The 258030-nt window shown below is 44.8% G+C and overlaps 6 protein-coding genes across 12 annotated transcripts; 2 read left to right on the forward strand and 4 right to left on the reverse strand.

The window, feature by feature from the left end:
• Nucleotides 1-4280: 4280 nt before the first annotated feature.
• Nucleotides 4281-41727, reverse strand: SLC6A4 (solute carrier family 6 member 4). Of its 4 annotated transcripts, none has more exons than XM_077837010.1 (15): nt 41650-41727; nt 28715-29307; nt 25847-25981; nt 24647-24866; nt 24260-24398; nt 22734-22868; nt 20747-20850; nt 19210-19337; nt 18646-18758; nt 17373-17504; nt 16087-16186; nt 15625-15725; nt 12471-12638; nt 12258-12318; nt 4281-6357 (listed from the first exon to the last, which is right to left on the reverse strand). In XM_077837010.1, the coding sequence occupies exons 2-15, from the start codon at nt 29163-29165 to the stop codon at nt 6278-6280; spliced, it is 2067 nt and encodes a 688-aa protein (XP_077693136.1). In that variant the 5' UTR covers nt 29166-29307; nt 41650-41727; the 3' UTR covers nt 4281-6277. The 4 variants fall into 4 exon arrangements, with proteins under 4 accessions (XP_077693136.1, XP_077693139.1, XP_077693135.1 ...); XM_077837013.1 differs by having other exon boundaries at nt 28985-29307; nt 41646-41727; XM_077837009.1 differs by having other exon boundaries at nt 41646-41727.
• Nucleotides 41728-49496: 7769 nt separating this feature from the next.
• On the reverse strand, nt 49497-81490 carry BLMH (bleomycin hydrolase). Of its 2 annotated transcripts, none has more exons than XM_077836670.1 (12): nt 81325-81490; nt 80004-80201; nt 77299-77408; nt 76451-76592; nt 70524-70612; nt 69385-69477; nt 65512-65667; nt 64798-64956; nt 64625-64692; nt 63939-64056; nt 59824-59893; nt 49497-50499 (listed from the first exon to the last, which is right to left on the reverse strand). In XM_077836670.1, the coding sequence occupies exons 1-12, from the start codon at nt 81476-81478 to the stop codon at nt 50348-50350; spliced, it is 1509 nt and encodes a 502-aa protein (XP_077692796.1). In that variant the 5' UTR covers nt 81479-81490; the 3' UTR covers nt 49497-50347. The 2 variants fall into 2 exon arrangements, with proteins under 2 accessions (XP_077692796.1, XP_077692795.1); XM_077836669.1 differs by having other exon boundaries at nt 80004-80204.
• Nucleotides 81491-85795: 4305 nt separating this feature from the next.
• Nucleotides 85796-107652, reverse strand: TMIGD1 (transmembrane and immunoglobulin domain containing 1). Its single transcript, XM_077836314.1, has 6 exons — nt 107570-107652; nt 93426-93526; nt 92018-92296; nt 90344-90622; nt 88520-88623; nt 85796-85840 (listed from the first exon to the last, which is right to left on the reverse strand). The coding sequence occupies exons 1-6, from the start codon at nt 107650-107652 to the stop codon at nt 85796-85798; spliced, it is 891 nt and encodes a 296-aa protein (XP_077692440.1).
• Nucleotides 106684-140906, forward strand: CPD (carboxypeptidase D). The gene is made up of 21 exons (XM_077836313.1): nt 106684-107347; nt 111599-111846; nt 119813-119955; nt 120498-120667; nt 121248-121612; nt 123044-123235; nt 124231-124398; nt 125744-125853; nt 126423-126525; nt 127126-127268; nt 127954-128123; nt 128791-129102; nt 132131-132326; nt 132836-132971; nt 133789-133938; nt 134430-134525; nt 134614-134678; nt 135145-135276; nt 135601-135786; nt 136134-136233; nt 136970-140906. The coding sequence occupies exons 1-21, from the start codon at nt 106713-106715 to the stop codon at nt 137194-137196; spliced, it is 4047 nt and encodes a 1348-aa protein (XP_077692439.1). The 5' UTR covers nt 106684-106712; the 3' UTR covers nt 137197-140906.
• Nucleotides 140907-143413: 2507 nt separating this feature from the next.
• On the forward strand, nt 143414-210446 carry GOSR1 (golgi SNAP receptor complex member 1). 3 transcript variants are annotated; one of them, XR_013348248.1, is made up of 10 exons: nt 143414-143498; nt 146728-146848; nt 149595-149682; nt 150023-150130; nt 153820-153911; nt 157195-157269; nt 188617-188646; nt 204632-204714; nt 205958-206346; nt 209937-210446. XR_013348248.1 is itself a non-coding variant. In XM_077836485.1 (9 exons), the coding sequence occupies exons 1-9, from the start codon at nt 143465-143467 to the stop codon at nt 206080-206082; spliced, it is 756 nt and encodes a 251-aa protein (XP_077692611.1). In that variant the 5' UTR covers nt 143414-143464; the 3' UTR covers nt 206083-210446. The 3 variants fall into 3 exon arrangements, 2 of the variants coding, with proteins under 2 accessions (XP_077692611.1, XP_077692612.1); XM_077836485.1 differs by having other exon boundaries at nt 205958-210446; XM_077836486.1 differs by having other exon boundaries at nt 146728-146842; nt 205958-210446.
• Nucleotides 210447-243657: 33211 nt separating this feature from the next.
• Nucleotides 243658-247399, reverse strand: TRARG1 (trafficking regulator of GLUT4 (SLC2A4) 1). Its single transcript, XM_077836925.1, has 2 exons — nt 247004-247399; nt 243658-243759 (listed from the first exon to the last, which is right to left on the reverse strand). Exons 1-2 carry the CDS (start codon nt 247397-247399, stop codon nt 243658-243660), a joined length of 498 nt encoding a protein of 165 aa, XP_077693051.1.
• Between the last annotated feature and the right edge of the window lie 10631 nt (nt 247400-258030).

Consider the following 258030-nt stretch of genomic DNA (forward strand, 5'->3'; position numbering starts at 1 on the left):
GGAACATTCATAACTAAATAGCTGCATAAATTAATACAAGTGCATCATATACAAGTTAGAGGGAATATACAAATAAAACTCCAGTTTAATTCTCTTACTAAAGTTTGAAAGGTAAACACGCTCCCAGTTCACAAAGATAAAACTGGTTTTGGAAGTTCCCTTATCACTGTTCATAGCGGTGCGCTATTTATTAGCGGCTCTAGTTATGCAGTAGGTGAGCCAAGGAGTAGGAGAAGGAATCCATTTGCCTGAAATGCTTCCAAATCCAATGTAGCCTGTGTGGCATCAGTAGAACTATGGTTTTGGCCAAAGGTGTAATGTTCCATGTCTAATACAGGTATCTACATCTACTTGTTGAGCTGAGGGACAGTTGATTGCTCAAAAATGATTTAAGAAGGATGTGAAAAGAAAGTAAAATATTAATAATAATAAAAATAAGTGAGGTCAGACAATGTGGCCTCAGTTTGCTTGTCTCTGAGCTAGCCAGAGATGATTTGACATGACTGATTTTCCTAACACACTGTTAGGAGACCAACCTGTGACAAGACTGGAGGATTTAAAAAACCTCAAACCAACTTGTAATTAAAACAGGAACTAAAGCAACTTGATGGCTCAGCTTTTAAAGAGTGAAATATAGTGTGTGTGGTATATTAGCATTATACTGAACAAGAAAGGTCTGTGCATTTTAATATACTTTTGGAAGGCTTCCTGACTGCCCTGTTCCCAGAATGCACTGGGAAGACTTCAGCATGGATTTTCCTTGTGAAAAGCCCAGAGTCATTTAAAATGATCTGTATTGTATTTACAGAATTGCTCAACTGAATTCTGAACCATGAATTCAACAGCAAATAAACTTTCATGAAGCAAAGTTTTCAAAAGGCCAGATAAGATTATACAATACTCTCGTAATTACGTTCTGCTTCTTAAAGAATGTTTAATTTCCAGTCTTCAGCCTTCCATGGAACCCCAAGACTGTAAATGAGAACACGGTGCACTTCTGCAATTACATAACGCAGAATAGATAATAAATGCAAAGAAAACATTTCTCTCGGTTCCTTCCCCTGCTTATGGACTCATTCCCCTAAAACCCAGGACAATTGATCATTCTAGGGGGAGGAAAGGAAATGATTTAGAGGGTGTCCCTCCTGCATGGTTTTTTTTTAAGATTGAATGCTCTTTAGTACAGGATCTATATTTTCATCTGTGCTTGGCAAGCACTGCGCACATTATGGGCAGTACTACCACATGCTAATTATAATTACACATCTTGTGTGGGTTGAATGATGGAATTACTTAAGCTGATTGTGCTGTATCCAGTATTTTAATACTATGAGTCACACTGGTTATCATCAATACTAAGGAACATCCAGGAAGGAGAAAAAAAGTGATACCCCTTCTGATTTGTCTTGTTATATAAAGTAAAATGCATCTCCAGCTCTCGTCTGAGTAGTTTCATGGGCTTTAGAAAGGGGCCTACCTTATCTAACCTTTTCCCTTCAGAAGTCTGAATGTTCTCTTGACCTTCTAGATATCCAGAATGTGCCTGTGTTACTCATTCCTGAGAAAGCATTAAAAGATTAAAAAGTAACTAAAACTGTCCCAACATTAGCATACACCTTCTTTCCTTTAGTTAGTGTATACAAGTACAACAGTTAGTGGTTCAACGACTCCAAGAGGTGTTAAGAGTTAATTTTACCATGGCCTGGCAACCAAGTTAACCAGTTGTGTAATTATGGAATTTGCCTTACAACAACTTGACACTTTCTGATTAACAAGGCTTTTTAATGGGGAAGCTGATGCTTCTGTCCTAGGCCTTGATTCAGCAAAGCACCTCGCATGAGCTTAACTTTAAGTAAATGAGTAGTCTCAGGATGACTATTCACATGCTTAAAGTCAGCCCCATGTTTAAGTGCTTTGTGGAATCAGGGCCCTAGTTTGCTTCATGAGATTGCCAAGACAGTGGTTTCATATTTAGGGATCTGATCCAGCTCCCAGTGAAGTCAATTATAACAATCCTATTGATTCTCCTGGGAGTTGAATCGGGCTGCCAGTGTCTTGAGTATAATAAAGTATCAACAACCAACAACCTCGTCAGTGGCAAGGGAAATGATCCCACACTGCCTAGCACCTTATGTAGTCATCATGTAAGCCCCTGCAAAAGAATGTAAAGAGCTACCATTCTGATTTGGTAGCATTTTACATTCACTTTATGCAAGCTGATATGATTATGCTGTGGGATCAGGTCCATATCCTTTGTAATTAAATTACACTAGTTTTTCCTTTTGAATTTGAAAAAGCAATAAAGGAAACAGCTGATACTGTCATTAGTGATTACATGAACTTTTAAAAGACTCTTTTACTGGAGGAAAAATTCTAGAAGGGAGTAGGACTTCTTGAGTGGCTGTCAGCAAATAGTGTTCTAGGCCTGTCAGTAGTGCTCAGCAAATTGTCAGTTCAGCCCATCTGCCTTTTAAGGCATATAAAATGTGTAACACCAATTATGAACTATAATCTGTATGTCTAGAAAATTACTTCCTAGTATTTTGCATGTCTCCAGTGCCTTTCACCTTGTAAGTGTGGTCCTCATCAGTCCTCACAGAACTCCAGTGAAACAGGCAAGTAGGCTTATCTTAATTTTTCATCTGGGAAACGGAGTCAGAGAAAACAAATGACTTGCCCAAAGTTACACAGTGGGTCCATGGCCTTGTTTTTAAACTCAGGACTTCCTGGTTGTCTCCTAGTCCTCTAGAAAACACTGGTACTTCTGGGGCAATTAATTCATTTTCTGTGCTGTAACCACCCAGAAAATCAGACTGTTGTGTATTATTGTCTAAATAATGTGAGTGAAGATTTTTTTTTTTATTTTGCAATTGCAGTTGCATCTATAAAGCTGTAACATGGCACCATAATGTTACTGCTGAAGAGTCCAAGTATTCTTCCACCTCCCACTAAAAAGTAGAGATGTCTGCGGTTATTACTCTGCAAAATTATTATTCCACCAGAACTCATCCTGAGTTTCAATTTCTGTGCAAGGGATTGGGAAGAAAACGTTGGTTTCAATGCAGATAATGCTCTTACTGAACCTAAACCCTCCCATTTCCTTCCTGACAGGAATGCCATTGGCTCAGGCAACAATTCAGCTTAGAATATGTATCCACTTAAAGAACAAATAAACCCTTCACAGTTCTGGTATTGGCTGGACACAAATTAGGGAGAATAGAGAAGACATAGTAAGACTTCTTCCTTCCCAAACTTGATGCTGGGAATATGTAATTATCCTGCTTGCCCACCCCTGTCACTTCATATGTATTTTTTCATCAATACTTTTATGACAGAAAAGTTGAACTTTTGACAATTGTATCAAATGGTTTCTAATTTTCTGGTTGGTCAGTTTTAATTTTGAATATTAAATTTTAGATGTTTTTATACATTTTATACAATAGCCCATGACCTATTTTAAATAACTTTTCTTCAAATCCTGCAGATATGCTGTCTGTCTCCCCTCAAAATTAAGTCCATCTTAGAAGCTGTTTTTAAATATACATGAGGGGTAAATTGCTAAGTTACTCCTTGCAAGTCATTATCCAATGAGACATGGATTCATTTTATCTTTCTCATGGCACTTTGAGACATTATTCCCTTTTAGAAATGACTTGTGTGGTCCTAGTAACCCTTTGTCAGTCATCACTCATAATTATTTCTATATAATGAGTTGAGCTAGAGACCTACAAGACAAGTGACCTTATGTCTATGGCTCAAGTGTAAGAGACATTATTTGAAGTGGGTGTCTATATGCATAAGCAGAAAAGTCTTGTGAGAGACGATGAAAATGTATAGTATTCAAAAGGCAAACACATCATGGTTGCACTCCTCTGTGCAAATGATCTGTTCTTTGTAGTATGTATCAGTGTAAGTTTTTTTTCTTTCAGAAGAAATTTCTTGATGCCCACCTACTTGAATTCTTGTCTGGCAGGGGTGGGCAAACTTTTTGACCTGAGCGCCACATGGGGTTTCCGAAACTGTATAGTGCTCTGAGGGGCATGGCAGGGGAGCGGGGGGGTTGGATAAGGGGCAGGAGGTCCTGGGGGGCAGTCAGGGGACAGGAAGCAGGGGATGGTTGGATAGGCGTGGGAGTCCCAGGGTGTGGGGGTGTGGATAGGGGTCGGAGCAGTCAGGGGACAGGGAGCAGGGGGGTTGGATATGGGGTGGGGTCAGGGGACAAGGAGCGGAGGGGGTTGGATGGGTCATGGGTTCTGAGGGTGGCAGTCAGGGGGCGGGAAGTGGGAGGGGGCGGGACCAGGCTGTTTGGGGAGCCACGGCCTTCCCTACAAGGGTGTAGTGTATTACATTGCTCCCGTAGGAATGTGCTACTTATGGTATACTACTTAGGGCTGCCAGTCCTGATGCCCTGTAAGTAGCGCATTCCTGCGGGGAGCGATTTAAAACACTACACCTGGCGGCTCTCGCAGCCCTGCTGCCTAGAGCACTGGTGGCCTGCTGAGGCTGCGGGGGAGGGGCCAGGGGCTAGCCTCACTGGCTGCGAGCTCAAGGGCCAGGCAGGACGGTCCCACGGGCCGGACGTGGCCTGCGGGCCGTAGTTTGTCCACCTCTGTTGTATGGCAACCTCTTCATTTTTAACATAGGCAAATTATGATGTACAAGGAGATTTTATGTTCTATTTTAGCTTCAGTTGTGATAGGTTTTATAATAAAATTTGATGAGGCTTTAGTGACAAAGTAACAGTATAACGCATGTCTCCTTTACTTGCATGTTAACTGCATAGGGTTAACTAAGCAATTTCCATGTAACTGCATAGTCAGTCCATGGTCCTGAAATTCACTTGGCAAATGCAACTGAGTTCAAAAGTAATCATTGTTTAACCTACCCTCTGTCTTGACAGGCATAAGTACTTATAGACTATTATGAATTTACATGTATGTAGAACTTAATTTGCAATTAAATACCTCAAAATATATCTCAAGTTATGATTAGAATTCATCCCTGAAGAATTTTACTCACCACTGGCCCAGAGTGAGTAAAATAGCATTGTTTTTTTGTTATCTTTATCTTCAGGATAAAGACTGGATGAGCTGATTTAGTACATGAGCTAGTAAATTTTCATGACATTTTTGTAAGAATTTTTAAACTTGATATTTGTGCCAACCAGTATAAAGTGTAACCTTAAGCTTTAGTTTTGCAACAGAAAACAATAGGAAAAAACACAGGTTGATTCCCATAAAAAGCTGTAAAAGAAGTCCATGTAGCCCTGATGGTCCAACCTCTAGCATCTGACCTCCTAACAATTCACCACTGGGCTGCAGTTTCTAAAGGGAAAAAATAAGCTAAGTCTGTCTGTAAAATGTCATCATGAATATACAGCTAAAAGAGACAGGCAGATGGAACCACAATCTAGCAATTGCTAATAGCTTAAACGTTTGCCAGCTGACCTATGACCCAGAGATGGATGGGCTGAAGGTTTTGTATAACTAGTACCAGAGGAGAATAGGGAAGATGCTGAGCATTTTCAAAATTCTGGACTTCACAAAATCTTTTTATTTGTGGAGTGCTTGTTAGGCAAGAAATAACTGATGAAAACTGGTATGGTCCATAAAGTTCAGAAAAGTAAGTGGCATAAAGAAGGGAAGGGGGCGATGTTACCAAATATGTGTGCAACTGGACACACAGTCTTCATACATAGTGCTTTTCATGGTGGTTTTCTACATCTTTCTCTGCCTACTCCACAGCAAAACAAGGATCTGAGGGTCCTATTATTTTTAAGCGATAAAACTCTGTATTACTCAGGTAATATATGGCTATCAGAACTACTTTCCTGTATTTTTCAATTCAGTTTAAGCAATGAGGTCTTTAGAAGCAAATACAACATGGTCCAGTACAAATGATCACATTGAGAAAAATACAGGAGTACTGCCACAGATTTGAGATTCTAAATCTAATCCTAACTGATGAGACTCATCCTGTCGTGGTTTATGCAGTCTCTCCCATACACACATCCTCTTGTTTTCAGAATGAATCAGTTCAGCAGTGAACTCGTAGTCTGGTTTGAAGTGCGCAGCAGATTTTGTTGAAATGCTTGGATCTGTGTGCTGGAGGCACCAATTTTCCAGATGCACATTGCCGTTGTCTGGGCCTCCATGGAAAACGCCCACCCATTCCTTGGCTCAGCTGAAAACTCAATTCTTTGGAAAGGGGAGTATGGACAGTTGGGGAGCATGGGAAAAGTTAAACTTTTACACCTTTTCCCCTCCCCCCAAAAATGTTAACTTAAACTGCATTCATGCGGATGTCCCCAAAGGGAATTTCTGTGGCTGTCTCCGGAGTAATGCTTTTTAGAATACGCTGTTGAGAAGAAAACACATGTTAGATGAACGTTGTGCAAATTTAGATTTCAGGTAGAACTTTGCTGTTGAAAGGGACACTGTAAAGGATTTAGCTTAAAGAAAAATCTGACCCACCTTTAAAAGCTACACATATTTACCTGCGTCACACAGGTGTTGTGAAACTTCGTTTGTTTTTACAGCACTTTAAAGATGTAAAGTGCTAGAGAAGTACAAACTATTATATATTTTTTAGTTGACATAAATGGTAACATCCAGGCTAATTTACAGAACTTTTGCATTAATACCCCTGTGATCATTTACTTAAATACTATCAACTTTATTGAGCATATCTCTTCTGAATGGATATTTACATATAAATAAAGTTTCCAAATTACATCCCAGCTTGCGGTGGATCTTGTGTAAAATATGGGATGGATGGTTTTGGTGGTTGTGTATATTTCTATTTTTGTTTTTGTGGTGGAGGAAGCAGGATGGTGTGTTGATAGATTTAGGTCAAAACTAGTATTGCTTCCTCAGCCTATGGCTAGAGTTGACTGAACCTCTTTGGAGTATATTGCTAGGCCCCTATCTTCTAACCAAAATAAAATTTTCCATCTTCTGCAGTGACCAGCAGAGATGCATATTTCCTGCTACTGCTGAAAGTCTGAGGACTTGTCTACATTTAAAATGCTGCAGTGAAGCGCTTCAGTGAAGATGCTACCTATGCTGACGGGAGGGCTTCTCCTGTTGAGGTGGGTACTCCACCTCTCCAAGAGGGAGTAGCTAGGTCAAATGGGAGAATTCTCCCATTTGACCTAGCTCTGTCTACGCTGGGGGTTAGATCAGTTCAATTGTGTCGCTATGGGGTGTGGATTTTTCACACCCCTGAGCAACATAGTTATACTGATCTAATACCCTAATGTAGACCAAACCTTAGAAAACAAACTACAATCCATCAGTGATGTTCCTGAAAATACCATCCTGGCCACTGGATGTAGAAGCCCTCTACACCAACATTCCACACAAAGATGGACTTCAAGCCGTCAGGAACAGTATCCCCGATAATGTCACAACAAACCTAGTGGCTGAACTTTGTGACTTTGTCCTCACCCATAACTATTTCACACTTGGGGACAATGTATACCTTCAAATCAGTGGCACTGCTATGGGTACCCGCATAGCCCCACAGTATGCCAACATTTTTATGGCTGACTTAAAACAACGCTTCCTCAGCTCTCGTCCCCTAATGCCCATACTCTACTTGCGCTACATCTTCATCATCTGGACCATGGAAAAGAAGCCCTTGAGGAATTCCACCATGATTTCAACAATTTCCATCCCACCATCAACCTCAGCCTGGACCAGTCCACCCAAGAGATCCACTTCCTGGACACTACGGTCCTAATAAGCGATGGTCACATAAACACCACCCTATACCAGAAACCTACTGACCGCTATTCCTACCTACATGCCTCCAGCTTTCATCCAGACCACACCACACGATCCATCGTCTACAGCCAAGCTCTACGATACAACCGCATTTGCTCCAATCCCTCAGACAGAGACAAACACCTACAAGATCTCTATCAAGCATTCTTACAACTACAATACCCACCTGCTGAAGTGAAGTAACAGACAGAGCCAGAAGAGTACCCAGAAGTCACCTACTACAGGACAGGCCCAAAAAAGAAAATAACAGAACGCCACTAGCCATCACCTTCAGCCCCCAACTAAAACCTCTCCAACGCATCATCAAGGATCTACAACCTATCCTGAAGGACGATCCATCACTCTCACAGATCTTGGGAGACAGGTCAGTCCTTGCTTACAGACCGCCCCCCAACCTGAAGCAAATACTCACTAGCAACCACACAACAGAACCACTAACCCAGGAACCTATCCTTGCAACAAAGCCCGTTGCCAACTGTGTCCACATATCTATTCAGGGGACACCATCATAGGGCCTAATCACATCAGCCACACTATCAGAGGCTCGTTCACCTGCACATCTGCCAATGTGATATATGCCATCATGTGCCAGCAATGACCCTCTGCCATGTACATTGGCCAAACTGGACAGTGTCTACATAAAAAAAATAAATGGACACAAATCAGATATCAAGAATTATAACATTCAAAAACTAGTTGGAAAACACTTCAGTCTCTCTGGTCACTTGATTACAGACCTAAAAGTGGCAATACTTCAACAAAAAAACCTTCAAAAACAGACTCCAACGAGGGACTGCTGAATTGGAATTAATTTGCAGACTGGATACAATTAACTTAGGCTCGAATAGAGACTGGGAGTGGATGGGTCATTACACAAAGTAAAACTATTTCCCCATGTTTATCCCCCACCCCCACTGTTCCTCAGACGTTCTTGTCAACTGCTGGAAATGGCCCACCTTGATTATCATATAAAAGGTCCCGTCCCGTTCCCCACCCCCCGCTGGTAATAGCTCACCTTAAGTGATCACTCTGGTTACAGTGTGTATGGTAACACCCATTTTTTCATGGTTTGTGTGTATAAAAAGATCTTCTGTACTTTCCCACAGTATGCATCCGATGAAGTGAGCTGTAGCTCACGAAAGCTTATGCTCAAATAAATGTGTTAGTCTCTAAGGTGCCACAAGTACTCCTTTTCTTTTTGTCGGAGCAAAGCAGTTCATATCTTCTACCATCCTCTGCCCCTTCCAAAACAGATTCAGAAGTAATCCGTGCAAGGATAAACCTTGTTGTGATTAAATCAGGGTAACTGGCAAAACTCATCACACTGTACTACTACTACTATCTTGCACATTTATAGTGTCTTTCATCCAAGATCTTAAAGCATTTTACCAATGTATATTATTCCGATCAAACACTAATTCTCAGCACTTAACCGTCTTAAATATTCACTGAACAAAAATACTGACACAGAATGAAGGTTACAGTGGTACCTTGTGCCCTTCAAAAACATTGTTCTGTAAAACTCAGACTTCTGAAAACCAGGCAATACAGAGTTAAGGTTCATGCCCACACAACTGTAGTCTGTGACCCTGGAGCTGGCAGTAGTCCCTGGGAATTGTCTGGGTGTACTCTAGCTGCATTCGCTGTGTTAGGTATAGCTGTATTGAAAGGGGAGGTTAGTTGGAGAGTTTGGCAGAGCTGTGATTGTAATATGAGACAATCTGGGGGTCCCCCTGGGTGTGTGTATGGCCCCCTCCCTAACCCTCATATGTGTAATCTAAGGAAAGAGGTCCATGTGTACCTTGACAGATCAAGTATGCCTTATTTAAGCTCTGTGTTATGTAGCAGTGGGGCACATGGATCCTCTTGCCATGGGAATTCTCAGCATCTAGGTGGGAGATGAGTGTGGTCTGTGGGTTTAATGACGGGTAAGTGAAACCATAGTGTGAGATGGCCTCATGTGCATAAGGGTGAAGAGGTTGAAAACTTCAGCAGATGGGGTTAGTGTTGGGCATGTATAGGTAGTTCCTGTGTAGTGCTGTGCAGTGTGAGAGCATGTGCTATGGGTGTACTGAGGCATTGCTCCAAGGCGGGGGAGTTAAGGTTGCATGGATGTGTACCTTAACACATCAGTTCCTGTTTTTCAGACATTTTGAGTTTTGCTGAACTCAACGTTCAAGGATACCACTGGACAACCTTAACTCTCCATTAGCAAAGTTTTTTGTCAATGAATTTCCTAGATTTTTTTTAACAGAGAGAAATGTTGTTAGTAGGAGTTAGTGGTCATTTAGGCAGTTTTAGTTATCATGCAGGTGTGCAGCTGAGATTCAGTTGTGGCCAGGTGATGATGATGATACCTTGCTCTTACGTTGCGCTTTTCATCAATAGATCTCATAGCACTTTGCCAAGGAGGGAAACATCATTATCCCCATTGTACAGATTGGGAAACTGAGGCACAGAGCAGTAAAGTGATATGGCCAAGGTCACCCAGCAAGCATGAGGCAGGGGTGGGAATAGAGCCCAGGTTTTCTGACTCCCAGTCCACTGTTCTCTCCATTATGTTGCTGTGTGAAACCTGGGTATGTGCCTCTCCCATCCCCCACCTTGTTACAGTGAAATAGGGATAATGGTTGTGCTTTGAAGTGTTTGGAGTTTGGAGTTACTAAAAGCCCAGTGAGAGAAATCTAAGATGTCGTCCTTGCCCCAAAATCAAGTTTTATTACACAAGGAGAACAGTAACTTTAAGTATGAGAGAAGATTCGTATAGCTCTCTTTTTTTGCTCCACCCTCCTCTGCCATCATCCCCCCACAACGTGTATCCTACCCTCTGCTACCATTCCCACCTCCCCCTTCCCCTCCTGTCACATTAAGCCACTAGCACTTGAGAAGCCAGGTGTGCGCAAGGAAATGGGTAAAAATCTGTGAACTTTAAGAAAACCTGTTAGTTTCCAGGGGCTGTATCTTGGAAATCCTTTTCTCAAATATGGATCGTTTACCCTTCCCCAGTAAAGCACACAGCACATTTCAAGACATCGTGAGGAAGCATGAGGATTTTAGAGCACCTAAAAGAATTAACCTTTAAACAGAAACATCTTCATAATCTTAACAATGGCAGAACTGGACAGTGCTCCACTATAATTTGATATGAGATTAATCATCAGCAGCTGCTTTGCTATAGCCAGATTCCCAGCACAGGCTGAACCGAAAGCAGAGCAGGCTCTGAGACGTGTGAAGTGGGCCATTCATCTCAATGGGATGGTCTCAGTGAAATGAGAGGGGGAGGCAAGGATGGGCCCAGACCCCTTCTGCATGACAGGGCCTCCCATATTCCACATAGGGACAGGGGGAGGGCTTCAAATTCCTGTAGAGAGGGGAGGCAGGGAAAGGCATCCTCAGAGGGACAGGGCTCCCACAGATCCTTGTTCACATGAGAAGTGGGTAGGGACAGGAGCTCAGACACCCCAAGAGGGTCAGGGTCCCCCTGTTCCCAGCACACACAGAAGAGAATAATGTGGGGATGACAGGCACCCCTAATTCCTCACACTTACCCTGCCACCCACCTCCATGTCATCCCTCACACTTCCCCATAATCCCCACTCATTCCCCCGACCCGAGTCCTGAAACCCCTCCCCTATTACTCCTCCCTATTCATCCTTCTCTGTATAACCCCCTTCCTCCCTGAAGACCCAAACCCCTCGTCCCTTCCACTCCTCTGCCTCCTAAATCCCACTTCTTTCCCAGCAATCATTCACATGTGTAATTTCTTTTCTTTTTGAAATAGCACAAATGCCTTCTGAAGTTTCTGCTGTACTCAGATTACATTTCCCCAAAATAAAAATAAAACAGCCTTGGACAGAGGCAGTTTATACCAACATGCCTAGGTTTCATTTCAGCTTTCTACCATGGATTGGGTTTGAAATCACAGTGCCTCAGGTGTTGCTCACGTTCAGTGGCTGTAACGTCCCCTTGAGTCACACAGGTCCTGTGAATCATGCTTGGCTAGTAATTCTTTTGGGATTCTGTCCACATGTGCATAGTGTAATCCATTGGCTTGTGAGTGTTAGCATACACCTGCCTAAAGAGCCAGACTCACTCAGTTTTGCTCCTCCAAAAGGTTAGTGGGTCCCTTGCACTGGCAGGGGTAAATGTCGAGTGACTGAGACCCTTTGAGCATATAGAGCCGTGGTTTGAGCCTTTGGTCTGAGTAAAAAAAAAAAAAGTTGATGGAATCTGTCAACCTTAAGAAAAGCTGATTTCCTGGGGACAGCTGTATTCTAGGAACCGCTTGCTCAAAAGACCCCAAATTTCAATCACTAAGCCTACCCCCAATCCCATGTGGCAGAGCTAATTTCAAGGCAATCTGTACAATCATGTGGATTTTAGAGCACTCAGAAGAGTTGTTCTCTAAACAGAAAGGAATTCTCAACTGTAATTCTTTGCAGAGCTGGCACTCTATCATACATAACCCACCATTCCTCTGTATTAATGGCAAGGAGGTATTTCTTGCAATGCTGATCCATTCATCCAGCACCTGGGAAATATGGGAGCATCATTAACAGACCATCTTTTTGTCTTAAGTGCCTATGCAGTATTTTCCCACCTCTCCTTATGTACAGCTGGGTAGTGGGGTGGGAAGTACATCCCATCAAAAATGAACTTGAACAAATAAAACACATCAGATACCTCTTTAAATGTTCCTGGGGTGATTATCAACCGATAAGCCATGTAGATTGGAATGCAGATAACAGAGGAGGTTCCTATGCAGTAACCCACTATAGTGGTCCAATAGGGATAGTTATAATCAAAAAGCCGTAGATCAGGAGTGCTGGACATAAAACTGCAAATGATGAACTGAAATAAAAATGCAAGAAAATATTACAAATACACAATGTTTTTACATAGTACGTAATTAGCCTTTGGGACCAACTGCTGCAATATATCGTAGCAGGATTCCAAAAAGGATTAAGCACTTATATGAATAATGAGAAAATCCACAGTTACATTAGAAAGGATGTAAATCCTCATGCTTAGGTCATAAGCCACCTTAACAGATAAGATATTAGGAAGAAAATTCCTCTTATGGACAATTCATTCCATAATGACCTGTTCTAGGTATTCTTGAATCCAAACATAGAGACAGGATATTGGACTAGAGTTGTAGATTTTTAGGCCAGAAGGGACCATTAGATCACAGAGTCTGATCTCTGGGAGATTGGAGAGCAGAGAAATTCATGCAGTTATGCCTGCGTCAAGCCCAATAATTTGACTGACTAAAGCATATCTTCTAGAAGACAGCAAGAGCAAGAGAGTACAACGTTTCCCTTGGTAGTTTGTTCCAATAATTAATCACCCTCACTGTTAAAAAATGTGCACCTTATTTCCAATCTGAATTTGTCTGGCTTTAACTTCCAGCCATTGGGTCTTGTTCTGCCTTTCTCCATTAGAGCGAAAAGGACCATTAGTACCCAGTATTTTCAACCCAGGAAGGTATTCACACATCATAATCAAGTCACCTCTCAGTGGTTTATTATTATTTATTTATTTTATTAAACAGATTGTGCTCGTTAAGTGGAAGGTATTTTCTTCAGTACTTGAATAATTTTTCTAGCTCTTTTCTGCACCCGTTCCACTTTTTCAATATCTGTTTTAGAATGTGGATACCAGACCTGGATGCAGTATTCTATGATCAGCGTCATCAATGCTGTATACAGAGGTAAAAAATCACCTCCATACTTTCCTGTTTATACATCCAAGGATCATATTAGCCCTTAGATGTATAAATGGACCACAGATCTGATCTTGTATTGTATGTTTGAATACCAATTCTAAAATTCTACTGAATTTTAAGATAGAATGGTCAAAAAAATTCCATTTGAATCCAGTGTGATCCAGAATCCCATAGCCAATAATTAGGTCTGGTAATGAATAGGGGTGAGAGAATTTTTTCTTGAAGACACTGTTTACCCTTCCAGAGGATTCATCCAACTTTGATTCCTCTCTCCCTTTTATTGTTGTGCTGATTTGGAATGCTATGCACCACTTGGCGCACACATGCTCTATAAAAGTTTATAATTTATTCTGATCTAGTGTAATTTTTTTTCTCCTCTTCCACAATTTCATTAGAAAATGTTTATGTTGTGTATATTTAACACACAACTACATTCCTTGCTTTTTGTGTTCCTTTCTCAGGTTATTGCTTCAAGTTCTTTCAGGGGCTAAACAAAGATGTCACCTGCAAATTTGAAGTGGTTCATGTACCATTTTTATCTTTCTTTTATCTTTTCTTCAGAGTCCAGCTTTTTGAATGTTTTCTCCAGGCAGATGGTGAAAAGTTGAAGATAAGAGAGTGTTTTCTTGTGTAACTCCATGTTTGTTAAGCTGAAATAGTATTGTACTAGTTGTATAAATGTTTCAAGAATTCTTTGAGGTCACATGGAATGTCTAGTTTTTCTTCAAGTAGTTCTAATACTCTTCCTTAACACCAAATAGAGGAATTTCCACTATCTACAGCAGCAACTCATTGCATTTGGCAGTCTTCTCCAGTGCTTGATTCATTGTCAGGAGCCTGCAGATGCTGTATGATTGAGAGATTACTTACCAGCTTTTGTGTTGATTATAGGCCAGAAATCATTGTGGTTTGATCCCTGGTACCTCAGATTGACTTGTAGAAATCGATAGTTCTTGGATTTATATGTTTTTCTTCTTACTCTAATACTAAAATGGCAACGTTCCAGTTTTATGCTAAAGCTTATTGGATCCGACCCTGTGAGATGCTCAGTGCTTCCAGTTCTCATTGAAGTCAAACCTAAGGTGCTGAAGTATTAAACTGGTACATTGCAAAATTAATGTTAGTGACTGTTTTGGGAAGCATCCTAACTTAGTTTTCACAGAATTACATCAGAGGATACCCGGCACTAGATGTTTAAAATTACCAAAGAGAGCCACCAAACCTACGTCTGGGCTTTTCTTATTTTAGTTTCCATAGAGACTGTAAATATCAATTTTGCCTAGTAACCACATCACTGAAAGTATATTGCTCTTCATGTAATTTAGTTTTATTGTTTCAGGATCATGGACAGGACAGTAGTGTATAAATTATTTTTGTGGTGAAACATCTATTTATAGCTTTTTTTTTTTTACTCCTTTGTCTACAGGTAATAAAATGGAAAACAGTTAAACACACATTAATCATCCCAGCAGTGTTGTTTGCCTCCATAAACCTCCATCTTGACTTACTCTCCTTGCATCCAAGCCAAGCAACAATAAAAGACAGGGTGAACTAATTTTGGAACAGGGAATGAAGGCTTTGTTTAAAAATGTTAGTAATAACTTTGCCAAGTCAGCTGTGGGGATGCTGGCACCAGTTGCTGATTATGAAGGATGCTATCTGGTGATTTAGAGTTTGGGTAGGTGTATTCTGAAGTTGCCAGGCAGTGGCTGATCAAACAGCTTGTAAATCTGTTATCTTAACTTCTCTTTTTTCTGTGCTTTTTATCAGCATCCTTTTACTATTTTACTTCACTGACATAAATCTAAAGCAGCAAAGATCAAATTAGCCTTGTCCTGTGTTGCAGGTTATTAAAGTTTTCCAGTATCATCATTGTTTATCTAAGTAACAAAAAAAAAAAAACAAAAAACCAAACAAACTCAGTGTTGATCTACTAACTAATCCTAGCTGCTTTTATCAGATTAGTCTCACTGATTTAAGATTGTTGGCTTCCAAAAGCTGGCATTAGAGAGTAGAACGTGAATATTATATAAATGAAAATCCCATATCTGGAACTCTAAGGTATTACACTAGTAAACTGACTGTCTTGGGCTGGGAAGATGAACTCACCAAAAGAAAGATGGGGCTGATTGCTACCCAGCAGAGTCGCCAGTACCAGCCTGGAGTGAAGCCCAGCATTTCCTTCATGTCACTGCAAAACTGGTTGATGCCTGTGAAAATAAATGGATGGTAGAGGGACATGGAGAAAAAGGTTATTCAAACATTGATATAACCAGGAAATGCATTTAGTATCCAGCAGAAAACAGTGTGGTCGTGTCCCTGCAACCTTTTCATTACACAGAAACCTCCATTATCCAAAGTCATTCAGTGTTTCCCAACCCATTTGGAGATCAAGATTGTACTATGCTTACATGACAAAGTAATTGGTAACATTGTTTTCCGATTAAGTAATCTGTAAATTGCTTTTTCTATGTGACATCAGTACCCCGTCCACAAAGCTGGCGGAAATACTGTTCGGCAAATGCCCGGGAGTCTGGTCGGCATGGGTTGTAAGTGCGGGAACAATCTTACCATAGAACCAGGCCACCGCAATGGATTCCAGAAACACCACTGTTAGGACAGCAGGGCCTGTAGCATATTCTTCAAACAGCTTCACTACGTATGCACCACCCTAGAGAAGAGATTGTGGTACTGATTAGCCAAAATCACCAGAATAGAAGTTTTGTACTACTAGTCATATACTCTCCTCATTTGGAAAGAGAGCATTCACCCGTGCAAAATTCACTCTATCCCATCACTTGCTGCCTGCTCTGGCCTTGAGTAATACTTGACAGTACTAATGACTTGTCCAGTACTCTTGCTTTAACTTCCTGTGATCATCCTTTGCCAATAGAATGGACATGCAGAAAAACTGAAAGGGAAGCGGCACGCATTTCTAGTTGGATTTTAATGAGCTAATCCGATGGGATCTGTGCTTTTCTGTGCCCTCCTTTGATGGCAACTTCCTTCTCTGTCCCTGAGCATTAGTTACTGAGCAGGAAGCAAAGGCAGCATTACGTTCTATTCTTTCCTCCTGGATCTGGACTCAGCTACAAGAAAAGAGAGTTGTGTGTTCTACAGGAACCTGGCTCCTTGTAAATGCTTTAAACCAGGAGGGAATTTCTCATAAAACAAACAGTGGAATGTAAAAGCCAGTGAATTTTTCCCCCACATCTTTTACAAAAGCTGACCAATTTGTTCTCCTGTTACAGCAATGAAACCCCAGTGACTAGACAGAGGTTGCATAAGTGTAACTTAGGACAATATTTGGCATGTATGAAAGAAGGAATATGTAAGTGCTGTAGATTCACATATGAGCCATTATCCAGTGCCAGGAGCTTCTGGACTCCAGTTCACTAAATTCCATTTATGGTAGTTTCTAGAACTGGATTTTGTATCCATCCTTTTCTTAATTTGAAATTTATTTCTAACCCTTTGAAAATTGAACTGATAATTTTTAATTTTGTAAAAGCTGGGATTTTGGGTGAAGGTTTGGAGGGTTAATCAGCTGGAATGAAGTGCGTCGTGGTATAGTACCAGTCTGAGCAGTATTTGTGTGGTTTATTATGTACTGTACACTGAAACTTTGTCAAGTTACAACATTGTCAGATTCCTTCATGAGCACGACTACTCACATTCATTCCACCGACAGTCTCCAACCCTATAAGGAAAACAACTCCTCTCAACTGGACTAATAGGATTTCACATATTTGATGAGACTCCTTGAGATTCTGTTTGGGAAACACTTCCCTCCTGCAGATATCAGCTAGAGCTGACTGCCAATAAGCAAGGTTCACAATGTTGGGTGAGGTACTTACAAATGTCAGAGTTGTTAATGACCCCAGGAAGCAAGCAATGATCAGACCAAGGACAAACCATTCCCTGCGCTTGCCCCAGACATGTGGAAATTCATCCAGCACTGCAGTGATCACCCCCTCCAGTCCTGCAAACTGAAAAGCACAGCAGAGAGTCATAGAAAAAAAGAAAGCATCCTTCCCACCCTGCATTCCCCACACACACCCCACAACTGCTGGACAATGAAAACGTACATTGGCATAGCTGCATCTCTCAGACATTTGAAAAATCCACAGCCTCTGAAAGCCAGAACTATGTCAACCTAACCCTAGCCAGTGCTTCTGTCAACCTAGCTACCACCTGTTGGGGAGATGGATTACCCGCAGCAATGGGAGAACCCCTCGGCTCACTGTAGTGAGTGTCTATACTGAAGCACTATAGCTGTGCTGCTATAGTGTTTTAAGTGTGGACATACCATAAGATACAATTAGGACAATGAACTTTTGGCATGTATCTGAGTGTGATAGGCTTGAGATGACTGCTCTGGAAACATCTCCATCATGTCTTCAGAGACCTTGATCTCTTTAGGACAGGGATTTTGTCTCATATGTGTGGGAAGTGCCTAACACATAACGGGAACTACCATATTACAAATAATAAATAACAATAAATAAATGGCTCATTATAGCTAAGACTATGAAGTCAATGGAGTTGATTTTGGATTGAATTTGGTCCTTAATCTGTAATAACTATGTGGCTCGTGGCAAAATCTTTATAGCACTGTGCCCCACTTTGAGAAATCCACCTTCTGTTCCCACCTTCTAAATCCTGTTACCTGTGAAAAATCCCAGAAACATGTCACTGACTTGCATGTTGACAGGTAATTAAATGCTTCCAATGTACAAGAAGAGAGAGGACATCACCTGCTGGTTAAAAGCAGGGTTCTAGAAGTTGAATATTCTGGGTTCTGTTCCCAGCTTTGCCATTGACTTACTGTGTGACTGGGCAAATCATTTAATCGTGTTGTGCCTCAGTGTCCCCAACTTTGAAATAGGGATAATAAATACTATTTTGTGACCCAGGGGTTATGAAGATTAACGAATGTTTGCAATGCATTTTGCACTTATTGAGCACCCTTCATCCAAGGACCTCAGCGTATTAGTATAGTTGCTCTATTATCAAAAGAAGAGTTTACGTTTAATTCTGCAGATTTATTTTGGAACATGCTGGAATAATTCCAAATGCTTAACTTCATCCATCCATTCAGGGCCCCTCTCACTAATGATACCCACTCACCGTGCTGTCTAATCCCAGAGTGAGTAACATCAAGAAAAATATGATGGCAAAAAAGGTCGAAGCAGGCATGTTTGCAATGGCCTCTGCGTAGGTAATGAAGAGAAGGCTGGGCCCTGGTACCAAGAGGGAGAACAGGTGGTTATTACAGGTCAATCCTTCTGCTCTGAAAAAGAGGGACCATTTCACTCACACCTGGAAATGCCTTTGTCCACAGGGGAATGTTACCAAGTGTAGTCACAGTAAGGGTCACTGGGTGACATAAAACATGATTTCTACATTCTTTTATCTTCGCAGAACCATTTTGGAGCTGTGTAGCACACCGTATGCTGCTCACTGTTTTATGATAGTCATAAAGCAGTATGATTAATCATAGTATATACAAAACATTTTGTGCAGTTTGGAGTGTTTGTCCAGGCCAGGGTCTTTCCCCTGATCCTGAATTTTAAATGGATTACAAGGTCATGTTTGTGTGGTAAGAATATCTCCCCATCTGGAATGTAATCAAACAAGTTCTATCGAAACTTCAGAGGAAATTTAAGACAGCAATAGAATAAGTTCCCCTACCAGTATCTTTAGCAACCTCTGACACCTCTTCATTCCTCATTTCAGCCATATATCCAAGCACAGTGAAAATGACAAATCCAGACACAAAACTAGTCATGCAGTTCACAGTACTGGTAACCAGTGCATCCCTGGAAGAGAAAACCCAATGAATCTCAGAGAGCAAACAGCTGCCAGAAAGAATGGTGTATTGCCAGAAGGCACAGTATTGATTTTGAACTATCTAGACCACCTGGGAGCACGTTTCAATACAGCCCTTCAACTTTCCAGGGTATATAAATATTCATTCATATATTTTAATATGTGAGGGTCTGTTGGGAAAGACCTTAGGAAAATTAAGGTTCTGTCTTTGCATGGATGCTAAAAATCACATAGCATTTTTCAGAAGGGTAGTAAGGCTTTGCCTTGGTGTCTTTAGCTACATTTTCTCCTGCTCTCCTGTTTGTCCACCTGTCTGCTATGTTTTGCCCCAAAGGCAGCTGCATTTCACTGGTGAAATGATCGTTGGACTGATAGGTACTGGTAGTTTTTAAAACATTTTGAGATTATCACAGACCATGCTCCCAGATCCATTGATAGTATCCATTTACCAGTATGATGCAGCCTGAATCTCTAAAGGACATCTAAAGGTTGTACCCCAGCCCTGTTGATGTCCTGTTTTGTCTTGGAATGAGACAAGGTATGTCTCTCCTTTATGCCCAGCAAACTGGGCCACTACTGATTTGTCTGTTGATATATTGGTTCTCTTTTGGATAGAGTTTTGAATTGTTGTGTCTTATAGGTCTAAGGAAGAACTTCAGACATTTCATTCAACATCTGTTCGGCTGTCTGTTTGGCTGCATACCAGACACATCACACCAATCTAATTAATACTGGATTCAGAATGATATAGTAATAGCTTTAGAGAGAATGATGATTTGCAGGTTTCATTTCACAGTACATAATAAACATCCTTAAGAAAATAAGGAAACAACCCACAGAGCCCTTTACCAAGTTATAGCTGATCTAAGCTGCAGTAACTAAATATTGTTACAATCTGAGGGCTGTTCAGTGGTGGATTTAGTCCAGATCCTATTGGACAGGTGTCCGCATCACAGCCTCACCTCTACAAGTAATTGGCCCCCTTATGGGCAGTTTCAGCAGAGATCAAGAATTACATGGGTTATAAACTGTTTGGGGAGGGATCATCTTTTTGTTCCATATTTGTACAGAGCCTACCACAAGAGGGTCCTGGTCCGCAACTGGGGCTCCTGGGTGCTGCCACAAGACAATAATAAATAATAATAATTGACTAGACATGGAAAGCAAACTCCCAACTTGCCTTGAAGCGAAGCACATTGGCTGGATGTGATGTGAGGGAAGATTGCGCTGATGCTAAAGGGAATGTACCTGTTCTGCAGATAGAATTTACCCTACGGGACTGACAACCTGGCAACTTTCACCAGCGTTACATTTCTCATTTTTTTTTAAAATACATAAACTGTTTACATTCTAACACTGTCATTTTATTGACTATTTCTTACACTGAGGTGGAACTCACTGGTAGCAGTTGTTGTGGAATTTGTTGTAGCTGGCAAAAGCTAGTAGGACCCCAAAACCTGGACCTAGAGAGAAGAAAATCTGAGCTGCAGCATCCACCCAGACCTGAAAAACGTAAGAGGCAGAGGATCAAGAAAAGATGGTGTTAAACATAGAGCAAATGCCACTCTATAGTCCACTGGTGCTACGAATTAGATTCAACAGCCTGTATATAGTCTAGTCCTATCTTAACAAATATTTTATTAAGAGCTTGTTACATGGATCAAAGATTTTGTGCTGAAGTGTGACAAATACTTTTGTAGTTTTATGACAGAGGCAAATACCCAGCACAGTGAGGCCATCATACTTATTTTCACTCGTGGCATAGTTAGGATTTATCCTTCGAGAAGGTCACCATAGGTGAAATGCTACCACATTTTTATACACAACACAGTAAATATTCAGTAACTGTGCCAGCTATCAGTGTTTCACCCTTGACAGTATCCTAGGCTGACAGATGGCAGTCTTCCTGTAGCACATTGTTTTTGCATTGTAACTGTGCCTTTGTAATGGGTTTGGCCTGTCTTCCTTCCTCCAAGGTCTCTGTGCAGAAGGACAGCTGGAGTGCATTGCCCCATGTGTGTGTCTGGGCGCATGTCCTCTGGGCTAAAGCACTGTGTGATTGCTCCCTGGATTGATCCAAATACATTTGGTGGTGTGGGTGCAACTCCAGCTGTGTGAACACAACTCAACCATTTTGTAGCCATGTCCAATAAAAGTGTGATGACCTGGTTACAAAAACACTGTGCTACACTGGCCGGAGTCTTACTGAGTGGCATCTCCAAACTGTTGATCTCTGTTCCATCCCTGAAAGGAAAAGTCCTGGTTCCTTTGTTCCCTCTTGATTGCAACATGGAGTTCACTGCAGCTCATTTCTAACATACTCCTTCTATGTGACTAGCCTGCACCTCCCCTGGATAGAGCTCTGATGCAAGCCGGCGCACAGATTGCAATCTGCTGTCCTCACTTCAGATATATTCAATACAATACCAATGTCCTTTATTGCTTTTAGGAAGACGTGGTTCCTTATTGGAGATGATGCTTTATCTCTTCATTTCCTCTTCATTGAAAACTCTCCATATCAGCTGGGTAGCTGCAGACGCACAAACATTAGAGTTTTTAATCTTTGTATTTGTTGTATTTATTGCTTTGGGTTTTTTCCATCTCCCTCCCCATTAGCGACTTTCACTTGTAGCGAAGCAAACACAGTCAGCAGCCTGATGGACTGATTGCCTCTTCCACACGGGTTCAAATCTAAATCAGACACTGGGTTGACATGTTGTTTTGTTTTATTATGGTCTCATCCCCATACCTGCTCTCTCTCCTAAAGTTGGTAGTATTTGTAGGACTGTGTGGTGTATTCCCTCTCCCCACACATTCACACCTGCCCAGCTGTCATCACTTCATCAAGCTTAGTGTGTTGAGTCTGATAGTCTTCCTGCTGTCTATGTCTGCATGGAGTACGTGGGAGATTTCCACCTGAGTCAAGCACCACTTGTCTGGAAAGGAGGATCTCTTCGGGCTCATCTGCCAGAGCTTGACACAGGGCCGATGGCTTGAGTTTTTTCGATGGTGGCAATATTCACAATTCCGAAATCCAGGCAGTGAGTCCAGCCACCTGATAGTGGACTCCATTAAAGGTGATTTAGCCCATTCCAACATCTGCTGGTCATCCAGCAGTCAGCAGAGCTACAGGGTATCCACTAGTTTAGATTAAGGTTAGCTAGCAGAGTAAGACCAGAAGCAGTAACAGCTTGGTTATCTCTATCTTGCATAATTGTTACAACTGCAAAAAACTTTTTACAAAGATTTAAAAGAATTGGAGTTAATCTTCAGAATCCATAGGCACCTATTACTATGCTGACAGTAGCCTTGTTCTGAAAAGGAGAGATTTAAGTATACAAGTTTACAGGCTGAAATCAATTGCCACTTTACAACAAGTTCCTTACCTCAGTGGCCAGGAGTTTCTGCCAGTCAGGCTTCAGGTAGAAGACAACCCCCCTCCAGGCTCCAGGCAATGTGGCCCCTCGTACTAACAGGATAAAGAGTATGATGTAAGGGAACGTGGCAGTCACCCACACCACCTGTTAGAGAAAACATTAAGACCGTGTTTGCCATGGGTACTGATTGAGGGAAACAGCTAAGTGATGATAATGGTAACAATGTCGAATGAACAGTAATATTTAGACTTATAACACCTTTCATTCAAAGTTGTCAAAGTGCTTTACAAAGGCAATAATGTATTACTATACTTTAAATGAAGGAGCAAATATAGCACAGAGTAATTAGATGACTTGCCCAACATCCTGCAGTGAATCAGTAGCAGAGCTAAGAATTAGAACCCAGGAGCCCAGACTCCTACTCCCCTCCTCTTAACAACTAGGTCACGTTGTCTTCCTTAATGCCATCCAGGTCACTATTTATGGTGTGTAAGCTAGTTTATTCAACACCATAGGTCTGACTGCCCCACCAATAGTTATGCATTCTCCTCTCAGAGGCAGTCAGCTCCAGCTTCTGAATCCAGGTTTGCTGTAGCTGTAGTCAAAAGATAGACGAGTTGCCTAATTTGATACCATCTGTGTGCACGGACCACTGCCTTTTTTCATCTGAAAAGGGACTACCCTTGTTTAGTGGTTTGAGCAAGGAATGGGAATCAGACTCCTACAATCCATTTCCAGCTCTGCTGCTCAATAATTGTCCAACCTTGAGTAAGTCACTGCAGCCAGAATTTTGAGCAGTGTCCACAAATGTTGGGTGCCTAACCTGAGACCCTTAGGCCCAGATTTTCAGAGCTGCTGAGTGCTCACAACTCCAGATGAGGAGATTTGAAAATGCCAAGCTCAGCACCCCTGAAAGTCAGGCCCTAACTGTCTCCAATTGGGCATTCAGAAATGAGAGCATGCAGAATTAGCTGACCCTTCTGAAAACATTGGTCTTAAGCTTTCTGCACTTAAGTTTCCCCTTCTGTAAAATGGGAATAACAACACTAGTCTCTAAGGTGCCACAAGTACTCCTTTTCTTTTAACACTAATCTTTTTAAGGTGATCTGAGGTCCTCACACAGGAGGTTCTCTGTCAGTGGAAAGATTTATTATTACTCATTATTTGAAAATGAATGTGTATTAAGCAGCCCTATTTTGGTAACATGGCTTGCTCTGACAGCAGACAGCAAGGTCCATCTGTAGAAAAAGAAACAATGGAACTGAGGCTCAACAGAGCAGTAATCAGAGGTCAACCTCCACACCCGTTCAGATCCTCTGGGTAGGATGATCTTTATCTGCAGCACAGCAACCCAACATGCTGTTAGCATGTATTATATGGATTACGGTAGCACTCACTATTCACATGTATGTGAATTTGCAGTCCCTGTCCTGAAGACAATTCTAAGCTTACTTTCTCTCATGTTAATAGGCTGCTCCAGACATGTGGCAGAAATTACGCTATATCAAGCAACTTCCTCTTGCTTTTTCATTCACCTTGCCAGATGTTTTGACCCCTTTCCAGATGCTGAAGTACACAATAGTGAAAATCAACAATAAGCAGAGGGTCAATTGCCAGCTAATGCCTCCCAGATCATCCAGCCCTTTGGATCTTTGCACCTGTAGAACGTGGCGGCTAAAACAGGAGAGAAAAGCACATTGTTGATGTTTGTGTAATAAATACAGAGAGTGCTTAGGCTCTAAATCATGAGAGATAAAAGACACCCCCATCCTACACATAACCACAACTGCATGCATTTTAATCCTTAGACAGTTTTTAAAAACCCATGTGATTGATAAATACCCGGGTTACCCTCTAAAGAAAAGCCTGCTGCATTTTCTACCCCTCTTTCTGATATCGTGTCTCCACTTACATGCACTTACGTATAAAATTCTTCTGCAGGGGAGATGGAGTGTGGGGTCCAGGTAATGCTGGCATTGATGAAGTAGTTGGTGCAGTTGCCGGTGTTCCAAGCATTTTTGCAGCTGATCCATGGCAGCTCCACCGTGAAGGATGAAATGAGGTAGTAGAGGGCCCAAGCCATGATGGTATTGTAGTAAGAGGCTATGTAGAGAGCTATTATGCAGATAGTAAAGCCAATTCCTGGTAAGGCAGAAAGCAGTTATGTAAGTGGAAATGTGAAGGCTGGGTCCAGTGAAAGGAGGAGTGGGTAATCCACATGAACTAAAATCAGTACCTGCCACAGGCATCCAGAAAGGAGGGCACAACATACACCACGGCCTCCCTTTATATTTTTTTAGAATGCTCTGGAACTTTGTGGGGACTTCAGAAAGTGGGGGTGATTTTCCCAAGTCCCACTTCAGAAAAGCATCCCGGTTCTGAACATAACGTGTAAATGCTAGCCTGATTCAGGCCCCAATCTCTGGAATTTTGACTGTGATGTGTATTCCCTCATCCTCCACACCCCCAAACAACAAACCAACCAAGCAAAACAAAACCAAATCTAACTCTGGTACTGGGAGCAAGGGTAACAAGCATGTAAAAGGCAACTATAAAAGATCCTCTATTATCACTGCCAGTAGGATGGCTGAGAGAAATGGAATGGAGCTGAAGGGTAATTTGTTTAAAAGATCTCTGGGATAAAAATAAAGAATTTGCAATATTTTTCCTAACTCGTGTTTCTAATACCATTTCAAATATTAAAAATGGAATAATTTTGAAAGTTCAATTTACTTTCACCCTTATAATGTTCTCTTTATGATTTTGTATTTTTTTTCTGGCTTGGGTCAGTGAAAGTACAGTGGATTGTTTCTAGTCAGTTTCACTCCCTGGTCTTCAGACACTAGTAGGAGGCTGCATCCTTTGGATTGGAAAACAATTAGGGCAATGTTTATGTATATAAAACAACTTGACATTGCTTTTTTAAAAAGCACATGACTTAGAAAAGTAATTAATTCCAGGTTTCATGAAAGCTTTTCTTACATAACCTAAATATGGGCCCTAAACCACTTGACATTAGCCCTTCATGTTATCTCTTATTGTCAGTAATTGTTCCACCCTTAAAGAAAATCTCTGCCGGTTACCCTAAGGGATCATGGTAAGCTGCCTGTTCCCCTTACTACCTTTGAAAATAGGACAAATTTTCCTCCAAACTGAGATACACCCATTCCTGTGGTACTGTCCCAGAGCTAGTTCCATGTAAAAGAGGGGGATGCCTCCAAAGATGGCCATGATCGTATACGGGATGAGAAATGCTCCTGCAAGGAAGAAAGGACATGACTGTAACTTCTTGTAGTATTTCTGGTGTACTTCATAAAGAACAATTTTTCAAGCCCCACATCCAATACACACTGCACTTAACTACGACAGTAAAACCTATGTGACCCCGTGTCATAAATATAAAGGGAAGGGTAAAAACCTTTAAAATCCCTCCTGGCCAGAGGAAAAACCCTTTCACCTGTAAAGGGTTAAGAAGCTAGGATAACCTCGCTGGCACCTGACCAAAATGACCAATGAGCAGACAAGATACTTTCAAAAGCTGGGAGGAGGGAGAAACAAAGGGTCTGTGTCTGTCTGTGTGATGCTTTTGCTGGGGACAGAAAAGGAATGGAGTCTTAGAACTTAGTAAGTAATCTAGCTAGATATGCGTTAGATTATGATTTCTTTAAATGGCTGAGGAAATAAGCTGTGCTGAATGGAATGGATATTCCTGGTTTTGTGTCTTTTTGTAACTTAAGGTTTTGCCTAGAGGGACTCTCTATGTTTTGAATCTAATTACCCTGTAAGGTATTTACCATCCTGATTTTACAGAGGTGATTCTTTTTACTTTTTCTTCTATTAAAATTCTTCTTTTGAGAAACTGAAAGCTTTTTCATGGTTCTTAAGATCCAAGGGTTTGGGTCTGTGGTCACCTATGCAAATTGGTGAGGATTTTTATCAAGCCTTCCCCAGGAAGGGGGGTGCAAGGTTTTAGTGAGGATTTTGGGGGGAAAGACGTTTCCAAACAACTCTTTCCCAGTAACCGGTTAAACGTTTGGTGGTGGCAGCGAAAGTCCAAGGGAAAAGGGTAAAATAGTTTGTACCTTGGGGAAGTTTTAACCTAACGCTGGTGAAAGTAAGCTTAGGAGGTTTTCATGCAGGTCCCCACATCTGTACCCTAGCGTTCAGAGTGTGGAAGGAACCTTGACACCCCATGATCTTGAGAGGCCAGTCCAGTGAAACTTTCTGTAATGTCAAACAAAACGAGACTTGTGGGTTTGTTCCTGAAGAGCCAGGTTGTGACCCCTTTACTCACATTGGTGAGCAGTTACTCACATGACTAGTCCCATCATCTTCAACAGGATTGCTCATGCAAGTAACTGCTCACCACTGTGTGTGGCAACTGTCTTGTGTTGAAAGTCAATGCCATAAGCACCAAAGCAGTTCAGTTACTCTGTATCAGGCTGGAGCATCACAAATGGCTAAAAGTCCAATTCTCAGGTGCCACAGGTAATGCTCACTGCTGTAAGGAAGGCTTAAGTGTCCAGTGGAATGAAGTTCTGAACTATTGTAAGATTGTCTCCTAGCAGGCACAGTCAACAGTACTCCTATTCCCAGGCTTCTGTACCCAAACATACAGGGAATTCACAAAGATTTTATTGGCTACCATGGGTGCAGCAGCAAGATGGGGCAAAAGATAAAATAATGTCTTCCTCTGGTGCAATGCCTAGATGCATTAAGGGGATATAGGCCCTTTTTCAGCACACTCACTGGTTACAATCATTGTTTGATTGTACTGAGCACCTGTAGCACTGACATTTTCTGGTATATTGGTTAGTCTGAATTTAAATGTTTCTGGGGATTGGTCTTATCTCTTCCCTTGGGAGACTGTTCTATAGTTCAACTGATCTTAGGGCAGGATGTTTTGCCTAATATTAAATCTACATTTTCCTTTTCTTATTTTCATCTCATGCTTTCCAGCTATACTGGATCTTGCATCATTCTAGATAATTCCTCTTCCACCTCTGTGTTTATAGCCCTCATCTATTAGTTGATGCATATGTCCCAGCAACCCTTATCTGACTCTAGACATATTTTGCTATTTTAATCTATCTCGTAAATAGGGCTGTACCAAGTTCACGGCCATGAAAACACTGTGAAATCTAATCTCCCCCCCTGAAATCTGGTCTTTTGTGTGCTTTTATCCTATACTATACAGATTTCATAGGGTAGACCAGTGTTTCTCAAATTGAGGGGCCAGACCCAAAAGGGAGTTGCAGAGGGGTCACAGTATTGCCACCCTTACTTCTGGCTGCCTTCAGATCTGGGCAGCCAGCGAGTGGGGGCTGTTAGCCAGGCACCTAGCTCTGAAGGCCGCACCCTGCCAGCAGCAGCACAGAAGTAAAGGTGGCAATACCATGCCACCCTTCTGCACTGCTGCCTTCAGATCTGGGCGGCTGGAGAGTGGCAACTGCTGACTGAGGGCCCAGCTCTGTAGGCAACAGCACAGAAGTAAGGGTGGCAACACCACACAATGCCATCCTTAATTCTGCGCTCCTGCTGGCAGCAACTCTGCCTTCAGAGCTGGGCTCCCGGCCAGCAGCCGCCGCTCTCCAGCTGCCCAGCTCTGAAGGCAGCACCGCTGTCAGCAGCAGCACAGCAGTAAGTAAAGCAGTACTGCAACCCCCCTGCAATAACCTTGCAACCCCCTCTTCCCCCCTCCCCCCACAATTCCTTCATGGGTCAGGACCCCTAAAATTACACCACCATGAAATTTCAGATTTAAATAGCTGAAATCATTAAATGTATTATTTTTAAAATCTTATGACCGTGAAATTATCAAAATGGACCGGGAATTTGGTAGGGCCCTACTCATAAATCAGTTCCTCTTGCTCCATAATCCATTGTTGCTTACTGTTGGTCTCATAGGTTTAACTTGAGCCATAGAACTGACCCATTTATACCCAAAGAAGACAGCTTCTAAGGAATGGCACATAGGGCTGAACACTGACCTCCTCCATTTTGGTAGCATATATAGGGAAATCGCCATATGTTGCCCAGATCCACTGCATAGCCAATGACAGAGAGAAGAAAGTCCATTTTTTTACTCCAGGTCTCTCTTTCCTCCGGCTCCAGCAGCTGTGGTTGAGCCTCCACCCCACAAGTGGTGGAAGTGGTGGTAGTTGTGGCTGCTGGGGCCATGCACTGGACATCTTCCCCATCTGCTATTCCATCGCAAGGAACTGGGTTCTGAACCACTGAGTAGCCATTTGAGATCTGACCTGCTTCCCCTTTGTCTCCCTGGCTGGGGTGGACCTTATTCCCATCCTCGACCAGCTGCAGGGCAGATTTAGGGTTCTTGACCAAGAGTCCATTCTCTTTGCAATCTTCACCTTCTGTACAGTCCAAGAGCTCTTTCTTAGAAGTCAGAGGCTGGTTCTCATTGCTGGATGACTTCTCCATTCTGCTGGTTAAAAGATGGTGCTGCTGTCCATTTGTGAGTGACCTGGACCAGAATCCCCTTGTGTCAAGTTGCTGCTCAGTCTTCCCACTGCTGCCAGAAACTCTCTAGTCTTTATGTCCACTGGACTGCAGAAAAACACAGCTTCAAAGAAGCAGAAAAAGAGTTGAACTCTGTTACAAGGCTTGCTGGTGGCTGTACAGGTATAGCTACTACAGGTATGGTGAATAAAACACAGTCTTTTAAAATAAAGCCACCCCCAAGAGATAAGTATCATTTACGGGATAATCCTATGATCAGTCACAGTGTCTCAAACTGAGGAGAACCACAAAGAAAGGCACAAAAAGAAAAGGAGGACTTGTGGCACCTTAGAGACTAACCAATTTATTTGAGCATGAGCTTTCGTGAGCTACAGCCCACTTCATCGGATGGAAGACAGAGCGATTCGGATGGATCCGATGAAGTGAGCTGTAGCTCACGAAAGCTCATGCTCAAATAAATTGGTTAGTCTCTAAGGTGCCACAAGTCCTCCTTTTCTTTTTGCGAATACAGACTAACACGGCTGCTACTCTGAAACCTGTCAAAAGAAAGGCGGGGGCTAATCCTTTCCCTCCAGCTGCAGAACAGGAGTGGAGCCACTGCATGTAGCCAACAACTTGTGACCCTCCACACTTCGGGAGAGATGAGGAGAGGACTGCAGGCTCTGTGGAGTAACAGTTCCCCAGTCCAGCTTGTTCCCTAACTCATCCTGCACATGTGCCCTACAGGGTTCACTGCATTCCTGGAGAGGCACAGCCCAACATGGTCCTGCCATTTCCGATCACCTCCTTGTGCAGCAGAACCACACCAGTGTCACAATCAGGAGCCTCCATCATAGAATCATAGAATATCAGGGTTGGAAGGGACCTCAGGAATCATCCTGACTTGCACAACTGGGGGCAGAATTTCCTGGCTATTCAGCCTGCATTTTCCTTTTCATAATTGCATCTCATGTCTTCTACCTGTACTGTTTGAGGTGCTTATGTCCCTAAGGGAAAGATAGCAAGTGTTACTTAAACAAATCTTTACATATTTGCAAATTATTTTTCTTATTCACATCTTTCCAGAAATCTTACCAGAGATTTCTTACATAATCAGCCACATTTGGCAGATCCAAGAGGTTTAAGGGGAGGTTCAGTTAACTATCCAAACCGGAAGGTACTTATCTGAATTAAATACATTCTCAAACCTTTTGAGGTTCCATGCAATATTAATATGTGGGGAAGATGGTCAGGGCTACTTTAATTTTTTTTTTTAAACTGCGGAAAAGAAATAGCAAATGGAAGTTATTTAGGTGCCCGACTAACAAGTGAGAGCTTCATATGCTTATCTTTAAAAATTAAATCTGTTAGGGAGACCCACCTTTAGGTTTATCTTGGGTCTGAAAGCTAAACTCGTGGAGAGGAGACCAGTCTGGTAGCAAAGCATTACTGGAAAGGACATCCTACTAGGATCAGTTTTGTGCTTTCCAACTTTATTTAAAATCTCTCATAGACGATACAATGCAATGACCTAACATAGCGGAAAACTCCCTCTTTGTAAATAGTATCCTCTCAGGAGCACTGTTCATCCCTTTCCCTTGCGTGGGGTGTTCTCGTCTCCCTTTATGCCGTAGTTTGTTTTCATTTCCTGGTAATCTCTCTGTCTCATTTCGGGCTAGCTTGTCACAGCCCTTACTTGACTGCTCGAGGCAGTAAGCCACACACCCTTTCTCATGTTTGGCTGTGCTCAGATTGTGACTCCAGCCATGCGGGGAGAGTAAAGGCTACTCTGATCAGACTCCCCACTGCAAGCAAGGGGGCAGGCAGTGGGAGGAGCCCTGGCTTCACCTCCCTTTCCTCCCACTTGCCCTCCAGAATACCCCAAGGAGAGCAAGGTGCTCCAGGAGAAGGGGTAATTCCTTCTCCTTCAGAGCAAGGAAGGAGTGGGAGAGGAATTGTGACTGTTCTGGAGTCTGCTGCTGGGGCAATGCAGCTATGTCCCACCCCTTACTCACGGGGGAGTATAAGGGAGTAATTTAGCCCTGGTATTGTAGAGTTCTTGGGGCATGGACTTTGTCTTCTTTCTGCCTGCAAACTGGTATGCATGCCACTGCATGCCATTAAATATATCAAATTATCATTATTGTGTGACACTTCTCATTTTCAAAGCACTTTACAACCGCAAATAATTACCATAACACCCTATGAAGAGGAATAAATATTCCCTCAATTTTACAGATGAGAAAACTAAGGCAGAGAGATGAAGCTATTTGCTGAATGTTAGAGAGGCAGTCATTGTTAGAGCCAGGATTAAAACCAAGGGGTTCCTGACACCCAGTTTTGTGCCCAGACAACTAGATCTACATCTCTCCCTACTCATGGAAGGATGTAAGAGAAAAGAGGAGGTGAGTTGTCAAGTAAGAAGCTGTCGAGATTAGACCCCTGGAGATCTGAATAAAGCCTGCTAATTCACAGTTACCTTATCAGTTCCTCATTCACACCATATACACTCCTCAGTCACCCAGATATTTGTCTTAGGCACTGTGTAGTTAATGCCAAATTCTCAGAATAGTATTTAATGATATTCTACTACCGTAAGTTAATCATCCACAAAGATAGAAACATCTTCAAAGTCCCAGCAAAAAATAATCACACAGCAGAGATGAGTGATTTCTGTTTTACCTGCAAGACTATAAAACCTGGGCATCTTTGGAGTCCAAGTCCTTGCCGGTCTCCCAGAAGAACTCATACAGGTCAGGAGGACCTTCACGCCATGGACGCTAACATAAAAGACATAGGTAAGGCCAGAGACATTCTTTCTCCCCTTTCTGCATTGAGGGTGTTCACCACCACCAGGTACAAATATGGAGAAGTAACCTGAGCCCTACTGGACTTTACACCTGTGCTAGTAATCTAGAAAGCAGTAATGGATGTTCAGCTAATTACACACCTCGTGTGACTGAACTTTCCATGCCTTACACATCAGCCTTTAAGGTATCTCTAGTCAGCCTCCATCTCTTCCTACTTAAATTATGTTGGGCTCTGTTCCCATTAGAGTCACTATCCTTTAGTGAAAAGAACAGGAGTACTTGTGGCACCTTAGAGACTAACAAATTTAAGGTGCCACAAGTACTCCTCTTCTTTTTGCAGACACAGAATAACATAGCTGCTACTCTGAAACCTATCCTTTAGTGCTAATTTATAGTTCCCAATGGCTAATTGGGAGATATACGTTTAAATTTTTGTATTCCAGAAGGAATCTCTTACTGCACTGTTCCTCAAACAAGTCCAGTGTTTGGTTGAGATTAGACATGATCTGTGCCCTTGGCCAACTGCACTCTCACTGCGTGCAGCTCCAAAGCCACAGTGGCTAATGTATCAAACCTGGATACTTCTCAGCCATCATTAACCAAAATCACTTTTGACAGGGTGCAGAATCCCTAAACTAGCACTGATGGACAGAAAGCCACTCCCTGCTAAATTCTCCTGCTAACATCTCAGCAGAGGCAGGGCATTGGATTGAGGGCTCAATAAAGAGCCCAAGGCAAGATTTGCAAAGGTGTTTAGGTGCCCAAAGATGCAGAAAGGCACCTAATGGGATTTTTGAAAGCACCTGAGCAGGTTTACTTTGCACTGAAATCAATGGGAGTTGGGCACCTAACCATTCTGAAATCCCACTAGGTACCCTATTCATTGTCAGACATAAATACCTTTGAAAATCTGGCCTTCAGAGGCTTGGACAGATGTTAGCAGGGAACACACTAAATCTGGAACCTCAAGAAAGGCAGCTCTCCATACCACACTGCAAAGATGGAGCTGGTTGGAGCCTGAGCAGCCCATTTAAATTTTGTTGTAAGCTTGTTCAACTGGACAATAAAGACATATTATAGTTATAAAAATCACAGTGGGCAGCTATCCCTTACAGTGGAAATATACAGTTCAAACACAATTTAAATATCCTGGTAACGCCACCAGCCCACCACTTCCCCAGAAGCCTGGGGGGTGGAGGCAGGTGAAAGCTCCATGTGGAAGGCTCTGGTGTGGGACAGCACTGAAGAGCCCTGCCAGTTTACACAAGCTTTCCATACACAACAGAAAATGAGGGAAAGGCCACTGCTGGAGGCAGGGTATGGGGTTAAATCAAGCAATGATCTTCTCTAGTATTGCAGTACCTCTGCTCCTAGACAGAGACCTAGCCTGAATTCCCTGCAAGTGGTATCTTATACAAGTTGTGTTGATGATTTCATGGAGATTGTCCCGCACTTGCTGGAAAGCAATGAAAAGAGCAGCTTCCCTAGGAAGTGGTTTTATGGCAAGACATGCGGAAATGCAACATCCAGAGAGAAACACTGAGTTAAACAAATGCATTACACATGCTTAAGGCTAAGATTTTGTCATGGAGGTCATGGAAGTCACAGAACCCATGACTTCCAGACACCTCTGGGACTTTTTCGCTTTAGTCCCAGAGTAGCAGGGCTGGAGTTGTCAGCCAACAGGGACTCCCCTGCAGCACTGAGCTGCCGCCATGGGTGACAGGGAGGATCCCCCCACCCCATGGCCCCAAGCCCACAGCTCCCAGCTGCTACCAGCACCAGGGGGGACACCGCACTCTCAGCCACCGTGGGTGGGGGGATCCTGGAGCCCCAGCAGCGGTGTGTGCTGGACCCTCTTCCTTCCCCATTTTGTCATAATTATTTTTAATAAAAGTCAGGGACAGGTCGTGAGCTTCCGTGAATTTTGGTTATTGCCCATGACCTGTCCCTGACTTTCACTAAAAATAACTAAATGGCCCCTCCATCTCTCCCCATTCACTTTGATTTCTTCCAAAAATCCCCAGAGGGGTACTAAATGAATCAGGTTTCATCCCAGGATCTGGGTACTTAAGATTGTGGGGATGAGCCAGTCACATACTTATGGCTAAGTAAGGACATTTCACAAAGAGTGCATCCAGGTGCATTTTTACAGGATGCTTTCGTCTGTCAATCTGTGTCTGTGAAATGGACACATTCTTCTTTACCAAGAAAAGATAGCCGAAGGGTTCATTAACTACGTCTGTGGCAAGTAAGATTTCTGTCTGTCTAGAACAAAACTCCTTCTGGGCGCCTGCCACCCACGTTCAAATAGAAAGGAAGGGAGTACCAGATTAATTAGAATATTTTGGTAACATTTTCAGTAGAATTAATTTCAAGCCCATAAAATGGGTTGTGACCTCCGCGGGACCTCAACATGAATTGGATCTCCTTTTTAAAAAGACAGGTACAGCTGTTTGTTGTGGGAAATGTCTCTGGAGCAACAGACTTTACAGCTGTGTAGTGATGAGCATAGATATGTAATGCTGGAGCCTCAGTGAGCTAAATTTAGCAGATAATGTCACTTAGCCCTAGGATTTTAACACCCAGAAAGTGCCATGTGGACAGTAGACAACGTCTTGTTTCTTTATTGGCTACAACTTAAGAGAAAAGACAGCACACATGCAAAGCTATTATATTTATATGAACAGTATAAATATTTAATAAGAGTAGAAGTGAAGTTCTTGTAGGTGGACAACATATTGTGGAATGTGCAGGGGCCCTCGGGATAGGTATCCTGATCCCGGGGAGAGTTATGCCTATCCTGGAGGATCCCTCTTATATTCTGTCGCTCTCTGTCACTGTAGTATCTAGTACTATTTGGCTATTTTAGTGAATGGCATCAGGGATAACAGTTTATTATCTATTTTTGTTCTGAGCTGTTGCAACGGTCACTCTTACATAAACACGTATTGGCTCTTTATCAACAACTGAAACAGCTGCAGGATGAAAAAAGAAAGAAAAACAAAGAAAAGAAAAAGCTTATGAAGAACATGTGACCTGGAAACTGGAGTTAGTTTTGTGTTGCCTTTCGTAAGTGTGGTATTAGTCTTTCAGAGGCCCAAAGTATCTGCTCCTCTTCCCATCCTTTTAATTCAGAGCGTAGAATGTACTGACACAGAGATTAAAGATTTTGGTGGTCTGTGAAAGGTGACAGACTGACAATACTGTAAACCACAGTCCTCTCATTATCCACAAATTGAGTATAGTACAGAGCACAGAAAGGGCCCAGCAGTGTAAGCTTCACCCACTTCCAGTGTACCTCACTCTTCTCTAGAGAAGCCACCTCTAGGGTCATGGGAAATCTGCCCTCTGTACCCATTCTGTCCTTGACCTCTCTGCCTAAAATGCCAGCCTCACTGAGATGTGGATTCATGTTCACTAGAAACTAGACCAAAGTCACTAGTTCACATAGGCCAAACAGCCTTTAGAATCATAGAATATAAGGGTTGGAAGGGACCTTAGCAGGTCATCTAGTCCAACCCCCTGCTCAAAGCAGGACCACTCCCCAATTTTTTGCCCCAAATGGCCCCCTCAAGGATTGAACTCACAACCCTGGGTTTAGCAGGCCAGTGCTCAAACCACTGAGCTATCCCTCCCCCCATAGATAAAGTGACTTTTGGTTACTCCCACTCGTGGCTAGAGAGTAAATGGGAAGGCTCTAAAGCTCATTAGCAACATCTTGATTTACACCATACACAAAAACTACATCTTTGGCTCATCTAGCAGAGAAGTCCTCTTAGAATGCCATTGCCCTGGGTTCCAATCCCATCTCGGACCTGACTATGGCAGTTCACTGTTTTACTAGTTTCAGAGTAACAGCCGTGTTAGTCTGTATTCGCAAAAAGTAAAGGAGTACTTGTGGCACCTTAGAGACTAACCAATTTGTTTGAGCATGAGCTTTCGTGAGCCACAGCTCACTTCAGCTGTGGCTCACGAAAGCTCATGCTCAAACAAATTGGTTAGTCTCTAAGGTGCCACAAGTACTCCTTTACTTTTTGTTTTACTAGTGTCTGCTAGTTTATTTCATGAGGCATACGGTGACCTCTAGTGGCAAGGTGTGCAACATACAAATAATTCCTCTCATTTGCTTCTCAGTGATCCTGTGTGAGAAAGTAAAAGAAGTACTTGTGGCACCTTAGAGACTAACCAATTTTTTTGAGCATGAGCTTTCATGAGCTACAGCTCACAATTGGTTAGTCTCTAAGGTGACACAAGTACTCCTTTTATTTTTGCGAATACAGACTAACATGGCTGTTACTCTGAAACCTGTGTGAGAAAAGTGAGAGGAAATTCTGATATGTGATATTAGTCCTTTTCCTGTTCTCTACATTTTTGAAAAGGTGAGATTCAGACCTTCAATCTAAATTCTGGCTAGAAGATTAAGCCAACCAAACCTGATATCCTGCTGTTGGCACCAACCAATACTTGATGCTTCAGAGGAAGGCAAACCACCATAATGCCTCTTCTGAGTTATGCAAAACTGTACTGTATGTGAATTCCTTCCTGACCCATGCAATGATTAGCTTATGCCCTGCAGTATGAGACTGGTTTATTCTTAATGTGCACAATTATAAAAGATATTATTGGTCATAAAGTCATCCAGGCTATTTTAAATCCTGCAGTCATGAAATACATATATTTGCATGCATTTCACTTCAAACAGATTATTTTTTCTTTTTAAATTTAATGATTTAAAAACCAACACTTGATCTTGCTGGTGTATCAGCCACTGGCTGTGTTAGAGCTGAATTCCTGTAGAAGGACTTTCATGTTATTAATATCACTTTGGGTATGATAGGAACCTGTGTTCCATCTGGCTTACTCCTATCCTCCACTTACAGATCAGCACCTGCTAAGAACTAAACTGCTCTGAACTGGAGAATTAAAGGGTAATACATATACTTAGCAAAACAGAACAAGCTATTTCTTAGTCTCTTCCACACTATAAATTGAAATTATTTCAGTTAATGTGTCCTAAATTAGTTCTCACTTTTACTTTTAGCTGTTTGGGGATTTTTCTTAAAAAATAATGTTGCTCTTTGGCTTCAAATGACACTTTATGCAAAAAATGAAACTCACACAAGCAGACACACACAAATACACAAAGCCCAAGTAAATTGGTCTCTTTTAGGGAACTTAGTAGGCGTTTGTGAGGGATTACAAATCATTCCTCTAGCATGGGAGAAGGCAGCGCAGCTCTTCTGCAACCACTGTTCTAGCCTCCAGGCTGCAATAGCAACCTCAGCCCTTCTCCACAGCATATGTAAAGGTTCCCAGACACTGGATCCACATAAGTATCTATTCAAAAGTCTCTTGCCCTTCTTCCTTACAGCCTTGCATAGTTCCACTTCTGTCCCCCTGCACAGGGCTGCCATGAGGGACTTGCACAAACTGTCCCTACTGCAACACTCTTGAGGATGAGAGAGATCCTGTTTTACTACATATGTGGAGGGGAGAATAGAGAGGCTCCTTAAATCCTCTTCTCCATTCTTGCCTTCTGTACCACCACAGGCCAGGAGAGATGCTTTATTTCAGATATTTAAATGACAGATTAGTTTAGGAGCAGAGATGCCATGGCAATGAGAGCTGCTTGGAAACAATAGACAAATAGACCAATTCTGGCCAATTACAGTTTGAAAACTTGCTCACAGCATATGTCCCAATGAATTTTACTTGCTCTTTATACCAGGAAAATCCTGTTTAGAATTGGCAATCATTTAATATAATTTGCTATTGAATGGGCCCATTTGTATTGATTTCATGCAAAGCAGTTTGGTCCCAAGAAAACCTTTCCCTATAATCTGAATTTTCCATTAAGCAAATTGACAGTAATTGGGATGCACTGTATTTTAAATCTTCAAAACGAGCATAGAAAAGTATGTAATCACTTGACAAACAGTCCTAGCTTTGGAGCTGGTCAGCTAGAGAATCAAAGAGTTAGGCACAGGGAGAGGCATTACTTCACTTCTAGTTCATCCCTCAGCCAATGTGGGGTTGATCTCTGCAGCTTGTTTTATTTATGTTTTATCTAGTCCAGTTTTAAATAAAATGTGTAGATGATAGATCTGATCCAAAGCCTACTGAAATCAGTGGGATTTGGATCACATCCACTATGCATGCTTAAATATATCTATGTGTCTTGAGATTTTATACCACTCCCCATCACCAGAGTATCCAAGCCCCTTATAATATGATACATTTAAAATATGCAGGTAGTAACATGGACCTTGTATGTGAATAATACTGGCACCTGAAGGGACATAACTTATCAAGGTCCAGATTCATAGAATAGAATAATAGAATATCAGGGTTGGAAGGGACCTCAGGAGGTCATCTAGTCCCACCCCCTGCTCAAAGCAGGACCAATCCCCAACTAAATCATCCTAGCCAGGGCTTTGTCAAGCCTGACCTTAAAAACCTCTCAGGAAGGAGATTCCACCACCTCCCTAGGTAATCCATTTCAGTGCTTCACCACCCTCCTAATGAAAAAGTTTTTCCTAATATCCAACCTAAACCTCCCCCACTGCAACTTGAGACCATTACTCCTTGTTCTGTCATCTGCTATCGCTGAGAACAGTCTAGATCCATCCTCTTTGGAACTCCCTTTCAGGTAGCTGAAAGCAGCTATCAAATACCCTCTCATTCTTCTCTTCTGCAGACTAAACAATCCCAGTTCCCTCAGCCTCTCCTCATAAGTCATGTGCTCCAGACCCCTAATCATTTTCGTTGCCCTCCACTGCACGTTTTCCAATTTTTCCACATCCTTCTTGTAGTGTGGGGCCCAAAACTGGACACAGTACTCCAGATGAGGCCTCACCAATGTCGAATAGAGGGGAACGATCACATCCCTCAATCTGCTGGCAATACTCCTACTTATACAGCCCAATATGCCGTTAGCCTTCTTGCAACAAGGGCACGCTGTTGACTCATAACCAGCTTCTCATCTACTGTAACCCTGGCCCCTTTTCTGCAGAATTGACTCTACTGAGTATCGTCTTATTCTGAAATCTACTGCAGATACAATATTACTTAATAGAGTGAGGGTGCCAGAGTATAGCCATAAATAATGAAACATCTGCAGCCTACACACAGGCACAGGGCTAAGTGTGGCTACACCTGCAATCACAATGTTCCTGAACAAACAGGCTTGTGTGGTGGGTCTTGCATGTCACCCTAGAAACTTTGTGCTCTTCTTAACTACCAGATGTGCAGCAAAACAACCTGGTGCATTAAGGAGGAAGCATCAGCCTTCACTCTGAATTTTATATTACAACCTTACTTTTATTTAGTTCTATATTTAACATTTCCCGAGAGAGAGGACACGTGACAGTGACTTATTTGTGGAATTCCTAGAGAACGGAAACCACATAATAGTGGCAAAGTTGTAGATTAAAGTAGATTGTGCTTTGCTATATCTTTCCAAGACAGTTGTTCAGACTATAGAGAAAGGAGGGGCACAAATGCATTCTGTAGCTGCGGAGTTTAAATGTTTAGTGCAGAGGAATAGATGAGCTTAGAGCGGATGCCATTCCCCTAGATATTATCTTTAAATCATTTATGTAATCTCCAAGAAAGATACATAATACAGTAAATGTCACAAAATTACTAGAGCCCCATCAGCAAGTCCAGACTCTTTCCATAGACAGGCAGATTGAGGTAATAATACATGCTCACTGTATAATAAGATACATGCATGCGTACACAGAGACTGACTACAAATTTTACACAAACAGGGCACATTTTTCTATAATTATGTTTGTAAATGCTTACGTAAGAAAGTAAATAAATGGTCACACACTTGTGTAGATGATCTTTTCTATACGGCTGCTTGGTACAAGGCTATCGTCAAGTTACAGCAGCAACCTTCTGGTTCCAAGCTCTACTGCAGCATTTCATGAAAACCCCTGTATCCTACATGGCCTTTATTGTGCAAAGCTATTTGCATGAAAAATAACTGTCCGAACAGGCAGTGCTACAGAGCTATCTTTAGAAGAGAACGAAGACATTAGCACCAGGAAGGGTACCATGGTGCTGCATCCTGATTTCCTTAATGCCGCTCCTGTCGGAAAACTCAACATGTGTCCTTGCAGAAAGGCACAAGGGAGATGAGAGATGCTATACATTTTCCATACATGGGGATACATTTTTTTGATTGGATTCCCACAGTGTGTGGACACTTTTTGTAAAGTTGCAGAGCTATTAGAAACTCATACCCCCCCCTTTTCAATTAGAAAATGCACCCACGCAGCCATTGGCCATATGCTTTCTTTATAAAGCACTTCCCAAGAATCCTCATTATTATCCAACTCCAAGGCAGAGCTGCTTAGCATCTAGCCACTCAACAGAAACACTAAGAGAAGAGCCATGAAGGTTTAAAATCAATTGCACTGCATTACATCTGATGAAGTGCCTGGAAATAAACAACCCAAATTCAAAAATCCCCAAACCAAACTATCTCCAGCTTAGGGGCTGAAACTAGGGATGTTTGGAGCGGGGAGGGGCTGCCACAGTCCCTGGCTTGAAGTGGTTTCCATCATATACAGGGTTTACAGTTTGGTTCAATGACTCTCACCAGCTCCTATACAAATTGTTCCAACACCTCTGTCTCCAGGAGTCCAAATCCATTGAATTATCTCTTTACTTCACTTTTGCCTTTCATATTAGATCCGTTTTCTACTCTTAACCTTCCAAGTCATTTTATATGTATCGTTGGAAGAAGAACCACTTTACACTACATATTTGATCACCTTATATTCTTAATCATTTGAGCTTCTGTAATATTTATCAAACTTGTAGCTAAGCCAACAAGTCTGATAATTGCATAGGTAAACACTGATTACAACAAATACATTCACAAAATACTCTTCAGTCTATTTCTTACAATAATTCTGTTCCATCAAGTTAGATAAACCATTCTAAAATAATAAATGATAATTTCAAATATAAATTAATGTGGCTAATTAAATTAAATGTTTATTTTTGTCCTTTTAAAGTAAATCAGAATTTTGCATTGATTTTGTCTCAGTTTCTTTCCCTTTCACATAAATTCTTCTCTAGCTCAGTTTAATATACTTCTTCTTGAATTTGAAATAAATGCTCTATTCATAATACAAGAATTTAGATTGTCATAAATTCTAATTTCAAATTGTCATAACATGTTCTGCTGCGGGCATTTGTCCAGTAATTATTAATGTTGCAGACAAATGCCTGGATGAGACAGCGGGCATGTAGCTGCAGAAAAGCAAACTGAGGCATACGTTTAATGAATCAAAGCAAACTTTCACCAAAATTCAAGGCATCCTTTTCTCAAAGCCATGACAGATGTGTTTTTTCTCCCAACACTTCAAACAGTGCTGGGAGCCCTATAAAGCGTTCATTTAAAAACAACTCTAAAAGTAAACAAACAAAATGTATTATATAAACTTTAGTTCATTATCACTTTCTAAAGTTCATAACCATAGTTGCAAGAAGCAATGAAACAGTAAAAGTTAATGAAACACCAGTGCCTGCCTGAAGCATAAGACAGACTCTTTCAGATAAAAGAGTCTGTCTGGCTCACATAGTATAAAACTTTACATGTCTGTAGGTTTAAAACAAAATGAAAAAGTACCTGCCTTTCAGATGAATCTGAGGTGCTTTTCCCCTGGAGTTATCCAAGACTGAGTAACCCTAACCCTACATTTACTTCAGAGCCTCAAACTCAGCCTGTGGGCAACTCAGCATCTTGGTGAGGTTTTTGTACACCAATCCCCCTCACATGGTCTGATTTCCAGATAATCTGCTGCCAAAGAGCTCTTTAAGAATTTTTGCGTCACTTTTAGTCAAATAAACTTTATGTTTCACCAGGGCTGCAGCTCAATTTTCCTCCTAGAGGTGGGTAGCTACATTTGTATGTTCTGATCAGTTCAGGAGAGCAGGATCCAGCTAAGACAGGCAGGCTGAAGGTGAGGAGACGCTCACTGTTAAGGCATAATTTTCATGTCTCTGATTACAGCTATAAATAAGGGGATGGTGGTGACAAGAAGATGACAAACAGGGTTAATGATCAGTGAATTAGAAGTGCACAGGTGGGTCTATACGATAAAAAGGTATACTATAAAAAAAGAACTGAGGTCCTAGTTCTAGAATAGAATGGAGAAAGGATGGTTCTTAGACTTCCTTGTTACTGATTACTTACATTATTTTAATGCAGAAATATAAATGGGGGGTGATTTTGTTATAAAATGTGAGGCACAAGTTTTTGAAAAGTGTTTTTCTACTTTAATCAAGACAAGTCACTTCCTCTGTCTCTCCCACACGTCAAAAAACCTCCAAAACAAAGGCTTTTTCTCCAAGGTACTTCAGTCCAGAGAAAGTCATTGTACAGTCTCAAACTTTACATTGTGTTTATAGAAGATGGAAAAAGCATAAATCAGTGAGTATGTCCCAGTTTGTATGAAGATTTGAAAAAGAAAGCAGAAAATCATAAGGGGGGAAAGAATAGCAAATTTTTAGAAGGAACAACAAAACAGCTGATATAAGTGGCAGTTTGAAAAGATCTGTTCTGAGTAGTTCAGTAATAACAGAAACTCTGACAACAAACAAGCCGAGGGCTATAATTACTGCTTCCTTTCCTCTGACTGCTGGTCCAGGTCCCCTTCGCCGCAGCAGTGGCTATTGGCACCATCTCAAGGACAGTTGTGGTAATGCAACACTGTTAATAAGAAAAGGAGTACTTGTGGCACCTTAGAGACTAACCAATTTATTTGAGCATAAGCTTTCGTGAGCTACAGCTCACTTCGTCGGATGCATACTGTGGAAACTGCAGTAGACATTATATACACACAGAGACCATGAAACACTACCTCCTCCCACCCCACTGTCCTTACCAGCAGGACAGTGGGGTGGGAGGAGGTATTGTTTCATGGTCTCTGTGTGTATATAATGTCTTCTGCAGTTTCCACAGTATGCATCTGATGAAGTGAGCTGTAGCTCACGAAAGCTCATGCTCAAATAAATTGGTTAGTCTCTAAGGTGCCACAAGTACTCCTTTTCTTTTTGCGAATACAGACTAACACGGCTGTTAACACTCTGAAAACTGTTAATAAGAGATACCTGAACCCAAATCCTTGCTTTTTCCTGGTAATTCTGTGTGAACATGCTGTAAAAAAGTGTTTTATCAGTTTTTAAACTTGTTGCCTTCTAATTTCTCTACAGCTTTCTTGTTTTTCTATTACTGGCCAGGGTAAATAGCAATGTCTAGCTGGTTTCCTCTTTTACATCACTTTGTCATGTCCCCCTCATACTCTTCTTTCCAAATTAATAGTCCTAGATGTTCTCTGGAGAAAGGGGAGACAAGCACATTTCCCATTCTGCTCCCAGCACTCTATCCCATCCCCAAGAGTCTGAGAGGCTGAAGGCTCATTGTGTCTCACTCACTACATCTTACTTGAGATCTAAGCGGAGTATTTGTATGTATAAAGGGTCTGTTTGCAGACTTAAATCTAGCATTTCAGGGATTATTTTGTTCATGAAAAGAATCCATTCCTTCACTCTCAACCAGAATTCCCAGGTCTCTAATACCAGAATCCTGGAATAGATTTTCCAGGAACTCTGAGTCTACTCTCTCACTGAAAACAGGATCTTTCATCACCGTTTTTGGAGTTTTTTTCCCCTCACTGGTAGAAATATATAAGAATCTGCATGACGTGTCTTTTTAAAAAAATGTTATTTGTTGCTGTATCTCCACTTTACTGTGCTCAGAGCAGACTTTTGCCATGGTTTCTGAACTATTACTGAACACAGTTTGTCTCAGTCTACACTGGTAGTTAAAACTGTGTTCAGCTGCACACACTGAGGACACTCAATGTCAGCAACTGGTAATATATAGACAAAGCTTGAAGGTACACAGTGTATTGAGAACATATAGAGAGCATTAACAATTACTTAGCTTGGCTTTTTTGTTCACTTATGGTTTTTTTCCACCCTTTCACTGCAGTATATGTATTTTATTTGTTCTGTAAAGTACATAAAACACTTTGTGGATACTGTATAAATAATAATAATTGCATCCCAAAAACTGATTATTAATTTATTCATGGACTTTTCTATATCACTCATCACTATATTATCTGACCACTTCACCAATATTAATGACTTTATTTTCAGAACCCCAGAGAAGTGAAAGGATGATATTATTCCTATTTTACAAAAGGACAACTAAGGCACAAAAAAGATTAGGGTCATAAGGCTCAGCTAATGTTGGGTGCCTGATCTGAGATGACATGGGTATGATTTTTCAGAGTACTTAGCGTTTTGTAGCAGGTGATGTGTTCAAAGCAGAGTCCCATTGAGTTCAGCTGCAGCAGTGAGTTCAGGTGAAAGCATAATGATTGTCTGATTTTACCCACATAGCTGCTGCTGGGGCATTTGATACACTGGACAAGGTACATCACACGTTGTGTAGGACCCGGGGATCTTGAGAGGTGTGTTGTGAAGCATACTGCTCATCGTAGCAGTGGAGATAACAGCGGCAGGTTTTGCATATGTTGATATTCTGGCAGTAAGAGTGCCCTGTAAGAGTGTCAGTCAGAGGGCTGCCTGGGTACTCTTTTTTGTGTCACTCAGGAAGCATGTGGAAGATCTGTGGGGTGGGTTTGAAGTAAATTAAGCTAAACTGAATTAAGGCAACTTTAATTCTGAATGAGAGTTCACACAAGGGTTCAGGGCAGTTTAACGAATCCATTTTAAATTCACATATTTAATTAATTCAGTTTAAATTTCCTGAGTGTTCCTGTGTAGACAAACCCTTGGTCTTGCTGTCTACCCCCTAGTCTCCTTGTCCCCATATATTCCCTCCACTCCTGTCCACTCCACCCAGGTCCAGCTGTTGCCCTATCTATATCTGAGTCCGGCAGCTGCCTCCTCCACACTGCCTAGATGCTGCCAAGGGACCATTGGAAGCACAGGAAAAACAATATCCTTGTTTTCAGTTCTGATGCCTGGTGCCACAGCAATGGGGAATTAGCAGTTTCACGGAACGTCCCATTCAGCCCCTGGAGCACTGAACCGGAGCATGCTAAGCACAAATGGAATCTCAGAAGAGTTTAGCTGCCAAACTCTAAGAAGTCTCTTCTGAGTGTGTGCAAACAGATTTTTTCAAAGGCTTATAACTTGGCCAAGTTTGGGTGGATTTTCAAGGGAAAAGCAAAAAACACATGCCTTGGACCAGGGAGACTCCCTACCATATTTCAAGTCTTTACTCCAAAAGCATGGGGGAGTCTAAAGCTTTCCAGCAAAAAAGTTGTAAGAAACAAATATTTAACATGGGCAAAACAAATTTTTTCACGAATCAACTTCCCAGAAATGGCTGAACCATTTTATTGGAACCTTTAAAAAAAAAAAAAGAAAGAAAGAAAAGAAAGTCTAAGGCAGACACCCTACATTGAAAATTTCAACCTGAACAGGATGATTAGTTGGGAACTCTATGAGTTTTATCTTGTAGCATTTTCCTGAAGCATAGGCTTCCCACCAGAAGAGGGGGATATAACCTTAAGTTACCTGCCCTGGGCCCAAGTAGAGCCTACACCAGAACTTGTAACTGATCTTAGGAGGAAGTTGCAGGCCCCAGTCTGGTGTTTAGAACAGCTCCCTTGAGTGCAAAATTAAACGGTCATTGCTGCAACAAGATACCATAGGGAAACAGAATATGAAGTTCAATCTCAGTTCTAGTCCAGCAGGACATGGGTGCAAATCACAGTTACAGTATGTGTGGGAAGAAAATGTACATAGGTAGGTGGCTTTGCAAGAACCCTGGATGAAAAATTCAGTACCTGCTTAGGTGTGAGGCATGTCCTGCCCTCCCCACATAGCAGGGCATTGTCGTAACATGTTGTAGGCAGGGACCTTCCGTGAACTATCACATGGAAAAGTGTTATGGTTATAGTCATAAAAGTTAGAGAAGGAATGCACCTCACCATCAGCCATTCCATGTGAAATTCAAAGATCTTTCTCTCCATGTGCAAACCATATATCAGGGATACAACTAAGCTAGATAAGGAGAGAACTCTGAGGTGTTTGTCTTCTCTCCCCCTCCAGCCTCAACCTTCTGTTACCAACTGGTTATGAATGTTTCCTTGTAATCTGGATTTACAGTCCCTTACAGACAAAGTTTCCCTTGCCCTAAAATTGTACATTGAGCAGGCCAGATTTATTCATAGATTTGTATTCCATTAATTGAAATGCAGAGTTTTAATCCTAATCCTCTCTTCTCTGATCCAGCCGCTAAAAACTGACTTGAGAAAAACAAAATGTTCCTCATTTAAACTGTCCCATCAAACCAGACTGAAGAAGTGCTGGGCCCATATCTGGCACGCCAACTCGTTCCATGCCACAAATATATTTCTGTGCATGTGAGAAGAGACTGAGGTTCTTTTGGGACCATCAGCACTCTCAAGCTGTTCATGACACCAGAATCTGTTTTTTATAACGTATCTTGAGGCTTATCAATGTTTTCTCTGGCTGGCTCCATTCTTAATTCTAACACTGAAGGTTGCCATTCACATCACCACCTTTTCCTTTAGGACAAAGGGGCAGCATGGTCTGGTAAATTGATGACGAACCTCTGACCCAGGAACTACCAAACTGCAGTCATTTCATCACTCTGCGCCTCAGCTCTCCCATCTGTAAAATTAGGGACACCTGAAGTGATGCAGGACACTCCAATTAAGAATTTTAAAAAAACATTGAACTTTCTGTACAATTCTTTAATAATTTGCATCTAAAAATGACCAGGTTTCTGTTGGATTAGACTTAAAGATGAGGGACAATTGCCTACTTATGTTAGCAGCAAATAGATCATTAAAGTCAGATACAAATATAAAAAACACTGGAGGGAGGGTTGGAATCAATTTTCTTCAGTTTTGTTGTTGTTGTGGAATTTCCATGTATGCTGCGATGCCCTAAACTCTTGCCTCAGGAGAGCACACTTAATCATTTATTATTTGATGGCACCCAAAAGAACACTCTACTTTGCCAGAGATACAGGGCCCACTGTCCCCAGAGATTAGTAGGGACATTTTACATCTACTACACTATCACCAGGAGCTGGTGGAGGGGAATCTATTTATACATACGAATTTTAACCACCATTTCAGATGTTGCAATTTAAAAAAAAAGGACAAAATGTCAGTGTTGTTTAATAGTCAACAAATCACCAATAGCTAAGGGGGCTGATCTGTTTTATTAGATAAAAATGGCCATTGACAGAGCACTACAACAAAGAGCACTGCATAAGAACAGAGAAAAAACAGGAGCATGCAACTCCTGGTTGCTGTCAGTGGCAGAAAACGGGAATCCGACTATTGAAAATTCCTGTGACAATTCAAGTAACTCAACACACAGCATCCTAGTAGTCTCCCTGTTGGCCTCAAAGTACAGTAAAGGTATGGCTACACTTCACACTAGAGTGGTAGTTGTCAGCTGCAGGAGACATTCCCATGCTAGCTGCGATCAAGCTTGAAAGCTAAGAACGAGTGTAACCAGTGCTTAATTTGTTTGGCAGTTTGTAGCCCCAGCACCTCTGGGCTTGCTGCATCAGCTATGAATGTAAAACTATTGCTTGAGCCACAGCACCTCTTTCAGAGTAGCAGCCGTGTCAGTCTGTATTCGCAAAAAGAACAGGAGGACTTGTGGCACCTTAGAGACTAACCAATTTATTTGAGCATGAGCTTTCGTGAGCTACAGCTCACTTCATCGGATGCATACCGTGGAAACTGCAGCAGACTTTATATATACACAGAGAATATGAAACAATACCTCCTCCCACCCCACTGTCCTGCTGGTAATAGCTTATCTTTCATTACAAATTACCTCTTTCATTACAAATTAAGCGCTGGTGTAACACTGCTGTGACTGGGTATCTGTGCCGAGTAGACACCCAGTGGTTTGGAGGGGTTCATACTCCAGGAGGCAAGCTCCTCCCCCCACAGCTACCCTCCTTTTTAGTGCACTAGCTGGATCAGACCTAACATGGGCATCTCCCTGAGCTAGAAATTACACTTCCATCTTGAAGCAGACATACCCTTACACACATTGGTATAGCCTACTGAAAGCTGTTGATTTAACAACCCTTGGAGTGATCAAAGTAGAGGGAAGAACTGGAATATATTTCTCTCCCCTATCCCCCTGCAAAGATTTTAGAGCAGCAGTGAGTGTAGATAGAATACTGCTTCTGCCAGACTGGCTTCATTTTACATGGCCTGCTTGAACCATCAGAATGTTCTGTGCTTTTTGAAACGGGGGGGGAAGAACCCAAGCTATTGTATAAACTGTACTAGGAAACATCCGGGCAAGGACAGCAGAGATAAGCTCACACCGGACAATAGTTAAATATATTCCAAATTAAACAAAAATGGGCTTGAACACAGTTTAAGCTTGTCAAACTCAAACAGAGCTGGCATAGGCAAAAAATGCTCTTCACTGTATCTCAAAAGAAGTTAACTCCTTTTGATGGCTATAATCGAGTGGTAAACATGCAACATCAAAAGCAAAAAACTTTAAGTGACTAGGATATTGAACTTTAAGAAAAAGCCCATGAGCCTTAGCATACTTCAGAACCACATTCAACCAAGAAAATTGCTTACTTGCCCCAGTTAAGGTAGTTTGTGTGTGTACATTAGTGCTTTTTTGTATGGGTGGGGTTTGGACAAGCACATATGAATGTGCTTTATAAATATGAAGCAAAACAGAGACCACCTCCTGTCTGCTGTGTAATGCAGCCTTCTACAGATTTTTGTAGAAATCAAGGACAATCCATTTTTCCAGAGGTAATCCAAGGATTGGGTGTTTGAAATCTGGGAACACATGCACTGGAATGCTTATATACTAGCTTCAAATTTCTGTTGGTGACTAATACTATCAGAAGGAAAGGTGCAAGCAATTCTGTTTACAGCTAAGTCTTTTGCTTGTCTTTACACCATGAATTTTTAATGAGCCTTACTTGAGGTGAAAAAATATTTTGATGGAAGTATGTCAGTAACAGAAGCTGAATTTGGAACCCCAAGAATCCCATTTGTTGCTTGTACTTAGGACTGTTCTTTTCTGTCAATATTCTCTTCACTTTGTCCAACCCCACCTTTCTCCCTTCCCCTGCATGGAGTGAGTAAGGACTCCATGCAGAACAGCACAAGCCATTGTCACAGAGGTCATGGTAGGCAGTTTAACAGCTTGGCTCGATTTGATCCGAGCATTTACATTGTGCTCATCACCTTGGCATTTAAGTGCCTGTAGTGTGAATGTCTTCTCCCATGCTGTGTGCAGATGGAGAGCCTTTATGTCAACTATGGAGAAGATAAAGCAACATGGCTTGTTGAGCTGCTAGTGTTTCGGCTCCCCAAGAGTTGTTTATGGGTCATTAACATCTTTCCCATCCAATGAAGTTACATGTAGCTAATTTATAAAAGAAAACAGCTATACCCATAACTCCAGAAAGTTTTTTTTATTCAAAAGCTTCATAGCACCATCTAGTTGAAGATGTCCAAATAAAATGCAGTAATTAAAAACCCAGTTTTACTAGAGCACCATATTCTTTAACTTTGCCTGGGATCATATTTATTATGGTTGTCCTTGCTAATCCTACAGGAGTTATTTTTCAGTGAGTACAGATTAACACACACCAGAATCAGTCTGTCATACTTGGGTAGGAAAGAGCAGGAAGCAAGTCAGACTAAGTACATTTGGTAAAAGGCTCAATGCTGCTGGAATAGGAAACCATTCCAGAAAAATTACTAGAAGAAAATAGAACCATCTCTGTACACCTACCTCCTTAAGACCAACTCCTATTATGCAGAAAACCAAAAATGTGAATAGCTCTCTAGAAACAAAATGAAGCCAATACTGAATCTGGACACTTATAGTACAAATAAAAACATGAAAGACTAATTATAAACATTTTGCTGTACTTTTCTTAATATCACTCAGCTAATTAGCCTAAAATTTGGCCATCTACAACCCTCTCCCCTGTGGAAAGCACTGGTCAAAACAGTTTGACAGAGTTATGTTCATTATTAAAAAGATAAAAATCCAAACTGCCACTGAAAGCAATTATACAGTATCATGATGAGGTGGGTAAATTTTGTGGACGCGCACAGAGTAGCCTGACAGCTCTTCTATTCAGCCATTCAGTAAAGCGCTATTTCCCAAAGAGATCCCTAGCATACATTTAAAGATTGTAAATGCTGCATGCTTGGTCTTATTTGGCTATGGCTTCCAGTCTCTGGGATTCTCTATCACATCTACTTCTGGTTGACCATTAGGAGGCAAGTACTGTGCAGTTCACTTGGCTAATGCACCCATGGGGTCCCATGCCGGCAAGACAATGGGTTCCTGCTGCATCACTGCTAAGACGTCTTCTGGCACATGCTTCTTATCCACCACCACTTCATACACATACTCAGAAAACCAGTCATCAGACATGATCAGGTAACCTGGAGATAAAAAACAAAGTAGGTTACTAACAAAGAGGCATGGATCTTATGCAAAATTGTATCATGTCCAACAACTTCATACTGTCAAACAGGATAATCATATTTCCACAGCAACTTTCATGACAGTCTTGGAGACTTCAATTTTCTGTTCCTTTAGTTATTCTGAACTATCTGGTTAAATAGATTTTAGCTATGACAGAGACTTGGATCAACAAGCCTAAATAGGAAGAAAGTTTGACTAGAGTGTCTTGGACAGGAAATCCTGAAAACAGTTTTGCAAATACAGGCATCTTAGTGCAAGGAAGAGACTATCTGTACTGAACAAGAGAGGGTCTGAGCCAGAACAAAGGATTTCTAATCTGGGCAACAAACAGCAGTCCTGGGGCATAGATCATCCTTACACAGAAGGCAGTGGAGGCTCATTTTATAATCGCTCAGTCATATGTTGCTGTTCTAATGGACATCAAGAATATACTAAATACATTCCTGATTGTTTAGGCTAAACTTCAGACTGTTTTATCCATGCTTATTAACCACTCCAGTTTTCTGGACAAGAAAGCCCAGATCTCAGTTTCAGGAGATGGAGAGAATGTGCGCGTCCATATTCGATGCTAATTTCTTCCCTCAAACACAAAGCCACTGAGACACCCTCTGGCTGAAATAAATCTTGAGGATAAACTGCACCTCATTTTTACACCCTTCCCTCTTTATGAGGCTCTGGGTGGGAATCTTAATGCAAGATCCTTCTACCTGTATAAAGAAGAAAATCCTACATCTAAAAACATCTTTGCTTTCAGCATTATCCTGCTCTCTGAAACAAACAAATCATTTAAGACATTACACACCACCCCATTCCAGGGAACTCAGCATAAATTGAGAATGTGTGCCGTCAGGGAGAGGGAGGCTATATTTGATAGAAGACAGATGAAGCTTTGTGTAATAAAGTTTCTCATGTCCCTATAACAATTATCACCACACAATCAAATGAAACAAGAAAATGCCCAAAGAATATGGACAATAAGTGCATCTATCTACACCATCTTGTTTCTAAAGCAAGAGATCAGATTGAATTCCCATAAATTAAAAAGCCTATCAATTGTAATGCGAGCTAGAAGCTGGTTTGGTGGTACTGCCAAGGGAAGCTGCCTTGATTGTTCTCTTTCTTCAGGATATGAGTTCTTGGGACACAAAAAACCTCACTCCTGACAGCCAACAAGTAATTGCACTCTGTGAGGATAATGAACTCCCTGCCTCTGTGGCTGTTGACATTCTGCATGTTGGAGCTGGACTGTACTGATTGGGATCACAGCGTCCGAACAAGGAGGAAGTGCCAAGTAAAACTTCAGAACATGTGAACAGGGATGGTCACTGTTGCTTGAGAAGGCCTGTAGCCAGGGTCACAGAGAAAGCCATAATTTTCTTCATTAAATGGAATTATTCCCATGCCTCAAGGGAAACAATATACATATCCTGACCTGCACATCCTGTCCAAACAGAACCCAAGGCTCTGCATTCCAGCTAAGTGGGATAAGCAGAGGATAGTGAGTTTTGATTGTATTTCAGGGCAGAAGCCAGCAGTGAAGACCCCCTAGGCCCATCCACCTATCAGTCTAGTGTTTCTACTCTAGCCATGTCTGTTTAGAGAGAGAACGGAGGTTCTGGCATAGTATCTTTGTGTTCTGACAAGAGGCTCACCATGGCCTAACAGATGACTGCCCAATAAGTACGGTATGACATTTAGTTCTCAGGTACCACCCTAGCACAAAGCTGCTCCATGTTTCCCACTTCTTCCCCCAAGAAAAGCTGAATGAAGGGATCATTTTTTAGGAAGAGCCAACCAAGGAAGGTTGGTCCAGTGATTTGGGCACTAGACTTGGAAGACCCAGGCAAAAGTCCCTGCTTTGCCAGACACCCACTTTCACACAGGAAAAGCCACTTAGCCTCTCTGTGCCTCAGTTCCCCATCTGTACAATGGGACTGCCATATTTCACAGGAGTGGGAGGATAAAAAAGGTTCTGAGGTGCTCAGACACTACAGTCAAGTTCCTAGGATAGAGAAAGAATGAGACTGTAGTAAAGATGCTAGGAACAAAAGCAGGAGGAGCGTGCCAAAAGGGATGACAAACTAACAACAGTTTACATGGCTGCCAGCTGAAGACTTACAGTAAGAAAGGCTTCTCTTTGTGCTGAAATAGACAGAGACCCCTGTCGAACAGATGGGATAACATGATTCAATGTTCATTCAGCATTCACCTTTGGAGACCATCTCCTTGGTTTTAAAAAGAGGTCTGATTGGAGATGCTGGGTTCAGACTTAGGTAACACTGTACTGATACAAAGAGCGAGCAGAGTTATTAAACTCATCTGCAAGGCTGATAAAGTGACCAATAAAACGTAGCATAGAAAGTTTTGCTGGAAGGAAATTTGTCTTATCTCAAACAAAAAAACCAAAACCCCATACAATATTTGGCAGGAACTGCATTTGTTCCTTGAGAAAAACTAAAGAGATTCCAAGAAAACAAGAGCATTACAAGAGAATCATATCATTAGTGAATATTTAGGAGAGGTGACGTTCACTGTTCCACGGGCTCACTGTTCCACGGGCTCCCTGTCCCCCACTACAAGCCCCCTAGTGATGGTTCTGCTCTCTGGACACAGGCAGACAATAGTGGATGTGTTTAAATTGCTCCCCACTTTCAGCAGCTACATAATGTGAAGGCTCCTCTTTTTGGTCCAGCCTTCACTTCCAGGATTAAGCAAGTCTAGGAAGACTGGTGGCTGTTGGGTACCCCACCACACAAGCTGTGTAAAGGGATCCAACTGGATAATATGGGTCCAAAGGAAAGTGTGTATATGGGGGAATGCCAGTAGTTTCTACATCCCACTATAACTTTAGCCTCCTCATGGCCTGAAAGACTAATCTCTGCTGTACTGTTTCAAGTGGTACCCTTTGACATCCTGCTCAAGAAACAGTGAAGTTTGGGCCTGTTTTTATCCCAAACTCCAACTGGGTCTCAAATGTTACGTGCCAAGTGTAATGTAATTCTTGGACTCTTCCCTAGTGATGGACACTGGTGCTTTGTATTGGGTTTATCCATGCACAGCTTTAAAGGAACATGCTGTGAGAAGGTGCTGCCCAAATCCTTCCTGAGATAAAGACACAAGGCTTTCTGCCAGGCTCACTCAGCCGTCTAGCAAGTGTGCTGGGGTATCAGAGTTCAAATCCCAAGCTCCCTGGGCCAGCAGGGGCTGAATGCTGAAAAGGCAGAGATGGGGATGAAGCACCATGCCTAATGCCGCTCAAGTAACCACTTGTGGTCAATGCCCAAGGAAGAGCTGATAGGCTCTAGAGGAATATGTCTAGTTGCTCTCAGATAAAAGGAAGCTTGTTGTGACCCACAGATGAGAAAACTGTTCTAGGGTTTACCACCCCAAAATGTTTCCTTGAACCAAAGAAACAGCTCAAACCAGCTAGGTCTGATGGAACATTTTAAAGTATAAGGAAATTTCCCAGACAACTCCCTGACCTAAAAAAACACACAGGCAATAAGCAAGATTCTAAAGAAAGGTTGCATCTTATGAAACAGCAGATGAATGACAGTAACCCATCCCTAAGGATGTTGTGTTCACATGTGTTGTGTGCACACATCCATGTCAGGAACATGGAAACAGATTTACATCCCCTGTACAAAACAGTGCAACACTTTACAGTAAGACAACTCATTTTGGAATTCTAATGGAATAGTTGAGCTCCTATAAAATACACATAGAAGAACTCATTGATCAAAATGAGTTCATGTTTGTAATAAAGTGACATTTGAGGCAGTAACTAGGTGTTGCTGCTTATAAAAAAAGCAGCTTAAGCTGCCATGCTGGCAGACTACAAGCTCCAGAGAGTAAATCTTGAGCAACATGAGTGATCTGGTTAGCTTTCAGCTTGTTATTTTTAAACTCTAAAAGTCTGAAGTGCTATACGTTGTCATCTTATGTAGTTACAACAGTTTATTGTTTGGTTGACTTTGGATTTTAGTACGGTTGTGAAGGAAACAAACGGAGAGCCAGGAATAGCAGAGGCTCTTCCTACACGGACCTGTCCAGGTACCACAGTCCTCCCCGGTAGCTCCCACCAATGTTGCAGCCTGGTGTCCATTTTCACAGCTCTGCCAATGCACTTTACATTTTAAGTGCGGAAGGGTTACAGTTATACTCCTCATGAGTAATGGCTGCCTTTTGGACTTAAATGGGTCTATCCTACATCAAGGTTTTGAAATAAGGACGTATGCCCTCTAAGCACTCAGACTAATTAAATTTCACTTCAAAGCCACAAACTTTCTGGATAGGCAGAAGGCAAGTGCAAAGTTGCTAATAATTGACCTGAATGTGAGCACCATTAACTTTACAGAAGCCTTTTCCCTTACACTGTTCTAGGAGCATTGTCCCCAAAGAATGCCTATACTCAGCATGTTCAACTTTACACGATGTCTTTACACCACACTTTGGGACAGAAATGACTCATTACCCTAACAAAGGAGCTAAGTCCCAATGAATTCCATGCTAAGTATTTGTAAAGGAGGACAAGTGGGGACATTAGTTTTTTCCTAGCAGCATTCCTCCACAACCAGATTAATGGCACCCAACATAAGCCAAGTACCTAGAGCATAAAACAAATTCTCATTAAGAACTGGGTGCCATTCACTAGACCCTACACTTTCAAGATATGGTCAAGGTCAAGAGCTGTTGTATGGGCCTGGATTCTGAACGCAACCTGTATCTTGTTAATGAGTATGGGCTAAGACATAAGCATACAAAAAACCACACACTATGGAAAGTAATGCTTGCTAATCGAATACTAGATCTATTAGTTTGTGCATAGGAAGGAAGCTAGAGGTTCAATATTAACTTCGGTGTTGAGTTTCTTTACATAACAATATTCCCAAGTGCATCTGTACTAATGGATGGACCCACAAGGCTTGTTAACATTGTAAAGTTGAGTGTTTCAGTCTAGTTTCAGTCAACTGTCTGTTAAGATTATTGGATTTTTGTTGGAAAACTTGAGTAGATGTACTTTGAATTTAAATAGCTGTGTCAGGACAGAAACTGCTGCATATGAAGCAGAAGCAAAACATAGGCACCTGCCAGGAATATTTGAAAGGTTAGTGAATTTTTCACGTAACCAGAAAAGTGACATCAATAGCTTAAATTAAAAGGCCACATGGTATTCTCTGAAATTAACCTCAAAGTGTCTGTTTTTGACTCTACAAAAATAAAAATCGAAGAGAACTTGTTCTAAATATACTCCATTATGGGGTGAAACCCCCAGGCACTGTGGGAATTTTCAGCCATGCCAAGGTTTGAGAGTGTGACTAGGCATTAATCCCCCATCACAAAACCAGAATGCCTTTGATATATAGTTATGTCTGTCTGTCAACTCCCTGTCCAGGGAATGTTACAGCTCAAGACTGGGGAACCTGTTGGTCAGATTTTTAGTATAGCTTTATATGGACACAGAGTTGGAATAAAAAAAGGTTTTGCAGATTAAGGTAGATGTCCACTGGTAGAGTTGAAATACCTTGCACAATATCTGCTCATAGCAGTGACCAGAACCAGGCATAGTGTCAGTCCCTCATTTCCAGAATAAATTTCACCAGACAAATGTTGCAAAAGAAAGAAACAGCATCTGTAATGAGTGTTGTAGATTTACCACATGAAAGCTAAATGTAGCTTCCATGTCTCTGTAGAAGCATCATTTGCATAATATTAGCTACAGCTTCGTGAGATCCGACAGATGAGCCAACTCTGGTAAAGAGAGCTAGATAAGCAGCATGATGCTATAATCAGAAAGTCTCACTGTAAAGTGTGCCAATTAAGTTAGATTGCATTCTTCTTTCCTTCCCATTTAAAAAAGGATAAAGGATTTTTGAGATAAGCATGTGCTAAGAGATTTCTTGGAAGTGACCACTGCCTAATTTGGTCCTGCACAGCTGTTCCTAACTTGTCTATTGGCTCTCCTTAAAAGATTTCCTTTGCATATCCAGAATACCAGAGATTATTTCAGAACAAAAATGTTAGCTTCTTTTCAGATGGGAGAATTACGTATTTTGCAGCAAAAGATAAACTACACAGAACAGCAAAGAGCCCCTCTTCCTCCCAAACACAAACTTGTCAGAGACAGTAACGCTATACTTTTATTTTTAAATGGGGAAGACATTTCAGACTGGATAGGCATTTGACAAACTAATCCAGACCAGGCCCATGGAGAAGGATTTGAGAACAAACCTCTTAACATGGATCGTCTTTGGCTATCGAACCTTATGACTTCGGGATAGCATGCTGGGTTTTTGTTGAAGTCGGGTTCCTTAGGAATATAGGGGAGCAGGCACTGGTTTGTTGCTATAAAGCTATTAGTGTATTCTGGGCTGTATGCACTCATTCGCCATTGTAGGTTGCACTTAAATGTTAGGCAGGGGACGTTTATGTTTGTTTGGGGGAAAAGGTATGGAGCACTTTGGGGTGGAATGGAGGGGGGGGAAGAGACCATGGGCTTATAAGAATGGCAGATTTCATTAACTGATCCAGAATTTGTACACCTTTGTTTCAGTTAGTTATGAAACTATTTTTAAAATAAGGTTCTCTTATGGCTGGGCGAACTACTACTAGTACAAATCAGTGTTGCCCTCACAATGCATGCACAACCCTCTGGTAACTGGTGTTTGCAGCCCAGCGTTCCCAAGCAATCCTAAACCACCACCACAGTGTGGCATATGGTATTGGAAAGAGGAAGCGACAGAATTAGGAGAAGGGGAAGACTTCATAAGATAATATTTTGATTTCACAACTCTAATGCTTGTGGTCCATGCTCTACTGTGTTAGCGAAGGTGGCAACAAGGGAAGGTTTGCATGGCAGTTAGCACAGACTACCAAGGGAAGTGGTGAATTCTCTCTCGAGGTTTTCAAATCAAGACTGGATGCCTTTCTGTAATATACGTTTTAAAAAATACGATTACATGGTTGCCTGGGTGAAATTTAAAGGCCTGTGCTATACAGGTAGTCAGGCTAGATGATCTATGGTCCCTTCTGGCCGCAAGCTATGAATGTATAAGTAGGTTATTACAAAGCAATTTAGTGAATTTAAAAAGAAATCTTCAAGACTTCTTTTAGCATCCTTTTCACAAACTTTTTAAAGACTCCAACTACCTATCATAACCTTAAATGAGAACTAGGATTTACTTAGACATGAGCGGGACAAGCAACTTTTTAAATACGTCTAGTCTCTCGTGTGTATTGTATTGGTGGTCATGCTTCATTCCCGTCAACTAGGAGCAATGACCTGATAGGCAAACGTGCATATTTCCTGAAATTCCTCTTGGCAAGACAGATGTTTGAGAGGTCCTGCCCTCTCCACAGCATATCAATACACTCAGCCATAGTTTGGCATCACTACAAAGGAAAAACAAAACTGTCTACAGGAAACCACCAATAAGCCACTCAGCTCTGCAGGGCACCAGACTGAGTTTTACTGCTGCCTCAAATTCATCGCAGTCATTCCAAGATTTATATAATCCAACAACAATTAGAAGTCAATCAAGCTAGAGGGGAAGGAGCCAGTGATCTGCAGATTAAGAGAAATATTACGAGCACTTAAAATTTGTTTACACAAAATTTGTGCCACTGAGTTTGGTGATAGAAGTCAGCCAACATCCATTCATTATATTTTCATGTGGAGATTAAAAGATTTGCACTATCAAATTGCTAAAATAGTTACAAGACAAGGCCAAGACATCCCTCTAATAATGCAGACTATGCACTTGTATTAATAGTCACATCTGGGGTCCCAAAATGCCTTATGAACATTAATTAAATGAGGCCACACAGCATGCAAAATCTATGGTCTACTGATGGGAAAACTGAAATACAGAAGTTAAGTGACCAGCCCAGTCACACAGGAAACCTGCAGCAGAGTTAGGAATAGAACCTAGGTCTCCAGAACTCCTGGATTTGGCATAACCCCAAGACTACCCTTCTGAAAAAGTTCAATAGAGTTATGCACGGCACAGTCCATGTTATCTAATTCCATCTCAGAGGCTCTGGGCAGCAGGCTCTTTTGAAGACAGGTCACAAACAACGGAAAGAGCACAACTGGAATCTTCATGGTCTCCATGTTCACTGTTTCTGGTGGTTGCTTATAATGGAGTCATTTGTTCCACTGATACAGCAAAGCCAAGGTTGCACCACAGCATGAATTGAGGTTGGCACTTTAATACATAATTCAGAATTTCGATTCACTTCACTAGGAAGTGAACTGGAATACCTCCAAGTTCACTATAAGCTGGTTCCATTGTATAGTTACATCTTACTTTCCCCATATGAGGATTTTAAAATAAAAAATTCCTGATTCTTACTTCAGGGAGATGGTTGAGGAAGCCCACAATGCTCAGCCTAGCTACTCCATTTCTTTCTCCTGCTTGCTGAGTGAACATATTGTATGTGTCTCCTTGTCTGTTCATCTTTGATAATTACACTGCCCCTTACACCGCTTCTGTTGCCAAATTGCAGATACTGGCAGTAACTGCAGAAGGAGGAGTTCCTTAATCTACCTTAAGCATCACCTTAGCCTGTGACCTAGAGGACAATGAACTCTGAGAGTCAGCCTCCATGTATCAATCTGAAAAGATTTTTTCAGTGAGCCAGGATTTTACAGTGAGCTTGTAATTGGGGTCCATCCTGTATAATCACCCCATTCTGAAACATCCAAAGCATATTTTTTTGCCCTACTTCAACTGATTCTCCAAACAAGTAGATTTGGAACAGCAGCCACCTAATCGCTCCTACTGGAAATACAGACATTCATGGCCATCTTCACGAGGCAGCATTCAGCCAAACAGGTCAGTGTTGGCCAAACAGGTAGCACGTGATGCTACTAGGCAGGGATCTAAGTTCAGAATTATGCTTCTAGGCCAGTGGGTTTCAACATTTTCTCATTTGCAGCCCCCTACAAAAATTCAAATGAAGGCGCAGACCCTTTTGGAAATCTTAGGCAGTCTACAGACATCCCCAGAGTCCACAGACCACAGGTTGAAAGCTATTGTTCTAAGCTCCTAGACCATTGGAAACTGAGGTAGAGGACATTATTCTGCAACTTATCCGGTGGGACATGAGTTTTGAAGAAAAAATGACTACACTAAGATTACTACTTCTCTTCCTACAAGTAGGATGGTGTAGGATCTCACTTGGTGCACACTTACTGTACAAGGCCCTTTTCCCTTCCAGTTCATTTCCATATATGGAGTTTGACAATGTATTCATGTGACTGCTATGATTTGTGTTACCTTTAATACCACGGTCTTCACCCCAGGAGTTCTCCACCTTCCATTTCTCAAACGATCCTTCTTGCCCATCCTGAAGGAAGGAAAGTAAAACATGCATTCAGTGGAGAAATTCCTCAAAGTTTGACAGTCTACTTCTAAAATCATTGCCAACAGAACCACCAACCTGACAGATATCTTTGATGCTCATGCTAAGTAAACTGGTAGGCAGACTCTCAGAACAATAAAGTTTTGTGGTTCTGCTGGGGATTTTAGAAGCAGAAGCACTGACTGTTGTAAGAAACTGTCTCCTTTTAAAGTAATCTGATTAGTTGAGGTAATTATTCCATTTTTCTATTACAAAACACAGCTACATTGTGTTTTACAAGACTGAGTAAGTCGCAGTCCCTTTTAAAAACTTCTAGTACTTTGCACAGTTGCATTATAAGCATTCTTTATCTGTTATTACTGGACTTAAGGTCCAGAACCTATGTTACTTGTTTGACAGTTTCGCCGAGAACGTTTCTATTTGCAGGACTGTCAATGAAGTGAAGTGTCTTAAGTTTATAAAATTTTCCCCCACCCTCTTGAGTTAGACTCAAGTAATTCTAACAGATGAGAGTATTTGGAACTATTTCTAGAAACTTTGGTAAGATTTTAGAGAGCTGTTTCTCCCTTCCTGTGATCATCCTTGCTAATATGATTTGAAAGATGTTTAGTTTCTTGGATAACCTGCACCTTGCATATCCACCTAGAGTATCTAGTCTACTCAAGTCCTTTCCGAGTTAGAATCAATGCACGCAAGTCCCCAAACTAACATGTCACATTAAAAGGTACTCAAGCTCCCTGGAGGCAGCATTCCATCCTATTGGAGGGTGTGTAATGTTCTTAGCTAATGAGGAACAGATGTGCCCAAAGAGTCACTTTTTAGAATCAGCAATAAACAAATGGGTAGTTTAATCTAATCAAGGCAGAAGAAAATGCCTTGGGCAATTTGTCTGTGTTTTTCAGTGAATTAGCTCAAGCCATTTTATGTCTTAGATAAAACACAAGATGTGTAACTTGTGTAACATTAACACTTGTGCCTTCCCATAAGCCCTATGACACTTCCCCTATTGACGGGGAATTCCTGTTATGGGAAGGGGAGGAAGTTATTTTGGTGAAGTACTTTTCCTGTTCACATTCACAGCCTGGAAGGTCTTTCCATATACTGTTCTTGACTGCCAAGTCAGGGCAGAGCTACTGTAACTCACCTGGATACTATAGGGGCTGCTCACTGGGCTTTTTCTACCCTGATAGCCACACTTTTAACCTTTCAATGGAGGCTTCCCCACCACACACACCACATGACTCAGCTTCACTCTCCCTCGAGACATTCTTCCAGATAGGTGCCTATTAGCTATTTCACCACACTTTTTTTTAGCCTCCTCAAAGGAGACTTTCACAGCCTTCATGGGGAACCATTGCCTGGTTGATATTAAAAAATGGAAGCCAGTTAAGGCCCCCAAGAAAGGCTGTATACCACCACACAATCTCAAATGTGAGTCACTATGAGGCCTAGCTGAACTGTTTCAGCTAGTCTGAATCCACACTGGCTTTCAGAATGTTTAATGATCAGTTAAAGCTTATTCAGTTCAAACTGAACCAGTTTAGTGCCAATGTGGACTCAAACTAGCTGAAACATTTCTGCTAGATCTCTTAATGCCCCACAGTGCAGTGGTGAAATCTCCCTGGTTCAGCTCAGAAGCAGTGCATTCTGGAACTAGCGTATAGGTAACTGGGAGTCATTGCAACTGAAACAGTTGGGCATGGCTTGAGAGAAGGGGAAAATACAAAACATTCATTAAGGCAAGTGCGGAACCCTGAACTGTTTGTGCTTAAACTGGTTCAAGGACAAAGAGCAGTTCTCTAGTGTAGTCAAGATTGCATTCCATTCCAAGCTTCGTTAGCACTCTAGCACATATTCCACATTCTGGAAAAAAGTCTAGTCTGTTTTCACATCGTCAAGCAGCACACAGAAGCACTGAGAAGATAACCCCCATGTGCTTACTAAATAAGATCCTTAATCCATAGGCTTCCCCATAGCAGCTCCCATGAAGAACTATGAATTCATTTCTTTCCCTTTCTTTTGGTATTCTGCCCTCTTCTGTGATTTTCATGATAATGCAGAGTTAACTCTGGTCTTTGGAAAAAATCTGCCCCTTACCTCCCTTTTGTACCCACATCTGTATTACTGTAGTTACTACACTGAAGTTTTATACTTTTGGGATGAGGTTGGGAAAACACACTTTAAACGAAGACAAGGGTCCTTAAAATGAGATACTCAAGAGATGTATCAAAAGCACTAAGTTGAGTCCACTCAAGCACTTTGACAAGTAAATTGAACAAAAGGTTATGGTTTTGGAATGGTTTAGAAATACTGGCATGGATTAAATGTGCCTCTTTTGCAAATAAATTACATTGTAACATTGAGGAAAATCCCATTGCAATCAAAACGGTTTTAAAAACAGGTAAAAAACCACCAATGCTTTGATGGATTTACAACTACCTTTGAAAGCTCCTTTAGATTAAAAGTCAAGGTTTACATAAGACAACACGTTCAAACAAAAACACAACCTAGCTATTATTTTAGTAAGAAAAAGGCCTTCAAATTCTGGACATCCTCTAGAGTTAAAGCACCACCACTTCAAGACATCCATTTCTCACATTCAAGACCCAAAGTATATATAGTCTATATATGGGAATGTGTTTTCTGCTTAGCAGATCTTCCTTACATTTGTCAAAATTCTGGATTTAGGTGACAGTATAACAGAGCCCATGCATTGATTCCAATAGCCAGATTTGGTATGCAAAAGTTAAACTCTGATACACAAACCCTCAGAGGGTCAAAAATATGAGCTGCAAATCAAGGAAGCAGAATGTGAGGAAGGAATTTCTACTTATACAAAGCTTTTGCTGTTCCAAAAAAAAAAGTAGTGTGAAAAGAAACCAGATTGCAGCGTGAGTCACTTTACATTCCTTTATAAGGTTACTATACAGATATAAACCTGTAATCAGTGTGAAGTTTGTGTAAGAATTTCAAACAACTAAAAATGTACAAATCATTTTAAAGCTCTAAATTTCAGAAGTCAATAGAATATCCTTTAATCCTAATCTTCACACAGGATTAGTTCTATAACCGGACACCTGAAAAGCGTGTGTGTAAATTGTAGAATACTATTGAATTTTGAAAAGTAGTTCTGAGAAAAACTGATGACTCAACAATCCCATGTCACAACCTTGCACAAAGTCCTGACTCTCTGGGAAAGTTTTCATTAATATGTAAGCACTTACTTCTCAGACCAAGATTACTTGGTCTGGAAGAGATTACTTTTTCAAAGGAATCTTAAAAACTTGGACTTTGAGATTTCCCCCTACATCAGAACACAATTTTTCCAGAACACAAACAAAAGCTGAAAATTATGACCACTTTCAGGTATCCAAAGACATTGAGGTTCACATGGGTCTCCCAGAGGACATTTCTCTGGTTTATTAGCATGCAGTACAGCTGTTGGCAGTGTAAAAGTGCTAAGAGCTGTACTGCTGTCTTGGGGTTTCGATTCTTCTCTCTCTCATTAGTGGGTGTGTCACAGAAGTTGTGCGCTTCTGATTGAGGGATTGTTAGTTATTTGCTTGAACACCCTGCGGGAGGCAAAGTAGTACAATGCTTGGCGATAGACCTAGTCTAGATTTAGCAGCGTGCTGTGGAGAGGGATGTGCTATCACCTTTGATTCCCTGGTCAGTAGGAGAAACCAGAATTCACATACCATTTAAAGCCAGCCACTGTATGTTTTAAATTCCTGGAAAACACAAGCCAAGTTTCTTTGCCCTTCTCAGAATTTCTGGGCACAAAAAATAAGCCACTGCCTTGTTGTCCAGGATTGTCCACTTGTTTGGAGAAACTAAAAATAGTAATTTACCAACATGTGACACAGGCAAATAAGACATCGTAGGTATGATGCGCAGGTGTGATGTCCTGCGCATATGCTGCCCTTTAGCAGAACATGTACCTTGCGAACGAACCCTGAGCATATAAAACTGCAGGAGAGTTCAAATACATCTGTGCAAACAGCACAAGTGCTTGTGGAGGAAATCTTACCTTCTCTGTGAAGGCAGTGAGGACCATGGCATGGGTCATCATTGATTCTCCAAAGATTAATCGTTCTGCTTTGTTCATGTTCTTGACGGAGACACCGAACACCAGCTCATGATCAAACCTACAAGTAAGCCATACAACGGAGGTGAACATAGAAGGAGGGATCAGTAAAATTTAATGTCCAGTGATTTATTGCACAGGGCTCTGACATACATGTAGCTCCTTTTCAAATCTCAAGTTAGAATAAATACTAAGCGGGCCCGTTTTGGAATGCCGTTCACCAAGTACTAGGGAATTCAAGTAACTACACAAGCTCAAGGGATGGGCTGTGGAATAACCACATTTAGAGGGGTGCTACAAACCCTTCCTTTTTGCCTTGCAAGAGGCACAGCTGGGATATACTGCATCTAAGTCCCTCTCTCTTCAGCTAAGAATATTTTACATTAAAATTTCACAAGTGAATTAGCAACTGAGTACATTTTCAGAGTATCAGCATTTCAATTTACAGCCAAAAAAGGAGATTTAACAGAAATAGAGGTCCAAATGCACACTTGTCTCACTCATTTTGGGTAAAAAAATTGGAAACATTTTTTGGACAACATTTGTCACCGTAGCATTTTCAATTTGTAGCCGGATTGCCATGAAGAGAGAGCCCAGAAAACAATTGTGTTTTAATTTCCTGCACTTACACATTCAGGTCCATGATGCCCAGCTTGCTATAGAAGTATTTTCCAACATCGCATCCGAACCACACAGCCTAAAAATAGGAGAAAGTAGTCATGCCTAGGCCACATCCCAAGATAGACTCTTATACCACGGAAGAGGGGGAAAAAAGTGCCACTGATTGGAAGACGACACAAACCTCGCCATCTTTAATGGAAGCTGCAGCTATCTTCTTCAACAGATCAACAGGCTGGTTGTTGTAGAGTGTTTTTCTTCCTCCCACCACGTTGCCCAGGTATGCTACCGTGTATAGCTTGTTGTACTGGTTCTGGGGTCGAGGATCATTCACTAGACAAATCTGCCATGAATAAGATGTCACTAGTTAAATTACAAATCAATTGAAGCCTCAAAGAAAGAAGTAACTCTTGGTATATCAAATTAGTTCTGCTCTAGCTAGCTGACCATCCCATGCAAGTGAGGACAGCTTCAGCTGGAACAGAGGTTTACTGAATGCAACAGAAGACATGCTCTAAGCTGGTCTACATATCCTTAAGTGCTGCAAAGGAACATCATTCTATTCTAATTAATATTTTATCATCAAGGCCCCCCTGGCTAAGCCACTCGAGATCTTACAGCAGCATGAAAACATGATTCAATTACAGTTAATCCATAAAAAACTCATCCAAATTCACACAAAACCAAATGAGAGGCGCAGTGCAAATACAAAAAGGGACGTCTATGTAGTAAGGAAGAAGGGGAAATAAATTCAAGGCTAACTGACTCAATTGATCGCTTGCTATGGGGAATGTGTGAGGCTGTGTAAAAAACCCTACTTCAGCAACAGCACACTGTACTATACGTTTAGCATTAAAAGGGGCTCCAGATACAGCAGGCATTGGTTGTATTCTCCAACCTTGTCTTCCATGTTGAAGAGGGGTTTGATGTGTTCCTGGTAGAACTGCAGTGGTGTCACAGGGCCAATCTTGTGGTAGTTCTTCTCCTTATCTCGGAATTCCCAGGAGAAGGTCTCAGGAGGGGTCCCCAAACAGCTGCTCACTATTCTGAATACCTGCACAGGAAAGCCGATATAGCATGAACATTCATCCAAGCCTTCTGTCAATTAAGCACCAGAATTCTGCAGCTGGGCCAGTGATAGAACTGCCATTAGTCAATTGATATCTTCACATGGGGACCAACTGCAGAATCAGCCCCTTAATGTTTATATTTAAGACATCTGAATAACCCTATGCTGGTCAGTTTCCCCCATCCGGTACTAAGAACCCATGTTCTGCACCACCACCTAACATCAAATTAAAGTCCACAAAATCCTGCGCTTCCTCACCATGCTAGAAACACCACAGGTTCCTGCTCAAGCTTTTTGTGATTTTTCTCAGGCACTAATATATTCAATTCCCAGCTGTATGACTATAGTAGCAGTGAAATAAAAACATATATGGCTCAGCTGAAACACTGCCCAATCCTTAACCCTAGCAACTGCATCAAAGTGCAGTGAAACCTTCCCCTAGATAGAAGCTGTGTTTAGACTGTGCAATGGAACCAAAAGTGGTTACAGTTGAAGACCACAATAAGGACAGTTTTTGAGACAGAAAAAGTTGCCAGGCCAGCTGCCACCTTTCAGAAGGTGGCATATACAAATATTACCCTCCCTCCAGGTAGCATATACAAATATTGTTTGGGAAAGGGCTCTAACAACGTATGTCGTGTCTTATGGACGCCATAATCTGTTCTCCTAGCATACATGCACAGAAACGTTTTCATTCTGACGGTACACCTCCATTAATCACTTTTCCTTCTGCGAGATGATTTGGATTTCTGCTCTTTGGAAATCCCAGCATAATCTTCTGGTCTGTTTTAATATATTTAACAATACCTATATTTAGGGTTAAGTATAATTTTACTGAAGGGCTCTGTTGACTTTGTGACATCCTTGGTTGAAATACATAGTCCTTGATAGCTGACATGCATTTATTAATTTCTATTAGATTAAGGATCTTTGGCTAGATTTCAGGTGGACTGTATCCCTTTAAATGAACTTCTCTTTAAGAGGCCAGGTTAGTGGTGGTCCTCTATTATCCGACTATAGAAGTGCTCAACTTTTTTCCTGCCCTGAAGAACTTATAATCTAATAAGGATAACAGAAGAAATCAGTTCTTAAGTGGAAACAAGGGCATGGGCTCAAGTTTTTATTGGAGAAATTCCCACTTGTTTAGTTTTTATAGAACATGTTTCCAATAAAGGTTTTAAAGAACAAATTTAAATCCCTGGCCTCCTACAAAATGATTGATTCTCACACAGATTAAGTTTGCACAAAGATAACTATTGCCAGTGGACATCCCCATTTACCTCAGATGGGCCCGTTTCTACATCAATGGAGAATGCTTAAGGAAACCAACCAAATTGGTTCCAACCAAAGGATGGAAAAGTGATGGAGACGAAAGTCTCGAGTCAAGAGCAACCTTGCCTGAAATGGTCTCCTTGGCTTGTTTACCACCACACTCACCATAGGCCACCCCTCAGTATCTCCAAAGCTTCCTCTTTCAATACCCAGGGGACACTTGTTTCAACTAAGCAGAGCTTTCTATCACTCTGGTGACAGCTAACACCAGGGTAATGTAAGGACACAGTGGCTTTTTGTTTTAAACGAAAACAGGCAGGGAGAAGGGCCACTGCTGATAAGGTAGAGTCCACAAAAAGAACACACTGAAGCTAGAAAAATTCAAATAAAATCTAGTGACCTGAACTTGTGACCTCCCACATGCTGCTTTGATAAGGGGCATGTATCTACTGGAACACAAGAGATTCAGTATTCACCCGAAGACTATGCAACTGCTCAGCTTCAGATAAAGGATTGGTGCCCATGATAAGGAAATTGAGTCATAGAAATTTGCAAATGAACTCAGTGGAGATGAATGGTGAATAAATCTGGTTTGCCAGGCACAAAACTTGAACTCTAATATACAGAGAAATGCTTCTGAACAAGTGAAGCAAGACAGTATAGTCCACCTTTAAAACTGCTAAACGCTTCTGCAGGTTTAGAGTTGACAGCTGGCAATGCTAATTACAACATTTCCCAAGAGGAAATCCACTTAAATGGTAGTCAACCAGTAGTGTTGCAACAGGAAGAACAGGGGCTAACTCAGAGGAAGAAACAGCTTTTTTTAAAAAACCACACACAACAACTCTCCAGATTCCAACAGAAATTAGTGCGCCATTAATGAGCTTTGCTTCCAGTTTCTAATGCTGGAAACTAGGAGATTCTAAACAAAGCAAATGAAAAATGTAAATCTGCAATGAACTCTAGGTCTCTGCCTTTTCTGAATTAACCAAGCCATCCCAGGAGGCTTCAGGTTAACGCTGCAATTAAGCCCTCCAGTGGATGTCTGCATGCAAAGCCTAAAGATGGGAATCATGTTAATAATATTAAACTACAAAAAGGTAATTTGCAATGTACTGAAGGGTAGAATCAGTAAGGTAAGAGGTCATTTGGCCCCTAGCAGGGCATGTTTGATGGAATATAAAGGGTTTTGTTTTAACATACAAATGTGTTAAGAACACAGTACCAGTTTTGCTATCACCACATTTCTTATTCTAACTTTAGAACTGGGGATAGTGAAGCTGTGGATTTGTGCATGAATTGCAGCAATTACTACCAGAGAGGGACCCAGGAGCTATCATTTACACAAGGCACAGAAAAGAATTTAACAGGAAGCTTTTGAGAAGTTTGCTGAAGGGAGGGGAAGGAAAAGGAGATTTACATCTGTAAATCTTCTCCAAAAGAGCTGGTACAAGATGACCCAGTGGGCCTGTACCATCAGACACTTCTGACAGAGGTATATCCATAAACTTCTGTAAGTAGAGAATACTGAAATGTATCTTTTTTTAGAAATACACATGGCCATATACACCAATCTTAATATAGTATGGGCAATAAGTTTGCTGCTTCTAATCCATTACTGTTGGCTATTTGAAAAAAAACCAACTTAGAGAACCAAATAAGATGAAAATAGGGTATGGCATCTCTTGCCTTTAAACCAACCATACAGCAGCGCAAAGTGCTAACCTTTAAACTGTGGAGGGGTGAGAACCGGACAATGCACCCTACTTTAAAGCTAATTTGCACATGTGAGAAGCTGTAAATTCATACAGAGAGGTACTTGGATAGTTGGCCTTTAAGAAAAAGCAACTCGATTTCTTAATTGGGAAAGTGATTGCAATGCTGCATATTTAGCACAAAGTTTTTTCCATATGCTAACACCTGAGAAGCTGAATTTTTGTTATTCTTTTCTGCTCTCATGGGGAATTTCTGCAACACCACTTGTGCTGCACAACTAAGTTTACAGTGGGTATACAGAACATAGTTTCCAGTTCTTCTAGCCCTTGCTAGTTAGACCAGGCTGTACATATTATTTTGGTCTCTTGAGAACAAAAATGCTGGGGTTTAGAGTCTGTTAACTACACCCGGAAGAGGAAATCCTCAGCTGGTGTAAAGTGTCCTAGCTCCACAACTCACCCAAGTGTTTAAATGCAATGGTAACCCAAAAATGTAAAGAACAGTTTATGCAAGAAAACATTACTAAAAAATAAAAATCACTTAGTAACACTTCAGACAGTACATGGCCATCTGGGGTCACCCTGATTTTTGTACAATAGAAGGGGTTTGTTTTGTACTTTGCAGATAGTTCTAGAATAAAAGTAAGCCAGAATTACTTCATCTGTAGCAGCTTGCTTCTGCTATGGAAAGAATCAGGTTATATATGTATATTACCTCCTCTATCATAGTGTCCTTTGCAGCAGTGAGTTCTTCCTTAGTTGACCTACTTGCTACCATGTTTCTTAGCCGCACACAGTACTCCCTCATCTGTTTAAAAAGAAAAGGCCATTTTATCACTAATAGGACCACAAAAAGTATAGATTTGCAAAGCCTGTACATGTTAGGAAGTCAAGATTTGCTTTATGGATCTCTATTAAGCATCCATCACAAAAGGTTTGTTTACAGAAAAAAATCCCGATTGATACTACTATTAAGAGTTGGTTCTTTATATTAAGTTTTAGAACAATCTAAAACCAACCTTTCAGGCTGGTTGGTTTGCCAGGATTCAAGCTGAAGACTGGAACATGGCAGCCCCAAGCAACACCATTAAATCTCTGGTTTAATTTCACCATGCCTATTTTATTTACCAACTCATCTCTATAGATTTCTGGGGATTGTTGTCCCTTGATCACATGCTCGTAAATTGCCAAAACAAAGCTTTCACTGGAAAGCTTTGATTGCCATTTCATTTTTTGCCACAGTGGATTCAGATCCATGTCTGATTGCCTAAACCTGCTTTCTTCCTTAGTCAGTCACTTCAGTATTTCACATGGCACTGGATGCTTTTCCTATGCAAGCTGGTTTTGGTTCTATCCTAAGCTCTGTATTTTTAAAATCCATACTTGTAAATCTTAGCCACCATACTTGGCATCATGAGAGCCTTGATCTCTTGGTGGATGGCACAGTGGAAAACTAGCTCTCCCTGGATACATGAAGTTTACAGAAAAATCTTCCGCCAGCCACATAGGTAGAATTTTTCCTTTGGGAGTTAGAGAAATAATGACCATTGTAAAAAGTGCCACAGAGGACATTTTCAAGCTACTGTTTGAAATCAAGAGTTTAAAACCCTGCTAGTAGCAGCTATTCATGCACCTACTTCGTCTTTCTTTCCCAGCATTTTAGGGCCATTCCCCCTTTGCCTTTTAACCCTTACAAATGCAGTGTTTGCATAGAAGCAAGGAAGTACCCACACTGGCTTTTAATGCTTTGATCAATAAAGAAAATTTAAGGAAACTAGTCAGGAACATCTGGAGCTTATGGTTTCTTCCCATCGGTCTAACCACTGAGTTTTAGCACAATTTCAAATCCTTTACCTTATGATTCAAAATCTCATTCATCCTTCTGGAGGCCTCTGTGGTGTGAGATTCAGGGAAATTCTTCTTGGGGATAACACCATGTTTTTCTAGAAAGAAAAAGTTGACAAATATTATCAATTGATAATCTTGTATGCAGTGTAATTGTAGCTGTGTCAGTCCCAGGATATTAGAGAGACAAAGTACATGAAATATCATCTTATTGGACCAGCTTCTGTTGGTGAGAGAGAAGCTTCCAAGCCATACAGAGCTCTTCTTCAGATCTGGGAAAGAGATACTCCCAGCATCACAGCTAAATGGATGTTCCACCTTGTATTTAGCTGCGACACTCAGTATCTTTCCCAGACCTGAAGAAGAGCTTTGTGGGCTCAGAAGCTTGTCTCTCTCACCTACTGAAGCTGGTCCAATAAAAGATATTTGCTCACCCACCTTGTCTCTGATTGACAATCTTTCTATACGGTCAGTGTTGACTCTGCTCATACCCATGGGAAGCCTTAACTCACCTGATTTCTATGAAGATTGTCTGTCGCAGAGGTTTCTTATAAAAGAAAAGAAGCCAAAGGTTATGTTTTGTCTGAGTCTTCCTCTGTCTTTGTTAAGTATAAATTCAGCTGGGTTCCCCATAAAGATAGAGTCCTTCAGTGATCAGACATGACAATCTGCCATTTGTAAACTTATTTCTCCTCAACTAATTAATGTTATTTAAGAAGCTCTTTCACCAGGAATTTGACTCTTCTTAGATTAAGCTACCAACCCAGTTCACTAAAAATATATCAACCTCTTATGTGCTATACCACGTATTTGGTCTTAAGGTGAAGTGAAGAACTTCCAAACCTTCCCTTCTCCAGGGCAACAGAAAAAGTGCTTTATCCTCAAAGCTATGAGATGTAGCTTTGTAGTTGCTAATAGAGTAGTAACAGTTAGGTTAATTAATATTTACATTGTGGTAGCACTCAGAAGCTCCACAGTTCTAGGTGCTGGAACAAAGGTACATAGTCCCTGGACATGCTGCATACAGTCTAAGGAACAGTCTCCTTTCTGCAGTAAGTCTTTGCAAGACAATTAGGCAAGAAAGGGCAGGTAAAGGCAGTTACAACATTCCAGAAAACAAAATCCTTTTGTGCAGTTTGTGCTGATTTTAAGCACTCATTACCCTACAAGCTTATTACACCAGTGCATAGTCCACATGAAGTCAAGCAACCTCTGAATCCACCTATGTGAATTCAACTATATCTTGATAAATTTTTCGCTTAAAGAACAGCCCTACCCTGAGCAGCCGCCTTGTAAAGTTGGCACAGTGGAGTTCCACAGTCATTTTGTCTCATTCCATATCCCATTTGCTCAGCTTGCAAGAACATTTTTCCTGCTAGCCCTACAAACATCCTGGGCTCTGACAGCCAATATGGGTTCTTACCTTGTGCACCAGTAAGATTATGCACAGGTATAAGTGAAGGCAATTCCATTTCTCTGGATTATTACACACACGGAGTTACACATTTTCATAATCAGGAGACCATCAAGGTGCATGGGTGTGGCTCAGGGCCCCATTTGGCCTGGTCCTACCACAGGCAGTGCACAATAAGGAGAGAACCCAGAGTTCAGGGTGAGTTTATAGGGACAACTGTTAGACATTTTTACCAGTGAATGTTGAGCAAATCTGTTATGGGGGTGGGGGCTATTAGCCCAGCATTCTGCAATGGGGCTCCATGGCTTTGGAACTCACTTCTTCCTTTGAGCATAACAGCAAAACTGGGGAGTTTAACATTTGTTGCCCCATTTATGTTGTTTCTTAACAATTGGGATGCAAGAGTACTTTACAGAGTCTGTTTGACAACAAGTATCTTGTTGAGGGTGCCTAGAACCCGGGAGGAGTTCCCTTTTGGGTAGTGAAGTAGAAGTTTAAGTAAATTGGAGATAGAAAACAGTGAGGATATGAATACCCACATGTGATTTCTGTTTTAATCCACATACAAGAACTCATCCCCCCCTTGACTCTCCACTAAATGTTGGTACGATGCTTGCAGGAAGACTGTCATAAGTTTCTGGGTATGCTTCAAATATTAAGAGTTGAACTACTAGATTAGTGAATAATTAAGTGCATAAATTTGCTCCCACCTGTGGTTTCTACAGCCAGTGTTTATATTCTAAAGAAAGTTAAAACTGGTTTAGTCGGATTCCACTCCCTGATTTTAGGTAGTCAAAGCCATAAAAAGGGAGGTAATGACAGAGGTTAGCCCAATGCTTTTAAGTAGATCACATTTGTGGTTTGTTGCAGTCAGGTTTAAGGGGGACAAATTGCCACCTCAACTATGGCAAAACTAAAGGAAAGCAAGTTAATCTTGGACTCAAGACATGGTTCTTAGTGCTTATAATACTAGGTTTTTTTAATTTGGGGTATACATTTAAGTTGAGCCTCTATTATGGGGTCTTTAAAAAGTTTCCATGCAGCTTGCAGGGATTTCACTCTAGGTGCTGTACCCTTTAATTTCTGTTTAACCTCCTCACTTGTGTAGTTCCCCCTTTCTGAAATTAAATGCTAGAGCGTCGAGCTGCTGGGGTGTTTTCCCCACCACAGGGATGTTAAATTGAATTATATTATGGTCACTATTTCAGAGGGATCCAGCTATAGTCACCTCTTGGAACAGATCCTGTGCCCCACTTAGGACTAAATCAAGAATTGCCTCTCCTCTTGTGGGTTCCAGGACTAGCTGCTCCGAGAAGCAGTCATTAAGGTGTCAAGAAACTATTTCTGCATCCCGTCCTGAGGTGACATGTACCCAGTCAGTCAATATGGGGATAGTTGAAATCCCCCATTGAGATTTTTATTTTTAGAGCCTCTCTAATCTCCCTGAGCATTTCAGAGTCACTAGCACCATCCTGGTCAGGTGGTTGGTAATATATCCCTACTGCTATACAATTATTATTAGAGCATGGAATGACTATCCATAGAGATTCTGTGGTACAGTTTGGTGTAGTACACTTAAATTTTTACTTCATTTGATTCTATGCTTTCACATTTAGTGCCACTCCATCAGTACAATCTGTTAAATCCTTCAGATTGATTTTGTACTCTGGTATTACTGTGTCCCATTGATTATCCTCATTCCACCAAGTTTCTGTGATGCCTATTATATCCATATCCTCATTTTACATGAGGCAGTCTAGTTCACCCATCTTATTATTTAGACTTCTAGCATTTGAATACAAGCACTTTAAAAAGTTGTCACTTTTTAGCTGTCTGCCATTACATGATGTAATTCAATGGGACTTTCATTTGACTGTTTTTCCATCAGATTCTACCTGTATTTTATAATCTTCCATCCTTTCCTAGGACAGAGAATCTCCATTAATAGACCTTCCCTGAAGGGACGTCTCTGTCCGAACCACTTGCTCCTCTGCACCTGTTGGCTTTTCCTCAGCCCTTAGTTTAAAAACTGCTCTACAACCTTTTTAATGGTAAATGCCAGCAATCTGGTTCCATTTTGGTTTAGGTGGAGCCTGTAGAGGCTCCCCCTTTCCCAAAAGTTTCCCCAGTTCCTAATAAATCTAAACCCCTCCTCCCTACACTATTGTCTCATCCATTCATTGAGACCCTGCAGTTTTGCCTGTCTAACTGGCCCTGCACATGGAACTGGAAGCATTTCAGAGAATACTACAATGGAGGTCCTGGACTTCATATCTTCATAAATGATCTGTAGGATGGTGTGGATTGCACTCAGCAAATTTGCGGATGATACTAAACTGGGAGGAGTGGTAGATACGCTGGAGGGCAGGGATAGGATGCAGAGGGACCTAGACAAATTGGAGGACTGGGCCAAAAGAAATCTGATGAGGTTCAGTAAGGATAAGTGCAGGGTCCTGCACTTAGGACGGAAGAACCCAATGCACAGCTACAGACTAGGGACCGAATGGCTAGGCAGCAGTTCTGCGGAAAAGAACCTAGGGGTGACAGTGGACGAGAAGCTGGATATGAGCCAGCAGTGTGCCCTTGTTGCCAAGAAGGCCAATGGCATTTTGGGATGTATAAGTAGGGGCATAGCCAGCAGATCGAGGGATGTGATCGTCCCCCTCTATTCGACATTGGTGAGACCTCATCTGGGTACTGTGTCCAGTTTTGGGCCCCACACTACAAGAAGTATGTGGATAAATTGGAGAGAGTCCAGCGAAGGGCAACAAAAATGATTAGGGGTCTGGAACACATGACTTATGAGGAGAGGCTGAGGGAACTGGGATTGTTTAGTCTGCAGAAGAGAAGAATGAGGGGGGATTTGATAGCTGCTTTCAACTACCTGAGAGGTGGTTCCAGAGAGGATGGTTCTAGACTATTCTCAGTGGTAGAAGAGGACAGGACAAGGAGTAATGGTCTCAAGTTGCAGTGGGGGAGGTTTAGGTTGGATATTAGGAAAAACTTTCACTAGGAGGGTGGTGAAACACTGGAATGCATTACCTAGGGAGGTGGTAGAATCTCCTTCCTTAGAAGTTTTTAAGGTCAGGCTTGACAAAGCCCTGGCTGGGATGATTTAATTGGGGATTGGTCCTGCTTTGAGCAGGGGGTTGGACTAGATGACCTCTTGAGGTCCCTTCCAACCCTGATATTCTATGATTCAATCTCTTACCTAACAGCCTAAATTTGGCCTCCAGGACCCCTCTCCAATCTTTCCCTGTGTCATTGGTACCGACATGTACCATGACCATCAGCTCCTCCCCAGCACTACACATAAGTCTATCTAGATGCCTCAAGAGATCTGCAACCTTCACACCAGGCAGGCAAGTCACCATGAGGTTCTCCTGGTCATCGCAAACCCAGCAATATAGGTGTCCAATGATTGAATCATATATTACTCTATTACCAGTCTCTTCCTAATAACGCGTTCACTCCCCCGGAGAGGTATCCTCAATGCAAGAGGATACCATGACATCTGGAATGAGGGTCCCAACTATGGCATTGTTGCCCTCTGCTCCAGTTGGATGTTCTCCTTCCCTGAGAGACTTTCATCCTCCTCAACAGCACAGAGGCTGCCAGACATGGGTTGGACCATTCTATTGTGTCCTGGAAAGTCTCATCTGTGTACCTCTCTACCTCTTTGCTCCTCCAGTTCAGCCACCCTGGTCTCCAAAACCTGTACATGGTCTCTAAGGGCCAGGAGCTCCTTGCACCGAATGCACACATATGCCACCTGCCCATAGGGCAGGGAATCATACATACTGCATCAGTGCAATAAACTGGATAGCCCCCACTCTGTTGCTGGACTTCTGCCTGCTTTCTCTTTTTACTCCTGCAGCTCATTCCTTTGTTGAAGTTTTAATTTTATCAGGGGGTAGTTTTGGCTTTAAGTTTAAAGAATGTTCCGTGTATCTAGCCCCCAGCTCATGCTTCCCCTGCCACTAGCTGTTCCTGTTTGCTAGCTCCTCTGGTCACTTAGGAGGAGTTGCATTAATTCCAAACTAGGTTTTGAAAAGGAGAGGGAGGAAGGCCGCAGCATGGAGAAACCAACACAACACAGGAAAGTTCTGTTAATCTTTCAGTTTGAGGTCTTATTTGTTACTCTGATTAGTACCTCTAACCTAAATTGGTTTAGCATTGGCAGCCTTTATGCAAGTTGTTTCAGTCTATCAAGCAAGAGAACCACAGTGTTACGTAATGACATCAGACGTACGTCAAGTGAGTTGTGTGGGAATTCTGTCTCTATCTTAAATGGATTATTTGTCCTTTACTATCACTAGATTGCTGTGATTAGTGAAACTACAAATAAATACTACTCATTAAAGTAGTCTAGTGTGCAGCACTGTACAATCTATGATGCCTGTAGGACGTTGGGCTAGCAGTATAAAAATAATACACGGCTGTAAACATTAGTTACTTCACTCCTGATCTTTCAGGAAAGAGTAGAGTTTCAGGAAGCCCTTTCAGTCACCATTTGTCTTACCAACAATATTAACCAGCATATCCCACTGTCCTCCATCATTGGTGGGGTTGGAAAGCAGGAACTGCGTCAGCCTGTCTTCTACAGGCTTGTTTTTCTGAGCCGTTTCCACAAAGGCATTTAAAAAATAGTAGCAGCGTTCAATCTGGAACAGGACAGATAGGGTAACTTAATCTTTGCTTCTAACATGCCATCTGTTACTTCATTCCTGGGTGTATGCACTTCTTTGCAAATCTCACGGGAGGCGGGGGGGGAGGGAGGGAGACGGATGACACCTCCCCCGTCGACTCCACTTCAGCCTCTCGCCATGGTGAAGTACAGGAGTCGACGGCAGAGTGATCGGGGATAGTTTTATCGTGTCTACACTAGACACAATAAATCGATCCCCGATAGATCGACAACTACCTGCCGATCTGGCAACTAGTGTAGTTGTACCCTTAGTTATTAGGGCTAGCTGCTCTTAAACAGCCACTGTTGGAAGCAAACAAGTGAATTAGCTTCCAGCAGTGTGTCACAGGGACAAGAATAAGGCAGCTTTAGTGGAAAACAGCATTGTTCCTATCAAGCTTCCTACACAGATCCTTCAGAGGACTTCGACATCTTGAAACAAAAAATGCTACTCTTCCGAACAAATTTAAAACCCCCCACCATTTTCTCCTCAATCAAGGAACACTTGCTCCCCACCCACATCTAAAAATTGTGCTTGGAAAGGACTTCTGAAGACTGCTTTCAGTGTTTCTCCTTGGCACCTTAGGAAAAGCCTGAACATCTGGATAGAGGGAAATCAGACTGCCAGTGTTTGCATGGGTAAAACGTCCCCCAAGAAGAGTCTATGGCCAGCACTACTGTACCTTATCCCAGTAGAATAGATATGCTTGGCTAAACTCAAACTCTTCAATGTTAAACTTCTTCATGACAGGAAGACGCATCACATTCAGACATGAGAAGATCCAGCATCTCCCTGAAAGAGAGCAAAGGAACAAGAATTAAACTGTCCAGCTTTACAAAGATTTGCACAGGCTATATTTAAACACAAGGTTTATATGGGGCTGTTCAGACTCACTCTTTTACAGTATTAAACAAGAAAGATTCTCACACACAGATCAAGTGGTCAAACGAGCAAAGAGATCTTGGCATCCCAGATCCTGACTTCTACCCCAGCTCTGCTGGTGACTCCCATCTGATCTGTGAAAAACCTTATTGAGTTTAAGTATCTTTGGTGACCTTTATATTAAATTAATGGTTTCTGTATTATTGTGGGACTGGATGATCAAAGGACTATATTGAACAATTTGGCAGACAAGAATGGACTTTAGACAAAGTGTTGAGTGGTTTGCCTGGGGAATCTCTAGGAGGAGATGAATGCAAATTTTCACTTCCAGTTATGCAACAAACCTAGCCTTTTGAAGTTACGCCTGGAGAGAGACCCACTGGGTGCTGATTATTTGTTCTCAGAATCAGAAGATCAAAGGCCCAAGCCATATAAAGGAAAGACTGACCTATTCACAGAAGTGCTAGTGCTGAGCTAAAGCTGTTATGAACTTGTAGCCACAGAAAATCCCCTTTGTGGGATTTGAAGGGCTGACTCCTATCAGAGCCCTTATAGGAGAGATGACAAGAGAGATGACAGCTAAGGAGCCAGGAGCGGGTGCCAGCAATGGACCATGGAGGAGGAATATAGGTGAAGTTGCCCTGAACTGTGACAGTCACTTTATTTCTCTTTATCTCAGTTTCCATAGCTATAAAATATACAATATGTATCTATTCATAGGGAAAGTTGAAAGGATTTTTTAAGGAGCTTTGAAGATGAAAAGTAATAGATAAGGGCCAAGAATTATTAAAAGCCAAGCTGAAAAGGGCTATTTCAAACTGCTCTTGAATGTCATCACAGATCTGAGATGTCCAATATCAAAAGACAGTGGTGAAAATCTCTCATACAGATTAATCTAGAACAGAGGTGGGAAAACTACAGCCCGCACCTGGTGCTTCAGACATTTTTATCCCGGCCCTCGCTTGACCCGCTCCAGCCGGGGAGTGGGATCAGGAGCTTGCCCGGCTCCACACGTGCCGTGACGCCACATGGCTCCTGGAAGCGGTGGCATGTCCTCCTTCTGGCTCCTTGACATAGGGGCAGCCAAGGGACTCCACATGCTGCCCCCACCCCAAGTGCCACCTCCGCAGCTCCCATTGGCCGCAGTTCCCGACCAACGGGAGCTGCGGAGGTGGCACCTGTATCTTTGCACAGAGATACAGTGGTCAGTACACAGAGCCGCCTGGCCGTGCCTCTGTATAGGAGGCAGAGTGGGGGCATGCCGCTGCTTCCAGGAGCTGCTTCCGGTAAGCGCTGCACAGAGCCTGCACCCTTCAGCCCCTCCCATGCCCCAACTCCCTGCTCCAGCCCTTATCCCCATCCCACCCTCTGAACCCCTCGATCCCAGCCTGGAGCACCCTCCTGCACCCCAAACCCCTCATCCCCAGCCCCATCCCAGAGCCTGCACCCCCAGCTGGAGCCCACGCAACACCCTCGCCCCCACACACCCCAACCTCAGCCCAGAGCCCACTCCTTCACCTTGAACTCCTCATTTCTGACCCCACCCCAGAGCCTGCACCCCCAGTTGGAGCCCTCACCCCAATCTCATGAGCATTCATGCCTGCAATACAATTTCCATACCCAGATGTGGCCCTCAGGCCAAAAAGTTTGCCCACCCCGATCTAGAACCTCTGCGTGGGAGGAAGCTACTGGTTCTGAAGAACTTTTCTCTGTCTGCCAAATGCATTGTAGGTTGAGTGACAACTTAGTAATTGCTTTTAACGTTTGAAGGTAGAAATAGATCAGTCTGATTATCAATCTACGGTCCAGTGACTGAGCAAGGCTCTTTTGGCACCAATCCAAGACCACATCCAATTTCAGATCTCAGACCAATGTTATTTCCAAATTAGGGAAGAGTGCCATTTCTCTGAGTTCTCTGTTTGAGTAATTTCAACCTCAAAGGGCTTTGTCTATTGGTCACTATTCCCACAAGCCTAAGGAGCAGAGGTGATACAGTTTGAACTCAGAAACAGCAAGAGCTCTTCCAGGTGATGTTTCATAAATGAGAAGGCAGTTTAAAACATAGCACCAGGCATCCATTGTAAATGTAACCTGGTTCATAGACTTATGCTGCCATAATTAATAAGTTTCAGAGTAACAGCCGTGTTAGTCTGTATTCGCAAAAAGAAAAGGAGTACTTGTGGCACCTTAGAGACTAACCAATTTATTTGAGCATGAGCTTTCGTGAGCTACAACTCACTTCATCGGATGCATACCGTGGAAACTGCAGCAGACTTTATATATTTCATGATTTCTGTGTGTATATAAAGTCTGCTGCAGTTTCCACGGTATGCATCCAATGAAGTGAGCTATAGCTCACGAAAGCTCATGCTCAAATAAATTGGTTATTCTCTAAGGTGCCACAAGTACTCCTTTTCTTTTTATAATTAATAAGGGTTTTGTTTTAAGAGCAGTCAAGGAACAGCCTATCTGACAAGTCTGGGACTTGCAAAGAATTTCCCTTACCTGAGTTTTTCTGGTTAGTGACTGGCTTGCCTTCTACAGGCACGGTATGCTGGAACACGTGCACCGTCTCCTGCACCACTTGCCGATTGAGACACACTTCCAGTGGGTCACTGGTGGTTGCAACATTTCGAGCAAGCAAGAACTGTGGCGTTGACGCCAGATTTTTGGTGAAAGCCGCTATCTTTTCCAAGCTGAGCCCTGCTGAGCAAAGCAACGCACGTCGCATCACACAAGCCGAGCGAGGCAGCCCTGGCATGTGTGGTCAGAGCCCCGAGGGGTCACACTACCTGAGAGCATGGAAATGGCTAACAAGGTACCTGGGGAACTTCCCTGCTGAGGGCACCCAAGGGGAGCCCAGGGCCAGACACCAGCTGGTCAAGCTCTGCCTGCAGCTGGGTGCCCCCACGGTGCTGGGTCCCCTTATCCTAAGTGCCCCTACCCCCCAGGTCCCCTGCATGCCCCCATCCCCACCCCCCGTATGCCCCTGCATGCCCCCTCCTCCAGGTACCGGTGACCCAGCTCCCCGGGTCCCCCTGCATGCCCCCCCACTCCATCTTCCAGGGACCGGTGTCCCCGTATGTCCGTCCCCCTACATACCCCCTCCGGGTCCCGGCTCTCCGGGTCCCCCTGCATGCCCCCCCCACCCCATCCTCTGGGGACCCGTGTCCCCGCATGTCCGTCCCCCCCCCCGGGTCCTCCTGCATGCCCCCCCCCCGGTCCTGGCTCTCTGGGTCCCCCTGCATGCTCCCCCCACCCCATCCTCTGGGAACCCGTGTCCCCGCATGCCCCCCCCCGGGTCCCGGCTCTCCGGGTCCCCCTGCATGCCCCCCCACCCCATCCTCTGGGGACGGATGTCCCCGCATGTCCGTCCCCCCCCCCGGGTCCCCCTGCATGCCCCCCCCGGGTCCCGGCTCTCTGGGTCCCCCTGCATGCTCTCCCCACCCCATCCTCTGGGGACCCGGGTCCCCCCCCGCATGTCCGTCCCTCCCCCCGGGTCCCCCCCGCATGCCCCCCCCGGGTCCCGGCTCTCTGGGTCCCCCTGCATGCTCCCCCCACCCCATCCTCTGGGGACCCGTGTCCCCGCATGTCCGTCCCCCCCCCCGGGTCCCCCTGCATGCCCCCCCAGGTCCCGGCTCTCTGGGTCCCCCTGCATGCTCCCCCCACCCCATCCTCTGGGGACCCGTGTCCCCGCATGCCCCCCCCGGGTCGGGGCTCTCCGGGCCCCCTGCATGCCCCCTCGCCCCGCCCCCCGGGGACCGGTACCCCTCCCCCTTCCAGCGGGGCAGCCGCCGCGCCCCCAGCCGGCTCCGGTCTCGCTTACCCGGGACGTTCATGGCGGGACCGGCGGCAGCGGCCCGGGCAGAAACAGGCCGGTGGCGGGGACGGAGGAGGCTCTTATAGCCCCGGCGCCGGAAGTGGGACGCGCAGCCGAAGCCGGCGAGGCGGGCGGGAGGACGGCGCGCGGAGACGGACATTCCACGCCGCTGGCGTTGCGCAGGCTCCCGACGCGGGCGGGGCCCCCGCCAGGCTCCTCCCGGGCCCAGCCCTGTCTTGCTGTTAAAGGGGCCGCGCCCAGCACCTCCCGGCCCGCAGCTCGATTTGTGCAGTGGGGGTGCCGAGAGCCATTGAGCCAGACCGTAGCCCCCCCCGTGTGTGATGGAAACCACTTGGAGCCAGGGGGACAGCAGCGCCCCCAGTTACAGCACCTAGGCCTGCTGCAGCCTCCCCCCACCCTGCCAAGCAGCGCAGGGTCTGGGCTGGGGTGGGCAGAGACCCCTGGGCATGCAGCAGCAAAGCCAGGGCTCAGCTCTTCGCCGTGCAGCCTCAAACCACCCACCCAGCTGGGTGGGGGTGGCAGGCACGTAGCTATGCCCTTTTAGGGTTGCCCCTAGGCCCTGCACAGGGACCTCCCCTGTTTCTGCATCGCTGTGGAACAGGTTCCAGAGTTGCTGAGTGCTGGGGAAAGCACCGAGAAACACCCCTGTTTTGGGTAACGACCATAATGAATATCAGGAAGTGGGGTGGGGCGGAAGTGCTAAGAAAAGTCCCTTATTTTTTTAAATACAGTGTTGGCACCCCTACTTCCCAGGAGAACTGGGGCGTATGCCTGGACGGAAATGAGGCAAGCTTGTCCAAACAGGCCAGCAGCACAGCACTTTACAGACAGCTCTTTTTCCAAGCGTTCATTGCTATGATTTAATTTAAACAGTTGTGAACAAACAAATTCCCAGAGTTTTAAACAGAACATCAAAATACCTTACATAGATTATTTAAAAAACAAACCAGCGTTCCCTACAATCTGATGTCTCAGACTACTGCCATGCCACCAAATTTTTTCAAAGTTGGTCATTCTCAGATAACCTTACAGTCAAGCCTCTTTTGTAGTTCAGTGAGCCACTTTTATATGCCTCATTGATGTCAACCTTTAGCTCCTGATTGCTCGCTGGCAGGAGGAGCGCTGCCTCAACTCTTTCACCTGTACAGATGCAGGGTATCAGAGACTTCACTGGGATGTTAACTCCATGACTCCTGGATCCAGAGATGGGTCTCTGCACTTGTCACAGCGCTGATGATTTGGGTGTGTAGTTATGCAAGTGAAATAACATTTGACAGAGAAGACAGTGTGTGGATTACAAAACTTATGAACTTGTATCTCTTGTGGGTATATTTATGCTTCCCCATCTCTTCTTAATCTGTTTTCCCAAGTTTTATTTTTCAAGTGTTTAAGGGGAAATCTGCCCATGACTACCCATTTATGTCTGTAGATGAGGTTTTTTGTTCAAAAGCAAAGTATTGCATTAGATTGTGCAGTTTGGTTGTTGTGTCAGGAACTTGCTGTTGGTAAATTTCCTTTTAATTTCCCAACATCTTATTTCAATATTTCTGTTCGAGTTAATGATAGGTGCAGGAAAAGGCAAATCCTGTCCCGAGCAAACAGCATGCATAACCAATCTGACTGGTGGCGGTCAGTGTGAAGAAATCTTTCCCCATGCAAGGGGGTGACAACAGATAACCAAACAAACCAGACAACCAAAACTACCGTCTCAATACCAAGGTAGGCTCTGTAGCTGCTGCACTTGTATTCCAAGGGGAGAACAGAGCGTCACTCTGTTTTTTCACAGATCCGTTGGTCCGGTCTCACCCCCAAAATTCCCCTGCATGCTGGAGCACAGTAAGGCCTCACAGAGCACATCCCTGTGGTGCAGAGGGAGGATGGAACCCTTCCACTGGGCCCACAACCCTACACTCATTCCCTGAACAGAATCACAAGAGTTCACTTTCTAGTTGATGGCTTTGGAATTGGGTCCGGATTTGCAGGGATAATGAGCATCCACAACCCTCACCGAGATCAGTGGGAGCTGCAGGCTGCCAGCATCTCTGCAATTCAGAGTCAAATCAATTAATTATAAATTCATAGCATTTATACAGCACTTTTCAATCCTGTAGTGAAAAATAGCTAGTCAGGCTTAGTAAAGGGGATTACTCATTGCATACAAAGCAATTTAAATTATTGTGTGTAATAAAGAGAATTTGTTTGTACTAAAGTTATTATGCTACAATGTTCCCTGAAAGCTAGTTAATGTTAAATTGGCAGGGATAGTGTCACTCCATCAATCAAGGACAGACTCAATTTTATAGTGGTTGAGAAACTCCTTCCTGCTGAGTAACACTACTTTTCCACTTTCTGAGAAGGATATTTGCCCACCAGCGACTGAAAGTTAGTTATAGCACATGGGGTATGTATACTGAGTCAAATTGTGATGAGTCTTTAAAAGTTTGCGGGAATCTTGTGAAAAAATTTCTGCTGGTATGTTGCATGGTCAGTGGGGAAAGGGGAGATGACCCCTCAATTTTACAACCGGAGAATTTATTCTAAAACTGTTGTTTATTTTAACACAGTGTTTGTGAAAGGTATTAGAGCGACTGCCCCAGGTCCTGAAATCCATTGCCCCAAAGAAGGGGGCACAGTGGAGGCAGCAGCAGTACTGGCTTCATCTACTGTAGTACCCGGCTGCCTCAACCCTGGCTGGAAGGGGCCAGCTCTAGGGGTGAGTCTCTATGGGTGATTCAGGCCTTTGCCTTTCTGCGGGGACTAGCAGCAAAGGAGAAAATGAGTGCCCGGTGTGCTGATGACCATGTACTGGGAATTGGACGGAGACCCATTAGACGACATTTGGTCGCAGTGGGCCATGGAGGGAGCTAAACCAGCATACAAGAGATTTTCTTTCTTATTACCTAACTACTGAGCTGTTGAGACCCCAAGGCTTCCCTCTCTTAAGAAATTATCCGCTACTGGTATTTGTGCACTCCGCATCAAACTCTTTGGGTTGTGGGAACATAATTTCCATGGCAACTCATTGTGACTTCCTAATGACCAGGAACAGACTCCTAAGAAATAATGATCCTGATTACATGCAAACATCCTTTAGGAATAAAAATGGAGGCAGACCAAAAGGAAGCAATGTATTCATCCTCTCCCCATCCCCCCCCATTAATGTGTTCAAAGCAGTAGGTTAGAATCAACATACATAAAGAACCATTTACGTTTTGAAAGGATCATTGTGTAAAATAACAATAAATATAGAGGGAACTATATGAACTAGAGTAACTGTTGCAATGCATAATGGCTAATCCCATCCCTTAACACAACGGCATATGTCTTGCTACAGATGATGCTTCTTAGGTGCACAAAGTAACCTCAGGATTTCTTCACCTGGAGTAAAATGAAAAGGATAGATGTAAATCACGGTCTGATGTAAGGCAAAGTGGGCTGAATTCACCCTGAGCTATGCCAAAGTGCAAGTCCAAAATATTTTAGCAGGGAAGCAAACTACAAGGGACAGCTTTGGTGCTCACTTCCCCTTCAACCTCTCAGAGTTCACCCTCTGTCGTCATTCATGGCCAGAGCCACAAACTGGATTGGGCATGTGATCTGCAGGGAGTCGTACTTGACCCTTCATGCTGCTCCTCCCACTAGGTTGAAATACCCCCGGTAGAAGCAATCTACGAAGGGGAAAGGGGAGGTGCAGGCACCTGGCCAGATTCATACTTTTGCAGTATTATTTTGCATCTGCTTTAACAGCAAAGAGGACCTGGACTTGGTCATTTTTAGTTTGTCTTAGTATCATCTTGTTTCATGTGGGCTGTCAAGGCTTAAAGAAGGAAACTATGGATCTCTGGTACCTATTGCATTCTGCATATGTTACAGAACAGCTAATGAAACGTTCTGTACCTCAAGCTAATTAACTCACATCCATGGTGTTTACTAATATTAGCTGCATTAATAATAATAATATTACTGGAACGCCTTTCATCTAAAGATTTCAAAGTACTTTACAAACATTAATAGAATAAGCCTCACAACACTGCTGTTAGGTAAGGAAGTAAGATTGTTTCCACTTCATATTCTATTACAGAGACACAAACAGATGAACAATTAGTGACTTTCTCAGTCACTCAGCAAGTCCGTATCAGAGCCATGTGTCTTCTCTAGCCACTAGCCCATGCTGCCTTCCCTCCATTTTTATACTATGTTGTCTTCCTCTTAGCAGCACCTTTAAGTACACTGATTAAAACTGGCAAAGGAGAAGAAAGGGTCCCTTAAGCATCTGATAATGAACAGCACAAAGCATCATTAAGTCCTCCCATGCTCTTCTCTATTGGCAACACTGCCTCCCACTTATTCGTGTTAAGAGAATAAAACACCCTAAAGAGGAACTCAGCAGGAGGGGCTTTCATTCGAAAACCCATTTACGCAAGACTGCCTATATACAAATCATTGACTCAGATACTTACAGAGCTGTTTCACCTGGTGTTTGTTTTGTCTTTTTGAAGCACTAAAAATAAACACAAGCAACACAATCTTGTCATTATTGTATTTCTGAATGAAAGGCTTTTACTAAGTATATTCATAACTTACGTTAGTACTGCTCCTTTCATCCCACCTGGCCCCAAATGGAATATACAGGAATCACTTCACCTCCCACTGCTATGCAGCCACCTCTGGGGATGGGTTATAACAGTTCTCAGAACAGTATACAGCAACACTACACAACAGTATCGGACAGAAAACTGCAGAAAATGCACCATAATTGATCAAACTGAAAAGCAGACAGGACAACACCAGTACTTTGGTGAAAAATGCCAGGGGTGGAAAGGATTCCAACTTGGTATCAGAAAGATGGTATGTCTGCCACCCAGCCGGAGTGCATGAGATCAGTACAGGCAGGGCTGGATTTCCAATTAGGCACAGTAGGCATGTGCCCAGGGGCACTCATGTTCTAGGGGTGCCTAAAAGTTAAAAGTGGATTAAAAGTTTCATTTTTTATAGAAAACACGAGGTCAGCTGTAGGCAGGGGGAGCGCTGAAGATGCTGTGCCTAGGGGAATATAAGGGGTAAATTCGGCCAGAGAGAAGAGTGCCATTTCCTGAATATCCAACAGACTGTTTTACTTCACTGTGTTTTACTGGACACTACAGTGCTAATAAATGATGGTCACATAAACACCACCCTATACCGGAAACCTACTGACCGCTATTCCTACGTACATGCCTCCAGCTTTCACCCTGACCACACCACACGATCCATCGTCTACAGCCAAGCTCTGCTATACAACCGCATTTGCTCCAACCCCTCAAACAGAGACAAACACCTACAAGATTTCTATCAAGCATTCTTGCAACTACAATACCCACCTGCGGAAGTGAAGAAACAGATTGATAGAGCCAGAAGAGTTCCCAGAAGTCACCTACTACAGGACAGGCCTAACAAAGAAAATAACAGAACGCCACTAGCCGTCACCTTCAGCCCCCAACTAAAACCCCTCCAACGCATTATTAAGGATCTACAACCTATCCTGAAGGATGACCCAACACTCTCACAAATCTTGGGAGACAGGCCAGTCCTTGCCTACAGACAGCCCCCCAACCTGAAGCAAATACTCACCAACAACCACATACCACACGACAGAACCACTAACCCAGGAACCTATCCTTGCAACAAAGCCCGTTGCCAACTGTGCCCACATATCTATTCAGGGGACACCATCACAGGGCCTAATAACATCAGCCACACTATCAGAGGCTCGTTCACCTGCACATCCACCAATGTGATATATGCCATCATGTGCCAGCAATGCCCCTCTGCCATGTACATTGGTCAAACTGGACAGTCTCTACGTAAAAGAATAAATGGACACAAATCAGATGTCAAGAATTATAATATTCATAAACCAGTCGGAGAACACTTCAATCTCTCTGGTCACGCAATTACAGACATGAAGGTCGCTATCTTACAACAAAAAAACTTCAAATCCAGACTCCAGCAAGAAACTGCTGAATTGGAATTCATTTGAAAATTGGATACTATTAATTTAGGCTTAAATAGAGACTGGGAGTGGCTAAGTCATTATGCAAGGTAGCCTATTTCCCCTTGTTTTTTCCTACCCCCCCCCCAGGTTAAACTTGGATTTATGCTGAAAATGGCCCACCTTGATTATCATACACATTGTAAGGAGAGTGGTCAGTTTGGATGAGCTATTACCAGCAGGAGAGTGAGTTTGTGTGTGTGTTGGGGGGGGGAGGGGGGTGAGAAGACCTGGATTTGTGCTGGAAATGGCCAACCTTGATTATCGTGCACATTCTGGGGAGAGTGGTCGCTTTGGATGGGCTGTTACCAGCAGGAGAGTGAGTTTGTGCGTGTATGGCGGGGGGTGGGGTGAGAAAACCTGGATTTGTGCTGGAAATGGCCCACCTTGATTATCATGCACATTGTAGGGAGAGTGGTCACTTTGGATAAGCTATTACCAGCAGGAGAGTGAGTTTGTGTGTGTGTGTTTTTGGAAATGGGGGGGGGAGTGAGAAAACCTGGATTTGTGCTGGAAATGGCCCACCTTGATTATCATACACATTGTAAGGAGAGTGATCACTTTAGATAAGCTATTACCAGCAGGAGAGTAGGGTGGGAGGAGGTATTGTTTCATGGTCTCTGTGTGAATATAATGTCTTCTGCAGTTTCCACAGTATGTATCCGATGAAGTGAGCTGTAGCTCACGAAAGCTTATGCTCAAATAAATTGGTTAGTCTCTAAGGTGCCACAAGTACTCCTTTTGTTTTACTTCAGGGTCTCCCGTCTAGTAACCCAGCCTGGCCTTGCCATAGCATGCAAGCATTACTAGGACCAGGACTAGGCTGTAATTCATGTAGGCTATCCCTGATAAACAGGAAGGAGGATGACCATTCGGAGTTTGTCATTTCTGTATATGGCAAATTACAATATCTTCTCTCACAACAACACACACCTATGTGCACCCCCACATTAGCGAGACTTGTGTGTTATATGACCTGTATATACCACCTTTCTGGCTCTATTTCTAAGTCCAAGACAATAGAAGTGTTATGTTAAGCCTCACCTCCCCTCACTCAGAAAATAACGCTGAGATTAAACAAAGCTTTTTCTTAACAGCAGCTGTGCTGACTCATTATGATGGTTTCTGATTCATTGATGCTTTTGTTACCTTAAATATTTTTTCTCTTCGAGCCACAATTCCAAAAATTACAGTGAGTAAAACCACCACGGTGGCAGCAATAATGGCCTCCAAGGGAAAACCTGGTTTTCTATCTGTTGGAAGGAGGAAAAAAACACCCATTTGGATACTGGACAGATTGAGCACACTTCTATAAAGCAAGTCATTTTAGAGATGTCCAAAAAAGAGCAGGTGGTTTCTTCCTGTCCCTGTCTACACAGTGACCTGAACTGTGCTAAAAACAGAGGTCAAAAACTGTTGTAATGCATGGGATATTCATGTGGTTCTGACATTCAAAAAGAAAGACGCAAACAACAAACAGCCAGACATTTTTACTGGACTAACTGGAAATATTAATTGGTGTCCACTCCAGCAGGTTCTCCGGCTAGGCCATCAGGCCATGGACACAGAGTAAGATGTGCAGTAGTGTTTCCTGACATCTCCAGTATAACTGTTTTTATGATGGTTCTAGGGATAGGAGAGAATGGCTTGTGGGCAGCCCTGCAGCCAGAAAACCATGTATTTATTAGAATGAGAGGTGGGAAACTGCAGCCCTAAGATAGTTGTAGATTATTAGGAAAACATATGCAACAGATCCCTACTGTGACACCTTTGTATTCTGTAAATTGATACAATTAAAATGTATCCTCTTATTTGTGTGTCAACAACCCAATTAAGGGATGGGAGAAAATTACTGATTTCTTTCTAAACAGGGCATAGCTTCTTGCTTTTGAAACAAACGTCTCAACAGCTATTAAGCAGAGAATCTTCACATTGTTTTACATCCTTTAAAAAAACAAAAACAACTAGCCTTCCTGGGAGAGGCCAGTAGTCTGAGCAGAAGCCAAAGTTAGTACTCCTGGATTTTGTTCTCAATTCTGATTTTGTCTTTACCATTACCTTGTGCTGGGCAAGACCCTGCGCCTCGTTCTACCTCATTTTCCCCATTTGTAAAATGCGAACAAGAATATCCCCCTTCAAAGGTGAGCTTTGTGGCTTAATTAACATTTATCAAGCCACCTGAGATCCTCGATTGCATCATGCTGTCTATGCACAAATTATAATTATTATACTTCATCCAGTTTTACGTCCAATCAGCATGTGAGCTTTGTGACAGCCTATTTCTAGCTGTTGCTCCACCTGGCCCTGGCCCCAACTTGCTATTCAAAGCACTGATGTGTCATTGCCCTACTTACTTCAAATAAAATGTCCTGTTTACAACCACCCCTGCTCTAATTTCTACTGAATTCCACTGAGGGAAAAGAACAAGTTATTATATATTGTTTCCATTACAGTCGTGCCAGATTTCTCCACTCGTCATCGGGCTAATTGTGCTGGGCACTGTGCAAACATGAAAGAAGAGACAGTGCCTGCCCCAAAGCGCTTATAATCTAGTGCCCTGATGCTGCAAATGGATCCACGCTCCTGTGGCTGAACTGAGCCTCACCGACTTAAACAGGGCTCTTCACTGGCACAGGGATTTGCCAGTATGGACTGCACTGCGGTATTGTGGCCTGTATAAAGTATAACATTTTGCTCAGGGCAACTAATAACTGCTGGGATTCAAGTTGGCCAATGTGCATGAATTTAAAGAAGGGACTGGAATGATTTGAAAATTTTAATGCACACATTTGGCTTCAGGAGATCAGAAGGTGAGATGCAGCCCCTTCAGATTACACACTCCAAATACGTTTAAATAACTGGTGGAACAGGAAAAGCATTTAATGCTGCTCTAGCCTTCTAAGTATTAACCAGTCAGGTGCATAAGCCAAGCTATTGTTTCTATGCACTTAGATGCACACTCATTAGTGTTACCTTCAACTGTCAGGTGGAACTCCTTTTTCATCCCTCCAAGAACAGATTTAGCCTCACAAGTGTATGTTCCATTGTCAGATTTTTCTACTTTCTTGATAGTCAGCTGGAAGACCTCACTAGTATGGTATATCTGATAGCGATCTTTCTTCAGGGTCAGGGTGCTGTTGTCTTTATACCAAACCATTTCAGCTTGAGGGTTGGAATTCACATTGCAAGTCAGCGTCACATCATTCTTTTCTTCTACTGGAGGAGGGTCTTCCCCAGTTAGGAGAGGGGGAACTGTTCACAATAACCAGTTATTTTAATTACAAAGTTACCAGAACCACAAACACCTACTTACTATTTAAGGGAAAAGGAGTTCCCTTTAAACATTTCTGATGCATGCACAAATAACAATGATGATGAATAGCAGTTATGTAACCCTTCACAGCACTACTTGAGCAAACTGGGCAGTCATCATTAGCAACAGTAATTTCCAGACATAATTTTAAAAGGGAGTCCTGACTACTTTTCAAAACACCAATATAAAACAGTTCGCTGCTACAGCTTTTAGCAGTCTTTCCTACGAGCTGTACTAGTGTTAAATTTCATTCTGTCATAACATCAAATATTACAGTGAGAAATCTAAACTGGATGCATTGTAGGATCAGAATTTAGCTTATTTAATAGCTTTCCCATGCACTGCTAAACACTGCTGGAACGTGATACATTTGGAGCAGAGGAAGTGGGGCTGGACAGAGCAGGAGAGAGAACAGACACCACCAAGGAAGGGGGCGAGATTGATCACATGACATCTTCCATCTGGAGACACAGTTGGCCACCTTTATGTCTTCAAAGCTTCAGGCATCACCTTTCAGCTCTTTCACTGAATAAAAGCTTGGTTTTTACAGCGTAATAACTAATGCCTATTAACCATCATGCTGCAAAATCCTAGTGGAGTCAAGGGGCAGGTAGTTTTTGACATGCTGTAGCTAGGCGAGATCAATCCTACGTCTCCCACCCATGGCTGAGCTCACCTAGCTACATCCCGATAAAAGCTGAAGTGCTGTATGTCTCCTAGGGTTTGATAGTGGGAAGGCTAACACATGTCAGTTATCCTTTTTTTATTTATTTTTTATTTTTTATATTTTTTGCAGTGAAGACATAGCCAAAGGCACTCACTGCTCCTGGTTCAGGGCATAGGCCACTCACCAGCAGGTGTCTGGAGTTTAGGTGCATCAGGAGGATTTTATATATTCCTCTAGCATCGCACAGTGGCCACTGCAGCAGAGAGGATACCAGAGGAGACAGGTCTTTTTTGTGCTCTGATTCTTTTGTTCCCCTCTCTTTTCAAGCCGGAGTCTAGGTGGAGGAGGCAACAATGTCTAGTCAATCTACTTCTTAATCAAGGGCCTCATCCAGCTCCCACTGAAGAAAACTGAAAGGCCCCGCATTGATTTAAATGAAAGTCGGATCAGGCTTGAAGGTTTTGTTTACGCTAGGGAAAAGGTGTATTTTGAACACATTAGCGAACACCTAACATCAGCTAACACTTTTTCCTAGAAAAGACAAGGCAAAAGAATATAGAACAGTTGGGCATGGACTTCACCTAGTGAGCAGCCCCCGGGTATGCTAAACCCACTGATCTCACACTGCCATAGCTATTTTGCATAATCAGCCCTCCCATTAACTCACACTGGACATCCAGAGTCACCGAGATCTGAATGGACTCGTTCCGCACCAGCTTGCAGGTAAAGCTGACTCCATTGTCGGTCTTAGAGACTGGAAGGATGCAGATGTTAGTGGTATTCATTTTATTGCCATCTTTCATGTTCACAGTCCCACTGTCTCGGTACCAGCGTAATTCCTCCGCCCTGCTGCTGTTATGTACAGTACACCACAGAGACTCTTCACGGCCAGGCTTTGTGGCTAGTATTTGGTTATCAGAACGATTGTTTATAGCCAGCTCCACACCTGGGAAGGGAAATGGACATGGTGGGTTTCACAATCTGTACCTTTTGCACAGGCCAGGACAATATGAATAATTACCAGGCTACTCTGATAATGCCCAGGCCCCGGAAAGCAGGTTAAGAATGGAGTTGTCAGACTTAAATCTAATAACCACTGTTTCTAAAGCAGCTTCTCAAACTGCAGCAACAATTGTTCAGGCACAACTTGTGTTTTATTTATTTAGATTTACAAAAAAGACACAAAGGTACCTGCCCTAAGCTGTCAGTCTTCTAAAATTGCAAGCAAACGCAGGGCCCTGACGTTGCAGCTGACTGCATGGGTGTAGGAACCTAGGCTGCGAAGAAGAACCCTACCAGCCACCACCATGTATAGCAGTGATGTATTAGCCCCTCCAGCAAAAGGAAACAATAAAGACAAATACTTCACCCTCCCTGAAATACTATGTGTGCTCAGTTTTCACAGCCAGGCTTTTATGCACTCAATTTTTCATGCTCATGTTTTTATGTGCTCATTTTTTTGATTGTCTCAAATTGCATTTGTGAGTATAACTGGGTAGTTAGATCACCAGCTACATCTGCACTGGCTTCAGTAGAGTTTTGCTGTTCAAGGACTGCAGAGTCAGATTCTAAGCTTGGAGCCTTAGGACATTTTCACTGGGAAAAATAATCCCTGTGGGAGATAAATTGTCATTATCTCCGAAACTCAAGACTCTAGTTCCCGTTATGTCTTAATTAACTGAAAAAGTCACAAAAATAACCTGAGACCATGATTCTCTTGTTTGGTACTCCTAGATAGCGAAAGCATTCAGACTTTTCGTTTTTCACGTATTGTGCAAATAATGGAGTCCTCTGATTTTTGTACTCTTTGAGTTCACCAGTCTCATTTAGTGTGAATGACACTTTTTAAAATGGTGAAGTCTCTTCATTCTCTCTGGTTGCTCACGACGCTGTATTGAGCAGATCAGTTCTCTCTATGTGTAGTCTATTTAGGACCGATTACTACAATATAGGAAATGTAGGATCCAGCTGTAGCACATCGCCCTGGACACTACCCAGTGACAGGTGTCAAGCAGAGCATCAGGAGATATTAAGAAGCTCAGACAAATAAGCTGCAGCTTTTCTTTGCTGCTTACCTGTGACTAGACATGGAAAAAGTAAAACTGCAAGGACAGGTACTCCATAAGGGGTGGGTAGGCGGCTCTTCTGGGCCATCTCTGATATACTCAGGTGGGATCTGTTGGATAGAGAGTCATAGTTCTGTGAATACTGCAAGCATGGGATAATTATACATTGCTATCACACATTCCGAATAAAGCCCTCCCAGAAAGGCCCTTCACAGGCATTGATGGGCAGGTGGGGCCCTGAGGAGGAAGTTGTATTAGTTTCTTGTTGGTTGTACTCCACAAGCAACTGGCCCTTAAATCGTTAGCCCCTTCCTCAGAAATATTTTTTTTCCTAGCAATGCTAAGTTACTTCTGTGGCAGAGGTCCTTTCTCTTGGGATATCTAACCCTGCTGCTTACCTTGGGGAGAGTCTGTGAAGAGGCTTCTCCTGTTCAGAAATGCACAACACTTTCCCCATCTCATTTATAAGGGTTGAACTGTAATGTTTTTATTGTAGTTCAGTGTCAAGTGAGTCAGATAAACTGGGGTCAAGGTCTTGTTCCTTCACTGAATTTCTGAGTACACAAAACACGAGTTAGAAAATAAGGACTCTTCCTGCACTGCTCACTGTTTTATGGGATTAGCTGAGGCAATGAGTAACTAACAGGAAAGTTCCTGGGTAAGCCATTGCTGATTTCAACCAAAAATAAGGCATGTTTCCTTCTCAGCTTTCCTCATGTTGTTGGGGCCTGCATTCATTCAAGACAGTGGGAGCTTTGTTCCAGACCTCAACAACTGGGGCAGGAGCCCATCCCATTCTTTCCCTTTCTCCCACCACGGAGCCATTTGTAGTCCCTGGGACTGCATGCAGGAGTGAGGTTACTGGGAATTGTCTCAAACTCTGAAACATATGTTTGGAGATTGGAGAGCAGGGTCACTGTAGTGACCTAGAAACTACAAATGAGTCCCCTCCGCCCCCATAAGTTCGGCCAATACACTTCAGTCCTGAAGAGCACCAGGCCTTGATATTCCATTCCTGGGACTGACCCCACCCCAGCCCTCTGCTGGGGCACATCACTGCTGACCCGCAGTGCCCTGTCTTATTTCTGCTCTCCCAGCACTGCGCCCAATTCCCCCACTCTCTCAGTGAACCTCAGTGCTGCATTGTGGCTCCCCCTGCTATTCCAGACTCCTCCAAGCTGGAAACACCTATTTTTCAGTTAGCTCAGCCACTGGGGCCAGCCCTGATGTTACGGTGGATACAACTGTGTTGAATTCCAGGGAGTTCCGGCTGCTTACAAGGCTGGATTTGTCTCCATGTGTTTCGAAGCAGCCCTCTGGGGGCACAACTGAAACCCATGGTGCTAAGGGAAGATGGCGTTTTGAATATTCTCAGCACACCTTAGCAGGACAAAGGTGATAACTATAAACCACTAGGTCCTTACCAATCCTGACCCTGAAAGGAATGTCCCACTGACGTCGATGGGCCTGTGGGTGCTCAGCACCTCTCTGGATCAGGCTTATCATAAACCTGGGATCAGAAACTGGCTACAGTGGGCCATAAAATGCATTTCATAGGCAGGAAAGGGACCCTGGACAAGGTGGACTATGTTCGACCCACTCAGCAGAGAGCACCAGTAGGTTTGGAGAGCGGCTGTATGGCTTTGCTGTTGACAGGACACTAGAGGGTGCCAGTGCACAGAATACTATGTATTAGTAGCTCTGTACATTGGTTCATCTGTTGGAAAAACCCACGGACAACAAGAAGCCATTTTCAGGAAACATTTTTTATTTGATGCCTGCCCAAGGTGCTTTGGAGAGAGGAGTCAGAGTGGGGCCTGTCTCTGACATCTCCTCCTGGATGGCTAGCTGCCACCCCTAGCTCAGCATGGCTAAAACAGAGCACAGGTGCCATTCAGGTAGGGCAGAGGGGGGCTGCAGCCCCCCTGAGTTTTGTACCCCCATGCTGCTTACTCCTCCCCCACCCCCCACCAGCCAGGAGTAATGTGGCTCATTCTCCCCCCCACACCAGCTGGCTATTCTTTGCTCAGCCAATAGGAATGCAGAGGTGTATCTGGCAGAACCAATAGCAGGGCTGGGAGCTTCTGCAGCACTTTTTTCAAATTCATTTTCCTGAAGCTCTGGGCTTAGGTCAGAAGATGCTTGCTGCAGATTTCATCATGACCTGCCATTCACCTTCCCGGGGTGACATGTTACAAAGCAGATATGAGCAGGGGGTGGGAATAGATGACCTCCTGAGGTCCCTTCCACCCCGATCTTCTATGAAAGGCAGGAGCCAGCCCCTTATGACACCAGTAGACAGAGAACTGCTCGGGAGGGGCAGGAGCTGCTGTCCCAGGCACATTCAGGGGATCATTATCCCCACAGAAAGGCCAGCTCTGGACGTTTCAGGCTGCAAGAGCCGTGCTGAGGAATGACCACCTGGGATTTTCCCCTGCTGTCAAGAAACAAACATGCTCTCACACCACCAATACTGTTTAAATGACACTTAAAACTTCCTATTTTTTCCAACTCTTTAATTTTCCAGTGAATGGCAGTACCCCAGTGCGGCCATTTATTCTTCCATTTAGTGCCATGTGTCTGCGGGAGTCTTTCCTTTGCCAGCAATAGGCTTTGGGTCAGGTCCATAGGCTGTGATACAGTAACACTGATCTCTCTGTGAATGCTGGGATTTTACCAGATCTCCCCAGCGTGGGGGTGGACTTTTCTGGGACCTTTTTCCCAGATACCTTTTGAGGAGCTTCTGCCCCTGGACTGCTGCTCTCCAGCAGCCATTTTGCAGCTTTCCGCTGTATGTCCTCTTCCAGCTGGGAAATATTCTTATCTCCTGTTGTACTTACTCTTTAACATTCCTGAGGGTGGCAGAGTCTCACAGATCAGTGAGTTTCATGGAGATGATGTTTAGTCTATCAAATCCTTACAGCAACACCCCAGAAATCTACTTCCAACTTAATCCGTTGTATTTATCGTAACTATTTGCGTAAACCCTATAGTGAACATAAACCTAAGCCAATCTAAACAAGTTGTAAGATTTGGCTGCCAAAATGTGTTTGTTATAGATCTACACTGCTAACATCCATCCTTTAATTATAGTCTAGATAGTAAAAAGAATGAGGAGTACCTTAGAGACTAACAAATTTATTTGTGGCACCTTAGAGACTAACAAATTTATTTGAGCATAAGCTTTCATGGCCTAAAGCCTACTTCATCGGATGCATGCAGTGGAAAATACAGTAGGAAGATATATATATACACTGAGAACATGAAACAATGGGTGTTGTCATACCCACTATAAGGAGAGTGATCAGGTAAGGTGAGCTATTATCAGCAGGAAAAAAAAACAACCTTTTGTAGTGATAATCAGGATGGCCCATTTCCAACAGTTGACAAGAAGGTGTGTGTAACAGTAGGGGGGGAAAAAAACATGGGGAAATAGTTTTACTTTGTGTAATGACCCATCCACTCCCAGTCTTTATTCAAGCCTAATTTAATGGTGTCCAGTTTGCAAATTAATTCCAATTCAGCAGTTTCTCATTGGAGTCTGTTTTTGAAGTTTTTTTGTTGTAGTATTGCAACTTTTAGGTCTGTAATCGAGTGACCAGGGAGATTGAAGTGTTCTCCAACTGGTTTATGAATGTTATAATTCTTGATGTCTGATTTGTGTCCATTTATTCTTTTACGTAGAGACTGTTCGGTTTGGCCAATGTACATGGCAGAGGAGCATTTCTGGCACGTGATGGCATATATCACATTGGTAGATGTGCAGGTGAATGAGCCTCTGATAGCGTGGCTGATGTGATTAGGCCCTATGATGGTGTCCTCTGAATAGATATGTTGACAGATTTGGCAATGGGCTTTGTTGCAAGGATAGGTTCCTGGGTTAGTGTTTTTGCTGTGTGGTGTGTGGTTGCTGGTGAGTATTTTCTTCAGGTTGGGGGGCTGTCTGTAAGCAAGGACTGGCCTGTCTCCCAAGATCTGTGAGATGATGGGTCGTCCTTCAGAATAGGTTGTAGATCCTTGATGATGCACTGGAGAGGTTTTAGTTGGGGTCTGAAGGTGAAGGCTAGTGGCGTTCTGTTACTTTCTTTGTTGGGCCTGTCCTGTAGTAGGTGACTTCTGGGTACTCTTCTGGCTCTGTCAGTCTGTTACTTCACTTCAGCAGGTGGGTATTGTAGTTGTAAGAATGCTTGATAGAGATCTTGTAGGTGTTTGTCTCTGTCTGAGGGATTGGAGCAAATGCGGTTGTATCGTAGAGCTTGGCTGTAGACAATGGATCATGTGGTGTGGTCTGGCTGAAAGCTGGAGGCATGTAGGTAAGTATAGCAGTCAGTAAGTTTACTGTATAGGGTGGTGTTTATGTGAACATCGCTAATTAGCACTGTAGTGTCCAGGAAGTGGATTTCTTGTGTGGACTGGTCCAGGCTGAGGTTGGTGGTGGGATGGAAATTGTTGAAATCATGGTGGAATTCCTCAAGGGCTTCTTTTCCATGGTCCAGATGATGAAAACGTCATCAATGTAGCGCAAGTAGAGTAGGGGCATTAGGGGACGAGAGCTGAGAAGCGTTGTTCTAAGTCAGCCATAAAAATGTTGGCATACTGTGGGGCCATGTGGGTACCCATAGCAGTGCCGCTGATTTGAAGGTATACATTGTCCCCAAATGTGAAATAGTTATGGGTGAGGACAAAGTCACAAACTTCAGCCACCAGGTTAGCCATGACATTACCGGGGATAGTGTTCTTGACGGCTTGTAGTCCATCTTTGTGTGTAATGTTGGTGAAGAAGGCTTCTACATCCATAGCGGCCAGGATGGTGTTTTCAGGAAGATCACCAATGGATTGCAGTTGCCTCAGGAAGTCAGTGGTGTCTCAAAGATAGCTGGGAGTGCTGGTAGCATAGGGCTTGAGGAGAGAGTCTACACAGCCAGACAATCCTGCTGTCAGGGTGCCAATGCCTGAGATGATGGGGCATCCAGGATTTCCAGGTTTATGGATCTTGGGTAGCAGATAGAATACCCTGGTCGTGATTCTAGGGGTGTGTCTGTGCAGATTTGTTCTTGTGCTTTTTCAGGGAGTTTCTTGAGCAGATGGTGTAGTTTCTTTTGGTAGCCCTCAGTGGGATCAGAGGGTAGAAAGTGATAGATAGCTTGTAGCAAGTGGTGTTGGAGAGCTGCCTAGCACCCTCTTGTTCATATTCCAACCTATTCATGATGACAACAGCACTTTCTTTGTCAGCCTTTTTGATTATGATGTCAGCGTTGTTTCTGAGGCTGTGGATGGCATTGTGTTCTGCACGGCTAGATAGTGATTCTTTTTAAAGGCATAGACCCCAGTGTTAATAAAAAAATTGTTTAAATAACTAGATTGGGGTTTTTTGGGGCTAGTTTTTAAGTGACTGTGTACTATTGATGCAGTAGAAAATAGCCCCGGGAATCATGGTTAAAGTTGCCCCCCCCCCCCCCCCCCGGCTACCAAAATCTGAAATGGTACCCCTGAAACAGAGCCCTCAAACTTTCCCCAAAGCCCTCCCCACACCCTCCCTTCTTGAGCACTGTGGACAACACCACCATCCTCTCTGTAACTCAGGCCTGTAACCTGGGGGTCATCTTTCACTCGGCCCTCTCTCTCGACCCTCACACGTAGGCTCACAGATTCTTTCTAGATAATATCTCTATGATATGGCCTTTCCTGTCCATCCACACAGCTCAAACTCTTGTCCAGGCTCTCATCAGCTCATGTCTTGATTATTGCAACATCCTTTTCTCTGGCCTTGACAAATGCAACCTTGCTCCCACTCATATCTATTTAAAATGCTGCAGCAAAGATCATTGCTTTGACCATGTTACTCCTCTCTGCATCCCTCCACTGGCTTTGCCTTTCCTACAGCATCAAACATATGCTACTTGTCTTCACTTTCAGGGCCCCTGCCGGCCTTCCCTACCCTACCTATCAGCTGTCATTCACTGTCAGGAAGCTGACTCCCACCTCCGATTGGTCCCTGATGCCAGACTCCCTCACCCACTTGTTAAATGTCAACAAGCACCTAAAATTGATAGGCGGAACATTTCAAACTGACAAGAGTTGATATTTTTTTGTATATAATGTGTGCACAGATAGCCTTTCAAACATGTTGCCACAGGATATCATGAAGACCTAGAGCCGGGATCTGCAACCTTTGGCACGCGGCCTGTCAGGGAAATCTGCTGGCGGGCCGGGACGGTTTGTTTACCTGCAGCGTCTTCAGGTTTGGCCGATCACAGCTCCCACTGGCCGTGTTCGCCGTTCCAGGACAATGAGGGTTGTGGGAAGCAGCGGCCAGCACATCCCAGAAAAAGTTTATTTTCTGTTTGGTGTCCTAGACTCTGACTTCAAACATTAGACCTAGTTTAGGCCAGATTTGATCATTCAGAACATCCGTAATTGAATAATAAAATATATGACCTTTCTATCTTTTATAGATAAAAAACATTCAAGCTTTTCTTGAGAAATGGTTTGCGAACTAAAACCTGCCCTTGGAGTTAGATGTGTAATGGGATATGCAAAAATATGCATAATCTAGGATTGAGATATTGGTTAATTTGTCAAGCAAAGAATCCGTCAAGCGTAGCATTAATCCCATTCCCAGAAAAATGTTCTCAAAATAGTGCCTCAGGTGTTGCTCAGAGGTTGTTGGCATCTTCCCAATCATTCCAGTTCCCTGATTGTAATCCTATTTTAGTACATGGTGCAGCGTATTTTGCAACAACACTTACGTCATGAGTGCAACCAACTCTATTCTCTCCATTTGCCGAACGTCAGTGTTAAGAAGTAAAACCCCTGAGTAAAGCCACGAATATACTTAGCACAACATCCCCCTTCCACCAAACCTTCTCTTATCCCCCCCCCCATTTGTTAAGCCATTACAGTGCGTCATTGTTGCCCCAGGAAGATTCAGAACTCATGCAGCATCTGGTTTCCACTGTGAGATGTATAGATAGCCAATATGCCTTGAATATATTGTTAATAACTAGAGTTGCTGTTGGCCCTTACAGCAGGAAAGCTGTTGCTCTATTCCACTGTCAAGGATACAAAACAAGATTACAAGTAGGGTGACCAGACAGCAAGTGTGAAAAAACGAGACAGGGGATGGGGGGTAATAGGAGCCTATATAAGAAAAAGACCCCAAAATCGGGACTGTTCCTATAAAATCGAGACATCTGGTCACCCTAATTACAGGTAGTACCTCTGTTTGCTCAGAATGGCACACCAGCAATCCACATTTTAAACCATGAGACACAATGTCTGGGGAATACCATGTAAGTGAAGCTGGATGCTCCATTCCCACAGAATTGGAAGGGAGAAGTTTAACCAAAGCCTTCAAGCTATGGTTAATCACACAACTTAATATATAGATAGAACTTCCTCTCTCTCTCTCTGTCTGGCTACAGGGAACCCCTCTAGGGGCTGGTGGACAAGAGTGACACCTGGTTTTCCTATGCAGAGTGGCAACTGTGTCCTGGAGAAGTTTCACAGGGCAGTACAGGAACTAAGTTCAAACAGTTAAGAATGCTTACTAGGTGACCTACAAAAAGAGAGAAATTATATGGATTAAACTTCCTGATAGCCCAAGAAATCCAATCCATCTAGTTTTCACCCCAAATCTGTCTTATTCCTTCAATAGGCAGGGCTGCACAGAGGTTTTGGGGGGCCTGGAGGAGAAGCAGGGCTGGAGAGCAAGCCCACCTGACTCTCACCCTACAGTGGCAACTCCTGTCCCACAGGGCTGGGCCTGACTCTCTGCTCCGGGTGTTGTGACCTGGCGCCTGAGGTTGCACCACTCAGGTTTGGCCTGGCCTGGCCTGGGGGACCCTGTCACTATGTCTCTTGTTGGGTGTAAATCCTGAAGGATGTGAAGTACAAGTATTACATCTAATCAAAGAGTATATGGACAATGTCCAGTAAACATAGAGGAACTATAAGGGATGTTTAAATGTTTATTGAGTCTAGAAATGACAGGAATTGTGTGGCATTAGAAGGAAAACAAATGTATTGAAAGATATAAACCCTAACCAGCACATACATCTGAAATATTAAAAGAAATTGCTTTTAAAAGGAAGGGGAGAATTCCAATAAATAATAGGAGTTAACAGAGAAAATACAATCCTTGAAATGAATAAAACATAAAAAAAAGTCTCATAGAAATATGTTCTACATTGATCCCAGCTAGTGGATATTGTTGGAAGTAGCAGACAGAACAGTAATCTGAGATCAGCTGGCAAGTGTCCAGTAGTCCAGAGTGTCACCCCCACCAATAAACCCGGAGAACAGCGTATATGAACTGAGGCCACAGGAAACTCATTTCTTCCCCACACCCCTGACCAACAAAAGTGCTACTGTAGACATGGCCTTAGATTTCAGCTTTAAAATGTAACTGGTGCCTTGGCAAATTAATAAAACTGACCCCTGTTCATGCTTACACTCCCATCCCCACAGTGAGACTCCCCAATTTTCCATGTGGTTAAACCAAGATACAAGGAAATGACTTTCCATGGTCATGGTGAGAGTCTGGCTTAGCATGATCTGATGTCATGTTCCTCCTGGCTCTCAGTACTTTTGTCTGCTAGACAACAGGGCTTCCACCGCTGAAGGTCTGGGCTCATCTTCAAGTGTTTTGGCTGGCCCTGGGCTTCTGAGATTCGGAAAATCCCACTCCTTCATTCTGGAGCTAGCTGACTCCCTTTCCCCTTTTAGATCTTGTCCTGTTTTGACAATGACCCTTTCTGTGTGTTCAGGAGAGCAGGACAATGAGATAAAAGGATGCTCAAGTGCAATGGAAGCATTCCCTGTGCTTTGCCTGATTTTGTGTGATTCTGATGGCCCATAGAGCAAGAATTAGGAAATTGTCCCCAAACCTTTTTCTGCAAAGCTGCTCATGTGTGACTGCTGCTGTTCCACCTGAACAGGAGGTTTTTTTGCCTCCTATGAACTTTCATCTCCAATGAGACTTTCTTGAAAGAATTTGCTTCTTTGAAGGGGTCTGGAATGCTGTTGGTCTAAACTAATTGACTTTGCCCAATATTCATTATTGTTTCCCCTGCCTTGAAATGGGAATTAATGAAGGTTTGGGTGAATGATATATGAAAGGTCTGTCTTAGTGTCAACCTGTACATACCTTTGTATCTCTTCTGAAACACTCTTTTGTAACTACCTCCAATACAGCAGGTTCTACAACAATACAAAGTGACGTCAAGAATGTTCCTGTCTCCCATGAGGCCTGATGAACTGATCTTGGAGGTTATGCCATGTAGGTCAAGCAGCATCTGTGCGTTTCCTTAAGCAGCCAAAACACCAGGAGAAGTATCATCTTCCAGCCTTTGGTAACATCAGACCAGCTATCTGTGAAGGCAAGAAAGCCCCACACATCGTTGTCATACTGCTGTCTCTCTGTGGCTGGGTCTCTATTTTCTGTTTGGTTCTTTTATTGACAGGCAATGACTCTGCTGTAGCTGCTTAAGGTGATATGCCACTTGTCATACACAGAAATACCACTGACTTTAGTATGTTCTTTGCTGTCCCTCTGGTAGGGAAGTCATTCCAGAGAGCTTGCAATGTTGCTGTAGCTGTGTTGGCCCCAGTAGATTAGAGACACAAGGGGGGTGAGGTAATATCTTTTATGGGATCAACTTGTGTTGGTGAGAGAGACAAGCTTTTGAGCTACACAGAGCTCTGTGTAACTTGAAAGCTTTTCTTTCACCCCCAGAAGTTGGTCCAATAAAAGATATTCCAGAGAGTGACAGAGTCTCTGCTCATCTTACTTAGGAGCCTAGTCTGCTCTTGATGCATAGAGATTTATGTGCAGTTTAGGGAGTTACCAGAGTAAGCTGAGATAAAAATAGACACATCAAGCTGCCTTTTCCCAGCCTTGAGTGTGAGGCTGAAGTTAACCAAATGATTCCTCTTTAATTTCACCTAGATACAGTTCTAATGCTCTGCATCTTATTCAATCTTCTTAGTATTACTATGGAAAATTGGAACTGTAAACAGCAGAAAGGGCAACAATGTTTTTGTCCATATTTCACAGAGTTCACCTTTGTTCCTAGTTATAAGGTCCCTTCTGAGTTACTGTGGGCTGGTAAGGACTTTTATGATTTTACTGTGTTCACTGACAAACAGACTCTCATGGTGCTCCTTTTTTAAAGAAGAAATATTATGTTTTTGTACAAAGTAAATCTTGCAAATCTTTCCCTCTTGTCTTATTTTTATGATAAGGGAATATAAAAATATCTGGTGAAACCTTGTCACATTTCAGTGGTCCCTTCTTTGAACTGGACAGATTTCCTGTGATATTTATTACTGTAAGTGAAACATGATTCATAGAATCTGCTTGCATTTAAATGGCTTTGAATTTCTTTGAGCAAAGGCTTTCTAGGGCTACTTCAAGAGATATTTTCAAAGGTGCTGAGGACCAGCCTTCCTTCTTGCAAATGCAGTTTGAATTTTGCATAAACTGAACCTATGCTGTGAACCTGCCAGATAGATTTGCAGGTGCAAATCAGAGTTCTTGCACCTCTAACTAGCTGACTTGCTGTGACGTTATTGACGTGAACTGGAACCGTATAGATCATTCTTGCAACCAAAGTCCTGTAGTGGTACCAAATCTTGTATAAAGGGCGTCAAATAAGGTGTCTAAGACCAGGTGATGGTTGGCTGGTTCGGATGATGCTGTCTGTTTGCATGTATCATTTTTGTATTTAAAGTTATAAGTATTGGCTCTATACTGTCTGTAGTTCAAACTTGTGCTATGCTTCTGGGTGACACCCCAGACAAGTTGGTGTCAGCTCTGCCTAGCCTGCTGGATGGCCCATTAAGGGCCATCAGCTATACCATTGACCCACTGAGAGAAGGCAGACGCGCCTTGTGACTCAGCAAGGCATGCAAGGACCTGCCTATGAACAGAACTCTGAGAGTTTTCCATGCCTTGTGATGGACAGCTGGTCTTTGGGACAAAGAAAGACAGACCACATGGGAAGAGACTATCAAAAGCTGCTGCAGCTCCTCCAGCTTGTCTTCAATCCTGCTTCATACCTCTGGAGGGACTTTGTTCTACACAAAGGACTGATGACCCATCCCAGCTGGGGATGTTCTCCAGAGACTTGATTTGAATTGACAGTTTATTTTATCGCTGCCACAAGCCTGAACCAAGAACTTTGCCATTGCTGTATGTCAGTGACTCCATTTAACCAATTCTAGCTGTCATCGATATCTTTTTCCTTTTATGAATAAACCTTTAGATTTTAGATTCTAAAGGATTGGCAAGTGTGATTTGTGGGTAAGATCTGATTGGTATATTGACCTGCATCTGGGGCTTGGTCCTTTGGGATGGAGAGAACCATTTTTCTTTTACAGGGGTATTGGTTTTCATAACCATTTGTCCCCACAACGAGTGGCACTGGTGGTGATACTGGGAAACTGGAGTGTCTGTAGGAATTGCTTGTGTGACTTGTGGTTAGCCAGTGGGGTAAAACTAAAGTCGTCTCTGTCTGGCTGGTTTGGTCTTCCTTAGAGGTGGAAAAACCCCAGCCCTGCTTTAAGCAATTTGTCCTGAATTGGCACTCTCAGTTGGGTCCCACCAGAACCAGCATCATTACACTTGCACACTCAATTAGGTTGTTAGAAGTGCAATTATTATTATTTATGTGGTTCCATAGATGGGATGCTTTGTCCTGGGCTTTGAGATCTGCCTTTTCCCAGAGAAGCACAGCTGTCATAGTGTCTCATAGATTGAAATCTGATGTTTGATGTAGTGGGGCTTGATCCATTAATTGCTTTGAAAATCAGGACCAAGGCCTCAAACTATGCTTACAATGGCCTGAGCCCTGGAGAAAGTCAGCGGCCACATTCTGTACTAGCTGGTCATCTATGCTTAGCAAGGAGTCAAACAGGACGCTGGGGCTTTGCACCACTCTGCTGAATGGGGGCTGTCATAGGCGCCAACTTCCCCCGGTGCCGGTGGGTGCTGGACCCCACCCGCCCCAACTCCACCCCATCCTGCCCCTGCCCCTGCCCCTGCCCCGCCCCCATTCCAACCCTTTCCCCAAAGTCCCACCCCAACTCTGCCTCCTCCCTGCCCCTATTGGACTCCTTCCTCAAATCCCCGCCCCAGCCCCGCCTCCTCCCCCGAGCGCAGGGCTCCTCCCCCAGCTCGTTGGGCCGCGGAACAGCTGTTTTGGGGCGGCAGGTGGTGGGAGGAGAAGCGGGGCCGCCGGGCGCTCGCGGGAGGAGGCGGAGGCGCGGGGAGCCGGGGCGGGGCGGGGCGCTTGGCTGCCGGTGGGTGCAGGGCTCCCCCCAGCCCCGGAGCACCCCAGGAGTCGGGGCCCGTGGGGCTGCGCGCCGCCGGGTGGGAAGCGGGGCCAGCCTCCTGCGCGGGGGCGGGGGCGCCCGCCTTCCCCGGCCAGGCTGCGGGCCCTGGGGCCGGGGCTGAGTCTGCGGAAGAGACGAGCGAGGCGGGAGTCGAGAGCAGCCTCCGGCTCCCTGAAGGGCGGCTCCAGAGCGGACGGAGCCGGGCCGGTCTCGGGGAGGCCGCCGACAGGGCGCGGGGCGGGCGAGGCGGGAGATTAGGAAGCGCTGGAAGGGGGCTCCTGGGGCGGTGACGGGGAACAAGCCCCGCGCCCAGCACCCTCAGCCGGGCCCATCCCGCCCGGGCGCAGCCGCCTCACCCGCCCGGCCCCCGCGGGGGGACCGCGAGCGTGGTCCCGAACACCGCGTCCAGCCGAGGGGCCGCGCCGCGCGAGGGGCACTGCCCCTTTAAGGTTGGCCACGCCCTCTTGGTGACGTTCCCAACAGCGGTTTTTCTTAATACACCTGGTCTGGCCCGGCGCCTTACCCCGCCCAGGCTGCCTCATTGGTCCATCTCTCGCCCCGCCCATCCCAGTCGTCTCCTCCTCCGTTGGCACGTTACCTCTCCGTTCGCTCCGCCCTTCCCGGTCTCCTCCTTTCCCATTGGTGCCTTTCCCCTTTCTCTCGTCCTCTCCTCCCTCATTGGCCGCCGCCGTCCGCTGCGTGCCGGCCTCTGCCTTCCCATTGGTACTCCTCATCAGACCCTGCCCTCCCATTCGTCACCTCCTCCGCGGTCCCTGTTTCTGCCCTTCCATTGGCCAGCTCCTCAGACGTTCTTGCCCCTCCATTGGTCACCTCCTCAGCTGTCCCCGCCCCTGCCCTCCTATTGGCCGCCGGCCCCACCGCCCGCCCCTCCCCCCCCTCAGGTCTCCGGTGCGGGTGCGGCGGCGGCTGGGCCCTGCGTGTGGCCGCGCGTCTCTCCCCATGGCCGGGCGGCTCGTGCTGTGGCTGCTGCTCGGGCTGGGCCCGGCGGGCGGCGCCCACATCAAGAAGGCGGAGGCGGCGGCGGGCGAGGCCCCGGCCCCGGGCTACCTGCGGGCGGCCGAGCTGGGCGCGGCGCTGCGGGCGCTGGCCGAGGGGGCCCCGCCGGGCCTGGCCCGGCTCTTCAGCATCGGGCAGTCGGGGGAGGGGCGGCCGCTGTGGGTGCTGCGCCTGACGGCCGGGCTGGAGCCCGCGCGGCCGGGGGCGGGCCCGGGCGGGGCCCCGATCCCCGGCCGCCCGCAGGTCAAGCTGGTGGGGAACATGCACGGCGACGAGCCGCTGGGCCGGCCGCTGCTGCTGCGCCTGGCCCGGGAGCTGGTGTCGGGCTGGGCCCGCGGGGACGCCCGGGCCGGCCGCCTCCTCAACGCCACCGACCTCTACCTGCTGCCCAGCCTCAACCCCGACGGCTTCGAGCGGGCCCGCGAGGGCGACTGCGGCGGGACGGCCCCGGGCGGCCGCGAGAACAGCCGCGGCCAGGACCTGAACCGCAGCTTCCCCGACCAGTTCGCCTCGGCCCCGCCCGACCTGGAGCCCGTGCCCGAGGTGCGGGCCCTGATCGCCTGGATGCAGCGCAACAAGTGAGTGGGGGGGAGCCCCGGGGCGGGCTGAAGGTGCTTTGTCTGTATGTGAAATTTTGGCCCCAAGGGGCGAGGACCTCCGGCTCACAGCCCGTGGGTCCTGCCTGGGCTTTGGGAGGGGCTGCATGGGGATAACTGTGGGGGGAGAGGTTGATGTTGGGGTGGGGGCTGGAAGTAGGTAGTGGCGCTAATGGACAAGGCATTGTAATACATTTTCCTTACCCTGAAGTCTCCTGTGATTCTGTCTGCATTGTACCAGCCCCCTCTAGCTCCCTTTGTGCTGTCGTCCGAGGCTGCTGGGACATCTAGCTACTGGGCTCTGACTTCTTATGTGCTGCCTTGTGCAGCAGACCTCTTATGAATGGAACAGTGGGGCATTTTATTGTTTAACTACACAAAGGCCCACGTGCACCTGGCAGAGAAACCATGTTGGTTTCTTTACAGACAACTGCACTTAAGGGACCGCGAGCAATGTGTTTTTCCTGGCTAATCCAAACAGGCCAACAGTAACTTAAACTATTCATGTTGACTTCTCCTTTTTCACAGCAAGCTAAATGAGTGCTCAGTTAACAGGTAAACTTATTTTCAGGATGTGCTTCATTCACCTTAAGACCATTGGTGACCTTTGCTTTTGGTCCTGTGTTGTTAACTCTCCTCGTGATTAACTGTCTGATCTTTAGCAGTATGAACCAAACGTGTTGCTTAATACCTACAGGTGCTCAAATACTGAGGTCTGGTATGCACTGTGGCAGACAGAGTGTCCACCTTTCCTCCACCATAATAAATTTTCCCTGTATTATTTCTTGCTGTTGTTGCATAGAGAATTCTTGCTAAATGTTTCTAGAGGTAGGTCTTGATCCTGCAAATGTTTATGCATGTCAGTAGTTCTGTTGAGTGTTTGTGGGCCTAGAATAGTGCATTAGCCTTTTGGCTCCTGATTTGGAGCAAAGGAAGGGAAATGCACCAATAAGCTTATTTGTCTGGAGTAGTGCTGCCTGTGAGGGGGGATAGCTAGCTAAATTGGGTTATGAAAGTCCAGTTCTGTCTTTTCTGGGACTGTCTCATTTGCTATGAGTTTCCTGAATGAATTTGTAAAAGAAAATAATGATTAGATTGTGTAGGATTCTGTTACCTTTTTGAAGATAAATCTGAAGAGAATTACAGAATCAGTACCGTGGAACATGTAATGCCGTTGCATAAGGTGTGTGGAACAGGAGTGCACAGGTTTTTGTTGCGAGTCTCTGGAAAATGAGTATGACAGCTATGTATTTGCTAATGAGAAATACATTCTGATCAGGCATGATTTGATAGACCGAAACAAATTCTATACATTTTCCAAAGTCCGAGAGAGAGAGAAATTAAGGTCTGATTGACCACTTCACCATAATAAAGGACTCTTGAAAAAACCTCTGTTAGTACTCCTTGGTTATTTTGGCTAAGCTGGTCAGCAGAAACACAATAGCAACTGTGATAAGCATCAGCATGTAACATTTACATAAGGGAGTGCGGAAACTCAAGTTTTTCTCCCTAGTTTTTGTTAAATTTTAACAGACTTCATGTGTTGGGATCAGGAGGTGCCAGTAAAGATCCAGTATTATAGCTGTAAGAGGAGTTAGTGGTCGAGTTGTTGATTCAACCCTGTTCCTCAGGATTCTTGATTGCATTGTCCACACTTGCTTACTGGCTGAACTTTACTGTCAGCGCTGGTGTATTGATGTGCTGCAGCACAAAATGAAACTAAGCCCCAAATTTGCTCTGGCTCAAAATTATCTAGTGGGGAAAATCCTCTGGGTTTCAAACAGTAGTAGTTTAAAAATAAAATTTAAAGTGTATTTTGGCAACCACTGCTGACAAAAAAGCTACTTTGTCAGATCTGTGCAGGAAAAATACAACACATGATGCTCTCCTCTGGCTCGCGGCTGTAACGATACTGTGCTAACTTCATCACTCATACAAAAATTAGTCAGTAAACAAAACCATTTGTTTAAAAATTCCTAATGGATGTAATGTTCCCTGTCTTATTAGATGAGTCACATGATCTGATTTGCATCCTTAGCTTGTTTTTTTTAAAAAAAAGCCAAGGCTTTGGTCATGTCAACTCTGCTTAATAACCCAAATACACGTAGGCTGAATGGCAAGGGAACAAGCTGAAGCTTTTCTACAATATTATATCAAATGAGAACAAAGCTTCTTAAAAATGCAGGGGCACTTAGAGTATCAGATGTATTGAGACCTTTGCAGCTGCCTGTGACGAGGCCAGGGGTCTCAAACTCAAATGACCACGAGGGCCACATGAGGACTAGTACATTGGCCCGAGGGCTGCACCACTGACCCCCCCCTCCACCTGCTGCCCTGGCCCACCCCCACTCCACCCCTTCCACGAGGCCCCACCCCGTCCCACCCCTTCCCTGCCCCCATTCCAACCCCTTCTACAGAAATCCCCACCCCAACTCTGCCCCCTCCCAGCCCCCCGGGGGTGCAGGGGGCTCAGGGCAGGGGGTTGGGTGCAGGAGGGGTGCGGGGTGCATCAGGGGGTCAGGGCAGGGGGTCGGGATGCCAGCTGAGGGCAGGGGGTCAGGGTGCAGGAGGGGTTGGGGGGGCGGGTCCAGCCTGGCACGCACCGGGGGCAGGGCAGGCTCCCTGCCTGCCTGCTCTACCCCTGTGCCGCTCTGGGAAGTGGCCAGGACTTGGGGGAGTGGGAGAGGCACAAGGGTCTGTGTGTTGTCCTGGCTGTGCCTCCAGGTATCTCCCCCGAAGCTCCCATTGGCCGGGAACTGGAACTGCGGCCGATGGGAGCTTCAGGGGAGATACCTAGAGGAGCGGCCAGGGCAACACACAGATGCTGGGGGGCGCGGGGAGCTGGCAGGCTGCAGAAAATAACCCCGCGGGCCGTGTGTTTGAGACCCCTGGACTAGGCTAAGGGACAATGAGACATGGGGCCTGCTGTGCTTTTAAGCTTTCAGACTTGCCTTAGAATTTGACACTGGTATTTACCTGACCGTTCCTTACTGCAACACAAGCCTCTTAATTGTGCAAGTAAACCGTGGAATACATCTCAACTCAAACCTTCTTCAAAGCTTTAAAAAAGCTGTCTGTATCTGATGTCCATGTGGACAGCTAAATCACAGTTGCCTGTGATGATTTGCTTGACTCTGAATTTTTGTGTCTTGGGGCGGGGGGACAAGAAATGTGTTGCATCTCCTGTAACACTAGATGTTACACTCAGTTGAGAGTCTCAGTTTAAATTGAATGGAGCCCTGAGGTTATATTGCAAAATTCTTTTGGCTTCTCAGATGCCATCCCCTTCAGGTTCTGTTCAGAACCTTTTTACAGGGCTGTCTGTTGCTGAACTTTGCATGAGGAGCTGAATTTTTTTCAGTATAAGTGGACGTGCTCAAAGTTCCTATCAGAGCAAGATACACAATGGTCTAATGGCTGCTTTTTGTAAGCTGTAAAGACAGTAGCTGCCATGGTAATGCATCAATGCCTAGGCAGCTGAAGAGAGGGAAGCCTTTTCTTTCAGCATCTTGAGAATATCAATGTGCATGTTGCTTTGAAGTAATCCTGCTTTGAATGTTGCCTCATTTGCCATTCTAGCAACAGACTGCAGTCCTGAGAGTCTGAGCTGAACCTCAAAGGAAGCTGCTGGTATGACAAACCACAAGCTAGGAGTAAATAAACTCCTTTTCAGATTTACAACATTCTCTTTCCCCCACCCCATTGGTTTCTGTAAAACAAAATAGAATATTTCAAAGCAAAGTGTGCTTGTGTGAACATGACTTAGAGAAGCTGGGACACTTTAGCCCAGCAAGAGCACTTGCTAACCAAGGCCTTAAGAACATGTGAATTGCCAAGCTAGATTGGACCTGAGATCCATTTAGTTCCCTATCCTGTCTCTGACAAAGGCCACCCCCAGATACTGTTGGAACCTATCTAGTATAGGCTGAGTATGTGTCTCAGATATAGCATAGCGCTTGATACAATTAGCAAAGCTCTAATAAGTCTTCTCGTCATGCAGCGCTAATTAGATACAGAGCTGTTCACTTGCTGTCCCAAAAAGCCATGCAGTTTGAAAGAGCTGTGACTTTCCTTCCCAGAAGTGTGGATTTCAGAATGTCCTCATTGAAGTTCTTTGGGCCAGAAGGAGCTATATTAATCCGGGTGGCGGGTTCTGGCAGTTACCTCTGCCCTAGTGTGCTCTGTCTAATAAGCGTGTTTTTTGTTGTTGTGGTTTTTTTTTTTGAAAACCAGGTTTGTGCTCTCTGGGAACCTGCACGGGGGCTCTGTGGTTGCGAGCTATCCCTATGATGACTCTCCCATGCACAAGTCCAGAGGAATCTATAGCAAATCAGCTGATGATGAAGTGTTTAAATACCTGGCAAAAGCCTACGCTTCTAACCACCCGATAATGAAAACTGGCACCCCAAACTGCCCGGGGGAGCAATTTGAGACATTCAAGGATGGCATCACTAATGGAGCTCATTGGTATGATGTAGAAGGTGAGTTATTTCAGTATATTGCGTAGCAGGGTTCTACAGCTCTTAGTCTGGATCCCATCTTGATGGCATGTGTCACCTCCCCTCTCCTTCTGTTTTCATGGGCCATCTTAGCTCCCATTAGCTGTCAAAACATCTGTGGCAACTGCTGCAGTTGAAAAGTAATGGTAAGAAAGGAATATATTTTTAGCTTTTAATGCAACTGTAAACAAAGCAAAATGGTGCCATGGGCCACGTGCAAGTGCTTGGTGGATCACAATTTGGGAACCTGGTATAGACGGTTAAAGTCTATTATGTGTTTTCAAATATGCTTAGGGTAACTGTACAGCCAGCTCCCATCATTTATAGTGGGGAACCGGGCATACAAACTCCTTGAGTTTATTTGAAAATCCCCACCTAAACTGTCTAGGGGTGGAAACCATTAATTAGTAGATCACTAGTCATTGGTCTGAACAAAGTTATTTGTATGGTCAGTGCAATTCACGGTCTGATTCTCTTTAGTCTCTTATGTTCCATTGAATGTTCTCTTCAGTGAAGTCTGGGATGTCTGATAATGGGTGGTCTTACTGCACTGGTAACTTAGAGACACTTTGGTTCTGATGTTTTAAACAGCCCATTTCTTAACCTCAGCTTAGCTTAACTTCCCCATGCCCTCTTCTTTGGAGGGGAAATGGCATGACTCAGCCATATTGAAGAGTAACTGCTCTCATTGATGGGTACTTGTCTCCCACAAATTATCATACCAGTCCTACCGACATGTGATGGCATGTTATTTCTGAAAAGTCCCATGGGCTAGTAGAAATATTAATCATTACTACTACATCCTGAGTTTGCTCTCGTCTTAGCTCCCGGCAGAGGCTATTATGTAAACATAGACTTGCCAGATAGGGTGGGGTTTCTTAGCATGGAGGACAAAATAGAAATGTGGCGTGAGTATAGCACAGCTCTGTAACCAGCTACACTCCAGTCTTTCCCCACTCTGAAGCTGAGGGGGCTATGGAGTGAGCTGTAAGTAAGTGGCAGAATTAGAAAGCCCTAGTGAAGGCTTGACATTTTACTGAGCAGTAATTCCTAAAAGATGTTTATCTGAAGTCTGGGTTTAGGAGCTGAATGACTCGTGTGTAAACCTCATGTTCACACTTCTTGGGACAGAATTCAAATACTGGCCTGTAGCACCAATATGCTTGTAGAGGGGGAAAAAAGGTCTAGAGCTATTTCCCCATTATAGCTGATTCATTGCTGGGGATTTCACTGTCCAAATAGTTTTATGGTGTTTCCTTAATAGCTGCTTCCTGCTCCTGTCTGCTGAGCACACCTAAGTGGGACAGGCTGTATGTTTCCTGGCTCAACAAGGTTCATTGTGTTTGTACAGGGAATCAGAACAAGAGAAGGATTGCGGAAGGAACCTCATGATTCTGCTTTAGATAGAACCAGGATATCCTGGCGCTACTTTACTCTGTTGGCAGTTGTATAAACCATCTAAGCCAGTCAGCAGGAATGTTTTCAGACCTTGCCATGAACAAATTGATCCATAGCTAAACATTTTGTGTGTCTGAAATAAGTTTGCTGTGGAGGAACATCTACTGTTGGTGTTCTCAACCTCCATGTCCTCCTAATCCTGAGGTTTGGTGGCAGTAGTGGGTAAGCACTTGCAGACAGCCTTGTAACTTCGAAGTCTGACCCTGGCTCTCTGGTGTACAACTAGCCAAGTGCAAACGCCAGGATTTATAAGCATGTTCTTGATGGCTTCTGCGTCAGCATCCTGGGCCTTTTAAGTAACCGCTGCCTCAGACCCTGGCTGAAGAGGTTTGTATACGTGCGCCTCACTGAGGCAGTGACAGAAGGAAGGCATGAGCGTCAGTGGGGTTTGAAATCTGTCGAGTACAGAGACTTCTAGAGGCTTCCAGCTTCACTGTGAAAACAAGCCCCTCGGCAATTGGGAACCGTAAACTCCAATTCAGGTATTCTCCAGCCCTGCAGACTTGCTTTTACATGACTTAGAGGCAGTGACTGTGGGGGAAATTAAGCAAAATAGAATTCACAGCACACACAAGAAGGCTTGGCTAGTGATTTATAAACCTTGTGTTCGCACCAACCCCTAGAGTGAAGGGCAGGTGAGACTTGGCAATCCAGGAGCCTTTAAATCCACATGTGCTGTTTGTCTCATTGTTTGAGTCCTAGTAATTGCTATTTAAAGGTGCCATGCACACGTGGTGCTTTTGCAACCAATAAAGTCAGTTATAATATCAGGGCAGGGACTGAGGCGTGACCCAAAGAGGCTAAGAGATGCGAAGGGAATATGGGAGCTTGAGGCTTCCAGCAAGGACTGATTGTGATGATGTGTACAGTTGGTGGGTTCCTTCTGATTTTCAATGCATTAACATTTATGGGTGGTGTTGGATGAAGGGCAGGCAGAGGGGAGGGAAGCCAGCTGTGTGCAGCATTTACTGAAATTGCCCAGAATACAAATATTAAAGGTCATCTGACTCTTCAGCTCTGTGCCAGGGATCTCCGAGGCTCATACTGGGCTCTGGAGCTACTTGTTAATGTGTTCAGAATTTAGAAGTGCTATGAAATGAAGACACTCGGATTCTGGTACCCCTTGGGGAGGATTATGGGTAAATTTTCCAAAGTGGGCCTTATTCTAATCTCCGCTAATGTGCAGTACCTGCAGCAGGACTGCTAAAGGTTTGTGGCCATGTGTATGCTACAGCCTGCAGATTAAAATGTGCCAGGGAAGAGGCCAGGTTTTAAATGACTCAAAGCCATGTGAGGGGCAAGGGGAGGAAGGGACATAATTTTTCAACAGGCACATTTTTTCCTGCTGTATCTTATCTTGTGTAATCAAACATGCTGGAAGGTAGACTGCTGTGGGATTCATTGCCCTGGACTTGGAGTCACTGGTCAAAGCTTGGGCTGTGGCCAGATCCTGTTGGCCCTCATTTCTGAGTTTGCAAACAAGTGTGTGTGTGGGTGTATGTGGTGTTGAACTAAGGTGGCATGTGCAGGGCCATAGGAGTAATCCTGAAGGTCAAGTATCCATAGCAAATGTAGTCCTCCGAGCCACTGCTGAACTTTGCTTCTGCTCTCCAACTCCTTAGATTAGCACAGGCTCAGACTTGGAGACATGTTGAGACTATCTCTGTTCCATGCTCAGGTACTCTTCTGTTTTTTAACTCCCCTGCACACAGCATAGTTCTTCTTAATCTCAGCTGGGTGGCTGGTGGGGCAGTGGAATTGTCACATGGAGCATTCTCCAGCTCAGTGTTGGGCTGGGAGCACTGGGGAGTTGGTGTGCTGTTACTGGAGATGGAATCCCTTGGCGTCTCTCGGGTTTAAAAAGGGAAATGACGTAATAGCCCTTTTGGAAATTCTTATATTTGAGATGTGCATGCTTGCTGTGTTAAAGTAATAATATAGAGTCTGACTCATGAGGAGCCATGTTAATTGAGTGGATTCACATGCATGTGTTTCACTCTGTAGATGTTTTTGGTGACACTTATCTTTCCATCTACAGCATGGAGTAGGGTCGAAGAATTATTTCTCTTGTCTGGCTTACAACGCTCCTGCTAGTATATCCCAGAATGATGGCCGCTTCTCTTTTCTTCCCTCCCCCCCCCCCCCCCTTTCTGGGGCAACAGCGTTGCTCTGACTCATTTAGGTTGTGATCCACTATGACCCCCAGATCCCTTTCCACAGTACTCCTTCCTAGGCAGTCATTTTCCATTTTGTATGTGTGCCACTGATTGTTCCTTCCTAAGTGGAATACTTTGCATTTGTCCTTATTGAATTTCATTCTGTTTACTTCAGACCCCTTCTCTCATTTGTCCAGATCGTTTTGAATGATAATCCTATCATCCAAAGCACTTGCAACCCCTCCCATCTTGGTATCGTCTGCAAACTTTATAAGTGTACTCTCTATGCCATTATCTAAATAACTGATGAAGATATTGGCCAGAACTGGACCCAGAACTGATCCCTGCGGGACCCCACTCATTATGTCCTTCCAGCATGACTGATAACTACTCTCTGGGAAACAGTTTTCCAGCCAGTTATGCAGCCACCTAATAGGAGCTCCATCTAGGTTGCATTTCCCTTGTTTGTTTATGAGAAGGTCATGTGAGACTGTATCAAAAGCCTTACTAAAGTCAAGATATACCTCGTCTACCACTCCCCCCCCCCCCCCCCCCCGCCCCCTTTGGTTTGACAGGATTTGTTCTTGACAAATCTGTGTTGACTGTTACTTATCACCTCTGTATCTTCTAGGTGTTTTGCAAATTGATTGCTTGATTATTTGCTTCTTTATCTCTCTGGTTACTGAAGTTAAGCTGAGGATGTGATGTGGTCCCCATCCCTTTACCCAAGATCGAGAGGCAAGTTCAGCCTTCAAAGCCTCTTTCACCTCTTGAAGTCCCTTCATCTAAGGGAATATGCTCTTGCGCAGTGTGAGGTTCTGTAGCTAATGCCTAGCAGCTGGAATTCTCTCCCCACCCCACCCCACCCCACCCTGCCCGCCCGTTTTGATTGCTGACTAATCGACCAAAACATTCCTCTGCCTGCTTGGTGTTGCTGCCAACAGCGCTCAGCCTGAGGTGGGAGTGAACAATTGGTTCTCTGATCAGAAGGAAGTGACTTGCATCTCTGTTTAATCACCTCTTTATGTTATTCTGTGCCATCTGTGCCCTGCAAAGCAAAAGGGACAGTTTGTTCTTCATGGGAAGAGGACATACTCATTATGGCATCCTTAGGGGCACATGGTACAGCTTCTTAGGCTAAATATATTGGCCCAGCAAGCTTTCCAGTGACTTTAGATTTTGCTAAAGAGGCTGGACTGAAGGGTTTTCCTCCTTGCAGACAGAATACATTGATGGTATTCATAATACTAGTAGGCTAGTCCATGGCTCAATTCCCACAGCCACCCACCTGTTGTGTAGTTTGGCAGGGGATGGGAATAAGAGCACAGTGGCATGTGTGCACAGATTTTTGGAAGGAGGGGGGTTGAGTTCTGCAGTGCTTGTGCTTATCCCCTTATCACAGCAGGTCTGCTGGTGGGATTCTTGCCTGAGCTGGAGGCCGGGACACTTAAGGAGATGAGCACTCAACAGGTCTCTTCTCTGCGCCAAGGCTAGCCAGAACCTGTTCTTTCCTGGGTCTCATCCTATCATTTGGGTACTGAGGAGCTATTAACCCACATGAAGTGCTTTGAGCGCCACTCTCATCCTGGGGCGGTGCTGGTGGCGGCTGGGTGCCAGGCCTGGCAGGGGGGTCAACTCTCCTGCTGCTGACACGACCAGGGAAACGTGAGTGTGTGTGTGTGTGTGTGTGTGTGTGTGTGGAGGGGGGGGACGACCGCTGGTCCAGCTCCTCAGAGACAGCCCTGCAGCAACTTCTCAGACCACAACTAAGTGCTTCCAGTTCCTCTAGGAAGAGCAAGGAGCACTGGTTCATTTTCCTGTTTGCATTCCACTGTGGTGCAAAGGGGAGGTGCCCCTGCTCAGCTGCGACTCCTGACATGCAATTGACACAGTAAGGAATGGAGTTCTCAGAAACTACCCTTAAATCCCAGACGTTGGCCCTTCTTCCCTAGCCCCTGCACTCCCTCCCTGTGGCCCTAGCCCCCTCCACCACCCATACCCTCTGGGCTGTTACTTCCACAGCTGCATCCACAGCCAGCCCTGCCCACCTGCTGCTACAGTCCTAGTGCTGGCGAGAGCATGGATTTCGTAGTGGTGTTTGGGTTCTGCCTGTGTTTTCGTTAACACGGATTTCATAGAGCCCTAATTATCCCAAAACAGATTAAACCAGCTCCACAGAATGAAAGTACGTTCTGTCTTAATTTCTGACACTTGTTGCTTTGTTCTTTGTGCTCTGCTGTGTGGTGTCGTCTGACACCCCTAGTCACAGATGTCTTTTAAATGCTTGGCGAAGCAGTGCTCGGGCTCTCTGCAAACCTCTGAATCCTTTGTGGAGCTGTGTGTTTTTCTGCATGTGATTCTCAGTTCCCTACACTGCAGATGTAACCTGTCTGCTTTGGTAAAGGGCTGTGTGAATGTGTAGCTAACACAATTAAAATTCCATAGCATGCAGTGGACTGCTTTGTGAGTCAGTTTTGCAAGAAGTGATGTGTTTAAGACCTACTTTAGTCTGCCGCTCTATTTTGGTTGAGCATTTGTCTCAAACTCCCATGAATGGCAGATGAAGCACTGGGTACGCTTTTTATGTCTTGATGTCTCAAATTCATAACTTCCTGCTATGAACAGATGGTTAACAACTGGCCAAGCATTGTTTTACTCCACATGGCATTTGCTCAAGGAAGCAGACTGCTGTGGGTGGCTTCTGAGCCTGAAGGTAGATGATCAACGCTGACCTTCTTTACTTTATTTTTCCTTCTTCTAAGAGCTGATGTCTGAGTCGCTCTTAAAAAACAAACAGCCGAACCCTTCAACGAAGATCTGTATAATTCTTCCAGGTCTGTCTGCCCAGCTGGAGAAGCACCGCGCGGTTCACTTGTTTCTGTTGAGTTTCAGGCTTGGGTTCTCATAACAGGGCTGCTGTAGTTCTGTTAACGCTGCGGCAGAATGTTAACTCGTTACATTTCCATTTGCTTAAATAAGAGACTTCTGGAAATATTTCCATATTGGTCTCCTCTTGTGAAAGCTTTTATTAGCCATCTAAACTTTGGGTCATCTTTGATCTGACAATGGTCCTTCAAGGCATGTAACTTCTTTCCCCTCGTCTTATCCTGCTGTAAGAGCTCATCTGGGTGTTGTGAGGATTAATTAGCATGGTGTCTATGCTCTTGGCTCTATAACAGCTAGACTAGCTAATGTTTTGTGTTATGCTAAGTAGAGTTAAGTGCTACACTCAGTGGTTTGGTCTGTCGGGGTGGCTTTGAAACCTCTTTCATGGACTTGTCTGGCTGTTTTGTAACATGCTGGTTACTGTTGAAACCTCTCGAGCGCTCAGAGCTGTAACAGTGAGGCGTGACCCGGAAATGCCGGAAGGGCTAGGATCTGTGTGGAACTGCTACAGTGCTTCGTTCCGTCCATATTGTTCAGGATGGAGAGATGAGTTGACTCTCACTGAAGTGTGGCCATAGGAACTTCCAAATATCCCCCCAACAGAAGGGACAGAGGTGCTCATTGGAACTAGGCAGCCTTTCGGACTCTTATCTGAGAGCCTGCGGCTGCCATTGCAAGGCAGGTGGAAGGTTACAGAGCAAAGGAAAGTTGAGCTGCCTCTAAATCATCTTAAGATCTTAAAACAAACTCAAGCCCATGCCCTTCTTCACTTTTCCAAATCCTCAGGGAGGTTTGGGTGACTTAGCTCTTAGCTAGTAAGCTGTCCCCAAATCCTGCTGGGTATTAAAGAAAGCAGCCTCAATTCCATTACATTTAGTGGGGTAGTGCAATTCTTTGGGCTGGGAGGCTACTAGCATCTAGCGATGACTTGGGTATTGTGCTGCAGTGGGGCTAATGCTGTCACAGCTGACCCCCCCCATCAGAATGAAAGTTAGTCTGCCTGTTGCTGTAACTGCTCACCAGTGACTGAAGTGAGGGGTGACTGTGGCTTTGAGAAGGGTGGGAGGAGTGGGAATGGATTAAATGGCAACCTCAGATCAAGGGTATGGGTGAGAACCACATGGCACTTGGGGCAGCTCCTGGCTTTGGTAGCGCTGGGGGATGATTCTGCACCCAGCAGCAGAACATGGTGGGGGTGGCAGTTCTGAAAGCTGCATCAGCGTTTGTTGTTACCACCCAAAACCATTCTGAAAGCTGTTCTCCTGACCTGATACAGAAATAGGGAGCAAGGCAGACCTGCATTCAGCCCTGCGAGCCTCCTCCACAGGTACGTCATAGCTCCATGAGATGCTATTGGTTTGCAAGAGGGCTTCAAGGTGGGAGGTACTTCCTGAGTCTGGCATTTCACCAGCATTCTTCTTTGTGACCAATCTCCTCTCCTTCCCCAGGGGGGATGCAGGATTACAACTATGTTTGGGCTGACTGCTTTGAGATCACTTTGGAGCTGTCCTGCTGCAAGTACCCAATGGCGTCCCAGCTTCAACAGGAATGGGAGTATAACCGGGAATCTCTCCTCACCTTCATTGAGAAGGTAAAACGTGCTCTGTCTTCTCAGGAGGTCAAACAGGGGGTTGTGCACCGGAGGTACAAGGCCTAGGTGCACCTGACTGGCAGATCAAACCCCAGAGTATGGGGTATGGAGTATTTCTGTGGCCCTATGGCTAATAGCCTAGGTTGCCATGTGGCAGTTATGAATTAACAGAAGTCACCAGCTATAAGGCAGCTTTGCTTCTCTGTGGTCCTGCCGCAGTGCCGTATCGCTGCTGTACACGGCAGGGCCTACGTAGGCAGGGTTGCAAATGTTGACCGTTTTTGGTCCCTCTCCATGGGGAAAGCAGGCCTGCCATGGGGAGCCCAAGGGATTTCTGAGTGGTAACATCTGTTTCGTTTCATCCTGGGATTTTTCTAGTGCAGTGGTCCAGCCAAACTTCCCTCTGAATTACAGGCTGGTTGGGCACTTCTGCCCAGCTAACTCTGTTCTAAACTTATCAGCATTGGTGGTGATGGGGGAAGGCTCCATCTGTACCTGGAGTGATTTGCCTTGATCAGTTCCTGTTTGATTTGTTTCCCCAGGTCCACATGGGAGTAAAAGGGTTTGTCAGGGACTCGGTCACTGGGTCTGGCCTGGCAAATGCGACCATTGCTGTTGCTGGCATCGATCATAACATCACGGCAGGCAGATTCGGCGACTACCACAGACTGCTCGTGCCTGGAACCTATAACATCACGGCAGCTGTCGTAGGGTAACGTCTCTGAAGCAGACAGGGTCCTGTTCTGCTACACATGCTCATTTTCATGATCTGTTCATGCTTACGGGGTTTGGCTAGAAGCTGCTGCTGTTGATTCTTTCCTGTGATGGTGCCAGGCTGCAGCTCCATGTGCTGACTTGTCCTGCATTTCACACTGAACACTCTCGTGCCCCTGGAGCACCACCATTTGGGGTGGCACAGTGTGGGTGGGAGGGAGGCAGCATTGAAGCCTATAAAGATAGCATTACCTGATGGGTTAGAGCCCCTTCCCTTAGCTTGCTGCCAAGGCAGTCCCAGAGGGGCCCTTCTTGAGAAGAGTGCTGTAGGCAGGAGCTCGGCCTCTCGTGACTCTCTGGCAGGGCTGTCGTCCTCTCCGTTAAGGCAGGGTTTGGACTGATGGCAGTAGGATGTGACCTGACAGCGTGCTGGCTGGTGAATCTCTGGTGTCGCTTTTAAAGCACCAGCCTTGTTCTGTGTGGTGGTTGGAGGCAGTGCTGGGAAAAGACGGCTCCGGTGTAGCGTCCGGTTTCGCTGATCGAATCTCCTGTTGAAAGCAGACTCGTGTCTTTCCCAGCTATGTGCCACTGACTGTAGAGAACGTTGAGGTGGAAGAAGGAGCTGCAACAGGGGTGGACTTCTCCCTCCAACCGACTGTCCTGGTGCCTGTTCCTGACCCTACGGCGGCTGCCGCCACCCCTGCCCCAGGCTTTGCTGCCAGTGCCACTGCCCCAGCGAAGACAGCGAGCCCGACTTCTCTCCACCAGCCGCTCCAGCCTGAGGACTTTCGCCACCACCACTTCCCGGACATGGAGATCTTCCTGAGGAGGTACGCCAGCGAGTACACCAACATCACACGCCTCTACTCGGTGGGCAAGTCAGTGGAGCAAAGGGAGCTGTATGTGATGGAGATATCGGACAACCCAGGCATCCACGAACCAGGTAACCGGCCAGCCCCATGAGATCCTTCCCTGACCTATTGCCTGCACACCTCCAGAACAGAGCATGCGCCAGGGCCTCTGCCTGGTGGCCTCTCAGGGTATGTCTGTGCTGCCCGCCAGATCAGCGGGCAGCACTCGATCCAGTGGGGGTTGCAATACGTTGACCCCCCCAGCGCTCTCTTGTCGGCTCCTGTACTCCACCAGAGTGAGAGGTGCAGGCAGAGTCGACGGGGGAGCATCGGTGGTCAACTCGCCGCGGTGGGTCGATCTAAGTAGGTCAACTTCAGCTTCATTATTCACATAGCTGAAGTTGCGTGACTTGGATCGATTTCCAACCCCCCCGCAGTGTAGACCAGGCCTCAGATGCCTTGGACTGTGGTGGGAGCTGTATGCGCAAACTGGGGAGGGTTGGGGGATGGTGATTCAGTCGTACCCAGACGGATGGATTGTGAGCCCTGCCTGGCAGGGACAAGGTCACCTTGTTTGGAAATAACAACCTAGCACATTGTGGGCAGCAGTGCAATTTCAAGAGAGAGGCATGTGTAGGGAACGCTTGATTAAATGAGGATGCCCTTCCCAGTGGTTCTTTTGCAGCCCGTTGCACTGCTGGGGGAGGCCTTGGCACTGTCATGTCTAGGCTTATTAGTATTTAGAAAGCTTTGCAAGCAGAACTGTTTCCGCCTGCGCTCCTGGGTACGGATGCCGACTGGTGCCCTAGAGTCGTAGTGTGGCTGGCCCTCCCACTCACGTTCCACACGTGGCAGCTATAATACAAGCCAGACATTGCAGACAAGGTAGCCAGACTCAGATGCTCTGCACAGTGCCGCCGGGTGGGTTGCACACTCAACCCAAAGTATGAAACAAACCCGTTTCATAGATTTCCTGAGCTTCCCAGGAAAATGGGGAGGGGTCCCCTGTGGGGGCCTTCCTTGGACACTGCACACTGCATTAGCCCCTCTTAGTGATGCAGAACTCCTGTCTTCCTCATCTGACAGGTTTCAGAGTAGCAGCCGTGTTAGTCTGTATCCACAAAAAGAAAAGGAGGACTTGTGGCACCTTCGAGACTAACAAATTTATTTGAGCATAATAAGCTTTTGTGAGCTACAGCTCACTTCATGGGATGCATCCTCATCTGAGTCACTCAAAGGGATTCCAGGGGGATCTCAGTCTCTTTGAGCTATGCAAGGAACTTGCCCCTAGAGTGTATCTTCCCATGGAGTTGTCCTGTCTCAGTAGCCAGGCTGATGCCATCTCACTGCAGGAGGTAAACTGGGAGAGCGGTGACAAGGACTGCAAGTGGTTTCAGGGGCCCATCACAAGTGGGCTGGAGGTGCTAGTGTTCACACTGGCTTTACAGTGTGCGGGGTGTCAAAGCACTGCTGTTATAAGGAGAATGCATTAGTTCTGTTGCTGAAATGTCTGTTCTGCCCAGGTGAACCAGAGTTCAAGTACATTGGGAATATGCATGGGAATGAAGTAATAGGCCGAGAACTGCTTCTGAATCTCATTGATTATCTCTGTAAGAACTTTGGAACGGATCCTGAAGTAACAGAGTTGGTCCTTAATACCCGAATCCACATCATGCCTTCCATGAACCCTGATGGCTATGAAAAATCCCAAGAAGGTAGCTCTGCCCTTTACTAAACCGCCTTCATGCATGTAGGTTCAGTAGTGGGCGTTGGGGACTGTCTCAGTCATGGTGAAAGGGCCAGGAGCCTGATTTGTGTTGCACACAACTTTTCCTGTCCCGGACGGGCAGAGAGCTGGCCTGCTACATCTTTGTGGTAGGGTAGATCCACTTGTTCTTGATGTGCAAGGTGCTGTGCTTGAGTTCTAAGTGGCTGAGGTGCCCCTTATGCTTCAGCACAGCTGCAAATTGTCCTGCCTTAGTCCTCTTCTGTTCTTGTAGCTTTCCCAAGGCAAATCTTTAAACAAAGAAACCCAGTATTGTCTAGACACAACTCGAGTGTGCAGCCTGTTTTGTAACATCTGTGCTAGGAGCCGGGCATTCTGAAAAGTGCTTTTCCAAGGATCATAAAATACAGAACCTTATCATGAGGTTAGGATGGGTAAAGCAGCTCTGTGTGTGAGCTCTCTAAAATTCGTAACTTTGCAGATTGGCAGGGCAAAGCCAGTTCCTCAAATAGTAGTTGGTCTTTACTCGGTTAAACTCCGATAGGCTGCAGTGAAGCTAGTTTTGAGATGTAAGCGCTGGGTTTTTTCTCTGACATCAGTCCATCTAGATTATTCCCCAGTTTAAACTGCACATGTCATCTCTCTGTGTACTGACTAATAAAATCAGAAACCTGGTGAGTGCAGAGGACAAAGGCTCATAATGGTGACCACTCCACGCGGCAGCCACCTCCCAGAGATATGCATGCAGGACGTGGGCTCCCTACTTGCGGGAATAGATTGTGGGGGGGCAGGAAGCCAGCCCATTAGTATATCTTCTCAACTCCAGTGGGCTGCTGGAGAACGGAGTATTCTGGGTAAGGAACAGATGCATTGCTGTCTGTTGAAAGCAACCCCTTTTCCCCTTGCTTTGAGGTATACTGGTGATGGGTCTGTGCTGCTGGGGATGTAGGGGGATGCAGGCTGAATGTATTGTTTGTTGCTCAGGAGACAGAAGCAGCACAGTTGGCAGAAACAATAGTAACAACTATGACCTGAACCGAAACTTCCCAGACCAGTTCCTCCCAACGACCGACCCGCTGCAGCCAGAGACTCTCGCTGTCATGAACTGGCTCAGGGACTTTCCGTTCGTGCTCTCGGCAAACTTGCATGGAGGTATGTAGACAAAACTTACCTTGTGGGAGAAGGGGGTCACTGTGCCCCATTGTGGAGGCTGAGTAACACTGGGGGGCTTCTGCTCTGTGTCTAGGAGCAGCAGCAGCAGAAGTTTCTCTGTCTGGCCTGGCCTAAGGAATTGGCTTCCGTTGGCCATTAGCCAGGCTCTTCCCTAAATAGAGCAATAGCGCATTAAGAAGGGGCCACTGGCAGAAGGTTACAGCCACTCACCCCTGGGGGGGTCAGTTTAGCTGGTCATCGTGAGGGGAAACTGTTACATTTGTTCAGAATCTGAACGATGAGGCACCCAGACCTCCTAGTGCCGAGGGCGGTAAGAGCACCAATAAATGAGCCACATTAAAGTCTCCATGGAATTAACTTCTGGGTGGTTCAGTGTTCTTCATCTTCAGTACATCTGCGGTGCCAGGCACTCAAGTGGGCTGGATGTAGGGTGACCAGATAGCAACTGTGGAAAAACGGGACAGGGGTGGAGGGGTAATAGGTGCCTATATAAGAAAAAGTCCCAAAAAACAGGACTGTCCCTATAAAAGCGGGACATTTGGTCACCCTAGCTGGATGTCTGGTTTATGTATAAAATGAAGGGACCGAGAGGGAACTACTTGGCATCATTACCTCGCTGCATGGCTAAGCGGCTAGGTTCTCGATAATTTAATCAGTTGCCTCTTGGAGTGATGCTAAGTTAATAGTCACTGCATGATAGCTTGTTCCCCAGACTTCTTGTGGCTGTAGCTGCTGGCAAATGGTGGTTCCGCAAGTACTAATGCACTGAATTCTTCAGTGCATTGATAAGTTGATCCAGACCTGCCCACAGTGTCGGGGTTTTTGTCCACCGGCACTGACATCAGGTGTCCCACAGTGCTCTTAATGCAACTTTGTAAGAATCTGTTTAGTTTATTCAAGACTTTACTTGTGCACAAATGTTCGTAACAAGAAGCCTTCCTAAGGGGTGAAGGGATGCAATATTCAGAACTGCTGCTGGTCAAGGATACCACGGACCCAAATTCCACTCCTTCTGTAAACCTCCTTGACTCTTGCTTTCCCATCTCATTCAAAAATTGTCCCCATGATCTGTGCCCAGCTTTCTTACGTGCAAGGGCAACATGCTTGGTTGTAGTGCTCCAGTTTCAGAATTGCTGTGACTTTCCTGGGGTAAGCACATTGTGTTAATTGTCTCCTTTATCTGCCTGGCTTAGTACTGTGGCTCACTCCATGCCTTGGCAAATACAGACTTGTTCTCTGGTGTTTTTTGGGAAAGCTTCCTCTACGCTAGGATTTAACGATCCATTATAAAAGCACACTAAGTAGAATCTTGTTTCCCCTGCAGGTTCTTTGGTGGTTAATTACCCTTTTGATGATGATGAGAAAGGAATAGCCATCTACAGTAAATCACCAGACGATGGTGTGTTTCAGCAGCTTGCACTTTCTTATTCCAAGGTAAAGCTATATTTAAAACAAAGCAATTGCACATTATGCTTCAGTAACTCCAAGTGACTGGTTTGCAAAAACTGCTGGAAAAAAACTTGTGTAGGTAATGTTCATGGAGTCTTGCCCTTTAAGTGTAATGTTGCCATCCCTCCCTGGGTTACAGCAGAACCAGTCTTGCGGGCGGCTGTCATTGCAGGAGCTAATTTCCAGCATAATCAGCCTGACAGGTGCTGTAGGAGTAGAACGCTGTCGTCTTATTTGGAAGCCATTAAAAATTGATTATGCAAGACTCTGGGCTGAGGGACTGTAGTACATACTGTAAATGAGCCACAGCGGGAGTCATGGGCATGACCAGACATGGATGGGCTTTCCATGGCTCTAGATAATCAGCACTGGATTAGCAGTAGCTCAGAGAACTGTGCTGTATGTGGCTATATGTATTCATAAATATCCGTCTGTATTTAATGTCTGCTGCCGAGTCCAAGATTCCACGTTAAGTCCATTACATTTTAATATGCAAGTGTCACCACGGTACATGCAAAGTCCAGGGTTCATGTGTGATCACTTCTGTTTTTCAGGAAAATACTCAGATGTACCAGGGCAGCCCTTGTAAGGACATGTACCCCAATGAGTATTTCCCCCATGGCATCACTAATGGGGCTCACTGGTATAATGTTCAAGGTAAAACACCACGTGGGGAAGAAACTGTTCATGGCCTTGAGTGCGGTGGATCTCGAGTCTCAAACAGTTTTTCCATATGAATGTATCTGTGGACAAGATTCTGTCTTTAGAATTTCCTATTAATCACCTAGCTCTCTTCCCTGGTGGATCTAGCCCAGAGGGACCTGGGCCCCTTTTATAACCTCTAAGTTGTAGTTGGACAAAGTTATTCTGGACTGGGTGAATCTGTGCTATGCCTACCTGTGATCAGGTGGGCTGTGCTCTCCTGTGTTTGCTTTTGGCTATTGGGAAGGAGGGTTTATAAAAATTTAACTTAACTTGCTACAGTCTATATTTTTGAGGTCCAAGTGTGTAAAATGTTTAGTTCAGGAATAAATCTGTCCTTCCTGCATCTTGACAGTTCTCTGAAGCCTGGGGGAGGTCTCGCCCTGTATATAAACCTCTTCAGTTTTCTGTTACAAGGCAGCATTTTGCTGTTAGAATTTCACCCTATGTGTGTCTGACTTTTCAAAGCTCTACAACTTAACAGCCAGGGTATTTTATGATTGTTGTAAGAAGATTTTGAGGTTCTTAATTATAGTTCTGTTGTTTCTGCCTTAGGTGGGATGCAAGATTGGAACTACGTAAACACAAACTGCTTTGAAGTGACCATTGAGTTAGGCTGTGTGAAATACCCAAATGCTGAAGACTTGCCAAAGTACTGGGAGCAGAACCACCGGTCTCTGCTCCAGTTCATGAAACAGGTGAGATGCTACAATAACCAGCCAGCAGGGACAGAAATGCTACATAATGCTTTACAGTGCCTCTGAAGTATCCCCTGTAAGTCTGTTCCCATTAGGGGATCCTGAGTGTGTCTAACTCTGGGCTCCTCTGCAGATTGGAATAAGCACTGCTGCTTGGCCAGAATGGGAATTGTTGCAGTGTCACCAGGGAAACCATCCTGATTATCAGAAAAAACACAAGATGAGTTGTGAACACAGCAGAAATCCTTTATAAAAGCTTAAGCATGTAATGTATGCTCAGAAGCAGGCTTAAAGACTTTACCTGGGGTATCTCTGCCTTTCAGAAGTCTGGCAGAGGCCCTATGCTGCCATGTCCCTGGGATTTGGAATGGGAGTGCTGTGGAGGCATTTTCAGACGTGATGCTAAATGAAGGCATGTAGCAAAGTACTGTACCCCTGTGTCTTGAGTGAAACAGTTGTGCCCCTCAGATGAAACTGACTTCAAACGGGGTATTTACAGGGTACGTTTGGAACTTGGGCCTGGATTTCCTTCACGTCCCGCAGGACTGGAGCTGAAAGGGAATGTACAGCGATTTGCTGCTTGTTGCCGTGACTCCTGGGGTGCATGGACATCACAATGCTAAGTGGTGTAAATGCCCCAGAGACTTGTCACTGAACAATGGTGGTTTTCTGATCCTCTGTCCAGGTTCACCGAGGTGTCAAGGGTTTTGTGCTGGACGCCACAGACGGAAGGGGCATCTCAAATGCTACTATTAGCGTTGCTGACATCAATCACCCTGTCACCACTTATAAGGCTGGAGACTACTGGCGCCTGTTGGTTCTGGGGACTTACAAAATCACAGCCTCTGCCCGAGGGTGAGTGACTGGCACCTTGGACAAAGGACTGATCTCGGACAAACCTTCCCCTAATTCAGCTGTGTTGCTAGCTCCTCTCCCCTGCGGCCAGAAGTGAGTGCTGGGATTTGTGCTTAACGCCCCCTAGGGGCCAGCCAACTAACTCTCCAGTAGAGAGAATTCAATCCACAGAACTGCCAACTGTGGGAGTGCTTGGCTCCTCTTGTGAGAATGATCCCAGGTGGTTAATAAGTGGGTATGTATTTAGGAGAAACTTAAAGAGAGACAGCTGCTCAAGAATAATTTTATTAATTGCTCTGGATCTGCCAAAGCCTGGTCACCATTCCAGTCAAAGCGGCCGTGATAGTCCCATCTGATAGCCTTGTACCATAGCAGCTGGACTGTTGAATTCCCTGCCCCACCTGCTGGTAGGAACTGTGGTTATATGTGGTGATCACTGTCTCCCACTCAGATTCTGGATCCTCTTCCTAGCATGGTATTCATAATGTCTTGTCTCAGAGCTGCCTTGCTATTGTTTTGTCTTGTTTTCCTTTACTGTGCACCTTGGCTTAGTATGTGATGGAGAAAAGGTTACAGTCTAACATGATGTCCAGCTGGGCAAGATATTGCAACAAATGGAGTGATTGAACTTACTTTCAATTTCTTTGTATGTCTTCTCCTCTGTCAGGTATAACCCCCTTACCAAGACCGTGAACGTCGGGGACAGAGGCGTGATGCAAGTCAACTTCACTCTTTCACGGACGGATTCCAAAGTTGAGGAGGGGAAGACCCCGGTTATCACCAATGGAGACACTAGCGATCCCTCTACCAAGGAGTTTGAGACCCTGATCAAAGACCTCTCAGCGGAGAATGGCTTGGAACGCCTCGTGCTAACCTCTTCAATGGACGTTTCTCCCTACCGCTACCGTCCATACAAAGACCTATCTGACTTTCTCAGAGCCCTCAACTTGAACTACCCTCAGATCACAAATCTCACCAAGTAAGTGATGCTGATTCTAGCTCATGGCCTCCTAAAGGAACAGCCTGTGGCTGTACAGTAGCAACCAGCCTGTGATGTTCCTGCCATGAGTACACTCACCACATTACACACACCGTCCCCGCCCGAAGGAGGCTAATCTAAGTGACAGACAATACCTGTAGCAGGTATCTGTACTGGATGTAGGATGAAGCTCTAATCTCAAAGCCATAGAGGTTCTGGGTTTTCACTGTAACCAAACCTTTTCCTGGGGGGTTTCAATCTGAGTAGAGGGCAGCTGTCTGGAAGGGGGAAGAAGACTGAAATATGAAGGGGCAAAGATGGGGGAATCCAAAAGGCCCTTTGGGGGAGGGAAGGCTGTAGGCAGAAATGAGCAGATACATTGTGTGTGTCTTGATGGGAAGCCAAGAAGCAGATGAGTAGGTATCTCAGTTAAAAATCTGAGTCCCTGACCAGCATTAAATGAGCGTTTGATCCATCACATGATGGAAACATCAAGGTCCTGGAGGAGAGCTGTATCTCTCCGGGTAAGAAGACCCTGCCTCTGCTCTTGAATGCCAGATCTGTGTGTGCGTCTCTCCATATGCTCCGGTTAGTACCTTTACCTCTGCATTCCCTCCTCTCTAGCTCCCTCTGATCTTACCCAAATTGGTAGAGTCACTAATGAAAGCAATCAGTGGGAGGAGCATCCTGAATGGCACTGTCCTGCTCTGTCCCTCTGGTGTCCCATGCATTATGATCTCAGACATTCCTTTGTTCTTTCCTTTCTTTATGACCTTGTACGCTCTTCCAGATTACTCTTGCCCTAGAGACCACCTCTGGGTTACCACCTTTAATCAGCCCACCCACTTGTGTTCCTCTGTTTGCTGTGGTCCTTCGCTCTGTCTCTTCGCTTATGACTAGTGTTGGCAGATTTATATGCCTTCCACATACTGTTTGCCTGATTATGCCGTGCCTGGCAATGCTAGTGTGTTGCCCACACTTACTCCAGAGCTGCTGTTCTCATCTGTAGCCTCTGAGCTTCCAGTTACATCAGTCCCTGGCTGTCGTCGTTGTCTCACTTCCACTTCTTTCATGAATGGCAGTGACCCATGGCTTGTGCAGTCAGCTGTGGCCTCTTCAGAGCATGGAATTTGGTTTGCGGTGTCCCTCTGTTCACTTGTCAGTGGGAAATCCAGTCACTGATGAAATGTAATCCTTGGGGTTATAGTCCTCACATGTCAAAAGTGGGGTTTAAATGGGCCTAGGCCACATCCCTTTTATACTGTATTAATTTAGTTGGCATATATGGGCCGAAGGAGTCAGAGGTGTTAACATGACCATGCTTGGCACCTCACAAACATGCTATAAATTCTTTTAAACTTTTTTTAAAGATACAGGAAAAAAGGAAAAACAGTTAAAGCATTTGAAATGTATAGGGGAGGGCTTTCATTTTAACAACATCCCTTGTTCTCTTACCTGTAGAGAATCTTGTCTGACCAGTTCCTAGAGGGCATTAAAGATAACTCTCCTGTTGGGGAAAAGAGAAGAAGTTAGTAGAGATAAGCTGGAGCTGTTAAAAGTCCAGTCCCACTTCCTAGAAGACCAAACAAGATGAGCACACATAAGGGAAGAGAAAAGAACAGCAGAGAGAAAATGCTGCTTCTGTCACATTGTAACCTTGGTGCTGGAAAATCAGAGGCACATTGCATGGTCTTCTCAACCCCCCGAGACCTGGCAAAATGTTATCAGCACTGGGCCATTTAGGACGTTCGATTTAGCTGCGTTTCTGGTCACAAGCTTACATCAATGTTGCAAAATATTGCAGTTTTGTCCAGATAAGTCAGACTTATTAGATAGAAGGAAAAAGGAGAGAGAAAGTAAAGAGAAGAAATAAGGTAGGGGAGGAAATGGACACACATGGGGGAGGAGGGAAGACAAAAATGTCACATCCCAAGTGGCATATGGGATCTGGCTGGAGCCTGTAGAGGTGGTGGTGTCATCTGGGTCCCCACCTGTCTGGTGAGGATGTCTCTCACGCTGCATCCCAGGGGACCTTAGGGTGACAGCCGAAGTGGTGAAGCTTGTTCTTTCTCCTTTATCTGTCAGCCAGCATTCCTCCCTGCTTTGCCTCTCTCATTTCTGTATTCTGCCCCCTACCTCCCCCCGCCCCCCAAAGTCTGTTTTTCCTTAAGGACCTCAGAAGGGAGCAATGGGTGGAATAGCCCTCCTCTCTCTTGCCCACAAATTAAGACTAATTTCTGACTTTTTTTTTGATTCATAGATTTTCAGTCCCACACCTTGATTTGAACAGTCCTTGAATTATGAGCAGACTCTTTGCTTGGGCTGATTCAGTCTTTGATTCCCTTTTGCACCTTTTCATTTGTTGTAGGCCACTGTGGGTGGGATGATCTGTTTATTGGCCCAGCTTCTGTTGGTGAGAGATACCAGCTTTTGAGCCATGCTGAGCTCTTCCAGAGGTGACCTCTGTAAGCTTGAAAGCTGGTCTCTCACTGATACAGTGTGTCCAATGAAAGATGTGACCTTCCCCACCTTGTCTCTATTGTCCAGGGGCCAACATGCTACAACATGGATTATTCTAATGCTTTTGTGAACTTTGTGGGCCCGGACTGTGAGAAGGGACTGAAACGTGCCCTTTTATCATAACATCCCCCTTCATCAGTTCTGACTGCTTGTTCACAAATACTTGCCATCTCCAAATCAGCTATTTCACTAGCTTTCCACATACCCGGCTTTGACATTCTCCATGTGTCAGACACTGCTGGAATAGGTTAAATTATCCTTTTGCTCTTACACATATGTGCAAGTTGGTGAGTAACTTGAAGCCAAAGTTCTGTATGAACGCTGGCTAGGCAGGACGTTTACTGTTGTAGTCCCTTCCCTCTGTGTTACAGGGAATTCTCCTTTGTCCCTTTCTGTTGGGCAGCAGCTTTGCCCCCGTCCAGCCCCTTGTTGACCTGTGCAAAGGCCAGGCCAGAGGTGGTTCTTCAGCCATAAATAATCAGCGCTTCTGTTTCTCATCTGTTGTCAGCTTGGGTCACAGCGTTGAGTACCGTCAAATGTGGTCCCTCGAAATATCCAACAAACCCAACCAGTCTGAGCCTGAGGAGCCGAAGATCCGCTTTGTTGCTGGTATCCATGGAAATGCCCCGGTTGGCACAGAACTGCTCCTGGCGTTGGCAGAGTTCCTTTGTATGAACTACAAAAAGAACGCAGCCATCACCAAGGTAAGGAGCCAGCGTCTGTGACACCCTCCCCACCCGCCATGGGGCCCTAACTTGAACAAAGAGTGGTTACCGCCGAAAACCATCCTCTTCTTCATGCAGGGCTGTGGGTTATATGAAATCCAGATGACTTGGCGCGGGGTGTCTGAGGACAATGTAAACTCTGTTGGGGCCCAACCATGTGTGGTGGTGGGAAGGCTCCTGCAAAGATCATGGGAGTTGATGGTGGGTGGGTCATTCAGGTGTCCCACCCTCACTGTTGTGAGGCAGCTGGCAGCACAGGGGTTGCAGCAGCTGGCCTGGGTCTGCAGACCCCTGTCCCTGCCAGCTGGGGCACAATGGTGAAAACCCCAGGCTAACTCTTCTGCAGTGCTTCTTGGCACCTGAACAAGTGAAGGTGCAGGGAATTTTTCAGGGTCTGTCGATGTACTGGCTTTAAGATACTGGGTTTGTCTCTGAGGGAGGGGGGAGTCTGTCGAGCATGTTGAACTTAAGCTTCTCTCTGTGTGTAGCTCATTGACAGGACAAGAATTGTGATTGTGCCTTCCCTAAATCCAGATGGGCGTGAGATTGCTCAGGAGAAAGACTGCACGTCCAAGACTGGACAAACCAATGCTCACGGCAAAGATCTGGACACAGACTTCACAAGTAAAGCTAGTTAAAGTTTAATCTCTTGGCAAAAACCAGCACAGTGGTGAACTGATCGCCCTGATAACCACTCTCGACTTGGTGTCAGTCATGTTGTTGTAAGGTCCAGCACCACTGACCTCTTCAGTTATGCCTCAGTTATTCTAACTAGCTGGGATATCATGATGATCTTAGAGTTGAGACAGGTTATAGAGGGTAACTGTAAATACCTTTTTTTGCAAGGAAAGGAAAATCCTAGTTCATGATACTCTCTAGCAGAATCTAGAGATCAGACACCCCTAATGACTGATAGTGACTTCATGGTTGGGAGGGGGGTGGGGGGGGTGGAGGATCTTTTAAACCCAGAAGCTCTCCTCCTTTTTGCTGCCATCCTCCTCCTCCATTATCTTGAGCTATTACATTGGAACACCACAAGGCTGTTCCTGACAAATGTTTTGGCTGGCTTTGTTGCCTGGGAATGCGTGAAGCACTGATTTGTGGGAACAATGGCATCAGTTATGTGACTGAAGTGGTGATAACGTGCAAGAATTGCTCCCTAGATCATGGTGGGAAATAGTGACCTGCAAGGTCTATTGGAGGTGGTGGATGAATGCAGCCACTGACTGCCGTTAATTGACTATCTTGAGTGGCCACGTGTCTTTTTAAATATTGTCAAGTGCCACTTTTTATGGCAGTGGCCCCCCAGAAATGCCTTTCTAATCACTTGCAGCTGGCGTCAGTACAAACACGAGCCAAGAGTGTATTTCTGGAAGCCTTTACCATCATAGAGGGAAAGTCTTCTGCTGAGCTCTTGTGACTTCCTTTGTTCTGTTTTTAGGCAATTTCTCCTTGTATTCTGGGATGGGAGAGCCGGAGACCAAAGCAATCCTTGAGAACTTGATCCTGAAGCGAGATTTCAGCCTCTCTGTTGCCCTGGACGGCGGCTCTCTGCTTGTAACTTACCCGTATGATAAACCTGTGCAGACAGGTACAACTAATTCCTCCCAAGCCTCCTCACTCAGCACTTAGGATCAGTGATTGTTTCAATCGTCCAGTTTTCAGCTGCAGGCTTGTTCTGGGCCAGCATAGCTGGTTATCTGGGTTTGAGTGAGCTTGTCTTATTGCTGAATTGAGAGCGAAATGAAAATTAGGAGACTTCCTGGCTAATGATGCAAGCCTCGTGTAAGACAGCTGGGGCACTGCTGCCAGTGTTTAGCCCATGCAGTGTAATAACTTTAACTGTCCATTGTGGGAAGGGTTGGGAGTATTTGGCCTGGGAGCCATTAAAAACAAACCAGTGCAATGGGACTCAGTGGCGGTATCCGTTTGACCAATCGTAATGTTCAGGAAATGCAGTTTAGAAACTGAGCCCTGTTCGAGGCAGTCTGTGCACCGTGCTGTGTCGTTAATTTAGTCTGCCTCAGTTAAAGGCAGCTCCTACTCCCACCTCCTGCTAATGTTCTAACTTTCTCTTTACAGTGGAAAATAGAGAAACTCTGAGACATTTGGCATCTCTGTATGCAAACAACCATCCGTCAATGCATCTAGGACAGCCAGGCTGTACAAATGAGTCGGGTACGTGCATATGATGCCCTGGACTGTGGCTGTTTTTGTGCGGTCCACTCTTGTCAGATGATTTTCTGACTCTTGTCTGTCTGTACAGATAAGAACATTCCAGGAGGTGTCATCCGGGGGGCAGAATGGCACAGTCACCTGGGCAGTATGAAGGTATTTCACAGAGATTAGACTCCGCCTCCGTGCATAGCCAGGCTTAAACTACAGTAGAAACTGTTACAATCACCTCCGGAATGGAGATTTTGTAGCTCTGAACAAAAAGTTCTGGTTCTTTAAAAAGTTTACAACTGACAGTTGACTCAATACAGCTCTGAAACTTTATTATGCAGAAGAAAAATGCTGCTTTCCTGTTTTTAAGTAGTTTAACACAGTGCTGTACTGTTTGCTGCTGCTGCCTTTTTATTTTATTTTTTTCTCATCTGTGCTGCTGCCTGATTGTGTACTTCTGGTTCCAAATGAGGGGTGTGGCTGACTGGTCAGCTCATAACTCTGAGGTTCTACTGTAGTGTTAAAGGAACAGATTTTCTGGGCAAAACTATGCCGAAGTAACCAGTTACCTCATTCCAAAGCTTTCCTTTTAAACACTGTCCGTGTCACAATCACTTCCCCTGTTTTTCAGGATTTCAGTGTTACTTTTGGCCATTGCCCTGAGATCACAGTGTATACCAGCTGCTGTTACTTTCCAAGTGCTGGACAGCTCCCTAATCTGTGGACAGAGAATAAGAAGTCTCTCCTTAGCATGCTTGTGGAGGTGAGAGATTAATGGTTCTTGGAGAAGAAACTCCTGGGGGCTTGTAGGGGAGCACATTGATACATGAGGCCTGGTCCTTGCTGCTGAAGTCCTATGGTGGTAGGCTCAGAGGATTGAGATGTGGTGTATCATCCAGGAAATTGGCTAATCTCTCAATAATGCTTCGCCTCAAGGTGAGATGAGCAGCCTTTGGTTGTATTGCACATTTTAATTACTAAGCAGAGGGTGGTGTTCTGTTTCACACTTCAATAAATCCTAATATGCTCGTGTATCTCCCACCACTCCTGTATCTGAACTCTGAGCGTCTGACACTCTTGATTTCAGGTTCATAAGGGAGTCCATGGATTTGTTCAAGACAAGAGTGGCAAGCCAGTGTCTAAGGCAGTTATTGTATTCAATGAAGGTGTGAGAGTCTACACAAAGGAAGGTGGCTATTTCCATGTGCTGTTAGCTCCAGGTTTACATAACATCAGTGCCACAGCTGAAGGATATCAGCAGAAGCATGTCTTGGTGAGTGTGCAACCGAATCACAGGATCTCTGTTTCCCTGTCTTGTCTGTGGCCTCCTTAGACTACTAGACTCATTTAAGGGTCCTGCCTAATTTTTACTCGAATCTGTTTTTTCAGCTATTTAGTCTTCAATAGCTGCTGAACAGCCTTGCTTTTCAGCCCAGTGTAGCTGTATTTAACTTGTGTAGTGGATGGAAGAGAACTTCCCACCGTGATAGTTCTGAGGCATGACTTCCTCTGCATCACACTTGCTGTTGGCAAGTCCATGTGCCTACCACGTGCTTCTCTCCTACCTGGATGCTAACATAAAATATTGAACGTTCTCTGCCCATCCATTTGTTTCTCCAGGTGCAGGTGCGCCATGATGCTGCCAGCTCCGTGGTGATTGTGTTTGACATGGATAACAGGATATTTGGCTTTTCAAGGGAGCTCGTGGTAACTGTAGCAGGTAATGTGTGAGACTGTCTTTTCAGGACCCTTTATTTGAGCGCATTCAGGATGTGAGACCCAGCTCTGACCATAATTTTTCTCTTCTCCCCTCCACCCTTCCTTAACACTAAGTTAGTCTATGGTCCTGAGTCATTCCCCTGCCCTTTATTCTAGGTACAGTGTTCATTCCAGCTGGCTTATCCCACAACGTTTATGCCTGCTAATGCCATGTCTGCAGCTAAGTGGGTGGCTATTGGAGATCTTTGCAGCACTCTTAGTGAGGCCCTTTGTGGATTGGCTAATGAGGAGGGATGGTGATAGCAATGGGAAAAGCCTGCTTCTGACAAGTCCACATTACTTGGCCATGGGAGTAAGACAGTATCATTCCTTACCCTCTGCCACCTTGAAAGCGGCACAGCTGGCTATTGCCAGACCACTACGTGGGTTTGGAGGAGTTCAAGGATAAGGTGGCTATCACCTGTGGAGGCCAAAGATCATATTCTTGGTTAGCTCGAGGAAAGTTTGGGTTTACCCTGTGCCAGTCCCAGCTTTGCCCATCTGAAGCTGCTGCACAGGAGGGGCCCTTTGCTGCAGGTTAGGGGCAAGGTGCATTGGCACCGTTGGATGAAGAAAGCAGCTATAGCTCGTCCCTCTTATGGGCACAGCTCGTGCTGTAAGTGACAGGAAAGCTGGAAGTGTCTAGCAGGAGTGCGGGTACTCACATGGCCCTGACTTAAGTGTTTTCTCATTGGCAGGTGCCACCATGTCAGCTGTGGTCCTCACAGCCTGCATCATTTGGTGCGTCTGCTCCATCAAGTCCAACAGGCACAAGGATGGCTTCCATCGCCTCCGGCAGCACAATGATGACTATGAGGACGAGATCCGCATGATGTCCACCGGCTCTAAGAAATCCCTCCTGAGCCACGAATTCCAGGATGAGACAGACACTGAAGAAGAAACATTGTACTCTAGCAAACCCTGAGACCCCAAGTGGAAAGGAAAGCTCCCTATGGACAAGCCCTACAATGTGGGGCTGCTCTTATGCTTCAGAGATCTGGAACGTTAGCTTGCAGAATGCGTAAGCTCCAGAGACGTGGGTGGCAGTTCTCAACCTCCAGGGTTCTTCTTTGCTCCATTCCTACTTAGGCACGTGTCAGCTGATGTCAGAGGCTGTGAACGCAGTCAGGGTTCTAGGTCAGGGGTTGGAGTTCCATGTAATGGAAACACTTGGAAGGCAACTTATTAGTATGTGCTAGCAGTTTTCTCGACAGTCCAGCCTGGCGTGTGGATAGTGGAGTAATAACCAAATGCCTGGTGGGGTCCATAGTTCTAAGCTTTAAAGCCATTATTTATCTCTACCTTTTTGATTCTTTTCACTCTATACGTTTTGGGGAAGCCTTGATCAGTTATGGCCAAGACTTCAGCTGCACTGCCAGTGAGTGGCTCTAGAAATGGACAGTGAGCTTGGTTTTTGGTTGCTCTATCCCACTACAAGGGTACAGAGGTACTATGGGCTGCTCTGCTCTACTGCAGGCTCCTAATGCTTCTGATGTGTTTGCGGGGGAATAAGTTTTTTACAGTCGGGCTCTCCATGAAATTGCCTCTGTATTGAAGACTGACAGGTGGAATAATCTTGTCCAGGTGTGAGAAGCTCCCCAGCCAAAGGGGGAGAGCGCTACAGTTAACTCAATAGGAGTTGGGTGTCCAGTAGCTGGGCAACTCTGCCATTCTCTAGTTTAAGAAAAAATCCTCCAGTTCACTTGAACAGTCTTGTACAGAACCCCCACTGCTTCTGGCTGGCCATGTAGCCAGCCCAGTGACACTTAACTTGGCCTGTCTGGGAATGGAGACTAGGTAGTAACCCAGGAGTGAGGAGTAACAGCAGCATGGCAGGGTAGCATGCTACAAGAGTAACTTGAGTGGGTTTCCAAACAGATGGTGGTAATCGCTCACTATGGGTATTGTCCAAGTGCTGCTAGTCACTGATGTGCCTGCTCAGCCTTGTTCAGGTCTGCTGGAGTTTGAAAAGCTCTTAACCCTGGCCACAGCCGAGAAGACACAGCTAGTGTTCTGCAGCAGCATTGAGAGCTCGCGGAATCACCATGACTCAGCTTCAGTCTCAAATACTTGCAAGACTTAAATTCCTCTCCCAGGTCCATCTGACACAGAAAAATACCCATTACTGACCACTGCTATTGTTAAAAGCTGACCTCTTTGCTCCTGTATTGAACCCTGATGTTGCCTGACATCCAGCAGCAGGATGGGCATATCGCTGCTCAAGGACCACAAGCAGAGTTCCTCTAAATGTCCCTCCTGCTCTTTCATAGTGAGATGGCAGCGGGAGGGGGGTGGGTGGGGGTGAGAGAGAGAAGAGGGATGTTTGGATAGCACTTGATGTGTAAACAGGAGCTGCGTGACCTCTCGCTACCTGAGAACACACTTGGATTCAAAACTTAGCTGTTGTTGGAGCTAAAAGGCTCCTCTAGAAAGGGAGGATTCTGTGCCAAGGGAGGATTCAGACCTCCTGATTTCCAATGCCTTTGGCTGTCTTTCTAGTTTGCCTCCCCTTTCTGAGGAGGGGGCTAGGGCTCAGCAGCATGAAGCAAATGCCGGTATTGCTTGTTTCAGGAGTATAGTACTTGCAGGAATTAAATAGATGATGCAGTAAACAGGCTGGCTCTTGCATGAAATGAATGATTCACTGGTGGACCCACTCAGGATATTGCAGCTGGAGCGAACAAGGAAATCCTCTTGTAAGACACAAGGTCTGAGGTTCTCCAGCCTTTGCTGTATGCCCCCAACAGTACCTCGCTGCCCTTGTGGAAATGCAGCTACCAAGGGAACCAGACAGTAAGATCTTTTTGTAACCCACCAGTTGCTGAAGTACTAAATTCTGCCAAAGGTTAATGGTGTTTGTTCACTGCCTTTCCTATTAGTCTCCTCTCTGGCTTCTCAGAGAACTTCAGATGCTAACAAGCGTTGTGTTGGAGACCGCAGTTCTCTTCCTACGTTATTGCGTGGGAGGTATCCGATTTGAATGGGGGAAGAGTGGGCATGTGTGTTGTGACCTGTCGGCTCTCTTGTATTTGTTGGGTGGAACAGAGTTGCTAGTATTAGGTCTGCAGCTTGTTCCTCTGTCAAGAAGTGGGTCTGTACTGCCAGTGTTCACACTCCTCGTCAGTTACCCAGAGAGACTGGAGTTTTATGTTATTTACATCCCCAACTTGTGTTAAAAGCATTTCATCAGCTACCATGTCGGGGAGAGTCTCCAGTACAACTTGGGCCTGGCTGCTGCCCTGATTATACCCGTCTCCCCCAGAGTATCCATGTGAAGCATCAGCAATTCCCTGACCAAACGGGTTTGATGTAGTAGATGAGCGAGTGTCTCCACTGGAAATTGTCAACTGAACTCTGGGTAGAGAGAGCTATGTGCAGCCCCTTTTTCTTTTAAAACAAGGCTTCATATTGGAAGTCAGGGGCAATTCTGCACTGTGAGGCTATTTATATTCCTCTCTCCCCAGGAGAGGAGCTCTGCCTAGAACATGCCCCATATGTAGTAGATGGACTTACTCCCATGCTGTATTGTCTGCCATAGGGCTGTCTCCAAGGTACTGGCTCCATGCAGCTGCCAAACTGATGAGAAGATCATTGTGGAAATGTTTAAACATGGCAAATACATTTCTCAACCTTTTAACAGAACAGCTGCTAAATACGCTGTTAAGTATGTGATGGGAGCAGGCAGGCTAAGCAGGGAGCTCCTGCTCTTCCTTATACCACCGTGTTAAGGAGCTGCTGTTGCATCTTCTCTCACTCTTGCAGGGGCCACAAAAGTAGCATGTCAGGTTACAGCTGTGCTGAGTAAATGACTTTGCTCCATTTCTTCAGCTCTCGGCCTATTATGCAGGATCCAGTGGGCTATCAGTCAGTAATGTTAAGCCTGCCTGATTCCCAGAGTTTTTGCTTTCAAGGTCAAAAGCAGATCAATTTTGGGTTTTTATATTAAAGTTGCCTTCTCAGACTGATCTTCTGGCTCTTGCTTTTCCTGCTTTGATACCTGGTTCTGCGTGGGAGTTGGGGCTTCCTCATTCATATGAAGATGTTCTCTCTAAATTAAACTTCTGCCTCACAAGCAATAAATTGTGTTAGAAATCTACAGACATTTCAGAGCATTGGATCGGCCCTTTTCCTTCACAGAATGTATTGTGAACTAGCTACCGTAGGTGAATGCGTGTGAGGTGAGTGGGTGTAAATACCTGAGAGTGGGAGACTGTACCAGATGAGTGTCTTTGCTTAGTTCTCCACGGGCAAATGTACAGCTCTTCTATGCCAATGACAGCTGGCTTTTTTTAACTGATTTTTCTGAACAAACTGCACTCCCTGCCCCTTTTTGCAACACCCCATGCCATCCTTAACCTATCTTTGACAGCTACTGTCAGCACCCCTGCCCCCCCCCTCTTTCTGGAGGTGCCAGCACCAGCCCCATGCACTTGTCTCTGGAGTGCATAGGTCCATGCACTGTGCCTTCAAAAGTAAACTTTTAAAAAGGGACTTAAAATGGTTGACTTTTAGCTTAACTAAGAGAAGCCAATCTGTGTGCCATGTGAGACCGAACTTTCTGTACGAGGAGCGTGCTGTTTTTTTACATGTATTCTGAGATCTAATACTCTATTAAAATTATTTTGATGTCTCTTGTGCTGATGGCTGAAATCTTAGTAACTTTCATGAGTGGCAAAGCAGCTACGTTGTTGTCTTAGCCTGCATGGAGTAAGAGGCTCTTGGTTTGGGCCCCTCAGTCCCTGTTCCCTCTCAAACCTCCTATTATTTCTTAAATTATCTGTGGTGTCCAACAGGGCAACCTCTAAGACTCAAATCTATGTGAGCCATAGCTTGTGCTTCACTACGCACCTGCCTTCTGGGTCCTGCCCCTCTAATGCTACGTACCTGCTGCTTCACTGCTTTTGACTCTTAACACAATGCCCCAAACTCATGTGCTGGACTGGAGGCCAGCAGCCACCTTCCCACCCATATAGCAAAGGCGAATGGAAAATTAAAGCCTGTGTGAAGATAATGCTGTAAAACTTGGCTCTGAGGACAACTGCTTTGGGTGCTGTCAGTTGCTGTCAGCACTGTTGTGAGCTGTAGTTAATGAGGTTTCTCCAAGACTGTTTACACACTAAACTCCAGGGGACTGTTTATCTGCCATGGGACCAGGCATGGGTCTTTCTGCAGTAAAACAGGTGCAACGAGCATGAAGAATGTTACTACAGCTCCAGGAGGCTCTTAGGAACTGCAGGGCAAGGTGAAGTGCTGAGCTGCTGTTTATTACTGATGTATCAGGCCTGCTAGTGTTCTGGGCTGCACTGTAATAGGAGCCAGAGGCACTTGTCAGGTGTGGGGCTCTGTGGCGTTAGGTGCTGTACAGACACCTAGGAAGATTTCAGGCTGTTCACGCCAGCTCTATTACAAAGCTGTGGTGTCTCGTAATAGACCACTGCCAAGTAGTAATTGTATCTATTAACTATGGGTCTGCAACTATTGGTGCCTTTGCCAACTGCAGCTGTTGTACATTACATTGAACAGGCTCCTGGACACGGCTCTGAGGAGGGGATACCTACCTGCTGGTTGAAGGAATTTTTTTGTGTGTGACACCCCTTGTGTCTTCTGTTGGTAAAACATAGCTGTATGCGCTCAGCGTTCTCCAGCAATAGTTATGCCAAGGACCTTAGCTGCTCTTAAATAGATAATATTTGTATAGAACACACTAAGGTAGTGACCAAAAAAACCCTCTGTCCTGTTTGTCACTTTTATTGCCTCAAAATAGGTAGCTATTGTACATGTTGTGAACTGCCAAGGGATCATGGATGGAGGGTCCCTGCTCATGTGCAGCAGGTACAAGAGGGCTGGACTCTTTTTTTTTTGTTTGTTTGTTTTTTTTGAGGGGGGGAGCCCTTGGCTCTGGGCCAGAGGCCTCTGGGGGGGAAAGCAGCCTGTATGGGTGGCAGTTCTTGTGAGTGGCCATTCCCCAGTACTAGATGATGCAAATTAACTGAATAGTTAAGAACTGCTTCTTAAGAATCTAAATGGAGCCTTGCAAAACTGCTATGAAAATGTAGGAGCCTGGATGTAAAACTGACCTCCCCGGAGGCTGGTGGGAGGCATAGCAGCTGAGTGGCCCCTTAGGAAAGGGGTAGGGGAGAGGGTGAGTGGACTTGTCACGTCCAGGCACTTACCAACTCGTGGGAGATTTGGTGGTGCTTGTAAAGCCTCTGCTCCTGAGGCACATGCTGATGGGGGACTTGGTTGGTTTAAATTAAAGTAGCCCTCAGGCTCGGGGAAAAGCGTGGACGTGTGAGCTGAGTGTCCCCCCAGCAGCCTGAAGACACCTTACACTCATTTTTAAAAATGATTTTTTTTAAAGCCAGCTGGGTGCTATTTGGATGCTGGGGCTTGGCAGCGTGGCTGGTGCTTGGTGGGGGAGGCGGGTGCTGCCTCTGTGTGGGCCTGGCCTGTTTGCTCCTACGTGGCTGGGCGCCCTTTGCACCATGGCAAGCCCTGCCCTGCTGCAGGCTGGCGCTGAGCTGGGGGCCCTCCCATCCTGTGGGTGCTGAGCCCGGGGGTGGGGGTCCCTGTCCCATCCTGTGGGTGCTGCTTCGAGGAGTGCTGGGTGTGCTGCAGCACCCTCTGGCTTGAGGTGGTTTCTGGTTCAATGGCTCTCAGCACCTCCACTGTGAAAATTGTTCCAGCACCCCTGGGTGCTGAGCCGGGGGGCGGTGGTCCCTGTCCCCTGGGTGCTGAGCCGGGGGGCGGTGGTCCCTGTCCCCTGGGTGCTCAGCTGGGGCGGGGGGTCCATGTCCCCTTGGTGCTGAGCTGGGGGCACGGTCCCTGTCCCCTGGGTGCTGAGCCGGGGGGGGTGTGGGTCCCTGTCCCCTGGGTGCTCAGCTGGGGGGGGGGGTCCATGTCCCCTGGGTGCTGGGGCGGGGGGGTCTGAAAAGCGCGTTACATGGAGCGGGCGCCGCGCGGGTGGGGCCAGACCTCCAGCCCGCTCCAGGCTGCGCCGCCCGTCCCGCCCCCGGAAGCCTTCGGGCGGGCAGGCGGCAGAGCCCTGCTATGCCGGCGCGGGCCGCCAGGGGGCGACGCGCGGGGAGGCTTACACGTCCCGTCGGTCCCAGCGCCCCAGGGGGACGCTCTGGCTCCTGGCCTCTATCGCTAGGGCTCGCGGGGACGGGAGCAGGCTGACGTTGATAACAAACATGGCGGCGGGGAGCAGCAGCAACTACTGGGAAGGTGAGGGGGGGGGCAGAGCGGCGCGGGGGGGCCCTGGGGCGGGAGGGGCACGGAGAGGGGGGATCTTGGGGGGAGCCCGGAGGTTAGGGGTGGCCCTGAGGCGGTTCGGGGGCTGGGTGTGAGGGGGTTCAGCAGGGGAGCTGGGGTGGGTCGGGGGGCTGGGTCTGAGGGGACTTGGGGGGAGCTTTGGGGGGGGTTGGGTGTGAGGGGGTACAGCGGGGGAGCTGGGGTGGGTCGGGGGGGTCTGGGAGAGGGGGGCTGGGTCTGAGGGGACTTGGGGGGAGCTTTGGGGGGGCTGTGTCTGAGGGATTTCAGTTGGGGAGCTGGGGTGGGTCGGGGGAGGCTGGGTCTGAGGGGACTTGGGGAGCTGGGTCTGAGGCGGTTCAGCAAGGGAGATGGGGTGGGTCGGGGGGGCCTGGGAGAGGGGGGCTGGGTCTGAGGGGACTTGGGGGGAACTTTGGGGGGGTTGGGTGTGAGGGGGTTCAGCAGGGGAGCTGGGAGGGGGGCTGGGTCTGAGGGGACTTGGGGGGAACTTTGGGGGGGTTGGGTGTGAGGGGGTTCAGCAGGGGAGCTGGGAGGGGGGCTGGGTCTGAGGGGACTTGGGGGGAGCTTGGGGGGGGTTTGGGGGGGTTGGGTGAACCCTGAAGGGGTTCAGCTAGGGAGCTGGGGTGGGTCGGGGGGTCTGGGAGAGATGGGCTGGGTCTGAGGGGACTTGGGGGGGCTGGGTCTGAGGGGGTTCAGCAGGGGAGCTGGGGGTGGATCTGAGGGGCTTGGCGGGTGGCCTGGGGAGGGGTGTCCCTGCGGGGGTATCATGGTATTGAGAAGCAGGGGTCTGTCTGGGTGAGGTGTGGCCTGGGGTCCCATTACTGGCCTTGCCTTTGGGGGTGTTTCTGTCTGAGTCATGGGTGGGAAGGGGACGCCCCCAGACACGCACACGGCTGGGAGGGGTGGGGCTCAGGCTGGACTGAGACCTTCTGTCTGGAGAAAAGACCCCACCTTTAGCAGCTCGAGCTCATGCAGGGCTCAGGCCCTTGGCAGGGGGCTGCTTTAATTCTGTCAGAGCCTGTTTGGAAAAGTTCACCCTTCCCACCCATTGTTTAGGTCTTCCACATGTTTTGTCCTGGGATTGGGGACCAGGGTGAAGGGTGCCATAGTGCTCAGTTTGCCAAGGATCTAGGAGAGAAGTTGGACCTTGACTGCTCCCCGTCCTTGAATGTATCTTGTCTCTTCAGGCTTTGGGAGCTTTGATAGGACTATGCACCATGACTGTGTTAACACTGTAGAAATATAGCTGTGTGTTTGGTTTTCTGTTTGTGGATGCTTTATTTCAGCGACCCCAAGACTACTGTAAATATATGCTGAAAACAGAAAAAAGGAGAGTAGCATCGCACTTATGTTAAAAGTCATAAACTGATGGCCTGCAATGGTCAAGAAGGATTTCCTTCTCCTTCTTCTGTATACTCTCTTTGCAACCATTTTCCGCCTGGTCTGCTGATTGCTTCCAGGAGACATGGAGAGCCGCGTGTCCTTCTAGTGAAGCATCTGCTACTTTTCAAACACAAATGCATTTTGCTAGCTCTAGCCCCATCACAGATTCTTTTAGGGTTTCTACTCTCTAAAGCTTCATTTTGACCAGCAAATTGCAAAACCAAGTCTCATCTCTGCATCTGTTGCATGTGCTTCCCATCTCTTTGTACTGTGGGTTTCTTAGATGAAAACTCATTGCTGACCAGTATGCCAACAAAGTCTGAAATTGGATGTATAGCTAACATGCAAGATAAGCTGCAGGTTCTCGCACAGGTGAAGACCTGTATCCGGGGAGAAGAAACAAATAGCACAAATTCAAAATGGGAGATAACCCAGCGTCCACTTGTGCTGTATTAAACAAGTTTATTTCTATACTGTTGCTTTAATAGTGCCCTACTTTGATTTATTCTTGTAACCAGAGCTCTGTAGTTGCTTTACAGAAGAGGTGAATCAAATTTTGGAGATAGGAATGGGAAAGTGTTCATGAAAAGATCTCTCTAAAATGGTCTATGGTGTGAAAAAGTTGACAACCTATCTGTATGCTACCACCAGTTGCCTAGGCTGAATATGGAACATTTTGCCTTCCTCTCCTAAAGGTGGTATACCAGCTTGAAGCACCAGTCATCTAGTCTGACACATCCTGTGTTCCTATGACTGTGAAAGCTTTTCTGGGGATGACCAGGAAAGGGTAGAGTTAATGAAGACCAAGAGAGGAAGCATGGGATTTTGGTTTTGAAAATTTTTACTGATCAAAGTGTTGTTGTAAATAGTAGTATAAGATCAGGCTGTGCTAATGAGGAAGTGTATCCGGGGGGGGGGGGAGGGGAATCTTCCTGTGAGGGGAAAAGACATGTAAAGACTTGGATGTTGCAAAAGCAGGTATAAAACTACAGAGCTGGTCTGATTCTGGCCCATTCAGCCTGGTGATGTCTCTATAAAAGTGTGACTAGCATTTAAAGAGGACTTGACTGCTATTACACCCCAGAAGAGAACTGAGCTGATATTTACTGGAGGGGAGCAGCTGGTAAACTTTTGATGGAGATTTTCAGAAGTGCCAAAGGGAATTAGGAGCATACAAGGCAGTGGGAATTGTGTGCCTGAATTCCTTAGAGACCTTTGTAACTGGGATTTTCCAATTTACTTGACTGAAACTTGGTAGTTTCTAACTTGCCATAGCTGACTTGGTCTTGTGTGTAGGTGAGACCATACTGCGTAATATTCGTAGACACTAGTAGCCAGGGAGATCATTTAGGCCATGTGTCAAATGCGTGGATGTTTCTTTATAATGATGTGTACTGATAACAGTGGCATCATGTAAAACACAGCAGAAGACATGGTTCCTAACCTATGGAGCTTAAAAATCTAAACAGCGTGTTCTCCAGTACTTCATTCAGTCCAGTTCTAAATAACCACGAGAGGGCTTCTCCATCCTGGCTAAGTCTCTGGGTCACTAGTCTGATTCGCTGTGGTGGAACAATTATTACTTCTGTATTTTCATGACTTGTGCATACATCTAGGCATTTAATCTCTTTTGTAACATATCTTGCCTGACTTCTTATTTTTAATGATGTAGTCTCTTATTCTGACTTCCTCTCCTTTGTTTTGCACCCAAAATGGTTTGTTGTAAACAAGCAAATCCCAAACATACTGGATTGTAAAGGGACCTGTTAACCTTTCGTATTTATCGTGTTGTTTTATCCAGATCTCAGGAAACAGGCTAGACAGCTGGAGAATGAGCTTGATCTGAAGTTGGTCTCCTTTAGCAAACTGTGCACAAGCTACGGTCACAGCAGCGCCCGAGAGGGAAGACGCGACAGGTATAGGTACTAACAGACTCCTTAATGTTTTTTTAAAAGGCTGCTTTAAATACTCTTGATTCATTTAATCTTCCACTTTTCTTTGTTGTTTGATGCTTAATTTTTCAAGTAGCTCATTAGAATAGTCCTTCCTGGGCATTAGGAACCATATGCTGATCTTAATGTGGTGGTGGTGGTGAATGGGCACCACAAATGGATCAAGGACAGTGGAGCGTCGTTAGCATGATGTAAATCATTAGGAGGAATTATGTTTAAGATTTAGTTTGTATTTGTGGTAATCCATAGAGGGGTTGTGTCCTTGAGTATGGCAGTACAACTTGCTGCACCGTCTGTGTTCAAGTTGTATATTGGTTTAGAAAACATTTTGCAGTTTTTTAAGGACTTCAGCTCAAAGGCTAGAAAGCAGTTTGGATACTGATGAATTGAGCCTATCAAATCTGCATGTGGTCTGGCTAGCATTATACTCCCCATTGTAAAGATGAGGAAATTGAGGCACAGAGCTGTTGTGACTTGTCCAGGCTTGCACAGTGAATACATGGCAGAGCTGGGGTTTGAACTGAGGAGTTCTGACTCTGAGCCCTCTGCTCTAACCCATACAGGGTACAGCCGTTAGTTTCAAGTTTTCCTTCAGGATTACTAGTGAGAACTCCTTTTTAAAAATAAGCCTTTTACCAAAAGAGCTAATAAATGTTCTTCATTTGCTAGTGTCAGGTTTATGTGCGTTCCCCAATCAAGCATAGTTAAGTTTTATAAGTCTCTCCACCTTGAAGACCAGACTCTACTTCTTTCTGAAATGTGAAGACAGTTACATTATTATCTTCATAAACGGTGCCTATGCACATGCAGCCTTGTCTTGATCAGTCACTGTATATTAATTATGTGTCTATTGCAAGGGGAGTCATTCTGGAACTCGCTCCAATCCTAAAGTGAGAGAAATCTTCATCCTTCAAAACCTTCCCTAACGCTCCCCTCTACTGGGTTGCCTACCAAATATTCAACAATATCTAGGCATCCCGTGTACTGTGACCTCTGCTGCTCATTCTGAACATGATTGTGTCACTGTCACCTTTTCCTTCTTTCTTCCCTCTTCCAGGTTCCATTTGTGTCCACCTGTTGTTGCTTAGAGGCTAAAACAGTAGGCTCTTTGTGGCATGGAGTGCATGTTTTATTGCATGTAGCACCCAGCACAATGGGGCCTTATCCCTGACTGAGGTCTGTCAGTGTTTCTGCCATACAAATAATAATAGAGCTTAAGACACCTAAATGGAAGCCGCCCAACTTGACTGCCAAGTGTTAGTTAATTGTGTTCTCATTTTCTCTTCACTCCCCCCAATCCACAGAAACAAACCTTGGTCTGATTGTCTTTGTTTTATCTGCCTTTCCCAAGAAGTACTAGTAGATTGCGGTCCTACCCCTTGAAAGCCACATTCCCCCTCTCCTAGCACAACAGTTCTGTCTCTTGCTGTGTTTTCAAAGAGAGAACACCAAAATGGATTGAGTCTAAATGTATTGTCAGATTGAATGAGTCTCTTCTAACATTGCTCAGGGTGAGCAGAGTGACCCAGAATCTGTTTCCCAGACGAAGCCCAAGAGCAGCGCCAGGAGTCACCACTCCCTTCCTAAATCAGGGCTGCTGCCGCCACCCCTGCCTGCTCCATCTCTCTCTCTCATGTTGCCAGAGTTGTATTGTGCAGTGTTTGCCAGAAACTTGGACATACCACTGACTTCTCACTTCCAGAGAGAAAGATGGATGGTAGAAAAGACACTAGTTTTCTTTCCTCTTCCTATTCCATAATTGCAGGTTACCAGAGAAAAGAGTATTGCCTTCACAAAAGATGTAAGCTGTTACCTTACAGGTGTTGGTCTGTTGTGTGTTCGCTCCTATCCCCTTGCTTGTGTGTGATTTTCTTTTCCCTGTATAATTTTTAACTGCTTTGACAAGCATAGGGGAGATGGACTATGTAGAAAACACAGTTTATCCCAATTTTTCTCTGTGGCATGTTCTTGTTTAAAATGTGTCTGCAGGAGTTTCTCGCACTGTATTGTTAATGTACATTTACGTAATTGTAACATACTAATATTGAAACCCACTTTCCTGCTAAAATGGAATAATAAAGAACAGTGTAGGAAAGAAACATCATTGTTCGGCAAGTAATGATTTCTGACGTGAGGTGCAGTATGATTCAGTACCAGATATTCGCTTCTAGAGGGAAGTAAGGCCGTGTCTACACTGGTGCTTATGTTGGCAAAACTTACATAGCTCAGCAGTGTGAAAAAAACAACCCCCACCCCAGGTGACATAAGCTTTGCCAGCAGAAGTGCTCGTGTGCACAGCGCTGTGTTGGCCGCAGAGCTTCTCCTGCCGTCATAGTTACTGCAGCTTGCTGAGCTGGTTTTATTCCGTCGATGGGAGAGCTCTCTCCCGTTAGCATAACACAGCTACACGAGCGCTCTTACAGCGGCACTGCTGTATCAGGACACCTGTGCCTCTGTAAGCTAGTAAGTGTAGACGTGGCCTTAGACTGTTTGCGGGGTATATATCTCATGGTATTTTAACTGAGGTATTGGACTAATGAGGCAGTTGATACAGGGGAAAATGTATCTTTTTTCTAAATTTAATTTCTGACTTTAGGAACCTATTTAGAAAATAAAATTGCCCTTGTACTTATGTCTGATATTGACATGTTGTGTCCGAATTGTCACAAAAGGATGTTGTGCCTTTCAGTAATTGCTGCTGCTCTTTTCCTCTTAGTTCTGACACGACTCCTCTCTTAAATGGGTCGAGCCAAGACCGAATGTTTGAAACCATGGCAGTGGAGATTGAGCAACTTCTGGGAAAGGTAAATGAATTGTCATATTCTTATTTCAATACCTAATAGGGCGTTGAAGACTTTAATAGATATAACGTTCCTGCATAGGCTGTAGAATGTGCACTTGATGACACAGATTGCAATACACCTCCATTAAACAAAACAAGATGTTTAGTAACACTGGTAACAGTGGTTGGTAAATACCTCACTGAGAACATGTTAACCAGCATTGTAGCACCTTTACAGAAAAGCTCATGCTCAAATAAATTGGTTAGTCTCTAAGGTGCCACAAGTACTCCTTTTCTTTTTGCGAATACAGACTAACACGGCTGTTACTCTGAAACCTTTGGTTTTTGGTTGTTTTCTGTAGCTTACTGGAATAAATGACAAAATGGCAGAGTACACCAACAGCGCGGGAGTCCCATCCCTGAATGCAGCACTGATGCACACGTTACAGCGTCACAGAGACATATTGCAGGTAAGTCACATGCAATACATTTGTTACTTGTTTTTACGCTGTGTCTTTATTGTAATAATACTTGGGAGTGGTACTTAGTGATCTGACCTCACACAAAATCCAAATACTCTTGTAGGTGTGTGTGTGCGTGTGTATAAAAATGTTAAAAAAAAATAAAACCCAAACCCTACAATGTTGATTGGCAGGGAGAAGTTTGAGGGATGCTGTGTCACTGAAAAGTAAATGCTATCAGTTTTAGTTGTGACCAATGCATAGCAGGTTAAAATGTCTGATGGAAAAGACATCTTTGTCTCATATGCTGCAAGGGAAGGATATAGAAAATAGGATCCTAATAACCAAAAGGAAATAATCTTACCCACAACTGTTGTGGTTTTGCACACTGTGTGGATACAACTGATTAAATAATTCTATCTTAAAATGGTCATCTTTATAACATTTACCTTCTTGGTTTTCTATATATTTCAAAAATGATATAAGGAAGCTATTTTTGGTCTGTGATGTAAAGTTTTCAGGCTTGGGTTTATTCTACTCTATTTTTTGTTAACATCCAGTAGTTACATAAACTTAATTACAGTTCGGACTCTCAGATGAAGAAAAAGCTGTCCCAGGGAAGCTGTTGAAATAAGCAATTGAAAGCACTGAATATAAAACTGAACCTCATATTCAAAGGTTTTAAATGCAGCTAAAATTAATGAACAAAAAGATGAATATGCCATAGGTCCCAAGAGGTCTGTGCAGTTTTCCTGGTTTAGTGACTACCTGGTCTTGATGTAAAATTATTAAGGAAGTTTCACAATTTCTCAGTATTTGAATGCGTGTGTTCCTTCACTAGCTTCACAAATATGTCACGCAGGGAGTGCAAGGCTTCTGCACAAGCCGACATCCAGTTTCTATTTGATGTTGCCTTTCTAGAAAGGCTTCCGGCTTGGACCTTTTCGCTGTATTACTCAGTGCCCCCTTTGCTGAGGGGGGAATAACGAAATCTACATTAAAACCAGTTGTCAGATCTTCAGTTAAGATCCCATTTGATGCTATTGCCTTAAAACTACAAGAACAAACCCAAAAACAAAAGGCACTTTGTGTAGTGCAATAAAGTGTGATCATCCGTGAAGTCTTGTAATTGAATTATTGATACATTTCATACCGAGAGATTTAAATATTATCAACTTCAGCAAACTGACTCTGTGTCCAAAGACTCCTAGGGTACATCTGCACAGCAGCTGGGAGGTGTAATTCCCCGTTTGGGTAGACAAACATGAGCTAGTTTTGCTCAAGCTTGCACTCTAAAAATGTGGTGCCCATGGTGGCACAGGCAGCAGCCTGGGCACAATCCAATCTGACTCCTGGGCACGTACTTGAGCAGCTAGCCCTAGCTGCCACGCATGCTGCTACAAATATTTTTAGTGCACTGGCTTGAGCAGAGCTAGCACGTGTATCTCCCAGCTGCAGGGTAAATGTGTGAATTTCCAGGTTCTGAGAGTAGGATTTTAATGTCCGCTCATCAAATGGCCTAAACTCACATGCTGTGTGGGAGACTATCATTTAAGAGACACTATCCATTTAAAAAGCACACAAATGCAGTGGTTCTCAAACTTTTTTTTTCTGCGGAACACTTGAAAATTGGTGAGGGTCTCGGTGGACCACTTAATGATCTTTCCAAATGTTGTTTGTACTGTTGGATAACTATTTGTAAAGTGCTTTGGATAAAAGCGCTATATTAAAAAAAACTTCATAATAATTAACTTTTTTATTCTACAAATAAAAGCACACAACTCATATTTTAATATCAGTAGTCTTACCTTTCTAGTGTGATGGATGTGCCCTCTCTCCCCTGCCAGAGCTGGGGCTGGGAAGGGGGAGGGGTCTCTCCCTCACTGCGGCAGCCCCCGAGGTGGGGCTAGGAAGGAGTGGGGGGGTGTCTCTCCCCGACAGCTGCAGCCCTGGAGCTGGGGAAAGTCACCTCTTTCTCTGGCTGCCACAGCCCTGCACATCCCAAATTCCCCCCATCCCCTATTCTCAGCCCACTACCCCCTATTCCCCCCCCCCCAGGCCACCACCTCACCTCACCTCATATGTGCACCTTCTCCAGGGTTCAGGCACCTAATTACTGGTGCCATGCCTGCGCGGCTCCACTAATTAGGTGGGTAGCCCTTCATTCTCTCGTGTGTGGCTACCCAAGCACACACCTTAGAGGGAACTATCCGCAGACCACCTGAACGGAGCCCACGGACCACAGTTTGAGAACCTGTGCACTAATGTCTGAATGTTTTTTAGTTTTTTTACTTTTACTTTTCTTATCTATTTAACAGAATATATACAAACTGATAATTCTTGCAAAAAATGTTTTGTTCATTTATTAGCAGGAAAACCAACATAAGTTTTTAACAAGTTGTATTGATCATTTTTACACTCTTTACTCTTTAACCCTGAACATTATAGGGACCATCTACAAAGTCTGTTTAATGTTACACAAGACGCCATCTCTGTTTAGCTTGTTTAAATATAACATCACAAACAGTACAATTTTTTAAAAAATGCAAAAATGATAATCATTACAAAGCATTAAAACCTAGCCCCCTTCGTTATTTACAGTGTTTATTTACATGACCCAGTACTTCTAGTGAAGAGTACCAGTTTTTAAAATGCAGAAATGATAAACTCAAGCATTAAAACATTTCTTTACAGGATACATAAACCATTACGAGTAAACAGAACCAGTGTTTAAAAATGCAGAGATGATCATTTTAAGTTGCAACAACAGCAGTACTAATTTGTTCCTGCTGGTTGTTCGGATAATACAGAGAGCCTGGTAATGGAGGCTCGAATAAACGGGGTTCTGATGTCTTAGAATTGGAAAAAGTACAGAGAATGGCAGCAAAAATGATTAGGGGTTTGGAACAGCTTTCATACTAGGAGAATTTAAAAAGACTAGGGCTGTTTATCTTAGAAAGGAGATGATTAAGAGGGGATATGATAGAGGTCTATAAAATCATGACTGATGTGGAGAAAGTGAATAAGGAAGTGTTATTTACCCCTTCACATAACACGAGAACCAGGGGGTCATGCAATGAAATTTATAAGCAGCAGATTTAAAGCAAACTTAAGGAAGTACTTCACACAGTGCACAGCCAACCCGCAGAACTCATTGCCAGAGAATGTTGTGAAGGCCAAAAGGATAACTGGGATCAGAAATAATTAAGATAAGTTCATGGATGATAGGTTCATCAATGTCTGCTCACCAAGGAGGTCAGGGGCACAACCCCATGCTCTGTGTGTGCCTAAACCTCTGACTGCCACCAGCTGGGACTGGATGACAGGATGGGTCACTTAATAATTGCTCTGTTCTGTTCATTCCCTTTGAAGATTGTGGCATTGGCCACTGTTGGAAGACAGGACACTGGGCTAAATGGACCGTTGGTCTGACCCAGTCTGGCCATTCTTATTTTATGTGAAAACAAGAGGAGGGGGTTATAATGAAAGTTCCAGTATAACCGTAACCATTGAGATCATTATTAAGCAAGTACTGTAATGCTATAGAAGTAATAAAACTTTCAAGCCTATTTTCCATTTTTACTAGCCTTTTTATTGGCTAGTTTTCTGTCTATTTAGTACCTGTTAGTCAGATCTTGGTTGGCAGAGTGTTGCCCTTGTCGAGATCTAATGGCGATGAAATACTTCTTTTATTGCAGGATTACACGCATGAATTCCATAAAACCAAAACCAACTTTATGGCAGTGCGGGAAAGGGAAAATCTCTTGGGATCAGTACGGAAAGATATTGAGTAAGTCTGAGTATAAACAATAGCAATAGACTTGAACACTTCTCTTGTCCTGACTGGAAGAAGCATACTTTTTTGAACCATCACCCTGTTTTCTGAGACATTTGCATGATTTTTTAAAGCGCTTCTTTCAGAGAGGGCTCATTTCAAGTACATTGTCGGGCGTATTATGAAGCTGTACACTGAAACTAAATCTATTAGCCAAAAGTTCCAGGACTAAAAGTACTCCTGGCTCTCCTTTTTAGTAGTGTGGGATGTGTGCTTCCCTAAATCAAATGAATTAGTATATGTTTAAAGGAGGGTCAAAAGCTTCCAATATAAAGTGAAGAAAAAGACTATTCTGATTGGAACAATTGCCATAAGTTTCAGGTTGAATTAATGAGTTGTTTCAATCAGATCTGGCTACATGATTGTCTCAAAATTCACTTTTGATACAAGCAGCTTGTAATCATAATTACTTGCTTTTAAAAGATGCAAATTGCATTTGCGAATTGAGCTGTTAACATGCTTGTTTGAGATCATATTTAACAGCTGTGGATGTAAACCACAGATACAGACTCTCCATGAGGCAAAAGTTAATCTTTGAAAAACCTTCTGAGAAATGCTTCTGCCTATCCCCACTGTCCTATTTTTGAGTGTGTCTCTTCCCTAGATTTAATTCTAGGGGTGTTTGCTTGAAAATATAGGATCTTCCGTTTTGTAGGCGCTCTTCTGCTTTTCTATATTCCTCACCTTGAGTTGGATTTCTTTGTGACAACACAAACCTCACAACCATTTTAACTTCACGTGAGGGGATCGCAGCAGGAGCATTTACTGCTTTTAGGAGCAAAGATTATGTTTTCATGTGAACTTCCCTGGTAGCAATAAACTGTAATAGTAAACAAGCAGAACTGTGTTCAAATACAGGCCCAGTGCTCCTTCCATTGACGTTAGTGGCAAAAATCCTTGATTTTAGGGTGGGGTCCAGAATGTGTTTCAGTGAATTTCTAAAAAAACAAACCTCAAGTGTTTGTAATATAATTAAGCCTGGATATGAATTGGAAGTTTACTTTTCCTTCTGCAACCCCCTAGTGAGTCTCTCTGAAACACCAGCAGAGGGCACCTGCCTTTCCTTTATCTATCCAGTGTACATTTCAGAATGTTTCCCTCAGGGAAAGAGAAATTAGAACATGCTTCTGAATGGGAAAATAGCAAACTCTTTTCTGAAAGAGGTTATTTTGAGCCCAGGTGAAACTGGGAGAAAGCTGTCTGTACTGATTTATTATAGCCTCTCTCTAGTTAGGGTTGGGTTCCATTTTGCACTTGGAAAATTGTGTGTGTGTGTGTGTGTATGTATATATATATATATATATATATAGGTAGGGTGTATATGTGTGTGTGTGTGTATGTAGGTAGGTAGGTATATATTTAGGTAGGGTAAAACACTTAAATCCATTTTCTATGGTTTAGTCTATCAATTTAAAAAAGGGTATTTTAATGACCCTGAGACTTTTCCATTTGGTGATTTAGAAATAACTGAATTTAACATACAAGCTAGGTCCGTCAAGCGATTAAAAAAATTAATGATGATTAATTGCGCAATTAAAACAATTAATCGTGATTAATCGCACTGTTAATAATAGAATTCCATTTACTTAAATATTTTTGGATGTTTTCTACATTTTCAAATATAATTTCAGTTACAGCACAGAGTACAAAGTGTACAGTGCTCATTTTATATTTATTTTGATTACAAATATTTGCACTGTAAAAAACAAAAGAAATAATATTTTTCAATTCATCTAATACAAGTACTGTAGTGCAATCTCTTTATCATGAAAGTTGAACTTACAAATGTAGAATTATGTACCAAAAACAACTGCATTCAAAAATAAAACAATGTAAAACTTAAGAGCCTACAAATCTACTCAGTCCTATTTTTTGTTCAGCCAATCGCTCAGACAAACAAGTTTGGTTACATTTGCAGAAGATAATGCTGCTCGCTTGTTCACAATGTCACCTGAAAGAACAGGCATTTGCATGGCACTGTTGTAGCCAGCGTTGCAAGATATTTACACGCCAGATGCGCTAAAGATTCACATGTCCCTTCATACTTCATCCACCATTCCAGAGGACATGCATCCATGCTGATGACAGGTTCTGCTTGATCACAATCCAAAGCACAGCGGACCGAACCATGTTCATTTTCATAATCTGTGTCAGATGCCACCAGCAGAAGGTTGATTTTCTTTTTTGGTGGTTCGAGTTTTGTAGTTTCCGCATCTGAGTGTTGCTCTTTTAAGACTCGTGAAAGCATGCGCCACACCTTGTCCCTCTCAGATTTTGGAAGGCACTTCAGATTCTTTAAACCTTGGGTTGGGTGCTGTAGCGATCTTTAGAAATCTCACATTGGTACCTTCTTTGAGTTTTGTCAAATCTGCAGCAAAAAGTTGTTCATTTTAAGAACACGTGCTGAGTCATCATCTGAGACTACTATAACATGAAATATATGGCAGAATGCAGGTAAAACAGAGCCGGCGACCTACAGTTCTCTCCCAAGGAGTTCAGTCACAAATTTTATTAATGTGTTATTTTTTTAATGAGTGTCGTCAGCATGGAAGCATGTCCTCTGGAATGGTGTCCAAAGCACGAAGGGGCATAGGAATGTTTAGCATATTTGGCACGTAAATACCTTGCAATGCCAGCTACAAAAGTGCCATGTAAAAGTCTATTCTCACCTTCTGGTGACGCAATTACAAAGTGGGCAGCATTATCTCCTGTAAATGTAAACAAACTTGTTTTTCTTAGCTATTGGCTGAACAACAAGTAGGACTGAGTGGACTTGTAGGCTCTAAAGTTTTACATTGTTTTGTTTTTGAGTGCAGTTATGTAACAAAAAATCTACATTTTTAAGTTGCATTTTATGACAAAGATTGCACTACGATACTTGTATGAGGTGAATTGAAAATACTTTCTTTAGTTTATCATTTTTACAGTGCAAATATTTGTAAAAAGAAATATAAAATAAGCACTGTACACTTTATATTCTGTGTTGTAATTTAAATCAATATATTTGAAAATGTAGAAAAACCTTCAAAATATTTAATACATTTCAATTGGTATTCTATTGTTTAACAGTGAGATTAAAATGGCTATTAATCTCGATTAAAAAATTAATTTTTTGATTTAATCGCGTGAGTTAACTGTGATCAATCAACAGCCCTGATACAAGCAGATCAATAAATGCTGCCTTGTGAAAAGAATTCCTGGCAAAAGTGTGTTTCACTTTTTTTTTTTTAAATCTTAGGTCATATAAAAGTGGGTCCGGTGTGAATAATAGAAGAACGGAGCTGTTCCTGAAAGAACATGAGCACCTTCGAAAGTAGGTTTTCTTAAATATCTGGATGAACCATTCTTTTTCTTATGGTAAAAGAATAAGAACAGCATCTACAGTTATAGTGCCTCGGACAAAGATTACAGGAGCCATTCGTCCTCATGCTTCAGAACATAAAAACCAAGCACAGCTAGGGTCTGGGAGAAAATCTCCTCCATAATATTCTACAAGGTGCTAGGACACTACGCGGGTTTAATACTTTCTTCTGCAGCATCCAGCATACGGCGCTACTGGACACAGGATAGTTCGCTAAGTAGCCTGTACCAGTATGGCAGTTTCCTTGTGAGTTTAGATGTTTTGTGGCTGAAACTACTAATTAAAGGCCAAATGGAAGAATTCTCTCAGGGCAGCAAATGAATTATCTTGTGTATCTTCCGTTCCTTGGCGATGAGGTCAATTTTGCAGCTATATATCCAGCTCAGTTACGTGGTAATTGGAAGAATCTTTCACTGTGTAATTGCAATCATATTTTAACTGAAATGCTTTGTTTAATGGTTATTTTTTGTTGTTTGTGCTTCCTTCTTATTTCAGTTTAATGAACATTGGAAGTTGGACAATTTCTGCTTAGATTTCTCAAAAATGATGGGTTTATAATCTTATTGTGTTTTTGCTGATGAAGTGGTGGATAGAAGATTTTTAAACAAACAAGATTTATACAAACCAGATTGAAATATATTAGTGGCCAGGATCTAATGAACACAGTAAACTCTTTAATGTACATTACATAGGCAAGAACACAGGGTACTAGATTGTGACACTGAGGTCACGTATAAACATTTCTTTGCCACTAGCAATAGCAAATTATGCTGCTGAAAGTGTTCGTGGATATTTTACGAGCCAATTCTGTAAGTTTTTGTTGTTGGCTATGTGCCTCCTCTTACTCTGTGATTTTTATTTAATATATTTTTTTAAAACAGTCTTTCTGTATTAGCAATACCAGCATCTGTCTTTCTGATATGGTGAATGTGCAGCCGTCTTTGTAGTTGATTCTGTGGTAGTTTCTCCACCTAGAAGCTGACACATACAAGGGCTGTCTCCCAATTGGAAGAAGCAGTGTCCTGCTGTACCTGTTTTTCTCAATACTGTCTATTCCTTGTGGAATATCTTCAACGGAACTACTCTATGTGCAAAATAACTATTCAGCTTTTAGAAAAGGAGTCCTTGTGGCACCTTAGAGACTAACAAATTTATTTGGGCATAAGCCTTTGTGAGCTACAGCTCACTTTACCGGATGCGTGCAGTGGAAAATACAGTGGGGAGATTTTATATACACAGAGAACTGAAACAGTGGGTGTTACCATACACACTGTAATGATTCAGCTTTTGTTCTTTATTTGCCTTTGGATTTCTGCTCTTTTTATGTCACTAAATCTATCTTCTTTTGTGCCTGTCAGTGTTAGACATAGAATGAGAATCTGCTTTTCACTTGTCTATGCTAAGTGTGTAGAAAAGACTAAATTCACATACCAGAATTACTAACGCCCTTAAATACATCTAAAATTGATATCTATTTTTTTAACCAAAACTAAAAAGGCAGCCCAAAGACTTCTCCTTAGTCCTGTTTTTCTCACTCTAACTATGAAGGACTTCATCTATTTATGTAGTAGATGATCTCTGTTACTCTCCATCCAGAGGGAATTGTGGTTTTGAAAGTTTGCCTCAAATACCAAGTTACATGGTCTCAAAGCTCTAGGAACTCAGTGATTTCAACTGTGTGTATGGGGATTTTGAAACAAGCACATTTAATCGGTCTTTCTCATTCAAATGAGATCTGACCAATCAACATGCACATTGGAATTTATTCCTCCTTTACATTGGACACTTTTCTCTACAAAATGATGCTGTGCGGCCATTCATTAAAAATGGGAATATGCGCAAGAACATTAGGGTGAAAAGGAGCAAAATCCCGCAGAACGGTGTCACAAAGCTGTGGCTCTTTAGGCATTTCCTTACTTTCAGGATGCAGTCATATGCTCAAGCTCTAACTAACTGATTGTCACATTTGGGGTCGGGAAGGAATTTTCCCCTAGGTCAGATTGGCAGACACCCTGGGGGGTTTTCGCCTTCCTTTGCGGCATGGGGCATGGGTCACTTGCAGGTTTAAAATCGTGTAAATGGTGAATTCTCTGTAACTTGAAGTCTTTCTTTAAACTGTGATTTGAGGTCTTCAGTAACTCAGCTGGAGGTTAGGGGTCTATTTCAGGAGTGGGTGAGGTTCTGTGGCCTGCAATGTGTAGGTGGTCAGACTAGAAGATGACCATGATGGTCCCTTCTGACCTTAAACTCTGAGTCTATATTTGTGTAGAAAAGGCTTGAGTTTCAAAGAAACACAGACTTCTATGACTTACTATGTTTCCACACCCCAGCCATGGTAAACTATAGACTGACACAAGGGGGCAGTATTTCATCGGGAAAGTTTTTGGCTGTGGGCTGATATCTGTTCCTAAAGATAATTTTGTGTTGTAGCCAAGACTAAGTCAAAGCTTTTACAGGAAATTAAAAATACAGTTTTTAGATGGGTGATAAAGTACGGGCAGCCCACAATTTCCCTTGGTATCCCTGGTGGCATTCAGAAATCCACCAGTCTAAAGCATAAGCTAATGATTTTCATTTGAGTTGCACCTGTTGTTAACCTTTATAATCAAGAATGTTATTAAATTTTACAGAAACAATGCAATGGGTTTAATGTCTTGGAGGTGAACCCTAATTGAAATTGAGTGCACTGATGAAGAACAAGGAGTGCCTATTAGTCTGAATAAACTTGTTTGTTCCCATATCCTAAGGATTGAAAAGTAAGAGTTAAGTAATGTTATAAATTTGGCATTTTCTGAAAAAAAAAAGCAAATTTCCTCTTGCAGTTCCTCTAAAACACACTTTTGATAAGTGCATAGAGAGGAAATTATCAACAGATCTTTAAATGGCCCTAAAACAATGCAATGAAAGGCAGCCATTAAATGTCTTGTATGTTTCATCTGATGAAAGTTTTTGGAAATAATCAGGTCAAGCACCTTACAGAGGTATTGGTTGCTTTGATCTTTCCTGGGACAAAGTTTCATTGTGGTGATTAACTTATGTTGGCTCATGACTTTGGGGTTGGACTAGATGATCTCCTGAGGTCCCTTCCAACCCTGATATTCTATGATTCTATGACTTTAATAGCAGTCTGATTTCGCAGTAAGGATGATCCTTTTCAGAAGGCAGGTCAGAGTATTCCTGTGCCTGTGTGTCTACAATGTATAAAATATTCCAGGGTTCTTCAAACTTATTTAATAGAGCGTACGGAGAAACAGTTGTGCTATTATTATTTCTCTCTCTCTCAAAATATGCCCAGTTGACACTCCACAATTCTACAAAATATCTAGTTATCTCTTACTGTAACAGATAATGTGAGGTTTAGAATTAGTAGAGTTGTTTGTGTCTTAAGTCTAGTTAATAAAAATGCTACTATATATCTCTTCTCCAAATATACTTTGACTAAAAATGAATTTGGTAAACTTCCGTACTTGATAGAGTTTTCCCTGGTAGCCATTCATCTTACAGATCATGGTGCCTTTTTCCCTTTTTGGTTGATGAAGTACAGGTAGCTTTCTTGCCTGACTTGTGCTTCACTGTAGGCCATTATAATCAGTCAGCCAATGTAAAATGCTGAGCTGAATCATTGTCAGGCTTGTTACTATATTATTTATTTTGAATGAGCCCTCACATTTCTGTAGACTTTCAAAGGTTATATGAAGATTGTCATAAATATAAAGGGAAGGGTAAACACCTTTAAAATCCCTCCTGGCCAGAGGAAAAACCCTTTCACCTGTAAAGGGTTAAGAAGCTAGGATAACCTCGCTGGCACCTGACCAAAATGACCAATGAGGAGACAAGATACTTTCAAAGCTGGAGGGGGAGAGAAACAAAGGTGCTCTGTCTGATGCTTTTGCCAGGAACAGAAAAGGAATGGAGTTTTAGAAGTTGGTAAGTAATCTAGCTAGGTATGTGTTTAGATTCTATTTTGTTTAAAGAAAAGGAGTACTTGTGGCACCTTAGAGACTAACAAATTTATTTGAGCATAAGCTTTCGTGAGCTACAGCTCACTTCATCGGATGCACGAAAGCTTATGCTCAAATAAATGTGTTAGTCTCTAAGGTGCCACAAGTCCTCCTTTTCTTTTTGCGAATACAGACTAACATGGCTGCTACTCTGAAACCTGTTTTGTTTAAATGGCTGATAAAATAAGCTGTGCTGAATGGAATGTATATTCCTGTTTTTGTGTCTTTTTGTAACTTAAGGTTTTGCCTAGAGGGACTCTCTGATTATTGAATCTGATTACCCTGTAAGGTATTTACCATCCTGATTTTAGAGAGGTGATTCTTTTACTTTTTTTCTTCAATTAAAATTCTTCTTTTAAGAACCTGATTGCTTTTTCATTGTTCTTAAGGCCCAAGGGTTTAGGTCTGTGCTCACCTATGCAAATTGGTGAGGATTTTTATCAAGCCTTCCCCAGAAAAGGGGGTGTAGGGTTTGGGGAGGATTTTTGGGGGAAAGATGTTTCCAAGTGGGCTCTTTCCCTGTTATATATTTGTTCGACGTTTGGTGGTAGCAGCAATAAAGTCCAAGGGCAAAAGGTAAAATAGTTTGTACCTTGGGGAAGTTTTAACCTAAGTTGGTAAAAATAAGCTTAGGGGGGGTTTCATGCAGGTCCCCACATCTGTACCCTAGAGTTCAGAGTGGGGAAGGAACCTTGAGAAAGATGAAATAGCTGTTAGGGATTCGCGTGAAGTATAACTTTTCTTTATATAGGTTTCAGAGTAACAGCCGTGTTAGTCTGTATTCGCAAAAAGAAAAGGAGTACTTGTGGCACCTTAGAGACTAACGAATTTATTTGAGCATGAGCTTTCGTGAGCTACAGCTCACTTCATCAGATGCAAACGCAGTTGTCTTACAACTGTCTGAGATTTTTATTCCCCCCCACACACCGTGTGAGATTTACTAGTAGTTGTACAGAGTAGTTAAACACAATGCAACAGTCGACACTTAAAATTCCAGTTCAAATTGAAATAAATACTTCAGCACCTATGTAATGATTTCTGCTTACTTTTTCAGAGCAGTTTTTTTAAGTGTGGAAGAAATTGCTACTGCGTGTATGGGAAGAGTTTCAACAGCTACCACTAAATATGCTGGCCTAGACTTTGAAACTAAAACTGACCATTAGTCCTACAATTAGTTGAAACTATTTGGAACTGGGGAGTTCCAGTCATTCATCCACCACAAGTCAGTTTCTTCTTATTACCTTCATATAAATTAATACTGTAGCTGCATTAAATAAAATAGCTCTTCAATACATTTTCCAACAAACCCTCCAGTCTGCTAGGCAAAAGGAAAACATCTTCAGAACTAGAGAAAACATCTTCCAGGGACTGATTGCAAAATGTAAGAAGTTTTTTTTTAATTAAAACGTTAAAAACAAAAAAATGTATAAAAAATTATATAGAATGAGAAGTTATTTGAAATGTGTTGGAAACCCAGAGGAAACAATGTCATGGCAGAACATGGAAGGGCACTCTGCAAACTAGAGATAACTCTGAGGTATGTGCAGAAATGTGTTGTCAGAGCATAAGAAAACTGGCAAGAAATCAAGAGCTTGCAAGATATTCAGAACTTTTCAAGTGAGAATCCTTAGCTCAAAAATAGATATTGGCATAGAAAATATTAAAGGATTTCAACATACTTGTCATCAGAGAAAGTAATTAGTGTGATATTACTGCCAAGAAGCTGTGGAAGCTGGCGAATGGTCCATAGAAACCAGAAGGATCTAGCAAATTATACCAGATGAGTTTCTGACAAAACTCTGTGAATTTCGAGATGCTCAGGACCTGCTTGCAGAGGGTGTGCACTGCAGAGAGGCTGTGATGCCAGGCCATTTGGTAGAGAGAGCTGAAGTGTCTGAATCAACTATGAAGGTGACAGTAAGAGAACTTAAATATTTAAAAAATAAAATGAAATTGAGAAGGCTGCGGCAGAGCTCCAAGAAAAAGGGATGGAGACAAACTTAGTGGATGATTTTCATTAGTTACTGAGAAAACGTTGGTCCTGTAGCACAGCCTTGTGGAATACTTGCCAATATGAAGCACTGTGTTGACCCTGTCATTGATATATTAAATATTTCAGCCTACTGCATGTTTATTTTAAGTCCTGGTAATGGCTGGTTGTAGTAAGAATTGACTTGGTTGTCCACTGCATTTAACTACCTTCTTCTACAAGGCACAATCAGGAGAGCTGGTGGTTCCCATGATGCTATCTAACAATGTTTTTAAAGGAGTGCTATGTGCTTCTCCCTAACCAGACTCTGTCATATGCCATTATCAGATCCATGGGCTATAGTTCACCCAGCAGAGTCCAGGCTCATCCTTCACCCCTTCTTCTTATGTATGAGAAGGGGCTAAAAGGAGACAACGGTTACTCTTGGCAATGTTCTCTTTGCTCTGAAAATACTCCTCAGAAATCATGTCGGCAAGTATTAGATCTTACGGTCTACAGTGGCATCTGATTAATGGTAGAAACTGGAAGAGAACCAACAAGAAATGCAATAATTTTTCTGCACTTCAGGGGTGCTGTGAGTGTGGGTCTCTGAGGATTTTGTGGAGGGACACGGAATCCCTTCTAGAGTAACTCCTGCTTTCTTTCTGAATTTACCTTTTTACTCTTTCTCCACAGCGGGAAAATAACCTGCGCTGTGATCATTCTCAAGAGAAGCTGTTGTTCATTGTGGCACTCTGGGACAGGAGCTTGGGCACTCATAGGGACAGCAGTTTGACATACTACTGATTTCATACTGTAGGGCTAAACAGTTCTTACAGTTTTCTGTGGGGAAAACCAATTGCTTCCTTTGCTTTGAGACTGAATGGAAGTAAATGTTAAAGGCAGCGGCTTAAAACATTCAGTAAAGTGAAAAAAAACCACCCCCAAGTTGGCATTAACTGTTGAAGCTTGATTTAGCAAAATGCTAATCAGGCACTTGAAGAAATTGCTAGGCATGTTCACTCACTAGAATTTCTAAAGTCTCTTCTGTGGATTCAGCTTTTTCTTTGTTGATTTTTTTTTTCAAAATCCAGAGCACTCAAAGGCCTTCATGCAGCATATTAATCTGCTACATTTAGTAGTGTAATATATTTGTTATCTCTTCTGGAAAGATTATGCGAGTGCGAAATGGAGAATTGATTTGCTTGGTTATATGTAGTTGAATTGTAAAGGGGAGGAGAGTTCAGAGATGTTTACATACAATAGTTTGGGTGAAAAGAGCCCCTTACCCACAGCTGGCTTAGATTCCTAGAGAATGTTGACATCCCAACCATTGGGTGGACTCCCGGCATGTTTGAAGTATGGAAAATTGCTACCAGTCGTGCACAAGTGATTGTGCCATTGTGTGGATTGCACTTACCCTGAGTAGGGCTGACCAGCGTCTGCTGGTACAAATGCTAGTTTGGCATAGTTCAGTTGGTTTTTGCACTACCATCCCATAGTGCTGCTGCTCAGTCTTCATTGATGACTTTAACAGCACAGAGTGCTGCATGCATACTACCCTCAGCTCCGTTTAGGCTTCTGACTCCTGTTCTGGCAGGCTCAAGAGCAGCAGGGTTTCCAAAGACACTAGGGGGAATTTGCCTGGTTCTCCGCCCTCCATCTGAACCCTTCACAATTGTGAATTAAAGGAATTCCATTATTTTTGTAGCTTCTTTGATTCTGAGCTTTAAAAGGAAATCAGACTTGTCTAGAAATTCCTAGTGGCTTTAGATAAAAGATTTAAATAATCCACAGAACTTTTAAAAATCCCATTTAGTGCTAAATTATTCTTGCTCGACAGATAGATCAAGGACAGTTTTCCACCGCTCTGGACAGGTAAATGAGTTGTTTGGGGCTGTGGATAGGTTGAGGTAAGAGATAATCATGTAAAGGTCTCAATAGTTGTTAAGGGGGGAAGACCAGAAATTAGGTGAAATATTGTTCTGTTTTTGCATTCCCATCTTATGCAGAGGCTCCAAGCCTAATAGATAAATGTGTGCACTTCACTTGTGGAAATTTACTTCTCTCAGGTTCTTACAGTTAAACAGACAAGTTTGTCCCGCTTTTCCTGTTAGTACATTTTTTGGCAAGATGAGCAAATAAATCATTATCTTTCTTGGAGTACTGTTTTCTGTCAAAAAGAAGCAGCATCCTTAATGATGAATGGACCAGATTTAACAGTTTAGAAACCTAATGATGAATGGACCAGATTTAACAGTTTAGAAACCTCGTTGAAAGTGCTGTCCTAAGAGGAAAGAGCCCTGTCTGCTCAGCATTTACTTTTGGAAAATGTAGCACTGGGAAGTTCTATAGTAATTGACCAGGTAATTTAGCCCACGAAAGCTTATGCTCAAATAAATTTGTTAGTCTCTAAGGTGTCACAATGACTCCTCGTTCTTTTTGCTGATACAGACTAACACGTCTACCACTTTGAAACCTGATAGGAGTTGTATCCTAAATCAGCAGAGAAGGAGCTAATGTGTTAGTTTAAACTGGCAGTATAGAGTGTGTGAACGTTTTCTTCATATCACATATCTGCAATTTATGTGGATTAAATTAATGCTGTTTGCTGACATTGATGGTTGGGTGTAAGCCATTTTATCTATCCTTTCTCTGACTTCCAAAAATTCATATATAGAGATTTTATTACACGCATTGCACTCATTGAAGAACTAAGTGAAGCACTCCATAGATGTGTTAAACGTAATACGTCAGCTCTTGCTGTGATCTATCTGTATCATCATGTGGGGTCACTGCATCATTGACTTTTGGCTCTGCTGCTTTATTTTGTTTTGAATATCTGTCCTTCCCAAGGGGAGACATATAGAGGGGCATGTGTATGCACTGGTTAGATAAAAGTGCACACCGTTGGTAGGTTTTTCTCTTTGAGGGTTTTATAAGGCCCTATGTATTATTTAATTTTGATATTTCAGTTCTCCAATGTCTCAGAATGAGTGACTGTTATCATCTAGCTTGTACAATAATATACACTAGAAATAAAAGAAGAGTTTGTGTTACTTAGCTGAGGGACACATTCTCTCAAGTGCCCAAAAATCTCTGTGGAACTAGAGTGACCTTGTGCTAATTGTATCCTGTGGTTGTGATGGGAACAAAGAAGCCCAGAAACAATAGAAGGGAAAGCAGATAGAAGAGGAATGTGCTCAGTATTCAGAAGAAAGAAGAGGGGGGAATAAGATGTGAGTGAAAGAAATACAGGAATCTACTCTGACTTCTTAATGGTGTTGTTAATAAATAATACATAGTGCATAATAATATTTGACTAATTCACAGGGGTGTTTAGGGTAAATGAGTTAATGCTTGTATGATGCTTTAAACACAGCTAAAATACTATGTTAGTGCTAAATATTATTATTGCTTTCTCAAGTCGCCACAGACCAGATTACCTGTTTCTGATTACCTATTGTTGATTGGTCTGAAATAGCCACATGCAGTAATGACCAATCTGTATGAAACTGAAGATTTTCAAACATTTTCATCATGTGGCCAGATCTTGGAGAGATTGTCTTGCAGACCTTTGCCCTCCCAGGCCTGATCCTAATGGCAATCACGAAACATATTTGTGGGAACTACAGCAGTAGTTTATGTGGAAAAGTCATATTAGGCAAGTACAGTATTTAGGTAGCTTTAACTTTCTTCGATATAAGCTGTTTCCTTTTAGGAAAAATTACCTCCTGGTCATTTCATTTCCCCTCCTGGCCCTTTTTCTTTTTCCTCTGTCTCCTTGCTCTTTTGCTTGTGTTTCTCCGCCGCTTGCTTCTCCTTTCTCTCTGTATATGCTTAGTCTAAGGGCTGGTCTACACTACTGCGGTAAATCGATCTAAGTTATGCAACTTCAGTTGGGTGAATAACGTAACTGAAGTCGACGTAGTTAGATCCACGGTGGCTACACTGTGCTGTGTCAACAGGAGAGCGTCTCCTGTTGACTTCCCTTATGCTTCTTGGGGCAGTGTAGTTCACCAGACCCACTCAATCGACACTCTGCAGCATCGATTGCAGCAGTACTGATCTATCGGTAAGTGCATGCCGTTAGCGTGCAGCCCTGTTCCTTTGCCTTCTCTTAGGTAGCAAGATTCCTAATCTGACCCCTTATTCCCACTCAGGCTGCCCGTAGAAGCAGATGGAAAGGAGGAGGAGCCATGAGACAGCACCAGGTGATTGCAGGCTATCTGGACCACAGTTTGAGACTTGCTGAAGTAGGGTGGTGTACGTTTTTTTTAAAGCTGCTGCTGAGTAAAGTTCTTTAAATTGTGGTTTAATTTGGAGGCAGTATAACCTCATTCAGTTACTATAACAGTATGAGGCCCATTTATCCTTGTCACGGTGTTGTCCTAACTTTGATAGTTTTTTTTAACCAAAGCAGCTTCTTATATTGAGTCATTTTTTCCCGTCGTAGATAGTTACGAAGAAATCCACAAAGACTGAAAGAAAGCAGCTATAGTAAATGCATTTAATTTGGAATATTTTCCCGTATAAGTTTCTGATGTGATATAATTTGATTGGCCACAAACTTACTGTGTGCTTCTAATACAAGGCCACACAACATTGTCTACTAAACTGGAAGGCGGACAGGGAGAAGGGATTCAGAAAACTAGGTTAAAGTGTCTGTCTGCTGGGCACTAATGACAAGAGTCTGTGGAGCTTTGTTGGATAGTTTTTTCCCCAACTGCAGTTAAATACCATCAGTTTGTGCAGTTTGTGTGCAATTTGAATGACAGATTTAAAGAGCCTGACTCAGATAAAGGATACTTATTCATGCTACAACTAACCGATGAGAGAGGCTAAAGTGATTACCTTGGCGTCTGTGTGTCGTAAATGGCCTCTCTAAGCAGAATTTTGAACATCCAAAAAGACCAATTTTGGAGAGGACCTTGTGTATACAATCATCTGCACCTATACCCTTTCCTCCTGAAGCTATAGACAGCATATTTATGCTTAGTGAATTTAGACTCTTGAGTCAGAATTTCCTTACACTCTTTATTTCAGGTGTTAGGCAGGAGTCCAAATTGATTCTCACTTTCCTGGTGTTCACAGATGGCATATAGCACAAGTGAAGATACTGTAGTTTTGAGATTGCAAATCTTATGAATTTGGGCCAGCTTGCATGAAGGAGGAGGTAGGAAGTGACAAGGTGTTCAAGGACTCCTGGTAAAGCTTATGCTTTTTAAAACTTAGCAAGAATGCATATATAATTCTTTATTACCATCATTTTACTTTTTATTAAGTGCTGCTGGTGTGCCTGGTGCAGTATAAAATACACATAAGTGGTCCCCTGCGCCATGAACTTAATCTGAAAGATAAGACTGGACACAGAGGATTTGGAATAGTAAATTGACAAACTCATACATAAGTTAGTCTTTTGTTGGGGGCCTTCAGGAGAGTGATTTAAATGAGGGAAGAGTGGGTGTCTGGAACACTGAGATTGGCATAGTTTATCTAAAGGTACATGATAATTCAAAGTGTTTCTAGTTTCTAAACACGTTTATCCTTGCTGATTTTATTTTTTCTAGGGAATTTCAAACCAGACCATCCTCCAAATTTTCTTGATTACCCTCATCTGTCACTGCATCCTTCCTTTAGCTGGGTTTGTGTGTACTGACTGCATGGGCTTCCTTTAAGAGCCTATAAATGGTGCTTCACCATCAGCTGAGGGGGATATGTGAGAATGACACAAGGCACTTCTCCTCCTCAAACTGTCTGTCTACACTGCAATTCAAAACCCGCAGCTGGCCCATGCCAGCCAACTTGGGCTTTCAGGGCTCCAGGCTAAGGGGCTGTTGAATTGTCTTGTAGATGTTCAGGCTTGGGCTGGAGCCTGAGCTCTGAGACCTTGGAATGTGAGAGGGTCCCAGAGATAGGGCTATAGCCTGTGCCCAGACATCTACACCACAATTAAACATCCCATTAGCCCAAGCCCCATAAGCCCGTGTTAGCTGGTGTGGGCCAGCAATGTGTGTCTAATTGCAGTGTAGACGTACTCAAAGGAGCTGCCTCTCCAGCACTCCCAAGGTGTATCACATGATAGTTATCCACAAGGCTACCAAGCCAGCGCAAATATTACCTAATAGATAAGTCATTTATTTCCGGAAAAAGCTTCATAGCTCATATGAATGCAATTCTATAACTATATAAACAAGTCACTGAACTACTTTGAGATTTTGGAAAAGTTCAAAGCTTGCAGGTGGTGGAGAGAGATGCTCTCTATTATTTATAAATAACTGAAATAAAAGCACATGAACATCAGCCAATCACTCCAGCATTTAAGAGTGTTTTCCCCTTTAAAAATGGAGTTTAAGGTTTATTAGAATAAAATTACCATCTGATTGCTTTTCATCCCTACATACTTAATACTGAAGGTTTTTCAAAAACATGAGGATCCAAAACACCCTTTATAAAGAAAAAGGTTTATTGTAGAACATGCCATGTGTGCCAGACATTGACCTTGCATAGAGCTAAATCAATGAGATTTAAGAGGCTAACATGTATTCTTTAATCATTATAATTAATCACTATGGTTATCTGAAAGCATTAGCTTTCTAAAACCAAATTTGTGGTTTCTTTCTAGCTGTCTTGTTAGCTGTGTGGATTGGTGATACACATGTGCATGATCTGCCACTAGAGTTGAGGCTCTGTAAGAATGTTAATGTGTAAGTGCCATTTTGAAGACCTGTGACTTAACCATAATAATTTGAAACTTTTGATTTAAAAAGACAACAACATTTGGCTAGTTATTACTCTTTTCTACCTTAATCAGTTTTGTTGTTTCAAATTTGTTATTATTGAAAAATAGCTTAGATATTTATCTTTGAAAAGTTGTAACTTGGCATCCTTAAGACTACTTCTATATAAAAAGTCAAATTAGGGAAGACATACGTGTATTTCAACATAGAATTAAAGAGAATACCAGCTTTGACTAACTAGTATTAGTTTGCTAGTCTGATGATTAGGACTAATTATGGTGAATCATGTTCATCTCAAATATTTTCTGCAATGATATTCTGCGTTAAAGTCAACATCCAATCCTGCTTTGTGCTATCATGTCTACATATATTATGGATCTTGGATCTGTGTGGTGGTAGGTACCAGCTGAGCTGTAATATCCTGTGAAAACAGGCAGAGTTAAAGAGGGTGCATCAGCCTGTGCTTTGAATTTGTATTTCTTTTTAGGGGCTGACTATTACTAACATGACTGTGCAATCTGTATTGTCCGCCAGCTATTAAGAGAACTCTCCTGCACTGTGAGGGTATGATCCAACAAATCCCTTGACATTGGAGTTACCTTTTTTCCCCCTTGAATAAGTCACATAAGTTGGGAATTTTGCAAATAGAAAATCAGTCACATAAGAGCTGGCACATTTTAAAAAACCTGAAACCTTTGACTGGGCATTTATGCTACAAGCTTTACTATTAAGTGTCTTCATTTATTTTTTATTTTAAGTTAAATCTAGTATTGGCACTTGTCATTCTGAGATAATTTAGGTGAATTTTGTGTAACTTGTCTGTGTAGTGACATAGTTATCCCTAACATTGGCTGCAGATTAATAGTTACCAACCAGTCATTCAGTGAGCTGTAACAGCTAGCCCAATACTGTAGTCAGACTCTTTCCTAGACCCATGGAGACATGGTAGCTAGCTCAAATATTCATAAACATTCATAAACCAGTCGGAGAACACTTCAGTCTCTCTGGTCACGCAATCACAGACATGAAGGTCGCTATCTTAAAACAAAAAAACTTCAAATCCAGACTCCAGCGAGAAACTGCTGAATTGGAATTCATTTGCAAATTGGATACTATTAATTTAGGCTTAAATAGAGACTGGGAGTGGCTAAGTCATTATGCAAGGTAGCCTATTTCCCCTTGTTTTTTCCTATCCCCCCCCCCCCCCAGATGTTCTGGTTTAACTTGGATTTAAACTTGGAGAGTGGTCAGTTTGGATGAGCTATTACCAGCAGGAGAGTGAGTTTGTGTGCGTGGTTTTTGGGAGGGGGGTGAGGGGGTGAGAGAACCTGGATTTGTGCAGGAAATGGCCCAACTTGATTATCATGCACATTGTGTAAAGAGTTGTCACTTTGGATGGGCTATCACCAGCAGGAGAGTGAATTTGTGTGGGGGGGTGGAGGGTGAGAAAACCTGGATTTGTGCTGGAAATGGCCCAACCTGATGATCACTTTAGATAAGCTATTACCAGCAGGACAGTGGGGTGGGAGGAGGTATTGTTTCATATTCTCTGTGTGTATATAAAGTCTGCTGCAGTTTCCACGGTATGCATCCGATGAAGTGAGCTGTAGCTCACGAAAGCTCATGCTCAAATAAATTGGTTAGTCTCTAAGGTGCCACAAGTCCTCCTGTTCTTTTAGCTCAAATATGGTGAATCAATGGAGCGTAATGGGTTTCAATTGTTTTGTCTGCTTTGTTCATCCATTTCCTATCCCCCCAAGAGGATCTCCTGCAATAGCAGGGTACAGTGAGAAATAAGAAATCAGAACTGGCTGTGGGCCTCCCTTAAGTTCATATCTGTCAGAGCATACTATCTGCTATTAAAACAACAACAACAACCACCTAAAGAAAACATAAGCTACTACCCAACCAACAGTTCATACATGTTAGTTAAATTGGTTGCATCCTGAAAAGAAAGTTGTTGAACATATTTTTTTTCTTGAATGTTTTCCTAATGGCTGCTTTGCTTTTCAAACGCAGGGCTCCAGCTACAAACTGTTTTAAATATTGTGATTGTTGTGCTAATTTTATACCCTGATATGATCTAAAATGAAATACACAGACAAAGTTTGGCAGCTAATAACATTGGGTGTATTGTAGGCTGAACTGTGCAAGTTTCTCCACGGAATGCAGGTAGACTTGGAGCACGCTGCTAATTCGGGTGTCGTCCTTCCCACTTCAGTGGTATCAATATACCATATTCCTGACTTGCGTTTATCCTTTTTTTTGTTCCAGTCATGGGCACATCCTCTGCCTTACTCCACTCTTCATTCTTGACCTACGCAGTACTCTTTATTCTAGTCCAAAGACTCTTCTGATTGGAGACTATCATGTTGAATTAATGAATTTATGACATGGACAATGATCGTTAAAGTCTCGGTGAAGAACCCCAAATAAATTTTGCTTTAGATCTAGGTAGAATGGCCTTCCCTAATGTGGCTTTTTATATAGAAGTAATCTTAAGGATGCCAAGTTGCAACTTTTCAAAAATAAATAACTTGGTTGTTTTTAATGTGAAATAACCAAATTGATTAAGGCATAAAAGAGAGTAATTACTAGACAAATGTTGTTGTTTTTTTTAAATCAAAAGGCCTAAATGTTTAAAAAGACATTAAATTTAGAAATAACTGCAGATAGTAAAAAACCTAACCCACCTGTTGGAAGTAGTTCTGATACAGAAAAGGGAAATTCTGCACAAAGAGGGGGAGTGAGTTGCTCAAGATCAGTGAGCGCAGAGCTGGGAATAAAGCCCAGCTCTGACTCCCAGTTCTGTGCTTTAACCTAGAAACAGTACTACAAGGGTGGGGTGGGGTGGGATGTGTGTGGGGAATTAAACCATACATCAAGGAAAGTTAAAAAGCCACATGTGTGCTTGTGCATCTGGTTGCCTGTTTTTGAAATAAACAAGCAAAAGATGCATGTTTGATTTGCTTCCAGCATTCTTTTGAACTCCAATTCTTAACTAGAACAGCTTTGTCCCCCAAGGTTTTTATTTAAATTAGGAGCCTAACAATTATTGAAAGTCTTTGACATGGGCTAGCTCTAATAAAGCAGAAGCACATCTTGAGCAGAGTCAGTGACGGCTTTGTTCTGCAGTATCACTTTTGCTTACAATATTTGAAAAAGCTATTTTATTCTTAAAGGAGCCTTCCCCACTGAGTTCAGTGTTCAGAGTTTATGCTGAATAAATGCTTTATAACATTTGCCTCCCCTGTTTGTAGTTTTACATCTTGTTGGTGTCTTGCTGTGAAGTACCCGTCAGTCAGTCTGTAGCAAATTTAAATGCCCGTTTTGAGTAACATCAAGGCATTTACTTACCGCCTCAGCACAGCGTTTTAATGGAATGACTAACCTGTCAGCTTTGTGTACTTCAAACAACCGAGAGTGCTAAAGGAGTTGGCGGATGTGGTTGCAGAGCCATTGGCCATTATCTTTGAAAACTCGTGGCGATCGGGGGAAGTCCCGGACGACTGGAAAAAGGCTAATGTAGTGCCCATCTTTAAAAAAGGGAAGAAGGAGGATCCTGGAAACTACAGGCCTGTCAGCCTCACCTCAGTCCCTGGAAAAATCATGGAGCAGGTCCTCAAGGAATCAATTCTGAAGCACTTAGAGGAGAGGAAAGTGATCAGGAAGAGTCAGCATGGATTCACCAAGGGCAAGTCATGCCAGACTAATCTAATTGCCTTCTATAACGAGATAACTGGCTCTGTGGATGAAGGGAAAGCAGTGGACGTGTTGTTCCTTGACTTTAGCAAAGTTTTTGACACGGTCTCCCACAGTATTCTTGCCAGCAAGTTAAAGAAGTATGGGCTGGATGAATGGACTGTAAGGTGGATAGAAAGCTGGCTAGATTGTTGGGCTCAACGGGTAGTGATCAATGGCTCCATGTCTAGTTGGTAGCCGGTATCAAGTGGAGTGCCCCAAGTGTCGGTCCGGGGGCCGGTTTTGTTCAATATCTTCATAAATGATCTGGAGGATGGTGCGGATTGCACCCTCAACAAGTTTGCAAATGACACTAAACAGGGAGGAGAGGTAGATATGCTGGAAGGTAGGGATAGGATACAGAGGGACCTAGACAAATTGGAGGATTGGGCCAAGAGAAATCTGATGAGGTTCAACAAGGACAAGTGCAGAGTCCTGCACTTAGGACGGAAGAATCCAATGCACCACTACAGACTAGGGACCAAATGGCTCGGCAGCAGTTCTGCAGAAAAGGACCTAGGGGTTACAGTGGATGAGAAGCTGGATATGAGTCAACAACGTGCCCTTGTTGCCAAGAAGGCCAATGGCATTTTGGGCTGCATAAGTAGGGGCATTGCCAGCAAATTGAGGGATGTGATCGTTCCCCTCTATTCGACACTGGTGAGGCCTCATCTGGAGTACTGTGTCCAGTTTTGGGCCCCACACTACAAGAAGGATGTGGAAAAATTGGAAAGAGTCCAGCGGAGGGCAACAAAAATGATTATGGGACTGGAACACGTGACTTATGAGGAGAGGCTGAGGGAACTGGGGATGTTTAGTCTATGAAAGAGAAGAATGAGGGGGGGATTTGATAGCTGCTTTCAACTACCTGAAAGGGGGTTCCAAAGAGGATGGCTCTAGACTGTTCTCAGTGGTAGCAGATGACAGAACAAGGAGTAATGGTCTCAAGTTGCAGTGGGGGAGATTTAGGTTGGATATTAGGAAAAAGTTTTTCACTATGAGGGTGGTGAAACACTGGAATGCGTTACCTAGGGAGGTGGTGGAATCTCCTTCCTTAGAAGTTTTTAAGGTCAGGCTTGACAAAGCCCTGGCTGGGATGATTTCGTTGGGGTTGGCCCTGCTTTGAGCAGGGGGTTGGACTAGATGACCTCCTGAGGTCCCTTCCAACCCTGATATTCTATGATTCTAAGGAGTGATGCTTGAAATGTGTGATCTTGCAACTACCCGGTCTCATTTTCTTCATAAATTTCATACCTGAGGCAAGTTGTTACATGGACATCCTCTGTAATCACTTCGTACGTTGTCGAAGTTTACTGTTGCAGGGAGCAGTCTCACCTCTCATCAAACAAAACAATAGCAGTTGTAATAGGTGATATGCTGTGTGTGTGCATAATGTATGTGAACACTATTAATTGACTGGAAAGAAGACCCTTATGCACCCACATTTCTGTTGTGTGGGCTGAAAAATATTTTAGTGCAAAACAGTAAGTAAAGCGCTTACAATGCTGTTACCATGTATTCATATCCATTTAACTTCAGCTAGCATGAAATTAAGACTACATTTCTGGCGTGGGGGTTATTTGGTGCGTCTGAGAATTAGCAGGATATTGCATTATTGTAGTTTTCATTACCATGGGGTTGCCTTATTTTAAAACTCATCACAACTCTGGTTGATAAGTTATTGCAAAGGTGGGGTGGCCTTGAAAACTGGGTTTTGCAAGTATTTTATTATTTATTCATGGAGAAAGTGGTGGGAGTGGGTTTAGAACAGACTAGTAGAGTAACCCGGAATTCCCGGTATAAATAATGTACACTGTTTAAAGAATTTCCTTGGATCTGTAAATGTCTCTTACTTTTGTAGATGCCTATTATACATCATTGGTTGTGTGTTTTAGCCCCAAAGGACTTAACAGATTTTCTGTAAGAGGAAAGTCTCTTAGAGGAGGGTAAAACAAACTGTTGTCCAGCCCATGCAAAGGACTGCTGCTGAGATCATTGTCCTTTCCCACCAATCTATTGCTGGGATTTGCAGAGGAGTCCAAGGAAGCTAGATGTGTAACTCCCGCTGCAAATGCAATCAAATTTGGGCACCTAAATCCCATAAGGCATCTTTGGAAATGCCAGCCTCATTCATGCCTTTGGGCACAATTCGCTGGATGGCGTTATATACACTTATGGAGCTATATTGAAATAACGGTTTCTGAATCCATCCCCTGTCTTTCTGGAGATGTAAATAATCAGAGCTGACTAGAAAACAGAAACCATTTCCAGTGAGAAATTTCATATTTTTGAAAAAATGTTCATCCTGAATGAGGGTGAAAAGTGGACTGCAAAAATTTTCATGGGCAGGGATTTATAGAAAAATTCAGGAGAACAAAACTGGGATTTTTCTGCTTCTCAGTTGCCCACCTTGAAGACTTTTGAAGACTAGAACCTTCCAGCCTGGGTGCTGGGGAGGCAGAGAGCTTGGGTGTTCAGAGTCTCTGGCAGCGAAGGTTGGGGAAGGCAGGGAGACTGAAAGCTAGGGCGGCAGTGTCAGGGCACTCAGCTTTGTGGAGAAGAAACTTCCATAATTTTTATAGTCAAGGGCAAGATTATGATGAGATGTCATTTCATTCTTCATGTTCGGTGCTTCCACATGGCAGTCTCATTCTGTCGTTGTGATCGTTCCCCTCTATTCGATATTGGTGAGGCCTCATCTGGAGTACTGTGTCCAGTTTTGGGCCCCATACTACAAGACGGATGTGGAAAAATTGGAAAGCATCCAGCGGAGGGCAACAAAAATGATTAGGGGACTGGAACACATGACTTATGAGGAGAGGCTGAGGGAGCTAGGATTGTTTAGTCTGTGGAAGAGAAGAATGAGGGGGGATTTGATAGCTGCTTTCAGCTACCTGAAAGGGGGTTCCAAAGAGGATGGCTCTAGACTGTTCTCAGTGGTAGCAGATGACAGAACGAGGAGTAATGGTCTCAAGTTGCAGTGGGGGAGATTTAGGTTGGATATTAGGAAAAACTTTTTCACTATGGGGGTGGTGAAGCACTAGAATGTGTTACCTAGGGAGGTGGTGGAATCTCCTTCCTTAGAGGTTTTTAAGGTCAGGCTTGACAAAGCCCTGGCTGGGATGATTTAGTTGGGGATTGGTCCTTCTTTGAGCAGGGGGTTGGACTAGATGACCTCCTGAGGTCCCTTCCAACCCTGATATTCTTTGATTCTATGATGCAAGAGCAGGGGGCTTGGGACTCTTGGCTGCAGGCATGAGGGGTCGGGGGCTTTAGCCCTGCGGGCTGGGTCTCAGGGCTTCAGCAAGGGGGGGCTTGGGGCTTCAGCCGCAGAGCTGGCCAGGGTGGGCCTCTGGGCTCCAGATTTTAGCCTTCAGGATGGGTGGAAGTTTGGGGCTTTAGCCTTGCGGGACTGGGTGCAGGGGGCTTCAGCTGGGGGTGGGGGGTTGGGGGCTTCTGCCCCACGGGGGCACCAGGGCTTGGGACTCCAGGTTTCAGCCCTGGGCTTGGGGCTTTCAGCCCTGCGGGGAGCGCTAGGGCTTCTGCCACAGGGCCCCATGCACCCGTGAAGTTGGCTTATAGCCCCCCAGGGGAGCATGGCCCCCTGAATGAGAACCGTTGATCTAGTCAGTCCTCCAGCATAACATTGGCCATTGAATTTCATTGGCCATTGTAACAGACCTCGTGATGTCCCTGGGGGTCTGAATTTTGGTATAGTGTAGTGGCTCTCCCCTTCTAAAGGTGATCTCCTTCAAATCCCCATTGGTAACAAGAACTAGATTCCATCCCCCTCCCTATCCCCAGCCTCTTTAGCTTTGCTGTCAGGTAAAACGTGAAGAATGCTCCTTTCACTTGTGAGACTTGTTTCTATTGAGTATAATTTCACCTTTGGAAGAATGCCATCTTGTACTATCAGCAGATAAAAAGACTAGCCTGAGAGTGCAGGAAATTTTACAAGAAATCAAGTTGGCAAAATACCATTGCAGATCATCATACATTACTGAATTGCATCTCAAATTTGTGTTGCAGATGGTTTAAATGTAGAGTGCACTTTAAAGTTTAAAACTGACAGACATTCAGTATGTTGTGTATTTAACCCTGCAATTATAGGAATCATTTTTTGAAACATAATGAATGGGCAGATGGTTGCTATATCAGTAATTTGGCCGAATCCCTAGCTGGAAGCCCCATGCTTTACTGCATATTTCTCTCTCAAAAAAAAAAAAAAAAATAAATAAGACAGCAGATGAAGATTCACAGAATTGGGGAGGCAGAGCACATTAAGGCTTTCTACAGAGATTTTTTTAATAGAGTTGTGAACAGAACAGTATTAAAAGAAAAACCTCAATTGTTCATTTTTCATTCTTTGTTGGTTTTGCTGGAAATGACTTGCATTAATACCCTGAGCAACATTTAGGGCTGTTGTTTGCAGGACAGTAATCCTTTTGAAGATATTAATCTTGCAGTCCCTCACTTTGTCTCTCCCACCTATAAAATAGGTAAGCATTATTATGCCCACTTGACAGAGGAGTGAACTGTCTTACCCAAGCTTACACAGTAAGTCAGTGGTTGAACTGGGAATGGGATACGGGAGTCATGATGATCCGTTGTCTGCAAGAATACAATTAATAGACAGCACTCTTCCCTATGATGCACTTGTGCAATCCCCTTGTTCAGAGGTGTATGCAAATTAGTGTGTAGTGTTGTATCTTGATAGATCCAATTTCTTTTGTCAGATTAGTGTTCAGCTTTTGTGAAGCTGCTCCTTAAAACGTTTGCATATGAATGATTAAGTATTGATTGTTTCTTGGCTAAAAATATATTCTGTTTTTCCCTGGGTTACAACATGTAATGAAAGCAGCGCTTGTAATGTTGAGGCTGCATATGGTATGTAAAACTTGAAGAAAAGCCGATATAGTCCATTAGTGATTTACTGGAATTGTTCTGACAGTTGTGGTTAGTGATAATGACTTACAGTAATGGCTGTCCCTGTTTTAGTTCATTTAGTATGTTTCCTGTGGGTAATATACAACAATTATGGGGGTGGGAGGTCAGTCTCTCCAGGAACCTAAACTGCCAAGAGCAGAGAGAAACTTCATTATGGGGATCTTGGTGCCATCCAGCCAATCACTTTTGGGCTCTTACTAGTGATGGAAAACCAGCTGCTTTACTTAATTAACTTCTAAGGTATAGATGATTTGGGATAGTCTCTTTTTATATTAGGCTTTTAACTGTCCTCCTCAGATAAATTGTGTACTAGAAACTGACAGGAAATAGGTGGCTTTGTGGTAGCCTTATAGCAGAGGTAATCAGTTATTTTCTGTCAAGGTCCAAATTTCTTGATCAAGGTCCAGAGAAGAAAATAATAAATGACAATAATGATGATCATAAGTAAATAAAAAGATTTCAGGGTCCGTTCAAAAGCATCTGATGGTCCGGATTTGGCCCACGGTCCAGCTATTGACAACCCCTGCCTTATAGGGTCCCTTCAAAGGACAAAAAGTAGTCTTTGTTAAATCAGTAGGTTTCTCTTTGTGCTTTAGGCCCAGAATACAGCACTAACAGGTGGGGTATTCTGTCTGCAGGTATTGATACTGGGCTTGGTACTGTAGTATCTGAGCACTTTACAAGTTCTCATTTATAACTTCAAGGTAGTCCTTTCTGAGGAGCACCTTGGAGCAAGGAAGTAAAGATTTGGATGGCAATTTTGGTGGGTATGAGAGAGAATTGTGGCTGAATGGGAGAGGTCATAAATAGTAAGCAAATAATATGTATCCTGAGCTGCTGAATAATGCTGATTTTTTCCCCACACACTAGTCTAATCAGATGGTTAGATGATGCCAACATCTGCTGTCTGTGAATGTACCATGTAGTGTGGCTCCTTGTTCAGTCACCAGTATTTTAATAAATAATTCTGCCAAAGCATTTGTGGCAAGTTGTCTAGGAAATTTTGTTGGAATTTAAAATGTGAGGCTTTCCCCCTTGCTGCTGTTATAAGCATTTCCAGGCATAGTGCTCAGTGACTGGTTGCCATTTGTTCTCACTTGCATATTTTTATGATGCATAAACTGCATGTGGACTATCTGAAAAGAAATTAAACTCCCAGTGACATTGTATGCCCACTGGCCAGGGTGAGGGATTGTATTTCAATGCCTTTCACTCCAGATTTAACAGATTGCTTATGCTGATGGGAGTTGCATTAGAAGATAAATTCTTTAGTGCCCAGTATTGCTCTGTTGTCTCCCTACCAATTTAGTGTCTGCTCTCAATCTTCATGCAACTCTCTGGCTACCAAATGTTAAATTCCACACTACAGTGATCTGCAGAATAAGCCCACTTGGATGTTTAGAGTCTGTAAATGGGGTGTTCAATCAAGATTTCTGCATATCTGAGTAATATCTTAATGTTAATGTCTCATGTCCCCGCAGGATATTTGTGCAGGTCTTTATGCTTGAGACGTTCTACACTTTTTCATTATACCTATGAGAAAGTAAAGTCTGAAAACTGTTACTCTTAGCCTTTTTATCTTCAAGAATTTGTTTTAATTAATATATGAAGCAAAACCTGCAAGCTTGCAGTTTGCTCAGAGATTTGTACCTCTATCCATCTGCTCTCAAAATCATTTCAGTATAAGGAACCATTTATCCCTGAAAACACTCATTTCATCTGAAGTCATTACCTTTTTGACTGATTATCTCTTTTTCAGATTTTGTCATGGTGGAGACCTGAGATTTATACTTTGTAGTCAAATCTATCCCCCTACTCCTCCCTGTTTGTCATATGCTTTTCACATACCTCAAGCTGCTGCTTCCACCAGTACTTGGCTAGAGGCTCAGCAAGGACTTTCCTGTTATTTGCACTGGGCTCTTTTTACGGTGTTTCCTTTTATGGACAGTAGCATTACAAAGGTGGAAATTTTAATTTCATTTTTAGTTTCCTTTTTGGTGGACAAAACATTTTGTTCACTACCACAGAATAAAATGTATTCTAGTTTTCATTCCCTACTTAATCTTAAAAAGTTGAATGATCTGAGTTTTGTTTTCTTTTTGCCCAAAACAAGAGAGATGTTTGATCTTTGCTTTTGATCAACCAGAGCTTTTTACTTTAGAGCCTCCACTTGTTTTTTTCAAAATGATTGAGTAGCTGGCCATGCAAGTCAAGTATGCTTTCTCCTGGTCTGTATGTTTGTAATATTAAATGCATTTTGTAATATTACATTCCTTGAAGCTTCTAGTTGCCTAGCCTGGTGATCCGGGTCTGTGAATGTAGAAATGATCTAATGCAAGCAGTTTGGTGGAATCCAGGTTGGCAATTAATCACGCTACTCCAACTGAAAGATAGGGTGTGCCCCCAACACCAGCCAATAAGGTTAACAAGGGCATGAGAGGCCAGTTGGGTCACCTGGCATCACCTGAAAGAGAGGGCCAGGATTAATTGAGAGTGAGGCCCAGCTAGGGAAGTGCTAGGCCAGCTCTATAAAGTCAAGGGGCTGAAAGCAGAAGGGGGCTGGAATCTGCAGTCACTTCCTGGAAGGAGGGAGGTCATCCGGGCTCAGGAGAAAGCCCCAAGGGGAGAGTATGCAGTGGGATTCTGTCCTGTAGTAAGGAGTCTAACACAAGGCTGGGAAGGGTTAAGTAGCCATGGAAGTAGAGTAAGCTCCAGTGGTAAACCCAGAAGCAAGAAAGAAAGGATCGGGAGGCTTGGTAGGAAGGAGCCCAGGGAAACAGCAACAGAGGATGGGGACTGAGGGCCTAGATTGCTGTTAGAGGGTCTCTGGGCTGGAACCTGGTATAGTGGGAGACCTGGGTTCCCCTGCCAGTCACTAAGATAGTGGTACACAGGCCAAAGTGAGGCTGACCAATCTGGAAATGCATTTGGACAGTGGTCCTGCTGAACTGTGTAACTTCAGAAGGGGTGGACCAAACAGTGACCTGGCTGGAGAGCCAAATTACTGGAACAAAGACTGTTGCAAAGCAACCAATGAGTAGCAAGGGGCACCTGCTGTAGTGGGAGCTGCAATCCCAGACTAGATGCAAGGAAACACACCTGCAGTGTGTAGTGACCCCATTACAAGGAGAAACAAAGTAAAGCTACTAGCTTTACAAATGAAATGAGCTCCAGCTACAAAAAGAGAGGAAAAGAAAATGCCAGCAAAATGCTGTTAGCCAGTCTACTCTGTGTTTTCTCATTTATATCAAAATGATTCTTACTGTTATGAAATAGGGCCCTGAAGTTTATGCTTGAAGCATCTGATTGTGTCTCAGAGGTTAAAGTACCCTCCTTAGCCTTTTTTCATAAAAGGACTTTGAGGTGTGTACAAATTAACTGTCTTGCTGACACTTACATAACTTCGTTCCCTTTCAAGTAAACCCACTGGGTGAAATCCTGGTCCCAGTGATGTCAGTGGCAAAATTCTCATTGGCTTGAATAGGACAAAGATTTATCCTATTTTTTAATCATGAAGTGACAGTCGGCATCAGTGATTGAATTCACTGCTATTTTGCTGGCAAACCTGACTTGGGAGGCAGGATATTTGGTGGTTAAAAATTTTGTATTGTGAGCAGGGTTCTTCTCCCCCCTGCCCATCCCCCAAGCCCTCTCTTATTTCACTTGATCTATATCTGTCTTTATGTGGATGACAAATTGGAAGATCTTTCCTATTGTTACAGTACTTGCATGGAGGCCTGATTATTTCATATGCATTATTGCTACAGTTGGATTCATGCCATCTGCTATAATATTTGATTGTCTCAGCATCTTTTCATCATTCCTTTCAGAGGTATTTTTAAATGACTTTGTCAAAGCTCCATCTGTGTGGACAGGTGAAAAATTCCTGGCATATTGAAACAGATGGCAAATCAGAGTAATATTGCCCTGAACAATCATTGCTTGCTTAGATGTTCACAGAGTAATGTCCACCAGATTTGCAGTTTTCATTTGGAAAACAGAACAGCAAAGTCATGATATTTTATAAGGAGCCCATTTGTCTATGCTTTGAGCTTGTCAGTTAAGCAGGGAAATTAACTACCTCATACCTCAGTTAGCTACTAATTACTTAGGTTCATATTCATTGTTTTAACTATTTTCTTTTTCTTGACTTTGCATACTTTTCATATTCTGTACCACTAGTATGTATAGTTTGTCTGGTTAGTTTTTCACCTGGCGCATAGGTTTAAATGTCCTTCCATCTTTAGATCAAATTTGTACAAAATTTAATTAATAGTAAAGCACAGAGCATGCTTCCTAAATTATTGATCAGACATTTTCTGTTCCTTTTAACATTTGTACCAAAAAACCTCCTTAGCACATCAGATTCTGATTTCATCACAAACAAGTAGTGTCTGAATAGAACTAGACAAACTACCTGAAGAGATTTAACTTCCTTAGAGATCTGTGAATGTTTAAAATATTTCAATTAAACATTTCAATTGAAATAACTCACGATTTTGAGTCAAAGTAGGCAAAGTGCAAAATTTTGTTCTGCCATGCTTTCTTTATATGCTTTGAATTACTGAAGTCACCTGAAATCAAGCTCTGAAGAATTTTTGCACAAGTCAGCAGATAACCTTAGATTTTCTCCATTCTACAAGTCAAGTTTTCAGTCACCATATTAAATTCTCTGTTTTCACATTTTAATTTCTGAGCAGAATAAAGTGTAGGTAATTATATAAAAATAGTAAACTTGTCATTTAAAAACACTGTAAATCAAGCTTCCTTGTTCTAACATCCTGACAGTAGAAATTAACATAAAATGTTCTACTGAGATGCAGCAAATGTTCAGGAAGAGTCAAGATAGTACAGTGGGTTGAAGCATTAGCCATCCTCTCCTCTTGGATGGAATTCCAGGAAGTGTATGCGCACAGTAATACCAGCTTGTGAAAGTAACTTGTGTTAAATGTAGAACTGTGGTCTAGTAGTTACAGCTTCAGGGCTTTGGATTCTTTTCCTGACTACCATGTGTGTACTGTAGGACTTCGGGTGAATCACATAACCTCCCCGTTTCTTGATATATCCAGTTGTAAAATGGATGGTATAAAGCTTACCTATATCTTGGATGGGTGGGTGTGGAGTTCAATGCATTTTAAAAGCCTTGGCTGAGAGAGACCATGTGAATACATATCATTGTCTGTCATTAGGACAGACTTTCTATGATTTGACATATGCTCAAGTTTGATTCTTGAAAAGTTTTCATACTTCTTTTAAACTTTAAGATTTCTAATACATTGATCTTGTCTATAAACTACTGCTATCTCTTTAAAGAGTCATGGGCAAAATGTCAGGAAAAAATGTAAGTCCTAAAGCAGCTGAGTAACAGTGACTGTAAACTGCACAATTACACACCCTAGTTCACTTTCTGCTGAGGTTTGTACATGTGCTTCAGGTTGGTGACTGGAGTATGCTTTAGAAAATACTGTCAATCTGTTCAGCTTCGCAGTGAGAGGCAGTCAAAGGAAGGTGTGACCTTTGAAGACTGAGATGAAGGATATATTGAAGTAGTGATGTGCAGTAGATTTGCATGAATTCCCAGCTTCAAGGAGATTTACGTGATAAGAATAGAGGGGTCTAGACCATCTAGTATAAGAACACCAAGACTGGTTGTTCTGTCGTACACAAGTCAGTTTTACTTGCTGTGCTTCACTCATTCTGAAAAAAGAAATGGAGTACTTGTGGCACCTTAGAGACTAACCAATTTATTTGAGCATGAGCTTTCGTGAGCTATAGCTCACTTCATCATTCTGAAGAGACTTTCACATGCATCTGATACCTTTGGAACAAATGAAAATCATTGTCATTTATAAAAATGAAGAATTGCTGCATTTTTGTTACTTCGGTTCAGATGGCTGTAACATTTTTTGTGGTGGAGTTTTCTTCTAATCCACCTGAATGGTGTAGGTGATGAAAGATGTATGGCTGTGTTAGCCCAGATTATCCACCTCTGCTAGTCTTCACCACAGAGTTAGCTTTATTTTGGAGTTGAAGTTATTTTATGTGTGTGGACAGTTTATGGAGTGCTTTGGGATATAAGGTGCAGTAGAAGTAAGCTAATCCATTGCCTATTGCTTGACTCATTGCGTTTGTGACCAAAGTGCTTCAGAGCAGATGCACTCTGTTATGACAGCATGAGATTCATCCAACTGGAAGAAGACTTAATTAGAAAAGAGATTCTGTTTATACACATTTTGGTAATCAGAAGTAATGGGAATAGAAATAAAAGACATGCACGACTTCATTTTGAAGAGTTACATATTTTTATAGTAAATTGTTATTGCTATAGAAAAACCTTTTTTCACCCCAAAGCGTAGTCTGTCAAAACTCCTGTGCATTGAACTGAACTGGGATGTGATCTGTCAGCATTTTGAATCTGGCTGTAGGTTTAACCAAGTTTTATTAAAACCAGATATTGCATCTGATGAGTATATCAGTTCTGTATGATGAAACTGGTTGCTAAACTGCTGCACGGCTTGTGGGAATGTGGCAGGGGCGTTTCTTTGGGGATGGGATACCTGAGAGCCTGTAACCTGAGCCAGGAGGGGGAGGAGGGAGGTAACACCTCTGCCTGGGAAACTGGACAAAGACTGCAGGGGAGAGCCTGCTGGAGTGGTTTTTGGTTTCAGTTTTGTGCTGGGTGGTGGAATGCAGGGAACCCCAAGGCTGGGGTCTAAGCTCCCTGCCCCCCAGAAGGACTTGACTGAGGGGTCCTGGTTGTACCCACAAGCTCTGTTTTAGACTGTGTTCCTATTGTCCAATAAACCTTCTGTTTTGCTGACTGAGAGTCACAGTGAATCCCAGGAAGAGGGGTGCAGGACCTGGACTCCCCCACACTTTGATGCTAGACTTCAGAGGCTGACAGTGACATCTTGCCCCTGTAAATAGGGCTGTAACTTTCCTTTAAAGGCACCATGTGGCCGCTTATGGCCCCTCCCAGACTTTATGGGAGTCTCACTTTCACTGGTTTCAGAGTAACAGCCGTGTTAGTCTGTATTCGCAAAAAGAAAAGGAGTACTTGTGGCACCTCAGAGACTAACCAATTTATTTGCGCATGAGCTTTCGTGAGCTACAGCTCACTTCATCGGATGCAACTTTCACTGAACACACCACCAAAGAGCACTTCATGGGTGGCTTTTAAGTTATTTGAATTATCACATAACCTCTCCGTTTCTTGATATATCCAGTTGTAAAATGGATGGTATAAAGCTTACCTATATCTTGGATGAGTCTTGAATTATCAGACCCTAGTCATTTGTGGCATGGGGAACAGCGGAAGAGGAGGTCTGCAAAAATACATTTTACACTTGCAAAAACTTTTGGGTTTTTTTCTTGGGGGTGTTTTTTGGGTGGGGCAGAAGGAGAGGTTGCCATTCATGTATGCAGCAGCAGTCATTCTTGAGACAAAAATACCTGAAGACTAAAACTGGCATTTCCATTAGGTATAACAGCATTGCCTGGTTGTTTAATTGTAGACATTAGCAGACATTGAGATGCCTGCTGGGTGCCCATAACACTGACTGGAATTCTTCTCCTAACCAAACACCCAAACAAATGATCATGTCACACCACTGATGAGACTATTTGGCTCCAAAGAACATTCATAAATGCACACTGTGTCCAGTTACCAGTTTGTACTCTGCGCTTCACAAACTCTGCAATGTGTTTTTCATTGTTAATATACAAAAACTCAGAAATGTACACAGTTGTGCTTTCCATCTGTTATTTAGTCTCTTATTTCCTCTAGATCAGCATCATTTTGGGTCACCTGCACAATCCACCTGTTGGAGTTAGAGGAGATATCAGTGTTCTAAAGGAACACACTCAAATTGGTTATGTACCATTGAGAAATTTTTCTTTCCTTCCTATCTCCTCCAGCGATTAGTGGATGCCCTGAAACTTGATATTTGGCTATCTTTACATAGTCTCCATAACTACAGTATTTGGCTGTCTCCCCAGACTGACTACTGATCGTGTGAAGAAGCCGGTTTTTTAGATTGTTCTAATTTATTTGCCACTGATTTGAGTGACTTTATTTTAGAGGCTGATGGGGGCCAATCCACTTTTACTACACCCTTACAATCTTGACTGCCTTGGTTGAGTCCTCTCTATTTCTTTTCACACTGAATATTTTTGGCTGGCTGTAGTCTCTCTCCATGTTTTCATAATATTAACCCAAGCCATGGACTACACTGAAAATAGCAACTTGTTTGTTTTCACTCTCCTTAACACAGACAAATTGGGACATCTTGTGTTAGCATCTGCTTCTGGGAGAGTGAATATATATATACACACACAGTGCACAAGTTGCTACTTGGGTGTGATCACACTAGTGTGATAGGGCGTACATGTGGGGATTTCTGGTAAAGTTTCAAATTGGGCAGATCGTTGCAAAGAGGAGGCAGAACTCAGCTCTGCTTTCAAATGGCTCATGGAAACTTATTTTCTTGAGCTAACTGAAGGAAAAACTGAGTCCTGGAAGTGAGTGGGAGCAAAAAGAATGTAAGGTGAGAATAACCGTACCTCCTTTACTTCCCATACCCCTTTTACTTTGGCAGCAATAAATTCGACTTTCTGTGGAGGACTGTGTGTTGTTTTAAATAAAAACTTCAGATTGATTTCTACGCCAGGTTAAAGTAGCAAATACTTCCCTTTCTCAGCATCTCTTCTAGGATTCATGTAGTTCTGTGGAATAAACATTGCGTAAGATGAAGACACGTAAATTGTTCAACAGTGATGTATGGAACAAAGAGAAGAAATGCACTTAAGTCCTACAACATAGATCTGAATGTACTGCCTTGATTTGGGGAGAGGGGTGGAATTTTTGTTTTGTTTTGTGTTAATTCATGCTGGTCAGGAGACTTTTTTTTTCTTCTATTTTTTACACTCCTAAGCTGATGCTGAGTGTTTGTTGATTTAATTGTGCATTTTAAAAAAGGTGTATACTTGACTAGATATTCTTAAATTTAGAAATATGGGAGCATCACCTGATGACAGATACTGAAATATTGTGATGATGAAGATGAGTGTGGAATAAAAACCTAGATACATGGCACTGCTACGTTAAAGTTTTAACTGTTTTATTGCGAGACACTTCTGTTTTCAGTGTTTTGTAACTTGCTATAAAATATAGCTTTGAAATGAAACTGGGTATTTACAATAACCTGAGTTATAGAAAAAACAAAATCATTTGAATGTTCCAGGCATTTTGTTTGTTCGCTAACCTCATATGGCTTTTATGTTTAAATGAAATGTTCTTCTAGGTGACATGGTCTCCACAGAGCTCTGCTGTGGGCTTCATATTTCTAGGGATTGTAGCAATGGAACTTCCTGAGTAGCAGTCCTCAGCTAGGAGGCATGTGCATGACTCTCAAGTTCGAAGTTCCATAGTTCGAGGATATCCATATTCTAGCCCTCCTTGGTTCTGTGTGCCAGTCTCAGAAATAGCATGGCCCATTTTTCCATCATGGAGTGCACAGGCTGTTCAGTGAATAGTTCCAAACCGGTTTGTGTAGTTTCAATCAAAGGGAATTCACTTTCAGCTTTTATGTCTTGACCATGTTGACACCTGTTATTATATTAGGTCCATTTGGGCCTTGCCCAAGATTCGAGATAGCGGAGAGGATGAGGTTGTGCTCTCGCCCAACAAATATATTCAATATGTTTCTGCTAAGGCTTTCTACTGTATTTTCTGCTAAGACTTTCATTATATGGGCCAAGTCTTCATTTGAATGGCCCCCCAAATAATTCGCCACCAGTGCTAACTGGTAAAGGGCTGTATTCTGAAAAACATGGCTTGTATTGATCTAAAATATTTAGTGCTTCTTACTTTTTTTGACCATAGTTTTCTTTTTGCTTCCAGCTCGGATCGGCTGATAGAAGAAACAATAAGGTAGGATTGGATTTACTAATTTATTATCATCTTTTATAGAATCAGTATTAGCTCTGTATGCTGTTCAAAGTAATCAGTCATTTTATGTATACAACATCCATACTGAACCTAAGTCATATAAGTGTATTGCAAATAAAATTAGGTCTGTTTGATTCCATCCACCCATTCTAGAGCAATGCACTGCTGTCATTTAAAATGTTTTGTCCATTTTAATTTAGCAATTTAGACATTTATGCAAAGATTTTTATAGATATTAATTATTAAAGTATGGCATACAATTTAGTGTAGTCGTGTTCAGACATGCTAATGAAGGAACTAGTGCTACATGGCTTTTGTAACATGTAACCACATTCACTACCTTAGCATTGCAGCTCATATCAGAGAGGAGGTTTTTACAAGCAAATATCTGGGTGATTATTACTATTGTGTGATTGATCATTTATTTATTTATTTTTATTTGTGTGGTTGAAATCTACCATTTTGCATTGGACTGGAAATTTCAATGCCAGATTTCTGAAGCATCATATTCCAGCATTATAAATTACTTTTCTCTTACATGCCCTTTCCAATCTGCCATCTAACACCGGGATTTTGCAATCAAATAATTAAGAGTTCTTGAAACAAGTCCTAAGTTTGAGATTCTCTCATAAGAATTTTTGAAGGGAAAATTTTATTTCAGATAATGCTTGTAACGGGATAAGTGATCAACACTGCTACTAAGAGGTGCAGCAAGATGTGACGTGTGTCCATTAAGGGCTGGCTAGCAAGCCAAAGTACAGTTAGCTCAGTACAATTAGTGTAATGGGGGAATGGGTTGAAACACAGTAATGTACTGTGAGGTGCATCAAGCTAACAGAAACCATTAGAGTGGTCAGCACTGTGATACGTAGAAAGATGGATATTTGTTTACATGAGCACCTCTTGCTTGATTCAACATCCTCAATATCTGGACACCTTCAAAAACTGGCTTTCCTGATTAAACCCCCATTTCATCGCCTTGCTCAAAACACCTTTTGCTAAGAAGCATTTATATACTGACACTCTCCCCATCCTGTGAAAACTAAGCATCAACTCCACATTTCTGCTACCTGCTAGCTAAGGGGCCTGAGATTCTTGAAATCTTGATCTTCTGCAAAGTGACCTAATGTTTTAGCAGTTGAGTCCCCCACCTATTCTCTGGATTGTGTATCAGCACCTGTGGGGAGATTTACTTGTGATGTGATATTGCCTACAGTCTATTGACTGGATGGTTGGGTTCTGAGCTCTTTGCTTTTACTTAGTGGGAGTGTGTTTGTTGCATTAACAGATGAACTTTGCCTCTGGGAATCTGGGTTCCTGAACTCATCATTGTACAGTTCATTAGTTCTAAAGAGGGGGCTGGCTCCCCATCCCAACCGGGTGCCAAGGAGCTTCTCTGTTGTATGTTATGTAAATCTGGTTTGTTTGGTAGCCACAAGCAGCAGCTACCAGGATATGTAATTTAATTTGCATTGCTTCATTTCAGGTATTGTACCACAATACCTGACCTCCTGAGGTTCCTTCCAACCCTGATATTCTATGATTCTATGAATTCAGGCTCTGCTTAAAGTCAGAATGGATTTTCTGTTTTGCCCTTTTCCTTCTCGAGTAATTGCAAACATTCGGGTATGATGTTAATTTGTGGTAACACCCACTGCATCTGAATGGAATTTACCAGTTAGAAAATCATCCAGCTCTTTAATTAGAGCATTGTCCATTGCTGCCCAATTAAAACACACGGACTTGTGTAGAAGAGGCTGTTTGAATGCTGATTCCTTGCGTGACTGCAATGTAATTAGCTTATCTGGCTACTAATGCCTCTCTGTCTTTAAGAGTTGCATCTGTTGTACTTCATTGTTTGGATGTAACTCAGAAGGCTGCAAAATCATTAATAATTTTTTAAAAGGTTTGTTACTAACTTTACAGAGAAACATTGGAAAGTGCCTTTTGTGATTGTGGGGGGCCTTTGTTGATGATCTCAGGCCTGTTACCAGTGGGCAGGTGGCCACATTGCCAAACCCACCAACACAGCTAGCACTAACTGTCCCCCTGGTTGGCAGTCCCAATAGAGAAGTTAAGGAGTGAATAAGCCCAGAGAGCAAACTCCTCTGTATGCTCCCTCCACAGGAATGAGCAGGGGAGGGGGTCATGGTCTCTGCTGTGCTGGTGCGTGTGCTGGACCTGTTCCGTGACTAATGGAGGCACAGCTTCCCCAAGGCAGTCTGGACATTTCAGAAACTCTCCATCCATTTTTACAAAAATTGTTAAAAGCTCTTACATGACACAAGGTTCTAAAGCAGCATATTTCTGCTCAGGGATGTGTGGGATGTGATGCCTTGCACGGCAGTTCTTTTGGGGGACAGTGTTCACTTGCCGTGGGCAGATTTAAACATAAATATCTGTCTATATTTAAACATGTATTTAGTGTTCTCGGATTTTCTTCTCCACTTTCAAACTTTGTCATTTTCTCAAAATGGGAATCAAGGGCTTACTAGTGACTGTATTTTTCATTTACCATACATACTTTTTGAAGCATTGTTTTGTAGAGTATTGTTTGAAGCATACATCCGACTGTAAGCTCTGTCCGACCAGTGATTAGTAGAAAGTTCCATAGATACCTTTAATTTAGTATTTCTCTTAGGATTTTGCAAAAAGTCCCTCAGTTCTGGTGGTGATTGTCAATACACTTTGTTTACTTTAGGGAGAAATTGCCTTCTGTCTAGGAATAGAGTGACTTATTCGATGGGAGAGAGGGAAGGAAAATGTCCCGTCCTATGTCGTCACCCACCCACCCCCACCAGCCCTCTCCCCAAACAGCCCATCCCTTGGCTCTAAACTTTCTCTGATATAACAGGGCCAAGGCTCATCCACTTTGCCTTGCAGTCTTTCCAAAGGAACATGATATAGTAGATTTTTCTGTAATCTGCGCTAATTGCGTGTGGCCCTGTCACCCTCTAGCAGCTCTGTCACATTCAAAGGTTTATGACCTGGTACTGCTTCCATGCTAGGAGATATGGTTCTTTAGCTCAAGTGATAGAGAATCATGCTTTCTCATCCGTAGGTGCCAGGTTCACTGGCAATAGGTGACCCAAACAGGGGCATTGTTACGTTGGCTAAGGTGTCCGTAACCACTAGATGACAATCTGTTCTCAGAGCCAAGAATCATGACGCCCAGCATTCCACAGCAGGAGAAGTCAAAAATCAGAAGACAGACCAAAAAACATGACTTCATCTATTTATAAAAATTTCATGATTTTGGGGCCAATATCGTATTTTTGGATGACGTTTTTGGACTTTTGGCGTTGGCAATACTCCACTTACATTAAACTTTGACTTCATTGTAGAAGATGATGGATGGCAACAGAGGAAGATATTATTTGAGTTTTAGCTTCAGTAATAAGAGGCACAACGGAAAATTGTTGGCAAAATTTCATCAACCAAAGGGTCCTTCTGATTCCAAAGGATGAGCCATATACCCAGGTCAATATATAACTCAGGTCTTATCCAATAATCATTCTGCTGACGGTCTTTTAGTATCTAATATCTAACTGGTTTCAGAGTAACAGCCGTGTTAGTCTGTCTTTGCAAAAAGAAAAGGAGTACTTGTGGCACCTTAGAGACTAACCAATTTATTTGAGCATGAGCTTTCATGAGCTACAGCTCACTTCATTGGATGCATACCGTGGAAACTACAGAAGACATTATATACACACAGAGACCATGAAACAATACCCCCTCCCGCCTCACTGTCCTGCTGGTAATAGCTTATCTAACTGTTTATTTATAAGATAAAAGAGGAAAGAGTTAAAATGGTCAAAGAAATCAAATACATATGCTCATTGCAAAGTTCTTGTATAGGTTTGTAGCAGCGATGGAATAAACTGCTAGCTTATAATGTCTCTGGTAACATCCAAAAGATTGGAAGGTCCTCAGTCCTTTGATTGTAATGCTCCTCTTAGTGTAAGTCCATAGTCCAGAGATCAGAGCAAGAAAGAGGCAAAATGGAGATGCTTCCAGTGCCTGTACTTTCTCCCATGTGGAGGGAAAACTCTCAGTTTTAGTTAGTGGAAAAGTCCAGTTACAAAATGGAGTCCAGAGTCACATGAGCTAGTCACGTGACCTTGAATGCTTCAGTGACTCAGGAGCAGCCATTACCCATATTCTGGCTGAAGCATCCTCAGAAAAGTCCATTGAGCAGGGATAAGCTTCTTCCATCGTCTGTTGTACGAGCTAAGTGTTCTTTAATGGGCCATCAACTTGAATAGACCTTTCACAATGTGCTGGCCTGACTGGATGTAAACTAACTACTCTGAAACCTACCTTGTGGGTGTTACCACAGGAGCAAACAGAGTTTGAAATATTGGTACACAGTCAATATTCATAACTTCAGATACAAAGATGATACATGCATACAAATAGGACAGTCATATTCAGCAAGTCATAATTTTTCCATTAATCCCTTACATGACATACTTTGTACAAGATTTGTTGCAATTGTATGGTGATATACATAGTCATATTTTAATAACAGAAGATCACACCCTCCACTTATGAAAAGTTGTAAGGGTTCTTAATGACTTGGTGGAGAGGACCTTGGTTTAGAGTCTCTGCCAAAAACACAGTGCCCCTTAATGCCCTTGGGAAAACACTGTTCTGCTCTGGTTGTATGAGTTTTCAAACCTGGCAAGTGTCTGAAGGAATGTTCCCAGCCACTTTGTTCCCTCCTGAAGTGGGGACTTCACTGTTACTCCCAGTGAGGAGGGGGAAGAGGGTAGGGGCCTTGTAGTTTTCTCTGTGTGTATGCATGCATGTACTGGCTCTTAGGCTGCTGATTACAGTGCATCCCATCAGTACTGGGGCTGTCAAACTAAGATTCCATCTGTTTTGAAACAGTCTTTAAGATTGGTTCTGCCAAACCCTTTCCTGGTAACATAGCTTTGCTGGGCTATGTAGCAAGAAGAAAATTTCTGAGTGCTTTTAAGAATCTAGGTTTGAAAACAGTTTTCCACCTCAGAACCCTTTACAATACCTATATATGTGTGTGTGAGTCCATTTTTGTTGAAGTAGAATAACATTTATGGGCTTCTTAGAAGTGAATCTTCAATGTATTTAACATTAACACTTGGCTTGGAGCCCTACACTTGACACATCAGATTATCATGCTGTCATGGATTATTCATATTTAGACACTAAAGCATGTAAAAGAAACCAAGGAGAGGTAAAGAAGCAGAAACTAACTTTCAAAACCATAAAATTCATCTGCCACTATGCAGTTAAATATATTCTATTTCAGAAGAGAAGGCTGAGTGGCAGGGCTTCCAGCAGAGACCAGGGATATTGGATCTTGGTTTTCCCAGAACTCAGATAACTAGCGTATTCTAAAAGAAATTTACTAGCTGTTTCCTCCTTATGTTAAGGCAGAGGTAGGTACTCTCAGTATGACACAGATGCTTAATTTCTTAAAGGACACACTTTTAATTGATTTTTAACAAAAGAACATAACCTTTTATTTCTGCTATATCTTTTATGAGCCAGGATGACCAGAACAGAACTCACCACTCCAGGTGGGGGTACACCATCAATGTATATAAAGACATAATGTGATTTCAGTATAACTTTTGCATTATATTCTTAATACATCTTAACATTTTGTTTGCATGTTTGAGTATAATGTATGCATGATTCGTTACTTGTTGCAGTTTGAAGATAATCCAACACTGGCTGTTCTGAATGAAAGCCAAATCACCAATTGGTGACATTTCATTAACAAGGCTTGCTGACAACCTACATTGAGCATTCCCCCATCCCCCCACCGCCCCTTAAAATTGACCTCCCCAGCCAGGCAATGTGCTTTAAGAGCCTGTGATCTCATGGTTGAGAAGCTAGGTCCCCAAAGGGTTACCTTGTTTCATTTTAATAATTCTTTGCACTCACATCCAAGAATATTTTGTTTTACAAAGAATAAGAGCTTCGTTAAATTAACTCACATTTGACACATTCATAGAATCATAAAATATCAGGGTTGGAAGGGACCTCAGGAGGTCATCTAGTCCAACCCCCTGCTCAAAGCAGGACCGATCCCCAATTAAATCATCCCAGCTAGGGCTTTGTCAAGCCTGACCTTAAAAACTTCTAAGGAAGGAGATTCCACCACCTCCCTAGGTAACGCATTCCAGTGTTTCACCACCCTCATAGTGAAAAAGTTTTTCCTAATATCCAACCTAAATCTCCCCCACTGCAACTTGAGACCATTACTCCTTGTTCTGTCATCTGCTACCACTGAGAACAGTCTAGATCCATCCTCTTTGGAACCCCCTTTCAGGTAGTTGAAAGCAGCTATCAAATCCCCCCCTCATTCTTCTCTTCCACAGACTAAACATCCCCAGTTCCCTCAGCCTCTCCTCATAAGTCATGTGTTCCAGTCCCCTAATCATTTTTGTTGCCCTCCGCTGGACTCTTTCCAATTTTTCCACATCCTTCTTGTAGTGTGGGGCCCAAAACGGACACAGTACTCCAGATGAGGCCTCACCAGTGTCGAATAGAGGGGAACGATCACGTCCCTTGATCTGCTGGCAATGCCCCTACTTATACATCCCAAAATGCCATTGGCCTTCTTGGCAACAAGGGCACACTGTTGACTCATATCCAACTTCTCGTCCACTGTCACCCCTAGGTCCTTTTCTGCAGAACTGCTGCCTAGCCATTCGGTCCCTAGTCTGTAGCGGTGCATTGGATTCTTCCGTCCTAAGTGCAGGACTCTGCACTTGTCCTTGTTGAACCTCATCAGATTTCTTTTGGCCCAATCCTCCAATTTGTTTAGGTCCCTCTGTATCCTATCCCTTTCCCGTTGCCTATCCCTACCCTCCAGCGTATCTACCACTCCTCCCAGTTTAGTGTCATCTGCAAACTTGCTGAGAGTGCAATCCACACCATCCTCCAGATCATTTATGAAGATATTGAACAAAACCGGCCCCAGGACCAACCCCTGGGGCACTCCACTTGATACTGGCTGCCAACTAGACATGGAGCCATTGATCGCAACCCATTGAGCTTGACAATCTAGCCAGCTTTCTGTCCACCTTATAGTCCATTCATCCAGCCCATACTTCTTTAACTTGCTGGCAAGAATACTGTGGGAGACCATGTCAAAAGCTTTGCTAAAGTCAAGGAACAACACGTCCACTGCTTTCCCTTCATCCCCAGAGCCAATTATCTCGTTATAGAAGGCAATTAGATTAGTCTGGCATGACTTGCCCTTGGTGAATCCATGCTGACTGTTCCTGATCACTTTCCTCTCCTCTAAGTGCTTCAGAATTGATTCCTTGAGGACCTGCTCCATGATTTTTCCAGGGACTGAGGTGAGGCTGACTGGCCTGTAGTTTCCAGGATCCTCCTCCTTCCCTTTTTTAAAGATGGGCACTACATTAGCCTTTTTCCAGTCATCCGGGACCTCCCCCGATCGCCATGAGTTTTCAAAGATAATGGCCAATGGCTCTGCAATCACATTCGCCAACTGCTTTAGCACTCTCGGATGCAACGCATCCGGCCCCATGGACTTGTGCTCATCCAGCTTTTCTAAATAGTCCCGAACCACTTCTTTCTCCACAGAGGGCTGGTCACCTTCTCCCCATGCTGTGCTGCCCAGTGCAGTAGTCTGGAAGCTGACCTTGTTCGTGAAGACAGAGGCAAAAAAAGCATTGAGTACATTAGCTTTTTCCACATCCTCTGTCACTAGGTTGCCTCCCCCATTCAGTAAGGGGCCCACGCTTTCCTTGACTTTCTTCTTGTTGCTAACATACCTGAAGAAACCCTTCTTGTTACTCTTAACATCTCTTGCTAGCTGCAGCTCCAGGTGTGATTTGGCCTTCCTGATTTCACTCCTGCAAGCCCGAGCAATATTTTTATACTCATCCCTGGTCATTTGTCCAATCTTCCACTTCTCGTAAGCTTCTTTTTTGTATTTAAGAGCAGCAAGGATTTCACTGTTAAGCCAAGCTGGTCGCCTGCCATATTTACTATTCTTTCTACACATCGGATGGTTTGTCCCTGTAACCTCAATAAGGATTCTTTAAAATACAGCCAGCTCTCCTGGACTCCTTTCCCCCTCATGTTATTCTCCCAGGGGATCTTGCCTATCAGTTCCCTGAGGGAGTCAGTCTGCTTTTCTGAAGTCCAGGGTCTGTATTCTGCTGCTCTCCTTTCTTCCTTGTGTTAGGATCCTGAACTCGACCATTTCATGGTCACTGCCTCCCAGGTTCCCATCCACTTTTGCTTGCCCTACTAATTCTTCCCGGTTTGTGAGCAGCAGGTCAAGAAGAGCTCTGCCCCTAGTTGGTTCCTCCAGCACTTGCACCAGGAAATTGTCCCCTACATTTTCCAAAAACTTCCTGGATTGCCTGTGCACCGCTGTATTGCTCTCCCAGCAGATATCGGGGTGATGGAAGTCTCCCATGAGAACCAGGGCCTGCAATCTAGTAACTTCTGCGAGTTGCCGGAAGAAATTATGCATGAAGGATAAACAAATGCTTTGTAGCTAACTTCTTATTTTCCCATCCCCACCTTCTCCAGGTAGCTGGGTCCCATTGAACTATTCAGGAATATTTGGTTATGCACCTTTTTTTCTGCAATTTTAAAATTTGGGTCACCCAACATTTCCTTTTCTGAGAATATTTCAGTAGAAGTTGTCGAGATGCCCCATATTTTGTGAAAGTTCTAAGTTCCTAATCTGTAAACTTTAAAGTCTACTTGCTTTTGATTCCCTCACTTATAAAGTAGGCTGCTTCTCTGATCGGATGTTAAAACATGAAATCCTCCATTCCATAATAAAGTCTCATAATTATTTCCCCAGGGCACCTTGTAGATAGCTCAGCAGCACTCTATCTCCTGGCAGTCATCTCCCATCTCTTCTTCAGTACCTTGAAGGCTGCTTTAATGAATCATTAGAAGTGTTGTAAGAAAATAATGCAAAAAGGGGATTTAATGCAAAAAGGGGATTTGCTGCTGCATGAGGATTCTGTCTGAACAATTAACTATGAAACCAGTGCATAGATCTGAAACTGAAATTCTTAGACAAAGTTTCCTGTGTGCAGTAGTGAAATCCGACCTACAGTTATCGAGTTATACACCGCCCAGTAATCCAAAATTCCTGGAAGCTTTCCTCAGTAGCTAATTATTTTTCTGGATCTTCTGTTGGTATTATGAGCTCAAAACACTAGGGAGGAAAAACGTTTGTACTTAGTTACAAATGTATATAAATGATCTTACAAATGATATGTGATTTGACATATAATACTGCCTGACAGGCATCTGATTTTTATTTACAGACTTTTTTTAGCATTGGATGATAGCTTGCTGCTTCTTTTCTGTACTCAGCTATTGATGGCCTGTTGAGAATTTCTGTTAATACCTTTTGTTGAACATCCTTTCACTACATTCTTATGTAGTATTGAGATAAAGACAGATTGCTGTAGCTTGTTTCTCTTTCCCTTGCATGTTAATTTCAGCCCTGGTCTACACTAGGACTTTAGGTCGAATTTAGCAGCGTTAGATCAGTGTAAACCTGCACCTGTCCACACGATGAAGCCCTTTATTTCGACTTAAAGGGCTCTTAAAATCGATTTCCTTACTCCACCCCTGACAAGTGGATTAGCGCTTAAATCGGCCTTGACGGGTCAAATTTGGGGTACTGTGGACACAATTCGACGGTATTGGCCTCCGGGAGCTATCCCAGAGTGCTCCATTGTGACTGCTCTGGACAGCACTCTCAACTCAGATGCACGATTGTTTGCCGTTGCTCTGACGCAGGGAGGGGCGACTGACGACACGGCTTACAGGGTTGGCTTACAGGGAGCTAAAAGGAGGTGGCTTTACGTCAAGGAGTATTTCAGGCAGGACTTCACGGAGGGTTCCAATAAGAAATGGTGCACCTAAGTTATTGTTCTTATTGGAACAAGGAGGTTAGTCTGGCCTCTGATTGATACATGGCTAGATTTACCTCGCTGTACCTTCTCTGTGAGTGACCGCAGTGTGACCTAGAGGAATGAGTCCCGGAGTGGGGGGGGGAGTTTGCAAATGAGTACAAAACAAATCTGGTCTATTTCTTGTTTTGATACACTCCATCTATCTTTTACATCTTTGGCTGGCAGCAGACGGTGCAGAAGGACTGCATGCCATCCTCATCTCTTGCCTGCCCGGCAGAAGATGATGCAATAGGACTGCTAGCAATCTGTATCACCTGCCTGCTCACCATAAGATGGTTCAATAGGACTGACTGCAGGACTAAAGAGAATGACTTGATCAAGTCACTCCAAATTTAGTCCCTGCGCCCATGTCTGCCCAGGCGCTCCTGATCGACCTCACACAGGCGACCAGGAGCACCTCGGACATGATGATGACGGCTACCAGTCCTATTGCACCGTCTGCTGCCACAAGGCAATGGGTTGCTGCTGCTGTGTAGCAATGCAGTACAGCGTCTGCCAGCACCCAGGAGACATACGGTGACAGTGAGCTGAGCGGGCTCCATGCTTGCGTGGTATGGCATCTGCACAGGTAACTCAGGAAAAAAGGCGTGAAACGATTGTCTGCCCTTGCTTTCACGGAGGAAGGGAGGGAACGGGGGCCTGACGATATGTACCCAGAACCACCCGCGACAATGTTTTAGCCCCATCAGGCATTGGGATCTCAACCCAGAATTCCAATGGGCAGCGGAGACTGCGGGAACTGTGGGATAGCTACCCACAGTGCAACGCTCCGGAAGTCTACTCTAGCCTCGGTACTGTGGAAGCACTCCGCCGAGTTAATGCACTTAATGCACTTAGAGCATTTTCTGTGGGGACACACACACTCGAATATATAAAACCGATTTCTAAAAAAAGACTTCTATAAATTCAACCTAATTTCGTAGTGTAGACATACCCTTAGACGTGAAAGGGATCTCCTCTGTAAAGATGAATCATTCTCTTTCACTGGGCTAAGTTAGTTCAGGTACCCATGAAACAAACAGATTTGCCGTGTGGTGTGTTTTCTGTTATTCACAAAGAGAGACTCCTTGATGAGTTTTCTGTATGTGACCTCCCTCTGCTCTTCCTGTAGACGTGAAGGACATTAGTTAACTGAGTCAGACAAGCCCTTCAAAAACAAGCATTTGTCAGATTGTTGATGACCACTTTTTGGACTGATAGCATTAATTTTCTCCCCTTTGCCTCAGAGTACCTTGCATTTATATGACAGATTTCAGAGTAACAGCCGTGTTAGTCTGTATTTGCAAAAAGAAAAGGAGGACTTGTGGCACCTTAGAGACTAACCAGTTTATTTGAGCTGGTTAGTCTCTAAGGTGCCACAAGTACTCCTTTTCTTTTTGCATTTATATAGCTCCTATCATTTCAAAGCACTTTTCAAACTACAGGAATCGTGTCAACCACCTCTGGGGGTGACATAGGGTAGGTTTTAATAGTGCACACCAACACTATAGAACATTTTAAGACAGGAAGCCAAGAGTGTCACAGCCAATTGGAACTTCTGGTAGGCAGAATGTCGTTACCCCAATTTCAATTTGAGCAGGATGTTGGGGTTAACACTTCACTTTTATATACAATGACTTTGGGATGTTTAATGGTTGTCAGAACCTTGGTTTTACATCTCCCTTAAAAGATGGTTCCTCCATCAAGGTATTGCCTTCTATCACTATGCTAAGACAAAGCACTTAATATTTAACTGTAAATTATTAACAGTATAGCCCCCCCATCTAGCTAAAACTGGAAAACCAAAAATGGGCTGCATATACTTATTGAAAGGCTAAATTATTTCCTGGTGCAACTCCATTGACTACAATGGAATTATGCCATCAGACAATTTGGACCTGAGCATTTAATGCCACATAGAACTCTTGGTTGGCAGACAACATGATGGTAACGTTCTTGGAGCTCTTTCTGGTTAGGAAATTCAGGAATTTAAACTGATGGCCTGTTTTGAGAGGTCTAACAGAGAACTCTCCCTACTTTGACAATCTGTGATGGGAACAAGATTTAGAAATATAAAATTAAGAACTTGCTTTGCTAACGTGCAATAGCAACTTGCTTTGTCTTTGTCTTCCATCCAAGTGCTGAAGCCATCCTGGCCTTGCTTAGCTTATAAGATCTGATGAGATCATAAGTGAGATGGCTGGAAATCCCTATTGCTTCTCCAAGTAGCCAGCAATTTTTGTTTTATGCTGATCTGACATGAATATATAAAAAAGGATGCTGAAGATGATTGATAAAAGCAAAGTAGTCCACTGGAGACAGGAATTGCTTTAAGGCTTTTGTTAGTTCTAGCCTGATGACTTTTAATTCTCTTAAAGAATTTTTTAAACTTCAGAGTGGATATTGAATGTTAGTCTGCTTTTATGGAGTTGTCATTTGGAAATATGAGTTTTAATACACTTCTTGTCACTAAACTGTTTATACATATCGATGATTGATCAGCTCCCAATTGACCAGTAAGCTTTCAACTTGATCCTAGTGCTAATGGAACTCTAAAGTGAAATAATTTATTGATCTGCTCTGTCAATACATATTATTTAGAAGAATTAACTGTAAAGAGCTTTGGGGTAGAGAGGCAAACACCATCCATAAAGACACAAGATGATACCATAACTCCACAGTGATATTGGAAGCCATTGATGTTGTTCCTTTTACTTTCATGTTCCTCCAAACACTGCTGTTGGGTTGATTCACTTTGTTTACCTTCTCAATAATACTGTTATTTAATATTAATTGTAATGGTCTACTCTTATATCTCTGTAGATGAGCATGATACTTTACAAACTCTCAGGTGGGCTAGGCATTGCCCCTAAGGGCTTCCAGTTGAGTATGAAAAAAAACCAAAAGAAAAGAGGAGGCATGAGGGTTGGAAAAGAGTCTCCTAAGAGATCAGTGATAGCAGTTCAGATTTTTTTGTAAAGTAGGGGAGGGAAGATGTGTGGCACATGGTAGAGAGGGTGAAGTTATGAGCATAAAGGACTTCTTGGAGTGGAAAAGGTAGAGTAGAAAGTGGAAGAAGCCAAAAGCAGTGTCATGCTACAGGGAGGTGTTTTAGAGACTATTGACTCAGTGGATTTGTTTGTTCCTCTAGTGAAATTCAAGTGAGTTTTGGTATTGATGCTTTACTACAGTTCTCCAAAGACAACTGTTGGACTCAGCCATTCTGTCCATCTTCCCTGCTGCTTTGCTACTGCTGATTGTAGTGTCACAGAGGAGCAGCAAGGCAATATTGTGCCATAGGACGATCCAGAACTGTTTGTCCCAGGGTGACTGTCTTGTTTAGAGGACCTTTATTGCTCCCTTGCTAATTATTCTGAGTTCAGGTTCCCATAAATGTGTCACATTTAAAGAGACCAAGAAAGGCCTCGTCTGCACTTGAAAAGTATCCCAGGGGAACGATTTTGTTGGAAGAGTGATTGTTTTTCACCAAAATAGTGTTATGGGTAGAACACTTAATATGGGTGCAGTTCCATCAGTATAAAGGTGCTATATACAGAGAGAGCTTTTTCCCTTCCTGTATAGCAATATGCCACACCAGTAGGAGCACTTTTATACTGGTTAGCTGCATCCACCCCAGGATGATGGATTGGTATTAACTATTCTGGTATTGTTATAGTAAAAGGAGTTGTAAGTGCAGACCAGCCCAACTTCCTGAAATGAAATAAATTCCTTTTCATTATAAACCTGCTCTTGAGAACCAAACATTTCCAGTGTCAAGGGTTATGTCTGCACAACAACTTGGAGTCCATGTGAGCAAAGCCTCCCAGCCCAAGCCAACGGGTTTGCGCTAGTGCTCTAAAAATAGCTGTATGGACAGCATGTGGAAGTTTCAGTTCCAACTGGAGCTCAGGCCCTGAAGCCCACCCTCTCCCTCGGCTTCAGAGCCCAAGCCACAACTTCTACGAGCGGTGTACACAGCTCTTTTCAGAGCACTAGCCTTTGCCCCACTAACCTAAGACTCTCAATCCAGGCGCACAAGCTCACTCCTGGGGCTCCAAGTGCTGCATAGACATAACCAAAGAAGTTTGGTAAAATAGGGTCAGTTATGACCAATGCTGTGGATATCAACAAAATGCAACATTAGCCATATACCATGGGACCTGGGAAAGAGAGTTAGGCTTTTATCTCCAATGCATTCCTGACTCTTCATACTTGCTGTCACTAGAAACAGTGTTCAGAGAATTAGCAGGGGCTGCGGTTCTGTATAAAGACACGTCGGGGCTCAGCAAGTTAAAAATATTGTGCAAAGGTTGGGGGTCTGCCCCTGTCTTCAGTGAGAGAGAGCTCTTTTTCTAACTAAGGGTTTCCCCCCCTGAGAAGGGCAGCATTAAACTTGTTCTCCTGTTGCTCTATTTTATGTTATAATGCTTGTAAAGTATTTAATCTTTTGCCCCTCCAAAACAAAACTTCTCAGACAATCTAAACCTCAAACTGTATCAGGACCCATTTGATTTTTAAACCTTTATGCTCCTCATGTGGGTTTAGTCAACAGAAAGGTAAGGGTTACATCCTCAGCTATTACCCAGTCATATCGGTATATATGGTGTATGCTCTGTGTGTTCTTGAAACATTCACTAGCCAGGAAGACTGGTACTGCTCTAGTTATGTTATTCTTTTCTCTTCCATGTTCTTTATTAAACACACCAGGTCTCCACAAGCCACAGCTCTCACATCTTTCTACTGCCCCCAGGTGTAACTGAGCTTAAATGTTTCTCTTAAGAAAGCCATTCCATTCAGGTCAGCTAAATAAAATTTGAGCTGCAGTTGTAAGTAATAGGCTGCCCATTCATTTTCTCTTTGATCTCCTAAAACAGAACAGAAACCAAATTTTCAAAAAACGTTTTTGAAATGCCTTGTCAGCGTCTTTCATTGCCTGATTATTTACCGTGTTATTGATCACTGAGGGGGGAAGGAGGTGTGCCTGCCTTTTCCAGAATGAATGAAATTTGAAATAAAAACACGTACTTTTGTTATGAAAAGTTATTTTAGTATGACCCTACTCTTGTATGTGTGTAAAATATAATGCATAGCCGCTGCATCTGGTGCTAAAACCGCATGGTATGATTTAGAAGTATGTGAGCTGGCTGGCTCATGGATAGAGTTCTCGGCAAGGACAAGTGTTTTAAGTGAATTTGGTGACATGATGGAAATACATTGAGAATTAGATTACCCCAAAACAATGTGGCCTCTCTTTCTACTCCAGCTAACGAGGAAAACCGTCCATTCTAACTCACTAGTAAAAGATAAATTAGTACCGGCGTGGACAAGCTTAGCCCAACTGATGAGCCTTCATTGCCAGCTTGCCAGGAGATTGAGGACTGCATCTACCTTGTGTAAAATAGAATAGATGGCAGCACTCTCATAGAACATAGACGCTACAGAAACTGTGGATGTCCGCTTTACATGTGATCCTTGTTGTGGAGTTCCATTGGCTGTATTTGACCTCAGGCTGCACTTTGATCATCTCTCCATTACAAAGCTCACTTTTTCAGATTGCACTAATCCTTTTAATTGTGATTGATTGAACTCTCATTTACTCAATTATTTTTATATCCAACACCATAGTGTACCCAACAAGGCTTTCAGGTGCTATCTTGAGCGAAACAAATATGTGGATCCCCACAGTTCAACCAAACCCTGATTGTAGGATCTCTGCCATAAAATGTTTCTAGGCTTGTCTCTAATGTTGTCTCATCTTTTTGTTTTATTTTGTTCTAATAATCTGCACTGTTACCAAAGTTGCACGCTTTTGCCTACTAATAGCTTATTAAAAGGAAAAGTGGTAAAAGGCTAATTGTTGAAGATTAGTGGAGAAAATGGGATCTCTGGAGGGTAGCAACATCCCATTCATCTGAAGGAGCTCTGCACACCTTGCTTTTCCGTTGTTTCAGCTTCCAGGTTATTTTTAGTACCAGCGATTTGATCCATTCTTTTTTTTCCTCCTCCAGCATTGCCATGGCAACAAAAGAAAATATGACTTCGCAGAGAGGGATATTGAAGTCAATACAAAGCAAAATGAACACCTTGGCCAGTATCCTTTCTGAAAGAGCTGTGCTGCGAGTGCCTTCAGGGAGAAGCGATCTCGAGACAATACATTCTGCAAATTGGGGTTCAACATATTTTAACAGGCAATGGCAATATAACACAGTCATCGTACGTCTACTGAGCCAAGGATTGCATTATGCCTGTACCACTCCATCAGTAAGATGTCTTGCTCGGATTAACAGTGATAAACTTAGCTGTTGGGTTTTTTAAATGCAACTTTGAATACTACATATAAGCCAACATTTAATTTTCATTTAGAGATCTAGAACAACAAAATCTAACATACTCCAACTACATACACTCTGCTAGAAGTATTATTGTATTTTATTGTTTTCCTGGCATTTTACTTTCAGGGACAAATGGCTGCAGTTTGATGTGGATGTGTCATGGCTGTAGTGCATAGCTAAATGTTTCCATGACCTGAAGATCCCCTTGTGTCTCTCAGACCTCTTGATTTTAAGTTTTTAGTTTGTTCGTTTCATCTCCCCCATTTCATGCTCCAGGCTAAAGAATGTGCTGGATTGTGAAGTCATGCGTGCTTACCATTTTTCCTACTATTTCTTCTTTTCCATTGTAGCAGCACAACGAAGGGCATTAGACTCTTGATTAGACAGAAGATATGTTCTGAAGATATGTAGCTTGATGAGACATAAATTTCAAGGGACTGTTTTTTAAGGGACTGGCAAGAACAAAAGCAACTCAATAAACATTAGCCTTAAAAGATTCTTGGGTGCAAAGACAAAGCTCTGAAGCTTGCAAACTTGTTGCAAATCTCATTTTTATACATTAGATAAATCTCAGCATTTTACAGGGAGGGCAGTTCTTCCCTCTATGTCATGCAGTAAACAGTCTTCATCTGTGGGATATGAGCTATTTTTGTAGCCAAACACCATCCGTTGTTTCCTTTACCATTACTAGTGTTCTGCTAAATAAATTCCACAACCTTTTGTATGCAGCTATCCCAGATTTCATGCTGGATTACATATAGGCTTCTGCATGAACACCAACTTTAATCTTTTCTGTTATCCTCTTCCTCTGATTGTTTTTTATTAATGAAGTAAAATTGTAATCTTGCTAACTAGCCATAGGACCTTTTTGTCACATCTGTTTTCTTTGTTTTGTGATTAGTTCTGAACTCTTTGCTTTGCTGCTAACGTCTGTGTATAGATCTGGGGTCTGCCCAGTTTTGATGCTGCTTGGTAATATGACCTTAACTCAGACCCCCAAAGATCGGTTTCCCGCAGTGAACAATCTGATTCAAAGGATCAACTTACGGAAACGGCGGGACTCTCTCATCCTGGGTGGCGTCATTGGCATCTGTACCATCTTATTGTTGCTATACGCTTTCCATTGACGGACATTCTCCTTAGACTCTAATAACCTTATCTGCTCCCAACCCATCAAGGAGAAGTGGGTGGGGGAAGTCAGTAGAGCTGATAAACAGCCTGCACATGATGGCTGGAATATCAGCATGATGTCTAAGGTTTATGGTGGCAGACTTTACAACACTGGTTTTGAGCTGAAGCTGCAGTATTTCTCCTCCCCTGCCAAAACTATTTCTCTTTCTTTGGTCAAATTTTGCTTAAATATTTTTTTTAATCCCCTGTCTCACTACAAGGTAAGTAATATACAACATTTATGAGAATCAGTAGAGAATCTTCCCTACTGGATGATGGTAATGAAATCTGTCATTGGCTGTTAAGTGAAACAATTGTTAGCTTCTCTTAGGTGGAATTTCTTCAGGAAGCCAGTTTCCCCTGAAGGCCAAGTACAGGACTAGATACTTTTGCCCAATAATAAGGATATTGCAGCTTTAAGCCATCAAGTTGGTTGGTTACTGAATACAACCTCTAAGTTTTTTACTCATGATTGAGCTATTACGAGTCATTTCTACTTAACTTGTGCTGTGAAAACTGTGCTCCTTCCCACAAATTCCTGAGACAGATAAGGATTGTTCAATTCACTTTTTGCACAGAAGATGTCTGAACTGCTATCTGAGGAGCACTTACAAGGTTTTTTGTGGCTTTAAGGGGACTCCAGGAAATATTTGCAGTCCTGCTTGGAAGAAGGGAGCATAGTATCCTCTCAGTTTTACCGTAGTATTAAGTCATTTAAAGTGACCAAATGCGCTTTCACCTGAAAGTAATCTTTTGGGTGTAAATATTTTGGTTTTGGCTGATATCACAAAAGGCTTCATAAAGACATAATAGTTTCAAAAGTCTATTTTAATTTAGATGAAAGGTATTCTAATAGCATTAATATTTTTACACTGTACGTAGGATGGAGTCTAACCTGTACGTTGGAAAGGGAAAATACATCGGTTATGCCTGATGGCCAATGTATCTGTGTGCAGAATTGTTAAATACATAACTCCTCATAGTAAAGAGTTAAATGAATGAGTGGCTGAATATGCAATTACGTTTTTCTCTAATATCTGCAAACACACATCCATAGATATTTTTTTCAATTGTTCGGTGTCTAAACACAGCAGAGATTTTAGATTGTTAGCAAAACCTCTTGGGTTTGACTCTGCAGATGAGTATCTGTTAAAAAAAAAAAACATCTAACGTCAGGAATGTCTTTGATATAGCAAATCTACAATTACAGGTTCTCTCCCCTTTCCAATTGTTCTGTGCCATCTTCGCCTGTCTTATAACCAGAACTAACAAAACTCTGAGGCACTGGCCTTTTTTTGAAGAACTTGATTAACTATTTGCACAACTGTCTTACAACACTCCCAAATTTAATGGGTCTTCCCATTAATCATAGTTGCCAGAGATGGTATTGAGGCCTTCCCCTGTCCCCAGGGCCTCCTCTGTGCTAGAAGAAGACAGGCCACCCACAACAGTTATCATTCATTTTATTACTAATTTTATGGTGTATGTGCAGTACCCTGTTGGAGGAAGTAAAGAATTGTGCCTGTGTAGTGTGTGAGAAACCACACAGTTGTATAAACTGTATCGTTCATTTGGACTTGAAAAAGGCTTATGTGCAGAATAACATCTTTGTGACAAACAGGCTACAAAGACTCTTTTTGTGGGTTATTTTGGGGATTAGAAGGCACTTGCAATTAATGCTAGTAAAACTGAGGTTTGCCTTTTTAAATAAGGGATGGTCATTTGGTTGATTGGGGAATATCCCTGGTTTTGAAATGAAGTGCTCATTAGATTTCTTGATAAAGACTGAAGGATAAAGGACATTTATTAATGAATCTCTGTATATCAAAACTCTTCTCCCCAATACTTTATTTTCTTTGATTTTTCAGAGGGCCCTGATTGGCAGTTATGCTCCATTAGGGTTTATAGGATTTGGTTGCTATGTAGTTGGCAATTATACGACCTGCAAATCGTAAATAAATACATTTATTTAATCTGATGACCAGTCTTTTTAATAGGTTTAATTGATCTGGTGCATTATTTAATCTTACTGTGTGTTTAAAAAAAGCTATGGAAAATGTGCAGATTGTAGCAAATATCAATCAATTTGTTATGAGTGGGGAGAAGCCGATACGTTATAGGGCATAAAGGAGTAGAAATACGATGATTCCCTTTGAAAATGAGACGTTAATATTGGAGGTGGCATTTCAGTGGTTGGCAGCTGCTCAGTGACTTTGATTTGGTGCTGGTGTTGAGAGGGTTTTGTATCAAATATATTTAATTATCCTAGCAGAATTGCCCTTTCGTGAACTACTGTCAGTCATGTACCTGACACAAGCAGGCATCCAGCATCTCTCTAAAATGGATAGAATGGCTGCCCTGGGGGGAGACTTGCTAAATGCCATGAGTCTCTCTTCTACCATGGCTCTATAATTAGGGCAGTGGACCTTAAAATAAGGGAGAGGAAACAGAAAACAGTGGGCTGGTTCAAGATTTAATCCCAGTCTCTGACCCACAGCTCCTCTCTTTGCAGCTTGTTCACCTGCCTCCTATTGCAAAATGTATTTCCATATTTTTTTCATTGCGTCCAGCACTTCTCCGCCTTTCTGGTTCTCAAGGCCAGTTAGAGGTGCCTGCCTTGGAGGTGGGGCCCATCAGTGGCACTGGAGGTGTGCTTATCCTGCTGTTTATCCACCAGCAGGAGCTGTAGGGAGAAGTTGTGGCCAAAGCACAAAAACAAGCTTAGATCACTTTCAAGACGCTCCTCAGTCTCTATTGCGCCTCAGAGGGGAAACGCGTTGTTGTCCTGCGGGGCCTCTATTGTTACTTCTTTCCACGTGCTGTTTGTCAGTGACCAGCCACCCATTGTAAAGCTGTCTGGTAAGCCATCGGCTCTCCTCAGATTCCAGAAAAAGCTCTTCTACCCAGCCCCAAACAAACACAGGAACATTTCTTCCTCTTCAGTCTCCTGGCCCACTTTCTGGCTAAAGTTGCAGCATGATTTTTCAGACTCCAGTCACCGGAACAGCAATACTGGTAACATCCAGTGCTGCCTGAAAATCCTGTCCGTAAGTCGAATGCACAGCAGTGAATTTCCCTGGAGATTTTATGGACGTTTTTATGCCAAATGAGTGTTGCCTGTTGATGCTGTGCCTGACAGCCTCAGTGCCAGACTGCTGTTCCTGCAGTGCCACTGATCACTATTCTGTATCTTTCACTAGAGAGTGCAAAGCAAGGATGCACAAAGGGTTTTATTTTATTCCCTCTGCCAGTCTCTGAGACCAATTGAATGTTCACCAGATCCCTCTTCATTAATAAGACAGGAAGGTGCTTTTGTTAATCTGAGAGTCTGCCTGCTGCTGAGGGGTGTAATGGAAAAAACAGCACTTTCATTTTTCAGTGACTCCCTGGCAAATTTGGGAACTTCTGAGCATAGAGTTCGGAATTCAGTTAGGAATTCGCACTGCCCCATTAGATAACCAAGCAATGCTTTTCTTCAGCTCCGTGCAAAGGTCCTCCTTTGACGGGCCCAATAAAATCGGAATGTGCAGAACATAAAGTTCTTCACTGGGTGTTGAAAATAAAAAGGCAAAAGTAGATCTCTAGGCAGTGTGTAGGTGTGAGACATGCATTGACAGTTCAACGGTCAGGGCTTTGTTCCTCCCGGAACCCTGAGAATTGCTGCACAGGGCGTAACGGCTGGCCTAGCGCTTTTGACTGTGTAGCTAATTAGCCAACACAGTTAAACTACTAAAGTAACTAAAAGTTGCTTCCCAAGCACCCTTGATGCATAACAGGATTTTTTTCCCTTTTGTTTTCAACTACCATTCAGGGCAGGGAAGGACGACACATGGCTTTGTTACAAAAGATTTCAGAATTATTTCCTCCTCTAGAAAGTGACAGAGTTGGTGTTATGAAACTCTGCAGGGAAGGGAGCATGTGCAGAACAGGAGAATACAACTTCAGACAAAGCTGAGCCATGGAGACATCTGCTCTTTGTGCCCTCCCTCTCTCTCCTCATGACTGGACGTTTGCCTTCAATGTGATGCTTTCAGCTTTGAATGAGTATGCTGTTGGTCTGCCCACCATTAAGAGGGCGGGAAGCCGTTCCAGTCACACACTCTCAAGACTAAAGGTTATTCTTTCTCATGGAAAATATCAATCCAGCCGCATGTATATTCTTTTCCAATTGCACTTTCTAATTTGTTTGCTTTTCAAATGGCTTCTTGAACCCTAACTATTTTATTGTACCTGTAATTATTTTTCTCACCTAATGTGCATTTTCTGTCTGTGTAGAAAAGCTTTGTTATGTAATTTAATAATAAATTAGAATTCTAAATGATGATGCTTTTTTGTTTCCCTGTAAGAGTCCCAGGCTGCCTACACCTCAGTTTTAAGAGTTGGACAAGACTTAAGTCATCCAGTCCATCTCTCTACCAATGCAGGATTGTTACCTAGAATAAACATTCTAATGTTTTTGTCCATCTTGTCCTAAATATCCCAAGCAATAGGACTTTTACCCCTTCCTATAGCCCCACTGGAAGGGTTTCTACATATACAGCAGAAATGGATGCCCTTCCTCCTATTTATACCTATTTGTTCCACTCTAAATAGTTCCTTTCCTTTCTTGATGTTTAAACCCTGCCTATGTTGTTAGACTTTTATTCCTACCCTTTTAGTTCTCTTTAGGCCAGATCTATGCACATAGCTCCTTCCTTGTCAGCCCCTCAAGCCCCATACTCGTTTGTTCTCTGAATCCTCTTGGTAATGAGGTCCACAGGATTTCCTCCACATCTGTGACTTGATGTTTATGCTGCCCAAAATTGCACTGGCCTTGTTAGTTGCCATACTGGGTTGAAGAATTACACCAGAAATGAATGGTGTTGGTTACTAAAGTAGACAGTGTGACAAAATGTGACAGGCATGCATGTGCTTTCTCCCACACACACACGTTTTGGCCATTCTCCTTTTTGCTGTGAGCATCTACATTAGAATCACTTCAGTATAGTGATGGTGGCTGCTTTGTCAGGATTTCAGGCGGTGGGAGCAAGCATTTTCCTCATTTCAGAGGGAGCTAAAAGGCTTCTGTGATCCAATACTATAAAGCGTTGATGACAACACAGGTGTTGGTGCTCATTTGGGCATTAAACTGCAGACACATGACCAAAAAATCGGAAAAATCCTATCTATGTAGGCACTGGTTCGAAATCCTTTTTTGTTTTTTCTCCAAGACGTAATCAATAGCAACTCAAGAAGTCTAGGAAAATCCTCTGCTTTTTAGATGCTTATGAGGTCATCAGCTCACACGGGAATTCAGAAAAAGTATCATTTAATGGAAACACAATGACCTCCTTCATCTACTGTTTAACATATTCCCTCCTTCCCCATCCCCACTGATGTTTAGACACTATGGATTCATTTTTTTCACTTCATTCTGTTTCACGCTATTTTCTGCAGGAAATTCTTAGTTCTTTTGATGGTGTTTTTTCCCTAAGCTGATTTTCCTCAACCTAGAAGTGCAGGTCTGTCTGCTTCCCCTCGTCTCCCCTCATGCCACCTGCCACAGGTCCCCTGGCATAAGCTTAGCTTTCACATAAATGCCAACCAGTCCTGCCATCCATCTGAGACTACCTGTCAGAGTGATAGAAATGGGCTGCTCCCTTGAGTATCTATCCTTTTCATTTGAATGCACAATGTGACACCTAGCCAGCAGGCTGTTGCCTGCTACTTCTCATGTTTGAGCAGAGTACTGGAGGGAAACCTGTCCATAGCCAGAATGGATTAGAGAGAGCTGGGCATGCCGTCACTTTTAGCACTTGCTTTCATTCAGTCTAGCTCAGCTTTGCCAGCTATGGAGATTCAGATCCACCTCTCCTCTTGGGGCACAAACCTCTCCCACCTGGCCTTTGAAGTGCATTGTTGCAGTCGGTTTGATCACCTGTTTGAACACTGATATAGCAGAACTTTAAAAATAGCTTATTTTCTCTTGTAAAGGACTTGATTGATTAAAAGTTAAGCAATGTTGATGTCTTCCTCCAGCCAGAGACTGCCAATGAAACGGCTGTATTTTTACAGCAGTTTAAATGAAGACGTTCTTGCAAATAATGGATCCTTGCTGGCAGGCAATAGGAATTGTTGTTGGGTTCTCTAGAGAGAGTCAGATAACACTATTACTTCTGTTTAAAAACAAAACCCTCATTGTTGCCAGTATTACCTTGAGCTACTTTCTCAAACGGGATAAGTAAGCCATGGGATGTGACAGAAAACCTCTGTTCTCTCATCAGAAAAGGTAGATTTTGCACAGCTAATTGTTTCCCTGAAGTGCAACACTACACCTAAATTAAGATTATGTTTAGTCACTTGCTATTTCTCTCCAGTATGTACTAGACATCTCTTCTTTGACAGAGATTGTTTAGTATGGACTTTGTGTGCCTATATTCTAGTGTGTGTCATTAAAATGAGACCCCCAACTGCAAAACTAATTCTGCCAAGTTTCAATTTCATCCTAAACTCTTGGATTATCTTCATGAGTGTAGCAATGCACTCTCCAGTGGGAATATCTTAAAAGTTCACACACACCCTCACCCAAGTAGCCTATAAACTTGCCCAGTAGGGTACAAGTCTGTTTTTCTTATACTAATCCAAGAAGACTCCTGGGAAGGGAGAGATCAGAAGTAAGCACTTTGTAGTAGAGGCAGTTGTGACCCGGGAGGCAGTATAAAATAGTGTCTAAAGCAGAGGATTAGGAGTCAGAGTTTATTTGTGGCTCTTCCACTGATTCACTGTATGACCTTGCGAAAGTTACTTTACCCATGTGCTTTAATTTACCCATCTGTAGAACAGACTTAATATCTGTGTCACTAAAGCAATGTGCAGCTTAATCATGTTAATGTGCCTTCAGGTTTTATTTCGTCTTTCAATCAGAATGAAATGCTGTGTAATCTGATTCTGATTGACATATTAATGTGCTGTGGACTTTGAAGGAATAGGCAGCATGCTCAATTTACCCTTCTCATAAGAGACAGCAACTCTGCTACTGGACAGAAGTGAAAGAGAAACAAAGGAAATGGCTCTTACCATAAGGCCCATAAGATAATTTCTGGGGCAAGTAGAGCAGATATTCTAGCATCGAGCTGTTCTATACTTTGTAATTTCCACCCCTCTGTTCCAGGGTCTGAGATAAAGAACTACAGCACCTTGGACAGCTCCCCAACTTCATTCAATCCTTTAACCTTTTCTGAGAGCCTGTCACCACATTTTCATAGAAATGAGGACTGGAAGGGACCTTGGCAGGCCAATTAGTCCAGTACCTGGCACTAAGGCAGGACTAAGTATTGTCTAGACCATCCAGGTGTTTGTCTAACTTGTTCTTAAGAACCTCCCATGAGGGAGATTCCACAACCTCCCCAGGTAATTTGTTCTAGTGCTTAATTACCCTGACAGGAAGATTTTCCTAAGGTCTAACCTAAATCTCCCTTGCTGCAATTTAAGCCCATTGCTTCTTGTCCTGTCCTCAGTGGTTAAGTAGTACAATTTATCACCCTCCTCTTTATAACAATCTGTTTAACAATTTTGGTTTTATTCAGAGCTGTATATTGTGATAATCAAAGATGACAGTGATTAAAACAATGAATAGGATGGGATGTGGAAAGAAAAGAAATGATGGTGCAGTTCCTCATTGGGGGCATTTAATGATTTGCATAACTATAAAGCTGCTTGCAACATGACCAGAGAAGCAAAGCATGCAAACCTGAGTCTTCAGTAGCACTGGGTTGTCCTCAGTAGCTGCATTAGAGACCAATAGTTCTTAAAACAATTTGTAAATTGGCCTTGTTGCCATGAATGTATGAAACATAGTAGCATGGAACTGATTTGACCATAGTGTGGGGGCAGATGTTGTCAGCTGCCTCAGGATACCTCTGCCAGTACACCTTCATTGTGAGTACTACTGCAGTCCTGCTCCTGCGGTATTCAAATCCAGAAAGTACCGCACCTGGACACTTGGTAAGTTACCTTTGTTCACCTGTACCTGGGCTATCCTTGCAGTCGTTTGCTGCATCTTTTATTTCTATTCACGTGAGCAATTTGTTTCAAGCAAGAGAATGTGATTGACATGTTGCTGGATAGCAACAAGAGACATAGGAGTTGGTGTGTTTCAGTGAGGCTCATGAAATAAAGAGTCCCACTTCATAATACATTTCAGAATCACCAAGCTGTGGCCTTGTTAACAGTATCTGAAACTAAGGATAGGTTTCCATCACCTTAATGTGCCAGGTAAACATTCCTGCCCCTGCAGTCCAGCCTCTTTCTAAATCACGGATTCACAGAAATGTAGGCTGGAAGGGACCTCAAGGGGTCATCTAGTCCAGCCCCCTGAGCTTTACCAGGACCAAGTGAACTGGACCATCCTTGACCGGTGTTTGTCCAACCTGTTCTTAAAAAAACCTCCAATGACAGGGATTCCACAACCTCCCTTAGAAACTTATTTCAGTGCTTAACTATCCTTATAGTTAGAAAGTTCTTCCGAATATCTAACCTAAATGTCCCTTGCTGCAGATTAAGCCCATTACTTCTTGTCGTACCTCCAGTGGACCCAGAGAACAATTGATCACTATTCTCTTTATAGCAGCCCTTAATATATTTGAAGACTGTTATCAGACCCACCCTCAATCTCTTTTCTCAAGGCCAAACATGCCCAGTTTTTTAACCCTTCCTCATAGGTCAGGGTTTCTAAACCTTTTATCATTTTTGTTGCTCTCCTCTGGACACGCTCCAGTTTATCCACATCCTTCCTGTAGTGTGGTGCCCAGAACTGGACACAGTGCTCCACCTGAGGCCTCACCAGTGCAGAGTTGAGTGGGACAATGACCTCCTGTGTATGACGTATAACACTCCTGTTAATGCACCCCGGAATACTATTAGCCTTTTTTGCAACTGCATCACATTCCACTGGTGATCCACTCTAACCCCCAGATCCTTTTCAGCAGTACTACCACCTAGCCAGTTATTCCCCGTTTTATACTTGGGAAGTACTTTACATTTGTCTTTACTGAATTTCATCTTGATGATTTCAGGCCAGTTCTTCAATTTGTCAGGGTTGAATTGAATTTCTAATCCTGTCCTCCAAAAGTGCTTGCAAGAACTCCCAGCTTGGTGTCATTTGCAAATGTAATAAGCACACTCTCCACTCCATTATCCAAGTCATTAATGAAAATGTTGAACAGTACCAGACCCAGAACAGACCCCCGTGAAACCGCACTAGAAATGTCCTTTCAATTTGATAGTAAACCATTGATAACTACTCCTTGAGTAGTCTTTCAACCAGTTACACACCCACCTTATATCCACATTTCCCTAGGTTTGCTTATGAGGCACTTCAATTAACACATGTTTTTAGAGTGGTAAAGGGTTTTGGTCACATGCTTCCAGTTAAAGCTAACAAAGTCCATGTATTGCTTTAAAGATCTGGAGGTTTCATCTCCCCCTGAGACAGTGGAATGCACTGTTTTTGCACTTCCAGTGCTGGTAATAAGTGGTGCATAAAATTCCATCTTCGTTTGGAATAAAAAAGGTAAATTATTTATAGATCTGCATCCTTTTTTCCAGCTCTATAGAGTCAATAATTTATAGTAGCACAAGGGTACAATTTTTTATTAACTATCAACCTTCAATAGGACTGTTGTTCTTATCAAAATCTGATGTCCCTCCTGACGCTATCGAATGCCACAGAAGTTGATGCCTTATGGATGAGCTGTGCTCCAGTTCTTTAATCCTGTTGCAATACCATGAGAAGGTTTCTTGTTAACAGAGAACTGAGCGTTCTTTTGTACATTCATAAGGAGAGGCAGGAGTTAATAGGCTTTTTGTGTTTTATCTACTGTTTCCTTGAAACTGGGGAGATCTTTAGCGCATGCTGCCGTATGGATTTAATTTTCAAGGTCTTGAGAGGGAAAATACTCAATGTTTACAGGTAGAGGTTTACATTTTCAAAAAATTATCCAAGCATTACTATTTATCCAAAATGCAGTGCTTCAGACGTAAATGCTATGTGGGCAATATGTAGGGGCGGTCTAGTCTCTGTGATGAATGCCTTGAACAAGCTATGAATTTATCCATGTCTTAATCTTCCCCATTCCTTTGGATGTGTTCATAATTATTTTATAAGCATGGGTTCATGTAAATTAATTGCCACTTCTGGCTTACCTCTGCTGACTTAATATTGAATCCCAGTGACACTAAAATCTTTCTCATATTGACTCCTATTTATGTCAATTATCATGGTAGAAAGGTCTGTTGTGAGCCCTTCCGATCAAAATCCTGCCTCTGCATTACTATGAATTGAGTATCCAACTATCAGATTTAAACAAACAAAATCCTCACCAGTCACGGACAATGTATTGAATAAATCTACAGCTCTTCTGGTTTGTGCCATTTTTGCCTGTTAGTTTCAGATTTTCCAATCCCTTTTTTTTTTTTAACTGTAGAAACTCCTGTGGACTATTTTGTCTTGATCTCCTGTCTTTTTCTGGTTACATGTGTGATTCTTGCCACATCTCATGCTTTACCCTCTTGCCACCTCTTTTAGGCTTCCTTAACTTCTCCCTTACCCTCCAGATCCTTCCTTCCTTCCTTTCGCAAGACTAAGGCTGTTGGGCTTCACTACATGAATTATTTTAGCACTGCTAGTGATGATGGGCACTCTCTCTGGATACATGGTCTCTGACTGTAATTAATGTTCCACGCACGTCCTTGAGAGAGAACATTTGCTGTTCTCTAATCACCAGTCATTTTCTCATCATCTTCGTGTCTTCAGCTTCCCTTGAGTATCCCTTATCAATCAGTGGTGTGTTTTTGGTGTCAACTTCTATAATCATTTTCCTCGAGGTCTTGCATCCTGTATGTTCTCTTTATCTTTATCTCTTTTCTCACGCTGTACATCCTGTCACACGCTTTCCCCTTCTTCCCAAATGTTTGGCTTGCATTTCAGCGATACACATTGTCACCTGTGGTCTCTAGTTCAGATCTAATTACAGTATCATTTTGTCAAAAGTTGGCATTTATTTTATATTGCTGTGTTGTCCAGAGGCCCCAGTCAGAATCCAGGGTACCACTGTGCCAGACAGTTCATGTGTGAGCACACACAGTCCCTACCCTAGAGACTTGCAATCTTCAGCTAAATTCTGCATTTAACCTCTCATATGTTCAGGTTGGAATTCTCTTTCTGGACCAAATGAATATGTTTTTAAAGGGAGCAGCATGCCCTGCTTCAGGGGTTTTTCTTTTCAGGGGTTTATGTCTGGTGCTCTTCTCATCCAAGACAGAATGTGTAACGACTGCAGCACTCCAAAGGCAGAAATCAGGACCAGAGATGGAACCGAGCTCTCCCACACAGCTGAGCAGAGCAGTAGCCATTAGATCTCTGGCCCAACACCGGTGTTAACGTTTTGTAAGGATTTGAACATTCTCTCCCTTCTCCTAAGTGTTTTCAGGGTTCCAGCCAACTTTTGCTTGATTGCTTCACTCATTCATGGAAACGAAACTATGAAACTAAAAGCATTAGAGCAGGAGGAATTGCAAAATATTAGTCCTTTCTGCGCCTGGTGAGTTCTTCTCTAATTCCTGGCAGTGATCAAAAGCCATCTGTTACACAGTTAAACTCTCTCTGTTTCTGGTTGGCCTCCTAGAGACTTCTGGAGGCACATGGAACCAAGCTATGGCTTTTGATTCAGAATCATGCTGGTGGCTGAGGTGCTCAGAACACTTTACGCTGATGGGATATCACTGAACTACAGCTGTCTCCTATGAGTCGTCACTTTGAGTCATATTGGAGGTGGGAAAGGTCCTGCTATTCTTTTGGTCCATTATCCTGAGAATGCAGAGTTGTTCCCTACAGTATATTTCTTAGTGCTTTATCCAGTCTGGTAATGTTCCAGGCGCTAAAATTCCCCAGATGCAGATGGTAACAAGCATGTACTCAGACTTGTCCACTGAAGTTGTCAATAAGTTCTTTAAGCACGTTGCAAAAACCTAAACAATAGTCAAGATGTCAGACATTCGAAAAACCTCCCTAGGAAGGATTTTCCAAAATCCAGCCACAGGCTCCTGTCCATCTCCCATACTAACCCCCCTTGGAAAATAGGTGAATCTTGCAATCTGTCATGAAGATCAATAATGCTGGGTTCACCTGGACCAGGGCAGAAGTGAGCGCTAAACCTGAGGACCTCAAGCCAAGAATGCCTTGCTGGTAACCCTCTCCCTTTGAGATCTGGCATTCAGGTTAAGAGGCCCCTTTGAGATCTGGGGCCTCTTAACCTGAATGCCCGAGATTATCACGACTGCCATATGAGAAAGAGGCATCTCAAGTAGCCAGGACCCAAACCATTTAGAGCAAGGGTTTGGGTCTGTGTTCACCTATGCAAATTGGTGAGGATTTTTATCAAGCCTTCCCCAGGAAAGGGGGTGTAGGGTTTGGGGAGGATTTGGGGGGGAAAGATGTTTCCAAGCGGGCTCTTTCCCCGTTATATATTTGTTAGATGCTTGGTGGTGGCAGCAATAAAGTCCAAGGGCAAAAGGTAAAATAGTTTGTACCTTGGGGAAGTTTTAACCTAAGCTGGTAAAAATAAGCTCAGGGGGTTTTCATGCAGGTCCCCACATCTGTACCCTAGAGTTCAGAGTGGGGAAGGAACCTTGACAACGTGCGTGTACAGACACACACACTTCTCCCATCAACTCCCATGTGTAATTAAGAGCTCAGTTCAAGATATTGTTTAAAAGTATTGCAACTCTTTCTGCAGCTGTGGTAAAGGTGGATTCCAAATCACCCTCAAATGGTTTGATACCTTCTTGTTTCCAAGTGATGATAGTGTTTCATAAAGGAGCAAGGGGCTGGACTGAGTAACCAGGTGATTTTGTGCCTGGAGATTTGACAAAGTTTAGCTATTTCCTGTGATAACTATGGAAATAAGCCAGTGAGGGACATGATCAATTCACCACTGGTTCATTCTGTTCACTATAGGGCACAAGCCTCAGTGCGACCTGGTCAATCCCTGCTGTTCCTAATCCTGTGGGGCCAGGTGATGGCTTATCTCCCCAACTGGTAACATTTATACCACTGCCATACACTCATCTTCATTCCCTCAGAACTGTGGGCCACCTTCCCTCTCCTTTTTGTGGCCTCTTCCCATTTACCTTTGCCTTATGTCAAGACTTTACATCTTTAATATAGATGAGAGAGTTTCTCGTTGGTAAATGGGGGCGAGGAAAAGGAATCCTCCAGTGCTTAAATCTTGCGTGGGAAGCTGCAGCTGTTGCTGGTTGTACATGGTACTTTTTGCAAACGAAACAAACCCCTTAGAGTTAAAATACTGCAGCACATGAGGGTATCTTAAACTTATTACCTAGCCTTACGCCTTTGTTTTTATTATGGTTTTCTAGCTACTTCAGTGAATGGTTCTAGGCCTGCAGTGAATAACAGTGGAGTGGGTGAATTCCCCGGCCGTGCCCCTCTGCCCTGATGAAATAATAATCCCTTTGCATTGATGCTACTTGGAGTGGACTAGTGTATAATGAGACGAGTTTATGAAATGGGGCCTAAGACCAAAGCACTGCAGGGTGGGAAGCATCTCCCTCCAGTCTATGATTAAACATTCTCGAGTGGTGGTGAGTGTCCTGTCCTGCCACAGGCACTTCCTCTTAAAGAACCTCCAGCTAGAGCTGATTGGATTAAACACCTCAACACGTTTCAAAAGTAGTAAGCGTTTATATCACCAAGAGTAGCATCTGTCTTTGTACCAGCTATGCTAAAAATGACACGGGTCATAAATCTTCACATTTCAGAGCCTAGCTAAGCACAGCTGAGATCAGGGAGAAATCCTCCCTTTTGAGTACTCCGCAGTTTGAAAAGTGTATTATGGGGATTTTTGCCTTCCTCTGAAGCATACAGCAGGGACAACCATCAAAGACAAGGTCCTGAGCTGGGTGAACTGTCAGTCTGATCTCCTGTGGCAATTCCCATGATCTTTACAAGCTAGCTTTTTCAGTCACATAAACTCTAACCACTCGTCCCTTTACTGAAGGTTATGGGGCAAGTGTTCTGTTCAGTAGCAAACTTGTGTGAGACTTGATGGAAATGCTTAGGCTGCACAGGGAAAGGTCAGCCATGTTTCCAGCACAGTGGCCTGTGCTGTGAGGATTTCTGAGCCATTGCACAGCTCTCTCTTATACTCCTGGGGGACAGTGACAGCTTCAAACTAGAAACCTTCAGGTGAACGTAGCAACTGCACTTGGTGACTGGTGATACAGAGAGGAAAAAATACACATTGTCAGGTCGTCTTTAAAGGGACAGGCTGGCTTGGGCCCTGGGAATGGGACAGGAGGTCGCCTCCTCAGATTCTGTTCACCGCCGTTCTGTTCTTAACATTGGACTTATATGAAATGCGCTGGTGGGCTTGGTCCAAAAGGTGGCGGATATGGATCCTCCACACAAATCCCAGTCTGGCCCCCTTGTTAGGAGCCTCTGCATTTACTGCAAGGATTTGAACTGGTCCTGTGCCTGGAAACTGATGCACACACCCCCTGCTCCTGCCATGTGGTCCCTCTGCAGCTCATTGCTGGAGCAGCATGGGGGAAGCTTCTCTTCTTGCAGCCTCCATTCTGTGAACAGAGAGGGTTTGGCACTGCAGGGCTGTCAGTCTGGCACTTGTGGAATGGGGTGTAAGAGGCTTAGGAACAGCATGGCCTGGCTTCAGGGACAGATCCTCAACAGCATCCTCCCACTGCAATCCCACAATTCGCCTGTGCCCCCACTTCAGTGACAGCTTCCACGGCTCAGAACGCTGGTTCCATCACCTGGCCCGTGACTTGCTCACTCGCTGGCTGCTGGCAGGCTGTAGTGTGCCAAAGGTGGCACTTAGCTGGGCTCTGCTCTGCCAGCCAGGGCATCTGCAGAATGGGGGTGTAGCAGGGCACAATCCCTGCCCATGGTGCTGCACGCACAGCTCCTTGTACAGGACAGAACCATTTGAAGCAGCCGTGAAAAGAAACAAAAGAAGCGACTAACGGATGTTGTGTACCATAGACATGATGCGTCTGCTGTGCTGGGCATTGTGGGGCAGGGGCCATGCTGCACAGGCTCTGCAGATGCTTGGCATCTGGGTCGCTCTCGTCGGTGCAATTCTGTACTATAGAAAAGGCCTGAGTGTCTTGTGTTCAGCCTCCAAATTTACTCTGGGTTCCCAGAGCCTGGCACGTGGCAGTGGCAGAGTTGACTTAAGTTTCTCCTCTCTTTGCCCCTCCCTCCGTCCCCGTGAACTAGAATTGATGCAAATTCATTAAGCAAAGACAAATGTTAAGAAGTGAACGAAATGTTTGGTTGAAACCATCTCTGCCATGGAAATTAGATGTAACGCCCTTGCCATTTCCTCATGGATCTATTATTCATGGGCACATCAGGTCGGCATATTAATAATACAGGAGGCTAAAGCACTTGGCACTCCCATCCCTTTAGTGCAGCATCTGGGCAGGGGCTGGCGGCTTCAGTCTTTGCCAGCCTGACGTTCTGCCTCTGCCCAGCTGTCTCAGTGACGTTTCACTGATGCTGCCCGTTAACGCTCTGGGCAAGGGGATTCTGATGCTACATGGCCCTTTAGTCTTCTCCATTGTGACGTCCTTCTCCCCTGATTGTAGAAGCATTAATTACTTCTCGGGTGCTGAGTTCGGTGGGAGTGAAGTCCGTGCGAGGGGCATAGGGAGAGGGTTGAGGGTAGGTTAAAGATTGGCCTGAGGCACCTGGGGCTTTACAGTGCATTGCTGCTGGTGGCAGCATCCAAAGGCCTTTTGTATAAATGTTCTGTGGCCTCACTGAGTGATAAGCTGCCTTCGCTCCTTGCCTACCCAGCGACTGGGGCTGCCTGTGCTGTGCCCACCGACCCGGCAGGCAAGGTAACGGTCTAAGAGTCAACCCTGCCTCTCCCGCATGGCAGCCAACATTATGCATTTCAATGAGGCTTGTTCAGTGCTTTGGATAGCGCGTAAAGAAATGTTTTCAAAGGCCTGGGGCAACAGGCTTTCCTGAGAAGTCCAGTTTGTCGACATGGGAAGTCCTACAGTTCTTGAGTTTGCGGCGGTAGCATGCTCCTTCCTTGTCACACCTGGAGCCTCTGCATTTTTTGGGTAGTCGTTGTGAAAGCACAGGCAGCAACGTGCCGTCCTACAGAGGGGAGACCGTGTGAAGAGCAGGACCAGCCAGTTCTAATCATACTAACTTCTATGAATCCGAAGAGATGTTCTAGGGGTGTAACGCACACATTTTCTAGATGATTTTAATTAAACAGGTCGCTGCTCACTGGAATTGCCTGAAATCTTCATCTGTTAGATCAATGTATTAATATAAAAACCCAGAGCCATTGAAGGCAAAATGCTTTTTTGACCAAAAGAAAAGCTTTCACAGAAAACTTACATTTTGGTCAAAGTTTTCCATTTTTTGAATGAAAAAATGGAAACCAAAATGTTCTTTGGGGGTGTGGGGGAAAAGTTTGATTTTTAGTAAAGGAAATAAAATTTTGGTTTTCGAACATTTTAATCAAAAATGGTTCTCAAAAATTGAACCTGTTTTGGTTTTCAATTTAAAAATTTTATTTTTTGCATGATACTTAAAAAACAAATGTATATGTTTTCTAAAATTTCCCACAAGAAATAACTGACATTTTAATCAGGTCCAATAGAAAGGTTTGCTACATGAGCTTTCTTAAAACAGTCTCTCAAGGGAACAGACAGACATCTATACCGTTGGTATCTTGGCTTGGCAAGGGAAATACACTGTAGGGAGCAGTCCTGCACTAGCTGGGGATGGATTAGATTAAGGTTAATGTATCTTTCCCATCTTTAATGTATATAATCTTCCAAACTCGATAGAAAGCATTAGCACAGACTTAGTGCCATATGTAATTTTAACTTGGGCCTCTAGATGTTTCCTCTAATGAGGTTACTGGTCAACATAGCTACTCCTCCTCCTCTGTTGTTCCTTGTATAGAAGGAAGAGATTCCCAGCACACAGAGAGCAGAGTTGCACTTTCCATGAGAGTTCACGATGATTGAATCTAATTGCCTCTGCAGCTTTGATCATCCTATTTTGTTTTCCAAGAGAGAAGAAATTACAGTTCACTTCCCTAAGAAGGAAAGAACTCTTTAATGTAACATTGCTATTAAAGTAACTGGCATGTCTTAGCGCGTATAACCCAAGGCATTGAAGGATTTGGACTGGGTCGTCAGAGCAAAGAGGAGTCCTGGACGCTTGCTCTCCATCTCTCTCTCTCATACTCTCCAATCAGCAAAGACTGAACAGCATCCCGAGCAAAACCAGCACGGCCAGTCCTTGGAAGGATAAGTTGCTGATTCTCAGTTTCATTGCAGTTCTTGCAGACTTGGCTTAAAATATTGTGTACTGCAGATTCCTTTGTTTGGGGAGGTTTCAGAGTAACAGCCGTGTTAGTCTGTATTCGCAAAAAGAACAGGAGGACGTGTGGCACCTTAGAGACTAACCAATGTATTGGAGCATAAGCTTTCGTGAGCTACAGCTCACTTCATCGGATGCATACCGTGGATGCATACTGTGTTTTCCACAGTAGGCATCCGACGAAGTGAGCTGTAGCTCACGAAAGCTTATGCTCCAATACATTGGTTCGTCTCTAAGGTGCCCCAAGTCGTCCTGTTCTTTTTGTTTGGGGAGCGGCCTGAAGTGGTGGAGCCCTGGTCCAACTAGCCTGAGATTGTGGCTCCAGCAGTGTGTTGGTGCCAATACTTCAGGGGAGGCGGAAGCTTCCGTAATTCACCTGTAATTCCGTAATTCAGGCCATTGGGGTGTGGAAGTCGGCCCAACCGCTCTTTCTGTAGTCATTGTCTCTTGACCAGCGTTCCGTCTGCCATTCTGTGCTCCAGGCCAGGTCCTTATGTACTTCCGTTGCTGACTCTCACCATCAGCTGGAAGAATTTCCCCGATGTCAATGCTGATGTTGCACAGAATTAAGATGACGTGGTTGTTTCCGTTCAGTGCTATTACTCCGATGTGGATCTGAAGTGGATATGTTGCATCAAGGCAGCTGGAGGCGAGACGCAGTCACCTTGATGTTGGGAAGGGGGTTTCGCTTACAGGAGGAGGGAATGCACCCTAGACTCAGCCAGAAGCAGACATTCGTGTTTAGCTGACATGAAGGAATTTGGGTGCAAGAGAGAGAGAGACTGCAGAGGCAGATTGTTGATAACTTTGCTCTAATATAAGCCAGTAACCTTAAACAGCTGGGGCATCAGACAGGAGTAAACTCCACTGAGGCCTCAGTACACAGGGCCGAACCATTCAGCAGCAGTCTAATCTGACTGCTTGAGAAGTCCTTGCTGGGAACCATCATTTTTGACCGTGCCTAGGTGGTACTGGCTGCCCAGCTTGAGAAACCTTAAAGGGACCTGATTTTCAGTGGGTCAGCACTCACTGAAAATCGAGCACCATTACGGCTTCTTAAGTAGGGCACCCAAAATCACTAGTCACCTTTGAAAGTCAGCCCCAGAATCTGTAGGTGTTTGTGTGTGTGTGACGGAGCAGCAAGAGCATAACTTAGAATTAGTTCAGGCTTCAAACATTTTGTCTTCTGCTTAGTTCATGCGTTGTAATATTGAGCTTCAGTGCAGCAAAACCCAGTATGGTTCAGAGCCCCATTCTGCTAACAGGAAAAGCAGCATTACCAGAGCAGGCCCCGTCACCAAGTCCATTTCCCAAGTGACCTCGTAGTTTGGCCTCCTCTCCTCTTCAGGGCTGTCAAACCTGACCTCTGTGTTGCTTTGGGCTTCTTTACTCTTCCTTCAGCCAAGTAATGCAAAGGATGTTCTGCCTCCCTCCTTCTATACTTAAAGAAGGGTATTCTTCTTTAATCTGTCATCTTGGCATTGAATATTCAAGTCGTGTTAATCTGTTCCTGTGTAAATGTGATGGAGAACAGGAGAGTGAGAGATTGGCAGCTGTGTCCCCGGCGTCAGGTCATGCCGGGCACAAGGGAAAGAAAAAAAAAGTAGCAATGCTTTCACTCTGCAGAAGAGGTTAAAAAGGAAAAGGACCCCAGTTACTGGGAAGAAGGATGATCCCAGGGATAGGGCTAGGAATCGGGAACAATTAATTCTTCTCCTGCGCTGTGTGGAAGTATAACATTGTATAAGTATAAGGTTGTATAAGGGGACATGCTGGATACATTGTATATGAGAGGGCATGCCAAAACATGTTACAAAGTATCTGAGGGAGCACATGTAGGGACAGTTAGCTTTTGAATAGAGAAGCAATTAAGATAGAGCCAGCATGTCTAAGAAGCAGGCATCAGAATGGAAGGTGTGAAGGGCAATTAGTTAAGTTAACTGGAAACTGTTAAAGGAGATTGTTAAGGGTGGCAGGTAATTGAAGATACGTGACTGGTCTCAGGGATCTCGAAGGGTGGTGACTAAAATCTTTTTCTTCTTTTGTCTGTAACTTCTCTGTAACTTGTTCTCCAAAAAACTGTATAAATTAAAAGACACAAGCCCCACTTGGGGGGCTCACTTCTAAATGTATTAGCAGAGCAGCTTTGCTAATAAAACAGAGTGGTCTGATAAATTGTGAGTCTGAGTCAAACTTTGACAGCTGCCACAGCAGGTCAGTTTCCCCATCTCTAAAGTGGGAATAAGGCTCTTACCATCCCCTAGGAAACGTTGTATAAATGTTAAGTAGTACTATCTATTGCAGGGTCCCGAGTTATTTAAAGCAACCACCCACCTGCTTCTGTTCAGTCTCTTCTCCCAGCTCGTTTAGGAACAGATGGTGTAACTTCTAGGGAGGTGTGGGCTACGTGGCCCAGCAGCTCCTTTCCAGCTACCAACGCTGCACGGTTTCGTTTTTCCTTTTGTTAAGCTGATCTCCCAGGTATTTAGACCAGTGCAGTCTCTGTGCTCACACTCCAAGCCCAGAGATGTGACATGGAACCCACAGCATGCTCTGCTAAAGCGATTGCCTGGGTTCAGGGCCAGCGCGTGCCCCCCAAAGCTTCTTTCTCCTCCTCTCTCTCTGCTGCGGAGAGCAGCTCGCTGTGGGTTAGTCCATGGGACGTCTCAGTTCCCTGCCTGCCTTCCAAATGTATCTCCAGGGCAAGTTTCTTGACACCCACTCCCAACAGGAGAGATTTGTGTTAGTGAGTAAAAGCTACTTAAACCCCCCAACCCTCCTTGCATGCTGCCTCCTGCTAACGTTCTGCTATGGGGCACAGTGCAATGAATACCACTTCTTAATGTATCCTCTCCACGCACCTGGGAAGTGAGCATGTTCTTCCTACTTTCAGGACAAGCTGAAGGCCAGACTGGGAGAGACTGGCCCAAGGTCACACAGCCAAATGTCCACAAAGCAGAGGTAGGAATTAGACCCTCGGCTTCCTGACTCTCAGTTCCCTGTTTAACCACTAGCTATTGTGGCTTTCTGAGCTGCAGGCAAGAATGATTCTCTCTGCTCATGCACCCAAACAGAAGTACAGCATTACACAAGTGGCTAGATCTGTCAGACCTTCCACAGAAACACTGGGTGTTGCCTACTTCTATAGGCAGAATACTAGCCTGGTTGGACCCTTATGATTATTTCTTTCCTCCATCTGCCCTACCTCTCAGTTTTCCTCCCTGCAATGTCTTTATCACCAGGTACAAGGACTAAAGTCCAGGTTTGCAGCTTTCTTTCCATGTCGGTACCCACTGGCTCTTTTCTCATTTAGACAGAACAAGCACGCTCACATTTGACCATGCATGTTACATTTTATTGTTTGTTCTCATGCCAAGAAATACGAAGGAAAGTATATAAGATACATCACGGCATCCTGCAGAAAAAGAAACATCACCAAAAAGGAGCTCCAAGCTGGAATTCCAGTTACATCAAGGCGATTTTTAAGGATCAGTCTGTAAACCTGTACAAAGCATGATCCAGACAGTTTGGCTTCAGAACAGGATGAACCTGGGAGTGTGACAATGGGGGATACATCCTGGGCTTCATTGTAAAGGCTCTCAGTTTTTTGTCTTCATGTAAAAAGCCCTGAAACAGAGGGTCCCTGCTCAGAAATGAGATCAGATTGGCATGGTGAACCGTGTTTTCCATTTCTCAAGTTCCTTGTCATGATTATTTATATAGATATTTGATTTTTCATTACCAGCTAATTAAAAATTATTTGAAGAAAAAACTTGCTACAGCTTTTTGAAAAGGTTTTTCTGCCTTGGCTTGAGGCCAAGCATTTGGCTAAACTTGGTTGTGTTTTTAACAAACAAATATATTTGTCAAAAATGGGCTTAAAGCAGGCTTGCTGATTTCAGTCATAACTATTGAGCCATGACTGGTTCCATAAAGCTGTAAGGACCAAACTTACGTAGATTAAGGCAAGGATGCCAAATATATGGCCCAAATGGAACCCACCTGTTTGTTTATGCAGGCAGCCTCACATACTCAGATTATTCAGAATCTAAGCTTTAATTTTCAGAAACAAGTAACTTTCTGGCCCTCCGGGCTCCACAGATAAACTCGGTTCACATTGGGAAGGGTACCTGATGCAACATCTGCCTGAGTGTGCGGACAGCCTGAAACCAATGACTCTGAGGTGTGAACTCCCCTGTGCCCTGTTAATCTCATTGGAGCATCAGCTGTAAAGCCCAGCAATGACACTTCATTGTCAGCATGACGCATTCCGTTACTGGGCAGTTTAGCGGCTGGAACAGGAAAGTGGGAGTGAAGCTCATGGGACTTGGGAATTGCTGCAGGCATGGAAATGCAGAAGGAAGAACAGAGCAGACTTTCACAAGCAGGGAGGAGGAATGAAGCAGAGAGAGGATAGATGGGAAGAAATTAAAGCGCAGAGCAGAAAGAGCAATGGCCTAACGGGGGGCAGATCACACACACACACACACCCCCGGAGTGACAGTGAATGAGACAATAAGGGGAATGTGGATAGTTCATCACATGAAGACTGATCTTCATGCAAACTTCCCAGTGTCGTCAGTGAGGAGCCTGCTGTGGATCTAAGGGTATAAAGTCCTGAATTCAGATGCCGGCCAACAGACCATAATTAAACATGGAATCCAGTGCTCTCCTCGCCAGGTGTCTGACACTCCAGGACTAGGGCTGGACTCACTAACCCAGTCACTGGGGCTCTTCCATTTTCAATTCCTCACTTCACAGGACCAAATTTCACATCCGGAATTTTGTCTCTTTCTTCCTTTTGTTTGTGCTACAATCCATCCCGCCTCTCCTGCAGAATCTGTCCGTGAAACTGACAGTGAACGAGTAACTGTAACCAAGTTGCCTAGTACATGAGTTCTCAGCCCTTTTTAAGCAGCTGGTGAGGGGGCCTTACAGCACACTGACACAAAACCGAGAGCTTCTCTGCTCAGTTGCACTGGGCCTCACAGTGAGCTATTACCTTCCTCTTAGCATCCCTGGGACCAACAGGGGTTTCCGTGACATGCCTATAAGCTGGAGCCCAGGAGCACCAGGAGCAGAGATATGTAGATCCCCACCCTCTGCAGATATGTTGGTACTCTGACAGAAGCAGTTTAACTTCACACTTGTCAGTCACTCCCTGGGCCTGCACTCTCGAGTCCTCCCTGAATTCAAGTTTATACCCGTTCTTCCCTCCTTCCAGCCTCTCCAGACCTCTCCCATCCTACTGTCTCTTCCCAACAGCAGGTGAGATTGGATTTCCACGGCTCCATTCGTTTCTTCTGCCTCCACCCTCTGGGCTTCATGTGGATTCAAGCAATGACGTCTGGAGCAGGGAGCTTCTCTTAATGTAGGCTGGGTTTGAATTTTGCATGCGAAATTAAAGACTGTACTGCAGGGCAAAACTGACCAAACCCTGAGGATTTCGTAGCCTGGACACCTGTAACTGTGCCAGGTGTGTGCGCTGAGGCTGGGGCAGTAGCAAGTTAACAAAGAGCAGAGTCACAAGGGATGCACGGGTGGGTGTGCAGGGGGCAAATCTACCTAGTGTGTGATCCTCTTCCTCTGTTATATGAACTCAGTGGAACTAGTGAGTCAGTGGTGATTGGATGCAGAAAACAAGGTGGATTGTACTCAACCACTCTGGCGAACTAGATCATTCTTAAATCAGCAGCAATACATCTCAGCACACCTGAGAATATTTTGTTTTTTTCCCATTGTTGGTTTAAGTCCTCAAAGTATGTAGGTCCTTGTAATTCCCTGCGACCACACTTTGTGATGCAGATATTAAGGGAAGGAGGAAGGATACTTAGCAGTGTCTTGGGCATGACGCCATCATGCACTGTTGTGACATGAGTCAGGGCAGGAAAATAGTGAGAAATAGGGGTTGAAAAAGAGATTCTTCCTGAACAAATGCAAGCTAATATGTCGGGGGAGGGGGAAACTGCACCAAAACAAAAATCCGATGGGAGGAGGAAAACGGAAATGCTAAATGACCCATGAGTGACAGCAAACAGCAAAATGGATAGCAGCTTGCTATGAGAGAGTGTGGCCGAAAAGTCCATACAACTCTGGGCTGCAAATGCAGAAGCATCATGCTGCAGAGCGGGGAGGAGAATCCCTCACTAGAAAATACCAAGGAGCCTGCTTCTATGCTACTGCATACAGCTCCAGGGCCTCCGGTATAGGGATGAGCCAAGTGCTTCTCGTTAAGTACAAACTCGTACTGAACCCCACTCAAACCTCTTTACCATGCACGGGACTATTCTGGCTACACTGTTAGCAGGAAGGACAGGACCTTTCCCCAGAGAACCGCTCTCCTGACACTCCCAGCCCTTATCCAAGTGGAAATTTTGAACAGTTTTAGGTTCAACCATCATTACTCCTCAGCAACCGATAAATCCTGAAACTGGAAAGAATTCAGGAACTATTAAGGGGAAATTTCTGAGAAAAATATATTGATGTGTACACAGAGTATAGCTAAATGGTGACGAAGGATGGGGCATCACTGAGTAACAGCATTTGAAATCTGTAAATCCCAAGGTGGGAGAGGAGGCGTTTAGGGTAGGGCAACAAAGTATGTGAATGGAAATATTGAGCAAAGGAAGCCACTTAACCGCAACGTGGTGCATTAGTGTATTGGTGCTCTTCCCCGACTACCATGCTTTCATGGATTGTGGCTACATGCTATGATTGTGATTGACTAGAGCACTGCTCTCGGGAGACTTTTGATTGGATCTAAGCACAAGACGAGAATGAGGGAGATGGCTTTTAAAGTGTGGAGTAGTGTAAAAAAATCTAATCCTGTGTCTAATTAGAAAGAAGAGTAAATCACTGAAGGAATGTGTCTTCATTTTTCTTTTTTATTATATTTAACAATGAGACAGGAAGCTGTTGTCCTGACAGTTTGATGATGTAGGGTACGATAGAAAGCAAATCCCATTTGAATGCATGCAACAAATTATCACTGCAATTGTCTTTCTAAGGCAGCTCTTGCCTTCTCATGCATTCAGATGAATTCTGCTTTCTCTGTCCTAGTCCGCTTCGTCAGACAGGAATGTCTTCTGTAGAGGATCTTTAAAATGGCAGCTGCCCATGGGGGACCATTCATGGTTAAGGATCCACCTTCCCTTTTGAAAGTGCAGTGTGTGTAAAATCCATACCAAGAAAATATATATTGTTTTATATACTTAAATTGAGAGGGAGGATGGTCTTCTGGGGACTGGGAGACAGGATAACTAGTTTCTCTTCTTAGCTCTGTTACAGTCTGTCTCCTTTAGCAAGTCATTTAACTTTCCTATACCATAATTTTTCCATCTGTACAATAAGGATAGTGTTATACTTACCTACCTCACATGGGAGTCGAGGGTTAGTTAGTTAATTTTGCCAAGCACTTCACGCTCCTCGAGGGGAGGTGCTATATAATTATAAAGTAACATGTAAATTCTTATTTAATAAATATTTGGTTGCAAGGGATTGTAACTCATTACTGCAGTTTTCCTTCAGTGTCACCTATTCCCATTCCAGAAGGCTCTTTTTGTTGTGATTTCTAAGCACTCCCAAAACACAATTTGTCAGTTACAAGTGGGTTGGGCCAGGGAGCAAAGGACAGGAAGATGCCTGATGAGGAAGCCGTGTCATTATGCAAGTCAGAAAGGAGATAATGAACCTGAAAGGCACGTTCTGTGAACTGTATGTGCTGATTATGGGGATCTGCATGGGAAATGAATACCACGTGCAGTCCTGTTAAGTGGCCAACCAGGGGTTTCTGATGAGTTGCTGGACAAAGTATCTGGCTGCCTGAGGCAGCTGGATGTCTCAGACACTGTGAGTTTACACCTCGTGCATCGGGCATTGCTCAGCGAGAAGCTATTCTGCATGAAATGTGAAAAGGGAAATCAAAACACACTTGAGTGCAATAAGCTACTGTCCCTCAGCTCCCTCCTTGCTTAAACTCACGGAGCTCTCCCTAAGCGCCAAACACTCAAAGTCAGATAACAAGAGGGATGTTGCAAAAGAGTTGGGCTGTGTTCTAGAAGTTGGTAGTTTCTAATCGAGTGCTGGAGACAGGAACTGAAGCCTGGAGATGTGGGAAAACAGCATGGGAAAGCAGGGTAGTGTAGCAAAAAGTCAAATGGTTCTGCATCCTAAGAATTGCTTCTAGCCGGAGAAGCATGTTCCTAGTGTACCCAGGGAATTCTGTGTTACTGTCACCGAGCTTCTGAGCCAGCCTAGCAAAAGAAAACATATTAATGAGGAGCACAGAAATGGGTGGCAAGGGAATGCTCTCAGCTAACTGCCAGCGGGTTTGGTTCAGAGCTTCCCAAGAGACTCAAAATTGCTACTAGGGGTGTGAGGGAGGAGAAGTGTGTTACTCTGCTGAGGCTTGGGAATGCCAGCGTTCGCAGAGCAGTCAAGGGTGTGGCTGGGTACCGGCTTGTAAAATGTGGATGATGGAGTGGTCAAAGTGTGCCCAACTGCAGCTCTCGTATAACCCCCATTGGTGAGTTTGCAAACAGCACCAATAGGAGATCGGGGGGTCAGCTGGCACAAAGCCATCAACAAAACCTGGATAAAACCTCAAGCGAGGAAGTGTCACACAAGGCGGGCAGCAGAACGTTGTGTACTAAAAGCAACAAAACCCAGCCTGGGCAGAGTCAGAGGTGATGAAGTATGGCGTGAGGCCAGGGAACGGACTGTGAGGAAAATCCCAGGCCCTGAGCTGCTGGGAAAAGCTAAGCAGTGAAACACGTGTTGCGGAAGGTGATGGGAAGGCCATGGACAAAGATTTTGAACCCTGCCGAGCAGAAGTCTGTCATTTGTATATAACGCACTTAAAAACTGACCTTTCATGGAGCTGAGCCAAGCTGCGTGGGTGGTTACAGCTGAAGAGGGGCTAAAACAGGCATTTGGGGGGATTGTCAAAGGGGAGCCAGGGTGCAATGAGAGACTCCCCATGGGGCCTTTGAAATTTACCCCCCAGGCCAGTAGGTGTCTTTGCAGTGACTGTGACGAGCTCTGGGTTGGGCCTTTGCTCCAGCCATGATGAACATGGTATAAATGCTCAAGTGGACAGAATCTGCTCTCCGGTCCTGGGCACCGCTGCTGCCTCAGATTCCCGCCTGCACAAACGTTACCTCACTGGGGTGCAGAGAGGTAGAAATGGATTGTTCCGAAGAGAAGAGACAGTTCCTGCCATAAAAGCCCCAGCGTGGGGTTGGGGTGCGCGGGACTCTCCTGCTAAGCTGGCATTCCTCATGCAGCAGAATCCCTGCTCTCCCAGCTCTGGGATGCTTTGGAATGACGGAAGAGCTTTGTACAAACAGACATGGAGCAGGACGTTCCCAGAGGCATGCAAATGGTTGTTAGCTTCCCCCCCCCCAATCAAAAATACAAAACCCCCCCCACCAGATCCTCCACCTTTCGCTGTGGTTTTGGCCAGAGCTGCAGAAAGGTGCATGTGATGTCCCCCTGTAGTGGCGCTCTCCTTTCTCCCTCACTGAATTGATTTAATCTCCCGATGGCAGTTTGAGCTTTTTCGTAGAGATGGAGAATTTGTCGATACAAAAAACAGGATTTGTCCCAAAATTGTAAAGAAGGTTCCTCAAAACGTCCTGTTCTCTCCTTTTTAAAAAAATTTAAATTTCAGGTTCTTTAAATAAACCTCATTCATTAAGTTCTCCTCTTGTCCCCTTTTTGTCATACTCTCCCTCCCACCCACCATCTTTGTTACTGATCAGGAGTGCGGTAGCGGATCTCCCTCCATTCCACCTCTCCTTGGGATTCGAACCTCTTTCCCAGTCCTTGTCGAGCTGCTGTGTTATCCAGTCATTTTGTTTGGTATGAAATCATTTTCCAACAGGCTGTGAAATAAATGCATGCACTCCCTTGGACGACGCTCCAGAAGAGATGTTTCCTCCGGCCGCCCTTCTAAATTGTAACATGGTTGCTGCAAGGGTAAAATTAAAACCCTGGGAAGGAAAGACGTCTTCCTCTTCTTCCAGGTATTTTCGTGCTAATTGGTCTTCTGAAAAACTGTGAAATAAAGAGAGTCTTAGTACGGCCTCTACAAATTAAGTTACGTCCCCTCCCGCTCTTGTGTGGTTCCACTGAGGCCAGCTCGGTCCTTGGGGGAGTTGGAGTGTTGTGAGGTCAGCGCACCTGTGACCTAGCACAGCAGTGGTGTAAATGGTGCTGACTTTGTGGATTGGTTTGTTTGGAAGCACTTTGGGCTGGATCTCCAAGAATGCAGATTCATGTCTGAATCGCTGCACTTCTGCCTCATGTACATGCTTCCGTTCTTCTAAACCATTGGTCCCCATCTTTCCCAGACCATGCCCTCATGTTACAACCCCCCTAAAATTGTGGGCTCCCCCTCTCTGCAGGCACAAGAGAAGGTGTTTACAACCACTGAAACCTGGGTGCAGCCCACAGGTGGAGAAAGTAGGTTCTAAGCTGTTTGTTACAATGCATTCCTCCAATTTCCAGCACAGCTCCCAGGGGATTCTGGGGTTTTTCACAGGGCCACCGGTGCATTGTGGGATGGCTGTCCGAGCTATTTCAGCCTGTACTGTCCACAATGGCACAGAAACATTCAGGCTAGATTGGTATTTAGCCCTGCAGTCTCATCCTCGTGGTATTTCACACACGGACGTGTCCCTTGCATGTGGGCACACTGTGTTTTTCAGGTGTGCTGCTAGGGCCTAGCCGGTAGATTCTCTAGTGTGGGCCCAGGCGCGGAGGTGCCATGGTGCTCGTGCGCCAGCTGGCCAGTGGGGGAAGAGGGAAAGAGGCATTACCTGTGAAATTGAGCGAACAGTACAGCACAATGATGAGGAGTCCCAAGACAATGGAGACTATGCTGAGCAACCTGGCCATGCGCCCGAGTCGCCGAGCCCCATCCATGTCCCCCTGCTGTCCGCTGTTCCTTGACTGGCAGAAAGGAAGACACAAACAAGCGCTTGTCAGTGGTTGTGGTTCTAGCTCAGTGGCTGCTTTGTGTCTGTCATCAGCCTTAACCCATGCAAAAGGGGAGCTGCTCTGTTAGCAGCTGCGTCTAGACAACTGCATTAGGATCACCTGGTATGAGTGTCCTGACTTGCAATCCAAGTTTGTCAGCAGTCTTCAGTAGCTTCTGAAGCTGAACTGCCCTGAAAAGTCCTGGCTGGCATGTGTGTTCTGCTCCTCTGCACAGGACGGAAGTTAGACCAGAGCAAGGGAGGTGTGTAATTGTCTAGGTGTGTGTCTAACAAATACAGCCCATAGGGGCTATGAGGCTTAACATGACCACAGCCAGCGGAGATTCTGCTTTGATTCAAAGGGAAGGGTCCCGTGTTTTTAGGAGCTTCAATCCCCAATGTGATTCGCTTAGACAACTCTGGGACAGTGGGGCCGTTGCACTTAGGGGCCACCTCTAAGGTAATCACAGTCACCACCCTCCAGAAATTTACATAACTGAAAACACACACCTGGGTTTAAGCCCACCCCCACTTCCTGCTGCTGAGAGAGGAGCAGCAGACTGCAGTCTCCATAGCCGTGCACTGTCTCTGCCGCCTACACTGCAGCTGTGCAATGTGGGCCAAAGTGGGAAATTTTTGTAATATTTTGGATGCCTCTGTGTGCCTCAGTTTCCCCTTGTATGTTGCATTGCTAACCAGTGGGTGCGAAAGAATGAAGAGTGCGCTTGGGGCAGCGCAGGAGATGTGGCAAGGGTGTCACCTAGCTAGCAGGGTGGACCAAACAGGTCATTAAAAGACAGGCCGGGGTTGACTCCTATCAGTGGAAAGTCCATGAAGACAGTGAAAACCTCAGTGGCCAGAACACTAACACCTAGCCCCCAATAAGCCAGAGGCAGGAGGTTTCCCCTCCCCTTGGCAGGGGAGCTGAGCAGAGGCCATCTTGAGAAGTAAGGACTGAGAGGTGACAGGAAGGGGATAATGGTTGACTTTGGGGAGAGGCCCAGCCGCTCTCACCTTGGCCTGAGAAAGGGGCCAGAGAGAGCCTGGAATGGAGGCCAGAGCAGGTTGACTTGCAGGTTGCTCTGGCTTGGCCAGATGGACTATGTCTTAACCTTTATTTCTCTGTGCTAACCGAAGGACGTCCGACACTGTGTCCCAGCTGCCTAAGAAACCTAGCTGTGTTCTCACAAGGCTCCTCAGTGTCACTGGAAATCCTTGTGGGGGCACACCGGTCCCTGCAGAGCGTACACATCTCTCACTAGCAGCCTACTTCAGTTGGACTTCCTGGGCAGAGCTCCCGGTGTAAAGCAAGAGGGCAGGAGCCCAGAGGCTCAGTCTCCGAGGCTGGAGGCCCACCCTGAAGGAAGAGTGGGACCCCTTGGTGAGGACGGTCTGCCACACAGACGCAAGATTATGTGTTACTGGTGCTGCCTGCATGTGAACAGTGAATGGGCTTTAACTTAACGCTCGGGAACTGCTGGGTTTCATCTTGCTTTAGAGCAGTGGTTTTCAGCCTGTGGTCTGTGGAGACCTGGGATGCCAGAGACTATCTAAGATTTCCAAAGGGGGTTGCACCTCTATTCGAAATGTTGTAGATGTCTGCAAACGAAAAAGGGTTGGAAACCGCTGCTTTGGAGTATGCTCCAGCACTCTGCCTCTCTGCTGGACTCTACATCTCTGTGCTGACCTCCCTGGGCCACGCAGCAGCTGTGCGCTGCATGGACTCTGCCTGCAGTGATGGTTGCTCCTGTGCTGGCAGCAGGGAGGGAGGGAATGGCCACCCCAGCTTCTCCACTCTGCTGCTTGATTGATTTCTGAATGCGGTCTGCTAGAGGGCGGCCCCTGCCTTGTAACTAAACCTGCTGGTTCCCAGGGTACAGCAGGGGTGGGGGGAGTCACGGGGAGGTGCCTGGAAACTCCTCTATAGGGATCATTCATAAAGGCTGCACAGAGATTGAATGGGGGCTGCCTCGTCCCACCCCAGCTTTGTCCCACTACCGGCCTGCCGTAGCACCTTAATGGGAGCCTGGAGGGTACAGCTAGTTTGTATAAGTAGAGCAGGTTGCAGCAGCTCCCGTCTTTAGGGGGAGCGGCAGCTCGGAGACGACAGGCCCCAGCACTGTCTGAAGCTGGCAGAGAGCTGGGGGGTGGGCGTTATATGGTTCCTGTGGAGCTGCCTCTCCCGAGTCTGGTCCCCCCTGCCCGGCAGCAGAGCGGCCGTGGCCCTGGCTGGCTTTCCCGGGGGCTCCTCTAGCACATGCGTACAGGAGAGGGATGACCCCCGGCAGCCACAGAAGCTGCTCTGCTCGCGCACAGAACAGCTGCAGCCTGGGTAGCGTCAGGGCAGGCCTCCCTCGTGTCCTGCCCCTGCTGAGGCTCCGGGAGGAGTGACGTCATTGGGGGGTCTGAACGGGAGGGCTGCCTGCCCCGCTAAAACTCCATTTCCCCTTCCAGAGCTTGAGGAGCAGCGACTACAAGGGAACAGCTGTCAGCTGGGTCCCTGCCTGGAATTGACCCCAGAGCTAGTGGGGAAAGGCTCCATACTGGATAGCAATGCACGGACAGTGGCGAGCAATGTCTCAGTAAAGCCGGACACCCTGCAGCTCCCACGGTACTCTGGCTAGCGCCCTGGGGTCTCCTTCATGGCTGCTTAACCACCACGTTGTGCTCTGCAAAGCTGCTGATCAGAGAACTCCACCTCTGCTAACTGCGCTCCGAGGCCTGAGTGCCAAGCAAAGGACCAGCCAGACCACATGTAACCCACAGTACAATTAGATGCAGCTTTAGCCTTCAGAATCAGTGACCGATTAAGCAATTTCCTTGTTATCTTCCCCTTGTAATCAGCAATAATCTGGTTTCCAAGTAAAAACACGAGGGCCAAAATTGGGTCATCCCCGATGAGGGAACCAGGTTACTGCTGCTTGAAAGAGAGCGCAAGGGCCAAGTTCCTGCTTCTCGGCTGCAGGACCTGGGCATGCTAGGCAAGGAACAGAGGCTTGGCATTTAGCAGAGGGCCAGGCACTTGGACAGCAAAGATGTCACTACAATCAGGCTACTCATGGAGCCTCAGCATGAACGACGAATGCAGTGGCGAGCCAGGAGGGCACCTTCAGGGCCAAGGAAGATGTTGGCTGCTCAGTAGAAAGCCCTGTTTTCAGTATGTACCCCATCTTTTCCCAAAGCAAACCAATCCCCTGAAACCCTACCTTGTGCCTCTTGTTTCTGGGAAATATTGAGAAAAAATCAGATAAGGAATTTCAGAGCCTGGTGTTTAGAAAAGTCCCCCTTGTTGGGAGGTGTGGGAGGCCTGGGGACGTGTTAAAGGGGTGCAGAGGCCTTTGGTGAAATTCTGGCCCTACTGACAGTAAGGTGAGTTCTGCCAGGGAGGCCAGGCTCTCGCAGGCTTTTACCAACAGTACAAAAGTTAAACATTTGGGATTTTCTAGCTGTAAAATATAAGCATTTCCATTATCCACGGCACCCGATGGTGGAACATGGAGGAATCGCAGTCCAGTGGTTAGGGCGCTGGCCTAGGACTTTGGAGACGTCTGCTCTGCCACAGACACCTGCGTGACCTGGGGCAAGTTGCGTCGGGGGCGTGTAGAGCACAGACCCTGCCCGCCCAGCTGGCCCGGGTAGAAACAGCAGAGTAGGTGGCAAGGCACAGCTTAGGCAGGTAGAACACAAACCCACCCGAATCCTAGATGGCTCTCTGCATGCCCAAGCACAGCCTTCTCCCCCAGCACGGCTCTTTTTAGTAGTGTCGTGTCCTGCTGCTGGAGCCATTCCCCCCTGCCAGCGCCTACACACCACGGCATGGAATGCAGCCCGCCGCTCACTGTGACGTGTAGCTACACACACGCAACATGCTGCCGCAAGCGTAGCCAAGGCCGAGTCAGCCTGTGCTCACTTCCCCGTCTATAACGGGGGGATACCAGCAGTGCCCCGCCTCGCACGAGGGGTGTGACAATAAACCCATTAGACTGGGAAGCGCTCCGAGGTCTGCCGATAAGAGCTAGGGGTTTTACTATTATTATATTCTATGCAACTGTAACTGGCTGCACATGCGCCCCTCCCACGAACATGCTAGGATCTTCAGGAGGAGAGCCCTGATTTAGGGCACCTCAGAAGATCTGTCAGAGTGGGGCTCCCCTCCTCCAGACCCTGTGCACCAGCCTGATTTACGTTTTTGCACTCATTTAAAAAGGAGATGGGGGAATTCTAGACAAAAACGTAAAAGAGGTAAGATTGAAAGCGTGAGTTTCAATAGAGTCCAAAGATCACACTTTCCTTCCAACTTCTGCTCCTTTAAAAAAACCAGACAAACCCCCCCTTGTGAAAATGTCCAGCAACGAACCATTAAGAGGTCCAGCAAGTCCCCCACTGCCATATAACCCAGCATCACGCGTGATCATCCCACCTAACCCTAACCATTCACCCTTAAAGTTTGCAAAAATCTATGCAAAAATCAAACTAACAAATGACTAGACGATCCAAGCCCATTTCCTATCCAAGGTTCTGTTGCCAATATACAGTGTCGCTAAACACCACTAATGGTTACTTCATTAGTCGCTACAAAAACAACAAAGGTGTTGACCAAAGATATGTGACTTGTTACACAATAGATTTAAAACAGTTAAAATACAACTTGCAAGGTCTGCACAGACCTACATCACCATATAAGCACCCCATTTCATAACCCAAATCAATCAGTCATTCCAATTCCAGTCAGACAAATATTCTTCTGCTCCAGCAGCCCAGCACACTTGAGGAGAACGTACGGAACTCCGACATAACCTAACGCAGCCTGGATCTTTTTCCTTTCAGAAGCCGGATTGCACATGGAATAGAGGATATCTAAAATCAACAGTATGCATCCAACAGCCTATTTGCATTACTGAACAGAAGGTGGCAAAATTAAATCAGGTGGGATGACAGTGTGCGATGGATTATAGGGCAGTAGCAGGACTGGCTGAATCCCTTAACTGTTCGTTAACAGATTTTTAACATTTGGGATTTTTAAAGGCACAGATTTTTGGCACAAATGTGTAATTTGGGGGGGAAGATGTATGTTGGACTCCAGAGAAACACGCTTGCATTGGTCTATACGTTCCCTAACAAAACACAAACAAGGAGTGAAGTCCATCACTACAGCTTCTGGATCCTTTTTCTCTAAGCTCCTCTTGAAAAGTTATGAAAAATACACAAGCATTCACATGGAATGTTCTGTGAGCATTTATCGCTGTCCATATATTACTCATTGGGATGGAAGGGTTTGATTGTAACTGATAAATGTCAGTAATCGTGGATTTCACTTTCCACGTAAAAACATGAGTAATTTGTGTCCGTTAATCAATGTTTGCAGAGAGGAAGTTTGTTAAAATGTAAGAACCTCTTGAGGACTAATCAGAGTGTGTGGGAGTAGCTGTAGCTGGCAGTTTAGTGTTAAAAACTAACCACTGTGAAATGATGAATGACTGTGTCGGAATGCACTGTGAATCTTGACTTTATGTTGACTAAATAATTAGCATGTGACTCTTTTTGAAACATGCTAGTGGGAACATTTTAGGAGATAAAACCAGCAACATCATCAATGGAATCCTTCCAAGTTGTTCTCTAACGATAACGCTTATTACAGTTACAAAGTGCTGCGCATTAATTGCACTGAGCCTCACTATATTCCCTCTGTAGTTCCAGTTGGCTGGGGCATTCGTCTTCATTTCTCTGACCCTGCTACTTGAGTGGTGCTGTGCGCTGTTAAACAGCCTCTGTGCACACCTCTGCCCAGAGGGAGCGGCATGTTAGTGCTAAGGGGAAGAGGTTTCCTGCATGTGTGTTTGCCAGAAGCTGGGAATGGGTGACGGGATGGATCACTGGATGATTCCCTGTTCTGTTCATTCCCTCTGGGGCACCTGGCATTGGCCACTGTTGGAAGACAGGATACTGGGCTAGATGGACTCTTGGTCTGACCCAGTCTGGTCATTCTTATGTTCTTATGTGTAGTGTGTGAAGAGATCTGGGCCCTGGAGATGCTCTCTAGACATAGAGTAGTGCCTTAAAGTGGAAAAAAGCAGCCCAGCCCCTGACCATCCCTGGGGTTTTACCAGTGAGCACTGTGTAACGTCAGGGGCTGTTTGGTTGCGTCCTGTTGCGAGGGGCTGAATGAGGCAACAAGAACAGAGAGCATTTGCTCTTTCCAATGCAGCCTCTCCCAGGATTGGGCCCTGAATGCCTTCCCCTTGTTTGGAGAAACTTACGGTTGGTTTGCACCATAGGAGCAGCAGGAGAGGGGGTAAGAGAGAGCCCGGAGTGTTCCTTGGGGCATCTCTCTGTGTGTCTAGCAGACTAAGTAGCCTGGGCTCTGATGCACACAGGCTCTTCCGTTTTGGACGACTGAGCTGTCGCAAAGATTCTCTCCTTTCCTCTCTCTGTCTCTTGGTCCATGCTCATTCATGCATGTTCCCAGTAGAAGGGATGGCGGGGTGGGAGGGGAGTTCATTGCACTGACAATTGGCAGCGAGGCTGGTCCCCAACGGTTCCATCTCCATTTGTGTGTGTTAGCTCTGCTCTCTGAAATGGGAGGGCTGAAAGGAACTGAAACCGATTAACGCAGGCCCAGATCAGCATCACCAAAGCCAGTCCTCAGCTTTGTCAAACAGGGAGACTGAAAAAGATGCACTCAGGTGTCTATGCAGCCAGGCCAGAAGTGACTCATTCCATGAGATCACTCTGGGAGAGGAAGGGGGAGATGGGCAGATGATGTTTCTGCTGACCACAGGACCTGCTGGACCTGAGTGCAGCATTTGAAAGGTGATTTATGAGCCTAACTCCAAAGGCATTCCAATGCTTTCTTCTCTGTTTGCTGCTCAGTGCTAGGAAGAGGCCTTGTGCGAAAAAGCACTGACTTCACGGAAAATATAAGAGTGCAAGCCCCCACAACAACTGGAGAAAAGTGATCGGGCTGTAAGCATGTCCGCCAGCTGCCGCTATGGCTGCAAGCAGTCTGGAGCATGCCCCCAAGGGGAGCTGGTCCCGAGTGCCTAAAGCCTCTGGAGAGCCTGGTTCTTGCCATATCTCTAGCTACTCATGGGGGAATTCTGTGCCACTTCACATACGCAGAATTTATGTCCCCCGCAGATTTCTTTGCTTCCCTGCAGAAAAACGACTTTCTGACAAGGAAGCAAAGGGAAGCTGCAAGAGCAGCCCTGCACCACTCCTTAGCAGAGCAGGTTCATTGTTTCAGGCACCCAGAGCAGCCAGCAGAGAGGTAAATCACTGCAGGGCTGGGGACACCCCAGCTAGTGGCTCTAACCCTGAGCTGGGATTGGCTGCTAGTCCCGGCTGGGCTGGAGGCAAAAGAAGATGGGACGACTTCTTCCCCTATAAGGAGTGGCTGGAGCTGTGACAGACCCACCCCCAGAAACCTCCCCCAGCTGCAGGAAGCTCAGCATCCTCCCCTGCTTCTTGCCCCCATTGCTCCTCTGCTGTGGTGGGGGGGAAGGGGTCACTGTATGGGGAGCTGCTCCCCCATCCACCCAACCCCTGTGCATCCGAATCTCCCATACTCAGGCACCACTGCCAAGCCTCACCCTGTACACCCAGAACCCCTCCTAGCCCTCCATACCCAAACCCCACCCCATTGAATCTCAACCTCTGCATCTGGAGCCCCCTGCACCCAGACCCCCTGCCTCTGGACCCCCACCCCTGCACCCAGACCACCCCGCACTGAGCTCTCTGCACTCAAACCCCCACCCTGATGACCCCCCCCCCGCACCACCGAGCCCTCACATCCAAACCTCCATGCCAATGACCCCCCACCCCACCAAGCCCCACAGCCCCAGACCCCCCTGCTGAGCCCCCTCCGCTGAGCCCCAACCACCTTCACCTGGAAAGCCCTGCAGTGTCCAATTGCCCCTGCACCTGGAACCCCCCCAACGAGCCCCTGTGCATCCAGATCCCCCCACACGTAGACCCCCCGCTGAGCTGCCTGCCCCCAGATTGTCCGACACAGAATCCTTGCACCCCACACCTGATCTCCCCCACACTGAGCCCCTCCACACTTGGACCTGCCTGGTTGAGCCTGCCCACCCACACCTGGTGCAGGCGGGCAGGGCCCCAGGGAGTTTCTGGGGCAGGCCCAGGCCTTGGTGCTGTGTCAGGTCGGGTGCAGCCTCACCGCTGAGTCTGTGTCCCCGGGGTGGGGAAGCTGCAGGGTGATCTCCCACCTTCGTGCAGCCAGTGGCCTGTGCTCCCCACTGCCATGCTGGAGCCTCTACATTTAGTTATTGACAAATAAAACGTGCAGAATTTTAAAATATTGTGCACAGAATTTTTAGGTGCAGAACGGCCTCAGGAGTATCTCTAGCCCTGCTGGACATGTGCTCAGCCAAGTTTTATGTGCTTGATCAAGCAAAGGTCTGGGTGTTCACACCTCGCTGGCCACAGCGAGCCAATTCATCCCTCATGAAAGCCAGTGAAACTTCCATTGAAGCCACCGGGAACTGTGCCTGCTTGTACCAGGGCTATACTGAACGTGAGCTCTCCATGCTGAGCAGTCTTCTCCTCCCTCAGGACTGAACCAGATCTGGGCACTTCACTACGTGATGCCAGGTGCAGCGCCATCCACCGTGCTCCCTCTGGCTGGGACAACGCTCCTCAGCAGAAGAGGAGTGTTTGGCTGTGATACGTTCCTGCGTCCCTTGCACGTACCAAGGTACATACGCCCCATTGCACTTATGTCTAGGGATGGGCAACTTCCTAACTTTCCTCTTCGGTTCCTCCCCCACTCCAACGGGGCGGGTGTTTGACATCAGAGCCCCATCACCGCCGCATAGAACTGCTGAGGAACCCAGAAGGAAGAGTGTGGAGCTACTTTACACAGGGCTCAGCCGGCGGAGGGATACCTGGGAGTTAAGTGGCTCATGGCTGAGTGTGTGGAGCAAGACTCCACTATCCCACAGAGCCAAATGAGGTGAGTCCATCTTCGCCCACATCCTGGCTAAGCAGGCTCTCCACTGCGCAACTGACGCCAGCTGGCTTCTGCAAAGAGCCCGCTTCCTCTTCCAGACGGAGGCCTGTCTCTGCGGAAGGCTTGTCTCTAGTGCCTGACACCACGTCCCTCTCTACATCTTGATCGGCTTCTGGGGAACCGCTGACTGCACGTTCCCCGCGGTGCGTTTCTGTGCAGTAAGCAGCGTGCTGGAGCTCTGGGGCTGCTGCCTTCCCTGAGCCGATTTTTCAAAGGGGAGATTTGCCCGTATTGCACAATTAAAAGGATAAAAGGGGCCCATGGGTGGTTCTTTCCTCCAGACTAATTGGGGTGGTGCGAATTGGAACCCAAGGTGTGCGTGTTGAGCCACCCGTGTGCAGGGAGGGGCGGGAGAATTGTTAGCTATGCTCTGCCCTGTTCTGGCTAATTCTGCCTTGGAATGTGGGAATTGCATCAGTCTCTGTGAAGAGCTCCAGATGTCATCAGCTCCTTGCAAATACCTGAGCCCAGAAACTGGCCCGGGAAGCCGTAGAAAGGGACTGATGAAGTCCCACTTTCTATTTTGGGGGGTAAGTTTGGCTGTTTGTGGATCAGGAGGAAATAGGCTCTTTTCAGTTTTAGGGATTGTTGTTATTTACCAGTAAAATCCCTAAACTGACCTTGTTGGAGGCAATCTGGACTAGTGCTTAGTGTAAGAGATCAGGCATAAAGCCTCCTGGGTTCTAGTCCCAGCTCTGCCAAAGTCGCTGGGTATCACTTTCTCTCTGGGTCAGGGGGATAATGTACTTCCCTACTTCAGAGGGTGTGTAGATGAGGATTAATGAGTTGCTGAGTCAGAAGCTCTGCGGGTGCTGAGTATTCAGGGGAGAAGATACTGACTTAACTCCCTGGGCAGCATGGTGCTTCAAGAGTTAATGTTTCAAAGAGCCTTTTAGAGCTTCAACTGAAAGATGCACTGGAAGAACAAAGTAGGCATTCATAAAACAGAATGTGCTCCCGGCCCGCCTCTCGTCCGTAGGCCAGGCTCCATGCTGCTTGGCAGCGTTCTCCTGGGGAAAGCCACGTGGGAGGAGTTGAAAAAAAAAAAATAAAGGAAGGAAAACAATGGGCCACTTTTATTCTATAGTTATTTGAACAAAAGGCTCCTGTTTAATCTCTCAGCACTTGAACAGAAACTGCTGGAGCTCTGATTCTGCTCTGGTAACTCGGCCACACAGCAGCTAACAAACAGATGGGAGGAAAGACCAGGTGTGAGAATTATTATTGTTGTTACTATACTATTAGACCTATTAAATAACAACCAGGACCCCACTCTGCTGGTGGTAGCCAGACCCCTGAAGGCACACACCCCCTGCCCTGCGAAGCAGATGGGGTAGAAGGGGTCATGAACACGACAGTAAAAGGCTGTGGGCATCATGTCTTCCCAGTGCGTCCTTACTGGTGTCGGCGTTAGTTGGAACTGGTTGGTGGAGGGGGATCAGGCATCGTCCATAAGTCGATATTTTCCAGAAAGACTTTGGTTTGGGATGGGCTTCTTTTAGTGGAGAAATGTCGCCGTAGCCGCAAAGCCGACGCTGTGGGGAGGAATGACTTGTGGATTTTCAGTGGTCTTCTCTGAACATGCAGGCTGTAAGCCCAGAGCATTGGCCTGACATGGCTAGTTGGTGGGAAGACAGCACAAATCCATTGAAACAAACCGATCTCAAGCCTGCCTGAGCCAAATCTAGACCCTAGATGTAGGACAAACAGCCCCTGGGTCCCCTGTCGGTGAGCACAACAGCTGGCCCTGTGGTTTTTGTCCTGACTGTAACTGAATCCTTGCCCCTGCCCTTCCAGCGCTAGTTCACTGCCTCTCGTGGGTGGAAAGCATGACCAGTCTCAGCAGCACTGTCCCCAAGGCCCACCTGGAATGGACGCGGGTCATGCTCTGCCACCTTTCGGTGTCACCTAGGGTGAGGAATGAACGGACCCTGCTCCCAGGGGCTCATCAAGCCACCACTATATCCTGTCAGCCTTTTTTTTTTTATTCTTCTTTTAAAAGAACTTGCTTTTTCTAACTCCTCCAGCTGCAGAGGAAGCTGGTATGGAACTCTCCCCGGCTGTTTTCAGATGCTGAGTGAACTAGCAAAGCTGGTTTGAAAGGGGTCCTGGCTTGCTCTTCGTCAGCTCCCTCGGGCCCTACCTCAAATCACTGTCCCATTCTCTGCCCTCCCACTGCTGCTCCTCTGTGGGAGCCTGGGCCTGCCTGGATTCTCTTACCCTTCTCTGCTTTCCGCACAGCCAGCGTGCTTCGGCAGGGCTCTAGCCTGGGCTCCAGGATGGTTTAGCCCTGGGGAGGTTTGTGTGTCCCTGAGTCCCTTGCATTTCTCCCCCCCAAATACACACACACACACCCTGCCCCTTCCCGGAGGCACCCCCAGCTCCGGGGGAACAAACTGTTCTGAACTGGGCAGGATACAAAGGATTCCAGGTTCCCTTCGGGTCTGTAGCTGGGGAACCCTGGCTGAGGGACATCCCCAGCCAGGGCACCCCCAGTCAGCCTGCGGCTGCTCCTGCTTCAGCAGCAGGGCCTGCCCCAGGTGGGGCCCTCAGCCTGCCCAGCCCTGACCAGGGCACCCCAGCCCAGCCGCACGTGGGGGGAGCGGTTGTGGGAAGGGGCCGACCTCCTTCCAGGGGGTGCTGTGACCCCCCCTTCAGACAGCGACGGGTTCCCTTCTGCCGCCTGCCCCCTCCCCAGCCCCAGAGCGTCCATCCCTGGGGCTCCAGAGAGAGGCTTGTCCCGCTCCGAGCTCTGGGGCCGGGCCCGCTGGCGGCCCCGTGGGGCTCCGCCTCCCCCGCTAGCCAAGTTCCTTAGAGCCTCCCCGGGCTGAACAACCCCCCAGCCGCAGCGCTGCCGGCCTCTGCCCCCGGCACTGCCCAGCGGGACGCAGCTAGCCGCGCGTGGCGCATCCGCAGGCGGGGTGGCCGGGGAGGCACCGCGGGAGCCGCCCCGGGAGGGGCCGGGCGCGGGGTCCTGCTGGTTTTGCCGAGTGCCGGGGAGGGAAGCGCCCCGAGGCCGGGCAGTGCCGGGGGGCCGCCGGGGCTCCCCTCTCCGAGGCGCGCAGGGGAAGTGCCCGGTCCGTGCAGCCAGGGCGCGGCAGCCAGCGCATCGCCCCAGCGGCTTGTCCAGCCCGGGCTGCTGGGCGCAGCGCGCTCGGTTGGAAGGGAAAAGCGGGGCGCGGAGTTTAGAAGCGTCCCCTCAAGCTTGTGGGGCGGGGGGCAGAGATGGTGGCTGGCGCCCCAGGACCCCGGAGAGGAGTGTGTGTGGGGGGGTGTCTGGGCGCCGCAGGACCCCGGAGAGGAGTGTGTGTGGGGGGGTGTCTGGGCGCCCCAGGATCCCGGAGAGGAGTGGGGGGGGTCTGGGCGCCCCAGGACCCCGGAGAGGAGTGGGGGGGGGTCTGGGCGCCCCAGGACCCCCCGGGCGGGCGTTCAGCACTTACCATGATGGAAAAGACCAAGGCCACGATGTTGATGGGCCAGACGGGGCAGAAGCAGGAGAAGATGGCCAGCACCAGATAATCCAGCGGCCGGCCCTGCTCCTGGGCACTGGTGGTGGCGGTGGAGGATGCCCGCCCCAGGCTGATCCGGGAGGGCGAGTGCGGGGCCGCCTCCAGGTGCCCGGCGGACACAGCCTTGTAGGGCAGGCTGTGGCCGTTCTGCTCCGTCTCCAGCGACTTGTCGCTGGCCAGGGTCCCCGAGAAGGACTTGGAGCCCCGGACCCCCTTCTCGCCCTTGCCCTCGCTGGCGAAGAGCAGCTGCTCCGTCTCTTGGCAGCCGGCGGGCAGGGCCGGGCCCCCCAGCGCCTTCTCGAACTGCGCCTCGCTCTTGCTGGCCATGGCTCGCGGCTCGCTCCTGCGCCCGGCTAGATCGCCATGCCCGGCGGGCGGGGCGGGCAAGGCAGCGGGCAGCTGCCCCGCGGGGCGCTCGGGCTGCGGAGGCTGGGCAAAGCGCTGTAGCCCGGCCAGCCGGAGGGGTCCCCCTGCTCCGCCCCAGGCAGGGCTGCCCTGCCCTGCTCTCGGTCGCTGTCCTGCGGGGGAGCCTCCTTCCTGCGCTCGGGTGTGAGATCCCCTCCTGGCCCTGCCCTCCCACCACAGCTTGGCCCCTTTCTGCGAGGGCGGCTCCCGCTGGGGTGGGGCCAGCTGTGCCCCTGCCCACATCGCCAGGGGGGACCGCGCTGGAAATCGGCCTGAGCCAGAGAGTGGCAGCCCCCGGGCAATTGAGTTTTGCCAGCCTCTGGGGTGGTCCCCTAAGGGGGGCGTTACTGGATCCTAGTGATGGAGCTGCCCTCGTTGTTTGCAGCGTGGCAGCTGCGCGGGGCGCAGGATGTGAGAGAGACTAGGGGGGCAGCTAACAGCCTTTATTGGCCCAACTTCTGCTGGTGAGAGAGAAGCTTTCCAGCGACACCCAGTGCTGCAGAAGAGGTGGGGGGGGGGCTCCAAAGCTGATCCCTCTCACCAGCAGAAGCTGGGCCAATGAAAGCTGACACAGTTAGGCCGGGCCCCAGGGAGGCTGCCATGTATGTCTAGGGTGTGAAGGAGCAGGGTGTGTGTCACCCAGTGTGGGGGAGTCCGGGGCCTGCACCCCTCTTCCTGGGATTCACAGAAGGTTTATTGGACAACAGGAACACAGTCCAAAACAGAGCTTGTGGGTACCACCAGGACCCCTCAGTTCTGGGGGAGCAGGGAGCTTAGACCCCAGCCCTGGAGTTCCCTGCATTCCTCCACCCAGCTCCAAACTGAAACTAAACCTCCCCCCCACCACCCCCGCAGCAGGCTCCCTCCTGCAGCCTCTGTCCACATTCCTGGGCAGAGGTGTTACCTCCCCCTCTCCCTCCTGGCTCAGGTTACAGGCTCTCAGGTCTCCCATCCCCAGTGCAACTCCCCTGCCACATTCCCAGGTCAACACTCCCCCCCACCCTGCTGCATCACAGTGTGTATTTGGCAGGCAGATACATGTACCTTACATCCCCGTGATGCCCACAGGAGTCTTGGTTATGCACGCAGGAGCGTGGTGGAGAAGGTGGATGCTAAAGGAGGGGAAGGGCTCCACCAGCCACTTCCTCAGCTGGAGGGTTGCATCCACTAACATGTGCAGAGCTGGTGGTGGGCCTGGGGCACCTCCTGAGCCCTCCCCATTGGCCAGGAGCTCTCTTTCCATAGGGATCACTGGTGTCCAGCCAGCTCCCTCTCCTGTCGGTGGGCACAGCAAACAGTAGCTGTGCCAGCGGGTGCCAAGTGAGCCCATCAGTTTGTCTTTGCATGCTGCTGTTGATTTATGCTGAGATGCTGAGCTTGGAGGGCTGTTGACTGAACTGTGTCAGGATTAACATAACGGATGGGTTTCCCGTTAGCTGAGCAGCTTTGAACATGAAGGAAACGCTGCTGGAGCCAGCCTATTGTCCAGTGCAATTTGTGGTTTATTAAACACCTCCTCGAGCAGAAGCATTGGGGCAGATGCTGTGGGACACAGGGGGGCAGGTTCAGAAACCCTTCCCACTAAAATAGGCTTTAGAAGCTTCAGATGGCAGCCAGGAAACGTCACTCTGCAGGGCGGGCAGCTGGCATGTGGCAGGGCACCAGGAAGCACCATGCCTCCGTGGCATGTACTAGTGTTCCCTTGGAAAAAGGCTCAAAGATGCTGGACAAAATTGTAGAAATTTTGACTAACAATTGGTGGCTGTTAAGGCTAGAAGGGACCCTGTGGTCACCTAGTCTGGACACCCCCCGCCCCCCCAGCCATTTCTGCAGCAAGCTCAGTAACTTGTGTTTGTACTATAACATCTCGTTCAGAAAGACCTTTGGTCTTGATTTACAGATTTCAGACCAGGGTGAATCCCCCCGCCATGGCTTGGTAAATTGTTCGGGGTTAATTACCCTCACTGTGAAAAATGTGGACTTCCTTTCCAGCTGGAATGTGACAAGAGCCTTTGTCGGCTAGCCCCAGCTATCCTCTTCCCACCTACAGACTTACAGCCTGTGATCAAGTCACCTCTAAACCATCTCGGTGAGAAGCTAAAGCAATTGAGCCCCCACGTAACATCCATGCCTAAAACACAGGCACCCTTTCCCTACACTCTTCCTGGGATTAGGGAGCCTGGTTCTGCTCTTACACCCGTTTTAGTCCATTCTACTCTGTTGACTCTGATGGCTACTGATTTACACCAGTATAAGACAGAGGAGAATCAGGCTGACACAGCCTTCCCAGGAGCTGTTTGGGAAATCCCAGTAATCACCCACCTGCAGTTGCAGCACTTGGTATCGTCCAATCAGTTCAAGCTAATACTTTGTAATTCCGGGCGGAGACAAGCTTGGGAACCCTTATAAATATATTATCAAGCACTAACTGCATCGAGGCAAAAGTACATTTGTTTTCTCGCATGAGTGGGTGGATTTTTCCCTGAACTCCTCCTGCAGGGCTGGTTAGTGCTTGGGGAAAGTGCGCCACCCGCAGATGGAGCTGGAGGGAGGTGGGTTACTGGGACCCTGGCTGACGGGTTGTGGGAAGCAGCCCCCGACCTTCTTATGTGCACAGGGTAACGAGGTGCTTTGGACATTGGTCCCTTCTCTGCTGTGTCTGGGGGGAGAGGTGGAGGGATTTTCTATTCTGTGCAGCAGAGGTTCTTATCCTGCCCTCAGCACTGCCGTATCTGAGCACCACCCAGTCGTGCATGAAGCGATGTGACTAACGTCTCTCACGTGTGGCTCAGTCTCTCTCCTCCTCTCCATAAGGGGGGAATTTGGGGTGCCGTGGAGTGATTTGCTTTCGGGGGGGGGGTTGTTGTTAATGTCTGGGGGGCTCTGTGTTTATTTTGGAGAGGGCCAGTCGGAGGACAATGCCTGGCACTTGCAGCAGGAGGTGGTGAATTTGGGATGGTCCTTAATCCACCATCTGAGACCAGTCCCCAGGGAAGCACTGTCTCCTACACAGGTGAGCGTTACCCATGTGGCGGATAGTCCCGTTGGGTCTGAGTGGTGGGGTTCTTGACCATGATCCTTTTGATATGCTGAGCCCAGGCCATGGAGAACCTTGGGCCAAGACTTGGAACTTGACCCACTGTTCTACGGGCCCAGCAGAGCATGCAGAGGGCAGGTCTTGTGTGCGGGTGGGGTCCCGTCTTGCTGTGGAGATACACTGCAGTGGCCCTTTGGGAGTGACACAAAAGACACAATGGTGATTCAATCTAGGATCTAGTGAGCCCTGAGACAAGTTCTAGGGCCTTGTGGTTGCTAACTGTACCTCCTGCTCCAGGAGTCAGGAGACTCTTGTCTCTGCAGAGGGGAAGGCAGAATGTTTGCACACGGCGAGGGGACTGGTTTCCTGCCAGTGTCTCCTCTCACAGCGGATTGGCATTACTGGGTCAGGTCCAGCCAGTGACAAGCGCGGCTCAAGGAGGCACAGACCTCCCGGAGCCCCAGCATTAGCACAGATCCTGACTTGTTATCGGGAACCCCTTGGGGGCCATTCAGTGTTCGGGAGGGGGTTCATTTTCACTCGTGCACATATTCCTACCAGTTGCTGCCTGGCTTCAGGGCCCGTCCGTGCCTCTCCATGTGAGTTCTAGGCGCTGGACAGAGCCCAGCTTTGCTTAGAAAACTAACTACGATCAGGGCTTGGACAGGAGCTGTCCCAGGAGAACAGACTTCAGCAGTTCAGGCAGTGGCATTAGCCTCTTGCTCAGTGCTGACCCAGGCTGCAGGCTGATGGTTGGAGGCGCTGTGCAGTCTGCTCGACCCAAACCCTACCAGAGCTGGAGAGAGGCGAGTTGCTTTCAGACCCAGCCCAAACCTGACCCTTCCCCCTCCCCATTTCAGCGCCACGGCCGCTGCCTCGTTCTTGTGGCTCGACTGGATGAGGGCAGCTCACTCCTCATGTCCCTGATCGGTCTCTGGCCGCCTCCTGCCTGTGGGGTCAGTGTAGCAGTGGCTGTGTGCCCCTCCTTCCCCCCCCCCGCCTTGCCAACCCCACGGGCAGGAGACAGCCAGAGAATGACCGCTGCCATGCCAACCCAGTGGGTAGGAGGCGATCAGAGCCTCCCTGACCCAACGCCAGCCCAACGGGGTCAGGTTGTTTGTGCGTTTGTAGTCAGGTTACAAGGTTACAAGGTACTTTTGTGAAAATCCCAGTATCCTGCCCAGATTCCAGACTGGTGCCTAAACTCTCCATGCGGGTGGCCCTTGGAGCCCTGGCTGGCTGGTCCTAAGCTGTTGAGTCGTGTTCCCATGGGAATGCTCAGTCCGTGGGGAGGGAGTGCCGGGGGTTGCTCTGTAGGCTGTCCTGGCACCTGCTGGCCAGAAGAGCAGCTCTCCTGGGCTCCGAGGGCAGCTACTGGCTCAGCATGACACTGGGCCTTGGGGAAGAACGACATGGTGGAGAATGGGTCAGAGCAGGGAGGAATCCGTGATTATTGCAAGGGTGTCCCAGGAGCACAGGGGCAGTGGGCTGCTGGAGGGATCTGTCGTGCCCAGACCTTCGGGGAGGGCTGCACCCTTTTATCCCCCCATTGCCCATGGGAGGCAAGGCAGTGCCAGACACATGGGAACAGAGGCACAGGGAGGCTAAGTGACGTACCACTGTCACACAGGAAGTCTGTGGCGGAGCAGGGACGGGAGCCCAGCTCTTGCAAGCCGCGGGCTAGTACCCTCACCACCAATCTCCTTCCTCATTTGTCTGGGTTTGACTCAGTCCTCAGAGGAGATCCGGAGAGCCAGACAAAGGAAAAGGCCCCATACTCAGAACTGCAGCAAAGACAAGGCCTCGCTTTGCCCCGTTAGGGAGGCCAGGACATGTGGGGGTGAGGGGCTGAACTCTGAGACAAAGAGAGAAGGCCGGGGCAGCGTCCACGGGCTCAGATGTCTGGGCCATTACTCAGGTACGGTCCAGAGTTCTTCCAGTGCCTCTGGGAACCCAGGCAGAGGCGAACCCTGCCTTCCCCTGAGTGAGGGGAGACATGGGGAGGCCCTGTGGAAACAGCACCGAGCCAGATTCTGCTGGGTTACACGTGGCAGTCTGAAGTAACTCACTGATTTCACTGGCCTGACTCCCATGTAAACTAAAGCAGAATTTGGCCCAATGTCTGGCAGCCTGCCAGGACAGCAGAGCGTGGGGCTGGGTTACATCCTGTTAATATCAGAATTAGTAATAACTAAATCCGCCGTGTTGCAAGTAGTGTTAAAGCTGGGAGGCAAAGCAGGGGGCGGGGGGTGCCAACAGCCTCACGTCTTTACAATGCAGGTATTTAAAATACTTCTGTGGGGTTACTGCAATCCCACCTAGTCCGTCTCTTTGCAGCGTGAATCATTTAAGAGGTGCCGAGTGCCACCTAGTGGCACAGATAAAGTTGTTTCTGCGTCAGCCACAAAACAGTCTGGATGGCACCAAACTGTCCGCTCTGCACTCTTGCTAATCAGGGAGCCACCCCACCCCGCACTGCTCCTGCGTCCATCCTTGCCGCGCTCTCTGCATTCAGCTCTCCGGCTTTTTCCAGAGCCTTCAGTTGTACACCTCTGTGTCTCCTCTCCCTCCGCCTACGCACAGTCAGGGCCCCACTGTGCTCGGGGCACATATCGGGAGAGAAAGGGCTCCATAGATAAGACAAAGGGTGTATTAGTGCTCCCATTTTTCAGATGGGAAAGTGAGGCACAGAGACACAAGGTGTCTTGCCCATAGTCACACGGGGGGCTGTAGCAGAGCTGGAAATGGGACCAATGTCTCCTGAATCCCGCCCAGCCTTCCTCTCTGGACACAGCTCTATAGCTGTCTCTGCCTGACTGCCCATGATCTGAGCACTGGGGGCTGTCCTACTAGTTACCTTTCCCAAGGGCTCAGCAAAGCAACCAGCCGCCTTTGCAACCTGGAGCTCCCCTGGACTCAGTGCACTGGGTGTGATAAATGAGCCCCGAGAGGCACAGGATTGGAGCGGGAGCTCTCCGGAAAGGGCCTTGACATGTATCTGGTTTTGGCTGAGCCCTGTTTTGAATTTTATAATTCATGAGATCAAGCCTCCCGAACCATTGCTGGTGACAAGCAGCAGAGCGGGGTGGTGGGGGGTCTCTCCCTCGAGGTAGTGTCTGAGCAGGTACCTGGAAGGAATGAAAGCCTCACTCGCAATAGCAGAAATAGACAAGGAAAGGCTGCTGCTTGCGGTTAACCAGGCTTTCCCAGGCCATAAGCACCGCAGGCCCTTTCCTGGCACCAGAGTCCCACCTAGAGGGGAACAGCGGCCTGACCCAACACCTTGTCAGCGCTCCTTAGCCACAGAACTAGCTCCCTCAGTCTGGGCTCCCAGCCCAGCATACCTGCCCCCTGCCCTAGGCCTACACACGAGTGACAGGCCTAATTCTCACACCAGCGGCTGGCTGGTCCAAAGAGCTCCTGATCTAAGGGGGTTTGCAGGGCCCATGCAGGTATCTCCTCGGGGAGCTGGCAGACAGAGCTCCTGTCTGAATCCGGCTGCTTTGCAGGTGGCTGGTGAATACCCCCGGGTCATGGCAGAAACCCTGCTGCTGGGCAGTCAAAACAAATCCTGCTCCATCTGCTGGAACCCCAACTCTGGACCCAGTGTCAGTCCGTCGAGGCCAGGCTCTGAGTTTCTGTGAGGTGGCTTGTCCTCTCCCCCCACCCCCAAGACAAATCACCCAGTGCTTAGCAATCACTATTGGCAGTCCAGTGCCTCTTGTCCACACCTTTCAGCATCATTTCTTCTCCAGAGCCACTGAATCGTGGTTTGTTCTCCCTCTGCCGAGCACTCCAAGGGCCAGGCTGGGTTCCCTTGGCCCTGGGGGAAGCGCTAGCATGGAAAGGGTCCAGACTGCAAAGTGGAGGAGGGGCTGGCACTTGGGGGCAGATTTGGAAAAGCAAGTGAGGGTGAGTAGCTTTATTTATCAGGGCCTGCCTCAGGGCCCACCCTGGGGCAGTGCAGGGTGCTGCACAACGCAGGGCCCTCAACACCGGGAAAACATCACTGCAAGAGTCGAGCTGAGATAGTGAAGATACAAGGCGAGAAGGGGACCCGGGGGTGTGAGGGAATGTAACAAAGATGGACCAGTCAGAACCAAGAGCCCCCTGCAGCACGAGCCTCCCTGCCTCTCTGTGCACCCCAGGCCGTTGGCCTACACCCCCCAGGCGCGGCCCAGCTGCAGGGAAGGGCCAGGCCTTTCCCGTACATTTGCATTGCTCTTTAGATCTGATTCCAAACTTTCTCTTCTGCCCTCCTGCCCACCCCGAGGCTCCAGAGACTGCCAGCCCAGATTCGCCAGCAGCCCCCACTTCACCTTCTCTCCCACCACAGCAAGTGCACAGCTTCAAACACGCACACTGCGCATGGAAACTCTGGCCAGGGGCTGCGAATGGACAAGCCCTTTGTTGGGCTGTTTCAATCCCACGTTCTGAACCGGCCCTTCTCCCCTGCACCCTCTTCTCTCCCTGCTTTTCCTGAGACCCGCTGAGCTTTCACCCTCTCCGGGATTGTCTGGAGTGTTCTGCACCCGGCTTCTCGCTTTCCTCGCTCACCACGTGGATTGGCCAGAAATTCATCATTCTGCTGGCCAAAGCCATCCTTCTAATCATTGCCAAACGGCGAAAACCGAGTCCTGAGCCCCTCTAGGCCTTCCCTGGCACAACCCTGGGGAGATGGGCACCTGCGGGTTTACCATTAAAAAACACAAGTTACAATGAACCTTCCCAGCTTCTGCTTCCATAACTCTCCTCAAACAGTCACAGCTGCCACACAACAAAAGGGTTTTAATATGAGAGGGAGAGCCATTTTGCCAACCCTGAATAAATGCCCTGGTCTTTTTTAAATCACATTTCCTCAGAAAGAAAGAGAGAGAGAATAAATAAGGGTTGACCCAGGAAGAACTGCAGAACAGAAACCTTAGATTTACAGCAGGGATAAATAGTCTGAACTCCTGCTAGAGAAAATACAAAGCATCCACTTCTGCTGGTTCCCGGTTTTCCCACATTCCTTTGATTTTAAAGGGCATGTGTGCTCAGCCACGCCGGCAGCGCTGGAAATCCCGTCCTTGGCTCACCTCATGGCACCGCACTCCCCGGCATCACAGCAGTTTGTGTCCCCAATTTGTTTTATCCCGTCCGGCTGGGAGAGGTGTTACCTTTCTGGCAGCAGGAGTCAGCAGCTTTCCTTGCTCAGGAATCCCGTTCAGTGCCTGGGGAGAGACTGCTGGTAGCCGGAGCCTTGGCTGTCTCCCAGCTGCCAGGGGACTGGCCCTGGGAGAGAATCTCTGAAGTTGTCCATGTGTGTTTGTTGGCAGATGGCTCTGACCCCGAGGTAGTAGTTCCCACTGGAGTAATAGGCAGGGCTGGCTATAAAATAATCCTTCTTTGGGCTTCCATAGTGGGGCTGGAGCGGAGGCTCGAGGGAATACCTGGGATACGGAGGGGAGGGAGGGCAGTGTTGGAAGCTGGGAGCATCTGGGTAGCTGTGCTCCGGGGGCAGGTGGGTGAGCTGGGACTGGCTGCCCTTAGCGCTCCCTTCCTGATGGGGCCCGTCATACCAGATGCGGCATTCTTTGTGGTCACAGGGCCACCTCTGGCTGGCGTGCAGGGACATGGACAAGGAGGCAATCCTGTTGATGGCTCTTCGTAGGGTTGCGATTTTGGAGAGTCTCTTGCCGTTGAGGTCATGTTTCAGGGTCAGCCGCAGGGCGTTGAAGGCTTGGTTATAGTCCAGGATCCTCTTCCGCTCTCTGACATTGGCAGCAATCCTCCTTGCCTTGGAGCGCACTGGCCTACTCCTCTTCCTCAGCTTAGCCTCTGCCGGGTCGCTCGGGCAGGTGGTGGCCTCGCCACCCTGGGGTGCCCACAGCTCCTGCCCCGCTCCCAGGAGGTGAGCCCCGGAGACAGCAACTCCTTCCAGCTCTTCTCGCGCGCTGTCGGGCTCCTGCAGTTGCACTGTCCCTTTCCCCAGGGCTGGTCTGGGCATGGCTCTGCTGCTCTCCCCTCTGCTCCTGGGAAGCAAAGCGTGGCTCTTCTGCGCTCTGGACTCCTGCCGGGCTTGCCAGACACTCCTGCTAAAAACTCTCCAAGGCAGAGCTGCATTGCACCACGTGGTTCCTTTCCTGGGCCCTTTATTACCTGCCTCCAGGTATGCTGGATTAGGTCAGGGATGACAGGAAGCAGGGAAGCACCTGTACAGTGCAGACCAAGCTGAGCTTGTCCTTTTGCTGCACAGTGAGGAAGATCACACATATTCCCCCTCCTTCCTCATCCTCCGGAACAAATCGCCTCCTTTGTGTTTCTCTCCTGACTGGCTCCTGGCTGCACTGGGCCAGAAGCTGGGTGCAAAGCAGTGAGGGGCTTGGCCTGTTTGGCTGTATGGTGTGGAGCACACAGGCTGTAAATCTTTCAGGGCTGTGTCAGCTCGCAGATAACCCTAGGCACAACCCTAGCTGCGAAGGGGCCCTCCATTTGTAGGGTTAGTCGCTGCTTCAGTTTGCTGCAAGTTTTGCCTGAGTCATTCTGCCAGAGACCCTCACCTGGGCTAGGCAGACTCATGGGGATCTAGAACAGCTTTGATGGAGCCATCCCGGTCCAGTCACGGCTTTGCTTTCAGCGGCCAGGGGAGCTCTCCTGTGCAGATGCTGCTGATAGACAACGTTTGCAGGTGTCAGAGTAACAGCCATGTCAGTCTGTATCCGCAAAAAGAAAAGGAGTACTTGTGGCACCTTAGAGACTAACACATTTATTTGAGCATAAGCTTTCGTGAGCTACAGCTCACTTCATCGGATTGCAGTGTTCCTGGAGCTGGGTCAGTCCTGGGACATAAGAGGCAAGGTGGGGGAGGTCACATTATTGGCCCAACTTCTGCAGGTGAGAGACAAGCTTTGGAGCCAGGCAGAGCTGTTCCTTGGGCCTGGTGCTGTGTAGCTGGAAAGCTGGTCTCTCTCGCCAGCAGCAGCTGGTCCAATAAAAGGTGTGTCCCCCCCCAGCTTGTCTCTGATAGACACGGTCCAGTGAGCAGACAGCGCTGGCCATATCCCTCAGGTGGCCATTTCGCATACAATTGCTATTAGCACCTCTTTGCATCTCAGAACCTCAAGGTGCCTTGCAGTCCCTGTGTGGCAGGGCCGTGTTTGTCTGGGCTATTCTCCTGCACCCATCAGTGTAACGCTGTATTATTGTCTCTCGTTTACTGAGAGGGAAACCAAGGGACAGAGGGGGGGCAGTGGCTTGCCCTTGAGTGCGTCCGTGATTGAGAGCTGGGAGTAGAACCCAGGAGTCCTGACACCCAGGCCCTCAGCGTCTCTCCAAATTGCCCGCCTATTTCTCTGCCTCAGGGCCTACGGTCTGAAGGTTTGGAAGGCAGCGCGGGCTCCTTCCTCACCCCAGACTGCTGGGACCCCTGGAACTGCTGTTGAGACTCCTGCCCCAGCTGGCTAATTGCAGGGGCTGTGACTCCAGGAAGCAGCTAGTCATATCTGGTCCCAGGTATTGCAGTAAATGGCATGCA

Source organism: Eretmochelys imbricata, chromosome 17 (genome assembly GCF_965152235.1).
Source record: "Eretmochelys imbricata isolate rEreImb1 chromosome 17, rEreImb1.hap1, whole genome shotgun sequence".
NCBI classification, from domain to species: Eukaryota; Metazoa; Chordata; order Testudines; family Cheloniidae; genus Eretmochelys; species Eretmochelys imbricata.

Bases quoted from the DNA above. Each gene is read 5' to 3' on its own strand.
- CPD (XM_077836313.1), top strand. From the start codon at position 106,713: ATGGCCGGGCGGCTCGTGCTGTGGCTGCTGCTCGGGCTGGGCCCGGCG. The intron at 107,348-111,598 runs GTGAGTGGGGGG...TTTGAAAACCAG, and splicing joins GCCTGGATGCAGCGCAACAA to GTTTGTGCTCTCTGGGAACC. The intron at 129,103-132,130 runs GTAAGTGATGCT...ATCTGTTGTCAG, and splicing joins CAGATCACAAATCTCACCAA to CTTGGGTCACAGCGTTGAGT.
- GOSR1 (XM_077836485.1), top strand. From the start codon at position 143,465: ATGGCGGCGGGGAGCAGCAGCAACTACTGGGAAG. The intron at 146,849-149,594 runs GTACTAACAGAC...TTTTCCTCTTAG, and splicing joins GGAAGACGCGACAGGTATAG to TTCTGACACGACTCCTCTCT. The intron at 150,131-153,819 runs GTAAGTCACATG...CTTTTATTGCAG, and splicing joins GTCACAGAGACATATTGCAG to GATTACACGCATGAATTCCA.
- TRARG1 (XM_077836925.1), bottom strand. From the start codon at position 247,399: ATGGCCAGCAAGAGCGAGGCGCAGTTCGAGAAGGCGCTGGGGGGCCCG. The intron at 243,760-247,003 runs GTAAGTGCTGAA...AAATCGGCTCAG, and splicing joins CCTTGGTCTTTTCCATCATG to GGAAGGCAGCAGCCCCAGAG.
- SLC6A4 (XM_077837010.1), bottom strand. From the start codon at position 29,165: ATGGAGAAGTCATCCAGCAATGAGAACCAGCCTCTGACTTCTAAGAAA. The intron at 22,869-24,259 runs GTGAATGAAAAA...TTTCTCTAACAG, and splicing joins GGGTCAAAACATCTGGCAAG to GTGGTGTGGGTGACTGCCAC. The intron at 12,319-12,470 runs GTATCTGATGTG...CATATTTCCCAG, and splicing joins CCCCAGGAACATTTAAAGAG to GTGCTGGATGAATGGATCAG.
- BLMH (XM_077836669.1), bottom strand. From the start codon at position 81,478: ATGTCCGTCTCCGCGCGCCGTCCTCCCGCCCGCCTCGCCGGCTTCGGC. The intron at 80,205-81,324 runs GTAAGCGAGACC...TGCTTTGCTCAG, and splicing joins TCCCGCCATGAACGTCCCGG to CAGGGCTCAGCTTGGAAAAG. The intron at 64,057-64,624 runs GTAAGTGCAGGA...GCTTACTTGTAG, and splicing joins GGCATCATGGACCTGAATGT to GTTTGATCATGAGCTGGTGT.
- TMIGD1 (XM_077836314.1), bottom strand. From the start codon at position 107,652: ATGTCCCAGCAGCCTCGGACGACAGCACAAAGGGAGCTAGAGGGGGCT. The intron at 93,527-107,569 runs GTAAGGAAAATG...TCTATCCAACAG, and splicing joins GAATCACAGGAGACTTCAGG to ATCCCACCTGAGTATATCAG. The intron at 90,623-92,017 runs GTGAGTTAATGG...TATTGTGAACAG, and splicing joins GGTGACTCTGGATGTCCAGT to TTCCCCCTCTCCTAACTGGG.